At 36.9% G+C, this 288,358-nt stretch overlaps 1 protein-coding gene across 2 annotated transcripts; it reads right to left on the minus strand.

Annotated features, from left to right (window-relative positions):
• Positions 1 to 6,507: 6,507 nt before the first annotated feature.
• Mmp2 (Matrix metalloproteinase 2) lies at positions 6,508 to 205,955 on the minus strand. Of its 2 annotated transcripts, none has more exons than XM_067772834.1 (6): positions 205,856 to 205,955; positions 60,426 to 60,566; positions 46,341 to 46,483; positions 7,670 to 8,214; positions 7,463 to 7,604; positions 6,508 to 7,401 (listed from the first exon to the last, which is right to left on the minus strand). In XM_067772834.1, exons 2-6 carry the CDS (start codon positions 60,548 to 60,550, stop codon positions 6,833 to 6,835), a joined length of 1,524 nt encoding a protein of 507 aa, XP_067628935.1. In that variant the 5' UTR covers positions 60,551 to 60,566; positions 205,856 to 205,955; the 3' UTR covers positions 6,508 to 6,832. The 2 variants fall into 2 exon arrangements, with proteins under 2 accessions (XP_067628935.1, XP_067628934.1); XM_067772833.1 differs by lacking the exon at positions 205,856 to 205,955 and adding an exon at positions 174,740 to 174,819.
• Between the last annotated feature and the right edge of the window lie 82,403 nt (positions 205,956 to 288,358).

The following is a 288,358-nucleotide window of genomic DNA, read 5'->3' on the forward strand; positions in this document are numbered from 1 at the left end:
TGATTTAAATGAAATTTATTTAGTGTCCATTCTCATTGAATGAAAAGAATCACTGTTAAAACACCGCCAATATTAAGGCTATTTACTTATACTTACGGCAACTATAAATAAAAATTTACTGTCTTTTATTCCTCTTTAATCTACATTATTAAGTGGTTATTCAAAAATATTTTTTTTATTATATTCTTTATTATCGAAATAAGAATTTTATTTAAATAATTACATAAAGGCTATAAGAATATAAAAATATACTATTACAATTAAAAACTTAATTTGTGTGAACTTACTTTAAATTTTCGCATGGTTAATACAATAAAGTGTGCAAAAAATTGCTGACAATGAATGACCTAACTAGGATAATATCACATTTTCCATGTATATATCAGAAAACTCAATTAAGAAATGTGTTGAAGACCTACCTATAAAAGTGGGTATGTATAAATGTAGCATGTGCGTGTAATTGTTTGTATATATGGATTTGTTAAGGCAGTTTTGGAGATTTGAATAAAAAAAAATAAAAAGTTTATGTTCCAAAATGGTTCGGAACACAATTCGTGCCTTTAATTTGTTAGGAATACAAAATTAGAAACTCTTCTCATACTTAAATGAAATCATAAATGTATGATAGAAAGAAGCATACCCTTATCAAGTTCTAGGATTCCCCAGTTGTGAAGTGCAGATAACATCTAACACACATTTAAGGGGCACCCTACTGGATATATATATATATGTAAAAAGATATGTTTGATAAATGAAATGCATTACATTTATGATTTCATTTATCAAACATATCTTTTTACATATATATATATATATATATATATATATCCAATAGGGTGCCCCTTAAATGTGTGTTAGATGTTATCTGCACTTCACAACTGGGGAATCCTAGAACTTGATAAGGGTATGCTTCTTTCTATCATATAAGTATCAAATAATTTAAATAATTTTTTGAAAAGTTCGTTCCATAAGAACACCCTCATGCTTACATTATGTATCATAGAAAAAAATAATAATAAATGCACAGCTTTTCAGTGACAATTCTCATAAAATTTTTTCTCGAATAACCTAAATTTGAATAACCTATGGAAGTTTCCACCAAATCAGACCCCCTTAAGCTAATAAACAAATTCAATTTTGAACTTTTCAAAAACCATTAGTTGCGTGCACGAAAGATTACTCAATTATAATTAAAAAAAATTGTTGCATTTAGATATTATGACGAAGAGGTAAGCGCAGCTCAAAGTTGGTAACGAGATAATTTAAAAAATCTTTGAAATGGTAATCGTAGTTGCAAAGGTTTTTTTACAAAGTTGCCCTTGTTTTACAAATATCAAATTAATCTCCGATGAAATTCTGTAACAAATTTCATGACCTTTGGAAGTACGTACGGCTCACAGTGAGTGTTAAAACTTTGGAAGGAGGGGTGTCGCGTTCTTAAGTGATCACACAAATTTTGGTATTTTTATATTAAGAAACTACACCTTTTTCAATTTCAGTTCAGAACGTTGCAATTGAAGTTGGGAAAGTTACAATTGTAGTTAAAAATTTTTAATTTAAGTTCTGAACTTCAAGAAAATTATAATTAATGTTCAACTGCAAATTCTTAACTTCAATTGCGATTTTCTGAATTTCAATTGTAATTTTCTGAACTTCAATTGAAAATTCTAAACTTCTATTGTAACTTTCTGATCTTTAATTGCAACTTTCTTAGCTAAAGCTGTAAGAGGTATAGAACCAAGTACAAACATGATTTCAACTCCAAAAATTACAAAGTATTTATGATTACAAACATGTTTTATATATTTAGTATATATGTAGTACGTGTGCATATATGTACATATGTATGTATGCACATGAGCTTAGCTAACATAATTAATTGAATATATACTAATAGTAATTGATTATTTTTTTTTTTTTTTAATTGATTATTTTTGTTTTCATATATTTCTAGTATGATGGTAAAAAAATGTGACTTAATTAATCGTTTTTGTTTTTTGATATAATTTTTTTATAAATATTTTTATATAGATGTTTATATATGTATGTACATTTTTATGTTTAAGAAAGTGGGTAATTCCATTGTCAGTTGTCGATTGCCATATTAACTCACTGACAATTTCATGCTAATATTTTAATTAAAAAAAAAGTATTTTATTTGTTTGAAAAATTCCCATGCATCAGAATCCGATTAGCAGATGTGTACGCTTTTGTTGAAACACCTTAGTATCAATAAGTGGTAGCCAAAATTTCAAATATATCATAGGATACCTATTTTGCTCCTGAGATTGAAATAGGGTAAATTGGTTTGACTTCCGAACCCCTATTAAGGAATTAATAGCGACTCTGCGAGAGTACATCTAGAAGCGTCCGAAAGCTTTAAAAATTTCCGACATTTCGCGTTTCTCGAAGGCATCGGGGCATGACTTTAGCTTGAAAGCAATTCCTCAATGGGTTTTATGTTAACATACAATAACCCACGGATGCACCTTAACGTTAAGCTATTCGTTTATCAAAAAATTTCCACCGTTTCCGTTGAAACACTTCGAAATATTATCGATAAAGAAATTATCAAGATAAATTGTATCTCGTTTTTAACCGAAATCAAACGTTAACAAAACGTGATACTTTATGTTTGAATTGTGCTGGCAAAGCTATAGCCATGGTGAAGCCGTAAGATGGTAACAGCTTGGCTAATGCTTTCACCTTTAATGACTCCGCCATCAATCAGCTTTGCCAGCATAGTTTGAAATTTATAATCAACATAAACGATTTGATGTCGTTTTGATATGGCAGAAAACGAAACAAAATCATTTCGTTAACTTGACGTTCTTAACGTTAATAAACGAAACGAAAGGACTTTGTTTCGTTTATTAACGTTAATTATCGTAACGAAATGATATCGGTTCGTTGGTTAAGCATGCCTGCAATAACCTTCAACTTGGACGTCTTGAAACCTCTAATCATCAACCGGCAGGCCAATGTTAGATTCGTCGCCCCATCCTTAAAAAAAAAAACTAAATACTTGTCGCAATTTACGGGACTTTCATGTTTTATGCCGACTCCGAACGGCATACGGAAGGCTTGTAGAGCATGGTCTTCGTTTGCCGAGGGAGGACTTTACTTTTAAATTGTCTACCTAGCAAATATTACAATCTTATAAATTCATTAAAGAAGTTACAGGAGAAGCAGAAAAAATATAAGTCGGACTCTTAAACAGATTGAGAGTACTTTGTATATAAAATAGACTCGCTTCAGTTTCGTCCTGAGCACGTTAGAAAGAAAGGGAAATTGATTCTAGTGGTAAACCCAAAAAAAGTATCCTTTAAAAACTCCATACAGGAATTCAAAACCGGATCGCCCCATATTTCTAAAGGAATAAAATATCTAAAATTCGGACACTTCTACGTATCTAAGTTGTCTTCCCCATTATTTAGTACGCCGCCGACTGCATGATAGTTTCTTAAGTAAATAGCTAGCCTTTCTGGTTTCTTCACCTCGCGCAGCCTGATACTATCACCGACCAAATCCACGCCCTCTCTGTTTACGACGTGAAAGGAAGAGGTGACGCACGTCGACTGTCAGTCACCCAAAGATCTTAGCGGCGTAGTTCACCTTTAAGACACATGCCTCCGAAATTGTATCCATAGTACAAAGTCGCATCAAAATCCTCAAGTCGCTTGCCGGCAGCAGTTGGCCGCCCGCTCATGTGCTTCGCGTCACCAATCTGGTCGCCTGGTCTAAAAAACACACACTGGAAAAGGCTACATATATATTTCACCCATTTACTGTGAAGGAAATTTCCTTGCCGAAATACCATCATTTTGTTTTTGATAGTGAAAATCTGGGTACAAACTTCAAAAATCCCCAAATACGGCAAAAACTTTGATGTTGAACCACCTTCTTTTTTATACCATGGTTTTTTAGTAAAAAATTACAACCTCATAATGACACTCGAGAAGACGGTATTCTTTCTTATACCAAAATTTAAGAACTGAATGTCGAACAAAGTTTCTATCAGCATCAATTAGGTATGTGTGATTCCGATCCAAACCGGGTTAGTTGAGTCCGGTTCAAACTGGTCGTGGTTCTGATTTACAAATCATGACTTATGAATTACGAATTTTGCTTCCCAAATTGTGTTCGGTGAGCGACTGCCAGCACGAATTTTCCAGCATAAAAATTAGAGAAAAAAGATCTTTATTCTCTCTTTTTTTTATTAAACCACTCATTAAATGGCAATTGTAATATTTCAATTTAAAAAAACTCCAGCTTAAGTTGACTAGAGTTTAACCCTGCCACTTCAGCCGCTTGCTTAAGCTGAGATGCGCAGCAAAATATGATGCTATCAAACAAAGTGGCAATGTTAAACTCTAGTTAACTTTAACTGGAGTTTAAACTCGCACTCAAAAACCCAGCCATATAATATATGAACTGTCTGGAATGACAAAATTACGCGCACACGTTGCTTATTATATATTAAAGTTCAGTAAAAATTGGTACAAGTTTGTTCAAACTTTTTGCTGGCCGACTACAGCTATGGCTTTGCAAAATTTTAGTTTTAAGGAAATCATTCACATTTACAATCATATGCTTTCCTGCTTCCCACATCGTGTTAGGAGACATTTTATCAGCACGAATTTGCACTTGGGACAAGTTTGTATGTAAATACTTTCTGCTCACCGATCAGACCGCCTGAAGTTTTACTTTACTCTTCTTCAAAAATTTGGGAAGGTCAAATGTAATTTTGTTAATGGTACATTTTTGGTTAGAAATAAACGAATCGTCCGAATAAGCCACTGCCGTTTCAAGAAAGAAACACCCCACGAAAATGTTTAGAAGACATTTTATGCACACCACGCCCAAAAAAAAAAAAAAAAACCCCGACGACTACCTCATAGAAAACATCGAGCAAATGGCTACGAGTAGCAGACTGACGTCTCTTGTTTTAATTTATCCTCTTTCGTTGAGTGAACACCTGTGATAATCACATGATGTTCTATCAGTTAAAATGCGTTCACTTGCAAAGTCTGAAAGTACTCACAGCAAAAACTAATGTAAAATACTTCTACTTTACACGCAGGAAAAGTTGAAACCTGCCTATTTTTGTATGTCAGGTGGCGCTAGTGTGACGCAATGTGCGTTCTGCCTACTCATCTTTCTACGCACGATGCTGCATCACAAATCTTATGTGTGGGGTTATAACACAGCTAATTTAGAGTACATATTTTATCTACAGTTCCTCAAAACTTCTTATTTTTCAAATGAGGCAAGGTGTGACCTTTATTGCTTGTTTTTCAAATAAAATATTTTTTAGTATTGGCAATATCAACAAACGCAATATATTAGTTGCTGGCAGTTTGCGAAAGCGTTGATTTTCTTATTTCCGACTGTTTTCCAAGCCTTTTTCCACTTTCCCAAAAGACAAAGTATTCAGTTGGGCTCAGTCGCACGAAAAAGTTGTAGGGTATATTGAACTGCAGCCAGATGTTATCGAAGCTTTAGAGGTGATAAAAACGTGGAAAGAGAGTGAGACTTCACAAAAGGTTTCGCAACTTTTATCATCAATTTTCACTACGTTATTGAAAATCTCGTGTCATATAATGAAATTAATTAATTCCATTGTTGTGCCTTTTGAGTCGAGAATTGCAGTTGAAAAATAAAGACTTGGTAGAAGCTACAAAATTGGCAATTTGTGCTTTGAACGGATTAAGGAAAAAGGGCAAAAACTTTGACTTCTGGTTTCATTATCTCAAATCGTTGACTTGTGGTTTATTTTTGAGAGGTTGCTGAAACGCGTTCTAAGTACGACATGGAAATCAAAATGTTGCGTTTATACAATCGTCAAAACAACTGCTCCAATTGGACGTAAAGGATTTGAGGAAACACATGTTTGTGCCATTTCTCGACTCTTACATTTGCCACCTTCAAATTCGCTTCGAAAAGTACAATCAATTTTCCAAAGCTTTGGCCAGTTATTTCTCAGCAAGAATTCGATGAAGGGAAATGCACCGAACTTTGAAACATTTATGAAGAATACTGGATTGGTCCGAAAGTGATTTTGTCTCTGAAGTAAAAAATAAAAAATAATATCTCCAAAACCATGCAATTTTCGCTTTTTTCAGTTATTAAATGTGAATGCAATATCCCAACTTTTTTAATTCTCGAATTGAATTGTACTTGTTTAGTTCCAAAGATACATAAATGCGTATGGAAAAATAACTGTGTCAAATATGACTTTTTTGATTACGAAGTGGGGGAGCATTTTCGTACTACACATGTATCCATATGACAAACCCAAATTTGGTTTCAAATAAAGATGATACCGGTCTTCCTGGAAATTAGTGCACAGAACTGGGTTTCAATTTGTAAAAAGGGATGTCTATACTTGCAGTTGTAAAAACAAAAGTCTGATGGAGGTGGCTTGGTTTCGAACCGATGTACCACGGATTCTAGTAATCTGCTCTGCCTAGTGAAAGAAAACTCAAGAACGGAAACTATCAGCCCTATTGGCATGGAGAAACTACAATTCGTAAGGGTTTGAGTATTAAAATGATTACAGCAATCGGTTTTATAAATGTGATTCGTCGATTATTTTCGTCACTAGCATTAATAAAGGGTAAACCCTTAAGAACTATGAATAATTATACATATCTAGTATCGCTACGTTTGTTTTGTACATGAAACTCTATGAGTTTACTTTACTAAGTGAGTATGTATTAATTCTAAAAATGTAATCTAAATCGTATGTAATACATTAGGCATTATGTGAAAGCATTTTAATTCGTAAATTCTAATTGTAAAACAACGATATAGATCTGAGTCATACATATTACATTAATCGTACTAGGCCTTGCCACCAACAACACATTGTTAATAACAATATTAACCGAATGTAAGACCCCCGTTCAGTATAACACCAAATTCCGTTAGTACCGCTTGCTAAATCAGAATTCATTGTGTCATTTCGTTCAGAAATTAATGGTGCTGTCCATGTTTGCTCCTCATCGACTTCATTGACCCGGCGCTGACAATTCATCCATTTACGTGCACTAAGTTTTGGCCGGGAATGCGCAACCTCCATTAGGTCATCGTTGAACTCCCAGTATCCGTAACCCTTAAAGAAGTATGTTTTACGATTGCTGTACTGGAATGCAGCATCTATGTGGTAGCCTACACCACGCCAAATAGACATATCACGTGGGTAGTCTAACTCCACACGCCCGGTGTCGTCGTCTAAACGCCAATATAACGTACCACTTGTGAGATAAGTTCGGTTGTTGTGACCCCAAACAAAGGCGGCATCAATATGAGTCAATGATGATGGTAGGCCTAAAGATGTGAGTGGTTGTGGATAGCCACGAACTAACGTAACTGAATCAAACATGTAGTAATAGCGTCCTAAGAGAATCGTGCATTAATCTATGGTACCTTTAATCTGTAAGCAATCTCGAAACCTTACCTATAAAGAAAACTATTTTACGATCATGATTCTCATAGACAGCGTCAATTTTTGTATAATTTTCGGGCAGTTGTGTCCATAAGCGACGTGTTTCGGTTGGGTAACCTTGGTAAAGACCGCGATCGCCAATTCGCCAAAGAAACTATGGGACAAAGCAGATATTTGGTCAAAGTGTTATACATAAATTTGATTTATTTTTGAACTTACTTGACCACGGAAAATGAATGTTTCGCGTCGTATAATTGATATGGCATCATAACTTGTTTGGCAGGTATCTGGCTTTAACTTCTTGGGCTTAGTTGGTTGACGTCGTTGTGACCAATTCTTTGTTGGACGTGGAGGTGAATCGGTGCGTGGTCTGTATGTGGTGGTAGATGTGGTTGGACTGGTGGTCGGATGGTCACGATTGCGATGGTGTGGATTATAGGGATATTGGCGACGAGGCGCATAAGGATCGTTTGATGGGTATTGAGGCTGTTGCGGATATTGAGGATAATAAATAAGAGGTCGTCGTGTTGTGCTTGTTGTTGTAGTCGTAGTAGTTTTTGGACGTGGCTGGGGCTTGAATGGACCCCATGTTTTTTCTTTAGCGCCATATAATTGCTGAATTGCATTTCGATCGTCATCAGGCAGATTAATATCGACATCGCTGTCGTGATACCACGGATACATTATTGCATTTTTGTCAGAAGAATGTCCAAGTCCCAGAGAATGTCCAAATTCGTGCACTGCGACGCCAAGAAAATTTGTTGCTAAAAAGTACAGAAGATCAAGACTTCAATGTTAGAATATTTTATAGCACGATTAGATATAGAATACAAAGGAAGATGTGACATCACATTCAGGAGATGAAAGAGAGTTTTTCTATTATTCTATATAAAAATGATCACTTCAGATGTGAATGATCAGTAATAATATAGGTCCAAAAACCGTAGCAAATATGTGATTAAAAAAAATGAGTGAGGTTTTTACTTTGAGTAGGTAAGTTAACATCTTTTCTTCATGAAATCATACTTAATAAAACTACCTATCCCACTTTTGTTTAACTTTTACATATCGAAGTTCTCTTCCATATTAGAAGAAGTTGTAATTGTTTCCTACGCCAATGTCTGCACGATAATGGCAACACGTACCGGCCTTTCCACTATGCTATGCTACAAAACTAACAACTATCTCACCAGTCTTTTCCGGTTTTTGCCTCGCGTAACTTGGTACTATCACGTGGATGTGGAAAATGGCGGCAATATTTGAGATCTGCGTCGATGGCATTTAGCTAACGACTGTCCGGCACCCAAAAGTTTTCTTTCTCTAAATGTAAGCGGTGCTAAGCATGTTTTCGAAATTTATATATCGACTTTTTTTAATGAGCGTGGTCACCAAACGGATTTTGTTGATTTTCATCAAATGTATATTTAATATCAAGTTGTTGGATTGTCCTTTAAATCGCAAACAGCAGCAACAACGATGGCGGCAACAGCTGCCCCTATGGATATGGTCAACCGAAAAAAGAGGATGGCAATCGCGCCGATTATTGAAACGGATGCTACATTTATTTTGGAGGTTTTGGTTAGCTAATCCGTTTCGAATTGCGACTGTGACGTGTTCGGTCATACATTGCATGGCTGAGGCGGAAGCACATGCCCATATGTAAATATGTATGCGTGCGGCTAGACACGCCTGCAAGCTGTTCTAACGCGCATTTATCAAGTAAATTAACCAATTTCGCAAATTAATTACATTAGTGACAGCATACAGGGCGTAATGCGGTTTGAAGACCGCTGCGGGTTTCCAGGCGTTGTTGTTATATTTACAGTGCTTGAGTTATCATTCATGTAATGATGTTGGCTCTAGTTGACTGCAACATCTGTTCACAGTGCAAATAGGAAGCTAATACATAAATAAGCATTGTGAATGATAACTAAGTGTGATATCTTCTGCATAGACGTCAAAATTCCAAAGTGATTGGATCACCTGATTTGTAATTGACTATCGCTGTCTCATTCTCTATCTCTTTCTGTCACCCACTGAAGATAGGCGCCGCCATATTGAACACCCTGTCAAAACGCTAAAAAGTAGCCATATTGAACATCCTGTCAGGCATTTGACAGATAAGATATCACACTTAGTCATCATTCACAATGTAAATAGGTACACACTTATTCAAACCAGAGGTCAGTTGCAGTAGAAACAAACTGCATTTACCTACATACATGTGGATTGGATGTGCTTTGTTAGATAGGCTGTAGGCAGGAGTACTTTTTGAATGCGGTGTCTCTCCGCTGGCAGCACCACAACACACTGGTCGACATGCAATTTGTTTACAGATAATTACCCCGCTGTCTGCAAATTTGGTACTAAACTAAAAATGTGACAATGTATAAACCTTGCTGCAAGAAAATAACCTTCCATGTGGTCATTCCAATCGTTCGGACAACAATCGGGCAGTCACCGACTATACCGGATTCATATCCTAAGCGGAACTCACAAAGAAAAAAGTACATATATAAAAAGGTTAAGCTGGGAGTCTTTTCGATTTTGCTGAAGTTTTTGGCAACCACACCGGGTGTCAATGGGCATACTTTCTGATGTCTGTTTCCCGAAAGCGGATTTTATATCTCACTAATATTTTCGGCGGTTTGGTGATGAATGAGGACAAAACGAAGTACCTGCTGTCATCGAGCAAAGAGTCACCGCATACGCGCCTTGGCAACCACGCTACTGTTGGCAGCCATAATTTCGAAATAGTAAAAGACTTCGTTTATTTGGGAACCAGCATCAACACTAGTAACAACATCAGCACTGAAATCCAGCGAAGAATCAATCTTGCCAATAAATGCTACTTTGGACTAGTTGAAGCGGCTTTGGGAGTGTTCGAGAGAAAAGTTCTTCGAAAGATGTATGGACCTGTACGCGTTGGAGATGGCGAGTACCGAAGAAGATTTAATGATGAGCTGTACGAGCTATACGCAGACATCAACATAGTCCAGCAAATTAAAACGCAGCGGCTGCGCTGGCTAGGCCATGTTATGCGAATGAGAGATGATGCTCCGGCCAAGAAAGTGTTTCTATCGGAACACGCCTATGGTAGCAGAGGTAGAGGGCGGCCCCCACTCCGTTGGAAGGACCAGGTGGAAAACGATTTAAACTCCCTTGGTGCGACCAATTGGCGCCGGTTGGCGGAGCGAAGGAGCGACTGGCGCGCCTTGTTGGACGGCCATAACCGTTTAGATGGTTAAGCGCCAATTAAGTAAGTAATATTTACGGCGCCAATGGCAATTGTGGACAAAGTAATACTCGGTTGAGTTTGTAGACTGACATAATTTTCGGTGTATTGATTATTGTGTTCATGACTGACAGGATTTTGATGACAGGTTTTTCGATATAACAGGGTGTTCGATATAGCGGCTCTTCCAGCCGACTGCCTTCAACGAGTGATAGAATGAGACACAGTAACTTTTAAAAAACTGTTGAGCAAAACTGAGGGAAAAAAGAGTATTTAATCATAAAACTATATAAAAAAAATGATTTTAATGAAACTGCATAACGGGGCAGTATTAACATATGTAAATACAATTATTCAATATGCTTAACATGAGTACCTAATGGATCTAATTGTATGATAAATGGTCAACTATCGGCTCCATCTTGCCAATCTCAACACTTCTAATCCATTGGTGCCAAATTAGCTTGTAATCGGGCGTTGGTATTATATGGATTCTACCTAAGCTTCCACCATTTTAAGGATTATGGCATCCGTTTGCAAGGCAGCTCCACCTTGAATTCCTTACTATTCTATTCCAAGAATATATATTCCGATGTTACTTAATTCTTTTATGTTGTATATTTGATTGTAACACGCATATTTCTTATTTATCTTATTTTTTCAGATGGTGAATCCAACTGCTTTCGAACATGTAAATAACATATTGCGCATATTAGCCGTTCTACCAGTTTCGACAGCAAAACCAGGACGCACATTTCCCTCCCTCAAAAAGTTAAAATCATACTTGCGGAGTACAATCAGTCAAGAACGTTTGAATGCACTCGCTTCATTGAATATCCATATTGGTATACCAATTTCTGTAAATGAAGTACTAGAAGAGTATTTCAAAAAACCTTGGCGATTGTTGGGAAATAGTTATGGGAATAGTTTCTTAATGCCGTATGTGTTTAAAGCTTGAATATGCAGCCATTTTACTGACCGATTTTGGCTACGACCAAATTTTCCTGACGTAAAAAAGGTACGAAAAATACCTTACATCTACACCATCTTCTTCAATTTTGTAATTATCTTAAGATGCCCATTTTACAAGCTCGAGCAAAAATCCGCCATTGCATGATATAATACCACAATTTTAAGACAAGTATTAGGGGATGTGAACAACCCGTTCGGAGCACGAGGAATATAATAATAAACAAAGCATGCTTCACAATTAAGGGGCTGCGATCCAACCTTGCCAACACATCATGATTGAAATGTCCATTCGCTGTGAATAACTACTTCGACGTCATCTATAAAAGATACATCTATATATTAATACGCTAACAAAATTTCCATACAATCAATTGACATGCTGTTTCGCATACTAGCATACGTAAAATCATATAAAAGTTATATCAATCGATTCGTATTGATCAGCCGCAGTGCATAGGCCTATTTTTGTTAACAAATATTACTCTATTTGTTTATAATTAATAGAAAAAGTTTTTTGTAAATTCGAACAATTCATACAAATATCCTAAGTCATTTTCGTGCACAAGCGCGCCATCTTTGGGAGCAATTATCTAAGTGTTCTAATGCGAATTTCAAAGACCTAAACCTTTATGCACAAGCGCGCCGTCTTTGGGAACAATTATCTAAGATTTCTAATGTGAATTTCAAATTCTATGTATACTCGCTAAATTCGATAGCACAAATGTTTCACCTACATACAAATATGGTTCCCCATTGTTGCCGCTTACCTGTAATAGTCTCTACCAAAATCCTAAAAAATTGTTCCAAAATAATTTGTAGCGTACCAAAAAATCTTAAATAGAATTAATTTTTGTGGCAAATTTCACTTAAACGTGAATACATAAGTCTTTATTTAACAGATTCTTTGTTTTTTATTTTAGTTGTTTTCAAAAAAACATGAAATCACAAATAATGAGTTAACTTTTGTTGAAACTAACTAATTTATTTATAACAATTAATGGCAAATTTGCCCTCCTCTTAATCCTCATTTTAGATAAAGTACGTCTTATACTGAACAAAAAAAAAAAGTTACAAAAATATAATATTACATTTTTTATATTGCCTTTTATGCTAATTACGAAACAAAAAAACGTCTCAAAAATGTTTTTGATTTTAGGTCAAAACGGCAACCGGCATCAAAGCGGCCGTCTTGCATAGTCAGTATATTACCCACTATATTTATTATTAGGCGAACTTTGTTGGATTATATATCCATTAATCGGATGCTTAGATCCCATAACCCTAATTTTTTTATGTCGCTTAAAGTTATGAAATCAATTTTATTTTAGTAAATATGTTTGCGTGAATAACTTAAATTTTTTGTTTGTTTTTCTTTCTTTATAATTTATTCTGCTTTGTTATATCTTAGTATTGTATTGTTCACAGACGATATTTTATGGTAGATATGGTCATACATATTCATGAAACGAAGTGTTTACAAATTTAATACAAATTAATTACGTACATAGATCTCAATGGGAATCCCAACATTAAATATCCGAACATTAGAATCTTCATATTTCCAGAATGATCACATTAAACTCCGGAAAAAGTCTAAGTGCACTTATTGCGTTTTTATATGGAACTGTTTGTTCACTTCACTTAATTTTTTCGCAATTTAAGAACTTTATTTTTTTCTTTAATTAAACAGTTTTTAGTAAACTCTGCTTTCTTTCTCATTACATAATTTTTTATAAATTTATATAAAAAATTTTTCGAGCTCTAGGCCATGTATATGTAAATTAAAACACCAAAATGCTTGTTTTACATATAAATTTTATATTTATCAAATTTATTTTTATCAAATTTATTTTGATCGATATTTCGATTTCAAATTGAAATCATCTTCAGGAACTCTTGAATAAATAAATAAAAAATAAAATACGAGCAGATGCCTCAACAGTTAATGCAGATAACAGTTGATAATTTTAATGTAATATTGGGTTTGTACTCACTCTTCTTTTTGAAATGTTTGAAATTGCGTTAGGCTATGCTGGCCGATGACATCTGATCTAGAGTAAATGTCATCAGTACCTGTGATTAATGAAAACTAGTATCGCATGTGGTCGAAATTCGACCAACTTGTATTTTTTTCATCTCAGTCTATGCATCAAGTGTTGGAAATATAGCAAACTGGTCTAACTTACTTAAATTTTTCTTTAAAATTTTGAATTTGATCTAAGACGTTGTACTTTTTGATTATATTTTCTTAAATTTTCTACAAATTTTTCTAATGAAATTATAACGTTTTGGTATGGAGACCCTTATACAAAAATATAAAAATTATGTAAACTCAAATGAAATTGACATAGAATTATTGTGAAATTACTTGAAATTGAATTGATAAATAGGGGTTTCCACACCACCCGGAAGGTCGCCGTTGGGGCGACACCGAAGTTAGTTTTGGGTGCTCGGTTCCCCAGTAGGCCTATATCACCCATATACTTATATCGCCCATTTACTTCATAGTGTCATAATTCAAAAAACACGAACTTTTAGTTAAAAACTAAGAAATGTGCTAAAGGAATTTAGCCTATTTCACGTCACCTGCCAGGTATGCAATTGGCGCGTTTACCGAGTTTAATTGTATAAATACATATGTAATATGTAAGTTTGACACAAAACGAAAATTTCGAGTAGAATAGAGGATACCTTCATAAAAAATAAAATAAAAAAATAAAAAAATTATGTAATGAGAAAGAAGGCAGAGTTTACTAAAAAAAATTCTAATGAAAGAAAAACATAAAGTACTTAAAGTGCGAAAAAATTAAGTGAAGTGAACAAACAGTTCCATATAAAAACGCAATAAGTGCACTTAGACTTTTTGGGTTTTAATGTTGTCATTGTGGCAATATGAAGATTGTAATGTTCGGATATTTAATGTTGGGATTCCCATTGAGATCTATGTACGTAATTAATTTGTATTAAATTTGTAAACACTCTATTTCATGAATATATATGACCATATCTACCATAAAATATCGTCTGTGAACGATATAATACTAAGATATAACAAAGCAGAATAAATTAGAAAGAAAAGAAGAACAAATAAAAACATTGAATTTATTCACGCAAACATATTTACTTAAATGAAATTAATTTCATAACTTAAAGCGACATAAACAAATTAGGGTTATGGGATCTAAGCATCCGATTAATGGATATATAATCCAACAAAGTTAGCCTAATAATAAATATAGTGGGTAATATACTGACTATGCAATACGGCAGCCATGATGCCGGTTGCCGTTTTCACCTAAAACCAAGGGACGTTTTTTTTTCGTTTAATATACAACGTGAAATTTTCCGATTCAGTCAAGTTGCATTTAAATAATAATAAACTAACTTGAAATAAAAGAATATATAATAAAATAAAATAAGAAATAAAATAAATTAGCATAAAAGACGATATAAAAAATTTGTATGCTATATTTTTGTATGCTTTTTTTGTTAAGTATAATACGTACTTTATCTAAAATGAGGATTAAACCTGCAAATGCAAAAACATTCTCGGGCAAATTTGCCATTAATTTTTATAAATAAATTAAGTTAGTTTCAACAAAAGTTAACTCATTATTTGTGAATTCATATTTTTTTGAAAACAACTAAAATAAAAAACAAAGAATATGTTAAATAAAGACTTATGTATTTACGTTTAAGTGAAATTTGCCACAAAAAATGGGCTGGTCAAAAATTAATTCTATTTAAGATTTTTTGGTACGCTACAAATTATTTTGGAACAATTTTTTAGGATTTTGGTAGAGACTATTATAGGTAAGCGGCAACAATGGGGAACCATGTTGTAATCTTTCACCGTGTAGCGCGTACGCTTATGTAGGTTTGTGTCTTAGAGCACTTACATAATTGGTCCACAGATGGCGCGCTTTTTTGCAAGAAAGTAAATATCGATATTTGGAGAGATTGTTGGATTTACAAAAAACTTTTTCTATTAATTATAAACAAATAAAGTAATATTTGTTAACAATAATAGGCCTATGCACTGCGGCTGATCCATACGAATCGATTCATATAACTTTTATATGATTTTACGTATGCTAACTATGCGAAACCGACCGTCAATTGATTGTATGGAAATTTTGTTATCGGATTAATATATAGATTAAGACGTTAAAATATTTATTTCACAATAATGTTCAATTTTAACTATTCAAAAGCTCACAAAATATTTCTAAATTAAAAGTACTATTAAAATTCAAAGATAAAGTGTTTTGTAAGCCTTTCTAAAAATGATTTATATGCCATTAGCAAGCACTTCGTACTGCCGCCGAGGAAAAAATTGGTTACTGGCGGCCACGGAAAAACAATCGGTACGATGACGAATGCCGCGTTGCAACCGAAAGATAAGATGCTGCGTACAGGGCTACGTTAAAAACGAGCGCAACAAGAGGAGTGTGTGAACGCTACCGCGAGTTAAAAAGGGAAGCGAGGAAAAAAGCAGAGGCAGAAAGGCGTGAGTGCGAGGAGCTTGAGCTGCTAGCTACCAGGAATAACGCACGAAAATTTTACCAAAAAATTCGGCGACAGGCGGAAGGTTTTAAGACCGGGGCAAACTCCTATAAGAACGAAAACGGCGACTTCGTAACTGATGTCCAGAGAGTACTTAGATTATGGAGGGGACACTTCTCTGCTCTCCTAAATGGAGACAACGATTTACCGCACAGAAATGATGAACACTATCCCGCAATCGATGATGATGGAATAAATGTCCCCCCACCTGATTATGACGAAGTCAGAATAGCAATAACATTGAAAAACAACAAGGCCGCGGGCGCTGATGGATTGCCTGCGGAGCTATTCAAATACGGCGGCGAGGAGTTGGTAAGGCGCATGCATCAGCTTCTTCGCAAAATATGGGCGGACGAGTGCATGCCCGACGATTAGAAACTCAGTGTTCTTTGCCTAGTCCACAAGAAAGTGGATACTGTAAACTGCATCAAATATCGCAAAATCAGCCTTCTTAATATCGCATATAAAGTCCTGCCAAGTGTATTGTGCGAAAGATTCAAGCCCACCGTGAATCAACTGATTGGACCTCTTCAGTGCGGCTTCAGACCTGGTAAATTTACCTTCGACCAGATTTTCACAATGCACCAAAACTTGCAGAAAACCCGCGAAAAAAGAATCGACACACATCACCTTTTCGTCGATTTTAAAGCCGCCTTCGACAGCACGAAAAGGAGCTGCCTATATGCAGCTATGTCTGAATTTGATTTCCCCGCAAAACTATACGGCTGTGCAAAAGGACGTTGAGCAACACCATCAGCTCAGTCAGAATTGGGAAGGACCCCTCCGAGCCGTTCGAAACTAAGCGAGGTTTCAGACAGGGTGACCCCTATCGTCCGATTTCTTTAATTTGATGCTAGAGAATATTGTACTAGCTGCAGAGCTTAACCGCTCTGCAATGATATTCTATAAAAGCGTGCAATTACTGGCGTATGCTGATGAAATTGCTACCATCGGCCTAAATACCCGCGCTGTTAGTTCTGATTACTCCAAACTGGAAAAATAAGCGGTAAAGATGGGTTTGATGGTGAACGAGGACAAAACGAAGTACCTGCTTTGGCAGCCACGCTACTGTTGGCAGCCATAATTTCGAAATAGTAAAATACCTCATTTATTTGGGAACGAGCATCAACACTAGTAACAACATCAGCTCTGAAATCCAGCGAAGAATCACTCTTGCCAATAAAATCTTACTTTGGACTAGGTAGGCAAATGAAAAGTAAAGTCCTCTCTCGGCAAATGAAAATAATACTCTACAAGTCACTTATCGTACCCTTCCTGCTATATGGTGCAGAAGCATGTACAATGACAACAGCTGATGAAGTGGCTCTGGGAGTGTTCGAGAGGAAAGTTCTTCGAAAGATTTATGGACCTCTACTCGTTGGCGATGGCGAGTACCGAAGAAGATTTAACGATGAGCTGTACGAGCTATACGCAGACATCAACATAGTCCAGCGAATTAAAACGCAGCGGCTGCGCTGGATAGGCCATGTTATGCGAATGAAAGATGACGCTCCGGCCAAGAAAGTGTTTCTATCGGAACCCGCCTATGGAAGCAGAGGTGGAGGGCGGCTTCCACTCCGTTGGAAGGACCAGGTGGAAAACGATTTAAACTCCCTTGGTGTGACCAATTGGCGCCGGTTTGTAGAGAGAAGGAGCGACTGGCGCGCCTTGTTGGACGGCCATAGACGTTTAAACGGTTAAGCGCCAATTAAGTAAGTCAGAAAGATTTGAAAAGGAAGAACGACAAAAAGACTATGCAATATATATGGCTGTGTTTTAAAAAGAAAACTTTACTAAGATATGTCAAAATAAAAAAGTATGCATTTTTTAAAACTGAGATATGCTATGTGACCTTGTTTCAAAAAATGGTTTATATCCTCAGCGATTATCTAACATACCCAATATTTACATATGTAAATGCTACCGAGGTTTGTAGGAAAAACGACAAAAAAAAAATTATAAACCTGCTATTGTGTTGTTTATTTTGGATAAAAGATCAAAAGTAACTCACGGAGTCCAAACTGCTTCAAAGTCGGACTTAAACTCGGGAGGTTACAGCTGTTTGAAAATTATAATATTTACATATTGTAATACTACCGCGGTGAAGGTTAAAATGTAATATTCTTATAACATGCCAATGTCTATGCTTAAGAATGAGTATAAATACAGGGTGCCACAATAACAGAGTACTTAAAAATGGATCGTAAAAGTTAAAATGTCTTTGAAAAATTCGAACAACAAATATTTTATTAATAACTGGAGAAATATGATTGAAAGTTATCAATAGTTACACTTGAGAAAAATATGAAACAACCAATGATTTTTTGAAAAGGGGCGTGCCTAGTATGAAAAGTTTTATCTTAGATAACGATTTTAGAAAAATGCTTAAACGAAAATTATGTATATCATTATAAATTACTACACTAAATAACTGTGTTATTTTCAATACAAACTTAACTTTCATTTATTTAATTTTTCAATTAAGTAACAAAATTTGTTTTTACTTTTGTGGTAAAAAGTCACCGTTCGTCACTTGAAAATATATCTAACAACGAAACCATTTCTGGGCATCTGTAAGATGTTTTGTGATTTTACATATGTATCTCATGTACGATATGAATGGAACTGATTCTTTCTTGGCATTGTGTTGCAATAACGACTCGCACGATATTGTATTTTTATACTCAGTTGAGCAGAGCTCCGTCCGTCCGTCTGCCCGTTAACACGATAACTTGAGTAAATTTTGAGGTATCTTGATGAAATTTGGTATGTAGATTCCTGGGCACTCATCTCAGATCGCTATTTAAAATGAACGATATCGGACTATAACCACGCCCACTTTTTCGATATCGAAAATTTCGAAAAACCGAAAAAATGCGATAATTCATTGCCAAAGGCGATTTAAGCGATGAAACTTGGTAGATGGGTTGACGTTATCCCGCAGAATAGAAAATTAGTAAGATTTTGGACAATGGGCGTGGCACCGCCCACTTTTACAAGAAGGTAATTTAAAAGTTTTGCAAGCTGTAATTTGGCAGTCGTTGAAGATATCATGATGAAATTTGGCAAGAACGTTACTACTATTACTATATATGTGCTAAATAAAAATTAGCAAAATTGGATGAAGAACACGCCCACTTTTTAAAAAAAAAATTTTTTAAATTCAAATTTTAACAAAAAATTTAATATCTTTACTGTATATAAGTGAATTAAGTCAAAATTCAACTCCAGTAATGATATGATACAACAAATACAAAAATAAAAGAAAATTTCAAAATGGGCGTGGCTCCGCCCATTTTCATTTAGTTTGTCTAGAATACTTTTAATGCCATAAGTCGAACAAAAATTTACCAATCCTTCTCAAATTTGGTAGGGGCATAGATTCTATGACAGTCCACCGTCTGTCCTTCCGCTCGGCCGTTAACACAATAACTTGAGCAAAAACCGATATATCTTTACTAAACTTAGCCCACGTGCTTATCTGAACTCACTTTATCTTGGTATAAAAAATGGCCGAAATACGACAATAACCACGCCCACTTTATCGATATCGAAAATTACGAAAAATGAAAAAAATGCCATAATTCTATACCAAATACGAAAAAAGGGATGAAACATGGTAACTGGATTGGTTTATTGACGCAAAATATAACTTTGGAAAAACTTTGTAAAATGGGTGTGAAACCTACCATATTAAGTAGAAGAAAATGAAAAAGTTCTACAAGGCGAAATCAACAGCCCTTGGAATCTTGGCAGGAATACTGTGAGTGGTATTGCATATATAAATAAATTAGCAGTACCCGACAGATGATTTTCTGGATCACCTGGTCCACATTTTGGTCGATATCACGAGAACGCCTTCACATATACATCTAAGGGCCACTCGCTTTTAAAACCCTCATTAATACCTTTAATTTGATACCCATATCGTACAAACACATTCTAGAGTCACCCCTGGCCCACCTTAATGACGATATCTCGAAAAGGCGTCCACCGGACGGACCTAATGCCCACTCCCTCTTAAAATGCTCAGTAACACCTTTCGTTTGATACCCATATCGTACAAACATTCTAGAGTCACCCTTGGTCCACCTTTATGGCGATATCTCGAAAAGGCGTCCACCTATAGAACTAAGGATTACTCCCTTTTAAAATACTCATTACCAACTTTCATTTTATACCTATATCATACAAACACATTCTAGAGTCACCCCTGGCCCACCCTAATGGCGACATTTCGAAAAGGCGTCCACCAATAGACCTAATGCCCACTCCCTCTTAAAATGCTCAGTAACACTTTTCGTTTGATACCCATATCGTACAAACATTCTAGAGTCAACCCTGGCCCACTCTAATGGCGATATCTCGAAAAGGCGTCCACCTATAGTCCTAATGCCCACTCCCTCTTAAAATGCTCAGTAACACCTTTCGTTTGATACCCATATCGTACAAACACATTCTAGAGACACCCCTGGTCCGCCTTTATGGCGATATCTCGAAACGGCGTCCACCTATGGAACTAAGGATCACTCCTTTTCAAAATACTCATTAACAGCTTTCATATTCTAGAGTCACCCCTGGTCCACCTTTATGGCGATTTCTCGAAAAGGCGTTCACCTATAGAACTAAAGCCCATTCCCTTTTAAAATACTCATTACCACCTTTCATTTGATACCCATATGTACAAAAACATTCTAGAGTCACCCTTGGTCCACCTTAATGGCGATATCTCGAAAAGGCGTCTACCGATAGACCTAAGGCCCACTCTCTCTTAAAATGCTCAGTAACACCTTTCATTTGATACCCATATCGTACAAACAAATTCTAGAGTCAGCCCTGGTCCACCTTTATGGCGATATCCCTAAATGGCGTCCATCCATAGAACTATGGCCTACTCTCTCTTAAAATACTCTTTAATACCTTCCATTTGATACAAATGTCATACAACCACATTACAGGGTTACCCTAGGTTCATTTTCCTACATGGTGATTTTCCTTAATTTGTCTCCATAGCTCTCAACTGAGTATGTAATGTTCGGTTACACCAGAACTTAGCCTTCCTTACTTGTTTGCGATAAAATTATACTCAGAAAAAAATACTTACCTAAAATGAGGAAAATAAACAAAATTTTTTTCAAATTGAGGAGAGTTTAAGAATTTTTCTTTTTGGAGATATATATACATATATAACTTGTCATTAATTTGAAAAAAAGTTTTCCTCATGTTTTTTCAACCAAGAATACTTTATTGAATATTTCTCACAACATTTTCATATTCAAGTTAACCCAGTGAATAAGAGTACCGACTGTAAAGTTGCGGATCTCGACTAGAAATTCAAGGCGGTGATATATACACAATTAAATTTTTATACTCAGCTGAGCAGAGCTCACAGAGTATATTAATTTTGTTTGCATAACGGTTCCCCGTAGCGGCATAAACTAATCGAGATAGATATAGACTTCTATATATCAAATTGATCTGGGCGAAAAAAGAAATTCATTCAGCCATGTCCGTCCGTCCGTCTGTCCGTGAACACGATAACTTGAGTAAATTTTGAGGTATGTAGGTTCCTGGGCACTCATCTCAGATCGCCATTTAAAATAAATGAAATCGGACTATAACCACGCCCACTTTTTTATATCGAAAATTTCAAAAAACCGAAAAAGTGTGATAATTCATTACCAAAGACGGATTAAGCGATGAAACTTGGAAGGTGACTTTATGGCGCAGAATAGAAAATTAGTAAAATTTTGGACAATGGGCGTGGCACCGCCCACTTTTAAAAGAAGGTAATTTAAAAGTTTTGCAAGCTGTAATTTGGCAGTCGTTGAAGATATCATGATGAAATTTGGTCGGCACGTTACTGCTATTACTATATTTATTTATTTATTTATTTATTTATTTATCTCGTTTTAATCTAGAAAATGTGAACATTTTCATTCAGATTACAAGAAAAAAATAGACACACAGTTATTTAATCATAAAAACTAAAAGTTACCTAAAAGTTTACGTACATAAGTCATTTAATATCGATTTAAACATATGTTTTGTGGAGGAAAAGTCCAGACCCACAGGATTTGATAGCATATTAAACTCTTTTAAAGCTCTTGAAATTGGAGCATTAGACGCGTAATTTGTTCTAACCGTGTCCAGCCAGAAAGTATCGTGATTGCGTAGACTCCTCTGTGGGATGTTGAAACAAATTCTGGCCAGCAGAAATGGGCAGTCAATCGCTCCACTTATCAAGTCAAAAACAAAGGTGAGAGACAGAATAGAACGTCTGCTGTTTAACGATTTTAGGCTTATGAGCAAACAGCGACTACTGTAAGAAGGAATCGGGTCGTTGAAATGCAACGACCGTAGGGCAAAGCGAACAAAAACTTTTTGCACACGTTCAAGCCTGGTAATGTGACAATTATAGAATGGCCTCCAGATAAAGACGGCGTATTCTAATTTAGACCGCACAAGAGAGGTGTATAGCAATTTTAATGTGTAAGGATCGGTAAAATCAGAGCTAAATCGTTTGATGAAGGCAAGTGTTGAATATGCCTTCGCTATTATGTAATTCAAATGTGTTTGAAACAGAAATTTACAATCGAATACAACACCAAGATCAGTAATTTCACTTAAAGTGGATAATCGAAGACCATCGATTTTATACCATGTGGGTAACGGACAGCGAGACTTTGAGTAGCAAACATGTGAGCACTTTTTTATATTAAGATTCAACTTATTACGTTTACACCAGTCGGCAACATTGTCTATATCAGATTGTAGCCTTACCATGTCTTCATTGCTCGTAATTGTCGAAAAAACCTTAAGATCATCAGCGTACAAAAGAAAATTTGCGTAATTGAAACAGCTGGTTATATCATTGATGAAAATTACGAAGAGAAGCGGGCCCAGTATGCTACCCTGTGGAACCCCAGAAGTCGCAATGAAAGGATCAGATGATGCCCCATCAACCGTAACCACACATTTACGAGAGGAGAGATAGGATTCAAGCCATTTTAAAAGAGTGGAATGAAACCCTAGAGCTGTCAGTTTCAATAATAAAATTGTGTGGTTCACCTTGTCAAAAGCTTTTGAAAAGTCAGTGTAAACTGAATCAACTTGAAGGCGATTTTAAAACGCAGAAATGCAGTATTCCGAAAATACGGCGAGGTTTGAGACTGTTGAGCGACCTTTAACAAAACCGTGTTGTTGAGCGGAGATCAAGTGATTTACCGTAAAATAAATTTTATTTTTAACTATAGCCTCAAACAGTTTTGAGACTGAGGATATCTTTGAAATTGGCCGATAATTCGCAATATTGTTCTTATTACCACTTTTAAACACTGGAGTGATAGAACTGACTTTCCACGCATCAATAAACACTCCTCGTTCAAGTGATTTATTGAACAGAACTAACAATGGGGAAGCAAGGGCAGAACATTTTTTTAATAGGTATGAAGACAACCCATCCACATCGGTTTTAGTAGAAATCTTCAGTTGTCGGATTCCTTCTTCTATATCAGCGAGCGTTAGGGTTAGCGATCCAAAATTTATTGGGGAATTTATGTTCGTGTAACACACCTGATCAAAATCAGTGCCAGCTTCAAAGTTTGACTTGAAGAAATCAGCAAAGAGATTAACAGCTTCAATAGTGGAGTGCGCTTTGGTCTCATTGAGATAGACAACAGAAGGTATACTTGAACACGATTTTCTGGAATTGACATATCTCCAAAATGATTTCGAGTTTTGCTTTATATCCGATTCGAACTTACGAGTATAATTACGCTTCAAGTCCCTGTTCATGGATTTAAATTTACTTGAATAAAACAGAAATTTGTCTTTATATATAACAGATTTGGACAATTTAAACTTCTTGAAATATTTGTTTCTTAAATTCTTAACTTTTAACAATCGTTTTGTATACCAAGGTATTTTATATCTGGGTTTCTTAGGGATTGGGATATGCTTAACGCAGATCTCACCTAACTTATATTTAAAGATTTCAAAGCAGTTGGCAACATCAACGTTGGAAAATATTGAATTCCAATCAATGGCATCAACTGCAAGGTTAACCATATCGGCATCCATTCGACTGAAGCAGAAATTAGTAACTTGTTCATCATAATGAACCGAATTAAACTCATAGAATTCGACCTTTAAAACGAATGGTATATGATGAATACCAGGAGTAGATAAAGGATCAAGGCATTCAAATAAAGAAAAATGTACATTATCGTTGACAAAAATTAAGTCTAAAATGCGAGAAAGCCGATTTTGAAAACCATTTATCTGAGAAAGGCCGCAACTGGATAAGTTATCAACTAAGTAGGATTCAGATATACTATTTACGTTATTTGCATATAGCTCATTACTATCATCAATATAAGACCAAACAATATTTCCCAAATTGAAGTCACCCATGACACAGATACTATCATTATTATGACTAGATGCTACTGCTAAAATATTGTCCACATGTGCTCGGTATAGCATATCGTTGCTTGTCGGAGGTATATAAGAAGCGCAGATTAAAATGTTTGAAACGCCTTTTACTGCCACGCAGAGCTGATCCAATAATGTATCATCATTCTTTAATGTCACGAGTGACGAGCGAAATTTCCGATTAACTGCTATAAGAACACCTCCGCCTCTACTGAGACCAGTTTTAATATAATCACGGTCCTTTCGAAACACATTGTATAAATTCGAATCGAAATATTCATTATCAAAGAAACTCTCGTTTAGCCACGTCTCAACGAGAACAAAAATATCATAGTCCAGGTGCGAGCTCAAGGCATAAAGCAGCTTAGATTTGGTTCTCAACCCAGAAACATTTTGATAATATATTTTTATTTTTTTGGCAGGATTGTTATTAACGGAACTGGTTATCGTTGTTGTGTTGATACACCTTCTTGGTGAAAAAAACGAAACGGACGAATTTTCACAAATTCAGGCCATATAGCTGGATTAAGCACCTTATCAAATGAACATTCCGAAACACCCAACTTGAAATTGACTTTGGTTAAGCTATCTATGGGAATGTCTTTCTTTACCAATGTATGACATATCAATAAATTGGGTTCAATTTTAGCATGACTTGAAACATACGATAATATATCAGATTCCTTAATAGTAGGCGAAAATGACGAAATATGCAGAAACTTGAAAACTGGAACTACTTTTAACTCGCTGGTATTACAATTACCAATAACAATGGGCTTACTTAATTTCCTTCGAGTACTTTTTGCTTGAATTTCCCGCTGGGTTACTTGGCGCACTGTGGATGCTGGTACATTTACCGAAGCAACAGCAGATTTAGCAACAGATGCAAATGTAGGCGTAGCAGAGGCTTGCGACGCAGCATGAGGTGTCACTGCTAGCTTACGCTTAACATTTTTAGTGCCTGCAGCATTACGCACCTTAGATTGGGACGTTGACGTCATTTCACTATCATTAGGTACATCATTGACAGAAGGGGAAGGCAAAATAGTAACGTCATCATTTGTGCTCATTTGAGGTTCTGACTCATTTGCAATTATGTTTTCCTTTATTTTTGAATTTATTGGCTTTACACTCTCAGCATTCGCAGCAATAATTTCAGCGGTTGTAGGCTGCTTTGGTAGGTTAATAGCTAATTTAGCAACAATGCTACTAAGATTTTTAAGCTCAATAGTTAGTGTTGAGAGAGCGGAATCTTTAGCATCAACCTGAGAGCGCAAAGAGCGAACTTCGGCAATAAGATCATCAGATTTCAGCAGTAGATTTTTGTTGTCTTCGTGCAATGTATTGACACGTAACAGAATGTGTTCATTCTCTTGCCTTACTTTACTAAGCTCATTAGCAAGAAAAGCAATTTGATGCTTCGGATTATGCACATCTTCACTGACATCAGATATATTATTTGTTTTAAGCGGCAGAGTTGACAGGGGCTGCGAACGTATAGATGAGCGCCTCTCAGCTGAGCAGGCTTTGCAGAAGAAAGGCTTTCCTGAAGTGAGCAGAAAATCCAAGTCACTCTGAAGCAAACCTACACATTCAAGGTGAAAAAACTCTTTACATCCATTGCACTGCACTTTTGGATTCTCACGATTCACTTTTTGACCGCAGTTGCACGGCATATTAAGTATTATCACTCTCTGATTTATGTTTGTGTTAATGTATGTTTGTTGTGCAGAAATTATGATTTGATTGGTATCATTTAATTTATCCAACCTTCACTCTAATAGTATTGCACTTTGTCTTTTTTTATTATTTCTTAAATTTTACCCAAGAGAAAATACGAAAAAAAAAAGACTAGAGTCATTTTTATTTTATTTTTAAACTCACAAAGTGTACAAAACACAGAGCGATTAGTAAAACACGTCCGAACAAGATGAGCAATACGCATTATAATGTGTGCTAAATAAAAATTAGCGAAATCGGATGACGAACACGCCCACTTTCAAAAAAATATTTTTTTTAAGTCAAATTTTAACAAAAAATTTAATATCTTTACAGTATATAAGTAAATTATTTCAACATTCGACTCCAGTAATGATATGGTCAAACAAAATACAAAGATAAAAGAAAATTTCAAAATGGGCGTGGCTTCGCCCTTTTTCATTTAATTTGTCTAGGATACTTTTAATGCCATAAGTCGAACAAAAATTTACCAATACTTGTGAAATTTGGTAGGCACATAGATTCTATGACCATAACTGTTTTCTGTGAAAATGGGCGAAATCGGTTGAAGCCACGCCCATTTTTTATACACAGTCGACGGTCTGTCCTTCCGCTCAGCCGTTAACACGATAACTTGAGCAAAAATCGATATATCTTTACTAAACTCAGTTCACGTAATTAGCTGAACTAGCTTTATCTTAGTACTAAACATGGAGGAAATCCGACTATGACCACGCCTACTTTTTCGATATCGAAAATTTCGAAAAATGAAAAAATGCCATAATTCTATACCAAATACGAAAATGGGTGTGACACCTACCATATTAACTAGAAGAAAATGAAAAAGTTCTGCAGGGCGAACTCAAAAGTCCTTGGAATCATGGCAGGAATACTGTTCGTGGTATTACATATATAAATGAATAAGCGGTACCCGATAGATGAAGTTCTGGGTCACCCTGGTCCACATTTTAGTCGATATCTCGAAAACGCTTGATACCCATATCATAAAAACACATTATACAGTGGACCAGAGGTTACGTCGTTATCGTTATGACGATATCTGGAAAAGGCGTTCACCTATATAACTAAGGCTCACTCCCTTTTAAAATACTATTTAATACCTTTCATTTGATACACATGTCATACAAACACATTCCAGGGTTACCCTAGTTTCATTTTCCTACATGGTGATTTTCCCTTATTTGACAAAGATGAAGGAAAATTGTTCCAAAAAACGAGACTCTTGGTCTACAATTTCGGACTCTTATCGGACTCATAATTAAGAGCGTTTCGAAGATATTTCAGGGGTGATTTAAAAAAAAAAAAATGATAAAGAAATGCGTTCAAATTTAACCAAATTTTCATATTTAAAAAAATATTCAAATGAAACGAATTGATATCTGAAGAAAGGTAGCAAAGGCAAGTTGCTCCACTTTGTATGTATCCATGAAAAATACAATTTTGTCTCCAAAGCTCTCAGCTGAGTATGTAATGTTCGGTTACACCCGAACTTAGCCTTCCTTACTTGTTAAAATTTTTGTATACAGTCTTCTCAATTTTCAGAAGATTATTCCTATAACAAACTAGGAAAACTGCTTGTCTAGATTAAGGAAGCGTTTCTATGGCGCAAAACCAATCCCATTTTATCTTAGTTTTCAAGTAATTTTAGGATTTTTTTTTTGAGAATAGCCAGATTTTATGGTTAATTATAAGCCTTGAAGTTGAATGGCTGACTGCTTATTATTTTCTTTGTTTTTTAATGTAAAGTAAGCAATGTTTTTTTTTTAAGCCTTCATCTTTTTGTTTCATATTTCACTCAAAAATTCTGTCATAATAGCTTATACTTAGCCTTATATACTCGACTTATGGAAACTAATTTCAGGTATATTACGCGTTTTTACGTAAACAAATTTCTTGGACTTAATTTTTTTAGTTTATTAGTAAAAATAAAGGTGAGTTCCGGTTAATAGGGTCTCGAAAGTCGTCTAATGTTTTAGAGAATTTCATCCAGCTCGATTGCTGCGCAGTGCGCACCATACTGCAAACGCTTGTAGTTCTCTATTAACAAAATTTTCCGATTTTGAACTATAGCAGAGTCATATTCCAAAAAATATTATTAACCAAGTAGACAACTCATTCATTATTCATGTTGTAGTAAAATTGTTTGACATGAAAAGCTCTTAGTGAAAACTCATCTGCCTTGCAGATACCGTTCGGAGTCGGCATAAAGCAAGTAGGTCCCTTCCCGCCAATTTGTAGAAAAAATTACAGGAGAACGACGCAAATTGGAAAAGAAGCTCGGCCTAAAATCTCTTCGGAGGTTATCGCGCTTTACATTTATTTTTTTTATTTAGTAAAATTGTACATATATCTGAATCTATAACCAATCGCTTATTAAGATAAAATATGTGCTTATATATTCTGCAGCTTACAGTTTCTCGAAATTGTTCGAGAAAAAAATTCCCGCGAGTATCGGATTCTCGCGAAGTTCTCTCGAGCTTCACGGCATTCAATTTAATCGGTGAATAGGCTGTATTATATAGAGCTTACGATATTTTATAGAGCATAAGCTAGAATTTCCACGAACCACCACTTCGAGAAGCTTGCGAGGTTTACGAGTATCTCGATATTCGAGAATCTCGTGAGAAGCCGAGTTCTCGAGTGTCTGTTATCTACTACAAACGTGTATATAAAAGGAAAGTTGTGAGTCGTTTGATTCTTACTTTTTTCCTTCAAAACCCATACAAAAATGCATAAATGCAATACATAAAAATATACATCAAGTTACATGCTGTCCCCCGATCGAAATACCCGCAACCAGATCGACCACGTTGTGATAGAATTTTTGAAAATGGAAAGATAGATGTCGAAAGACTGCAAATCGTTTCGCAATTGGACACATGTTCGGAGAGCAAAAGTCTAAAGCGCTTTGTACCACCGCCAAGAAAAAAATTGGTTACCGGCTATCACGGAAAAATAATGTTACGATGAAGAACACTGCATTGCGACCGAAAGAAAATACCCTGCCTACAGGGCTACGTTAAAAGTGAACAGCGAACGCAAGGGAAGGAAAGGCTTGAGCTTCAAGCCACCAGGCATAATGCCTAATGCATAATTTTACCAAAAGAACTCGGCGACACAGGATGGTTTTAAGCCTGGGCAAAATTCTGCAAAAACGAAAAGGCAACCTTGTACCCAATGTTCAGGGAGTACTTAAATTATGCGACTAAGCTGGCTAGGCCATGTTATGTAAATGAAAGTGGATGCTACGTCTAAGAAAGTATTCTAATCCTAACCCGGGTATGAAATCAAAGGAAGACGGCCACCCCAATCCGCTTGAGGGACCAGGAGTAAAATTATTTAAACTCCCTTGGTGTTACCAATTGACACCAGTTAATACAGAACAAGCGATTTGAGCTCCTCGTTGGACTGCCACAACCCTTTAAACGGTTAAGCGGCAGTTAAATAAGTTATTATTTTAATTAATTTATTTTCGATTATTGCACTTGATCACTAATGGAATCCAGATCTTCGAGCTTGATATTTTTTAAGCAGGTAGCAGTAGTTAGTTAATATAATATATAATTCTGTTAAATTATAAATTTTGAAAATCAAGTGAAACATTTGGTAATTGCGGGAAAACTAAAGGGCACAGACGCAGAATCCAAGGATTGACATCAACAGCACGATCGCAAATGCGTCCGCAAAAAAATCTTTTATTTAGCTAAAAGTATTAAAATTTGGCAACTTTGTTGGACTAAATGAATTCCCGCTTTAGGTTCACCCAGCGGTAAGGGCTTAGAAGCACCACTTTATACTGCTATTGAATTTTCCGGATGATGCTGTCGCGTTAAGTTGAGCTGCAATGCGCCGAAATAAGAATGGTGCGTTGCATTGTGCTACATTTGATATTTTATTAATGCCAATAAAATCGTCATCACCAACGCCAACATGCCGCAAGCTCCACATTTTATTAGTTTTGGCATGGTTACGGACAGGCAGTGGCTGCTAGATGTTGCCTCAAAATGCGTGTTGCAGCTAAATTACTCCTATCTGGCGTCGAAAAGATATATATGTTAAGCTCACCAAAATGAATGGCGGAATGCGAAACTATGACGACGAGACATGGCACAGTGATTTGAGTTGTCTGAAGTACTAAAAAACTCATTTAAAGAAGAGAATGCGGATTCATTTTATTCCAATATGAACACAGAATACCACATTACGTTTAACTTAGGTTTGTTTGCCCTTTTACATTTTTTCTAACTCTTATTAAGGTACAATCTTGAATGGTTGAATATTTTTTAAGAAAAATAAAAACAAAACAAGGAAAAAATTATATTTTCAGAAAAAAGAAATTAAGTGTGCAGGTTATTATTATTATTTTTCCATTTTTTCGCATTTGCACTAATTGTTTGAAAGTTAGAAGCGCTGTTTTTCTCACGTACAGTAATCATTCTGTGAGCTTACACGATTTTAAAATTACTCTGATTTGGGGCATTTCCGAACCGTTAGCCGAATTCATCCACCAATCAGCAATTGAAATTTAAAAAATTGTGTGGCCAAATTAAAAAAAAAAATATTCGTATTAAGTTCCCATCGACCTTATTGGGACATAAGATATTTTCCTACATCACATATGTACATAGGTATAACAAATCACCATAAACTTTTCATATCGAGCGTGTACTTGTATATATATAGACTTTCTTATATCAAAAATTAATTAAAAATTATCAAAATGGGTCTACGACCACGCCCACTCAAAAGAAAATCGAATGCCAAATAACAATTCTACTCTTTTGTGGTATACAAATAAATTATACTGACATTTCAACCCAATAGTGATATGGTTTGACAAAGTGCGAAATTTAACAACTAAGGATCGCTAAGTTCATACTCAGTTCATACTAAGTACATACTCAGCTGAGAGCTATGGGGACAAAATAAGGGAATAATCGCCATGTAGGAAAATTAACCTAGGGTAACCCTGGAATGCGTTTGTATGACATGGGTATCAAATGGAAGGTATTAAAGAGTATTTTAGAAGGGAGTGGGCCATAGTTCTTTTCGAGATATCGCCATAAAGGTGGACCAGGGGTGACTCTAGAATGTGTTTGTACGATATGGGTATCAAATGAAAGGTGTTAATTTTTTTTTAAAACGGCGTGGGCTTAGTTCTATAGGTGGACGCCTTTTCGAGATATCGCCATAAAGGTGGATCAGGGGTGACCCTCGAATTTGTTTGTACCATATGGGTATCAAATGAAAAGTGTTAATGAGTATTTTAAAAGGAAAGCCTTAGTTCTATAGGTGGACGCCTTTTCGAGATATCACGATAAAGGTGGACCAGGGGTGACTCTAGAGTTTGTTTGTACGATATTGGTATGAAATGAATGGTGTTAATGAGTATTTCAAAAGGGAGTGGGCCTTAGTTCTATATGTGGACGCCTTTTCCAGATATCGACATAAAGGTGGACCAGGGGCGACTCTAGAATGTGTTTGTACGATATGGGTATCAAATGAAAGGTGCTAATGAGTATTTTAAAAGGGAGTGGGCCTTAGTTTTATAGGTGGATGCCATTTCGAGATATCGCCATAAAGGTGGGCCAGGGATGATTCTAGAATGTGCTTGTACGATGTGGGTATCAAATGAAAGGCGTTAATGAGTATTTTAAAAGGAAGTGGGCTTTAGTTCTATAGGTGGACGCATTTTCAAGATAACGCCATAAAGGTGGACCAGGGCTGACTCTATAATGTGTTTGTATGATATGGGTATCAAATTAAAGACACTAATTAGGGTTTCAAAAGGGAGTGGCCCTTAGTTGTATATGTGAAGGCGTTTTCGAAATATCGACCAAAATGTGGACCAGGGTGACCCAGAACATCATCTGTCGGGTACCGCTAATTTATTTATATATGTAATACCACTAACAGTATTCCTGCAAAGATTCCAAGGGCTTTTAATTTCGCCCTGCAGAACTTTTTCATTTTCTTCTACTTAATATGGTAGGTGTCACACCCATTTTACAAAGTTTTTTATAAAGTTATATTTTGCGACAATAAACCAATCAAATTACTATGTTTCATCCCTTTTTTCTTATTTGGTATAGAATTACGGAGGAGCCACGCCTATTTTGAAATTTTCTTTTATTTTTGTATTTTGTTTCACCATATCATTACTGGAGTTGAATGTTGACATAATTTACTTATATACAGTAAAGATATTCAATTTTTTTTTAAATTTGACTTAAAAAAAAATTTTTTTTTTTAAAAGTGGGCGTGTTCTTCATCCGAATTTGCTGCTTTTTATTTAGCACATATATAGTAATAGTAGTAACGTTCCTGTCAAATTTCATCATGATATCTTCAACGACTGCCAAATTACAAATTGCAAAACTTTTAAATTACCTTCTTTTAAAAGTGGGCGGTGCCACGCCCATTGTCCAAAATTTTACTAATTTTCTATTCTGTGTCATAAGGTCAACTACCCTACCAAGTTTCATCGCTTTATCCGTCTTTGGCAATATTTTAAATAGCGATCTGAGATGAGTTCCCAGGAATCTACATACCAAATTTCATCAAGATACCTCAAAATGTACTCAAGTTATCGTGTTAACGGACAGACGGACGGACATGGCTCAATCAAATTTTTTTTCGATACTGATGATTTTGATATATGGAAGTCTATATCTATCTCGATTCCTTTATACCTGTAGAACCAACCGTTATCCAATCAAAGTTGATATACTCTGTGAGCTCTGCCCAACTGAGTATAAAAATACATGGAAATGGGCGTGGATCCCCCTTTTAAGGTAATGTTTATAAAATACCATAAAAGCCATAAGAATTGAAAATGATCTTGCTCGGCTCCTTTTAATTAGGCTTTTCACAAAACTTCTAATATCCAAGTCAAACGAAGAGCGCCTAAATTCGACGAGATTTGTAAGGAACATTGTCTACTGGACAGTTACTGCTTTTCGCGACATTCTCTTTAAATATATTCTTAATATATATATATATATAAGAACACACGCTTGGTATATATAAGAGAGTGTAATAGTGTTCGGTTTCAACCGAACCTAAACTTCCTCACTTGTTAATTATATTCTCTATTTAATAGAAATTACTTACTCCGAACTCGAACAAAGAAATCCGACGAATTTCATCAAAACCTTGATAAAAATATGGTTATCTATAATTTCTCCGCTTCTGAAGCACTGTGAGTTGCAAAGCTAGCATTCTTGATGACATTGCGCATTTAAGGCGGTGCATGTTTTCAACGGAAATGGCGGTTGGTTTCATTACAACTCACGATGACATTGTATTCAGCTCATAAGTACTTTATGACCGAAAAAGGAAAACAAATAAAAAGAAAGCAAACAAATGGCAAAAAAAAAGCACGACAATAGACTCCGATGACGCCATGTTAAATATCGTTAACTTTGAGCCAGCGTAGGTGACTTCGGTCAGAATAAAATATTAACTTCTGTTAAGCTGTGAGCAAAATAAGTAGTGATAAAATGGATGCTAGATTGTGAGAGTATCAGTACTTAATAAAAGATCATTTATCCAGCGGCACTTTTATTTCCATTGTGCGGGTAATTGTGTGACTTAAAGAGCCAATTCAAGAATTTTTACAAGAAATTCTATTTGGTTGATATATCAAGAGGAAATAAGCATTATTATGCCAAACACGATTACATTTAGATAGCGGTGGTGTTAAATGTATAAAAACTCATGATCGCTGACGTAAAAAATTGCATTTTGAAACTTAGCATGGCAAACACACACCCTTAAGCTCCCATTACTGATACTCAGCATAGACTTGACTTGACTTGGCGTAAACTTGGCAACTTAGCCACGATTATACTCCACTTGGCGCATACAACCTGGCATCATAATCAGCGTTGAAATTTATTTTTAAATAAATGTCAATTTGTATGACCAAATGTCAAAATGAAATGGAAACAAACAAATGGCATCTCAAAATGTAAACGTCACTTAGAACTTACATAGAAAATCAAAATTCAACAGACTTCTAAGTCAAGTTAAGTTTTGAGTAATCAGTAACATGCAATGTTAATTTAACAGAACTGTAAGTGACAGTTCGCAAGCCAAGTCAAGTCTATGCTAAGTATCAGTAATGGAGCCTTTAAGGTCGAGCCACAATCAACTTTTTCATATAGATACGTTCGACGCAATCTTATGCACACCAGAAAAAGTTCCACAATGACGTATTACGTTGCGTTTGTAAATATAAAGGAACTTCAGACTTGGCAATTAAAGTTTATTTCGCCTTACCCATTCACATACAAAATTTCACAAACTGTTATAAACTGGAAAAAAACTTACATATTTTGTATCGATTCATTTGTTAAATTGCAGTTTTTAACTGTGAAAAATGTTAGAAAAGTACCAACGAGTTGAACAAATAATTTCACTTGCAAAATGTGAAAGCACTCTTAGCCAAAGCAAATTTTGAATTCTTCTCCTTATGCTTTGCTGCAGCAAAAGATGAAAGTTGGCTACTTTTTCTCTATAAAAATACATGAAATCTACTCACAATACATGCGATTGCGCTAAACGCATTTATATCAAAAACCGCTTATGTGACGGGGCTTTTAGTAGAAGAAGGGGTCAAGGGTCGATGTTCCCTTTTCGCGTAAATCATCTCAATAGGAATAATAGGGCCAGTTTTATACCCACACTAAATATTTGTTCATACATCTCTGAAACCGACATCATGGCATCGAAAAATTCCTAACTTTTACCAAAAGACGCGTTTTGACCTCCATTTTTAAAATCCGAAAGAGAAAATTTAAGATGTTATTTCTGTCAAAAGATATAGGCAACTAATCGTAATGCAGAAAGGACCCACCCAGGGTTATTTTTATAATTGGTGGCCGAACTATAGATCGGACCTTCGTTTTTGGACACTCTTGGGATCATTTTCGGGTTTTTGTAAATATCTTTGGACGTAAATACAATTTTTAATTTCCGCTTTCGGATTATAGAAACGGAGGTCAAAATGCGTCTTTTAATACCCCCTTTCATAATTTTTGATAAAAATTTGGTGGTGCACCGTGATTTAAACGTGGGCAAAAAAAATTTAAGTTACTCATATTCCCATGCAGTGTGTATTTCCTTAAAAGCTATGTAAACGTTGGCCGATTTCATTGAAATTTTTTATTTACCTTTTTTTTACATAGGAAGTGGGACGCACAAAATTTCATTGACATAAGACTGTTGCTTCTATGTTATATGCAAACAGGTAAAATCTATCCAAAATTTATTTCGCCGTTTCTGGAGACAATTTTAAAAACTGCTTTAAACATAAATTCTGTGTAATATCAATTTTATAGCATTGTAAATGAAATAAAAAAGCAGCTTACCAAAAATTGAAGGAGAACATCGGCCTTTATCTCCTCGGAGGTATACAGCGATAAAATATTATTTTTATTATTATACAAACTCTTCTCTAAATTTTGAAGATTCACTATCACATTCAAATATGCAGTAAATTTGTGTTATGACGTTTACAGAAGCTAAAAGACTAAAACTTAAAAACGGGGATAAAAACGCCCGATCGGAGCATAAATTCTATATATTTTGACGTGGGATAGGTCGTTTTTGGACTGGCAGCTGAAATACGGTGATATTTTATGCATGTATGACATTAAACTCGTTCTAAATTACTATACAAATTTAAAATTTTCAGCTTTTAGGTTTTTTTGTTTTGCTGACTATATGTCGCCTTTTTGTGAGTAGCGCTCGGCGCAAGAATTGAATGATGTTTTAGTTCAATTGAGTTTTTCGCGGTGCCGACGCTATTATCTTATATGTATGTACATTAGGATGGTCATTATCAATCAAGTAAATGACTGTTTCCAGTCTCACCGTATCGAACACTGGGATATGGTTAAGGGTTGGCGCATGGCGGTTAAAGTTTAGATTTTACTATATTAAGTTTTCATGCGGTAATCTGAACTTGGGCCCCATACGACGCCCCTAATAGGTAATGCAATATAAAAATGTGCAGATAGGCATACGTGTACACTTAAATCAACTTTGCTTTACACACTTCTCCAACAATTTTCCACTAAATTCGAATTCATTAAAAATTATACCAAGCGCTGAGGCTAAGAAGATTAAGGAAAATAAACCCGTAATGGCGTTTCTCATTAGTTGGTATTTAAACAACAACACCACTTCGTACCAAATAAAACAAAAGAAACCATAGCAGTACATTTAAGAAGCAACAACAATAACGGTGTGAGTAAATATAACATGTAAAAATAGAAGTCAATTGAAGCCAAAGTAAAAAATAAAACTAAACTTGATAGCAACTGGATAAGCAGAACACTCATGATATGGACTAAGCCAAGAGAACTGATTACTATGAGTCATTCAGGGTGCGAGTGATATATGATATTTCGTTAGCCGAAACCGATGCGGACTTAAGTAAAAAAGGGGAGAAGCCATTGAAGTCTTAAAATTGCTATGCTAAGGTATCTCCACGATTGATTCCAAAATAGGACGCACTACTGAAAATGGCGAAGAATTTAATATGTACTTTGTATACATACATCACGAATTCAAATTGGCAAACGGCTGCCAATTTTTCTTAATTGACACCTAACCAGAATTTGGTTGGTTCCAGCAGAGAGAATGGTCTCTTAACTTCGCAATAACTTTGCTTAACTGTTTACTTTAAAACTCCATACGCAGCAAGACTGGTTAATATTGTTTGCCGAAACATGATTTAACTCAATATAAATGAGGATTTTTTTCGGAATGGGCAAATACTGGAATTCATGGGGTTGACAAGCGCAATACAAAGCTTCCGCAACCCAATTATCAACCTCACCTACGCGAGGGGAATCATGTTACAAATATAATGCATCATGCAGATATTTAGCAGGCGAGGCTCTGGCAACCCCAAGTTCCTCATGGAACTAGGTAGTACCTTAATGGTGCTTTGTTACCGGAACGTACAGGATCTATATCCGGCAAAGGACCATCAACATCGATAACATTCCCCAAAACCTTCGGGAAGTGTCTATGTCGTTAATACAACAACACAACAACTGCTTTTGCAATGCCGGCAGCATTTCACTTTTGATGTTTGATACAGATGATAGCTTTGTTGATGATGTACTAAGATTTTCGAAATAATGCATAATTATGATTCTAAGTTATACAACGCCCACAAATACATATATCGTTAGCTTAATTCAAAAAGGGCCTAATAAGTTTTTTACAGTTTTCATTATGATTTATTAAAGTGCATCCTCAATAAAAATTTGACTAATCCCGGGTTTGCCATACTAGAACTCGAAAAGTCTGGGATCGAAAAAGGTCAGAAAATTTGGCAATTCTAATACGTACATACCTAAGAATGTATGTATTTACACTTAAGTGAATGCACGTGTTTGGATAAGCAGTCATTACTCATTTTCGTTAACTTAGCAACAATTTCTACTTTGTTTAAAAAGGGGGTTTACATATGTATTTAACAAATCAGTGTTGACGTCGATAGACTCGGTCTATTTTACATTGATTCAACTCATACATATGTATGCACACAAGTTGATTTCGTTCACACAGCAAACCGATTGTCACCTACCACAACGGCAGAGTAAAGCTGGAGACATTGGTGCTTTATCGGTAACCTTATAACAGCTGATTCGACCAATCTTATGAGAATCAATGCAATCGATTATTGGTACCGCTAAGGTCGTAACCGTATCGTAGCCAACCAATTGGGTTTTGGTTTACCGTCGTAACGATAAACAGCTGATTACGTTAGGGATACGGATACAGCGATACGACATACGGCACCAATGACTCCGGCTTAACTTGTATCATTTGTATTGATTTTAAGTATAATGTATTGTACCAGATTTGTAATAAATCATTTTCAAACTTTTCAAATACGTACGTACATACATATGTGGGATTGGGAGTGAGCGAGTCGAATAATGAATGAATGATTGAATGACTCAGAAATATGAAAGCTGAAATGAAAAAAAAAAAAATCACAGACACAAAATCGATGGTGTATCAGGACAGGAACAAAACCAACAAATTTTTTTAGTTTAGTATTTTTGTGTCTGGTCGAATGGATCTTCACTACGTGGCGATATATGCACATAAACATGAGCGGATACAGAGAGACATTTGGGAGGGGGTGCGGCGCCTATAAGTAGTCCACACAATTAGGATTAAAAACATAGAATTAGGTAAATGGTGTATAAAGGAATAGCAACAAAGGGGCAATACTTAGAGACCAATTGCAAAACGACCAGCAGCATTCATTTGGCTGAGTGGATAAAGGCATCTGCCTTAACACTAGTATGAAGTATGAATGTTGGAGATTTCGTGTTCAAGACACAGCTCCCGTGAAGCTAGTTGATGAAGAAATTCAGAAAAACATGTGGGATCTTTTGTTTGTAGCACCCATTACCCATCGTAGGAGGGCGGGTTTAAATTCCACTCCCGGCAGAAAAGGCTTTAAAGAGATTTACAAGTGTCAACCAATCTGGTATCCCTGAACATTTGAACCATCACTGACCGAACAAAGACGAGAGAAGAAGAAGTTAGTTAGTTGAAGTTACTCGTGAACGCTCGACGCGTGTGCGTCTCGTATCCTTTTTAAATAATTGAAATTAATCAAATATATATATTAAACTCTGTAAATCCTGACAAAATGAATTACTAAAGTAATAATTGAAATACCAAACAACTAGTGTTGTGACAATTTTCAGAAGTGAGCTGAATTCGCGCACTACAAAAGTTAAATACACGCTCGAATGTAATATAAAATTAAGCACCATTCGTTCGTGCTTGCGCGCTTCGTTAAAAAGCCAGGAGAAATTGTGAAATTCTTAAACATGCATACGAACGTGATTTTTCATGCGTTGTGTCGATCGGTAGGGTTGATAAAATAAATCATGATGCCGAAATTCAGTGATTTAAAAGTTGAGCAATTACGTCGAAAATTGCGAGACATCGGTTTATTCACCACTGGTAATAAATCGCAACTCGTGGAAAGACTATGCGAACATTTCAGTGAGGAACGTTTCACAAGTGCTTTAAATGATAGTGCAAACGTAAGCAAAAATAGTCAGGAAGTCGAATCTTCCTTCGTACATACATAGCATGAAGACAGGCCACTGAGTAGCTCATCGCCAGTTACAATGACGGTGCCTGCATCTTAATATTCATGCGTCGAAACTACGCCAAATAGTGCAGCGATAATGGCACCGTTGCAAAACGAAACACGATTTGCGTGTAGAAGTACAGAAGAAAACGTTTTTCTACCGACGTTTTATGGTAGCACGCCTATGTACTCCTCGTCTTTTCTGCCCAACGTACAAGGGCAATCGAATATGCTAATTCCATCGACCGACGTATATGGTCAACGTTTATATGGAAATTCGAATGCATATATTGTACCAACAACGTCATACGGAGTTCATACATATACAACTCCATACAACACATTTTCTCTGCCAAACGTTCAAGAGCAGCAGAAAATTCATGATTCAACGGCTAGCGCAAGTGGCAGCAGACACGTTCATTGGGGTGCGCAAACGATAACGCCGCAGCCAATATTCTCTGCCGCAAACGCAGTCAACGCTAACCTACCGCGCAGTGATACAATGCTAACCAACATGAACGCGCAACAACATGTTGAAATACCAACGAGATGGTCAAACGAAATTTCAATCGGTAACGGACAAAATTTTTGTTGTAGAAATGAAGCGACAAATTCATATCCAATACAGCAAACGAGTGTGAACAGTAACGAAATAAGAATAAGTGCAATGCCAACGAGACAAGAACAAATAACGTCGCAAGAATTTGCAAATGTAAACAAAGAATATAATAGAAAGATAATTTGAGTTTTTGGTGACGTTCGTGATATAATTGCAATTCTACCGTCGTACGATCCGTGTAAAAAGATAATAAATTCAGAACAATTTATAAATCGTGTTAACCAACTGCGTAGTGTTTATTGTTGGGAAGATAAAATTCTATTGTATGCAATACAAACGAAACTAGAAGGTGTTGCAAAAATGTGGATAGATGCCAGTGCGGAAATCTTTACAGATTGGCAACATTTTGTGTACGAATTTCTAAACGAATTTTCATGTTCTTTGAATGCTGCGGACATTCATATGGAACTTATGAGCATGAAAAGAAATAATAGTGAAAGTGTAGAAGCATTTTACTATCGTGTATTGGCGACTGGTCGCCGAGGTAAAGTTGACGATGCGTCAATAATAAAATACATAATTAATGGTATAAACGAAAACGGTTTAAAGCAGTGTGTATCTGTGCATAATTATCAAACATGTAGTGAATTGCTACGACCGATTGTGAATTATTGTAAGCACAATAATTTGAAAAGCACGAATTTTGCAAATGCAAAACAAAACGAAGAGCCGACAAATGCAAATACGAAAATAGAGAATCAGAGAAAAACAACGATATGCTATAATGTAATAAGGCTGGAAATTTGTCGCGAAACTGTCCTGAGCCACAAAAACGCGAACGATGTTCAAAGTGTTCGAAAGTGGGGCACTCCACAAACAATTGCAAAGTAAAAACGCCGAAAGATAATTGTAACACCGTGAATGAAATCAAAAGTGATTTTATAATTAAAAATATTGAAATAAACGGTGTAAAGACAAATGCTTTTATAGATACGGGTAGCAGTAGGACGTTAACAAGAAAATCACTCGCGCATAAAATCGTAAAAATCGGTGAATGTTGTGTTACATTAAAAGGTTTCGGTGGAGCATCATATAAATGTACGTCCAAACTGAATGTAATGCTTAATATAGACGGAAACGCGTCCGAGACGGAAATGCTAATCGTAGATGATGAAATTATTGATTATCCAGTGCTAATCGGTATTAACGTAATATATGACGCTAACAAACAATTCGTATTCAAAGGAAAAGAAATGTGGGTAGTCGAAAAACCAAATAACAAAATTCTAAGCATGACAGATGGTGAATTCGGTGAATTAAATGAGATGTTACGAAAACATGATCGATGTTTCTCTGCTGAATCGAGTTCAGTGGGTAAAACGAGTATAGTTAAAATGAATATTTCATTGTTGTCTGATACGCCAATTAATATGAAACCATATGGACTGCCATTCGCGCATCGCCCTATCGTAAAAGAGATTATCGAAAACCTGTTGAAAAGTGAAATAATCCGACCATCAAATTCTCCGTACGCATCGCCTATTGTGCTCGTGGAAAAGAAAAACAAAGAGTTCCGAATGTGCGTGGACTACCGACAACTAAATAAAATTACCGAAAAACAACCATATCCAATGCCAATAATTGATGAACTTTTCGCGATGTTATCTGGGAATCAGTTTTTCACGACATTAGACTTTAAAATGGGTTATCACCAAATCGAGGTGAATGAAAATTCGAAAAAGCTAACCGCGATTGTGACGACGGAAGGTCATTACGAATATAACCGGATGCCATTTGGTCTCGTTAATGCTCCGGCAGTTTTTCAAGAAGCTATGAATAAATTAATCGAACAGTGTAAATCGAAAAATATAATTGCTTATTTGGGCAAATGTGGTTTTTTAAAAGACGAGATCGAGTTTCTCGGACATAAAAATTCACGCAACCAGGTGATCGGAAAATACAAGCAATAAAGAACTTTAAAATACCTAATACGCAAACGGAAGTTCGCCGCTTCCTCGGGTTAACCGGATTTTTTAGAAAATTCGTCGAAAATTATTCATTAATCTCGCGCCCGTTAACAAGACTAATAACGAAAGCATGTGCTGAAAAATTTGAATGGGGCGAAGCTCAACAAAACGCGTTCTCCACGTTAATTAATAAATTATGTAGTACACCATTGTTAGCTCTATACGATTTCAATGAGCAAGATCAGGTGCATACCGACGCAAGCAGTATAGGAATCGCAGCAGTACTATTGCAATCGAAACGCGATCACGACGGTTGGTAAGCTGTAATGTATTTTAGCCGCCACTGCACACCGGCTGAATCGACCTATCATAGTTACGAGCTTGAGGTATTGGCTGTTGTAGAAGCATTGCAACGCTTTCGCATTTATCTACTGGGTAAGTCATTTAAAATATTTACTGACTGTTCTGCTATTTCGAGCCTGAAAGCTAAAACGCCACCAATACCACGTATTTCAAGATGGTTAGTCCGTTTGATGGAGTATGACTACGAGATCATACGTCGACCAGGTAGTCGAATGACTCACGTCGACGCAATGAGCCGTGCTCCTATCCCGGCTGACAAAATACAACGGGTTGACGTAGTTGACGACGATTGGTTGTTGACAATGCAACTAATAGATCCATACATACGAGAAATAATTTCAGTTCTAAGGGACGAAACTGTGTCCACCCAAGCGAAACAATTCCGAAAAGAATACTCTTTTGAACGAAACAGATTATATCGACGAGTAGATAACAAGCTACTTTATGTGGTACCAAAAGCTGTACGTTGGCGTATATCTCGATACTGCCATGATGACTTTGGACACTTTGGTGTTGATAAAACGATTCAACGCATTCTCAAACATTTCTGGTTTCCCAAAATGCGAAAATACGTCAAAGATTATGTAGCATCGTGTACAGAATGCTGTTATAACAAAACGAAAGGAGGAAAACCCGAAGATGTGTTATACTCCGAACCAACCGAACCTATACCATTTAGACTCTTACATATCGACCACTTGGTGCCGTTTGTTAGGAGTAAGCGCGGAAATATGTACGTCCTTGCAATAAGTGATGCATTTACCAAATATATCGTCGTCAAACCGGTCCGTAGTACAAAAACGTTACCGGTCATTCAAGCCTTAAATGAGATTTCGAGTTATTTTGGTCTCCCTGCTCGAATAGTAACGGATCGTGGTACTGCGTTCACATCCAAACAGTTTGTAAAATATTGCAACGAAAACAACGTAATACACATAAAAACTGCAGTACGAACTCCACGCGCTAACGGTCAAGTGGAGCGTGCAAATCAGGTTATATTAAATTACCTTCGTTCAACGTCTTCGAATCCGAAAGAATGGGACGACCAATTGCGCAATCTACAATGGTCAATCAACTCGCAACAAAATTCGACAACTGGGTATTCTCCCCACGAACTAATATTCGATTTCAAACTAAACGACATAATTCATAATAAACTCTTGGCTGCAGTAATCGACGATGATAATAAAGAAACGGCATTAGAAAAACGGGACAATGCTATGTCCTCAATCAATACTCAGCGACAAAAATGGAAGGAGCGCTTCGATAATAAGCACAAAACGCCCTCCATCTACAACGTTAACGAGATGGTGGTGATACACAACGAACCATCTGCTACAGGGGAGTCACGTAAACTCGAACCCAAATTCCGTGGTCCCTATGTAACAGCGAAAGTTCTTGGGAAGGATCGATACCTTCTTACCGACATCGATGGTATCCAACAAAGCCAAAAGAAGTTTACATCAGTCTATATCGCCGACAAAATTAAGCCTTGGTGTTCAATGCCACCTGAACTCGATGGCTTCAGCGATGATAATTTATCTGATAGCGACGAGAATTTATATGATAACGAACATGATCAATCTACAGACATCGGGGGCGATGTCATTATCAGAAAGGGCCGGGCTGTCAACCAATCTGGTAACCCTGAACATTTGAACCATCACTGACCGAATAAAGACGAGAGAAAAGAAGTTAGTTAGTTGAAGTTACTCGTGAGCGCTCGACGCGTGTGCGTCTCGTATCCTTTTTAAATAATTGAAATTAATCAAATATATATATTAAACTTTGTAAATCCTGACAAAATGAATTATTAAAGTAATAATTGAAATACCAAACAGCTAGTGTTGTGACACAAGGTATACTCGAAACAGCTGTCGACTTGTCCTTCCTGATGTCACGTTGTTTAAATTTTTCCCAAATTATCAAGTAAAACATTTCATGTTTTCATTTTCACAGCAGCTGATTACGAAAGGAATTAGAAAAACATTAAAACGTACATAAATATAATTATTTTCCCCCATAACTTTGGTAGAAAAAATATTTTTTTAACTGCCGACGCCATCACGAGTTACAAAGAAAAGTTAAACTCGCTCAACAAAAGCAAAAGTGCTATAACATCGAAAAAAAAAATCGAATTTCGAAAAATTTGATACACTTCAAAAAATTTCAACCCCATACCAATTTTTTTCCCAAGATTATACTAAATTTTAAATTCTTTTTTGGAACGTTAAGGTGTGTGCCCTCCCCACTTTCCCGTGGATCCTCCAATGTACATAAATAATGCGAGTCTATGTAATAGGTATGATTTTCAGATAGTGATTCAAGTATATACATACATAGTAACTCTCTATACATACTTGTAGTAACGTATGTACATATGTAAATTTTAGTGTTGCAAAAAAATAATTGGTAGCCAAAATTTTCAATATATATTCAGATTTCGTTTATTTAGGGGTAAAGGACGCCTGGCCTCAGATGAGCTCATAAAAGTCGAATCTACAGCTCGACACTGGCTTTTGAGAGAACTTTTCGACAACTTTTCGGCATACAAATAAATATGTGGGGTATTCAACGGTAACAATATTGGAGTAGTTAACTTCTTATGGGTCCTGGGGTATGGTGGTGGCAGCGCGCTAGCCTATCACACCGAAGGTCCTGGGTTCAACTCTCTTCTACTTTATCTTCCATTTTTCTTCCTTATTCTTGTCAAACGCTTATTCCATTTATTTCGTTCTAACTTCCACTCCCAATTACACTCCCACTCCAAATCCAACTCCCACAATCACTCTCACTCTTACTCCCATTCCCATTCTCACTCACACTTCCAGTCCCGCCCTACTTCCACTCCTCTACTTCTCCCACTTCAACTTTCTTATACATATATGGAATCAATATACAAAATACGAAAGTTGACGCAAATCAATATATGAAGTACACATACTAAAATGTGAAAAGTTTGAGCCAAACAGACTTAGATTTCTGACAAGATTAAATTTATATTGTCTGAGAGCGTGAACCAAAACTCAAATCCCCATGAATATACATAAACAATTTCATCAAAATCGGTCCAGTCGTCTAGGAACTCAGTGACGTACACACGTACCCAGTACGCCAAGCGGGGACAGTGGCGGCTTGTACTCAAAACTACTAATTTTTAAAATATCACAATCGGTAAAACCGTCTTTGAGTTTTAACCAGACTAACACACAGTAATTCATTTATATATGTATATATGGGGTAAACCACTTTACTATTTATAAAAAGAGCGCGAGGTATTCAAGTGGTCATCTAGTGATCCAAATAAAACGCATTTTCTCACCAGTATGAACTGTGGCTAGTATGAAAACTTGCCTTTTGCTATATTGGATATTTATCCATGCAAATGAGGGAAAAATAGCAGCAAAAATCATAAGCTAATCGTGATAGCATATAAAGAAAATTTGGTAAAAACATACAAAGAGGAGGAGAATGAAATACGGGTCCACCAATCCTCGCTTCTGATGCCAATTCATCACTAAAGTACGATCGAGTATTACTCGGAATCACGCCTGTCCCGACAACAACTCTCAAGACCTAACACATTGCGCTTCAATAACTAACCTACGCTATGGTGCTAGGAATCCGTCCTTTCTAACAACATTAATTTGAATGCAACTAAAGAGTATGCATGTTTAATAAACGTTCATGAATATAACATAATGTGTATCTTTAAATATAATTGTAGACTTACATACATATATAGCCTGTAGATAAAAAAAAAACTTTTAATTAATAACCATATTTTTTTTAAATAAACTACTGAGGACTTCATGACCAATGCCATGCTCTTATGAACTTGCCTAGTTATATTTTGTAAAATATTCTCTATGTTATAACTCCCTCCAAACACATATATAAATACTTACTGTCTCCTCGTTCCCCGCTATTGAACTGCCACTTTTCATCTGCATCAAAATGCGCATCACCGCCGCGCCCCTCACCCGGGTAAAAACCATGGGCAAGAACCATACCAGGTCCATCGAACTTATAGCCATCACCATGATCTCCCCTATAAAAAATTATTTAAAAAAGTCTATAGTAAGTATTAATTATGTAAGAGTAAATATATATGTACGTAAAATTAAAAAGCTATATTAGCTTATTATATATTTGCTTACTGAATCAAAATAATCCTATTTAGATAACAATTGATGAAATACATACATATTAGGCCCTTATTGAGATTCGCATGCTTGACAGACATGTCAAATATACATGTACATAAAAAAAGAAGTAAGGAGAGGACTGCCATCTGCTATGCCGAAGGCTTCATACCTTTCATGAATGGGGCTGAACAATAATCTTTCGCATTCGTAATTTCCAAGTAATCGGCTGTATTAGATGAGTATAATGTAGAGAACAGATGTACCAAAGCGAACATACATATATCAAATAAAAACCAGATCGGTATTCCTCAAACTAAGTATGACGTTTCTTGATCTCTGTATGAGATACCTAAAACCATGAATCTCTTATGTGAACAATAGGTTGCATGGGATATTCGGCCGACCTATACGATTCTTTCATACACCTATATAACCATTTACGTAAACATTTGGTGAAGCGTATAGCTAGTTAATTGGGTCAGAGATTAAAAGCTTATTTTCTGTACAATCGGTTGTATGGAATATATACTATATATTCAACAGATCTCTGCGATTTTTTCAGACAACAATATAGTGAAAAATCTGATAAATTGAGTAAGATATAACAAAGAAAAAAAACTCTTTTTGATATATGTATGCTTTGATGGTCCGATCCGGCCGGTTCCGACAAATGTCCAATCGGACATTAAAATATACCCTCTCTCCAAATTTCATCAAGATATTTCAAAAAAAAAGGGGCTAATTTGCGTTCAAACAGACAGACGGACATAGTTAAATCAACTCATATCGTTATTCTGGTCAATTCGGTATACTTATTGGTGGGTTTATCTTTTTATACCCAGTTGAGCAGAGCTCACAGAGTATATTAACTTTGATTGGATAACGGTTGGTTGTACAGGTATAAAGGAATCGAGATAGATATAGACTTCCATATATCAAAATCATCAGTATCGAAAAAAAATTTGATTAAGCCATGTCCGTCCGTCCGTCTGTCCGTTAACACGATAACTTGAGTAAATTTTGAGATATCTTGACGAAATTTGGTATGTAGGTTCCTGAGCGCTCATCTCAGATCGCTATTTAAAATGAACGATATCGGACTATAATCACGCCCACTTTTTCGATATCGAAAATTTCGAAAAATCGAAAAATTGCGATAATTCATTACCAAAGAGGGATAAAGCGATGAAACTTGGTAGGTGGGTCCAGCTTATGACGCGGAATAGAAAATAACTAAAATTTTGGACAATGGGCATGGAACCGGCCACTTTTAAAAGAAGGTAATTTAGAAGTTTTGCAAGCTGTAATTTGGCAGTCGTTGAAGATATCGTAATGAAATTTGGCAGGAACGTTTTACTATATGTACGCTTAATAAAAACTAGCAAAATCGGAGAAGGACCACGCCCAATTTAAAAAATTGTTTTTTTTTTAACTCAAATTTTAAAAGAAAAGTTAATATCTTTACAGTATATAAGTAAATTATGGCAACGTTCAACTCCAGTAATGCTATGGTGCAACAAAATACAAAAATAAAAGAAAATTTCAAAATGGTATAAAAAATGACCGAAATCTGACTATGACCACGCCCACTTTTTCGATATCGAACGATAAATGAAAAAAGTGCCATAATTCTATACCAAATACGAAAAAAGGGTTGAAACATGGTAATTGGATTGGTTTATTGACGCAAAATATAACTTTAGAAAAAAACTTTGTAAAATAGGTGTGACACCTACCATATTAAGTAGAAGAAAATGAAAAAGTTCTACAGGACGAAATCAAAAGCCCTTGGAATCATGTCCGGATTACTGTTCCTGGTATTACATATATAAATAAATTAGCGGTACCCGACAGATGATGTTCTGGGTCACCCTAGTCCACATTTTGGTCGATATCTCGAAACCGCCTTCACATATACAACTACCACCACTCCCTTTTAAAATTCTTATTAATACATTTAATTTGACACCCATATTGTACAAACACATTATAGAGTCACCCCTGGTCCACCTTTATGGCGATATATCGAAAAGGCTTCCACCTATAGAACTAAGGCCCACTCCCTTTTAAAATACTCATTATCACCTTTCGTTTGATACCCATAATGTACAAACGCATTCTAGAGTCAACCCTGGTCCACCTTTATAACGATATCCCGAAAAGGCGTCCACCTATAGAATTAAGGCCCACTCCCTTTTAAAATACTCGTTAACACCTTTCATTTGATACCCATATCGTAAAAAAATTCTAAAGTCACCCCTGGTCCACCTTTATGGCGATATTTCGAAAAGGCGTCCACCTATAGAACTAAGGCCCACTCCATTTGAAAATACTCATTATCACCTTTCGTTTGATACCCATATCGTACAAACAAATTCTAGAGTCACCCCGGGTCTACCTTTATGGCAACACCTCGAAAAGGCGTCAACCAATAGAACTAAGGCTCAGTCCCTTTTAAAACACTCATTAACACCTTTCGTTTGATACCCTTATTGTACAAACGCATTCTAGAGTCACCCCTGGTCCACCTTTATAACGATATCCCGAAAAGGCGTCCACCTATAGAACTATGGCCCTTTCCCTCTTAAAATACTCTTTAATACCTGCCATTTGATACGCTTGTCATACAAACACATTCCAGGGTTACCCTAGGTTCATTTTCCTACATGGTGATTTTCCCTTATTTTGTCTCCATAGCTCTCAACTGAGTATGTAATGTTCGGTTACACCCGAACTTAGCCTTCCTTACTTGTTTATACTCAGTTGAGCAGAGCTCACAGAGTATATTAAGTTTGATTGGATAACGGTTGGTTGTACATATATAAAGGAATCGAGATAGATATAGACTTCCATATATCAAAATAATCAGGATCGAAAAAAAATTTGATTGAGCCATGTCCGTCCGTCCGCCCGTTAACACGATAACTTGAGTAAATTTTGAGATATCTTGATGAAATTTGGTACGTGGGTTCCTGAGCACTCATCTCAGATCGCTATTTAAAATGAACGATATCGGACTATAACCACGCCCACTTTTTCGATATCGAAAATTTCGAAAAACCGAAAAAGTGAGATAATTCATTACAAAAGACAGATAAAGCGACGAAACTTGGTAGATGAGTTGAACTTGTGACGCAGAATAGAAAATTAGTAAAATTTTGGACAATGGGCGTGGCACCGCCCACTTTTAAAAGAAGGTAATTTAAAATTTTTGCAAACTGTAATTTGGCAGTCGTTGAAGATATCATGATGAAATTTGGCAGGAACGTTACTCCTATTACTATATGTACGCTTAATAAAAACTAGCAAAATCGGAGAAGGACCACGCCCACTTAAAAAAAAATTTTTTTAAAGTAAAATTTTAACAAAAAATTTAATATCTTTACAGTATATAAGTAAATTATGTCAACATTCAACTCCAGTAATGATATGGTGCAACAAAATACAAAAATAAAAGAAAATTTCAAAATAGGCGTGGCTCCGCCCTTTTTCATTTAATTTGTCTAGGATACTTTTAACGCCATAAGTCGAACAAAAATTAACCAATCCTTTTGAAATTTGGCAGGGGCATAGATTTTATGGCGTTAACTGTTTTCTGTGCAAATGGGCGAAATCGGTTGATGCCACGCCCATTTTTTATACACAGTCGTCCGTCTGCCCTTCCGCATGGCCGGTAACACGATAACTTAAGCAAAAATCGACATGTCTTTAATGAACTTAGTTCACGTGCTTACTTGAACTCACTTTATCTTGGTATGAAAAATGAACGAAATCCGACTATGACCACGCCCACTTTTTCGATATCGAAAATTACGAAAAATGAAAAAAATGCCATAATTTTATACCAAATACGAAAAAAGGGATGAAACATGGTAAGGTAATTGGATTGTTTTATTGACGCGAAATATAACTTTAGAAAAGTAGAAGGAAATGAAAAAGTTCTGCAGGGCGAAATAAAAAACCCTTAAAATCTTGGCAGGTATTACATATATAAATAAATTAGCGGTATCCAACAGATGATGTTCTGGGTCACCCTGGTCCACATTTTGGTCGATATCTGGAAAACGCCTTCACATATACAACTAAAACCACTCCCTTTTAAAACTCTCACTAAAACATTTAATTTGATACCCATATCGTACAAACAAATTCTAGAGTCACCCCTGGTCCACCTTTATGGCGATATTTCGAAACGCCGTCCACCTATAGAACTAAGGCCCACTCCTTTTTAAAATATTCATTAACACCTTTCGTTTGATGCCCATATTGTACAAACAAATTCTAGGGTTACCCCTGGTCCACCTTTATGGCGATATCTCGAAACGGCGTCCACCTATGGAACTAAAGATTACTCCCTTTTAAAATACTCATTAATACCTTTCTTTTGATATCCATATTGTACAAACAAATTCTAGGGTCACCCCTGGTCCACCTTTATGGCGATATCTCGAAACGGCGTCCACCTATGGAACTAAGGATTACTCCCTTTTAAAATACTCATTAAAACCTTTCATTTGATACCCATATCGTACAAACGCATTCTAGAGTCACCCCTGGTCCACCTTTATGGCGATATTTCGAAACGGCATCCACCTATAGAACTAAGGCCCACTCCCTTTTAAAATACTCATTAACACCATTCGTTTGATGCCCATATTGTACAAACATATTCTAGGGTCTCCCCTGGTCCACCTTTGTGGCGATATCTCGAAACGGCGTCCACCTATGGAACTAAGGACTACTCCCTTTTAAAATACTCATTAATACCTTTCATTTGATACCCATATCGTACAAACGCATTCTAGAGTCACCCCTGGTCCACCTTTATGGCGATATCTCGAAAAGGCGACCGCCTATACAACAACCACCACTCCCTTTTAAAACCCCCATTAATACTTTTAATTTGATACCCATATCGTACAAACACATTCTAGAGTCACCCCTGGTCCACCTTTATGGCGATATTTCGAAACGGCATCCACCTATAGAACTAAGGCCCACTCCCTTTTAAAATACTCATTAACACCATTCGTTTGATGCCCATATTGTACAAACATATTCTAGGGTCTCCCCTGGTCCACCTTTGTGGCGATATCTCGAAACGGCGTCCACCTATGGAACTAAGGACTACTCCCTTTTAAAATACTCATTAATACCTTTCTTTTGATATCCATATTGTAAAAACAAATTCTAGGGTCACCCCTGGTCCACCTTTATGGCGATTTTTCGAAACGCCGTCCACCTATAGAACTAAGGCCCACTCCCTTTTAAAATACTCATTAAGACCATTCGTTTGATGCCCATATTGTACAAACAAATTCTAGGGTCACCCCTGGTCCACCTTTATGGCGATATCTCGAAACGGCGTCCACCTATGGAACTAAGGATTACTCCCTTCTAAAATACTCATTAATACCTTTCTTTTGATATCCATATTGTACAAACATATTCTAGGGTCACCCCTGGTCCACCTTTATGGCGATATCTCGAAACGGCGTCCACCTATGGAACTAAGGATTACTCGCTTTTAAAATACTCATTAAAACCTTTCATTTGATACCCATATCGTACAAACGCATTCTAGAGTCACCCCTGGTCCACCTTTATGGCGATATCTCGAAAAGGCGACCACCTATACAACAACCACCACTTGCTTTTAAAACCCCCATTAATACTTTTAATTTGATACCCATATCGTACAAACACATTCTAGAGTCACCCCTGGTCCAGCTTTATGGCAATATTTCGAAACGGCATCCACCTATAGAACTAAGGCCCACTCCCTTTTAAAATACTCATAAACACCATTCGTTTGATGCCCATATTGTACAAACAAATTCTAGGGTCACCCCTGGTCCACCTTTATGGCGATATCTCGAAAAGGCGACCACCTATACAACAACCACCACTCCCTTTTAAAACCCCCATTAATACTTTTAATTTGATTCCCATATCGTACAAACACATTCTAGAGTCACCCCTGGTCCACCTTTATGGCGATATTTCGAAACGGCATCCACATATAGAACTAAGGCCCACTCCCTTTTAAAATACTCATTAACACCATTCGTTTGATGCCCATATTGTACAAACAAATTCTAGGGTCACCCCTGGTCCACCTTCATGGCGATATCTCGAAAAGGCGTCCACCTATAGAACTTAGGCCCACTCCCTCATAAAAACTCTTTGACGCCTTTCATTTGATGCACATTCCAGGGTTTCCCTCGGTTCATTTTCCTACATGGTAGTTTTCCCTTATGTTGTCACGATAGCTCTCAACTGAGTATGTAATGTTCGGTTACACCCGAACTTAACCTTCCTTACTTGTTTCTTTAAAGTCTTACAATTTTGAGATTGTCGGTGACAAATTAAATATATGTACGTACATACCATTTAATTTTTATGAAAGGTATGATTAAAACAAATTTACTGACTACTTTTTTCGTTCGTTTTGTTTATTGGAATCATCACAGCGATAAATCAAAATTGTAGTAACATCGTCAAACCAAAAAGTATTTAAATGAAATAATATTGTCGATAAAGGCCTATTCAAAAATCTGGGTAACTTATTTTTACAGCTGCTGTAGTTCTTGCTAATTCCATTACAGGTCTTTAGCAGCTGTCGTGATTATTAAAAGTCAATCAAGCAAACATTTTAATTTTTTAACCGAAATGGCCACAGGGCGTATGAGTGGTATTTATTTCGTTTCTTTGTGTGTAGAAGTCCACGAAAGTGGGGAAAGCTTCTGACCGCCATTCACCTGGGAATGGCCAGAGCGATTCTTTTGCATGCGGTTCCAGCAGCTCACTACTGCCGGTCGCTTGCGGCCAAGTTTCCTCTGGCTAAACATCCGTTTAGCGGTGAGCTAATGTGAGAAGGCGACAACCTGGCTAGGCCACCCTGACATAATCGGTTTAAGGGCTAGCCGGGGGAGATCTCATCGGCAGCGTCTGTACACCTGTAGGTGCGGCTGCAAGCGCGCGTCTCTCTTGGAGCAAGAGGCTCGCTATATAAACCCGCTGAGCGGGTTGTGCGCTGGGCTTGGGACCCGCCACGTTAAACCATACTCCAATGAAAGATAACAACAAGCATCGGATAAATACACTCCCTACTGATGACGACCATGGCAAACGTTTGAAGGACAATGAATTGAGGGCATGCACCTGGAACGTCCGCTCCCTGAATGGGATTGGTGCAGATGCCCGGCTGGTTGATGTCCTCGTCAAAGCAAAATTTGACATCACCGCCATCCAAGAAATGCGTTGGACGAAGCAAGGAAGAAAGAAGATCAAAAATTGTGACATCTATTGGAGTGGCCATACGAATAAGCGCAGTTTCGGCGTCGGATTCGTGGTGGGAGAGAGACTTTGTGCTGGCGTTCACGTCTGTGGGCGAGCGTCTCGCCGCTATCCGAATAAAACCAAAATTTTTTAATATATCATTCATCTGCGCCCATTCGCCGACAGAGGAGAAAGACGATGAGGTGAAGGACACTTTTTATGAACAATTATAACGCACATACGAGCGCTGATCCCGTCATGATATAAAAGTCGTGCTTGCCGAATTTAACGCCAGAGTGGGCAAAGAAGGTGTTTTTGGCCCTACAGTCGGAAAGTTCAGCCTACACAATGAAACTTCTCCTAACGGACTGAGGCTGATTGACTTTGTCGGTGCTCGAAACATGGTCATATCCAGCACGAAGTTCATGCATAAAAAGATACATCAAGCTACATGGCTGTCTCCTGGTCGAAATACTCGCAATCAGATCGACCACGTTGTGATAGACGGGCGGCATGCCTCCAGTGTTTTACATGTGCGCACGATCCGAGGACCTAACATCGACTTGGACCATTATCTCGTTACAGCCAAAATACGCACCCGCCTCAACGCGGCTAAAACCAAGGAACAAAAAACACAAAGAAAGCTAGACGTCGAAGGAATACAGGAGCAGTGGGAGCATATCTCCAAGGCACTTCGTACTGCCGCCGAGGAAAAAATTGGTTACCGGCGGCCACGAAAAAACAACTGGTATCATGAAGAATGCCGCGTTGCAACCAAAAGAAAAGACGCTGCCTACAGGGCTACGTTAAAAGCGAGCGCGACAAGAGGAGGCTATCGTGAGTTGAAAAGGGAAGCGATACGCCTTTACAGGAAGAAAAAAGCAGAAGCAGAAAGGCGTTAGTGCGAGGAGCTTGAGCTGCTACCCACCAGGAATAACGCCCGAAAAGTTTACCAAAAAATACGGCGACAGACGGAAGGTGTTAAGACCGGGGCAAACTCCTGTAGGAACGAAAACGGCGACCTTGTAACTGATGTCCAGAGAGTGCTTAGATTATGGAAGGAATACTTCTCTGCTCTTTAAAAATGGAGGCAGCAATTCACCGCACAGAGATGAAGAACCCGATCTCACAATCGATGATGATGGAATATATGTCCCCCCACCCGATTATGACGAAGTTAGAATACCAATAACCAGATTTAAAAACAACAAGGCCGTGGGCGCTGATGGATTGCCTGCGGAGCTATTCAAGTACGGCGGCGAGGAGTTGGTAAGGTGCATGCAGCAGCTTCTTAGCAAAATATGGGCTCAGTCCACAAGAAGGGGGATACTGCAAAATGCACCAACTATCGTGGAATCTGCCTTCTTAATATCGCATATAAGGTCCTTTCAAGTGTATTATGCGAAAGATTGAAGCCCACCGTGAACCGGCTGATTGGACCTTATCAGTGCGGCTTCAGACCTGGTAAATCTACCATCGACCAGATTTTCACAATGCGCCAAATCTTGAAAACCGTGAAAGAACCCATGAAAAGAGAATCGACACACATCACCTCTTCGTCGACTTTAAAGCCACCTTCGACAGCACTAAAAGGAGCTGCCTATATGCCGCTATGTCTGAATTTGGTTTCCCAGCAAAACTTATACGGCTGTGCAAATTGACGTTGAGCAACACCACCAGCTCAGTCAGAATTGGGAAGGACCTCTCCGAGCCGTTTGAAACTAAACGAGGGTTGACAGGGTGACCCCCTATCATGCGATTTCTTTAATTTGATGCTGGAGAAAATTATACTAGCTGCAGAACTTAACCGCACTGGAACAATATGCTATAAAAGCATATCATCGGCCTAAACACCCGCGCTGTTAGTTCTGCTTACTCCAAACTGGAAAAAGAAGCGGTAAAGATGGGTTTGATGGTGAATGAGGACAAAACGAAGTACCTGCTGTCATCGAGCAAAGAGTCAGCGCATACGCGCCTTGGCAACCATGCTACTGTTGGCAGCCATAATTTCGAAATAGTAAAAGACTTCGTTTCTTTGGGAACCAACATCAACACTAGCAACAACATCAGCACTGAAATCCAGTGAAGAATCAATCTTGCCAATAAATGCTACATTGGACTAGGTAGGCAATTGCAAAGTAAAGTCCTCTCTCGGCGAACGAAAATCATACTCTACAAGTCACTTATCGTACCCGTCCTGCTATAGGGGGCAGAAGCATGGACCATGACAACAACAGATGAAGCGGCTTTGGGAGTGTTCGAGAGAAAAGTTCTTCGAAAGATTTATGGACCTCTACGCGTTGGCGATGGCGAGTACCGAAGAAGATTTAGTGATGAGCTGTACGAGCCATACGCAGACATCAACATAGTCCAGCGAATTAAAACGCATCGGCTGCGCTGGATAGGCCATGTTGTGCGAATGAAAGATGATGATCCGGCCAAGAAAGTGTTTATATCGGAACCCACCTATGGAAGCAGAGGTAGAGGGCGCCCCCGACTCCGTTGGAAGGACCAGGTGGAAAACGATTTAAACTCCCTTGGTGTGACCAACTGGCGCCGGTTGGCGGAGCGAAGGTGCGACTGGCGCGCCTTGTTGGACGGCCATAACCGTTTAGACGGTTAAGCGTCAATTAAGTAAGTAAGTAATTTGAACATATACACATACACATATACATAGTATTGTAACGAATTTACTGCAATTCCTCTTATTTGCAAACTTCTGTTTACGTTCGTATCGCTAAACTGTTGGACAAATAACTCTAATATTCAATAATGCAAAATGGCCTTTATTAAAGTACTTCACAATACACTGATACTTCACAACCAATAGCTTGCTTAAATCAAACTGATTGTCGTACATCTACTGTTGCTGCCTTTTATACTGTCTGGTTTCCTCGTTGCATACTTCTAGGCTTTTCCATTCTAGAATTTACTAGTTAGTTATCAGCTATACAATTACCAGCTATACCTACGCTTATAGCTTCTCATATGCGCGTGTATACGTGAGTAATACTTGCACAAATTATTGCCTTCTTTTGTGAGCGTCTCAGATAAGATATATGCATGTGTTTGTGCGCCTCTTCTCCGCTGCTCGTATGGACATATGGGTAGACATAATGATTGATTTAATGATGTGCATACAATTCAATGCTTAGCATCGGCTTAGAGATGATAGTATCCCTTTTTTTTTTTTTTTTTTTTTTTTTTTTTTTTTTTTTTTTTTTTTTTTGCGGGGAGGCTGAAAAATGCCTAATGCACCATAATTGCTGCCGTCGCAGCAACCGTGTGTCCGTAGACTAAAAAACAGACTAAAAAACAGCCCCGTTCTGGAACCGTCGCCCACCCCGGCACCACTTTCGCATTACTTCAGGGTGGCGTTCCATATTTCTCATTTTTTAAGAGCCTACTGTTGTCCCTGCGTCCAGGTTCCCGCTATTTGCTCTGAGTGTCCATTTAATCACCACTGCTTCGCATGCGCATTTCTCTGCGCTCCCTCTCAACATCCATCAGGCGTGTCATTACTATAAATGCTAAATGATAGTATCCCTTAGTGTTGCTAATATTCGTCACAGTATGTATTTACAGACGCACAGTGGCACCTCTGCCGTTAAAGCATGGCAAAAATCAAAAAAATCATGAAAGCGTTCGCTAAATCTAATACATGTTCATTTCACAGAAAATTATAGTTTACCAGGTAGAGCCGCTCAAAGTTGACGAATTTTCAACATTGGGAAAAATTTGAAAATTTTCTTCTTTTTCGTTGTATTTAAAATGGTTTTGTGAGTAAATAAGGCGGCCGGTTGTCGTTTTCTTGTATAGCAATTAAAGATAATTTAATTTAGGATTGAAACAAAAAAAACTGTTTTTTTTTGTTAAAAGTTGGAGGATATACCTGTTTTTCGAAATGCCTATTTTTAGGCCGTTTTTAAAACTTTGATGGAAAAAAAAAGTTAAAATATGTGCTCCGTTAACTTAACAGTAGGTATTTGTGAAATATTCAGTTATCTAAATTCATAAAGTCTACCTGTGTCCAGCTGCAACTTCACTTTTTAGATCAAATAAAGTTGAACAACCTTGGGCATAAATACGCCCCTGAGCAGGTATATATAATTCAGTACGGCCGTAAGGTCGTTTTTGTTGTTGGAACTTGTTAACAACATACATTTTTTTAGTTACGAATTGTATACCTGAAATTCGTTTCAATAATTTGAGTAGGTATATAAAGCTATCCATCATACAATGCACATTATCATTCGTCTTTTGGAGATTAAGGAACTAACTATTCTGTTTATTTAAATTAAGTGAATAGTATTTTTAAATATAGTTCACAGTTTAATATTTAGTCAGATACACTCGAAGCCAATTCTAATATGTATCTAGAAATCTCGAAACTATTTGCGGTGTTTAAATCTACAAAGTCAAGACGGGACTTCGTTGAGGCTATTATGAGAGAATTAGCGAGTAAAACAAGCACTAAAGAAAAGGAAGGCCCGCAAGAAAAAATTGGTTTACAATACATTATGATAGAAAGAAAATGGAAGGACGTCTATCGTAACAATTCAAATTTTCTAAGTAAGCATGAAAAGTGGCTAGCTGACAAAACTTTTCCCGACGAAGAAACGCCTAGCACGTCAACCAATCCAACTAGAGGGAGACCAATAAAACCCATAGAAGAGTGTTCTAACTACACAAAGAAAAGGAAGCTGTCTGATACCACAAAAGCTATGGCCACGACTCCTCTTTCAGAAGCACTGGCTATTAAATATAAAAAAGACGAAGAAAACGTGAAGTCTCATAAAACAGAAGCAGTTGCGGTAGCAAGTCCAGTGCGACTGATGAGGATCAAAAACAGCATTCCGACACCACCAAATGCGCTATCTAGGAAATACACTCCCGAAGAAGTTTTGGCGCTGTTTATAGATATCGGTTTAACGAAGAAAAAATAGATTATATTGCGTAAGTCATTATTGCAACGTAGTGCCGATATTTTACCTGGATACAAAAATATTACTCAAGCCAAGAAAGAAGCAGTTCCTCTAAGTCCCAAAATAAGCGAAGTATCAGCTGAAATTGAGCTACAAAACGTCGATACGACACCTTCAAAGTTTTACTGAAGAAAAGGTGAAATCACTGCCAAAGGAGCTAGCATTGATAACTAAATGGGGCTGTGATGGATCATCAGGACAAAGCGCATATAAACTAAGAATAAATGTAGACGATGAAACAATTACAGATAGTAATATATTTATGGCTTCTATTGTTCCATTACGACTGAAAGATTAAGCTTCAGAATATTGGAAAAATCCACGTCCGTCATCAACTATATTGTGCCGCCCGATATTATTTAAATACGGGAAGGAATCTTCGGAACTCATAAAAACTACAGTGAGTGATATAAAAAATCGACTTTTAAAATCTTTATGATTCAATAACTGACGAACTAAATTATGAGTATGGAATATCCCCTTTGCATGCTAGGATAAAATTTATGGAATTTGTTTTGAAGCTGGCTTATACACTACCACAACAAGGAGAAAATTTCGACGAAAATACAACATGTAAGGAGAAACAAAACAGGAGAAAAAAAATAATTCAGGATTAATTCTATAAAGACTGCTCGCATAACAGGAGTTGATAGAGATATTGTGAAAAGATTGGGAGTAATTTTAAATATTTGAAACTGCCATGAACCAGTTAATGGACCCAAATTTGGAGAATATGCATCTAAAACTACAGAGTTGCTGCATCAAAAGTATCCTGAGAAGAAACTTACACCAAAGGTATATAAAATTTTAGCACATGGAAAAGATTTAATAGAGTATCAGTGCTTACCATTAGGAGAAAATGTCTGAAGAAGCTCAAATGATCTCTAATCTAAGAACAAGGACTACAAAAGATATAGATGTATGAACACCTGCAAAGTATCACGAGTTAGACAAAACGAAGACCTTTTCAACATGTTATCTATCTCTTCTGATCCAGTCATATCATCTATGAGGTATGTAAGAACACAAAAAGATCTTACAGATGCGTATAGCTCAGAAATGGTTGTTTATTAGATATATGTTCCAGTGACGATGACTGTGTTAAGATAAAATAAGTTTATCGCTTCTTATCACAACAATGAAAAAGAGATTTACTAATCAATTTTGTTACTTTATTGAAAAATAAGATATCTATGTACAAGTTAATTTTTTATTTCAAATAAAAGAATTAATTAATTTAGTAATTTATAAATATATACTTTTCGTTATTGCATTTCTCTAAAGTTTATCAAATTTATTTTAAAGCTTAAGCATTTCGCATACATACATATGTTTCTGAAGATAATTTCAGACTGAAATCGAAATATCGACGAAGTAAAACTAAAATACAACTTTAAATATTGTGTTTTGTTTAACTAAGGCCTATCAGCTCAAAAATTTTATTTTTTATTCCAATTATAAATATCTGTATTATGTTTATAAAAATTGGAACAAACCATCTAAACCCTCCTTAAATTTTGTAAATACTATGAATAAATTTACAGACGATTAAATCCGATAAAAAATAAGATTTTCTTACCTAGCGAATAGAACTTGAATATCGGCTTGATCGCTCAAAATTTCTCGAAAAGTTAATTTAGAGCTTCTTGCCCATACATTAAGTGCTTCGGTAAGAAGTCTGCGTACTTGTGGGGCATCCTCCATTGTCCAGTTCACCAAACTGCAAATAAAAAGAAATAAATGAAAATTATCTAAATATTAAACTATGCAAGTAAGTAAGGATGTATATCTTTGTATCTTAGGAGGTCCACAGCAAAACGGAACTTAGAATTTTTCGAAAATTCGAATCGACGATTTAAGAAATGCAATCAATCTCTCATTAAGTTGGTTTGAAACCAAGAAATTATGGTAACCACCAGACCACTAATCCTGCGAATATAGTACGTACATACATATATAACTATTGCACTAATTTTATTTTTTCCATTTGTAAGAAGTTTGGCATCCATTTTTAACAAGGTTCTAATTATTTTAAATTAATATGCCTCATTAACTTTTTACGGAAATGTATGGCTTTGGTGCGATTAGTTTGGAAATGTTTCGGTTTGTTGCGAGTCTTTATACAAATAAAAAAAAAAAAATAAAAATAAAAAATTGTTGCAAAAATTATATCGTAGCCAGATTAACGACGTTGGTGGTCAGGTGATTACTTCTTTCCTAAAAAATTTCAATAAAAGTTAACAAGTGAAGAGAATCTACATATTTAATTTTGTAAATTTTTTCAAATTTGTAGATGTTGTATTTTTTATTGTAAAATTTCATGTTGTGTTAATTTTTATTTTCTCATAAAAACTTATGGTGCAGCCAATATTGAACCGATTATTGCTGTTTGTCTGAAATGGAATATGATATGAGTATAAATGAATTAATATAAGCTGCTTTTTTTGAAAGCTAGTGGTAATAAAACGATTGGTAAATTATCGAATTGCATAGAAAACAACAACACAAAGTAAGCTAGTTGAGTTGGCTAAATGGTTTGAGATGAAATCGCTTAAGCAATAGCCGACCAAAAAAGATATCTATTGTGAACGAGAAAATGAAATGAACATTCCAATAAGCAGATAAGCGAAAATAAGAAAATAACAAGGTGCCAGCACGGTGACGTACATAAAAACAAACACATCCATTCCATGTATTTTGTTTTTTAATTCTCTGGTATAGTCCAAAAATTTCGAAGCAGCTTAAACAAGTACCAAAGTTCCGCCATGACTAAACTAATTAGCTAGTGGAAGATATTTTTCAAGCTCCCTTGCAAAAAAACACCATAGTTATTAAGTATGAATGATCACCTGATTCCAAATATCCGTTCAATTTTTTCTTTTTTTTATAGCGAAATAAGCAGTTTCATACCGATTTCACACAGAAGCATGAAATCAAGAAGATTTTTAATGAAATAATTCATACATATTTGTTTTTCACATACAGCCATTTGCTTAATTAAGGACCATCATCTGCCGTCAGCCCTAAAATAATATTTTGGTTTTTATAAAAAATCGTTGGGATGGAAAAGAGCTCTTGACTTTGTATAAAATAAAAATTTCTAAGCGTGGTCGCCACTCGGAATACACTCCGAGTGTATTTCTGACATAAAAATCGCATATGCTTGCAAATGCCGTTCGGCGTCAGAATAAAACACATAGGCCCCCACAGATCTGTAGGAACAATTAATAAGTAGCACAACAGAAACTAGAGGAAAATCTGAGCCTAAATATCTTTGGAGGTAAGGCGCGAATAACCTCCGAAGAGATTTAATTTATTTTTATTTTGTATGGGATATTGAGTTCATAAGAGTTTTTGTGAGTAGCACTTGACTTATGACATCATTAACTCTTTATGTGAAATTGTATAAGTTTTTATATTATAGGGAATCAGAACGACTGCTGATGTTTATTGCGGGAAAGGTAAGCAGAGGGAGCTCGGACGATTCAAAATGATGTTGTTTTGATGGGCTTTATTCAGACTTTGCGAGAAATAGAGGTAAAGTCATTCATTTATGACAGAGAAAACACGTAAATATGTTGCACTAAGTCAATTTACCACCAATTTATTGGCTTTATATGCTACAACTTTTTCCTGAAATTTTACTGAATATGCGTAGTTAAATATACTAATTTATCATTGTTATAAAGAAAAAAAGAATTGGCACCATATTATCCCAAATCTTGAGTATGAGAATGTAAATCAGAGTTTATCAACCAAAAGATTTGAATTTTCCAAACAAGTATTCTTGGCCTGCCTATGGAAGTAGAGGGTGGCCCCTCACTCCACTGGAAGGAGCAAGTTGGAAAACTATTTAAATACCCTTTGTATTACCAACTGGAACCAGTAAGTACAACAAAGAAGTGAGTGAAGCGCCATTGTTCGACGGCCATAACCGTTTTAACGGTTGAGCGCCAATTAAGTAGGTAAGTAGCTTATTCGTTGTCATTTTAAAGATTATGTAGCTATATACATACTTCTAAGTTCCGAGAGTTAATTTCTTTATAATTTGTAAATTCCCATATGTAATTATTACATTTATTTAGTTTGCTTACGACTTAATCTAATGGTGATCTGTAAGATGTTGAAAAATGCGGAAAGTTCCCAAACTGAGTATCGTATACATATGTCTTTATATTTATAGCTAGTACATATACATTGATACACTGACATGCATATATACATAAATATCTGTATGTATGTACATATGTATAGCATGTAATTCAGGCGCGCCGTGAATGTAAATATAAATAGTAAAGATGGGACATATACGAATCGAAAGTTGAAAAATATAAAAATTTGCTTTTTTTGCAAGCGAGCTTAAAAAAAACGCTACCACTGGCTAAACCGTCCGCGGGCGTTATTTCCTTTTTTCGACAGGCGTTTTCTCCCTTTTGAAAATTAAAAAATTCCTGAAAAATAATTAAATTTATTAAAAAATAGCGCCGAAGGCGAAAATTTTCTGTAATATTTTGTGAAATAAGTACAGGAGTTTAAGGAAAAAGTCCTTTTTCATTCGGTAGAACTATTAAGAACAATACCTAAATTTAAACAAATTAAAATAGTGGTTATTTTATTTTCTCGACTGGCGTTATGTCGTTTTTGAAAATTAAAAAAATCTGCAAAATAACTAAATTTATTAAAAAAAGCGCTGCAGGCAAAAATTTTGTAGAAAAAACCCGCGATTTTTGATTCCAAATTTTAATTTTTTTGTGAATTTGACGAATGCATGGAGTTTAATCAAAAAGGGTTAAAAAGTGATGTTACTACCATAGTAACTTTAACCACAAGTTACTTATAAAATATTTATAACAATTGAACTGAATAATAATTAAATTCAGAGATCAAACCTCTTTGAATAAAATGAAATGGTCCCTTAATATATAGCCAACCCTTCCATTTTACTTTCATTTGTTTTTTATTTTATTTTAAATTTATTTGTTTGATATTGTTTTATTTAATTCAATTACAAATTTTTTAAATTTATTTTATTTGGTTTTATTCTACTTTTGTTAAATTTTAATATTTTTAAACGGTTTTATTTAGCTTGTCTCTGTGTAGCGAACAGAATTTTGTAATTGAAATTTAAGTAACTTCCCGATAAGCTACAAGCTTGAAACTTAGAATATAGTTCAGAACCCGATGACAATGCAATAATAAGAAAAAAAACTCCGATAGGTGGCGCATGGATATAAGTATTTCAAAAAATCGTTTTGCGGTTCGATTCGGCTCATATTTGGCACACATAATACATACATGAATAGAAAGCGGCCTATGAAAAAAGTCGCCACTAGGTGGCGCAAGGATCGAGATATTAAAAAAAATCTTATTTGTAGTGCATATTTGGAACAAATATTCATACAGTCCTGTAGAATTGACATCAAAATCGAAAAGAAGGCAATTGGGAAAAACTTTACAACAACTAAGGCATAACATAGCTGAATGCGTTTATAATCATTTCAACTATCGTAGGAGTGCGGGTTCGACTCCCACTCCCGGGAGAAAAGGTTTTGAAGAGATTTACAAGGTATAATCGAAACAGCTGTCGCCTTGTCCGTCCTGATGTCTCGTTGTTTAAATTTTTTCCAAATTATTAAATAAATTATAAAACCGTTTAGATTAAACATTTTTTTTAAACTATTTTATTTTTTTGTATTATTGTAATTTATTTCTTGTTTCCATTTTATTCCAATGTGAGCATGGAAATGTTAATAGTAAGTTATAAATGGTAATAGGGAAATAGGCGTTATTTCCCCGGACGTTATTGCACTGCACCGTATAGACTTCCATATATCAAAATTGTTAGGGTGAACTTATTAACTCATTTAGCCATGTCCGTTCGTTTGTCAGTCTGTGAATTGTATAACTTGAAAACAAATATCCCGTCGCTATTTAAAATAAGCGAAATCGGAAGACAACATCGCCCACTTTTTATGTATGTACATAAAATTATGGGATGCTCAAAAACGTGACCTACGTCAGATACAAAACCTAAATTTCATGTGTGGTTTCAAATAGAGACCTATAATTTAAATGTTTGAAAATCTGTAAAAAGGGGTGCACCACCGCCCACTTCTGACACAATTTTTCAAATGTAATGGGGCATAAGCCAATCACGGTTTATGTTTTCATCACAAAATTCAGCAAACTGATTGTCCTTGTCATAAGAAATGACTTCTGAAAAATATCAACGGTTTTTAAAGGGATCGCAGGCGAATATAACATCTTTGCAAAAAAAAACTTTATATATACCAGCAGACCCCATAACATCTCTTTTTTCCGCCAGGGTGGGGCTGAACAAAAACGAAATGCCACCTAAAATAGGCACGTGCTGGATCGTTTCATAGAAACGCAAAATATTTAGTGAGATGACTATTTGTCATGTAAACTATGTACTAACTTATGTTAAAACCAATCGCACAAATTAACAGAAATTGACTGCAGTGGCTCAGCATAGATACATATGTAGGTATATATGAACGTAGGTATGTGTGAATGTGAGTAGCAACTCATGTGTTGTTTCAGTTGTTTTCCGTAATTTTTGACGCCTCTTGTTAATGTTCAAAATAGTCGTTTGTTTCTTTCTATTTGTATAAAGTGCATAAATAAATGTAAGTACTACTAGCATGTAAACCTACTCATATATGTATATCGATGAACATATGTATGTTTGTGTAGGCACATTAGAGTGTTTTGGAGCTAATAACAAAGGTTTTATTTCATTATAAAGGAATCCACATGAAATGTGAAAACATGAAATTATGCACTCGAATATTTTGTATTTCCGAACTGTTGCAGTTCTCTAGAAAACTGTTCTGCTTTATGAGTGGAGTGGAATCGAATTCTGTATGTGAAAAAGTTTTCATAGTTTTATTTTTGACTTATTGTAAAAAACGTAAAACGCACAAAATTACCAAAATGGTAAAGGAGTTAGACATATTTTTGTTTACTCGAAACTTTCATAATAAATTTGTTTAGAACATTTGAAAATGGAAGGAGAAAAAAAACGGAATTACTAGGAAGAGTGCCAAAAAAGTGCAATCGGCCGATGCCATCACGAATTATGAAGAAAATTTTACCTTGCTCAGTAGTTAAAACCAAAAGAGCTATAACTCCGAAACAGCATCCACACACTATTTTTCTTTATTCATTTATGGAAACCAAAAAATGTAAAAACAAAAAAAATAATAATCCAGCAATGACAAATTCTGATACACTTCAGAAAATTTAACCCATATATTTGTAAGTTACCCTGCAATGCTAGTTTCGCTACAGCAGGAAATAAATGAGTAAAACACTTTGTTCATCGATGACAGTGTGACACATTTTGGAAGTTATACATCTTATATTTCTGTACTAAATTTTTTTCTGCTGCATACAGCAATGCTTTGGCTTGTGACTTTGCTTAATACTAAAGTGAGGGCTAAAACAAGTAAGGCATGGGCTGTCTTCGGTGTGTTGAAGACCTGATGAAACCCTTTCATGAATGGAGCTGAACAATACTCTGAAGAAATTTCATAAACTCGTACTCTCTAAATAATCGGCTTTATAGAATATTTGTATGTATATTCTACAGAGAACAGATGAAAGCGATATTTTCGTTCAAAAAATATAAACAACTAGCGGGACCCCGATGTGTTTCGCTACACCAATAGAAATATTGGAAAAAGAATAAAATATCATAGAATTTGTTTAATATTTATTTCAATTCTTAATCCAAAACATTTGGATACACTACATTTTTCCTCTTTCCATCTGGGATATGAATAAACAAACAATTTGGAATGCCTACTCTGGAACAGGCAACGTATAGCTGTCCGTGCAAAAAGCGCGGTTCCTGCAAATTCAATCCGCATACTCGAAGCGTTTGTCCTTGCGCCTTGTTGACTGACATAGCAAATGACAGGCGCACTGGAAATTGCAAACGCTTGAATTCAAATGGCATGTCTGTTGGTATCAGTGGGATTCGTGGTATAAGCAGAATTTCGCCTTTCGCCTTTCAGTATTGTTGCTTCAATTAAATTTGTCATCAACTTTTTACATTCAGTCTTGTTCCATTACACAATTTTGGTGAATTCAAATTCCGTAATAAAATAAGTGATGAGCCGACCTTCAAATTTAAACAATGCGGTGGCATACCAGACGGTTCCAATGAATTCAAAAATTCAACTGGATAATTCACTGCGTCATTTTGAAGTCATTGCGCTATGCACTGACTTGTATATTGTCACCACACCTGGCAATTTTTTCAGAATGTGATGATTGATTTCATTGACATGTATATTTTTTGGTTCCAGTATTGCGCATTCTCTCAACCAATCGTGATTCATGTAATTTTGAACAATATTTGGAAACACTCGTTCAATTAATTCTTCTTTTGATTGGAAAATAGTACAAAAATTGTTTGATGGAATTTTGCCATTACCGATCTCTAACAATTGCTTCGAGAACTGCTCTGCATTCTGTGATCATTGTGCAACTGAACACGCATGTTTATGTGTAATGTTAATTTTTTCACGTATCGCCACAAAAGGGAAGAATTCAAACATGCATTGATCTCATATGCCGGTGGAATAACGGGCAATGTTTGTCGAAAGTTTCCTGACAATATAATTAAAGCACCACCAAAAAGCCTTCGGTTTCCACGTAAATCTTGCATCGGTCGATTTAATGCTTCCAATGATTTTTTGTTTGCCATTGAACACTCATCCCATAGAAAGACCGCTGCTGTTGCAAAACTTTTGCCATCGCTGAATTTTTGGATATGTTACAGGTTGGAGTTTCAACCACCTGTATATTCAATGGCAATTTTAAAGCTGAATGAGCTGTTCGTCCTCCATCCAATAAAGTTGCAACAATTCCAGAAGAAGCGAGTGGCCAAAGCAATTTTCTGTTGCGATCGAATAGTTGCTAAAATCAATGAAATCACATAGGTTTTTTGGTGCCGCCAGGTGCATTCAAAAAATATAATCCACCAGTGTTATCACAAACAGCTTGCATGATTTTGTCATATATGTATATCCTTTTGTTGATTTTTCAATTTGGTGATGTTGGATTGAACAAATGTACGTAAATCGTCACAATCGAATTGTTGTTCACGCTGCAACTCTCGATCAAATAAATCCTGCATTGGACGATTTGATGAAATCAAAGCTAACTGCCCAATGGCAATCGCAAGACACATATCTTCAATTATTATTAAAGCTTCATTGTACAATTCCAATGTAAACAGCAAATCAGGATCCATTGCTCTACGACGCATCCGAATTAAAATATCTTAAGTCATGCAATCTTTATATTTATTCCACAATTCAATTGGATTCGATGGCATGCATGTTAATATTATAATCAAAAATAGCATTCGTATTTGCTGTAGATGAGATGAAATCGATGCATCATGAAGTGTTGCGTTCCAATGAGGGTCATCTTCTAACAAATGCAAGAGCTGACATGCTTGGCGATATGCCTGACAAAAATGACAGTGAACTGTTCTTAAATCCTGAAATGATTTTGGTCCTCGAACGTTTACCAACAACATTCGCAAATACAAACATTCAGCATAGTTGCGATGTACCGTATACATCCTGCCCAAGGCATCTGTTAGGAAAATACCTGGATGACCATCAAATAGTGTTCCTAGTTTACGCCCCTGAAGTGTTTTCAATGATGCATTCCAGGTGTAATATTGCGGTATATCAACATATATCAAATTCCTGGCAAATGTGTCGATTTCACACAATTGAAAAAAAGCAGATAAAGTAGTTGCTGATGGTTGTACTGCTCTCTGCTGTACATTCTCAGTAGTGAAATAAACTCGTTGATCATTTTCCAGATGAAATGCCAAATGGAAAACAACAGGATGTCATTCGTGCAAAGGAAACGAAAAGATACGCCAAACTGCGTCATTACCGCTTATGTATCGCCCCATTTTATATTGACTGATTTCATCATTTCTATTTTCACCATCTACTCTAAAAACAACCATATCACTTCCTTTATTCACATATTTACAAATGTATTTGATAGATTTAACTGAGTTACAGTACTCAACATTTATGTGAGCCTGAAAAACTTTTGACAGTATCGGTGAATATGGCACGACCCAACGATTGTCAACTTCGATGTATTGATCGCGCTTCTTATTATCGCCGTTTTATCATTATTTTATTATTATTATTTTCAAATGATCGACGTCGATACAATGGATATCCGTCATTGTCTGTTATGGTATCGGAAATTAATGCTCTTGGATACAGCTTTGAATATTTCCCATCGATCATGCATGGTGAATTCATATTTTTTTCTCCGCATGGACCGTGAATCATGTTTTTTGTTACCACTTCAAATAATTCTGGATCGATGGCTTGATCTGGTATTTCGGCTGATATGATGCTATCAATCTCGTCCGGTGTTATTTTACGTACCAGCCATATCAATATGTGTGCGTGTGGCAAACCTCTTTTTTGTCATTCAATCTAGTACATCCAACATTGTACCTTTCCAAAAACGCTTAATTTCACAATTAAATCCATCAGTGCCTTCAATTTTTCCTGGAATACACATGTTGTAACATCGTGTCGATCTGTTGGTGACTGACCGTCGAACAAATTATTTTTTATATCGTTCCACATCGGATTACACGTAAAAGTGATGAAACGATCTGGTCGTAAGTATTTTCGAACATATGACATATCAGCTTGTGCATATTCGTGCATGTGGCGTGGACTACCAATATAAGAAGCTGGTAATATCGTCAGACGTCCGATATCATTCACATTTGCATCATTCGCTATTGCATTTTGCAAATGTGTGTACTCTTCAGATCGCAATTTGACTTGATTGAATCGGATGAAATTGCGACGTTCAGTTTAAATTTTTGCATACATGTCTACAATGTATTGATGAAAAAGTTTACCATATCTCAGAATGTAATTTTGCTCTTGTGCGCGAATCATCAATTGATAAGAATAATAATTCATCGCACTAACTTTCTTTTGAACATATCGACCTAAAAAAAATATCTTCATTCGATTTTAAATTTTAGATTTTATTTAATATCTGATTAATATAATTAGTATATCATTTACTGGTTCTTGAATCTATCATTAGTATATTAATGTGATAACCATCATCACCTTTCCAATGTAGAATTGGATATTGTAATGCGTCGTAACTGCGATGAAGCTCCGGAACACCCTGTAATTGTTCATTTCTACGATGAAGTACAATATCGCGGGATTGAAACTGACCGCCAACAATTACCATTGCCACTTCATCAAATGTCGGTACATTAAATCTTCTGGCATGCTCTCCAAAAGGCGTTTTATCCGCTCTAATTTTGATTTTGTGATTATGAGATGGCATACGATCGAGAGCGGTTTCGAACAATTTCACCAATTCATTGTTTTGATGAAAAAATCTGTGGAGATCGAAAATAATCGCTCGTCCTGTATGCGAGCCAAATGTGCAACGTTCATCCAACGATTTTCATCTCCGATAAAACATATTTGCAAAAGTTGATGGTTAGCGTCAGAAAATGGTAACAGTGCACCCGCTCGATGATAAATCTGACCTTGAGTCTGTTTGATGTTGGATCAGAACCCTTAAAAACATTGTAGAAACTGTTACTTAGATCTACAGAATAATTAGATATTCCACATGAAGTAATCACCTTAAATGTCGGCATAAAATTGTCTCTTATAATTTTTGTAGCACCAAAAGAAGTCATTTGAAATGATGAATTGTATTCTTGTATATGATTAATAAAATGCTTCGACATTGGTGATCCTCAAAAAATCAATGAGTGCAATGGATCAGGTGGAGTTTCAAATGCCGGCAATTTCACTTTGTCATTAGCACAACACATGCCAGCCGTTTCACCCAGAAACTTAGCTGCTTCACAATGTGGATATATCGCACTCATTAATCCAATATATCAATGCATACTGTAATCAATTTGTGGATCGTAATTAAAAGCAGCACGTTACATATTTTCTAGAACACGACGTCGTATTTGTCTTGGTCGTGCTGGATTTCTTTGCCGCTGTGGTTCTGCAGATCTATTTTGTGCACATCGTTCACGTCGTATTTCATTTTGTTGTGACAGGTCATCAGTACTTTGCGTTCTTCTTTGAAGTAACAATCTGTTAGCACTACGCGTACGTTCACCGATATTTTGACGTCTGGCTCGAGGCATTTTCTACAAGAGAAAGGAAAAAAATTCACTAAAACTCCATGTTCAACGCAAGAAATTTAATTTAAGAAAAGCACATGTGCAAACAAAAAATGCGCAGTCGAAATACACCCACACGTATATGTCCAAAAGGCAAAAAATTTGATGAAAAACACAATAAAACACGTGCGCACGATTAGATAGAGTTGAAATCACTAAATGTATTCTGTAAAATAAACGAAGAAAGAACATTTGAAAAAATAAATTTGAAGAGAAAAACATGATACATCATTGCCACAATTTTCTACTATGTTTTTGTTCAACGATACGACATACTTACAGAAGGAATTCCCAATGTATTATAAATATTGATATGAATTCAATTGAAAATGAAGAAACACTCAATTATGAATCGAAAACAACATAAATATTGGACACACGTGTTGATTCTTGACCTAATGTCAATATACACCGAAAGTACGATGTGACAGATATGTAGTGTGTGGTGTATCTTTTTCCATTGTATCTGAAAAATCCCTATTGCCAAAATGGCAGCCATGTTCATTGTTCATACCCTTGTCTAAGAAAACTCGATCAGATGCAGATTAATCAGTACAAAACATTATAAATACATTTCTTCATTACTTTTTTTTAGAGTAAAAAATTTAGTACGTGTGTAGGAACAACAATTTTCGGGACGCTGGTGAATATGTTCGTTGAACTCGAGGGATCCATGAGTTAGGTTACCCAATAGTTGTAGCGATATTGATTCGAAAACAGGTGAGCGAATGTTTCAAATGTTGACTTGATCCGAACAACTCAAAATTTCCAAATTTTAGTTTTTTGCAAGAAAACAATGTACAGTGGTCATCTCTACCCAATGTAAAAATCGTTCAGTGGTTTGTCTAGTCTTTCGTTAAAAAAAACCGTTATGACTCTCTCTTTGTTTTCAGAATGACTTCTTTAGACTCAACTAAAGAGTTACATTTTTAGTTGTCTCCAAGTGTTTGAACAAATTGGTTCGTTAGTGTATCACATAAAGTGTAATATTTTTCATGGTGCCTATTTAAAACATATAAAGGTTTGTTTAAGTTACGTTTTATTTCAGTTTATCACTCTTTAGTTTCATTAGATAAGTTTATTCTACTGTGTTATAACGTATTGTTACCACTATGTATATAAATAAATTTCAGGAAAAGAGTAATAACTCAAAAGTTTGTTATTTTCGTGCAACTACTAAACAAATACAAATGAAACAACGGTTATATTATTTTTAATGATATTTTCTTGCAATTACATTTTTTTCCTTGTAATATATTATTAATATTTACGGAAACAGTTTTTCGTCTCTACTGAAAATGTTCAAATTTTGAGTTGTTACACTTTAACGCGACAAGTGCGATATGTTACCGATCTTGATGATCTTTTAAGACATTTTTGTATGCCATATGCCTAAGTATCAGGTGATATTTGAAGCTTTCAGGTGTTAAAATGAGACAGAAATGACGAACAATCGTTTATATATCTTACATCGACTGCTGAGTGGAATATCACCCTATCGCGGCTGCAGTCTCGAAAACGCCCTATATCAGAATTCGGTATGTTGTTGTTGTTGTAGCAATGCTCGCCCCACCTAATAGCCGCGACCGATCACAAATTGTCATCAATATCCTCTAACGGGAGTCCAAGGAAACTTGCCGTTTCAACAGGGGTGGACCATAAGGAAAGGGGTGTTAGAGGCGTTGGTTCCACATTACAATTGAAGAGATGGTTGGTGTCATGTGAGGACACATTGCAAGCAGGGCATACATTTTGTATGTCGGGGTTGATTCTGGATAGGTAAGAGTTTAACCTGTTACAGTATCCAGAACGAAGTTGAGCAAGAGTGACACGCGTTTCCCTAGGGAGTATGCGTTCCTCTGCCGCAAGTTTTGGATAATTTTCGTTAAGTACTGGATTCACCGGGCAATTCCCGGCATAAAGGTCCGACGCCTGTTTATGGAGTTCACCAAGGACCTGCTTGTGTTTTTTCACTTCATACGGCTGGGTTCTCAGGTGCCGTATTTCCTCAAAATGCTTACGGAGATGACTCCTTAAGCCCCTAGGCGGTGCTGGTTCATCAATCAGATGTCTGTTGGGATGCCCAGGTTTCTGGGTATTCAACAGGAACTGTTTGGTCAGCATCTCATTTCTCTCCCTGATGGGGAGTATTCTCGCCTCATTATGCAGATGGTGTTCTGGGGACATAAGAAGACAGCCCGTGGCGATTCTGAGAGAAGTATTTTGGCAGGCCTGTAGTTTCTTCCAGTGGGTGATTTTTAGGCTTGGCGACCATATGGGTGACGCGTAGCACGTAATCGGCTGGCTAATTGCTTTGTATGTAGTCATGAGCGTTTCTTTATCTTTTCCCCAAGTACTGCCAGCGAGGGATTTGAGGATTTTGTTACGGCTCTGAATTCTCGGAACAATTGCGGCTGCGTGCTCACCAAAATGTAGATCCTGATCAAACGTCACACCCAAGATTTTGGGGTGTCGGACAGTCGGTAGCGTAGTGCCATCGACGTGGATGTTCCAAATGGTCGACATTTGGCGCGTTCATGTTGTAAATAAGGTCGCGGAAGATTCAGTCGGTGATAATGCCACGTTTCGCGAGGCGAAAAAACTGCAGAGATCAGGGAGGTAGCCGTTTATTTTATTGCATAGCGCATCGATCTTTGGGCCTGGGCCTGTGGCCATTATTGTGCAGTCATCGGCGTAGGAAACGATTGTGACTCCTTCCGGTGGTGAAGGTAGCTCAGATATGTAGAAATTAAACAAAAGTGGGGATAGGACACCACCCTGTGGCACCCCCTGTTTAATTCTCCTTGGTTTTGATGTTTCATTTCTAAATTGCACCGATGCCTGCCGACCACCCAGATAATTTGCGGTCAACCTTTTAAGACATGGGGGAAGGGTAGACCCTTCCAGGTCCTGCAGTAACGAGCCATGGTTGACCGTATCAAAAGCTTTTGATAGGTCTAGCGCTACGAGTACTGTTCTATGGTGGGGGTATTGATTTAAACCGCAATTTATCTGGGTGCTAATGGCATTTAGCGCGGTGGTAGTGCTATGGAGTTTTCTGAAGCCTTGCTGATGAGGGGCTAGCTGCAAATTTGCTTGGAAATAAGGGAGCAAAATGTCTTCAAGCGTCTTTGCCACTGGCGATAGGAGAGATATCGGACGATACGACTCACCTATGTTAGCTGGTTTCCCAGGCTTTAGTAGTGAGACCACCTTGGTCATTTTCCATTTCTCAGGTATGACAAAGGTGGAAAGAGACAGATTGAAGACATGCGCTAAATATTTGAACTCCTCTTTCCCTAGGTTTTTAAGCATCGGCATGGCTATGCCGTCTGGGCACACTGCTTTGGATGGTTTAGCACGACCAATGCCGTCCTCAACCTCTTTAGCGGCGATGGTGATTGGTGACGCGCTGAATTTGTGTTTATGTGCGCGTCTATTGGCTCTCCGTCTATCTTTGTCGACCGTAGGATGCATTATATATTGTCGGCAGAAAGCGCTCGCGCATTTTTTCGCGTCCTACAGCACTTTGTCGCCAAAGGCGATGGAAACTTTGTCTTTGTGCTTAGTCGGATTCGATAGGGACTTTACGGTGGACCAAAGTTTACCCACACCGGTAGAGAGGTTACAACCTCTTAGGTGCTCCTCCCATTTCGCCCGCTTGTGTTCATCTACAAGCAATCTGATGCGTTGGTTTATATCCCTTATTTGGGGGTCGCCTCGGTCAAGCTGTCTTATAAGGTCACGTTCTCTCGCTAAGTTTGCGGCCTCCGCCGGGAAGTGGGGCCGGATTTCGGGAATTCTCCCGGCGGGAATGAAATGTGCCGAGGCGGATTTAATGACCTTACGGAAGGCACGCTCCCCTTGGCGGGCATCAGTCGGGATAGGGAGGGCAGCTAGGCGGCTGTTTGTAAAGGATTTATATTCTTCCCACTTTCCTTTTTTGAAGTTTATGAGTGACGATGAAGTCGGCGTTACGCTCAAGCGAAATAAGTATGGGCAGGTGGTTGGATGCCAATGTTACCATCGGCTGCCAGTTGACGCAGTTTACGAGTTCTCCGCTCACGATTGAGATATCTGGCGAGCTGTGACAGCTTCCTACCATACGTGTGGGGGCGTCTCCGTTTATTGTGCCGAACTCGTTTCTTCTATTTGATCCGCCAACATCTCACCCCTACTGTCCGCCCGCAAGTTTGAATGCCATAGATCATGATGGGCATTGAAATCGCCTAAGATAATGCGATTGTTGCCAGTGAGTAAGGCCCTGATATTAGGGTGGTATCCACTGGGGCAACAGGTGGCAGGAGGGATGTAGATGTTGACGATTTCTAGGTTTGCATCGCCTGACCGGACAGATAGGCCTTGACGTTCTAAGACATTGTCCCTGCAGTCGATGCCAGGATCAAATATACAATATTGCACAAAGTGGTGTATGATAAACGCGAGACCGCCTCCATTTCGGCTCTCGCGGTCTTTCCTGTGGACGTTATACCCAGAATAGGTCTGCAATGCAGATCTTGCTGTGAGTTTAGTCTCTTGAATCGCAGCAATGCGGATTTTGTGCCGCTTCATGAAATCGACTATCTCCGTAATCTTCCCAGTTAGTCCATTACAGTTTAACTGCAGAATTCTGAAGTGCATAAGGGGAGACGTCGCCAATCTGGGGGTAAGTGACGGGTGACTACGCCTGGGTTGGGGAAGGCCAGGACGCAATTGCTGTTGTGGTCCTAGGACTTGGCGTCCTCGGGCAAGCATTGGGGTACCCGGATGATTTGGGTTTGCGACCTGGCAACATGGCGCGATGAAACCCGTCGGGGGGTTGCCGTCGCGGAGACCAGAACATCTAGGGAAGTGGCACCACCCAAGGCAGGAGCTGCATTGGGCGGATGTCGCAAACATATATATTCTGTGCTGGCAAACGGTGTAAACGGAGGTAGGGACTAAGAGTCTGTTTCCCTGACCTACACGATTGCTGCCGGAAAAGAGGGGGGGGGGGGAAGACGGGGGCAGGGGCTGTTGCTCAGCATTACTTCCGACTCTACTACGAAGATTGTAGTTATGAGTGGTAGCAGCTGTTTGAGTTGTTGGCGCCGTGGGGCGCGAACAGCAGCGGGTACTTGTTGTGGCTTGATGAGCAGCGGGGCTGTTGGAAGGTAGTGGGGGGGGGGGGCGCTTAGACGTAGACTACGGGACGCCCTTGGGCGTGAACAGCAAGGAGCCACAAAAGATTTATAAAAGTTACGTGGACGTCGGGTTTTGGAATCAAGCCCAGAACAACCTGTCCGATGCAACCATCCCTTGCACGAGACACACTGAACAGAGTATGACCGTCCTAAAAAGATTATTTTCCGGCAGATGCAGCAAAACCATTTCTCAGGACCGGGATCAGGAGACGGACCCGGATTGGATTCGATGCCTTCCCGGAGTAAGAGAATATGGAGCAGTCCTGCTGCAAGGAGCTGCTGGGAGGATGACAATTTGTGGGAGGGACGAAACAAATTAGATGTGGTCACTCTGAAATGACAGTCCTTGATCGGGAAAAATCTCGAGTCGCTCCGGTACATAGAACCGACTGCCTTGGGAAGCGAGGTATCATATCTTATTCCGTTATTTATAACTAGTCACACGTAACTTTTTTTATCTCCACTTTTATGTTTCTTTCAATATACAGAAAGTGAACGTGGGATCATTATATTTTAACCATTTCATATAACGAAGTGATTTGGAAACCACGAAACACTCGTGCCAAACTTTTTCATATTTGCTTGAATAACCGTGTCTATTGACAAATATTCGTTCATTTACTTTCATCGATGCACTTTTGAATCCTGAGCATTTTGAAATATAGAATTTCTATCTATTTCGACTCTGACGAACAAAGTTAATTTACTCTTTTTGTTATGCACAGCTGAGAATTAAAATTCTCTGCAACTTCCGAGAAAAAGCGTTTCGGATTTATGGGAAGTTTACGTAAAGAATCCACATAATTTTTTCGTATTGAACATTTCTGTCGTAGAAAAATTTATTTTTTGTAAAACTTTTTAATCGGTGAAAAATCTACAAAGTCCGATAGCGACCTAAAAATATTTGCCTTATTTTTATCAGAATAAAAAACTGAGACAGCAAGTACAACTTCAGCTTTGAAGCACGCTTGTTTGTTTTTGTATCCTTTACTGGTTTTTGTTAGCATTTCCATTGCTGTTGTGGGACCGTGTGCAGCCAGCCGTTGAAGGCTTGTTTGCTATTTGTTAATAGTGCCCATTGCTATGCTCATGAGGTGGTGAATTGCTAGTAGAATTGGTTTAATGTACTGCATCCACATTCACATATACATTTTTGCCCCCCAACCGTTGCCTTCAGCAGTTGTCAGTATTGTTTTTATATCTTTTGCTTGTTTTCTTGCAGCAGTTCATTTCATTTCGAACGTGCTCAATTGCAATGCCATTTGTTTGTTTGCTTGCACAATTCACTCATTTATCCCCAAATGTTTGCCTTTCACCTATAACACTTGCCATTTACATATGTACATACTTAGGTACATCTTTGTATAAAAGTTAACAAGCCCTCTTCATCCTGTAAGCAGAGCAGAATGAAAATATTTGTTAGCTCATTACTTGCATGCATGCCGTGAAGGAAAAAGTAAGGAACGTAAACGAATAATGTTACGAGTTGCCCCACAAAAAAAAAAAAAAAGTTCTCTCTCGTGAGCCTTCGAGGCTTAGCGTGGCAACATTAAAACCAGGGTAAACTTGTACAATCCATATCCCTATTAAACAGCAGATCCAACTATGCAATTGATCAATGGTGGCATACCATATTGCCTAAGCCATAACCATACCATAGCCAACCAATGGGTTCTTGGGTTATCGCCATATCCATAACCTATAAATATTTGAGTTGGTGAATTTATTAACTTTTTGGATATTTAATTTTTTGTTTTGACTAAGTGAGTTATTAATTATGCAATGCGTTAGACATTATTTACATTTTCTTCTTTTTTTATGAAAATATCTAATTTTTTTGGTTAAAACACCAATAACCGATGCCAATAGATATGGTTAAGTAAAAATATGGTTATGAAAAAGGCGTATCACTATGGAAATTTTGCCAATGCCTTTAAATCCAGGCGGGTTCTAATTTTCACAACCAAGGTTTTGGGTAAAAGTAATATTTTCTTATTTTCTTTAAATTATTTTACCTACAGAGTGATACAGACAAGATGTGCAGTTATAATCAGAGATGTGCAGCATAGAGTTTAAAAAATATAGAAAATAGTTTTTATGACATAGCACTTAGATCTATAAAAAATATAGTACAACTCATTATACTTTTAAAGTTTTTCTGGTAGTCAGAGCAAAAAACCGGCTGCAATGGAACTATATGCTAAGAGAGACCGATTATTAGACCGATAAAATATAACTGCAACTTAGAAAACTCCTATGAAGGTAATTTAAAATTTGGTGTGTATAATTGAAATGAAAATAATGTTACTGCAGTACTAAAGAGTTGCCTATTTTTCCGGATTTTTTTCAATATAGTTATTACGGTTCCAACTCTGCTAATAAACATTAACATTAAATACAAAGGTGAAACATATTACACTCCATTTGAGTTTTCGTGTTGAAAATTATGTGTTTTTTAAACTTGTTAACTCATACTTACAGGCGTACTTATTTTGTTGTTTTTGTAGCGATAAGGACATCCCTCGAAGGCAAGTGTTATCGATGCTGTTGATGAACGATTTAGTATAACCACATGAAACCTTCTAGGCCAGACCATGAGGAACTTGAGGTCACTAGAGCCCCGGCTGTCAAAGAAACAGTACTTGGCACGGGTAGGTGTGTGACAATTGGGTTGGAGGAGCTATAAATTGCGCTGGCAACCCATTGAAAGGGTTGCGCAACACAACCCTTCAATGAATTTGGTATCTTAGTCGTCTCTTGCGACATAAATACTTGCCGCGTTGGGGTACAGACGTACATGCCTACGATATACACAATCGTACTATTTTTATGGCACACACACCCATCTAAATTTAGCACATTATTTCACTATGATATCAGAAACTAGTTTAAAGTACATCAATGAATGATAACACCTCAGATAAATATTTATGAAACATTCATTATCTCTCAACTCGTTTCCCATAAATGTCCCCGAACTACAGCTGATTACTCACTCTTGATTCGTTACCAGGAAACCTGAACTGCATGACAATGAATCATTTGCGTACCAGTGTGACAATTCTGCAAATTGCAAAATAATAATTCACTTGAAATGAGTCAATGTTTAGCGATGCAATAAGCTTGCAACATTTTGTAGTTGCTGAGTGCAGCAACGGGTCGCCATAGTAAAAGTAGTAGAATATTCAAATGTTATGTGGAAATGCGCTTGGCATTGTGATTTTCACTAAACCTCTTTAGCTCTGAGCATCTCTCCCTTTTCGCAACGTCCATTTCGCAGCTTTACTATAAGTCCATAATAACTTCTTGGGTTGTTTTTATCCCCAATGTGAACGTACGCATGAGTATTAACAACTTTGATTGAATAACGGTTGCACGTAATGATATAAAGGAATTGAGATAGATATCGACATCCTTATGTAAAAACTAACAGCATAGTAAACGGTTTTGGCTGAGCCATGTCCGTCCCATAGCTTGAGTACAAATCGATTGAACGTTGTATTTGTTATTATATATTTGCTTAGTAAAAATTAACAAAATCGGACTGCGACCACGCCTAATTGAAACAAAATTTTATTCAAAGTCGAATGGCCACAAAAAAGGCAACATATTTACAGTATATTATAAAATTATTCTGATATTTTACCTCAGTAGTGATATGGTGTAGTAAAGTCCGACAGCTAAACATTTTTTTAAAATTGGCGTGGCCTTGACTCTTTGCTAAGTAAGCATTGATGCCATAAATCGAACAAAAATCTAACCATCTTAACGAAAATTTGGTATACAGATTACATCTATGAGAAACCCTTGGTTTGTATGGGCAAAATTGGTAAGAAGCCGAGTTGTAATATATCTGTTTTCCGTCCGTCCATTTCCACGACAACTGGAGCAAAAATTGAGAAGTCTTCACCAAATTTTGTACATGGAAACCACATAATAGCCACGCCTCAGTTTTCGACATCGAAAAATTCGAAAAATGGAAAAGAATGGCCCGTGCTGAGCATTATTTTAGCTACAGAATAGGATACGTTGGCTATAGATATTCTCATGCCATGGGCTAGGCGGTCCTTTCGTAAATGCTGACCCTATCCCCTCTGTTATTTACGCGAGCCGGAATCCCAGACCGATAAGTAGCTATACTGTAAATTCTTGGCTGTTGATATTATTATTAGTATTGTATTGTATATAACTAGAGGCAGGCCTGACGAGAGGGGAGGGGGAATGGGGGGGATTCCCCCCGGGCCTGGAGTTCCTCAGGGGGCCCGCGATTTAGAGGTACGAAGGCATTTTTTAATTCAGGAGAGTCTTTAGTTGTTTCATGTGCAAATATATGTTTACATGAATCCGAAATCGTAAAGTTTTCGTAGTGACACTGATGAAGGTTCATCTTCAAAAAGTCTACCAACAATACCACCAACTCTGTATCAAAGTCCAGATTATTTAAACGATTTCGATATCGGTACCGTGAATAATGAGTTTTTGCGATCTGAAGAGGTCAACGAAATAATTCGTCGAGGTCATCAAAAGTGTCCTGTTATTTTTCCACGTGATTATCATGACGAGGCATTTCCTACCTCGTTGTTAAATAGAATTTAGCCAAATGGAGAGAAAGCGGAGCGTGACTGGTTAGTGTGGAGTGTCAGTAGCAATGCTTTTTATTGCCTACCATGTCGTCTGTTAAGCACCAATACTTTAAGTCGACCTAAAATTTGTTGTTGCGGATATTCGAAATTCCAGGTTTGGAAGAAGCTATACAATAAACCATCACACGAAAATACTCAAGATCACATTAAATGTTATATTCAATGGCGATCTTTACAAAATCTAATTCAAAAGGAGGCTACAATTGATACACTTATCAATGAACAGCTAATCACTGAAACTCAAAAGTGGAAAGAAAGTTTATATATAATTTTGGACACTATTTTATTTTTGGGTGAAAGAGGCCTAGCCTTCAAAGGCGAAAGTATATATCTTGGTGAACGAAACAATGGACATTTTTGGGCATCTAAGATCTCATAAGCAATTATGATCTGATATTCAGAGATCATTTTGAGAAAGTTAGGATTTCAAAACAGCAGCACAAATGTTTACAAGTTCATTATCTTTTCCCAGATATTCAGAACGATTTTATAGAAATTTGTGCAAAGCACGTGAGGGAAACTATTAGATCAAGGCAAGAAAGCCAAGTATTTTGCTTTTATCGTTGATGCTATGCCTGATGCTAATCACGTTGACTACGTTCGTGTTGCGCTAACTCCATTTCAATTCGAAAGCAACAAAAATTTTGGCTTTCGTGAATTGTAACCAAAAAACTGGTCAGAAAATCGCTGATCTAATTTGCCATACTCTAGGTACACATGTAATCCAATTAAAAGATTGTCGTGCGCAAGGGTACGATAACGGCGCCAATATGAAAGGAGCTTACAAAGGAGCACTACGTCACATTCTCGACAAAAACTCGAATGCTGATTACTCGCCTTGTGCAATCCACAGTCTCAATTTATGTGGTGTTTATGCTGCACAATGTTGTTCGGCTGCAATTACTTTCTTCGGAGTTGTACAAAAATGTTTTACTATTTTCAGCCGTAGTCCACAACGGTGGGACATCCTCAAAAAAAATGTACCGAGCTCTCTTCATAGTCTTTCAGACAAAAGCCAAATTTGACTGCGCAAGCATACGGAGATGTTACCAGCATTCTCAAGTACATCAACAAGTTCGAATGTATCTTGCTGTCCTCAATTTGGTTCAAAATACCGACTACCATTAATGAAAGAAACGTCGTCCTCCAAGCTAGAGACGCCACCACAGATGTTGAGTTCCGACATCTAGATGCCTTATAAGCTGATTTGAAGTTGATCAGGAAAAAATTTTAAACGAATGCAAAACAGTTGCTATTCAATTGAACATCTCGCCAAAGTTTCCGGACATACGAAAGAGAAAACCCAAAAGACGTTCTGAGGATAATTTAAATGAGATGATTACGGATGATTCAGAGTCTGATTTTGAAAACAATACATTCCTGGTGATCGTTGATTCGGTACCAAATTTTTATCAAAAAATATTCAAATATCATACCCCCAGATGATTGAAAACGTTCAAATTTAAAAGTATTTTTTATTCCAAAATCAGTGCATCGTTTTCTATCTCTAGATAAACGCGTCGTGAGAAAAGTGTACCTCAAATGTGGTTATTGATGAATAATCATTTCTGATTCATATTTTTAAACACTTTTTATTCTTTTTTTCATCATATTTGATATTTTTGGAAGATTGTGCCTTACTTGTTGTGGAATAACATTTGATTATTTTTCACAATCATTTTTTGATCATATTTAAGAACATTTTTCAATCATATTAAATTATGGTTTGGAATCATTTGTGAATACGATTATGATTAATTTTTCCATCATATTTAATATATAATTAAATACTATATAATAATCATATCCGAAAGTTCGAAGGTGAGCTATTTGAACCGCAGGTAATTGGCAATAATTAACTTGACCGATGTTCACACACGACTACAACATTCAACATCATCTATGATCATCATCATAAATAATGGTAACGTGATGTTTTTGACAATCGTAACTCATAGGGGATGTTGAAGCCGGGTCCAGGCATATCGAGCTTAACTTACCAGCGTTTCAAACACCACAAAACTTCCGTACACCGCTTCCATACAGTATGCTTTTTCTGGGAAGACGCATCTGGAGAACTGCTAGGGGACATCTTAGGTTAGGAACAGCATTTACATTTCTTTAAGTCTTGAATATGTTTTTTTTTGTTTTTTGAATTTTATGATTGAAAAAATGTGAGCATATAAAGAAAAATCAGATTTTCAATGAAAAGTTTAGGTTCAACAAGTAAAACATTCATTATTTAGTCAACAAAGGTAGTCTGAAAAGATTAAGAAAGTTGATTGAAAAATAATTTTAAATTTTGGATCACCGAATTAAATTTGTTTACCATTTAATTCAAAAGTTATTCCAAAATATGATTGAAAAATTGTTTTCAGCTATTGATCATCAAAAGTAACCTAATTTTATTATCCTCCTTGTTCATTTTTATAAAATCATAAAATCTAATTATCAAAGTTATTCAAAAAGTGATCAGAAAATGATTTTCAGTTTTTTATCATTAAAGGTAATTTATTATTTGTTTTGTCCAATTGTATAAAAAATCAGTATTTAGTTGCAAGGAGTAATCAACTTGTATTGATATGTAGTGAAATTCAAAATTTAATCACTTTAATGCTGAGTGGGTAATCACTGGCATTACTGAACGATTTGCCGCTATAAGAAATTTGAGCGAGACGTTTTCCTTTTTGTGGCAATTTGAAGACATAGACGAAACTACCGTTCGGGCGAGCACAGCAAAATTTGTCGAAAAAACAAGTCGGACATTTCTCAAAGCTTAAAATGCGAAATAATTCACTTGAAACACATTTACGAAGCAAATTTTGATGAAGGTCTGTCACCATTGGAATTGCTATGTTCAAAATCTGTATACAATTTTTCCCAACATTTGTGTTGCTCTACGTATCTTTTGCACTATACCTGTCACTGTAGCTATTGCAGAACGTTCCTTCAGCGTCCTTTCAAGAATCAAAAACTTTAATAGATCGTCTTCATCTAAAGGGAGAGTTTTAGGACTTGCCACGCTTTGTGTTGAATCCGTTTTGGCAACACAGTTAAATTTTGATATTATTATAAAAAATTTTGCAGCGAATAAAGTAAGAAAAGCCATTCTTTGATATCCGAACCTCCTATATTGCATAATTAAAATTTATAATCATCATTAAATTTATTAGAAATGTAATACATTTTTTTTAAATAACTAGAAAAGATTATTTGAAACAATATGTGGCTGTTAAAAGAGAATTTTATTTCTACGTTACAATAAAATAGTATAAATAATAAATATTCTGTGCTAATTTTATTTTCAGCTCATAGTCCAAAAATCATTTAGTCGATGTGGCAAAAATGTTTTTTGATGTAGTCCATCAATAACGATTCATGAATGAGACGTCATTAATTCAAATTAATCATATGTATTAATGGATTTTTTATAGGGGCCCCGTAAATTGTTTAGTCCCGGGCCCGGATTTTCTCTCTACGGCCCTGACTAGAGGATAGGTATGCTATTTAATATTCTCACTTTTTCATTTATATCTTAAATACGAAACATCTGATCTTCAAGAAACCACGTATTATTTATATAGACTTAACTGTTCGTTTGTTATTTTAAAGTGCCTTTTATTTTTGAGTTAACTGATATTATCAGACTGAAAAATTAAAGTAAGAATTTATCAATTAGTATTGTCCATTTTTTTAAAAAGTCAGAAAAATTAAAAGGATGCATGATTATTCATGTGAAGTTCATGGGGACAATTGCCGAATGACTTTTTGATTCAAGAAAAAAATAAAAAAAATTAAGAATACCGGTGGACAAGTATTTGAATTCCATCTTTAAGTTATTGGTATTGATATAAATACCCCTCTTTGGATACCTTATTCCATCACTTTCCATGGTAATAGTAAACTAACCCGTTACGGTGCAAACACCCAAAGCTATTTGAAAATGTCCAAAAATTTGTTTGCCGTTGTTGTCAACAATGAGCAATGTCATATAAACAAGCAAGCAAGAAGTTTCATAACAATTCAGTCAGTGGATATCATAAACAGTGAAGCAGGTGGCTGATCCGCTGTTACTACAGGACCAGTGTTACCAGAATTTTTTCAGAAAAAAGGCTAGATGGACAAAAAAAAAAACAAGCTAAAAATTTTTCATAGAAAACATATTAAATAATTTACAGATGCCATCTATCTCTTCTACTGTTACTACTACAGCGTATCTGTGAAGTTGAATACAGAATCTCGCAAAACAACCAAACCAAAACTGTTCTAAGTAGGTTTCAAATAGTTCTAGAGTTCGTGAAAAGAAGAAAAAAGGTCTGGAATTTTAAGCACAATATTTACATTTTTCTAAAAGTCGAAAATTTAAAAAAACCACTTGAAAGTTAAAATAAAGGTGTTCTGATCAATTATTCTGGAATTTCTGAAAAGGACAAAAAAGGTCTGCAAAATTACGCCAAATTATCACATTATTTCAAAAGTCGGAAAAATTATAAAAAAAAACCAGATAAATGTTTCTGAAATCAAAAATTTAAATTTTGCTTGGAATCAGTTTTGAAGCAGATAAAACCGGCTATAGAATAGAATGGCAAACGCACGGAACTAAATCACTATTAAGTTGATGTTGCTATAACAAAGTTACTATTCCTCATTTTCTGCCTACCATAGCGCTAGCATTATCTGTTATTAAGCATCTAAAAGTTGTAACATCCAGCTCGAATTTATTCAATGTTTTAATCTGCATCAAATATGTTCATCTATATTTACTTAAATTTTGACAAAACGCTAAAAAGAGCTAACAAATTTCTGAAAAAAGCTGAAAGAAGGCTGAAACTAAATCGTAATTTTCAAGCTAAACGGAGAATAAAAAAGCTAAATCTAGCTTTAAAAAAGCAATGGCAACACTGTACAGGACTGTTTGAAATGGAGAACAGTTACATTATATTTTAGTGAAATAATGTGAGACTTTTAGGTTAGCGAAAACAACAGAAAATTACAAAGTTATAGGTACATAGACATGGCACTGTATAGAGTATTCAGAGAACATGTTTTGACTTTGGTAGATTAAATAAATAAAAAAAATAAATGTAAGGCGCGATAACCTCCGAAGAGATTTTAGGCCGAGCTTCTCTTCCAATTTGCGTCGTGCTCCTGTTTAATTTTTCCTACAAATTGGCTGGACGGGACCTACTTGTTTTATGACGACTCTGAACGGCATCTGCGAGGCAGATGAGTTTTCACTGAGAGCTTTTCATGGCAGAAATACACTTGGAGCGCTTGCCAAACACTGCCGAGGGGCGACCCCGCTTAGAAAAGTTTTCTTCTAATTGAAAAACCGTATTTCTAAAATTTTGATGTTGCTTTGCCCGGGCTTTGAACCCAGGGCATTCGGTGTGGTAGGCGGAGCACACCATGGTGGCCGCCATGTGGTAGATTACGCAGTTTTAATATTAGTAATGCCACGTTTGGAACTTCTTATACTGAGTTAGTATATTGAAGTTAAGAGCATAAAACGAACGCTTTAAGAAGCTTCTTTAGATTGTTTTTACTTTGAAATCCCTAAATTCAAAATAAACTACTTCAGAAAATAAGTATGTACGTTTTGTAAGATTGCGGGTTCGAATCGAGTACTTTTTGGTTTACTTTAGGCAGTTACATATTCGTGAAAGTCTATTGAATTTTAAAAACTCACTATTCCAAAGCTTTATAAATCTGTCAAAATGAAGTCTGATTAGAAATTCTTAATTATCGACTTTATAAATGGAAGAAGCTTCTCGTACTTAGAAACCAATTCATGTGAAGGTGTAAGTTTTTTTTAGGTAGTTTAAACCACTTAAAAATGGTATCGAGTTGTTCTTAACTAACACTTCGGAGCGAAACAACGTCCTCAGTCCAAACTCATTTAAAATGTAAGACTTAATACAGGGTCTGCTCGAGTTCCCAGCTATAGGTAGCGAGATAAATTGAACATTTACTATTCATCTACACTAGCAATGTTAAACAATTACCACGCTGTTAGCTAATTATTTCCGGTTGGCATTTCATTTTCACATTTGCCACCTTTGACGTTTTTTCCCATCGTTTCGGTCACAAATTAGCAGTGTTCCCATGGGGTGTTCAACGTTTTATTTTAGCTCTCGCTTGTATTACAAATGTAGTCACACTTTCTCTGTAATAGCTTCATTTTGTTTGCTGCTGGAATTTAATTTTGAATCGTCCAAGATCCCTAGCTATCTGAGCTGAGGCACGTATTTGACGCCAACATCAACAGTGTAACTGCTAGTGATTCTCACCCACAATTGCCGGCTTCCATTTGGCAGCTGTTTAAAGCACTTTCCTTTTCCAAACTGTTGCTGAAGAGCCAGCATTTCATTTTAGTGTGTGGGTGTCGCTCGGGAAGGTTTTATGTCAGGACTGTTTATGTAAACATTTATGTGTGCAAAGAATGTGAGATATTATGAACCTGTTTGTTCGTCTGTAAACGACAATATTGCTTACATAATGACACTGTTGGCTGTAATCACAACTTGACCTCTACTTACGGACGGCTCAGATCCAACTTTTATAGGTGTGAGATCTTGTAGGTTACGCTATCTTCAACTCAATACACAAACTATTAAGGTGCCTGGCGAGCTCGGGTTCCGCTTAGCTTAATAATAAGCTAATATAAAATAGATAGGTACATTTTTATTTAAAACAAGTAAGGAAGGCTAAGATCGGGTGTAACCGAACATTACATACTCAGCTGAGAGCTTTGGAGACAAAATAAGGAAAAATCACCATTTAGCAAAATAAACCTAGGGTAACCCTGGAATTTGTTTGTAAGACATGTGTATCAAATGAAAGGTGTTAATGATTATTAAAACGTAGTGGGCCTTTTCGAGATATCGCAATAAGGGTGGACCAGGGGTGACTGTAGAATATGTTTGTACGATATGGGTATCAAATTAAAAGTATTAATGAGGGTTTTAAAAGGGAGTAGCCCTTAGTTGAATATGTGAAGGCGTTTTTCAGATATCGAACAAAATGTGGACCAGGGTGACCCAGAACATCTTCTGTCGGGTACCGCTAACTTATTTATATATGTCATACCAGGAATAGTATTCCTGCCAAGTTTCCAAGGGCTTTTCATTTCGCCCTGCAGAACTTTTTCATTTTCTTCTACTTAATATGGTAGGTGTCACACCTATTTTACAAAGTTTTTTCTAAACTTATATTTTGCGTCAATAAACCAATCCAATTACCATGTTTCATCCCTTTTTTCATATGTGGTATAGAATTATGGCATTTTTTTCATTTTTCGTAATTTTCGATATCGGAAAAGTGGGCGTGGTCATAGTCGGATTTCGGTCATATTTTATACCAAGATAAAGTGACTTCAGATAAGTACGTGAACTAAGTTTAGTTAAGATATATCGTTTTTGCGCAAGTTATCGTGTTAACGGCCGAGCGGAAGGACAGGCGGTCGACTGTGTATAAAAACTGGGCGTGGCTTCAACCGATTTCGCCCATTTTCACAGAAGACAGTTATCGTCATAGAATCTATGTCCCTACCAAATTTCACAAGGTTTGTTCGACTTATGGCATTAAAAGTATTCTAGACGAATTAAATGAAAAAGGGCGGAGTTACGCACATTTTGAAATTTTCTTTTATCTTTATATTTTGCTGCACCATATCATTACTGGAGTCGAATGTTGACATAATTTACTTTTATACTGTAAAGATATTAAATTTTTTGTTAAAATTGTCGTTAAAATTTGACTTGAAAAAAATTTTTTTTTTTTAAAGTGGCCGTGTTTGTCATCCGATTTCGCTATTTAGCACACATACAATAATGGGAGTAAAGTGCCTACCAAATTTCATCATGATATCTTCAACGACTGCCAAATTACAGCTTGCAAAACTTTTAAATTTCCTTCTTTTAAAAGTGGGCGGTGCCACACCAATTGTCCAAAATTTTTCTAATGTTCTATTTTGCGTTATAGGGTCAACGCACCTACCAAGTTTCATCGCTTTATCCGTCTTTGGTAATGAATTATCGCACTTTTTCGGTTTTTCGAAATTTTCGATATCGAAAAAGTGGGCGTGGTTGTAGTCCGATTTCGTTCATTTTAAATAGCGATCTGAGATGAGCGCCCAGGAACCTACATACTAAATTTCCTCAAGATACCTCAAAATTTACTCGTGTTTACAGACGGACGGGCAGACGGATGGACGAACGGACGGACATGGCTAAATGAATTTCTTTTTTCACCCAGATCATTTTGATATATAGAAGTCTATATCTATCTCGATTAGTTTATGCCGTTACGGACTACCGTTATGCGAACAAAGTTAATATACTCTGTGAGCTCTGCTCAGATGAGTATAAAAAAAAGGTGAAATGTGTAACTATCATGTCAAAATTGAAGAAATTCTTACTAATTACTAGGGCAACCTAAAATATGCAAAAAACTATTGATTTTAGGTGCTTATAAAATGCCTTTAAAATCTGAATATTTGCTTAAAGATGTGCATTTAAGATCTTTATACGCCGTAAATATGCTTTTATGGCGCCAAATGTTACTACGGTTGGTTTCCTCATCAATAACGTGAAATATTCTGCAGGAAGCATTTACGCGTCGCGAGTCCCTAATTTCAATGGTTTGCACTGGACGGCCCCAGATCTGTGCAGTAATGAATATACTTGGTAATGAAAGATGGTCAATTACAAGTGTTTGGTAATTAAAATATTTAATTATCACGTACTATTACATTTTACTGGTGCTTGGTAATAAATTCATTTTTTAACAAATTTTTGATGAATTATTTATTTATTTATTTATTTGAATTAGTCTACGAACATGAAAAACATTCTTACAGACTATGAGTAAATAAAATTTAGCAAATTAATAGATTATATTAAATTTAAAGTATAAAGAAAATATGATTTCGAGACCGAAAAATCAATATCGATATAATTAGAGATTATATTGAATTCATTAACAGCCCTTGACAAAGGGGCGTTCCGAAGATAGTTTGTCTTAAAGTTTTCGCAATAAAAAATATTTGAAAATCGCAGTGTCCTTTGCGGGGCATTAAGATAAATGCGCTCCAGAAGGTAAGTACATTCAACAGTTCCTTGTATAATGCCAAAAACAAAAGTTAACGAGATGACAGACCTTCTTTTTTCTAAAGATTTAAGATTTATTAACAAAGATCGAGACCTGTAGGAGGGAACTGGTTCCGTGAAGCGAAGGCAAAGCAAAGCGTATTTAAGAAACACTTTTTGAACACGTTCTATCCTGTCTATTCTAAATTGATGAAATGGACGCCATATAAAGGCTGCATACTCCAGATGGGGACGTACAAAAGTGGTGTAAAGCAACTTTAATGTATACGGATTGGAGGAATCAGAACTATTTCTTCTAAGAAAACCTAGTATAGCATATGACTTCGATACTATAAAATCAATGTGGCTGTTGAAAGAGAGCTTCACATCAAAAATAACACCAAGATCCTTTATTTCACTGGATATCTGCAGAGTATGAGCTGAAATACTGTAAGATGATGCTAAAAGATTATTAGATTTTGAAAAAGAAACATGAAAACATTTGCTGATATTAAGCGAAAGGTGCGACTTCAGGCACCACAAGTATAAATTATTAAGGTCTAATTGAATTTTAGCCACGTCAGTTAGATTGGTAACTCTCGAAAATATCTTCAAGTCATCGGCATATAGCAAAAAGTAACTGAACTTAAAGTATGAGGAAATGTTATTTATAAGCAACACAAAGAGCAATGGACCAAGAATGCTACCCTGTGGGACACCCGATGTCGCAACATACGAATAAGAGGAGGCATTATCAACCACAACCACGGTTGGTCTATGACGTAAATACGACTTAAGCCAATTCAAAAATCTAGAATGAAAGCCAAGACACTCAAGCTTCGCAATCAGGATCCTATGAGACACTTTGTCAAAGGCTTTCGAAAAATCCGTGTAGACACAGTCTACCTGACATCTGATAGAAAAAGCCGATAGACAATACTCACTAAACACTGCCACATTTGAAACAGCAGCGCGCCCCGGAATAAAACCATGCTGGTTTGGAACAATTAAGCTTTTGACTGAAAAATACATTTTGTGCTTAATAATACATTCAAGTAGTTTTGAAACAGTAGATAGTTTGAAAATTGGTCTATAATTACTTACATTGGTTTTGCTACCACTTTTAAAAACCGGGGTTGTGGATGCCAATTTCCAAGCATCTATAAAGACACCCGCGGATAGCGATCTGTTAAAGATAGTTAGTAAAGGGAATATCAAAGCTGGACAATTCCTTAATAACACTGCAGATATTCCATCTACGTCAGTACGTGAGAAAGGCTTCAATTTCAAAATACCATTAGCAACATCTTCATATGTGAGAAGAAGCGACCCAAAACCTGACGATAAATTTTCATCAGAAGAAAAATTGAGATCAAGATCTGCCTCAGAACAATTATTATCAAAATTAGACTTGAAGAAGTCGGCAAACAAATTTGCCACATCTACAGGAGTATGAGCTGATTTGTCATTAAGAAACACGGTTGATGGTTATGAAGAGCAGGACTTTTTCGACTTCAAAAAGTTCCAAAAGGTATTGGGATTTGAGTTGATGCTATGTTCGATATTAAGAATATAATTTATATGCAAAAACTTATCCAGACAGTTAAACTCTTTCAGAAAACGCTTATAGGTATTATAATGGCATTGGCTATTAGTTGCCTTATACTTCTTGTAAAATTTATTGCGAAGATTTTTTAACTTCTTCAAACGGTAGTTATACCAAGGTAACTTATATGGTTTGCCTTTTATTACAGGAATATTGGTAGAACAAATGGCTAAACAAATTTATTTGAATTTGTGAAAACTGGCAGAAACATCTAAGCCATCCAAAGAGTCACCACAAATAATATTTAGATGATCAAAATCACAACGAGCATAATTAAAAGCGATTTCCTTTTCCGGAGAAATCTGTGCAAAGTGATAAAACTTAATTTTCAGAACCAGAGCAACATGATGCAACCCTGTTACCGATATTGGATCAAGACACTCAGATAGATCATGATGCAAACCATCATCAACAAAATTTAACTCTAAAATTCTATCGAGCTTGTTAACATAATTGTTAATTTGACATAAATTTAAGCTAAGTAGATTATCAATAACATAAGTCTCATGAAAAGAAGATAGATTATTAGGAACAAGACCATTACATGACTAGCTGTTTGACCAGCTAACGCAACCGAGATTAAAATCACAAAAACGCAAATCTGGTTCTCACCCAGTCTATTGTGTACAAACGTTATAATGTTATCAGCATGCGCGATATAGAGGCTGTCAGCACTATTCGGTGGAATATACGAAGCGGATATATACAGCGAACTGGAAAAAGAAGATCCACCAATGCATATACAAAGCTGATCAAGTAGTGGGTCAACATTATCCAAATTGATTAAAGACGAACAGTATTTTCGTTGGACTGCAATGAGGACACCACCACCCCTCGACCGACCAGTTCTGCCAGCGTCCCTGTCTTTACGAAATACGGCAAAAAGCTTGTTATCAAAAAATTCCGCATCAAAAAAGTCGGCAGTGAGCCACGTTTCCACAATCACGAAAACGTTATATTCCATTTGCGAGCTAAGCGACAAGACAACGTCAGACTTTGTTCTAAGTCCGGAAGTATTTTGAAAGTATATGCTGAGACTGTTATTAGCGATCGTATTGGAATCACCAATTGCATTAATAATGTTATTTGTTTGTTTTATTCCGCTTGCGAAGAAATCGAAAGGGGCGAATATTTACACCAGCTGGCCATAGATCAGCTGGGAGTAGCTTAGAAAAGAGTGCGGCAGAAATTCCAAGTTTGAAGCTCACCCTATTAACGGGCTCGACTGGCGTATTATTTTTTATTAAATTATTACACACGAGATCGAACTTACTTACCTACACCCGCATATTTTACGACGTAGGCTATAATATTATCTGCGGTGACTGATGGTTGGAAAGAAGAAAGGCGAACCCATCGCATACGGGGGCGCAACCACAAGTTCTAGGTTAGAATTACAGCCAACAACGTTTAACTCATTCTGAGGTATCTGCGGGTGTGCATGCTCCACAGTGCGAGGTGACGTAGCAGCGGAATGAGTTTTCAAAGCATCCGAATGTAATTGCGCACATGGAGGGGCAGCGACGTTGGCAGTGATATTAGTGATATGACTTTGCATTTTATTAGTGGCCGATGGCAAAACTGAAGAAGCAGTATCAAAGAATGAGCGACACTAGCAGGTTGCATATGCTTATTACCACCATTCGTATTAGTTAAATTTTCATTGGCAGCATCAACAGCATACACATCAAGAACGGTAGGCAGCGGAGAATCTTTCGCGTTGCTCACTGAGAGACTAGTCGAACTCTCTTTTGCTTTAGAACGGGTTAATCTGGTGTTTTTCTTGTTTTTGTTTTTATTCGCATTATTATTAATATTATTGTCATTTTCTAGTATTGAATTTAAGAATTCATTTAAATTGTCCAGGCTGGTTAATAATTCACTTATTTTTTCTTTATTTAGTGAAAAACGAAAGCACTGAGCAGCACACTTAGAACAAAAAGACATAATAAGCAAATATGTAAAAAAACTTAGATAAACAAAGACTGAAAGATAGAACGATTAAAAAACACGTCCGTTCACAGCAAACGTTGGTTATTTACTTAATTATATAATATACTTAATTATATAAAATACCTTCAATTATTTGCGAATATCTAATAAACTAAAAGAAACAGAGGGGGTAACAGAGTTCTGATGATTTTGAGAGGCAGAAATCAGAAAATAATACATCCGTTAAAACCAAAAAAAAAATTAGCTTGCTTAGCTTAGTTTTCAAAGCAGCATACTTTATTTTTTTTCTTAGTTTGAAAATAAACTTTTTTAATGAATTAAAAACCAATTTATTTTTCGCTTTACAGATACACATGAAGTATTATAACTGAACGTCCTGAATGCTCGGACATGTATTCTTTACAATCCAAGAGGTCACATAGAAATTTTATAAAAGCTCTCCCCAAGCTGCATTATCGAAGAACGTCAAACCAAACTTCTATTGCTAAAATGCAACTTCACTTGGATGAAAGAGACGTTAAAAATGTGTTTCACAATATTTGTGCAACTCTTGGTCTTTTAAGAGGTGATGACCGCGAATTTCACGCTTTTTCGTAGTGATCATCGAATTGTCGCTTAATATTATCTTTCCTAGGAATGTGCCTATTCTAAGTTTTAAGAAAATAAATTTCACGAAACCACTAAATTTGGCAACCTTACGATTATCCCGACGCGACCTATCGCGGTGTCTGGAGGCTCTGAATACAATTTCTATTACAGAAATGCAACCCAATGTGAAAGAAAGAGCTTTGGGACAAACTTTTTCACATTTTTCATAGGGTCTCTTGGCTTCCAAAGGGGTGCTGGTCGCGAATGTCCCGCTACTTAGCAGTCTGACCATGAAATTCTTTGTTTCTGTTGTATTTCCTTCGTCTGTGCAAATGTTCAGCCTTTTTTGAAACAGTTTTATTTTGCTCTAATTCTACACACACACCAAATGTCTGGGTTCCGACCGAGATCCCTTTTTATGTTCTTTTTTTGAAGCCGGGATTTATGTGAATACAAACCTTAAACTCTTGAAGCTCTTAAGACAATTATTCGACAGAGATAATAGGGGTGATAGAATCACTATAAAACGGGTCATCGACTCTGCCTTTTGTTGGTTTTATGGAAGCCGCACCATTAGAAATATAAAAACAAAAACCATTGGTTGAGTTCCGTATATGACAGTATGGCAAAGAGGCTAAAAGCATACTTTGGCTTCAGATTGAATATAAATAATTTTCGTACACTTTCAAACTTTGTCAGTTTCTCTTAGAAAAACATAATAAGAATATTCAATTATTATAAGACGGCGTCAAGCTCATAAATTCTTAAATAATAAGTATAAATTGAATACAGCATTAAGCAAACAAAAATACCAATTTTTATTTTGGAAAAATATGGTTATGAATAAGTAATAATTGCAAAATATGCAGAAATATGGATTTATGGCAAAAAAAGCGAAAAAGTGGAGCTCAAACTCAATACTAAATATATGCTGTTACATACTTTGTGTTGCCCTGCTCATTACAATGAAATTTTTCTCAATTTAAATAAAATTTTTTTGGGAAATATATTCGTCATTTAAGGCAAGTGTTTTTAATGTAAATGTAATAAATAGTTTCATAACAGTAAAAACCTTAAATCATCTAACATCTCAAGTCCATATCATAGCATTATATTTAAGGAAAAAGTAGCATTTGCATTATTCCATTTCCTTTTTGAAGGGTTCGTGGGCTCAGCTTTTGAAAATGGTTTTTGAAAAACTCTTACATTCAAGAAAATATTAATGATTTGTAATTTGTCATTGGTATCCCAAATTTGAGGCTGAGCATAGCAATTGTTGGCTCGACTGGTGTACATTTATAGATTTGATAGAATAGCGAGAATATAGTTGAGGTCATGACGAAGGTTTATGTTAAGTGCATAGTGTTTTGATTCATAAGAACTGTTTGCAGAGTCTTTAGTTTCGGCCTAAGACAATGACGTGACTTTGAGCTGCGGACTTGAGTTAATAAAGGGTTAATGCATTTTTTTATAGCTTATGAGGCACTGGCGGATCCAGAGAGATATTTTGGGTGGGAAACTGCACGAAAAAAAATCTGATTTCTTCGGCAGCCTCTATCTACTTGATCCGTAGTAGCATTTATCGATTTTTTTTCGATATCCGATTTGGGTCAACCGAAAAAGAAATGCTTGCCCATTTATCACCTTCCGACACCTACACCCATAGACTTATAGCGGTCTGCACTGGTCACTGGGCTTTAAGCACGCATGCGGAAAAGATGGGTATTCCGCACAATGACCACTGCAGAAGTTGTAAGGACGTAGATGAAAAAGAGACTGCCGAACATTTTCTGTGTAAATGCCCGGCTCTGGCTAGAACCCGTTTAAGATCATTCGGGAGCCCTTTTTTGGAACATCTAGGAAAAAAAAAAAAATAGGGATGGGAAACATCCTTGATTTTATAAACAACTCAGGCTGGTTGTAAAACATATCCATGTAGGACTCAGAAGGTTCAGACGAGTTTTGTGGCATACAATCGGCTTTTCATTAGCTACTTGGGCGACCATGGTCGCAGCCATTAACCTACCTACCTACCTATTACCTTCCGTCAGCCTATCCGTCCAAGGAGTCATCCTACCATGTTTTTTGCTATGAATTTCATTCAAAGGAATGTTTGTGATGAACTCTTGATTAAAATGGACATAAAAGGTATATTCGGGCACATTAAAGTTAAGGGATATTTCCTTATTTACGAAGCTACAAAGCTAAACCTTTATAGGAATAACTTTGTAAAGATGATTTAAATTTAATTATTTGAAGAAAAGGGGGGTGTCAACGTGCTCTTCGATCGCTCGTATCTATAAACAATTCATTGCATCGACCTCGAAGACACTGAAGATATAGTGATCAAATTCGGCATCCATCTTTCCTTTTCAAAGAAGAACGACCCTATATAAAATAATTTCGGCTGATTACCACGCCCACTTTTGGGGGAAGTTCTCCCATAGTAAATTTATTGATATTATTTTGCATTTGCTTATTTTTGCTTTGAAATTTTCATTTATAGTTCACACTTACTTACTTACTTAATTGGCGCTTAACCGTCTAAACGGTTATGGCCGTCCAACAAGGCGCGCCAGTCGCTCCTTCGCTCCGCCAACCGGCGCCATTTGGTCACACCAAGGGAGTTTAAATCGTTTTCCACCTGGTCCTTCCAACGGAGTGGGGACCGCCCTCTACCTCTGCTTCCATAGGCGGGTTCCGATAGAAACACTTTCTTGGCCGGAGCATCATCTTTCATTCGCATAACATGGCCTAGCCAGCGCAGCCGCTGCGTTTTAATTCGCTGGACTATGATGATGTCTGCGTATAGCTCGTACAGCTCATCATTAAATCTTCTTCGGTACTCGCCATCGCCAACGCGTAGAGGTCCATAAATCTTTCGAAGAACTTTTCTCTCGAACACTCCCAAAGCCGCTTCATCTGCTGTTGTCATGGTCCATGCTTCTGCCCCATATAGCAGGACGGGTACGATAAGTGACTTGTAGAGTATGATTTTCGTTCGCCGAGAGAGGACTTTACTTTTCAATTGCCTACCTAGTCCAAAGTAGCATTTATAGTTCACACACTTTGTCATAAAAATATAATTCAGCCAAGTACAACTTTCATAGTAAATTTACACAGATTATTTCGAAATACATCGGTGTTAACACAAAACAAATAAATAAAAAGTTTGACATCGCGGGTTCGAAACGAGCTCAATGCCTAACAATAATTATTTTATTTAATAATTTGGGAAAATTTTAAACAACGTGACATCAGGACGGACTGATCAGGACGGACTGATGTCACGTTGTTTAAATTTTTTCCCAAATTATTAAATAAATTATAAAAAATTAAAAAAATGCTTCAAATAAATGTTTTCATACATTTAAAAAAGCAATACAGGCAATCCCCGATTAAATCATACAATAATTATTTTATCTTATTATTGTCATGATACATTTTTTCTTAAATGAAAAAATTGTTTGAATTAGAATGGAAGAAAGAAAAAATTTAGACAACTGCCAAAGCTCGGTTTACAGATCCATTTCGGGAACTGCTAAATTCCTTCATCGGCAACGTTTAGGCCATTCAGTTGTCACAGCGATTGTTTATTTATGATTTATTAAAATATAAAAGCATTGCCAATGATCAAAATTTCTAAAATAGAGATGCAAAGATATCTGCTTCCGCGGCTTTTATCCCATTGAGTATGATATGAGACTGGACATAATTTCGTCACTCAGTTATTAGAACATATCATAATATCTCAAACAACGAAATTTTGCATACATAAGAATAGAATAAAACATGCGATATAAACACTGCATAATAATAACTGAGTGGGCTACGAAAAAAGTATAAAATTAATGTTGTAAAGTTTTGAAATTCGTAACGTTCCTTTGAAATTTTTTATTAATGTATTGAACTTAAGAATATGTTATTATTTGATTTGGCAGTTGGCTCAAATCGCCGTTCATAAAAAAGATTTCTCTCAGTTGAATGACACAAATACGTTTGCAACGTATCAATTAAAGTTGTGTTCGTTGAAAGCGCCCATGTTACTCATACGCACCGGCCCATGTTGAAAAGTACATGTGAACTTCACAAATAGGGCCCGTAATACGTTTTACATTTCGGTTATGGATATTAAGAGAAGCTTTGAGTATTGCGACGCTCTTGTGCCATCGTATATCTCAAATAATTCTTGATTTTTCTCTAGGTTGAAAACTAACGTTCTGGAATTGGTGAAGTAACTGGCAATACTGTCAAGACCCGCAATAACGTATTTACATTTTTGAACGCGTTCAAATTTATTAGCTGAAAAAACGAAAATTACAGGCTCCTAGAGATTTTGATTTTAAGATCGAAAATTTATTACCTCCACATTTTTACTTCAGAGACGAAATCACTTCCGGAACAACACAGTAGTTCTTCATAAAAGTTGTATGCATTTCCCTTCATCGAATTCTTCTTGAGAAATAACTGGGCAAAGCTTCAGAAAATTGGTTTGTGCTTATTCGAAGCGACTTTGAAGTTAAAATGTGACTCTATAGAAATCATCAACTTCTTGAGGTCCAATATTGGAGCAGTTTTTTTGACGATTGCATAAACGCGGCGTTTTGACTTCAATGCCGCTCTTGGAACTTGGATTACGTTTCATTAACCTTCTCAAAGATAAAATAAAGACACGAGTCAGCGTTTTGCTGCTTTTCGTTTAATTCATTTAAAGTATAATCTGTTAATTTCGAAACTTCTCCCAGGTCTTGATTTTTGAACTGCAATTCTCGTTGCCAACATGCACATATTTTATTTGAAAAAAAAAAAAAAAAACTAGTAAAAAGGCCACTCCTGGCGTTATATAAAAAATCTGAAATGTTGAAAAAAATGCAAACAGCCAATGGATAAAACGTCTCTTCTTTCAATTCAAAACTTTTACTCCGTTACGACATCTTATTGTATAGCATTACGAAATCAATAAATCACTCGCGATTATACAGTGATATAGGTAAGTGTGCTTTTATAGGTATGTACTATTTGGTGTGCGAGTGCGTGCTTTAAATTAAAAAGGTAAACAGCAAAAGATTTCTGTCATTCACATATGGTTAATTATACATGTTATACGAATGATTATTATTTTATTTTGAAGTTGACTGGCGGATTCTGTTGTAAATTGTGTTACCAATTTGTTAAGTCACTTGTGAAAGGGAACCCTTTTCAATAGTTACATATATTTATACATTGAACATAGAAAGTGAAGCGCCCCAAGTGCACTCAGCTGAAATAATTTTGTTGCGATAACAAATTTAAAAAGTTAGCAACACCAATCCACTTGAAGTGAAAAGGTAGCAACGGGACCGACTTTAGATGTGTTTATATTATTTATGTAATTTCCATTTTGATATAATCAGGAAAGAAATTCCTAAGTGCACAACTGAAATCACTACACAATTCAGTTTAGATATCACTGTTCTTGATTTCAAGAACTTACCCATGTCAAAACCCATTTAAGATTTTTTAAGCTTATTTGTGTCGATATAACAAATTGAAAATCCAGCAGGGAATACAAATTCAAATACTTCAACGATAGCAGAAATATTTGGGACACTCGATGAATCTTGGGTATGTGAGCTGTATAAGTGCTAAAATGAGCTTATTGCTTTAAGATATTAAAAAGTTATGCATGCGTAACAGTATTTAAGTGAAAGATATGAAAAGTCAGCAAGATTTTAATGGGCTACTAAAAATGGGAGCAATCGAGTGTGTATCTTTGACATAGCTAGATTAATGTTTAGGACAGACTGCTGCCTATATTTACTTAAAACGAAATCGTCAAATAATTTTGCAAAGATTTTTTAACTTAGGATCTAATTCTAAATCTAAGGTAGCCTGTTTAAATTTCCATGCGGACATTGGTTATTACTTTTTAATGCCAATATGTTTTAGATGTATCACTCCTCAATGTGCCAAGGTAGAAGGATTTAAAATTAGTGTCAGATTAAGAAAAAAAATTGCAACAAAAATTGGTATAGAAAAAACGAAAATGCAATGCATATTTAATAGCTTGAAACATTCAGATAGTTCATTTATGGAAATAGACTAAGCCTGGAATATGTAAATTTCGCGTAGTTTAAGGAAAAGGGAGTAAAATTTCATGTATCAACAATGCTTTACATAATCACTGCCTCAACTTCTTTTTTATTTAGGATATGAGAAAATTAATATTTGTAAACTGAATTTCATACGTGTCCCGTACAAACATAAATGTCCAGAACAAAGAATTTAATTTATAAACTGCAATTTTATTCAAATAAACTTATTTTACAAAACCTTATTACAAATAGTACTACCAAATGTAGTTTTTGACTTCATATAACATTTGCTTCGATAAAACTTCACCTGACTCACTGTAACCATAAATATGACTTTTTGCTGTCCCATACATCTTTGGTGTTTTCACACACATTTACAAATATTTCAACAGCACACAATATTAATGCACTCAGTAATTTATTTAAAGAAGTTATGGTTTGTCTCTAGTTAAAGTCGAAAACTGAAATAATGTGTACAATTTATCCCGTACAAACCGTTGAATGCTCCTAAAGCCGGAGTCATTGGTGCCGTATGTCGTATCGCTGTATCCGTATCCCTAACGTAATCAGCTGTTTATCGTTACGACGGTAAATCAAAACCCAATTGGTTGGCTACGATACGGTTACGACCTTAGCGGCACCAATAATCGATTGCATTGATTCTCATAAGGTTGGTCGAATCAGCTGTTATAAGGTTACCGATACGGTTACCGATAAAGCACCAATGTCTCCAGCTTAACAAAGATTATATCCAAAATTTTATTCTCAACGTATCTAATAATTAGCGACCGGCGCAAAACACTATAGCTAAGCGATTCTCGTGCTCTTATATCTTGTTATACTCAGTTGAGCAGAGCTCACAGAGTATATTAAGTTTGATTGGATAACGGTTGGTTGTACATATATAAAGGAATCGAGATAGATATAGACTTCCATATATCAAAATAATCAGGATCGAAAAAAAATTTGATTGAGCCATGTCCGTCCGTCCGTCCGTCCGTCCGTCCGTCCGTCCGTCCGTCCGTTAACACGATAACTTGAGTAAATTTTGAGGTATCTTGATGAAATTTGGTATGTAGGTTCCTGAGCACTCATCTCAGATCGCTATTTAAAATGAACGATATCGGACTATAACCACGCCCACTTTTTCGATATCGAAAATTTCGAAAAACCGAAAAAGTGCGATAACTCATTACAAAAGACAGATAAAGCGACGAAACTTGGTAGATGTGTTGAACTTATGACGCAGAATAGAAAATTAGTAAGATTTTGGACAATGGGCGTGGCACCGCCCACTTTTACAAGAAGGTAATTTAAAAGTTTTGCAAGCTGTAATTTGGCAGTCGTTGAAGATATCATGATGAAATTTAGCAGGAACGTTACTACTATTACTCTATATGTGCTAAATAAAAATTAGCAAAATTGGATGAAGAACACGCCCACTTTTTAAAAAAAAAATTTTTTAAATTCAAATTTTAACAAAAAATTTAATATCTTTACTGTATATAAGTAAATTAAGTCAAAATTCAACTCCAGTAATGATATGATGCAACAAAATACAAAAATAAAAGAAAATTTCAAAATGGGCGTGGCTCCGCCCATTTTCATTTAGTTTGTCTAGAATACTTTTATTGCCATAAGTCGAACAAAAATTTACCAATCTTTCTCAAATTTGGTAGGAGCATAGATTCTATGACGGTAACTGTTCTCTGTGAAAATGGGCGAAATCGGTGGAAGCCACGCCCAGTTTTTATACACAGTCCACCGTCTGTCCTTCCGCTCGGCCATTAACACAATAACTTGAGCAAAATCCGATATATCTTTACTAAACTTAGCCCACGTACTTACCTGAGCTCAGTTTTTCTTGGTATAAAAAATGGGCGAAATCTGACCATAACCACGCCCACTTTATCGATATCGAAAATTACGAAAAATGAAAAAAATGCCATAATTCTATACCAAACACGAAAAAAGGGATGAAACATGGTAACTGGATTGGTTTATTGACGCAAAATATAACTTTGGAAAAACCTTTGTAAAATGGGTGTGACACCTACCATATTAAGTAGAAGAAAATGAAAAAGTTCTACAAGGCGAAATCAACAGCCCTTGGAATCTTGGCAGGAATACTGTTAGTGGTATTGCATATATAAATAAATTAGCAGTACCCGACAGATGATTTTCTGGATCACCTGGTCCACATTTTGGTCGATATCGCGAGAACGCCTTCACATATACATCTAAGGGCCACTCGCTTTTAAAACCCTCATTAATACCTTTAATTTGATATCCATATCGTACAAAAACATACCAGAGTCACCCCTGTCCCACCCTAATGGCGATATCTCGAAAGGGCGTCCACCTATAGACCTAATGCCCCCTCCCTCTTAAAATGCTCAGTAACACCTTTCGTTTGATACCCATATCGTACAAACATTCTAGAGTCACCCCTGGCCCACCCTAATGGCGATATCTCGAAAAGGCGTCCACCTATAGACCTAGTGTCCACTCCCTCTTAAAATGCTCAGTAACACCTTTCGTTTGATACCCATATCGTACAAACATTCTAGAGTCACCCCTGGCCCCCCTCACTAGGGTAGGCACCTTGTCGTTGGTGTGAGGGCTTAGCCGAACTCCATAGCGCCCGACTATGAGGCGGAGCTGTTTAGGACTGACATCTACGCCGTTTCGCCTCATAGGAGGGCGGCGGGATGTCGGTGACCAAGAACTGCCAACCCCCTAATCCAGGGTGTTATGCGGACCGTGCCTATTGGACGATTTGCAGCCAGGGGATAAATTCGGCTGTATTCGAACGGAGCCTTCCCGACACCGGGCCATCTCGGGAAGTATTTATGGCCTTACCGCAGTAAGGGGCGCTGCTGTGGCGGACGGTTCTTTCCCCGTATATAATACTGGACCGCTGAGCCCGCCTTGTCGGGCAGGTGGTCGTACGACCAAGATGAACAACTCATTACCTGAATGTAATAAGGAGGATGTAAAGAGGAGGACTGAGTCGCAATCCAAGGACGACAAATACGAATTAAGCGATGCGTCGGACTCGGGGAGCGAGAGTAGTGCTGATTCAATGAACTCCGTGTTGGAGAAGCACACAAATGAAAACGGAGTAGAAGAGTGGAGAAGGGTACGGAGCAGAGGAAGTAAAAGAGCTCTCTCGCAGTACCGTGCAGCACTAAGAATTGTACAACGCTTGGGAGCAGTGGTCGACCCAACAGAAGTGGAGATCGAGCGCTTGGAATGGGCCCATGAAGCGGTAGAAGTAGGTCGAAGGCAGTTCAAAAGGTTTGCTGCGAGAAACCCTCGGTTCTGCAACCGGTACGAGGAGGAAGAAGCGTCGAATGGCAGAATGAAGAGGCAACGTTCGGCAGAAGGCGACAAGCCTGCTTTCAAGAGGCAGAAAGGACCCAGTCCTAGAGCCGCGAGGCAGGGCAGTCGCATAGACAAGACAAGTAGGCCCAAAGCTGTAAGACAGATGGGTTCCAATAGCGAGGTAGCAACTACCTCGAAAGCTGCCAGTCAGAGGGAAGTTCCAACTACGGAAGTAGGAGATAAGCCAAAGGGAGATAACGCTAAGACTCCGGCTTTCTCGGAGGCGCTAAAGGGAGTTAACGCGAAGACTCCGGTGTTCTCGGAGGTTCTAAAGGGAGATAACACTAAGACTCCTGCTTTTCCCGAGAAGATGAGTGATGTGGCAAAGCAGTCACTGACTGTGGCGCTGGTTGATCGTAGCAGTCCGTTCGGACAAATGACTACTGAAAGGTGGAGATCTGTGGAAAGGGAGCTTATTAGCTTAATGCTTAAGATGATGCGGGAACAACCAAGTAAGCCCCTTCCAACCTTTGATTCGGGGGGATGGTATAATGGTGTGAAGATGATAGCGTGCGACAACATCGCGAGCTTGCGGTGGCTGGAGGAAGTCGTTCCAAACCTCCAAAGGCAAGGCACGAACGCGCGGTTTGAGGTGGTGGATAAAGCGCAAATCCCCACGGTACCAAAAGTTAAGGTATGGATACCATGCGTGATGAAGTCGGAGGATACACTGCGACTTCTGCAGAATCAGAATCCGAACATACCGACACAGGATTGGAAGGTACTTACTGTATCTCGGCCTACCGAGGATGGTCAGTTCTACATCTTCCAAATAAACAAGCAGGCGGAGGATATTTTGTACACGCAGCTTGGCAAAATGTCCTTTGGCACTGGCAAAATTTACATGCGACTCAGGAAAAGAAGTCCCGAGGATAAAAATCCTAACACGCTGGAAGTGGGCGAAGTCGAAAAGGACCTCAGAAGCCTAAGGGAAAAAAGACAGGTGGAGGTCCCCGACGTCACCACGAACATGCTAGAAGAGGACCAACCGCTAAATGGTGCTGTGACTCGCACAGAGGAACACACGGCACAACATTCACGAGGGGCTGAAGGGGGCCTCGAATACTCTAAACTAAAAGGGCAAGAGGAGGACGACGACGTCAAGACGAAGGTGCTGGAGGGGGACAAACAGCCCAATGGTGCTGCGAGTCCTACAGATAAACCTCCAACACAGTAAAGTGACGTCGAGCGAACTCCTCCTAACCCTTGAGGAGGGTTCGTTTGACGTGGCGCTGATCCAGGAGCCGTGGCTCTCATCGGGAGGAAAGGTTTCTGGACTTAGCGCGCGCGGGTTTGGCGTTTACTACGCACAAACGGAAGGACGGGTGCGAGCTGTAGTAATGGTAAGGAAACAGCTGCATTCATATATGCTGCCTAATTACACCACCGAGGATCTCGTAGCGGTGGCCGTTGAGCAAAAGAATAAGCAGGCATTTATCCTGGCGTCCTGCTACATGGCCCATGCTGCGGAGGTTCCACCGATGGAGTGCAAAAGGCTAGTACAGGAGGAAGGGCGCAAAGGGTGGTTGGTCATAGGCGCAGATGCAAATGCGCACCACAATGCGTGGGGAGGAGCAGATACGAACGAGAGAGGCGAATCTCTATTTTGTTACATCCTGCAAACCAATTTGCAGATAGCCAACAGGGGAAATGTTCCTACATACATTGGTCCAACATCCAGCAATGTTCTGGATATTACATTGAGCTCCGAGCGTGATATATCAAGGTATGATTGGATGGTTCTCGATAGACCATCCTTCTCCGACCATGCGTATATAAGCTTCAGCATCCCACTAAAGAGGGTAGAGAAGGGAGGAACCTTTAGAAACCCTAGGGCAACGAATTGGACTAAATTCCAGAAACATGTAGAAACGAAACTGGGACAACCCAAAGAGGTTGCTAATGTAGAGGAACTGGAGGAGTCGAATGAATTCCTAACAAGGACGCTTATGACTGCGTATAACAAAGCTTGCCCTCTAAGAAGATTCAGAGGAAAAGCAAAGCCGCCATGGTGGAGCAATGAGCTGAGTCTTCTAAGAAGACAGGTAAAAGAAATGTTTAAACTCGCAAAGACCGCGGAAAGCGAAGCGTGTCGGGACGAGTACAGGGATCTACTGAGGATCTACAAGCGTGAAATTACCAGGGCGAAGAGAAACTCATGGAAAAGTTTCTGTACGGACATAGAGTGCTCCAGTGAAACAGCACGGTTGAAAAAAGTCCCAGCAAAGGGAAACATAGTCCAGGGACTAATAAAGAAAGAGAACGGGGAATGGTCACGTGATAGTGAGGAATCCCTTGAGGTGCTTCTCGATACACATTTCCCATCGGGAGACGGTTTAGAAGAACCAGCAGACATCACTCACACTTCGATCACGGAGCTAGTGGTGCCGGGCTTGGTGACCGATACCAAGATCGAGTGGGCAGTGAAGACGTTTTCTAAGTTTAAATCGCCGGGCCCAGATGGTATATTCCCGGCCATGCTACAATTCTCAAGCAGGGCGGTCGTGGAATGGCTTAAAATAATATTCGATGGGTGCATAAGACTGAATCATGTTCCGCACTCTTGGAGAACTGCTCGTGTAGCTTTTCTACCAAAGGCGGGGAAGATCGGTCACGTGTATCCCAAAGACTATAGACCCATTAGCTTAACATCATTTCTGCTCAAAACCTTTGAGAGGCTGATAGATGTGTACATAAAGTCCAACGTGGATGGAAAGCTGCTCTCCACAACACAGCATGCGTACACCAAAGGCAAGTCGGTAGACACCGCATTGCATAGGGTGGTAATAAGCATAGAGAAATCCCTGGAATATAAGGAGTATGCTCTAGGAGTATTCTTGGACATTGCCGGGGCTTTCAATAATGTTGCAAAATGGGCGATTATGGATGGTCTTAATTACATTAAAGTACATCCTGCCTTAATCAGATGGATCGGCTGCATGTTAAATTGCAGAAAGATTACATCACAATGGGGATTGTACGAGGCCACGAAATCAGTGGACAGGGGCACGCCGCAGGGAGGGGTGCTATCACCTCTGCTGTGGACACTGGTCATCAACCAACTGCTCAGGCAATTCGATGAGGGACCCGTAAAACTTACGGCTTACGCAGATGACGTTGCAATTGTCATAAGTGGAAAATGCCTTCCAACGATTAGTTCTTTGATGGATCGGGCGCTTCGGGATATTCATACCTGGGCATCTAATGTCGGGCTGAAAGTCAATGCGGAGAAGACGGATATGGTCTTGTTTACAAAGAGGTACAAGGTCCCAAATTGGACCAGGCCTAAGTTAGGAGCGGTGACCTTACAGGAGAAACCTTGCACAAAATATCTAGGAATCATCCTAGACAGTAAGCTGTCATGGAAGCTCAACGTGGAGGAGAGGGTCAAGAAGGCCTCAACGGCACTCTATGCATGTAAAAGAATGCTGGGGTGTACGTGGGGCCTATCGCCCTCTCTTTCTCATTGGGTTTTTACAGCGATTGTAAGCCCTATTCTATACTATGGAGTTCTTGTTTGGTGGAAAGCCACACAAAAAACAACATACCTCAAAAAATTAGAGGGGGTATGCAGACTATCGATGCTTTGCATTACGGGAGCCCTGAAAACAACCCCGACGGCTGCACTGTATGCCATTCTGCACATTCCACCTGTAGACCTGGTAGCAAAGAACAAAGCATTAACGACCGCAACCAGGCTCGGTGCTTCGGGGCAGCTTGAGCGCCGACCATATGGCCATAGTAGTATAGCGTCCTCAGTCACAAGACGAACAGACTACATGATTCCCTACCTGCACTTTGAGGGAGATCTTAAGGCCACAATAGAGGTGGACGGTTGGCGCAAGGGTGCGCAAATGGCGGACGAGGCGATACATGTGTACACCGATGGTTCCAAAATAGTGGAAGGAGTAGGGTCTGCGGTATACTGCGCTGATCCGGAATTAAGCAGATCCTACAGGCTGCCGGATTACTGTAGCGTTTTCCAAGCGGAAATATTAGCCGTAACCAAAGCAGTAGAAACCCTGGAAGAGAATAGCTTAAGCTGCAACCGTGTTAACTTTTATATTAACAGTCAAGCAGCAATTAAGGCAATAATCTCGCATAGCACAGCATCTAAATGCGTGTTAGAGTGTAAGCAGTCTCTGGAGAGAATCGGGACAGGGAGAAGCATACATCTATATTGGGTCCCAGGGCATATGGGAATAGATGGGAATGAAAAAGCGGACGAATTAGCTAAAAAGGGCGCATCCCTTGAAGCTTGCTCCGTAGACGTCCCAATTAGATTGGGCGAGATTAAGCGAAGGCGAGAGGTGCACATGATCGACCAAGCAGAAAAGGCGTGGGTTCAAGCGCGGGGCTGTAAAGTGTCGAAGATTATGTGTAGGTCTTACAACCTTAGACTAACACAGTTGCTTCTATCATTAAAAAGAGAGGACTGTAGACTCATGACGGGTATTCTGACTGGACACTGCCTTCTGGCGTCACATGCCTTTAAATTAGGCTTGGTCAGTGATAGCAGGTGTAGGAAGTGCGGGTTGGAGGAGGAAACGATCGAGCACGTTCTGTGCTCGTGCCCTGCACTTGCCAGGCTAAGACTCCAGCTATTAGGAGTGATACAGCTGTCAGATCTAGAAGCAGCAAGTGGCTTAAGTCCTAGGAAGCTTCTAGTATTTGCCAAGAGGACGGAGTTATTTTATAACATAGGTCCTGGTTTTTGATAGGGTTTTTCAGTTTGGTCGTTAAAACAAACTTCTGGTAACACTACGGACTCAATCAGTCTATGTGAGGTCCTCATGGACCGGCCAGTTCAACCTACCTACCTACCCCTGGCCCACCCTAATGGCGATATCTCGAAAAGGCGTCCACCTATAGACCTAATGCCCACTCCCTCTTAAAATGCTCAGTAACAGCTTTCGTTTGATACCCATATCGTACAAACATTCTAGAGTCACACCTGGCCCACCCTAATGGCGATATTTCGAAAAGGCGTCCACCTATAGAACTAAGGATTACTCCCTTTTAAAATACTCATTACCACCTTTCATTTGATACCCATATCGTACAAACACATTCTCGAGTCACCCTGGCCCACCCTAATGGCGATATCTCGAAAAGGCGTCCACCTATAGACCTAATGTCCACTCCCTCTTAAAATGCTCAGTAACACCTTTCGTTTGATACCCATATCGTACAAACATTCTAGAGTCACCCCTGGCCCACCCTAATGGCGATATCTCGAAAAGGCGTCCACCTATAGACCTAATGTCCACTCCCTCTTAAAATGCTCAGTAACACCTTTCGTTTGATACCCATATCGTACAAACATTCTAGAGTCACCCCTGTCCCACCCTAATGGCGATATCTCGAAAAGGCGTCCACCTATAGACCTAATGCCCACTCCCTCTTAAAATGCTCAGTAACACCTTTCGTTTGATACCCATATCGTACAAACATTCTAGGGTCACACCTGGCCCACCCTAATGGCGATATCTCGAAAAGGCGTCCACCTATAGAACTAAGGATTACTCCCTTTTAAAATACTCATTACCACCTTTCATTTGGTACCCATATCGTACAAACACATTCTAGAGCACCCTGGCCCACCCTAATGGCGATATCTCGAAAAGGCGTCCACCTATAGACCTAATGCCCACTCCCTCTTAAAATGCTCAGTAACACCTTTCGTTTGATACCCATACCGTACAAACATTCTAGAGTCACCCTTGGTCCAGCTTTATGGCGATATCTCGAAAAGGCGTCCACCTATAGAACTAAGGATTACTCTCTTTTAAAATACTCATTACCACCTTTCATTTGATACCCATATCGTACAAACACATTCTAGAGTCACCCTGGCCCACCCTAATGGCGATATCTCGAAAAGGCGTCCACCTATAGACCTAATGCCCACTCCCTCTTAAAATGCTCAGTAACACCTTTCGTTTGATACCCATATCGTACAAACATTCTAGAGTCACCCTTGGTCCACCTTTATGGCGATATCTCGAAAAGGCGTCCACCTATAGAACTAAGGATTACTCCCTTTTAAAATACTCCTTACCACCTTTCATTTGATACCCATATCGTACAAACACATTCTAGAGTCACCCCTGGCCCACCCTAATGGCGATATCTCGAAAAGGCGTCCACCTATAGACCTAATGCCCACTCCCTCTTAAAATGCTCAGTAACACCTTTCGTTTGATACCCATATCGTACAAACATTCTAGAGTCACCCCTGGCCCACCCTAATGGCGATATCTCGAAAGTGCGTCCACCTATAGACCTAATGCCCACTCCCTCTTAAAATGCTCAGTAACACCTTTCGTTTGATGCACATATCGTACAGACACCCCTGGTCCATCTTTATGGCGATATCTCGAAACGGCGTCCACCTATGGAACTAAGGATCACTCCTTTTCAAAATACTCATTAACAGCTTTCATTTGATACCCATATCGTACAAACACATTATAGAATCACCCCTGGTCCACCTTAATGGGGACATCTCGAAAAGGCGTCCACCGATAGACCTAAGGCCCACTCCCTCTTAAAATGCTCAGTAACACCTTTCATTTGATACCCATATCGTACAAACAAATTCTAGAGTCAGCCCTGGTCTACCTTTATGGCGATATCCCTAAATGGCGTTCATCCATAGAACTATGGCCTACTCTCTCTTAAAATACTCTTTAATACCTTTCATTTGATACACATGTTATACAACCACATTCCAGGGTTACCCCAGATTGATTTTCCTTATTTTGTCTCCATAGCTCTCAACTGAGTATGTTATGTTCGGTTACACCCGAACTTAGCCTTCCTTACTTGTTTTCTTCGTCATTTTCCACTGTTAATAAGAAGTTGTTATTTGAAAATAACAACAGTTATTTCTAAATGCGAAAGCGTTACGTGGAAACGTGAATAGTCAATTGTAAACGAAAGAGCATCAACTGAATATGCTAAACCGTCATACGAAATTTATTTACGGAGATTGAAACATTCACTTAACTGATGCGATATCAGTCTTTGGAGTGGTGTCGATCAACTGGCAGAAGGGTTCGTTAAGAATGATTACATGCACGGTTTGTGTAAACTCAGTTTTTCAAGGTTAAACACCTTAGCTTGGATATAACGCTCCCTACCGTACGCAAATCGAGATAGAGGTGGTGCACCGAGGACCGTGCTCTCCAGTGTATGTGAAGAACACATTACAATCCCGCAAACTGACGGGTGGAATGTTGTGCAGCAACGTCTTTTTTATAGAGAAAAAATTGCGGATGAAGAGAAGCGAACAGCGACTTGAGGATGTTTGAATTTTATAATGACGCTTTGCATTTTAATTGACACTTAAGTACCACTTACTTTTCTCATTGATGCACCCGTATTTTATTTTGATGCTTTAGCATTTACAATTGGCTCTTCTCATATCCATTGGACACTCATCCATTCTAAGTTGACTTTTCTCAATTACAGCTCACTACTCTGAATTACAATTTACACTTTCGAATTTTCATGTGATGCTTTCTCATTGTATGTATATATTTTCAAGATAATGTGAATTGAGATATGTGAACTACAACTGTTCGGATTAGATCAATAAATTATTCCGAATTTCTAACTCCTTGACCATATGTACTATAACCTTCCCGAAGTTTTATGATTGCAGTTATATTTTTCCAATGAAAAATATGGCCCACGACTAATGCCAATATCCCTTCAACAAAACAAGCAAACGGCTGAATACCCTTTGAGTTGTTCAATCCGAAGGTGAAGAGTAGGTAAAAAGTATTCATCAGCAGGCATCCAATTTTGAACCTGAGTGAGCCCAATCCTTGAGGAATGCGGCTCTGAAAACCACCACAGCTACTGCGGGGTTAGCCTGTTTAATATTCCATATGTGAAAGATGGTATCTAGTATATAGTGCGAGATACTGAAGCAAAGATGCAATAAATTACCGATTTTTTCAAAATAGCTAAAGTCCTGGTAAATCTGCTAACGACTAGATTTCCACTTTTGGAAGAAGACCCCTGATTGGAAAATTAGCACTGATTACCTCTTTGTCGACTTGAAAGCAGCTTTTGATAGTGCGAAACAGATCTGCCTGTATGATGATATACCAGATTTTAAGTTCCTACACTGAAAGAAATGGTGCTAGTAAAATCAACAAATCGGTTCTGTTGTTCCTGACTTAACGGAGATTCGGTGAAATTGATAGACCGAGTTCTTTGTCAAGCGAACAAATTAGTTTAGTCATTTCAACAGAAGAGAAATTGTCGCTCTTAAGTTAACGAAATTCTGTAAAATTTACAGATCTCTAATCAATCTAACTGATTTTTTTGTTAACACAACTGATCTCCTGGTCAATTCAACAGCGATCAACATTCAATACATGAGCAAATTTCAAAGAGAATTTTACGCTCACTGCGCTCTCTACTGTGTACTTATGTATGCTATGTATATTTGTATGCACATATTTACGTATGTATATGGCGGCCGCCGTGGTGTGATGGTAGCGTGCTCCGCCTACCACACCGAAGACCCTGGGTTCACACCCCGGGCAAAGCAACATAAAAATTTTAGAAATACGGCTTTTAAATTAGAAGAACATTTTCCTAAGCGGGGTAGACCCTAGGTACTGTTCGGCAAGCACTCCGAGTGTATTTCTGCCATGAAAAGATCTCAGTGAAAACTCATCTGCCTTGCAAATTCCGCAACTAGGTACTTTCGTACAAAGCAGTCGCAACCACTTTTTTTGTTCATTTGACTACTAAAACGGTCAATTACGTATCAACGATTTGTGCGCAGTTGATTCCACATCTTTTTGCGATGGAAACAAATTTACAGAAATTTCGGTTGAATTGACCTGTATTTCGGTTGATTTTACCAGTCTTTTTCTTTCTGTAGCTAAGACGGCTCTACCAAATGACGTTTAGAAACACCATTAGCTATTTCTGGATTTGGAACAACGTCGGACTTAAGAAAAAGCGATTCACATTCATGCGATTCATTTAAGCTAATGCCGAAGCAGATTCTTCTAGCAGAAGGTCTATAACACGAAACTATAATCTATTACAAAAGCGTAACTTTGCTGGCGAAGGCTGATGCGTACAAAGATTGCATTGAGCTTCTGCGGAAATATACCGACCGCATTAGTTTGTATATTTTAAAATCATCCATACATTTAACGGTTGTACATTTTGGAGAGTGCTGCCAGTATAATACTGATGTAAATGCTTTGGCTGCTGGGGCAGTTTCGCTATTGATACCGTCGTATTTCATGCAATATTCATTTAGATTCAGCAATATTACATCTTCTTAAAATTGTTGAATTCCATATAATTGAAAAAAAAGCGTTATTATATGTTTTACCGAGTGCTAGAGCGTTGTGCTTACAAGACAGGCGAGAAGCGTTCGCATCCTGCTTCGGCCCATTAACATGTTTCAGAATTAGTTTTTACAAATGTACTTCTTACCAATTTTTCGAATACGAATTCAATATTGGATTAACATCAGGACATTAATAGCATGCCAATATTTATTGATGGGGCAGGATCATAAATTTTTATTTAATGTAGGGTTCATAACTGTGGCTGATACCGACATAGATTTCCCTCAGTGTAATGAATCTCTAAATTTTCCTGCATTTTCCCAATTTAAATTTGTAATCTGCACGTTTTCGTTGATCTGCGCTTCAATTACATGCAAGAGCACTTTGTTCTAGGGAAATTGTGTGCATGAGCGATTTGTACAACCGCCCGACTTCCAACCTCCAACCCTTCACCCTCAACCTGAAAATGTTGCAATTCTTACCACTCATCTTCATCATTTTGATGTTGTGCAAATCTTATTTCAATGCAAAAGTTTTTCAATTCTCTCTGAATGCTACTCGATACATAATCACCAACACTTTTACGAGTTTTTTTATTATTCCGTTTTTCTGTCAATGCCATTTTCTCATCCCCATTTGCTCTCGAAGAATCTGAGAATGCATTGAACAGGCATGGCCATTGTAAATTTTACCAAGTAGCGCAACTAACAGCTGATCGGTGAAATTCGCACATTCACACGCACAGTTCTCGACTCAATTTCAAAAAAAAAACTTTAGATTATTTAGCTTAAATTTTAAAGTGAGATAAACCTTACCAATTGATGTATAAATAGAATATATAGGGCGTATTTGTTGTTATTAAAAGAAGCTTTTTATTTATATTAAAGTTTTTAACATTTTCTTTTCAACTTTAATTTAACAATTTCATGCGTTTTTAAAGCATTTTCGTGTATTGAAATACAACCATGTGCATATACGTTTTGACATTACATTTCATACACGTTCGTATTTGCCAATCTCATTGTATCTAAATTCGTAAACAATGACTGCAATTATTCGGTGCGATTCTCGAAAAATTTTATTATTTTTGTGAAATTTTATACTTAATCTGTGGTATTGTGGCGGTCAAAAAGGTTTTATGCAACAATATTTTGCCTCACAACGCGACAATGTATTTTATAATGTCGAAGTACTTATATGTATATGTTTTGATGTGGAAGCTTGCATTTGAGAACACGGTTGCCACTTATTCCATTTGGAACAAAAATGGTCCCTTCCAACCCCATATGGTACGCTGGTCCCTTTTTCTAAATTTTGGTTTTTTCGGCACAGTTTTGGGACGCTTATTTCTTTTTCACTTAAACTGAAACAAAAATTCAAAATACTGCTAATAAAATTTTCCGCAAATCTATTATCCACATATAATTTTCAGTTTACTGCAATGGAATTCTTACCACGAAAATTGCTCTATCTATAAAATGTAGCAGAACAATGACATTTCACCCGGTAGATAATTTAGGCAAGGCATTAAAAAGGGAAGTGGTGAATGTTCGGGCAAACACATTGTCATTAATTTTTGAAGAAACAACGGACTTATCAGAAAAAAGACTTGTTTTAGTGGATGTATATTTCGATCGGTTTTCAATTATTACACAGTTGAAACTTTTAAGACACTTGATTTTTAGTCTGAGATCCAACTCACACTTACTGAATCTAGGCTCTGGTATGAAGTTTAAACTGTTAGAGAAAAAGTAAACATCTATAAAAATAGCATTAACAACACTGCTTAGTCTTATTTACGATTTACTGAGTTTGCCACAAAGCAAATTTTTTAACCGTTCTTTAATAAAACCTAACTGCGCTATGGACTTTATTCCATTGCAATCAAGCAAAACTAGGTTCACAACGTTTGGTTGGTGAAAGGTGCACTTTCTTTTTGTTTGTGCAGTTTGAATTAAAACAAGTTTCTACTTTATTAAAATTGTATATATTAAACCACTGAAACATCCCAATTGTTTTTATACGAATAAAAAACCTAAAATTTGGTCCTCTTTTTTGAGATCTGGTCTTTTTTTCGATGCATTTTGGGCCTAATTAGCAACCGTGTTTGAGAACGCATGTGACAAGGTTGCATTTTTCAGAACTAATTTTCTTTTTAAATAATGAAATAGTAGTATGGAAGCGACAGCCATAGTAGTAGACATTTATGTGATATTAGCAAAGTTTAAAAAACAGAGCATTTTTTCTTTGAAAATAATCTAATGGAAGATGCACACGAGGCGTATCTTCATAGACGCGTATTAGGTACAGCATAAGAAATCTTGAGGCGTAGAAAATCGTAGCTGCATTCCATATTGTAACGAACTTTTATTTGCAAATCCTCTTATTTGCCCTTTTGCTAGGATCGTATCGCTAAACTGTTGAATAAATAACTCCAATATTGAATAACGGAAAAATGGCCTTTATTAAAATACTTCACAATAACACTCAAACTGTGCAACGAATAGCTTAATAACCAAACTCATATCTTAAAGGAAACTGACTTTCAAAATAATAGTGCTATTGCTCGCTAGATATCGTCTTACTCGTAACTGCTTGACAATTCAAATCAAACTGAATTACTTCTTACTCGCATGCATCGCTTTTATAGTTTACGCTGCATACTTCTAGGCTCTTCGATTTCCAAAAGTTACTAGTTGTTTCGGCTACAAAATCGCCAGCCACAACTACGTGCACAAATTATTGCTCTCTCTTGTGACAACTCAGATAAGGTATATGCATGTGTTTGTAGTTTACAGTCTCCCGCACACACATAAGCGTATAAGTAAATTCATCGGTGTGTGACATCTCATCTCTCGCTGCCTTGTATGTAAATGTTGCTCGTCGGAATGTGTACATATGTGTAGACGCAATTATTGATTCGTTTATGTAGATACATAATGATTGAATTATTGATGTGCATTCACGTCACTGCTTAGATCGGCTTAGAGCTGGCAGCACTCCTTAGTTTTGCTAATATTCGTAACACTGCCCTCCACCTAAGTCTGATCGTCCCGATCAGACAAATCTCTCGATCTAAACGCTGCTAATCTCTCCAAATGAACCACTTTCATTTTGGTTCGTGGTTTGGTAGTGGTTTGTATGCGGTACACTACATCGTTGATCCGTTTTACAACTTTGTATGGGCCTTCCCAGTTACACTGCAATTTCGGGGACAAACCTTTTTTTCGTTGTGGGTTGTATAGCAGCACCAAATCTCCTTCCTGAAACCCTTCCGAATTAATTGCTTTATCATACCTCGCTTTCATCTTGTCACTCATAGTCTTTGCTCGTTACCTTACCAGATCGTGTATCTCTCTCAGCTCTTCTTCTAAGACATCAGTGGATTTCTTGACATTCCTCTCCGTATCGGCATCTATCCCATACTTCAAATCAGCTGGCAGTCGAAGGTCATTGCCAAAAATTACCTTTGCGGGAGTTTGGCCCGTTGTGTCATGTACTGCCGATCGGTAGGCCATCAAGAATAATGATATGTGTGTATCCCAGTCCTTATGGTACTTGTCGACTACTTTCCTTAAATGCTCCTATAATGTTCTATTGAAACGTTCCACCATACCATCGGACTGAGGATGCAATGCAGTTGTCCGTGTTTTTCGAATGCCCAACTTCTTGCACAGTTCTTGGAACACAGCTGATTCAAAATTCCTGCCTTGGTCAGAATGTAACTCCATTGGTACACCATACCTTGCAACCCATTCGTTTTTAACCACTTCTGCTACTGTTTCTGCTTCTTGGTTTGGGATTGGGTATACCTCTGGCCATTTACTGAAATAATCCATAACCACCAGTACGTATTTGTTTCCGCGGTTGCTAGTAGGAAATGGACCTGCGACATCCATGGCGATCCTTTCAAATGGTGCACCTGAAATATACTGCTTCATCTGGCCACGACTTCGGGTTTTGGGCCCTTTCGCTCTGTTGCATACCTCGCAATTGGCAATCCACTCGGTGACCGACTGACGGCAACCAACCCAATATAATCTCTGCTTAATTTTCTCGAGTGTCTTCGTGATTCCAAGATGGCCTCCACTTGGACCATTGTGCAACTCGCTGAGCACGTCAGGAATCCTCTTTCTGGGAACAACTATAAGTTTCTTCTTGCACTGACCATCCTCACTCTCCCATACTCTATGCAAGCAACCGGATATCAATTCCAAACTGTTCCACTGTGCCCAATATGACTTCGCAATGGGACTCTCTGCTGACATATCCTCTCTGCTTGGTCTTTCGTTTCGTTCGAGCCCTTGCATAACATGTGACAGATCTGTATCTTCTAGCTGACACTTTCTTAGGTGTTCCTTGTCCCATTCATCCGTACACGTTATAGTCATTAGCCGGACATCTATAATGTCTTCTTTAGCCTCGGCCTTTGAACAGTGCTTGCATTCCAAACCACATGGCCTTCGTGACATTGCATCGGCATTTCCATGGGTACTACCTTTTCGATGCTCAATGGAAAAGTCATAGCTTTGAAGTCGCTCGATCCACCGTGCCAATTGTCCTTCCGGATTACGGAACTGCAGAAGCCATTTCAATGCTGCGTGATCTGTCCTGACATGGAATCGCTGGCCGTAGAGGTATTTGTGAAAATGTTTAATGCACTCTACCAATGCCAACAGCTCTCTCCGCGTAACACAGTAGTTCCTCTCTGGTTTTCCAATCGAACGGCTGTAATATGCAACTACCTTCTCCTGTCCATCGACCAGTTGTGATAAAACGCCTCCTATAGCATATCCACTTGCATCTGTATCTAGAATAAATGTTGCTCCTGGAATCGGATATGCTAACATTGGGGCAGTGCACAAACGCTCCTTCAATGTTTGGAAAGCCACTTCTTGCTCCTTCTTCCATTCAAAAGCTTTGTTTTTTCTTGTAAGCTCATGGAGGCTATGGGCTACGCTGGAAAAATTTGGTACAAATCGGCGGTAATATGTGCACAGCCCAAGAAAACTTCTCAATTCATGTAGATTCTGTGGTCTTGGCCAATCCTGTACAGCCTCTATTTTTTCGTTCGCAGTGCAGATGCCCTCTGTCGTTACCTTGTGACCCAAATAATTGACTTCCTTTTTAAACAGCGCACACTTTTTGGGACTTAACTTCAGACCAGCGCCAGCTATTCTCTGGAAAACTTCCTCCAAGTTCTTAAGATGTTCATCAAAGTTCTTGCCCAATACGATGATGTCGTCCAGGTACACCAAGCATGTTTTCCAATGTAGTCCTTTCAGTACCTGGTCCATGAGTCTCTCAAAAGTAGCTGGTGCATTACAAAGTCCAAAAGGCATCACTGTAAATTGCCAAAGACCATCACCGACACTGAAGGCTGTTTTCTCTTTATCTTCCTCCTTCACCTCCACTTGCCAGTAGCCGCTTTTCAAGTCCAGCGTGGAAAACCATTTCGTACCAGATAGCGAGTCCAGAGTGTCGTCAATTCTTGGCAATGGGTAGCTATCCTTTTTCGTTACGTCATTCAACTTCCGGTAGTCCACGCAAAACCTCATTTTTCCATCCTTCTTTTTTACAAGTACTACCGGTGAGCTCCATGGACTAGCTGATGGTTCGATGACGCCGCTGTCGTTCATTTCTTGAATGATTTGACTCACAACTTCCCGCTTCGCCAGTGGAACACTACGTGGAGCTTGACGGATCGGTCTCGCATCTCCAGTGTCAATTTGATGTTTCACAACGTTGGTGCGGCCTGGTTTAGAATGATCCTGGTCAAATATGTTCGCGTACTTTAGGAGCAGTTGTTTTGCCTTACTCTGATATGCTTCCTCTAGTCCCTGCATCCATGCCGTGATGTCATTTGAAAGATCAGTATTACTAGCTGAAACGTGTTCCTGGAGCTGTTCACAGTTAATAACCACTTCAGCCTCTTGGCATCTTCCCAAAATAGCTCCTTTAGTCAGTTTGAGTGGTGACTTGAACTCATTGAGTACTCTTACCGGAATACGTCCATCTTGTTTTGTCATAGCCAGGGTTTTTCCTACAAGTATGTTTAGTGCTGATTTGTTTGCTGCTTCGACAACCCACAATTTGTTTGTCCCACAATCTCCATCAACCTTTGCCCAGATGACTGCTTCGGATTTTGGTGGTATTTGCTGACTCTCTTCCACCAGCACTCGTTTACTGCTGTAGCCTCTCTCGTAGCCGAAATTAAGTGGTACATCCATGTTTTTATATCGCATCGTCTTGCTTTGCATGTCGATCTTGATGCCCTGGTCGATTAAGAAGTCCACTCCAATTATGATTTCATCAACAATTTCTGCCACTATAAAATTGTGTACTACCATGACGTTCCCAATTGCGACTTCACATTCTACTTCTCCAATTACCTGGGTGTCCTCTCCCGTGGCTGTACGTAATCTTGCTCCAAGCAATGGTCTTATCTTTTTGTTGACTAAATCCGCTCGAATGATGGAATGAGATGCACCCGTATCTACAGTCAATAACCGTTCCTTTCCGTCCACATGTCCTCCAACAGTAAGGTTGCTCGATCTTCTTCCAATCTGCGAGATAGAGATTATGGGGCATTCAATTGCGGGAACCAGCTGTCGCCCCTTGCGGCTGACTCGATTTAGTTTAACGATTGAGTGGTCTTGGATATTTGCTCATCACCTTCTGCTCTGCGTTTACGACCACCCACATTGTTGGAGCTATTGGGACCGCTGCTGCAATGTCGTGCAATATGACCTGGGTTGCCGCACTTGAAACATTTAATAACTCCGGCATTTTTCTGTTGTGATCCCTTCAGTGCTTCCAAAATAGTGTCTACCCAATCTGGTCTTTCCACTTCTACACGATGAGCTTTGTATGCTGGTTTACTCAATAGTGAGGCCGTTTCCTGAGTCAATGCATGTGATACCGTTTCAGAAAATGTCAGCTTTGGGTTTGCGTATGTAGCTCGCTTCGTTTCCACGTCCCGTATGCCATTTATGAAACTCTGGATTTTTACCCTTTCAGTGTATTCCACGGGTGCGTCCGCATTTGCAAGATGAGCCAATCTTTCAATATCTGAAGCAAACTCCTGCAATGTTTCATTTGCTTTTTGGTAGCGGTTTTGCAACTCAATTTGGAATATCTGTTTCCTATGCTCGCTTCCATAACGTCGTTCTACAGCAGCCATCAATGCTTCATAATTGTTCCGCTCTCCTTCGGGAATCGTCTGTAGAATTTCCGCTGCTGGCCCCTTCAATGCCACGAATAGTGCAGCAACTTTATCTTCCGCATTCCAGTTGTTCACTGCTGCGGTCTTCTCAAACTGTAGCTTAAAGACCTGGAAAGGAACAGAACCGTCAAAGGATGGTGTTTTTACCTTTGTATTGCTTGCTGAAACAGCTGGGCGGTTTAATTGCAACTCTTGTATACGACCTCTCAAAGCATCCACCTCGGCTTCGCTTTTTTCCTCAAACTGCGTTATTTTCTCGTCCATACGTGCTTCGAGTTTTGATGATATACGCGCCTCTTGTGCTTCGAGTTGTACTGTTATGCGTGCCTCTTGTGCTTTCAGTTGTGTCTCCATTTTTGATGTAATCTGTGTCGACATTTCTGCCATACGCGTTTCTTGTGCTTCAATCTTCGATGTAATCTGTGTCGACATTTCTGACATACGCGTTTCTTGTGCTTCAATCTTCGATGTAATCTGTGTCGACATTTCTGACATACGCGTTTCTTGTGCTTCAATCTTGGATGTTATGCGTGTCTCCTGCGATTCTAGTTGTGATGCCATATGTGTCTGCTGTTCTGCCAGTTGAGATGACACTGTCGATGTTTGAGCAGATATTGCAGCTAAAATCATGTTCAAGTCTGTACTGGTAACCGTCTGCGATGTTTCGTTCTTCTCTTCAATTTTTGTTGTCTCCTCGCCATCAAGATGAAAGACATGCTCTTCCACATCAATTCCTTCTGCTTCCATTGCTTCTCGTAGCCGTGCCTGAAGTTCGAGTTTAACGCCGCTTGTATTCAATCCACGGCTCTCCAACTCCTTCTTCAGTTGCGGGATCTTCAATTCACTTAACTTTGCCATGTCCTTGTTGTCCTCTAGAATTTATTCAACAATTCCTCTTCTGACACCAATTGTAACGAACTTTTATTTGCAAATCCTCTTATTTGCCCTTTTGCTAGGATCGTATCGCTAAACTGTTGAATAAATAACTCCAATATTGAATAACGGAAAAATGGCCTTTATTAAAATACTTCACAATAACACTCAAACTGTGCAACGAATAGCTTAATAACCAAACTCATATCTTAAAGGAAACTGACTTTCAAAATAATAGTGATATTGCTCGCTAGATATCGTCTTACTCGTAACTGCTTGACAATTCAAATCAAACTGAATTACTTCTTACTCGCCTGCATCGCTTTTATAGTTTACGCTGCATACTTCTAGGCTCTTCGATTTCCAGAAGTTACTAGTTGTTTCGGCTACAAAATCGCCAGCCACAACTACGTGCACAAATTATTGCTCTCTCTTGTGACAACTCAGATAAGGTATATGCATGTGTTTGTAGTTTACAGTCTCCCGCACACACATAAGCGTATAAGTAAATTCATCGGTGTGTGACATCTCATCTCTCGCTGCCTTGTATGTAAATGTTGCTCGTCGGAATGTGTACATATGTGTAGACGCAATTATTGATTCGTTTATGTAGATACATAATGATTGAATTATTGATGTGCATTCACGTCACTGCTTAGATCGGCTTAGAGCTGGCAGCACTCCTTAGTTTTGCTAATATTCGTAACAATATTTTGTACACGTCTACGAAGCTATGTCTCGTGTGTATCTTGCCTAAGTTTAGCTTTTTACGAGATCCAACGTTTTTAATTAATAATGATATATAACACGTGAAGCAACTAAGCTTAAGGTGACTTTTGAGTCGTTTTGACACTTGCGTTGCGTCTACATCTGACTTTGAACACACGCGCGTTGATTGCTTCAATCTGTAAGCAACCCACCGCCAACGTCAAAGCAAAACACAAATAATTAAGAACTTAGGGTTCTTCTTGAAGTTTCCTGAATTTCAAGAAAAATATAAGAATTTCTATCGCCGTTCAACTAAATAAAAAACATAATTTTGTATTCATGTCGATTTCGTGATCGATCAGGAGAGACGGTGGAACATATCCCTCTGGAACGCGACGCAATCTGATGAGGGCACAATAGATCAACGGTCGCAGTGCAATCTACAATAAATTTTCTATATATCTTCATGTTATAAAAATAGTTGTATTTCCTTTTTCCTCATGTGAGAGGGGAACTTTTAACGTCCGTTATTTTAAAGTAACCCTTATTTGACGAATCACTGAACGATTTCTTTCAAATATAGTGTTTGTTAGCGTTCACCGAAGATGGTGAAAACGGCCCCTGGAATTTTTATCTTATATAGCCAAAGAAAGTTATGCAGAAGCAAAATTTAGTCAGCACAAAAAGGTTAGAGAAAATTTAAAATATAATGCATATGTATAAAATGCAAGCAATTTAGGAAATCATTTTTATTATATAAAATTAGTTTGACATATCAGATTTGTCAATATTATTTTAGTCCTGCTACTTTTAACACATTTATAATATTTAAGAAGAACATTTAAGAAGTAAGAAACATGATTAATGCTTACATTAATACGTCTTTCATTTATTTTCATTGAGGCATAAGTTCGTAAAAATAAAAAGCACGTTTTTATAAAGTGCATGTGAAGCTCGCTATATAAAATGAGTAATAGAAGGAACATTGGTTTATATATTCCATTTTTAAAATGAAAATCTCCTCCTAAAAAAGTAATAGAATGAATGGTAGTTTGTATATTATATTTTTAAAATGAAAATCTCCTGCTAAAAATGGAGCAAAGCCTAACTACATTTTTTCATTTTCGTACTTAACTACACTCCCTTTTGTGATTCAGGATTTCGGCATATTTTGAAAAAACTCCGAAAATCAATTCCTTCATTATATGACATTCCTAGTCCACTGCCTTCCACTCTATTCGCAACATAAGCTCTATTTAAGCTGCCAAACTATATAGTAAACAATGGGCATGGCATCACGGCTTTGTAACTTCTATACAAACAAAAAGTGAGCAATACCAACAAAAATCTGATGAGTATCAATGGCAGTGAGATGAAGCGTAAAAACAAAAGCAACAGCGTCACCATGAAATAGCAAGTAAGAAGGTTTAAATTCGGTTGTAACCGAATATTATATACTCCGCTGGGAAATTAAATCGCATTATTTATTTAGTTTTAAATATATTGTTTTCCCAATTTTACTGAGACACAGCGAGTCATAAAAACAGGCGTTAATTCATCGCTTAGTCAAAAAAGGGGCAGAGCCACGCCCATTTAAAATTTTACGTTGGAAGTAATTGGAAGCATTGCCATACAACTTTTTTTAAATATTTATTATCAGAGACGGAAAATAACGGTTATTTTTTTGTTTCATATGTATGAAAAGGTTACAAGAAAACCACCTTATTAACATTAGGGTAATTGTAACCATTATCGTCATAAAATTTTTTTTGGTTGCAAATAACGATTATAGCAGACAAAATGGGTGTTTAATAACCATTACATATATGTAATAACCAAACATGTTTGTTTTGGTAAAGGAACCAAAATCGAATATTGTTGTTTTTATTTTTGGGTTATTAGTAACAAAACAACGTAAGACAAAATCTGTTTCTTATGGAAAATTGTAAAAGATGTCAGAGTACCAGAAACGTTGGAGGGTTGTAAAATATATGAAAAAAAAAATTGCCTCTCGTCCAGCATAGGTTATAGCGAGAATGGTGTCATCAGCCTAAATGTTTTTGGCTTGTACTTACAATTTCAAGACGTCATAACACCTTATATGTGAAGATTACGAAGCGGTTTTGCAAACAGATATTTTCTACATTAACAGAGTTCTTCCGAGCTCGTTGGACCCATAATGTGTCCTTATAGTTTTTTACTCGTTTCCCGCAGCGGGTGTATCTTCTATGGTCGGGGTTAAAGTGCGTGCACACTATGCGGCGCGACAAATAAAATTAGTTTGACCAACTCTACAGATGAGCATATAAATAAAACATAGCCAAGCTTGAACAAGAAAGAATAAGAAAAGCACAAAATCAAACTAAGAAATCGTGAAAAATCCACTCTAATGCACTTAACTGCTGTAAGCAAAGCTCAGCCAAAAATTAGAAAGAAAATCAGGACACACCATAAAGTTAAAAAAAATGGAAAAACATGCAGAACAAAAGGAAGGCAAGCAAAACGCCTACGATGCAATTGTTCGCGCATTGTAAAACTTTTTATGGCATCATATTGTACATTCATATTGGTTCAACATTAAAATGTAAGTTCAGTTTAAAGTTTCTGTTCTTTAGTCATTTGCCTTGTAGATGCTCTTTATGCTTTGGCTTAAATCCGCTGCGGGCACCACATTTCACCTTTTAATCTCTTACCAGCTTTTTTCTACACCAACACATACATTTCCCATCCTTAGAGTTTCTCAAACTAGTTGTGACTGAACTCACAACTACATAGAAGGAATTCAAAAAGCAACTAGTCTGAAGTTTGTTTTTATATTGAGAACTAGGATTTTGGGAAATTTTCTACTTATATACGTTCACTAATGATAAGAAGAGGCACGCTTTCCAAGACAGCCGGTTCTATGTATCGAAGCGACTCGGGATTTTCCCCGATCAAGTGCTGTCCTTTCAGCGTAACCCTATACAATTTGTTGCGTCCCTCCCACAAATTGTCATCCTCCCAGCAGACCCTTGCTGCGGGAAGGTATGGAACCCAATCCGGCACCTGTACCTGATCCTGGTCCAGAGAAATGGTTTTGCTGCATTTGCCGGAAAAGAATCATCTTAGGACGGTCACATTCTTGTCAGTGTATCACATGTAAGGGATGGTTACACGGAAATTTAGAAATCATTAACATTTACATTACTCCTGTCAACTGTTGCACCAGTGGCTACAGTCCTAATATCAGCGCACTACTCACATAGTCTTAGGCGATTTCAATGACCACCACGCGCTGTGGTATTCCAACCTAAAGGCGGATAGCAGGGGCAAGATGTTGGCGGACCAAATAGAAGAAACGACGGTCTGCATGATAAATGGAGACGCCCCAATCGTATGGTAGGAAGCTGTCCCAGTTCGCCAGATATATCAATCGTGAGCGAAGGACTCGTAAACTGCGTTGCCAGTTGACGTTGGTAACATTAGCATCCGACCACCTACCCATACTCCTTTCGCTCGAGCGAACTGTCGACTTCATCACTACTGAAAAACGCACTTTAATGAATTTCAAAAAAGGAAAGTGTGAAGATTACAAAATGTATACTGACAATCGTTTTTCTGCCCTCCCTATCCCGACTGATGCCCGTCAAGGGAGCGTGCTTTCCGGAAGTTCATCGAATCCGCTTCAGCTCGTTTTATTCCCGTCGGAAGAATCCCGCAAATCCTGCCAAATTTTTCAGAGGAGGCCGCAACTCTAGCGACAGAACGTGACCTTATAATACAGCACGACCCCGGCGCCCCCAAATAAGGTATATAAACCCAACGCATCAGATTGTCAGTGGAAGAACACAAGCCGGCGTTATGCGAGGAGCACATTAGGAATTGAACCTCACTGCCGTGAAGTCCCTATAGAACCCGACTAAGCACGATAACAAAATTTTCATCGCCTTTGGCGATAAAGATCTGTCGGATGCGAAAAAATGCGCGAGCGCTTTTTGCCGACAATATGTAATGCATTCTATGGTTGACAAAGCCAGACGACGGCCAAAAGACGCGCACTTAAGCATAAAAACTGCGCCAAAGAGGTTGAAGATGCCATGGTTTATGCTAAGCCATCTAAAGCAGTAGGTCCAGACGGCATAGCTATGCCGATGTTTATACAACTAGGCAAAGAGGGATTTAATTATCTAGCGCATACCCTCAAACTGTCCCTGTCCACCTTCGTTATCCCGAAAAATGGTCAGGGTGGTTCTGCTATTAGAGCCTGGGAAACCAGCTAACATAGGAGATTCCTAACGTCCAATATCTCTCCTATAGCCAGTAGCCAAGGCACTTGAAGCCATTATGCTTCCCTATTTAATTTGCGTCTTGCCAATCATCAGCATGGCTTTCGAAAACTACATATCACTACCACCGCACTAAACGCAAATAAATTGCGGATTCAATCAAAAACCCCACCATAGGACAGTACTCGTTGCACTAGACCTAACAAAAGCTTTTGATACGGTTAGCCACGGCACGTTACTACAAAACTTGGAAGGGTCCTCCCTTCCTTCAAGTATCAAAAGGTTGACCGCAAATTACCTCTCTGGCCGGCGAGCGTCGGTGCCATTCAGGAACATGACATCTAAACCCAGAAGAAATAAACAAGGGGTACCACAGGGTGGTGCCCTATCCCCGTTTTTGTTTAACTTGTACATATCATACCTTCACCATTAGAAGGAGCCCATACATCGATGAGCTTTTTAATAAAATAAATAGCTATCTCCCTGATCTCTCGCCTCAGCACTTGGCGTAAAGACAAAGAAACGCACATTACTACTTAGAAAGCAATTGGCCGGCCGATTGCATGCTACGCGTCCCCGATATGGCCGCCAAGCCTACAGGCTATTCACAGGAAGAACATACAGGCCTGCCAAAATACTGCCCTCAGAACCGCTACGAGCTGTTTTCTTATATCCCCAAAACACCATCTACACAGTGAGGCGAGAGTACTAAATGCGGAACAAACAGTTTCTTTCGAATACCCAGAAACTTGTGCATAAGAACAAACATCTGAATAATAGTTCATCGCAGAATTAAAAACTCTCCCAGGAAATTAAAAAGTCAAATCCGCCAGCGTTATGAGCAAATACGGCAAATGAGAACTCAACCGTTTGCAGAAGAAAACAAGTAAGGAAGGCTAAGTTCGGGTGTAACCGAACATTACATACTCAGCTGAGACCTTTGGAGACAATATAAGGGAAAATCACCATTTAGCAAAATGAACCCTGGAATGTGTTTGTATGAAATGTGTATCAAATGAAAGGTGTTAATGATTATTTAAAACGTAGTGGGCCTTAGTTCTATAGGTGGAAGCCTTTTCGAGATATCGCAATAAGGGTGGATCAGGGGTGAGTCTAGAATGTGTTTGTACGATATGGGTATCAAAATAAAAGTATAAATGAGGGTTTTAAAAGTGAGTAGCCCTTAGTTGTATATGTGATGGCATTTTCGAGATATCGCCCAAAATATGGACCAGGGTGACCCAGAACATCTTCTGTCGGGTACCGCTAATTTATTTATATTGTTATACCACGAACAGTATTCCTGCCAAGATTCCAAGGGCTTTTGATTTCGCCCTGCAGAACTTTTTCATTTTATTCTACTTAATATGGTAGGTGTCACACCCATTTTACAAAGTTTTTGCTAAATTTATATTTTGCGTTAATAAACCAATCCAATTACCATGTTTCATCTCTTTTTTCATATTTGGTATAGAATTATGGCATTTTTTCATTTTCGTAATTTTCGATATCGAAAAAGTGGACGTGGTCATAGTCGGATTACGGCCATTTCTTATACCAATACAAAGTGGGTTCAGATATGTACGTGAACTAAGTTTAGTTAAGATATATCGTTTTTTGTGCAAGTTATCGTGTTAACGGCCGGGCGGAAGGACAGACGGTCGACTGTGTATAAAAACTGTGCGTGGCTTCAACCGATTTCGCCCATTTTCACAGAAAACAGTTATCGTCATAGAATCTATATCCCTACCAAATTTCATAAATTTTTGTTCGACTTATGGCATTAAAAGTATTCTAGACGAATTAAATGAAAAAGGGCGGAGTTACGCCCATTTTGAAATTTTCTTTTATCTTTGTATTTTGTTGCACCATATCATTACTGGAGTCGAATGTGACATAATTTACATTTATAATGTAAAGGTATTAAATTTTTTGTTAAAATTTGACTTAAAAAATTTTTTTATTTAAATTGGGCATGTCCTTCATCCGATTTCGCTAATTTTTAGTGAGCACATATATAGTAATAGTAGTAACGTGCCTACCAAATTTCATCATGATATCTTCAACGACTGCCAAATTACAGTGGGCGGTGCCACGCCCATTGTCCAAAATTTTTCTAATTTTCTATGTTGCGTCATAAGGTCAACGCACCTACCAAGTTTCATCGCTTTATCCGTCTTTGGTAATGAATTATCGCACTTTTTCGGTTTATAGAAATTTTCGATATCGATAAAGTGGGCGTGGTTGTAGTCCGATTTCGTTCATTTTAAATAGCGATCTGAGATGAGCGCCCAGGAACCTACGTACCAAATTTCATCAAGACACCTCAAAATTTACTCAAGTTATCGTGTTTACAGACGGACGGACGCGTATGGCTAAATGAATTTCTTTCTTCACCCAGATCATTTTAATATATAGAAGTCTATATCTATCTCGATTAGTTTATGCCGTTACGGATTACCGTTATGCGGATAAAGTTAATATACTCTGTGAGCTCTGCTCAGCTGAGTATAAAAAAGGTCCTCAGTGATATCCACAAAAAGACGTCGGAACTTTATGGCAGGAATTGCTCGGCAAACCCCGTTCTTGGATATAAATACCCTGAACTCGCAGTAGAGGAAAGCAATATACCGAGGGGACGCTCATCACTGTAGCTCAACTTCGATCTGGGTATTGTGACAGGTTAAACTCTTACCTGCCTATCATAAACCCTGGCATACATAATGTATGCCCTGCTTGCAACGTGTCCACACATGAAACTAACCATCTTTGCAATTACAATGTGGAACCTATACCTAATTGGGGCGAATCACTGCTGCAACAACAACAAAAGCTATTCCAAAGGCAGGATAGTTCTATTCACAAATATAAGCAGAGCAAGAGTATTGAATATTTACTCCGACATTGAAGATACTTAACATACTTACTTAATAGGCGCTCAGACGATGAGACAGTTTTAACCGCTCAACAGTAACTTCCTCGTTGGGCTAACTGGTTCCAATTGGTGACACCCAGGGAATTTAAATAGTTTTCCACCTGGTCCTTCTAGTGGAGTGGTGTCGCGCTCTTCCTCTACTTCCGTATATGAGGTCCGATCAGAATACATTCTATGCTGTCTCCGTAAAGCTCGTTCAGCTCATTATTTAGCCCTCTTTAGCACTTGCCATCGCCGACGCATTGAGGAACATCTTTCGAAGAACATTTGAATAATTTTTCTTTCGAACACTCCCAGAGCCACCTCATCAGATATTGTCAGTGTTCATGCTTTTGTACCATATATCAGAACGGGTACGATAACTGAATTGTAGAGCACGATTTTCGCTTGCGAGAGAGGACTTTACATTTTAAGTGCCTGCTTGGTTCAAGGCAACATTTATTGACCAAAATGATTCTTCAATGGAAGACTTAAATACAAATCTGGGGGTTTTAACGGGTTAATACGACTCTTCACGGGACATTTTTTTTATACTCAGCTGAGCATAGCTCACAGAGTATATTAATTTTATTCGCATAACGGTACCCCGTAACGGTATAAAATAATAGAGATAGATATAGACTTCTATATATCAAACTGATCTGAGCGAAAAAAGAAATTCATTTAGTCATGTACGCCCGTCCGTCTGTCCGTAAACACCATAACTTGAGTAAATTTCGAGGTATCTTAATGAAATTTGATATGTAAGTTCCTGGGCACCCATCTCAGATCGCTATTTAAAATGAACAATATCGGACTATAACCACGCCCACTTTTTCGATACTGAAAACTTCGAAAAACCGAAAAAGTGCGATATATCATTACCAAAGACGGATAAAGCGATGAAACTTTGTAGGTGAGTTGAACTGATGGCGATGAATACAAAACTCGTAAAATTTTGGACAATGGGCGTGGCACCGCCGACTTTTAAAAGAAGGTAGTTTAAAAGTTTTGCAAGCTGTAATTTGACAGCCGTTGAAGATATCATGATGAAATTTGGCAGGAACGTTACTCCTATTACTATATGTATGTATTCTAAATAAAAATTACCAAAATCGGATGACGAACACGCCCACTTGAAAAAAATAATTTTAAAGTCAAATTTTAACAAGCAATTTAATATCTTTACTGTATATAAGTAAACTATGTCAAATTCAACTCCAGTAATGATAGGTGCAACAAAATACAAAAATAAGAGAAATTTTCAAAATGGGCGTGGCTCCGCCCTTTTTAATTTAATTTGTCTAGAATACTTTTAATGCCATAAGTCGAACAAAAATTTACCAATCATTGTGAAATTTGGTAAGGGCATAGCCTCTATGACGATAGCTGTTTTCTGTGAAAATGGGCGAAATCGGTTGAAGCCACGCCCAATTTTTATACACAGTCGACCGTCTGTCCTTCCGCTCGGCCGTTAACACGATAACTTGAGCAAAAATCGACATATCTTTATTAAACTTAGTTCACGTACTTATCTGAACTCATTTTATCTTGGTATTAAAAAAAGCTGAAATCCGACTATGACCACGCCCACTTTTTCGATATCGAAAATTACGAAAAATAAAAAAAATGGCATAATTCTATACCAAATACGAAAAAAGGTATGAAACATGCTAATTGGATTGGTTTATTGACGCAAAATATAACTTTAGAAAAAACTTTGTAAAATGGGTGGACACCTACCATATTAAGTTGAAGAAAATGAAAAAGTTCTGCAGGGCGTAATCGAAAGCCCTTGGAATCTTGACAGGAATACTGCTGGTTGTATTACATATATAAATAAATTAGCGGTTCCCGACGATGATGTTCTCCTGGTCCACATTTTGGGCGATATCTCGTAAACGCCTTCACATATACAACTAAGGCCCACTCCCTTTTAAAGTACTCATTAACACCTTTCATTTGATTCCCTTATCGTACAAACACATTCTAGAGTCACCCCTGGTCCACGTATATGGCGATATATCGAAAAGGCGTCCATCTATAGAACCAAGGCCAACTCCCTTTTAAAGTACTCATTAATGCCTTCCATTTGATACCCATGTGATAAAAACACATTCCAGGGTTATCCTAGGTTCATTTTCCTACATCGTGATTTTCCCTTATTTTGTCTCCAAAGCCCTCAGCTGAGTATGTAATGTTCGGGTACACCCGAACTTAGCCTTCCTTACTTGTTATTTTTATGTTTAGAAATAAAGTAGTAGGGGACTTTTCTAGTATTTATTAAAAGTGTAACCGTAACCGATTTTTGGCTAAGTTGACTGGATTGGTAGTTACTCAAAGTTAAAGTCCAACCTCAAATTGTGTGTGATGGCTCGCACATTTTCTTGATCTTTCACACAAATTGACGTCCTAGTTCATGATTTATTTCAAAAAGCCCTATCTGAGACATCGGAGTGCTCTATCTAAAAATTGTTTCCATAAAACAGTTACCTAATATCAAAATATATTGAATTTTTGCTCGTATAGGGCGTTTCTGAACAAATTCTGAGTTGATGTTCCACTCAGCACTCAAAATAGGCTAGTCGAAAGGTAGGATTATTTTGCGTTGACATGCAAAAATTTAGTTTAGTTAAGACCTCCGAAAAGTCTTGGTAAGGAAAGTTTAAGTAACGGTTTACATGGTCGTACAAATACTTTTTGGAAAGTTATGCAAAAAACCTATAGCTATATATTTACCTTTAACATTAGAATAAAAAATTTTAATTTTAAGGGATATCTTTTTGTATGCCCTGAAAAATATTTTTACTAAACCAAAGGAAAAAAAAACAATTATTTCGCTCACCCTAGTATACATAGGTTTATGTATGTATATAGAACACAACTGCAAATAGCAGAAACTGGCATTTTTTTCCGTTAAACCGCAAGGAACAAAACATTTCTCGCATATTAAAATGAAGGAAGACGGAGCGATATCGCAAAAAAAGGAAAAACAGACTAAAATTTTTCTGCAATTTTAATCAGAAAATGTGTATTTGTTCAAGATTCGCACATCGCTCAATCCTTAGGTGCATTTCAAAAGAGTTTTCCGTCTCATCGCAGTCACTTCCACAGTTCCCTCTAAAGTCTAAAGTTGTAGCATGTAAAAATTTGTTATTTGTAATCCAACATTACAATAGCGACATATGTAAATAATGTGTGGAACATATTTTGCTACATTTACCGTTGATCGCGCTATACCATTTGTATCTTTTTTGCATACATTTACTGGCTTAAGCTGTTAAGCCTCTTGTTTGGGAGCTTAACAACAAATAGATCTATGCACTCGAAAGTCACTTGATTCGCTTTTTAAGTAAAGGAATGTCTACGAATTGGTTAGGGGCGTTCATACGTTGGTGCATTTGTGTATGTAAAGTACTGCCACAGAAAAAACTTAATGCGGCATGCCTTCATCCATGCAAAAAATTTAAGTTTTGACTTCGAATTATCAAATCAAATGTATGCTAGTGTTCACAAGAAAGATTTAATCAATCGAAAGCAAATTTGGTTAGCGAATTTTTTTAATCCGCTGTTACATCCAAACCTTGTGGGCATGCATTTCACATGGGGTGGGTTAGTATAACAGAACATTGGAATTTATTCGATTATGTACAAAGTTCATGATTTTGCCCTTAAGTTCATAACTGTTTGGCTGAATGAATATGTAAGGATGGCTAAGTTCAGGTGTAACCGAACATCAACTCAGCGTGAGTTTCAATTGTACAGCTCATTTCAGATAAATTACTTTTCTTATCCTAATGGGCATGTTTTAAACACAAATATTCCCAAAAAAGTAAGGGAGTCTAAGTTTGGGTGTAACCAAAGTTGGATTTACGCCGCGGTTTATTTTACATATTTATTTAAACATCTGCATTTTAAGGAAACATACCTAAAACTCACACCTCATAACCGATACACATGTTAGCCTTATAACTAGAGAATCGTCTAGATCAAATTTCAACATTCTGGGTGTATTATTTACTAAATAATCAGATTTTTTTGTGTTCTCTTAAATTATATATCAGGCCCAAGAAACCCATTGTTACGGTCTGATGTTATGGTCTACGGTTACGGTCCACTTGGGAGCGTTTTCGTGCGAACACACCTAGTGACTGGGGATGGGGCGAAAGTTGCGATACAAAAGTATCGAGAAACAAGAAAGGCAAGATCTGCGATCACTAGCAGGAAGATAACCACGTTTTGCCGGCCGAGAAAGGAGAAGAACAAAAAGGAAATTAAAACGAGAAGAGAAAATTTGTTTCGCCGAGATTATAACTGAGCGGCCATTTTGAGCAAAAAAGGGAAGAAAGGAAGAAAAAAAAGGAAAGGAATTAAGAGGACGGCACGCGTGGTCAAAAGGCGGGCTCTTTTTCGATTCGGCTGCCGTAGGAGTTGGATGTCGCAGTGAAAGGTAAAAAAAGGTGATTGTGAACAAAGTGAAAGTGGTGTGGGAAAAAAAAGGAAGAAGAAGTCCATGGTTAATGCGCTGTGGCTGCTATTTGGTAAAAAGTACATTGATACGTCACCCAGGTGTACTTATGATATGTAACCACAGTCCAAAAAGTGATAATTCGAAAAAAAAAAAAAATTTGATTGAATAATTGCTGGGCAAAACGAAACTGCCAGGGCTGATGGGGCAGTGTTAGATCTGTACGTATAAGATCTCGATACCGATTTTGTACCACAGACTTGTGTGGGATTTGGTGCATCCCCACCAATAGATATCTGATGTTCGTCACGGAAACGTTGCACTTCTTCGGCTGAAAGATTTGCAACAATTGGGTGTTCTTGGAAAAAAAAAATTTTCTCTCAACAGGCTCAACAGTTGAAAAATCAACAGAGTTAAGCGTTATATCTTGCGTGCCACCATTACGAGGAGCACCGCCACCATACCCGCCTGCATTTCCACCGCTGTAGCTATTGCCACCTCCACCATAGCTATCTCCACCTCCATAGCCACCACAACCGCAATCCCATCGGCAGCGCCAACCAAGCGCGTAACATCCACCAGGCCGCTTCATATAGGCCCACCGACCTAAGTCCGGCATAACAAACGCCGACCACAACAACCGCAATCCCATCGGCAGCGCCAACCAAGCGCGTAACATCCACCAGGCCGCTTCATATAGGCCCACCGACCTAAGACCGGCATAAAAAGCGCCGGCCACCACAACCGCAATCCCATCGGCAGCGCCAACCAAGCGCGTAACATCCACCAGCCCGCTTCATATAGGCCCACCGACCTAAGCGCGGCATAACAAGCGCCGGCCACCACAACCGCAATCCCATCGGCAGCGCCAACCAAGCGCGTAACATCCACCAGGCCGCTTCATATAGGCCCACCGACCTAAGCCCGGCATAACAAACGCCGGCCACCACAACCGCAATCCCATCGGCAGCGCCAACCAGGCGCACAATAACCACCAGACTTACCACTTTCATCACTAGTAACAACAACCAGCAGGGCCGCCGTATATAGGCCTGCTGCAACCACCCAGCTGTGACAACTTACCGGCAATGAATAGTACCAATTTACCAGCAACAAGCGGTGAGTTCCTTCCGTATTCGGAAACCAAATTTTTTGTATACCTTTAAACTTAATCTTTAAATTTATGAAATAACGCACTTAAATATACACTTACAATTGTGCATATACATGAGTTGTAAAGGGTGCTTTAAGTCTAATCAGTTTAGGTTAGATTCGTGAAATAATACACTTTAAATATATGCTTAAAAATATGTATATACATAAGCTGTAAATAGGGCCTTTAAATTTAATTAATTTATGTTAGATTCATGAAATGTGAAACAATCTAATTTAAAAGACGCTTAAAAATATGCATATACCTGAGTGGTAAAAAAAGGGGGGGGGGGGGATTACTTAATATCTATATTAGAGTTGGGTCGTTTCATTCTGAACTTGTTCAATTGTCCGGATTTCTCAACTGAACAAGTAGGCTAGATCTTCGATCGCGATTCTAATTGTTCGTTCGGTTCATTTGTTCCCTTTAGCTCGTTTTATCTTAGGTTATCCTTTCTCCCTTCTCGTTCGCGAGCATTGTTAATTCCTATATGCCTACGCAGAAATTCTGGGCACGAATGTCGGTGAGGCCACTTGCACCAAATATGCGGGGTATTCCTTGTGGGTGGCATTGCTGCAGCAGTGTATGTATGTACTAGTAATGGAAAACCTCTTTTGTAAGAAAACTAATAAGGTTTCTTAAATTCAGGAGGATCTTATTTACAATTCACATCTATACTCTTTAAATTTCCTGGATCTTCCGAAATTCGTAACTTTCTTTTGAAGTTAATTAAACCCATATGCATATACTAACATAGTTACTCATAACCCATTTAAACATATATACGCAAAGCCTTGCAGCATACCCACCCGCATCTATACTGGGTGGGGTTTTTTTTTTTGCAATCGAATCTCTGAACGAAAAAACACAACTCTAATCCATATGAATGCAAATTGCAATCTTTTTTTTTCAGGCCTGAAATGTATTTTTTTTTATGCTATGCACATATATTACGCCTAGGTCGTATTCGTTCGAATATAATTGGATTGTAAGGAAGAACACTTTTGAAGGGTGTGAAATAGTGCCGCTGACGGCCAATAAGCGTTGAACCTTTTACGCTAGGTTCATGATTATCGAGCGCTAATATGTACGGCATACCAAATTTGTAAATTTCGAATTACACTGCACCACGAATTTCAACTTTTTCTCTTTACCAGAAACGCCGTTATGAAATTCGTATATAAAATCACCCCCTGATTACGAAAATTGAGATCGTTTTTGATTCTATAGTACCGTTTTTGAGATATTTGCAATTTACCGTTATTCGAAAAAACCAAAAAGATGGCTCCCTTTAATTACGTATATCTCACGAACGGGTTAAGCAATTGCAAAAGAGTTTACAGAATCGGAAATACGATAAAATTTTCTATAAATGCATCGTACATTGTTTTGTGCTCAACCAGATAGTTTTCGAGATATTAGCTTATCATTTCAGATTTTTGTTTTTTTTATGAAAAAATATGAAAAAATTTACTTTTTGCGAGGGCAGCATTCCAAAACCACAACCTTTTTTCCAGATGTTTTTTCTTTACGAAAAGCTCTGTTTAATTGGAAAAAAGATTAGCTATCACTGAAGAAAATCGATGCGAAACTACGTAAGGTATAAGCGATCAAATAAAAATACCCAGGTTGCGAAACTTCCATGTATGTATACATACATTTATTAAAGATATAAAGTGCAAATGGGATATTATCCGGATAAATGAATAACACCATAACAATGATAATACTTTTTCAAATCAAATAGTACTTTTAATACTCGAATTGTTTTATAGTAGGTAGAGTGGTTGCATCGAAAGGAAGAGTGGTTGGGTTCGAAACCTGCTGTAGGCATGTAGTTATAAACATATATTTCCGTCCCTTATGGGTAAGTATGCATGTAGATTTTCAAAATTATTAGACGCAGAAAATTTTTAAAGCCTACATCTAAAGCAGGTAGTATTTTCTTTTCCCGGCTTCGTATAAAAAGGAACCTTTCTGTCTAGGTAAGATTTAATTTTTTCAATTTTATTCTTGTTCTGAGTATAAATATGAGTTAATGCGCCTTGAAACTTCATAACATCTGCAAGGCTCGCCGGAGATAGTTCAGTTCATAAGTCAAGTTTCAAAACCGTAATTTATTAAAAAAAATAAAATGAGTAAAAGGACGCGAGAATTTGAGTGTAATAACGATCCAGATATGTTCAGTTTCATGGCTGGCCAATATACTATCATAAGGTGACGACGAGTGTTCTCAGATCATATCAAAACTTTATACTCCAAGTATTTTGGCATTGAGCCTAAAAATGCTGAAAAACCATGGACACCGAAAACTTTGTGTACATCGTGTCGAGTAGAATTGATTCAGTCGGAATCAGGACAACAAATAAAATTTGATACACCAATGATATGGAGAGAAACTACGTGCCATTCAATAGAGTGTCATATTTGTCAAACAAAAGAACTTGCCGTTGGAAGATCAAGAAGAGTAACCTATGCCAGCGTAGCTACAGTGACATTACCAGTACTACATTCAACGGCAGTTGCGGATCCAATTCCATTGTCAACAGTAATATCTGAGTGTGGGGAATCAAATTGTACTGAATTTCGCATGGGAAACGAGAGAAACGTTCTGTCACAAGCACAACTTAATGATTGGATAAGAGATTTGGAAATATCCAAGGAAAAGGCCGAGATCCACACTTCTCGTATGCAACAATTTAAATTTGTGTCATCCGATGTTAAGGCGATATATCGTGAAACTCGTCACGAACCATTTTCCAAGCACTGCTGCTTCCTCTGCAAGTGGGATAGCCGAGCTCGTAAGGACCACTTCGTCAGAAAGGATTGCCAGAAAGAGTCGAGTTTACCGTTGATGTGGATAACATCAAATACACCCCTCTTGTCAAGAAAGAGAAAATCATACTTCTACCCTTACACATCAAGTTCGGTCTCATTAAAAACTTTGTTAAGGCTTTGGACAAAGAAGGCGAAGCATTCGACTATTTGAAAACAATTTTTCCAGATATTTATCAAGCCAAGATAAAGGAAGGTATTTTTGTTGGACCACAAATAAAAAAGTTGATCAACAATAATCAATTCAAAGGACTACTCTCATCAGTTGAGGCAGCAGCGTGGGAATTCTCTGAAAAGGTCGTTGCTTCTTTTCTCGGTAGCCACAAAAGCCCTAACTACGAGCAGATAGTGAACGAATTAGTCAATAATTATGCGAAAATGCGTAAATATTAAAGGCTTATTAAAATTGATTTCCCAAAATTCTATAACTTATTTACCTAACTAATATTTTCTTTCCAGGCGTAAATATGTCTCTAAAAATTCACTTTCTGCACTCACATTTGAGTTTTTTCCGGAAAATCTTGGCGACGAAAGTGACGAACATGGCGAAAGGTTTCATCAGCAAATGAAATTAATTGAGAATCGATATCAGGGATTCTGGGACGTCGCAATGATGGGTGATTACTGCTGGTTTCTCATAAGAGAGACCGATCCTAAACTGAATAAGCGTCAAAGTAGAACACATAATTATTTCGACTACATAGTAAAATCAAATTAAGATAAAGATTGTTAGACTATAGTATAAACATAAATAAATTAAAAAAAAGTTAAAATTATGGGTAATTTCATTCATAAATTGAACTTTTAACTAAATAGAAACAGAACATAGCTAGATATTTCACTCTTCTTTATACCATACATACGTTTTGAGGTATACGTTGAAATTGCGCAGCCTGGGTATTTTTATTTGATTGCTTATAACTTACGTAGTTTTGCATCGATTTTCTTCGATGATATCTTATCTTTTTTCCAATTAAACAGAGCTTTACGCAAAGAAAAAAACGTCTGGAAAAAAAGTTGTGGTTTTGGAATGCTGCCCTCGCAAAAAGTAATATTTTTCATATTTTTCCATAAAAAAAAAACAAAAATCTGAAATGATAAGCTAATATCTCGAAAACTATCTGGTTGAGTAAAAAACAATGTATGATGCATTTATAGAAAATTTTATCGTATTTCCGATTCTGTAAACTTTTTTTAAATTGCTTCACTCGTTCGTGAGATATACGTAATTAAATGGAGCCATCTTTTTGGTTTTTTCGAATAACGGTAAATTGCAAAATTCTCAAAAACGGTACCATAGAATCAAAAATGAACTCGATTTTCGAAATCAGGGGGTGGTTTTACATACGAATTTCGTAACGGCGTCTCTGGTAAATTTTGGCCGTCGACCAGTGTTATTAAATTTAAAATGAATAACAATTAAATATTTGATATCACATGCGTAGGTATGAAAAATGCATTAACTATAGGTGCTTAATTAGCTTTAGTGACGGGACGTGCAAATTGGTATATTGCATAACCCTAATTGAAATGTAAAACGGAATATATTATTTAGACGGGTCCGGACAATTTCCATTTGCCCGTATTGAAAATAAGTACATGCATATGCACATAGATATATCTTAGTTGTTTTTTTAAATGAATTATAAATAAAATTGTAAATAGAATGGGAATGCTGGCGTCCACATTTATTTAGAAGGCACTAGGTAGAGTTTACAGGTAAGGGGCCACCAAAATTTGGGTGCGTCGGTGGCCATGTTTTTTGAGGGTGGGACATAGCACCGGGCGTCGCAACACCACCCGCGGTGCCCCCTATATATATTCGGCCCTCTTTGTTTATTTTCCTTTTTGTTTTATTTTAATTTTCAGCGTTTTTTATTGATTTTCAGCGTTGGTAACCGGCCATGTCCGGTTCGGTAATTTTTTTTTGCGTCAATCTTTTTTTATACTCAGTTGAGCAGAGCTCACAGAGTATATTAACTTTGATTGGATAACGGTTGGTTGTACAGGTATAAAGGAATCGAGATAGATATAGACTTCCATATATCAAAATCATCAGTATCGAAAAAAAATTCGATTGAGCCATGTCCGTCCGTCCGTCTGTCCGTTAACACGATAACTTGAGTAAGTTTTGAGGTATCTTGATGAAATTTGGTACGTTGGTTCCTGGGCACTCATCTCAGATCGCTTTTTAAAATGAACGATATCGGACAATAACCACGCCCACTTTTTCGATATCGGAAATTTCGAAAAATCGAAAAAGTGCGATAATTCATTACCAAATACGGATTAAGCGGTGAAACTCGGTAGGTGAGTTGAACTTATGACGAAGAATAGAAAACTAGTAAAATTTTGGACAATGGGCGTGGCACCGCCCACTTTTAAAAGAAGGTAATTTAGAAGTTTTGCAAGCTGTAATTTGGAATTCGTTGAAGATATCATGATGAAATTCGGCAGGAACGTTACTCTTATTACTATATGTCTGCTTAATAAAACTTAGCAAAATCGGAGAACGAACACGCCCACTTTAAAAAAAAATTTTTTTTTAAATCAAATTTTAAAAGAAAAGTTAATATCTTTATAGTATATAAGTAAATTATGTCAACATTCAACTCCAGTAATGATATGGTGCAACAAAATACAAAAATAAGAGAAAATTTCAAAATGGGCGTGGCTCCGCCCTTTTTCATTTAATTTGTCTAGGATACTTTTAATGCTATAAGTTGAACAAAAATTTACCAATCCTTGTGAAATTTGGTGGAGGCTTAGAGCCTAGGACGATAACTGTTTTCTGTGAAAAAGGGCGAAATCGGTTGAAGCCACGCCCAGTTTTTATACACAGTCGACCGTCTGTCCTTCCGCTCTGCCGTTAACACGATAACTTGAGCAAAAATCGATATGTCTTTACTAAACTCAGTTCACGTACTTATCTGAACTCACTTTGTGTTGGTGTAAAAAATGGCCGAAATCCGACTATGACCACGCTCACTTTTTGGATGTCGAAAATTACGAAAAATGAAAAAAAAGGCATAATTATATGCCAAATACGAAAAAAGAGACGAAACATGGTAATTGTATTGGTCTAGTGACGCAAAATATAACTTTAGAAAAAAACTTGGTAAAATGGGTGTGACACCTACCATATTAAGTAGAAGAAAATGAAAAAGTTTTGCAGGGCGAAATAAAAAGCCCTTGGAATCTTGGTAGGAATACTGTTCGTGGTATTACATATATAAATAAATTAGCGGTACCCGACAGATGATGTTCTGGATCACCCTGGTCCACATTTTGGTCGATATCTCGAAAACGCCTTCACATATACAACTAAGGGCGACTCCCTTTTAAAACCCTCATTAATACCTTTAATTTGATACCCATATCGTACAAACACATTCTAGAGGCACCCCTGGTCCACCTTTATGGCGATATCTCGAAAAGGCGCCCACCTATAGAACTAAGGCCCTCACCCTTTTAAAATACTCAATAACACCTTTCATTTGATACCCATATCGTACAAACAAATTCTAGAGTCACCCCTGGTCCACCTTTATGGCGATATCTCGAAAAGACGTCCACCTATAGAACTAAGGCCCACGCCCTTTTAAAATACTCATTAAAACCTTTCATTTGATACCCATATTGTACAAACGCATTCTAGAGTCACCCCTGGTCCACGTTTATGGCGATATCCCGAAAAGGCGTCCACCCATAGAACTAAGGCCTACTCCCTTTTAAAACACTTATTAACACCTTTCGTTTGATACCCATATTGTACAAACAAATTCTAGAGTCAACCCTGGTCCACCTTTATGGCGATATCCCGAAAAGGCGTCCACCCATAGAACTAAGGCCTACTCCCTTTTAAAACACTTATTAACACCTTTCGTTTGATACCCATATTGTACAAACAAATTCTAGAGTCACCCCTGGTCCACCTTTATGGCGATATCTCGAAAAGGCGTCCACCTATAGAACTAAGGCCCACGCCCTTTTAAAATACTCATTAACACCTTTCTTTTGATACCCATATAGTACAAACAAATTCTAGAGTCACCCCTGGTCCACCTTTATGGCAATATCTCGAAAAGGCGTCAACCTATAGAACTAAGGCCCACGCCCTTTTAAAATACTCATTAACACCTTTCATTTGATACTCATATCGTACAAACAAATTCTAGAGTCACCCCTGGTCCACCTTTATGGCGATATCTCGAAAAGGCGTCCACCTATAGAACTAAGGCCCAATCCCTTTTAAAATACTCATTAACACCTTTCATTTGATACCCATATCGTACAAAGAAATTCTAGAGTCAGGCCTGGTCCACCTTTACGGCGATATCCCTAAATGGCGTCCATCTATAGAACTATGGCCCACTTCCTCTTAAAATACTCTTTAATACCTTCCATTTGATACACATGTCATACAAACACATTCCAGGGTTACCCTAGGTTCTTTTTACAACATGGTGATTTTCCCTTACTTTGTCTCCACAGCTCTCAACTGAGTATTTAATGTTCGGTTACACCCGAACTTAGCCTTCCTTACTTGTTTGAATTTGAATTTAAATTTTTTGAATGTTAACGGTCTGTCCGTGACATCCGGTTCGGCCGGATGTTGTTTTATTTTGAATTGATAAGCGTTTTGAGTCGGTCTCTGCGCTTCTGTCGGTTTTTTTGAATCTGACAGCTGAGTTTTTTTTAAGGCATGATATGACTTTTTTTGATTATGACGCAGGAACAGTAAGGTTGGCAAGGACCCGCCCCAGCCGACAATGACTAGCCACTATGCACCACCACATCATGCCGACCGCCTTCCTTACTGCTTCCACCGTAAATGCGAATCCATAACACCATATACCAAATTACAATAGGGGGACTCATGAAAGCATAAAAACTTATAAGGTGTAAAATTATATCCATTTACACACGCTGTTATATGAACGCACCTAGTAATACTCTTGATAAACTTGATTGTTTATCAGATGTATTATTGCCAAACAAAAATTTTTAAATTGTTATACAAATTAAAAAATGCCAAGATTAAGTGAAAAATCAAAACTAAAACGTCTTTACTAAGATATTCTTGTAAATGACTTGCTAATGTTGGAGATTTCTGATGAAAATGCGTGCAAGGTTGCATTCCTTTGAGTTTACCGCGTTTACACAATGAAATGTGCGCGTAAATTTATACAAATTGCGTAAATGATTTTTCATATAAAATTTGACAGTTCGTTTACCCACTAGATAAATTTATACGTTTACACACTTTATAAGGCATTTATACGGTTACATGAGTCCCCCTAATAAGTTATCTCAATATTTACTCAACTTATCGTGATCACAGAAAGACGGTCGGACATGGCAAAATAAACTCCTTATTTCATTCTAAGCATTTTGTATAGAAGTCTATATTTATCTCGATTCGTTTATGCCGTTACGATCAACTGTTATATTACCAAATTATTAATTCCAGTGAGTGTTGGATAAACTGGATGGCAACTTCAGTCTACTTTCTCAGCAGGGTTGTATGAGCGCAAGCCACAGTTCTGGTAAGGTGACAAAAGTCACTTAGGAACAAGAATATCACGTTCTATTTAAAAATATATGACTCTCTTACACAATATCCTTGGTTTCTTTGCAAACAACAACAGATCATGTTTAAACGAAAGTTATATTGGTTTACTTCCAAACTCGTTTAAATGAGCGCTTCGACTAATAACAGTTACTGTTAAGAGCTAATGAGGTCCACATCACAGCTGCAAGTTGGGAATCTTGTAAGCACTTTTTTCGGGAAACATAAGTTTGAATATAGTTTATAAATGAAATGAAAGATCGGTTATAAACGTAACTGTAAAGCTGCGATAAAGGGAAAATGGGCTGTAAAAACGGGACTTATCGATTTTTCCCCATTCAAACAGGGTCTTATTATTTATTTTTTAAGAACTGTCAGAGAACCATTTCGGGATTATTTTAGGTAACATTTCTGGACAACTCATTTATCACTTTGGAACTATTTCCGAAATTATTTCGAGACTGTTTCGGGACCTGTTTGGAAGAATTTAAAGAACGACACGGGATTACTTAAGGTAGCATTTTGCGACAAGCTCTGCATATCGAGCCTACTGTGAATCCATTTTAGGAATCCTAAAGGACCACTCAGGTAACATTTCTAGACAACTTTCTTATCACTTTGGAACTATTCCCGAAATTATTTCGAGACTTTTTGGGACCTGTTTGGAACAATTTAGCATTTCGCGACAAATTCTGCATACGTCGAGACTAATTGGAATTCATTTTAAGAATCTTACAGGACCACTCAGGCAATATTTCTAGGGAGTGCTTATAATCCTGCCTGTTTAACGCATTGACGCAAATTGGTTTTTTAATGTTATTCTAATTCTTTTATTGAATTTAATACTTAAAACTAACAATTGGAAATGAAAGGCTGATACTTCACAGAGCAAATATGATGATGTAAAAGATAACTAATTCCACAATGGAAAGAAAATTTAATTGAATGAAACTTGATTAGTTAAGTTGAAGAAGATAATTCGGGATTTAATCCGTCTTGCGACCGCGCAAGGGCTAGATGATATTCGAGAACCAATCTCACGCGAGTATGGTGGTGACCGCGCAAGGGTTAGATTGAGTTAGGGGATTACCGCAACGCAAGTGCTACCTCTGATGATTGATATTTACTGATATAACTTACGGTTGTGGGTGAATACTTCCTTTTCTTCTCCCTGGAGTTGGCGTAGGTGATGCTGTTCGTACTCGCTCCGTAATTAATGATCCGAGGAAGATTTAATATTGGTTGATGATATCTGCTTAGCGCTCCACGTAAACAAAGAGCGAGTTAACGCATTACACTTGTATTTATAGCATAGATTAGTGATGGAAAGCAATTCCAACACTGTTGACTGGAAGCACTGGATGTCAACTCCAGTCTACTCTACCACCAGGGTTGTATGAACGCAAGTCATAACTAGTGAAGTGAACGCAAGTCACTTGGAGAAGTGATGGCAATGGATTAGGTGACAACATTTCAATTAAGGACAGGAATATCATTTGCTATTTAAGTGAGCACAACTCACTTAAACACTGCCAATGCGGCGATGAACACCGAGAAGCTCGTAATGTGTGAGAAACCGGTACTATTCGAACAAATTCGGGAAATCGTAAGTTCTAAATTTAATGCATTTGGTTTGTAAACGGCTAGAATTTGTGTTTTTAATTTACGATTGAATTATTGTATGCAAAAAGGACTTCAAGAACTTAGAAATATAGTGAGAAAGATTACAATGTTAAGAGTTAATTAATAGAGCCCAGGTAGGGTCAAAGAAAAGCGTAACGGTCCCGACATTATGAAATTCATACATTTTGTGGATCTCATTTCCATATCATATACTGTATTTTCACACTAAACTCACTAAAACTATCTAACCATATCTAAATTTGGAACTAATACAGCAGTCAAAGGAAAAGCACTTCTTAACCCTTTCTGATTTGTTAGCATTGTAAAAGGTTACGGTCACGGCATGATAAGTTTTTTTAGTGTATATTGAGCGACATCTACAACCACACATTTTCGTGTGGTATCCACATTGAAGTAAAATATTTTATGATCATCCAGTTTTAAACGTCGGTCAATATTTCGCAGCGAGGGCTAAAATAGAAAAATGATTTGTTCCTCTAACATCAGTGGACTTGGTATAGTTGAATCTGTCGAATTTATCGCTTTAATAAAAAATTTATATTTAAGTACAGTGCATTCAGTCTCAAAAAAAATGTGCCAAATGTTACGCCACCACATTTATATAAAGTTGTACCTAAATAAATTTAAATTTAAAAGTTAGTTGACACTTGTACATATATTTAAATTCGCGAAAATTTCAATAATCATGTTATTAAACTTTTTTTTCCTTTCGACACCATTTCTTTTAAAGTTTAAATATTTACTGCGCGCCGTACATTCTTCAAAAGATCTTGAGATTTAAAATTCATTGCAGTTAATTTGATGTTTGTTAAAGAAGGGCAACTGCATAAAAAGTGTTTGCAACAAGATTACGATTTTGAATATTTTTCAAATGATCTTGTTATCTACTCTGAGCTGAGCTTGCGTCTTCGTCGCAATTTCTAAATGCAAAAAAATTGTTAAGTTATGATGGAGCAGCTTTACTTTAATGCATTTAAACGTTTTTTTGGATAGTGCAAGTGGAGTTTGTTTATTAGCTCAGAGGTGCCTGGTTTGGTGGAAATGCCGAAATGTTAATCTTTCCAGAATATCTTAATTAACACCGTAACACCAAACATTCAGTTCGTAGTATCAACATTTCTCAATCAAACAACTGCACGAGCAAGTGTACTTTAAACATTTTAAGACCGGTTCTCTCGAAAACAGCTTTGAGTGACCTTTCAAGCCACAGATGTACAGTTATTATTACAGCATACACTACAGCATATATATTGGATTTAAGACCATAAATGAGGAGCGATCCTGAAACGCCAACTCGATGCGATTTCAATTTGTTTTTTAAATAAATTAATTTGTCTCATTGATTTTAAAGTAAGTTTATGTAAACACGTCAAACAAAGTAACTATCTACTATGTATGTACATATATACACTTGACAACATTGAGAGAGAGGACATATTTGCCAAAATCACATAAATTTATTTCCTCCTGTAAACTATTCAGATCACTTAAAAGCTACTCACACAAAAGCACTCAAACTTTTCATTTCTGTCAAACCTTGTCGATTGCAAAGTAAAATTTTTAAACTTTATATTACTTTTAATAACTTTGTGTCTGTCGCCATAAGTTTTTCCTTCCTACATTGGTCTAATACTTACACGTTCATATTTATCTTTACCATACTTTTTATACTTCCCTATAATTTTATGTATTTAACCTTTTGATGGCCACATACTTACACGTACATATATGTATGCATTCATAGGTGCGATACATATTGAGAATGTATGTTTATGGGACACATTCTTCAACAGCTGGATGACACTTCACACTTGGTTCCGTTCTTGACATTTAACCGAAAACTTTTATTGGTGTATGTGGTGCATCGGCAATGCAACAACAGCATCAACATCAAATTATACAACAATATGAAACTTTGAAGTTAACTTTGATGTTGACTGTATTGTCGAAGTCTCTTCAAACTAACCTTTATAATTTCAATTCGTCGCCACCGTTGTCGTTAATGCACCACTTGAGTACCTGTGCACTCACTACATATCATGAGCTCAAAATATTGTTTAAAATTAATGTAGCCGTAGTTTTTTCTTGCTTACTGAAGGGCAACAGAATGTAAGTGAGAGCACGCGGTACCACTGGGTCCCAAACCAACACTTGACACCATCATCAGTTTGTGCGTCGATACTATGTATGAATGTGACGCCAGTCAGTTGATAAAAAGTTGCAAAAATAGGAGGTGTGATTCGCATAAATTTACAACGTGCACGCATGCCATGTGAGATGAAACAATCTGGGAGAAAATTTAACTGCTTGGTAACCTCTTCTATAATCAATAGCAAACCTTCAATAGATAAAGTGTTTTTTTTTTGCCTGCACAGGTCTGTATTCGCTACAATGCAAATTGTGCACAAAAAAAGCATTACAATGTGACAGAAGGGAATATAAGCGTGTTAATAACATAGCGCATGAAAAAAATGAATATGTTTAAAGATACGTGAGTTTTGTCTGCATTCAATGTGAAATTAAATATAATAATTAGATAATTAGTAATTTGACTGTTGTGACATACCTCACACATATTTCAACCAGACCCTGTTAGTAAATGTAAATACCTCATACGAGTTGTTTATTATATTTGGAACATAAATGGCAGCCCTACCAGGTGATGACTACCGTTACATTGTGGACTGTCCCTATGCATTATAAATTTAATCTTGCCAAAAATGGAATAAGGGGTGGATAAGAATAAGGAAAACAAAGAAAGATGCAGTAGACAAGAATGGGATAGAGAATGAAAATGGGAAGAGAGGCTCATATTTTAAATGCAGGCGAACCAATTTTCGGTATAAAGAATAAATTCTGCCGGGTATGCTAGTATAGAATTAAATCTAGATTTGGCTGCTGTCAAGTATTCATGAGTCTTTCAGATTTACTAGAAATATTTGCCGACCAATGCAAAAGACAATTGCTGTACCTAATTTCAGTCACAATAAAGATACAGAAACACTTTTTTATGCTACTTAACCGCAGATCAACCTTTTTACCCATAAAACTATTAAAGGGCATCTTAGGATGATATTTACAGTTATAATTTATTCATATTTACTTACTTATTTCATACGTAGGAGTGTGGTTTGTAAATGTTGTCCTTTAATTAACCACCCCAGATTAATCTCAATGGTCTAGTATTGGCTCCCCTATTACTTTGATGTGGTTTATTTATCTGAAGAAATTCTATTACTTGTGCTTGTATGTTTTTGGTTTCTTGTTGTAACGTATTTTTTTTTTCACATGCATACATACATACATATGTATATATTTATGCTTAAAATAATAACACAAAAGTTCTGGTAAATATAACTCCAAGTATTGTTTATTTTTGTGTAGGTCACGTGAAAATATTTGGCTTGTATGATTTACTTATAATTATATTTTTAGCATACAAATAAATTTGTTGGACAAGAATGCAAGCCAAGGCTCAGAAAACTTTACAGATTCTTTTTTTAAATCATGAAACAAGTGTGTGGGTCTCTGTTCCCTTGCAACCGAACTTTGAAAGTTTCTATACTCATTTGTGAACTAAAAGGCTTCGAAATTATATTTATACTAGCAGACCCGACAGACGTTGGTCTGCCCTAAATTTGGTCTATCTGCATACATTTTAATAAGCTTTTTCCGTCTTTGGCAAACAATCAAAGCGGAATATTGCGGCTATGAAAAGCTTTCAGTAAGCCTTGCGGCTGCCGTCCGGAGTCGGGATGAAACATATAGGTCCCATCCCACCCGTTTGTACGGAAAGATAAAAAAATGGAGCGAGATGAAAATTGCAAAAAGCACGGCTTAAATGTCCTCGGAGATAAATCGGACCATGTAATTTTTTTCTTTGAAACGTTTAAAAATAAATAAATAAATTGTTTGACAATAAATGAGCACATCTGAGACCTGGTCCACATTAGGAGGCCTTTTAAATTCCCTAAACATTTTGAAACACACAATTTCAAATTCGACTATCCATAAAACATTCTCAGATCACTCATAATTTAAAAAGCCGATATGAGTCCGAAATATGTGAAAAAAATGAGCCTCAGATATACGATCTTATAAGAGTCTTTTATGACCGAATTGTCATGAAAAATTAAGCCATTTGCTAGGAATGTGTAATTAACAAAGCAACTTTGAAAAAATATTCATATTTATGGAAAATTTTTCATTTTAATACAAATTTGATTTCATACATATTTATGTATGTACAACACATGTTTGAACTTTTCCTGCTTGTTGCACATTGATATGAACTTAATTTATTTTTTCTTGCTGACCGTCTCCATTCATTGGATGCTAGAAGTGTAAGTACTGAAGACATTTTCTGATGGATTATCGAAGTCTTATTTTCTCCTCGGTATGCCGCTCATATTGATACTGCCCCTTTTATTTCCAGGGATTACAGCCAAGTTATCTGCTTAAATATGCTTCCCTATTTCAGTATACCTTAATATCCCTATCCAAATGTCAGAAGTCTCATAACTGGCTCCGAAAAAGTTCAAAACGGAGTTCGTTCGGAGTCCAATTTGTGCAGAAAGTGAGCTGTTTGAGACGCCAATATGTGTCATATATGAGCCATATGCAGAATCGTTTCGAAATACTATAAAATGAAGTGAATAGCATTCAGAGCGGACTGCTTAACGAGCTTAAAGAGCATAAGCGCTCCAGATTTATACTCTTTTTTGATTCCTTTATGACTCCTAATTTTAACATTTATTTCCTCTGGTTTTTATTTTTAAACTCGGAAGATTACATGCCATCCTATTTATTGAATTGCTTTAGCGTTTCTGTACAGAAATTAAGTAAAAGTTCGAATATGTATGTATATGCATACATAATGTAATGGAAAATATACATACATTTTCGTGCAGAAGAACTCATTGATATTAATGTCACAATTACCTTCCTGTAAAGCAACCTCAACGCTCAAACGAATAAGAGTAACTTTGAAAGAATGATTTGGGTGAGATATCAAAAGCTTTAGGTTGTGTAGCTCAACAGTAAATAGCCCATACAATGAAACATACAAAACCTCATTTATTATGACCACCGAATGTGTACCGCAAACATTATTAAGCAAACTCCCATTGGGACTGTCTCATGGGTCATGTGGGCTTGAAACATAGAAAAATATCAAATCTCGATTTGGTTCTGTCATTTATTTCTTTATTTTCCATTTCAGTATACATACATATTACGAGTACATATTTTCTTTTTATCATTTCACTAAAAATCAACAAACGACGACGTAAGCAATGTTAACAAAACAGAACACCGACATACATACGTTTTACATAACTTTTGCGTCTACTTTTCTATTTAGCCTACAATTATTGTTGTATTTATTCATCATCAAGATGGTCAATTCCGGCAGCATCTTTCCTGGCATGCTATTGATATCATCATTGCCATCAACGCGTATATAAAACGAGTGATGAGCCTAGTGAACATAATCTGAAAACAACTTACTTACTTACTTAATTAGCGCTTAACCGTTTAAACGGATATGGTCGTCCAACAAGGCGCACCAGTCGCTTCTTCGCTCTGCCAACTGGCGTTCATTGGTCACACAAAGGGAGTTTTAATCGTTTTCCACCTGGTCCTTCCAGCGGAGTATTGGTCGCCCTATTCCTTTGGTTCCATAGGCGGGTTCCGATAAAAATACTTTCTTAGCCGGAGCGTCATCTTTCATTCGCATAACATGACTAAGCCAACATAGTCACTGCGTTTTAATTCGCTGGACTATGTGGATGTCTGCGTAGAGCTCGGACATCGCAAGCGTGTAGAGGTCCGTTAATCTTTCGAAGAACTTTTCTCTCGAACACACCAAGAGCCGCTTTATTGATATTGTCACTGTCCATGCTTCTGCACCATATAGCAGAACGGCTACGATAAGTGACTTGTGGAGCATGATTTTCGTTTGCCGAGAGAGGACTTTACTTTTCAATTTCCTACCAAGTCTAAATAAGCATTTATTGGCAAGGTTGATTCTTCGCTGGGTTTCAGAGCTGATGTGTTGTTAGTGTTAATGCTGGTTCCCAAATAAACGACATCTTTTAATTGTTCGAAATTATGGAAGCCAACAACAGCGTGGTTGCCAAGGCGCATATGCGCTGGATCTTTTCTCGATGACAGAAGGTACTTCGTTTTGTCCTCACTCACCATACCCACAACCACCACTCAAATTTGTTGTAATTATTTGCAGGAATCTCAAGGTAGGACATTTTTTGTGTTATCTGAAATCTAAATCGTTACGCTACAACTTTTAAAACTCAATTTGAGTGCTTGAGTATTTCGGTATCTTGTCAATTTTATTCTAAAATCGGCTCATACGTAAATCTTGTTCACTTGCACACATGGAGGGCTCTAAGCATCCATCAACAAGTACAACCTTATTTCATAAGACCAAAATACTCATGTCTTGAGATTTTAATTCTATAAGGAATATAAGTTGTACGGCTCATGCCTTATAATACACCACATTTTTTTTTACTTATGTCACCAGGCATACATATGGAATTATTATAAGAGATTAAGAAGAATATAACAACCTTACATTGAAACTTATGGAACAACTGGATTAAAGGTTTAGTAAGCCATTATAATAAGACACGTTTCGGTGCTTTTAAGGCATATTATAAGGCCTATAACTCACACTAAATCAGCTTTACAAAAGGCATTATAATATGCTAATCCACAGAGTATAATTACCCAACTAGAAGACTTATGGGCTAGGTAAAATAAGGAATCAATAGTATACAACGTTTGAAGCTAATTATAAGGCTTATTACACTCATAAAACCAGGTGTACATAAGAACTTATCATAAGACCCACTTGGCTTTAGATTCCATTATTCATTTAAGTATAGATTACCAATTATCTTGGAAAACTTTTTTCAGTGCTCGCGCAAATTATGGGACAAGTAACATTTAAGACACTTTATGAAAGTTTTTCTAAACGGGGTTACCCCTCGCCAGTTATTCAGCCCATACCAGATAACGTTCTGAGTCGGTCCTGGAAAAGCGTGGAAAAAATAAAAAGAAATACACCAAAAATTGGATAAAAGGCTATTATAATTTAAAATGAGAAAAAAACTTAAATTGGGATTCCTTTAAATATTAATTGTGATGAAATATGCATAAGCATCCCAAAAATTCGTCCTGTGAATAGCCGATGTTTCCTTGAAAACATTATAAAAATGTATCGACCACAGTTGGGTATTTTATCATGTGCCTCTTTTAAGTTTGGGCAATAATTTGCATCTCCTCCTCAACTACAGAGAACTTGTAAGACATAAAAACAAGACAAGATAAGACATTACCTTGCTGAAAAATATTGTAACGAATGTTAGCAGCACTGAGCGATGCTATCGTCTCTAAGCCGATGCTAAGCAGTGACGTGAATGCACATCAATAATTCAATAATTATGTATCTACATAAACGAAACAATAACTGCGTCTACATATATGTACCATGTACGTATACGAGCAGCGGAGAGTCAATGCACAAACACATGCATATATCTCAGATACTCCTATAAGTATGCAATGAGAAAAACTATAAAACTGTGCAATTGTAGTTACAGCTGAGAAGTTTGAGAACTGCTGGACTAGTAGATTCTGGAAGCGCCTAGAAGATGCGGATGTTGAAATCAAAGAGTATAAAAGGCAACAAGTGTGGAGGCGCTGGAATTCAGTTTGATTTGAGATTTCGATTAAGACGCTATCTAGCGAGCAAGAGCAGTGTTATTTTGAATAGTAGAGTTTCATTTGAGCTATCAATCAGTTTGGTTATTAAGCAAGCTATTCGTTGCACAGTTTGAGTGTTATTGTGAAGTACTTTAATAAAGGCCATTTTGCATTATTACAAATTGGAGTTATTTATTCAACAGTTTAGTGATTCGAACTTAGCAGAGGATTGCAAATAAGAGGATTTGCAAGTAAAGTCGTTACAATATAAAAAAGCAAAATGTTAGAATTTCACAATTAATTAAATATACAAGTTGCAATATATTTAGCTGAACTGTGACTCAAATTAAAAAAAAAAATTACTCCGTGTGGAGTTAGTTACCTTTTCGCGAATGTAATGTTCTACTGTGTCCCATAATTCTCTATGTCTTATAAATTTTATGGTTCCGTATTTCTGATAAAAAGGTGAATTTTCATACGGGCGGTGTGAATATGAACGTCAGAGCTTATGATACATGCTTTATGTATAGAGTTTATTTGTAGCATAAACAAGCCTCATTATGAGGCGTATGATCTAAAATATTTGATTATTATAAGGTTTATCTAGTTATCAGAATTTAAAGCAGCGCTGTATTCATACTCCTTATTGCTTACAGCTGCTTTTGCTGGTTTTTTGCTAGGTATGTACACAATGAAGAAACTTTCATATATGTAAATATGCATATTAATATGTATGTTACCCTAGGCCTTGCACTACAGGTTAAAGACTACCCAAAAATGATGCTTATCGGAGGCAGAGCGGGACAGTTGGTAGCCACACTTGTATTAACAGCTCTGAATGCTGTGCTATATGTATTTAAGTGAATTAATTAAAGTATGCGACTATGGCAGGACCACTCACATCTGAACCAGCTAAGAATGCGTTCTGCGCTAGGTCGGATCTAGTGCGATTCCCTTCCGAGTATATTTATACGAAAGTAATTTTCGACCCCTTTTGGATTTGCGTTTTACTCTGAAGTTAGAGACAAAAACACAAGCGCGCGGAGCCGAGTTTGTACTAAATAAATTCCGCCCTAAAAACCTTAACACATCTTTAGGCGAGAAAGCTTATCACCAACTTAGAATACAAATTTTGTTGCTACGTAGAGTAGTCTTAGAGGACAGTTTGTTGTTATTTATGCCTTAAGGTTTCTTATTTGAAGCCATCTCGCAGGCAATATTCATTTCCGCGTTTGTTGTTTGCGGGTTTTGTTTTTACACATACATATTAAGTATGTGTATGTTGGTATGTTTAACTCGTTTGCACTTGAACTCCCACATATTGAATAGATTTTCACATCTAATCTTTTATTAAATTAGAATTAGGTTGTTCCATTAAGTTTATCATCAACCGCAGGAAATCGAGACATTAGCACGTCATCATATAATATAGGAAAAACACCGACATTTATACACACACTTGAGACGAGTACTCATGGTTGTAAACCGGGTTAGGAGAAAGCCCGTTTTGCTTCTCAAGACTCCTTTGACCCAGCGGTTAAAAATGTATCCGAAACTATATGTTTGACCCTGGTAAGCACAGCCGTGGAAGTTCCACTGATTTACTGATTTCTATATAGTAATTTCGGAGTGATGCATGCGTGAACATACAGACAGACCGTTACCGTACGTTGTTCGTTTTTTTCTTTTTTTCAAATTATCAAAGTGTGATATAATATTATGAGTTTTTTTTTTTTTAATTTGGTACAAAATATATTGTTTTGACACAATGTCGACTTTTCCTAATATGAATGAAAATTTTGTCGGTTCTCGTACAAGCCGTTCTGTCTATCTATCATATCTTAGGAAGCCGGTTAAAAATGTTATTACCACAAATATAAAATGTTTGCCCAGAGCTGATATGAAACAGTGAAACCTCTCTTGGGATGACCCTCACCGTAAGCCAATTTTTTCCGACCAAGAGGGGAGTGGGAGGCTATTGAAATTGTTTTAGATTATTTAAATGATTCTTTACTCAGAAAATGCTCAACTAATGGAACCGGGATGGCCTATGGTTTACTATGCGGATCCGATAATAATCTGGCAGATCACTAAAGTACCTTTCTCGCAGAAGTGAAACCCATAAATAAAGCAGCCGAGATTCTGCACAAACTGGAGTCTCGTAAAATTTTGTATTGACAACCAGGCGGACATTGAGGCTATAATCTCATATAACACAACAACTAGAAGAGTGTTATAGTGCAAAAAAACGCTTGAAAAACTTAGACCAGGGACAAGCTTACAATCGTTATAGGGCCCCGATCATAAGGGAATAGATGTTGACGAACCGTGGACGAACTGGGAAAGGAGATAATAGCGTCACATGACTCAGCAAATATGTATGTGAAACTAACAAAAATTATGTGAAATCAAATTCCATTTCTGGTAACGCTATGAACACATTCAGTTAATGCGGCCTCATGGCCCGGCTGGTACAAAATAACCTGTTTGCAGGCAATCCGAACCCCTTACCTAGTAGTGAGCTTTATAAACGTCTAAATTTACGAGAAGTTCATGTCCGTTCAACAGAGGATTTTGATTGATTTGTTATGAAAACAGATATTAAGTTCCGCTGGTAAGAGTTTCGTGCCATTTCATTAGATATTTTTCGTCTCATAGTAAACTACTATCCGCGTCCGGCCAAGAAAGTGTCCCCCTAACGGAGGATAATTCGTTCTGAAAGCTGTTCCTAAAACTTGCAGCACGAAAAACCGTCCGCACAACGGAGGTGTCCGTTAGAAGAGGTTTCCCTGTAGCTCTATATTTATTTAATTGTTGAAAAATAAAATGTATTAACTGAATGCAGGCGTTCGCTGTTAGGTTTTGGTGTACAATATCATAATTTGAATAAAATCTTTTGTGTGACATATCTAAGTATGGAAAATACAATGATGGTAACAAAGTGTCGACCCCTTTTTTGCCAATTTATAAATACCTAATCAAACCATGACAACATTAACAGTGGCTTGCTGCCTCGCTTTAAACATCTTCGGTTTGCGAGAGTGAAGTTAATTTTAAAGCCTCTTATAAGATATTCGCGTATTAAATTTTTCATTTAATTCCATCACTTTCCCACAGATAAATATGTAAATAAATATCTAAAGTACAAGGAACTGCGTGACACACAGGTATACATATAATTTTGTATAGCTTATCTCAGGGAGTAATTTAACAACACGCTAAACTTTTTCGACACTTCACACTCGATCGAAATTTGCAAAGTTTTGTTGTTGTTCTGTTTTAAACAGAATCAATTTTCAAAGCTTCACATGCATGTGTGTACGAATGTTTTAGTTATTTGCTCATTTCGTTATGCTTACATAATATGTATGCGTGTATATGTATAAGTGTGTGTGAGTATATGTTACCATTAGGGTGGCCGTTCGTTGTATGAAAAAAAGGTAAAAGTCTAGTTGAGGGGTCGACTGCTAATATGCTACCAAAAATATCGAGAGAGGTGTCAACAGACGCGTATTGACTTCGAAAACAATAATCCGAAGGCGGAAAAGAATGATTTTATCTCTGTCCGGAGATATTTGCAGTTGAAGTTGGAGATTTTCATGTGTTGTTGTAATGTTGTTGTACCCACAAAAAAAATTGTGAACATAAGTGTTTTGCGCGGATATAGTTTTGGTCTCCGAACCGGTGTTGGACCCACCCAGGGTAATTTGTTATTAGCGCGGCCGAAGGCCGCCAATGCAGAAAAGTGTTCTGCGCAAAAATACTATGGATTCCACCCCTCGTTTCAGAGGGACCCGCGGGTAATTTTTCGGGTTTTCGTTAACATGTTTTGAACGAGTTAAAATTTTTATTTTCCGTCTTCCGATTATTAATACTGATGTCAAGACGCGTCGTTTGACACCTCTCCCGGTAATTTTGGTAGCGTATTAGCAGTCGACCCCTCAACTAGACTTTTACCGAAAAAATGAGTGGATTTTCGATCTCACTACCTAGAAAAATACGAATAATGCAAAAACGAATATATACAAAGTCCAATGCCAAACTATACTGATTTAGAGGTTGCGCAAGAAATTTGAAGTCCTGAAAGAGAACGACTTTTAAACATTTCAAGTGTTTATATTCCTCTGTCCTAGAAACGATTACTCCTTGTCAAAACAATTTTTAAGTCTTTGATTCCTTCCTTTTTTAAAATGACTACAATATTAGAAATCGGTCCAGTAATAACAGAGCTACAGACTTAAGTATAATATAAATGAAACTGGTTCTCAAAATTAAGCAGAAGTCTATAATGTTTGCACGTCGTTGAAGTCAAATTGAATGAGCGACAAACCTGCGTACTCGAAAAATTTCTTAAAATTAACAAGTAAGGAAGGCTAAGTTCGGATGTAACTGAACATTGCATACTCAGCTGAGAGCTTTGGAGACAAAATAAGGGAAAATGACCATATAGCAAAATGAACCTAGGTTAACCCTGGAATGTGTTTTTATGACATGGGTATCAAACGAAAGGTGTTAATGAGTATTTTAAAAGGGGTGGGCCTGAGTTCTATAGGTGGACGCCTTTTCGAGATATCGCCATAAAGGTGGACCAGGGGTGACTCTAGAATGTGTTTGCGCGAAATGGGTAGCAAATGAAAGGCGTTAATGAGTATCTTAAAAGGGAGTAGCCGTCAGTTGTATATGTGAAGGCGTTTTCGAGATATCGACCAAAATGTGGACCAGGGTGACCCAGAACATCATCTGTCGGGTACCGCTAATTTATTTCTATATGTAATACCGCGAACAGTGTCCTTGCCGTGATTCCAATGGCTTTTGATTTAGCCATGCCGAACTTTTCCATTTTCTTCTACTTAATATGGTAGGTGTCACACCCATTTTATAAAGTTTTTTCCAAAGTTATATTTTAGCGTCAAAAACCAATCCAATCCCATGTTTCATCCCTTTTTTCGTATTTGGTATAGAACTATGGCATTTTCTTCATTTTTTGAAATTTTCAATATCGAAGAAGTGGGCGTGGTCAAAGTCGGATTTCGCACATTTTTAATACCAAAATAAAGCTAGTTCAGATAAGTACGTGAACTAAGTTTAGTAAAGATATATCGATTTTTGATCAAGTTATCGGGTTAATGGCCAAGAGGAAGGGCAGACGGTCGACTGTGTATAAAAATTGGGCGTGGCTTCAATCGATTTCGCCCATTTTCACGGAAAACAGTTATCGTCATAGACTCTATGCCCCTACCAAATATCACAGGGATTGGTAAATTTTTGTTCGACTTATAGCATTAAAAGTATTCTAGACGAATTAAATGAAAAAGGGCGGAGCCACGCCCATTTTAAATTTTCTTTTATTTTTGAATTTTGTTGCACCATATCATTACTGGAGTTGAATGTTGACATAATTTACTTATATACTCTAAAGATATTAAATTTTTTGTTGTTTTTTAAATTTTTTTTTTTTAAGTGGGCGTGTTCGTCATCCGATTTTGCTAATTTTTATTTAGCACATATACAGTAATAGGAGTAACGTGCCTGCCAAATTTCATTTTGATATCTTCAACGACTACCAAATTACAGCTTGCAAAACTTTTAAATTACCTTCTTTTAAAAGTGGGCGGTGCCCTCGCCCATTTTACTTATTTTTTATTTTGCATCATAAGGGAAACGCTCTTTCCAAGTTTCATCGCTTTAGCCGTCTTGATAATGAATTATCGCACTTTTCCGGTTTTCCGAAATTTTCGATATCGAAAAAGTGGGCGTGGTTGTAGTCCGATTTCGTTCATTTTAAATAGCGATCTGAGATGAGCGTCCAGGAATCTACGTACCAAATTTCATCAACATACCTCAAAATTTACTCAAGTTATCGTGTTTACGGCGTTTCGCGGCCACCGTGGTGTGATGGTAGCGTGCTCCGCCTACCACACCGGATGCCCTGGGTTTATACCCCGGGCAAAGCAACATCAAACATTTTAGAAATAAGGTTTTTCAATTAGAAGAAAATTTTTCTAAGCGGGGTCGCCCCTCGGCAGTGTTTGGCAAGCGTTCCGGGTGTATTTCTACCATGAATAGCTCTCAGTGAAAACTCATCTGCTTTGCAGATACCGTTCGGAGTCGACATAAAATCATGTAGGTCCCGTCCGGCCAATTTGTAGGGAAAATCAAGAGGAGCACGACGCAAATTGGAAGAGAAGCTCGGCCTTAGATCTCTTCGGAGGTGATCGCGCCTTACATTTATTTATTTATATCGTGTTTACGGACGGACGGACATGGCTAAATGAGTTTCTTTTTTCGTCCAGATCATTTTGATATATATAAGTCTATATCTATCTCGATTAGTTTATGCCGTTACGGATTACCGTTATGCGAACAAAGTTAATATACTCTGTGAGCTCTGCTCAGCTGAGTATAAAAAGTTTGTAATTTTGGGCGCAAATGAAATCTTGGCACCTCTTCTATTTGATAAGTTGTTTACTATTTGACCAATTTTTTTAATTTCGAATGCGTTTTAATGCAAAATCTGTAGAGTTTATTGATGACAAATGAGAGACCATTCCGCCTACAATAAATAAGTTAAGGTGGACCAAAGAAATACAAATTTTAAGGCTATTTCAATGTTTCCTTGGGGTGTAACCGATAAGCGGAACATTTTGGAAAACATGGGCCACCCTAGTGTACATATTAACTATTAAATTCTCTTGAAAACTTTAGTGCTAATGTTTTCACTCAACTTTGGTTATAATTAAATATGGAATTCGTGTGAGCAAATTACCGTGATTCCATTGCGTAATGGGTACTACAGCGCATTCCTGTGTTGTCGTAACTTAAGGTGATGGCTTATGTACATACGTACACTGTCAGTGACGTTACATCCGTATAATTTTGTACATTTGTGTCATAAGTACATCCTATACCCTGGTAGTTTTTGTTGTGAGCGAAATTTAAGGAAATCGTGCGGCAATCAGACATACAGCCTTGATGGAAGGCAACGTAAATAAAGTTATTAAATTAGGAATTCTTAATTTGATGTTAAATATAATATATGTAGCATTCAGAGTCGTCATGGAATTCAATTGCTATCAGATCTCGATAGTGAATTTAAAAACAAAATTTGCTTTGATAACTGAATCAGATTTATTGTTGGCTTATAAGTTGTGGCGGCCACCGTGGTGTGATGGTAGCGTGCTCCGCCTATCACACCGTATTCCCTGGGTTCAACTCCCGGGCAAAGCAACATCAAAATTTTAGAAATAAGATTTTTCAATTAGAAGAAAATTTTTCTAAGCGGGGTCGCCCCTCGGCAGTGTCTGGCAAGCGCTCCGATTGTATTTCTGCCATGAAAAGCTCTCAGTGAAAACTCATCTGCCTTGCAGATGCCGTTCGGAGTCGGCATAAAACATGTAGGTCCCGTCCGGCCAATTTGTAGGGAAAAATCAAGAGGAGCACGACGCAAATTGGAAGAGAAGCTCAGCCTTAGATCTCTTCGGAGGTTATCGCGCCTTACATTTTTATAAGTCTAGGGTGAATATCAAGCAATCGTTCAACCACCAATGACAGATAAGTGTTTGGTTTCAATTTTAATTCAGGCAGCCATTGGATTCCATAAGACCTCTGATTTACAGCTCGTTGATATTTGCTAGTTAACGTTAATAGGGAGAGACTCATTTCTATGCCCTTAATGAAGAATGCGTAAGGTGACAGCGGAATATTTCTTCAGCTCTCTTTCTTTTTCTACAAATTGCAACAAAAAAAAAAAAAAAAAAAATAAGCTGTTCGTGGTAGCTATTTCTAGGGCTTCTTCGACAGACTCAAAACCTCTTTCGGTGAAGAGATAAGCAAGTTGCATTGGACATAAGGTTTAAGGGGTAAAAAAATCGTTCCCGCACATTGGGCTTACTCGTTAAGGTGGTGGTAACGGGACATATCGGATTATTTTGTTTTAAAAATGATTTACCAGATATAGGAATATATTACGCAAATTATCTTATAGGTACGAGTGGTTGTATGAAAGCTAAATTATTAGTTGAAGACAACACAGTATTTATGTATCATGTGCCGCTAATTTTATGAAACATGTTTCGAATCAGATTGATTATGCTAAAACAAGCCTCTATCTTAAAAGGTATAAAAGTTAAATTTTATAATAATCTGGTTTTTTAAGTTTCATGTTTCTATGCACCAAATGGCAGATGGGTACAAAACTACGCCAATTGTTAGGGCTAAATCAAAATAAATAGTAAAGACAGTCATGGTCAGGCAAACACATACTAAGACAGAATATATTACGCTTTGATTTGAAACACTACTACCGTTGTTTACTTCTGCCATCAACGGTCTTTGCTTTTTAATATTGCAGAAAAAGAGGCAATGGAGTTTTGAGACGAAAGTGACGCATTAAAAAGATTTCGGTAGACATGAATATATTTATTCATATTATATACACTTCACACAATAATAAAGCTTCTCAGATTTGGAAGCTTGCCTTTTACGGAACTCTAAAAAATGAAATATAATTCGCACGAAAAATACTACTAGGAAAAAAAAAAAATACAACTAAAGCTGCAATCAACATAAAAAAGTTTGCAAGAATAAATTTAATATGAATTCTCGGAATAATGCGACCACCGTTTGAAGTTTATGCGTGGGACGAATAGTCAACAACGATATTACAACGGTAAGAACATAAGAAAAATAAGATGATTTTGTTTCCTGCCATATTTATGACCACTAATATCATTTATAATATATTCCATAAAAACTTCTACTGCTGCATTTTATACAAAAAAAAAAAAAAAAATGTAAGGCGCGATAACCTCCGAAGAGATCTAAGGCCGAGCTTCTCTTCCAATTTGCGTCGTGCTCCTCTTGATTTTTCCCTACAAATTGGCCGGACGGGACCTACATGTTTTATGCCGACTCCGAACGGCATCTGCAAGGCAGATGAGTTTTCACTGAGAGCTTTTCATGGCAGAAATACAATCGGAGCGCTTGCCAGACACTGCCGAGGAGCGACCCCGCTTAGAAAAATATTCTTCTAATTGAAAAATCTTATTTCTAAAATTTTGATGTTGCTTTGCCCGGGAGTTGAACCCAGGACATACGGTGTGATAGGCGGAGCACGCTACCATCACACCACGGTGGCCGCCACATTGGCCGCTGCATTTTATACTTAAACAAATAATGCCTGCTATAAAGATGTAGCTCCATATGAATATATACATAAGGGTGTTCTTTTTTTTCAATATAAACTTTCGTCCCGATTGGGGGCATTGCACAGAGGTTCAAATTCAGAATACGATACGAAATAAGTGAACACGACGAAAATATATATTAAATAAGGTAAAATGGTATGTGATATTTCGCCCTAGAAATATTTCGTTAAATTTGGGCAAGTAACTTTTCTAAAAATTAAAAAATTGTTTCCCCTGATTATAGTAAAATGTAGAAATTTTGTTAAAAACAATTAAATATTGTAACTGCCACGGCAATGGATTTCTCTTCGGGGTTCTCTTATTCACTGAGCAAACTCGTGCAAGTAAATATTTGTGAGAAATATTCAATAAATTATACTTGATTGAAAAAATTGAAGAAAAGTTTTACGTCAAATAAATGAAAACTGGTATATAAAAATAGAAAATTATTACTCATTAAATATAGAAATTTGTTTCAATTTTGATGAAATATTTTTCGGATATATTTTCCTCATATTAGGAATATGGTTTGGTCATACATGTAGTACAAAAAAGTTCAAAATCCAAGCTCAAACACTTAACCGTGCAGTATTTACCTTGCAGCGAATCGCACTTAGGTTATTCTTTTAAGACACTAATATTTTTGAGGCTAAACTCAAAATTAAAATATCCTGCTTACCTACTTGGTATTTAAAAAAGAAGAGCTAAGCTCTGCCCGATTTTATTACGATTCGTTAATTTTTCTTCGAGTTATGGCTCCCGGAACATAGAAAATTGCTTAGTCATAAAAGGGGCGGTGCCACGCCCATTTTTTAAAATATGAAGTTTTTCCTATTTATTGTTATAAATCCACTTGTGAAATGAAATACCATTGACATAAAGCTCTTTTTTGCGAAGGTATAGCTTATTTTATTCCTCCACGACCCTTTTAAAAATCTTTTAAATAAAATTGGGCGTGGTCTTTAACCGATTTCGTTAATTTTTCTTCAAAGAATTCCTTATAGTAAAGGCATCCTCTCTGCCGAATTTTGTTACGATAGGTTTAACGATTTTTGATTTATGATTAATAATATTTGTAACATTGATTTTATCACAAGTGGGCGGTGCCACGCCCATTTAAATTTTTTTTTAAATTTAATCAAGAGTCTCAATGTCAGTCCACAAGTCAAATTTCAACATTCTAGGTGTATTATTTTTTTGGGGTTTAGGTTTTTTGTGTTTTCCAAATTGTACATATATAAAGAGTGGGTGTGGTTATCATCCGATTTTGCTCATTTTCAATGCCAATCTATTCTGTAAGCTCGTGTACCAAATTTGGTGAAGATATCTCAATATTTACTCAAGTTATCGTGTTAACGGACGGACGGGCGGACATGGCTCAATCGAATTTTTTTTCGATACTGATGATTGTCATATATGGAAGTCTATATCTATCTCCATTCCTTTATACCTGTACAATCAACCGTTATCCAATCAAAGTTAATATACTCTGTGTGCAAAGCACGCTGAGTATAAAAAATTTGATTTACGAGCCTACTCTGTATTGTTGACGCAATGATGGAAAACAGGTCGTATACGCAACTTTATTACAACCTTTGACTTCATTAAACATTGGGACAAGAATTATTTCACAAATACAAAGTAAGTACGGCCAACTTTACGAATAAGAAATTACCAACTTTTATTTAATAAAAGTATCACTTTGCTGTTGTTTGGAACACGTTTATATTGTTGGCACAGAATACTAGACACAGTTAAGCTCGTCACATAAAACAGCCACGTACAGGAACGTTTTATATGTGTATATTCTGGTGTGTATTTATGTATATAATATATATATATATATATACTTATTTGATCTAAGAGGAAATTCTACCCTGCTATCGCTCACTCAAGGAGGTTGTGATGGATACCAGATCAAAAACATCACACCCAGGTTGAGTGAGTCAAAGCAAGACAAAATATTTGTATATGTTATATCGGTGCGCGCTTAAAATATCAATGTGTTAGTGTGAATTAATATGAGATATACAACGGTGGCACATGTTAAACGACACTTTCACCATAACATTGATTTTTTACTTAGTCATATTACATCACTGGCCTTATGTAACTCTCGATGCTCTCACTCACTGTCGTTTATTAAAGTTTGATTATACTTTTTTCACTTGTCTTCACACACATTTCCAACTGCTGAGCCTTTGCCTTTGGTGAATTTGCTATCTATTTTGCCACGATTCTAAAGTTTGAAGGTTTTTTTTACTTCCTTTGTGGTATATCTGTTTATAACATATCTCAATATTTACTCAAGTTATCGTGGTTATAGACAGACGAACGGAAATCGCTAAATCAATTCCTTTTTTCATCCTGATCATTTTGATATATGGAAGTCTATATTAATCTCGATTCGTTTGTGCCATTATGATCAACCGTTATGTTGCCAAAGTTAATATACTCTATATGCAAAGCACGCTGAGTATAAAAATTTTATATAAAAGCGATGTCCTTATATAAAGAGTCAAGTTTCAAATAATTAAATATCTTTCCAACATTTTAATGTTCAATGAGTTTAAATTCTAAGTTAATCATTAGCAACATGTTAAATTAACAAATTGGAAGTTAGTGGTACCTTAAGAAAAAATTTGAAATAAGGGAATAAAAAAACATTTTTGCTCACTTTTGCCACACTTATATTTGTAATAATAGAAATGCAAAATTTTATTTTATTCTGGTTTTTTTAGTAGATATTTATATTTGATTGGTAACTAAAAGATTCTTAAAAAATTTGTTTTTAACTCTTTTTTTCCCATTTTTGTATTTGATCTTATATCGAAATTTTTTTTATATGACTTTTTTAAAATATCGATATCTCCGCCACCTACCGAAAACTTTCGACATTAAATATCTTTCTTTCCTATAGGAACCACAGCCCTGCAGGAAAATAAGATAATGTTTATTTTCTTTTAAAAAATTAACTACTTTTGCTTAGCAATAACCGGCAAAAAGTCAGAAGTGTTTATTTTTATACTGCGTGTCAACTAACTAGTAATTAACTTAAGTCGAAATATGAGTTGGTCTGCAATGCATTCAAAACCTACTAAAAGCCAACAACAGATGATGTTTATTCTGGAGGCATAAAATATATATCAATGTGTTTTTTTTTGCAGTTTTTAAAACAACTTTTAAGTCGAAAAAATAAAATGTTGTGTGGCATGAAAAGATAACAGTTTTCATGCATTTACAATTTTTTTTTTCACAAATAATAATAATTTTCTGATTTAGAAATATTTCGATTTGATTTTTTAATTTCTCAGTTACGCGGAACCAGCATGGCAGCATGGTGACATATAATATAAATATAAATGTACTTTGTTTTTGTAAATCGATGGACTAATGTCAAAATCGTACTGCGCCGGAAGTTTATGTATCAAATCCAATTAAAAAAGTACAACCTAGCTGTTACCGTGCTGCCACCTTGTATAGCTCGGCCATTCTCAGCCAGTTAGAGTTGTTGCTATTGCAAAACTGCATGACTGACAATCAGTTGATAGCTGACATTTTTCAGTAAACTCAAAAGTTACCTGCCGAAATCTCGTAAAATATTAAATTATTAAGTAGCTTTGTTTTTTTTTTTACAAGTGATGCTTGTTTCTGCGGGGATCTACTGAATATGAATGAAATGGGTTCGTAAATACAAATTTTCCAAATATATCGACGCCAGCCACACCAAGCGGAGATTTTATCTTACTTACCGGACATACGCATCCTGAATATCAAACAAATGAATCATTAAACACAAATTTTCCAATCTTAACACGTGCACCATCTAGTGGAAGTTTTTACATTTAGGATTGTATTGTCACGGGATTCCTAATCATGTTATACGTTTCAAGTTTCTAGCTCATCGGGAAACAGCTTAAATGTTAACAATGAAATTCCCGAACCGGACATACATCAATAACAAGTTAAAAAAAAACTAAAAATAGTTATAGCTAGTAAGGAAGGCTAAGTTCGGGTGTAACCGAACATTACATACTCAGTTGAGAGCTATGGAGACAAAATAAGGAAAATCACCATGTAGGAAAATGAACCTAGGGTAACCCTGGAATGTGGTTGTATGACATGTGTATCAAATGGAAGGTATTAAAGAGTATTTTAAGAGAGAGTAGGCTATAGTTCTATGGATGGACGCCATTTAGGGATATCGCCATAAAGGTGGACCAGGGCTGACTCTAGAATTTGTTTGTACGATATGGGTATCAAATGAAAGGTGGTACTGAGCATTTTAAGAGGGAGCGGGCCTTAGGTTTATCGGTGGACGCCTTTTCGAGATATCGCCATTAAGGTGGGCCAGGGGTGACTCTAGAATGTGTTTGTACGATATGGGTATCAAATGAAAGGTGGTAATGAGTATTTTAAAAGGGAACGGGCTTTAGTTCTATAGGTGAACGCCTTTTCGAGAAATCGCCATAAAGGTGGACCAGGTGTGACTCTAGAATATGTTTGTACGATATGGGTATCAAATGAAAGGTGTTAATGAGTATTTGCAAAGGGAGTGATCCTTAGTTCCATAGGTGGACGCCGTTTCGAGATATCGCCATAACGGTGGACCAGGGGTGACTCTAGAATATTTGTACGATATGGGTATCAAACGAAAGGTGTTACTGAGCATTTTAAGAGGGAGTAGGCATTAGGTCTATAGGTGGACGCCTTTTCGAGATATCGCCATTAGGGTGGACCAGGGGTGACTCTAGAATGTTTGTACGATATGGGTATCAAACGAAAGGTGTTACTGAGCATTTTAAGAGGGAGTAGGCATTAGGTCTATAGGTGGACACCTTTTCGAGATATCGCCATTAGGGTGGGCCAGGGGTGACTCTAGAATGTTTGTACGATATGGGTATCAAACGAAAGGTGTTACTGAGCATTTTAGGAGGGAGTGGGCATTAGTCTATAGGTGGACGCCTTTTCGAGATATCGCCATTAGGGTGGCCCAGGGGTGACTCTAGAATGTTTGTACGATATGGGTGTCAAACGAAAGGTGTTACTGAGCATTTTAAGAGGGAGTGGGCATTAGGTCTGTAGGTGGACGCCTTTTTGAGATATCGCCATTAAGGTGGGCCAGGGGTGACTCTAGAATGTGTTTGTACGATATGGATATCAAATTAAAGGTATTAATGAGGGTTTTAAAAGCGAGTGGCCCTTAGATGTATATGTGAAGACGTTTTCGCGATATCGACCAAAATGTGGACCAGGTGATCCAGAAAATCATCTGTCGGGTACTGCTAATTAATTTATATATGCAATACCACTAACAGTATTCCTGCCAAGATTCCAAACGCTGTTGATTTCGCCTTGTAGAACTTTTTCATTTTCTTCTACTTAATATGGTAGGAGTCACACCCATTTTACAAAGTTTTTTCCAAAGTTATATTTTGCGTCAATAAACCAATCCAATTGCCATGTTTCATCCCTTTTTTCGTATTTGGTATAGAATTATGGCATTTTCTATATCGAAAAAGTGGGCGTGGTTATGGTCGGATTTCGGCCATTTTTTATAACAAGATAAAGTGAGTTCAGATAAGTACGTGGACTAAGTTTAGTAAAGATATATCGGTTTTTGCTCAAGTTATTGTGTTAACGGCCGAGAGGAAGGCCAGACGGTGGACTGTGTATAAAAACTGGGCGTGGCTTCCACCGATTTCGCCCATTTTCACAGAAAACAGTTACCGTCATAGAATCTATGCCCCTACCAAATTTAAGAAGGATTGGTAAATTTTTGTTCGACTTATGGTATTAAAAGTATTCTAGACAAACTAAATGAAAATGGGCGAAGCCACGCCCATTTTGAAATTTTCTTTTATTTTTATATTTTGTTGCATCATATCATTACTGGAGTTGAATTTTGACTTAATTTACTTATATACAGTAAAGATATTAAATTTTTTGTTAAAATTTGAATTAAAAAAAATTTTTTTTTAAAAAGTGGGCGTGTTCTTCATCCAATTTTGCTAATTTTTATTTGGCACATATATAGTAATAGTAGTAACGTTCCTGCCAAATTTCATCATAATATCTTCAACGACTGCCAAATTACAGCTTGCAAAACTTTTAAATTACCTTCTTGTAAAAGTGGGCGGTGCCACGCCCGTTATTCAAAATCTTACTAATTTTCTATTCTGCGTCATAACGCAAACCATCTACCAAGTTTTATCGCTTTATCCGCCTTTGGCAATGAATTATCGCATTTTTTCTGTTTTTCAAAATTTTCGATATCGAAAAAATGGGCGTGGTTATAGTCCGATATCGTTCATTTTAAATAGCGATCTGAGATGAGTGCCCGGGAATCTACATACCAAATTTCATCAAGATACCTCAAAATTTACTCAAGTTATCGTGTTAACGGACAGACGGACGGACGGACGGACGGATATGGCTCAATCAAATTTTTTTTCGATACTGATGATTTTGATATATGGAAGTCTATATCTATCTCGATTCCTTTATACCTGTACAACCAACCGTTATCCAATCAAAGTTAATATACTCTGTGAGCTCTGCTCAACTGAGTATAAAAATGGTTTAAGAAGGAAGGGTCGTTTTTCAAAATGTTAGTATGGAATGTGCACCCCTACCTTATTGGGCACCAAAGCTGAAACTCTTAAAATTTGTATGCGATTGATGTAAATGCCGATTCTGGCCCGCAAATTATCATGCGCTAATAACAAAGAAATTAAAAGTATTGGCCTTAAAGTTTCTTCGGCAAAAACACCTGGTTTCTGTTAAAAATTTGTGTTGTCTCTATGAAATACTTTCCTTGAAAATTCAAATACTTATTTAAATAATTTTTGACAAAAAATTCTCAAAAACTTCTTGCATAATTCAACTTGAGTATTCTTTTTCTACGTCTCGAATTCATTAGTAGCTTTGTGTGATGATGTTAAAAGAGCCAATTGGAATGCTATTCTACAAATCAAACGAACATTTCACAGCCAGTTACTAATTTACTTACATAAATTTTTAATATAAATTTATACTGCTTTAGTGTTCAGTTAAATTGCAATGAAAATGTATAAATCCCAGTTAAGCGTTTAATTCAACGCGCGCACACATGCAAATATCAGGAAGTTGCATAAAAGTGCAAAAAGCACAACAAAAATATATTTTAAATCCACAAATATACATACATAAATTGCCAATCTGCACGCCATCAACACATGTGGAGATTCCATTACACACATATACATACACACAACACAATGAAATAGCCAAACAAAAAATAATTTTATTGAAAGCAAAATTTATTCAATTCGGCATTCACCGGTATTTATGCGGTTATGCTGTGGTACCGAAAGATGCTGAGAATGTGCGGAAATTTACGAAAATATGATATCTATTAGGCATGAGGATATGCGGGATTTTATAGTCACTCATATTTACTTCAAACTTGAGGTAGAACGGGTACGAATATCCCCATATATTTCGTAGGGACAGTAATAGCTAAGGAACCATATAAATATGGAATTTTTTTTAGCCAGTGATCACTTTGAACTTTTTTATTTTGTGTTATTATTTTTTTATAAAAATATGAGAGATTTCCCGTTGGCATGAGTTCTAAAATTTTTTGCAATTCCTTCACTGGTTTTTTCAGAGGGCTCTCTAAATCTTTTGATAATAGTTTGTCAACGTTGGCACGACTTTTTTTGCCTAGAGGTAGAGTGGTATTTTACCAATGATCAATAAGTCTCTAAGGGATGTAAGGCAGTATGGTTGATTCCATCATTTCGGTAAACGTTGACCGTATTGATCGCGGGTTCGAATCGAGCTCAAGGCCTAACAATAATTTTTGTATCATTATTATTGCTACGATGAACTTTTTCTTAAATTAAAAGTTTTTTAATTATAATAGAGGTACAAAAAATTTTAGACAACTGCCAAAGTTCGTTGTATGGATCCATTTCGGGAACTGCTAAATTCCTTCATCGGCAAGAATTAGGCGCCGCTGCTATAAACATTCAGCTATCACAGTGATTGTTTATTTGTCTTCATTATTTCTACTCTATTCTGTTTCTTGCCAGCTGATTTTCACAGCGAATCCTTTTATTCGCAATTTTCAGTTGTAAAATGTAAAAGTTATAAATAAAATAAATGTAAGGCGCGATAACCTCCGAAGAGATCTAAGGCCGAGCTTCTCTTCCAATTTGCGTCATGCTCCTCTTGATTTTCACTACAATTGTTTTATGCCGACTCCGAACGGCATCTGCAAGGCAAAGGTTTTCACTGAGAGCTTTTCATGGCAGAAATACACCCGGAGCGCTAGCCAAACATTGCCGAGGGGCGACTCAGCTTAGACAAATTTTCTTCTAATTGAAAAATCTTATTTCTAAAATTTTGATGTTGCTAAAAGTTACTGACCAGAAAAACCCAGAAACTGTGCTTCAAAAATATTAGAAGGAGCTTTTGTGAGCAGTGGGAATAAAATTGGTCCATTTTTCCACTTTCCAATTTGCAAATATCCGATTTAGTCTATTTTGTAGGTTTAAGTATTTTTGTATAAAAACATCCCTAGAAATTTTGTCGAGATGTGTTAATTAGTACGAATTATAGTGAAAAAGTGAGCTTATATAACGGCTGTGAAACGCCCAATTTTCAACTTTCATATAAGTTGGGAGGTTAAATCCAATCGGATTGAACTGCTAAGCATTAAGCCAGCTGGTTTATCTAAATACTCCCAGCAGCAAAAGAAGCTACTTACAAGCTAACTACAAGTTGGCTTTCAATAAAGCAATGTACACTATTCTATCGTCGTTCAAATTTTAGTTCTTTAAACATCCTCATGGACCGACCAGTTGATTCTACTTAAGGCATGCGCGGTTCCAGGGGGTGGGGGGGGGGACTTTATTTTGTATTGACTGTAATGAAATATATAATACTAATCTACATAGTAGTTTCTTATCACAAAACGGATTTTTACTCATTTTTAATTTTTCTTGCTTTTTACGTTATTATTATATATATTTAAAAAAAAAATTCCCCCCAATCAACCACAGTTGATTTTTGTTCGAGGTCCGTGGAATCCGATGCTTTTTGCGCAATTTAAAAAAAAAAACTCTTAAGTCCCACAAATTACATGCAGACCAAAAATGTTTAAATATTACAAATTTTTTGACTTGGAATTATTTTGGATTGAATTCCTTTATTTCTTATTTATAGTGGTTGCCAATGGTTATTAAAATGTTATCTTGCGAAAAAAAAATTAAAATAAACTGTAGGTCTTCGGGATTAAAAAACATTGGGATGCTGTAACCCGGGCCCCTTATCTCTAATATGAATACTTCCATATTTAAATTTCGTTTTAGCAAAAATACGAAAAAACTTGCAGCGATTTCGTTTTTTATAGCGACATAGATTTTATTCCATCGTTATTTGGAGCGTATATAAAGTGTTGGTCAGTTAAAATATTCAGAGTAGAAAAAAAAACGGCCAACTGAGGAGGTGGCTGCCAAACTGATGCTGCTCGGTGAGAGGGGCATAATAGTAGCATCACAGGGAAATACGACAAAAGCGGCATTTTGTGGTTCACAATTCAATGATATTATATGCGGCAAATGGATCGCTTTTTTTTTTATTTGCATATATGAAATACCGTGCATACCCAGCAAAAAAGTATGAAAGCCATCATAAGGAATAGCGATTCCATCTGATTCCTTCGACGAGTGATAAAACATTATAATAAATCAACTATAATTACTGGTCTCAAATGTAATACCTATGTAGCATTAGCAAAAATATAATAAAGCACCCTATGTGGTTGGGGCTTTAGTTGTACTTGGCAGGCGCACGCAGTGGCAACACGCATGGCAAGTGCAACTGCAGCCAACGTCCACAAAGAAAAGAAAAAGAGAAATAAAAAAAGACGAGCAGCCATTACATTTTGGACCAAACATCGTGGAGAGTTGAATTTAGTGAATAAATTAAAAACTGCTAAAATAAACACTTAAGTTCTTTCGTTTTTTATTGAAAATAATAAATAAGTCTGATATTCTGGCGGAGAAGGCCCCCTCGAACAATATAATGATTAAAAAATAAAAAAAATGTAAGGCGCGATAACCTCCGAAGAGATCTAAGGCCGAGCTTCTCTTCCAATTTGCGTCGTGCTCCTCTTGATTTTTCCCTACAAATTGGCCGGTCGGGACCTACATGTTTTATGCCGACTCCGAACGGCATCTGCAAGGCAGATGAGTTTTCACTGAGAGCTTTTCATGGCAGAAATACAATCGGAGCGCTTGCCAGACACTGCCGAGGGGCGACCCCGCTTAGAAAAATTTTCTTCTAATTGAAAAATCTTATTTCTAAAATTTTGATGTTGCTTTGCCCGGGAGTTGAACCCAGGGCATACGGTGTGATAGGCGGAGCACGCTACCATCACACCACGGTGGCCGCCAATGATTGGCACCCTGAAAGCGGCAACAATTTGGAGGCGGCGCCCTCCAAAAACAAGCAGCATTTAAGAAGGTAACGCCGCATGGCGGCACACGAAGAAGGCTTCCATTTTTGGAACGCCACACCTATTTGACACAAAAGGTTAATGGAATAACAATTTTTTTTTTAATTAAAAAGTTCATGTGCCAACAAAAATTATTAAATAGGTAAAATTGAAAGCAGATGGTTCCTCTGTAGCTCTGAAGATGAACAAAGTAAATATTTATTGGAGTTGCACCACGCCTAATATGTTTTTATTTTTTAAAAAGCGATATTATTTTTGTCTGCAAGTGCTGCAGAAATAAAATTTTGCATTATTTAGTGCCTTTCTGTTCTTCATAAATTATTGAAAGTAATTTATTTTTGATTGTAAATTGCTACATTGACGCCCCAATGAAGCCAAGTAATGAAATATTTAAAGATTTGTTAAGTAAATGCTTTGATGTAGAAAATTGGACTTATTATTTCATTAACTATCTGTGTGAAATTTGTATAAGATTGCAATATAAAAATATTTTTTAAGTTTATAAGGCCATCAATATAAATACATATTTTTTATTTACATTGATATATATATATATTTATTCTGTACGTTTGTTTGTGAGTGAACTTCTTCTATTCGACTGAACCGATTTTAATGAGATTTTGTGTGTGTGTTCAAGGGGAAGTGACAATGCTTCAGATTCTGGGAACCAGGAACCGACGTACTCCCAAAAATCTAATTTATGGTGCGAATCGTTTGAAATTTGGTACAGAGGTACCTCTTTGACAAAAATAATATTTGAGAATCTTTTCACTCCAGGATGTGGCTAGAAATTTGGCATAGGAGTACTTACGTGACTAGGTCATAATTTAGGAATCTTTTATTTTCGGGAAGTGGACCAGGGACCGACCTTTTCTAATCTGAAAATTCGATTGTACTAAATTGTTTTTATGAGGCGAGTTCCTTGAGATTTATTAAAGGGTGTACCTCCTTGCCTAGGAGGGAAACGTTTCTTTCCGGAAAGCGGACCAGTTGCAGGCGTATTCGAAAAAATTCTATTTATAGTGCGGTTTTCTTGTTATTTAGTGGAGGGGTTCCTCTTGGACAAGCTCAATATTTTGGACTTTTGAAAAGTGAACCATGGGCCAACTTATTATAGAAAAACGTATTTATGGTGCGATTTGCATGATGTTTCGTACAGGCATACATTCTTAACTAACTTATTATTTGAGAAACGTGAGAAACATCTGAGAGGAACCTAGAGAAGGAAAGGAGATGAAGAAAAATAGGGGGAGGTTGAGGGAGAGGAATTAAAAGCGAGTCAAAGAAACAAAAGTCGAAAAAATGTATAGGAGGAGGATACGGTAGAGAGACAGGAATAAACCATGGAGCTAGGGGAGCCAGGTTAGATTAGTTTGAACTGGCCGGTCAATAAAGATCTCACATAGACTGAATGTGTACATAATGTTACCAGAATATGTGCTTCCCACGGATACAGTAATAAGAAAAGGTAGTTAGAAGCACTCCCTCCTATACGAAGCAGCTGGGCGACAGTCAAACGGCGGTTTAGACCATTGTTACAACATGAAAAAATTAAAGAAAAAAAAACTTTTTTAAAAATAAGCTTTTATTATTGGTTAATAAAATTAAATAAAAAGTAAACAATAAATTGACTCTAAAGAAATATAACACTTTATAAGTTCATTGTAAGCTTTAACGATAATTAGGCTTTTTCGTCTGCGACAAAAGAATTCTATATTGTACATAATTATATATTTTTAACATTAAAACTTTACGCCTAAATTATTAAACCGTACAGTTTATATCACAGTTCTAATTGTTCTAATAAAAAACGTGTTGAAATTTGATGGTATAATTAAGAACATTTAGGATCTCCTTTTCTTGCTATCGCAATGTAACACGCTTTTATTAGAACAATTAGGACTGTGATATTAACTGTAAGGTTTAATAATTTAGGTGTAAAGTTTTAATGTTAAAAATATATAATTATGTACAATATAGAATTCTTTTGTCGCAGACGACAAAGCCTAATTATCGTTAAAGCTTACAATGAACTTATAAAGTGTTATATTTCTTTAGAGTCAATTTATTGTTTACTTTTTAGTTAATTTTATTAACCAATAATAAAAGCTTATTTTTAAAAAAAGTTTTTTTTTCTTTAATTTTATTTTTTACTTTTTAGTTCGCTTTATTAACAAGTAATAGAAGCTTGTTCTTAGAAAAGCCTTTTTCTTAAATTTAATTTAAATATGCATTTTTTTTAATTTTTAATAGGGTAAAATTTTGTTTAAATTAGTTATGTAACCTTTACTTAGTTATTTGTAACGTTTCTCATCCTATCCATTTGTTTTAATGCATCAACATACTTTTTAGTTAATTTTATTAACCAATAATAAAAGCTTATTTTTAAAAAAGTTTTTTTTTCTTTAATTTTATCTCTTTCTTTAATTTTATTATATCATAATCCGAATATATTGGGGCATATTCATAATCGAAATAAAATGTGACTAAGTTAGTTGAAGCATTTTTGACAGTGTTAAATAACTTAACTTTGCCTATGCCGCGTTCTGTTTACAACTCCTTATTGCAGATCTCTCATCTGTGGGTTAAATCTGTTTTAAAATAAAATTCCTACTTTCGCTTAGCTAAAATTCCATCGCCAAAAATCTGTAAAACAAAATCAAGTGCGCAGAAAAGTATGTAACACTTACCGATAACAGCCTAACGGCGTTAGCGTTCGTTGTATCACAGAATTTTTACACTTTGAAAATGACGGCTGTTGTTTGCAAGGTTGCATTCCTTTGAGTCTTCGTTTTCACCATCTGGATTAACAAAGTCATGAGCCTGGACATTCGTGGAATTTTAGTGATGTAAATTGCATGGCGCCAGCGCCAATGCGGTGCCAGCTCAATGGTAGCTCATTGACGAAATGACTCCAATCGAATTTTTGACGCTACTTAGTAGTGAGTGCGTAGTACATTTCACTTGCACTATTGAGTGAAACGAATTTTGTTTGTCAGGCACGAGTTTGGTGTTATTGGCGCTACTGACAATGATGACACTGAGCTGATGGCGGTAGCGCTGGTAGTTCAGCTTTTGAATCAGAGAAAGAATTGATGACCCGTGCAAATTATTATGGCTTTGGCCGTGTAAATTATTATGTTGCATTTGCACCAAATAAATGCTGCGGATATAACAACCGGAGTCATTTTTGAGTTGTATATTTTAAATTTAATGCAAATTAATATGGGTGTGTTTGAGCGGCCAAATAATCACAGTAGTATTGCTAAAGTGCTGCTAAGTTGATGGAATGTCGCTAATTTCCTAGCGATGATCAATAGATTTTCAATATTTTGTTCAACGGACACGCGAAATTGCCACATCTGCTCAAATTTTCCAAGTTTTTCCATTCTTGATTTAACTTAAGCTGTTATGCCAATATTTTTCAGCCAGCTTTTTTCAAATAGGTAATTTTTCCAAAAACAAAATAAATTACAGAAAAGATTACAGAGTTAAACAGCCTTAAAATTTCAGCTATGTTGGTTATACACAGAAATACAACAGAGGGTTGTGTCTCCGCTTTTCACAAGCGTTGAGATTCACCACGCGTGATTCACCACGTCCAAATATCACAATCCACGGATAGGTACCGGCGGGTTTGTATGGGACTTAGGCTGTTATGCCAAAGTAAATACAAATCTTTACCGATAACTGTGTTATCGATTAATTTATCGAATTCTAACAAAGTAATATTGCATTGTCATCAGAGTTATACATGTGTGCAAAATTTCAGCTCAATCGGACACCGGGAAGTGTATCAAATTTAACTTGCAAGATTCGATTACAGACAACAAAAGTGAAACTAAATAAAAGCTTATAAAAAAGGAAAGAAAATGCGAAACAAGCACGTACCATCACCTGCATGCTCACATACATCACCACAACCAACGTAAGCACCAGAGGAGAGTGGAACACTACGCTACTACTACTAAATATTATAATATTATAACGTAAATTCTAATACCGCCTTTTTAATTTATTTATTTATCTCGTCGGACGAGCCCAAGGTCTCCTGTCCCTAGAATAGTATGCAAGTTTCTATTCTTTAATTTTTTTAAACTTTTTGGCTTTGTTTTAAAATCCACAAGTTTTTTTTTTTGGAGATTCCATTTTTTTTTATTTGAAAACAAAAAACAACAAAATTTAGTGGCAAATCAAGAAATTTACAACTTATTACGAAAAATTTAAAAAAATTGCTTAAACGGATGAATGGTTTAAAATATTGGCTCAAGTTTGGACCCTCTTATATGTATGTAAGTGTACTGCAAAGCTTTGAAATCTTACCTTTGCAGACTAAACCCCGCCATACTGAGTGAACGACTTACGTGTAAACTGCAACCTTGTGCCAAAAACCATATTTTCACCTGTACTTTGTAACCAACTCTTCCGGGTCTAAATATTTTATAAACTGTTTCCTTCGACATGAAGGAATCAGACGACAATCCCTGAGAAAATTTTGGAGACAATTATTTGAACAGGAGGAGGTACTGCTACAAAATCAGCAACAGGAATATTATTTGATTACCTTGAACAGGACGATAGCACTACACCTCACAGGAAAAACATCTTGCTATATTGGACACAGAATGAGAGGAGCTAGTTGAGGATATTTAAACAGTTATTTTGGTAGGTGTAAGGCGCAATATCTTTATATATGTTTAAATCTTACTTTTACGGATTCGATTTTCATTTTCTTACTGTTTTTGTTAATGTCGTGTTTCTTATTGTAATCATTTTTTTGCTTTTATTAGGTATGTTTATTATAAAATGAAATGCCTTAGAATCTGTGAAACTAACAAGCGCTTGTATTTTTAACTGCAGTGGTTGGACTACCGACTAATTAATACAAGAAATATATTGTGGATTTACAGCCCTCGGCCGAGGCTTTAAAATAAATAAAATATCGAATTTTCAAATTTTAAATCATTTGCACTCGATTTGTGTTCAACGTATATCAACCCCTGGCAAATAACAGGTTTTGAATTAGATGAAGAATTTTTCCAACAAAAGATTTCCATTATACATCTCTTCGGCCTCTTTTCAAAAAGCATTAAGCGGATATCGCTCAATACAACAAAGAGTAACAATAGCAAACGCCAACGGTGTAATAAATCATAAATGACACAAATCGTTCGTTCTACTCAGACGAAAATCTGTCAATCCTTTTCATTCACAATGTAATGCAAGTTGGTAAATATACATGATATACTCGTATATACTTACATTTATTTTGGTAATGTGTACACAACCGAGTAATGTATGGTGAGCAAATATGTATTTATGTATGCAAATAGCTTGCGCCAAAAAAGTGTTTGTAAACAAGATTGATTAAACGAAGAATGTGCACTTTTCCGGCTGCTTCCCTGTTTCATGACGGTGGTTGATTCATTGTGAAGTGACATCATTGATGATTACATGAAGCTTTTACTGATATAAATTTTATAGTAAATGAAGTAAAGAGTCCTCCTTTGCACTTTACAATAACAATTTGAATTCGTCACGGTAACTCACAGTCATTTAATCGGTGTACGGGTAACACTTTGGCTCATCCTGAAAGTGAAAACTATTGATTGGAACTCAAGCTATGCTCTGCTGAAACTACCTCAATAGCATGAATATTTTTTGGGAATCCTTTGACTGAGACTTTCAATTAATATTTTCCAATAGCGGCCACTAAATTACCATATAACGATAATATGTATTATGCTGAGATTTTTTGCGAGCTTTTACAATTATGTTTTAAATAGATAATAAATTTCTTCAAAAATGTGTTGTAGTGACACTAAGAGCGATTAGAGATTGGCCTTAGCTGGCTAGCGGGCTTAGAACGTACCTGTGGATTCAAGGGGTTATGTAGCGCAACCCTTTTAAGGGGATGCCTATGCAATTTATAGCTTCTCCAATCCAGTTGTCAACCACACCTACCCGTGGCGAATCTTGTTTCTTAAGCAGCCGAGGCTTTGGTGACCTCAAATTCCTTATGGCACAGCGGGGGAGGGGGATGACCTAGAAGCTTCAATGTGGTAGTTGCTCGAGCTTATACCTTAATCGTACGTTGCAACGTACCGGGGCTATATTGGGCAATGGACCATCAACATCGATAACAATCACCAAAACCTTCGGGTGTGTACATAAATCACCTACCCAGATTGCGCATTCACGAGTTCAAAATTGCTTCGTTCTGCGCATCTACGTCACAGTTGACCCTTGACCGAATGAAAAAAAGAGCGAGAAAAAAAGAGTTAAAGGAAAAGGGTTAATTCATACGCCATAAAAAACAGCTGATCTTATGTTTACATGCGCATTGCGCAATCTTCTTGTGTGATTTCTGGGTGTGTATTTATTCCTACAACACCAATACAATTAAATAGTAAAATAGCAATTTTTAAATTATTGCAAATATACTGATGATTCGGAAATTTGATGCGTTCAAATAATAAACAAATGAGCGCAGATTATGCATTCCGGTATTGTTGTATTTGTAATCGAATTTGAAACACACTTTTGAAATTTTTCGACTTATTACATTTTTCTCATATTTCGCTAGTGTTCGGAGTATTTAAAACTGTTACCTGAGTAAACGATTACGCCGGAGCTAGAGTTAAATTTTCGGAGTATATTTTTTCTTAGTAGGAGGAAAGAGCGGAGCAAAATACTCCCATGGAAATAAAGTCTGTACACTGCGTCAGCAACGAAACATGTTGTCAAAAGCGTGACGTCACGCCGAGAAAATTTATTTCACAGCTAACTCTGATTTATATGTTCTCTCATTTTTTTTGCGTAATCTGTTTATTGGTGCATGCATTCAAATATTAAATAACAATTACCTTTAAATTTTCTTAAATGATTGCCAGGGAATTCATTAGGTCTAACAAGTATAAATCTGTCTTGTGCTTTTGTACTTGTTAGTTTTCGGGATGATGGGATAGCTGTTCCAGGTTACTAGAAATATATTTACTTCTTTTTATGACCTTATAGTTGAAGATGCGCTGTATCTGTATCAAATCAATAGTGCATATTTCTAATATGTAGAATGCCAGGAGGGGCTGTGCTTTTTAAAGGCTATGTATTTATATCGCATTGAAAATATAGGCATTGATTTTGAAACTTGATCCCAATTAGTTTAACGTTTTTTACAGGCTCTTGTTTTTGAGATAAAGAAATTTGGAAATATGGAGAGATTTTGCCATTTTATTAAAAACGTTTAAGCCTATTAATTTTTCTCGGTTAAGTTTTGCAAATAGCATTATATTATAACTAAAAAACCCGCCAGACGTTGAATTGTCCTAACTTTGGTTAATCAATCCACTCTGCTATCTCATCTCTCTTTTAGCTTATACCTTTTTCTTTCTATCTCTATGCATATCTCTCTCCATATCTATCTTTTCTTATCCCTTTTTTCTTTCGTCTTTTTTCGTCTATCCCTCTCAAAAATTCCCTCTCATTGTAGCTCCCCTGATCCCTTTCCTTGTCCCTCTATTTATTCTTCCCTCCTTTTTCCTTCCTCTCGTATCTAATAACCAAATTTTTAGCAATCCTTCATTCCTATCTAAAAGCTATAAATGGACGCAATCGCATCTTACTCATTCTTACTAAAACCTTGAAAACAACCCCGACGGCTGCACTGTATGCCATTCTGCACATCCCACCTGTAGACCTGGTAGCAAAGAACAAAGCGTTAACGACCGCAACCAGGCTCGGTGCTTCGGGGCAGCTTGAGCGCCGACCATATGGCCATAGTAATATAGCGTCATCAATCACAAGACGAACAGACTACATGATTCCCTATCTGCGCTTCGAGGGAGATCTTAAGGCCACAATATAGGTGGACGGTTGGCGCAAGGGTGCGCAAATGGCGGACGAGGCGATACATGTGTACACCGATGGTTCCAAAGTAGTGGAAGGAGTAGGGTCTGCGGTATACTGCGCTGATCCGGAAATAAGCAGATCCTACAGGCTGCCGGATTACTGTAGCGTTTTCCAAGCGGAAATATTAGCCGTAACCAAAGCAGTAGAAACCCTGGAAGAGAATAGCTTAAGCTGCAACCGTGTTAACTTTTATATTGACAGTCAAGCAGCAATGAAGGCAATAATCTCGCATAGCACAGTATATTAATGCGTGTTAGAGTGTAAACAGTCTCTGGAGAGAATCGGGACAGGGAGAAGCATGCATCTATATTGGGTCCCAGGGCATATGGGAATAGATGGGAATGAAAAAGCGGACGAACTAGCTAAAAAGGGCGCATCCCTTGAAGCTTGCTCCGTATATGTCCCAATTAGATTAGGCGAGATTAAGCGAATGCGAGAGGTGCACATGATCGACCAAGCGGGAAAGGCGTGGGTTCAAGCGCGGGTCTGTAAAGTGTCGAAGATTATGTGTAGGTCTTACAACCTTAGACTAACACAGTTGCTTCTATCATTAAAAAGAGAGGACTGTAGACTCATGACGGGTATTCTGACTGGACACTGCCTTCTGGCGTCACATGCCTCTAAATTAGGCTTGGTCAGTGATAGCAGATGTAGGAAGTGCGGGTTGGAGGAGGAAACGATCGAGCACGTTCTGTGCTCGTGCCCTGCACTTGCCAGGCTAAGACTCCAGCTATTAGGAGTGATACAGCTGTCACATTTAGAAGCAGCAAGTGACTTAAGTCCTAGGAAGCTTCTAGTATTTGCCAAGAGGACGGAGTTATTTTATAACATAGGTCCTGCTTTTTGATAGGGTTTTCAGTTTGGTCGTTAAAACAAACTTCTGGTAACACTACGGACTCAATCAGTCTATGTGAGGCCTCATGGACTGGCCAGTTCAACCTACCTACCTACTAAAACCTAAAAAAGTTAGCTCAGAAGGTAAAACGGTATTAAATTTATAAAGCGAAAGAATGTAATGTCCAATATACAAACATATCATTGAAGCATTTAAGAAATACATTTACCAACGGTTTTTTACATTCCAAATGATTCGCCTTAATTTTCATAATATCTAACACGCTAATAAAGTTGCAAACCAATATCGAGGCCACGCACAAAAAGGGGCAAATAACCTTAAACTACACTTTTTAAACAGACATGATGTAAATCTAATTTCACCTTCTCCTATTAGAAAAATGTCAAATAGTAAGCTATCCCAGCACTGTAGTCGTCTTTCCTTGCACACAAATTTAAAATACATTCTTTAACTACAAAACAATAAAAATCCACCTTGGAAGCAATTTGAAATTTAATTAGCCTTTATGGCTAATGTTATATTCATACCGCCCTTTACTCGCTAACAGCACTAATTTAAAAGGATCGAAATCGATACCAAATAGGAAATTTCCATTTGACCTTATGGCCATATCGGAAAAAATGCCATAACCATATAGAGAAAGTTAAGTTAAAAAGCAAAAACTTCTGCATGATTGGTTAGACCTTTGGTTGAATATGTTCTTCGTATTTTAAAGGAGTCCTCTCCAGCCAGCTTTTAAACCACTGTGGCACTTAAACGAAACTGGAACCGAAAATTTAGAATTAAGAATCGCGCGATTTCTCTTTATTCGACGGGACATGTTTATAAAGTGAAACAATAAAACGTTACTGTAATTCAACAGTTCCTAACATTTTAATACGTGGAGATGCGAAACCAAATAATTGACAGTATGACTACTTGGGGGAAAAAAGTTTACCTTACGAACATTTCGAAAAGCAAGATGGCCATAATATCAATATCGTTGACATTGTGACCCTTTAAAATTTGCCGTTGTGACCATTTCGTATGTCATAGCTTCAATTGACTTTGTGGTCATTTGAAGTGCTCATAAAGTTAATTGACGTTACGGCCGTTGACCTTATGTCACCCCTCTAAATACTTATAGTTATTCGTATCGAACAAAACTTTCTAGAGGTATATTCAGCAGCATACTCTCATGTTTTCGGCAGCTATTGTTTCAGTACGATTTCGTAAAATTGTGAGGAAATTGGTATATCTTAATTTTTATGATGTGAAATCACGGTCCAGTGCGAATATAAGACATTCAATGAACTAATACTAATATTGATTTTATATTACTTTTATTTGATGTCCAAGGCATAAGTTCAGAATGTGTAGAAAATAAGCAGTGGGTCAATTGCTTGATGTGGCAGCACTTTAACTTAAGAAAAAAAATGCACCAATGCATTGATACACCGAAGCTAATGTAATAAGAATATTGCATTGCACTTAGTTTAAAACTTCAAGAACGTATTACATTATATTAAAAGGGCCAAGCAAAGCTCGGTAACCCGTACTTTATAATAATAATAACTTACCGCGATATACCCTCGATGTTATTCAGACCGATCTCTTCTCATCCAATTTGTGGTGTCCTGCTTTTATAATTTTTCCTACAAATTTAGGGTAGAAAGATTTGCCGAGAGGATATACACTCGAAGAACTTCCTAAATTACTGCCGAGGGGCGACCACGTATACAACAATTTTCTAAACATTTTTTATGTAAGTTCCCGTAATTTTATTCGGAGACTATTGGTTTGTTAGTCCAGCACAGTGCCATTACGTCACGTTAGTATTTAATTTATATGTAGAACGATATGGTAATGAAACCGCCAAAAAAGTTCCGAAATTCTTTATTTAATAACTGATTTGGTTTTAATATTTGTAATCATCATACTAAAAGGATCAAATATTTACAACTTTGAGTGCGTATGAAAATGAATGCGTTTTACAATGTTTATATTTTCATTATCACCTTCTCATTTGGTTTCATATAAGTGCATTATTCGTTGTTGTTGTTAGGAAAAATAAGTGCTTTTATCTAAGCTGTTGCTATTATTGTTGTTGTGAGTAGCAGTTGCCACTTCATAGGGGCCCTTGGCGGTTATTATTCCGCTAACGCTAGTTTAGAAACAGGTTAGATCCCTGTAGGAACAGTTAAGTAGGCCATATAAGTGAGTTGGATTACGATCAAATATATTTTCTACTTCAAAAATAAATTTTTACAGACTCGTACTTAATAAATACAAATTTATAAGATCGGTCTTTAGGCTTAAAAATAATGCTAAATATATATTTATATGCGTACGTTTTACAGAACCAAAAAAAATTTGTCCGAGAAAATAGGAATTCAATTTGTTTGACTGACGGTTTTCAAGGTGAAGGTAATCAATCAGTAGGGCTAGTGTACCGGGCAAATAACCCGCAGCAGCTTCCGAAGTTTCGGGGATTGATGATAAAAAAAAAGAAATTCCCAGAATAATTCTATGTTTGTAAACAATATTTTTCACACGGCGCTTTTGTAGATTTGCATGTTGATTACGCTTGTTTCGCTTTTATATATCACCTATGTTATAAGAATACATATATCACTTCCATGTGTGCAGTTAGGACTATTTATTTTAAGACCCGGATCTGCTGGATTTGGCAAGCATATCCGGGTTCGGATTCGAGAGATATCTCAACTTTCACTCATTTAATTTTCTAAAGTCCTTAGATATATTGCACTCAAAACCAATCACAACTCAAAAGAGTTTTACATTGATATTGTTGAAGCATAAATCGAATCAGGAAATAAATGTCAAGCGGGCTTCCCATGCTATTGGTGGAGAATCTGGTAAACCATAGAAAAGGTCTATTCACATCTTCTATTACATCTCATACAAATCACTTAATTTGGACACGGTTCTCCAATTTTGGGTCTTCAGTTAATCACTACTGTGCTGTACATATTTAAGCCTTGTTACTTTGCTTTCACTATTGTTGCTCCAACATAATGTTGAAGTTATCTAAATGCATTGCTTTACTTCCATCAAGGCGGGGAATAAAGCATTTTGGCTACAAGTGTGCGAATCTAGATTTTCAAGCGTGTAACTGTTTACGTTACTCAACCCACAATGCCTTCGACACCACTTTGCCACTACTATTTTTCTCTCTAATTTGAATTCGCATTGAATTCTCCTTTATCACAACAACGTTTTGCAGAATTGTATGCATATACTTATGGCGATTTGTGGCACATCCAAGGCTCGTTGGTTTCACAGTGGTTGCATGCAAGAACTTACGATTCATGAAAATACCTGTCACTAAAGCGCTGGAGTTCTGCCCAGTTATATGATGCTGAGCTAGTTGAGGATTGGATGTTAGTATGTATGATTATGTATGTGGCGTTGTATACAGTAACCCGTAAACAAATTTGTTTTGTATCCCGTTACTTGCGTATTGCTTTCCCTATTTAGGTATTTATTCATTATTTGCATGTGCTGACACGCGTTTATGTTTACCCTGCAAAAAGGCGATTAATCCGAGGTGCGTCCAGGATAAATCGGAGGATTTTCAGAGTATCACATTGTCCACAACAAAGGAATATGGGAACTTACTGCTGACGTAAATGAGATAATTGACGACCTGGAATAATATCATGAAGTAGCTGATGAATATCTAGGAGGCTTGTAATACGAAAACTCGGGAATGGCGGTATACGTTCCCAGTTCCCAACACGGTGGCTGATGTAAAACTATATAGCGGCACAGGTTTAATATCGACGATGCTTCAACAAATGAGAGCTAATAGATTTGCCTGATAACAAAAAAAAAAAAAAAAAAAAAATTTGGTTTATCAGAACTTTATTTTAAACAGCTCTGGCTAGCCCTGGAAACGTTTAGACAAACATAATATACTCCCAGCCGTATGATGAAACCCTAAAGACATTGTTATGACTTTCTCTACCTATCCACCTGCCTATTCTCTGTTTAACTCTCTTCTCATCTTATTTCCTCTCCCTTCTGCATTTTCTAGTTTACCATAATCACTTCAATCGATTCCTTTATCCCTTTCATTCTTCCGTAAGACTGTACGCTTTTCCTCTTACTATTCCCGCTCTTACCCTTAACCAAGTCTAACTCTCACTATTACTCTTAACCTTATCCTTATTCTATTATTACTACTTTGTCATAGATCATTACCCTTATTCTTACTTTAACTCTCAGTCTCAATCTTCCTCTTGTTCTGTTTACTTTTCCGACTTCCATCCAACTTCTCTACTTTATCTTCTCATTTCCTGTTTTCTCTTCTCTTTCATGTTCCTGTTTCAATTTGAAGATATATCCAATATGGCTTTTTTCGCACATTACATTATAGAGGTAAAAAAAGGAGGAAAACAGTATCAAAAACTTTCCCATACTTTGTTTTTGGTTTCGGGTTTACAGTCCAATAAATCAGAAGCGTAGAAGCTAAAAACATCAGCGACATCTACGCGTGTATTTTCTAACCATGTCAACTATCATCAGCTGCTCTACATAGTCCATCAAGCACGACCCGGCTGACAAAATATCAACAAACGTCAAATACGTATATAGTTCGTGTTTGAATTTACATTATGTTCATTTTATTACTTATTTCTTTTACGAAGTCTTATTCACGTTCTTATTCAGCTTCAATATGTATGCTATTAACGTTTATCCTACCCTTGATTGCAAATAAAACATTAATTAGGAAAACATTACTTTTTTGTGTTTGTATTTAGCATTTTGGTTCCGAAGCATACCCTGCCACCCAAAACTGCGTAAAAAACTGGATAATGCACGAGTAAAAAAGTGGTTAAAAAAGTGGATAATTTTGTATAGGCAGTGAGCGGATTTTATCCATGGTGAAATGGGATATTTCGTGTACGTGTGAGCTGTTAGTCGGAAACGACTGCATACTTTTAGGTTTCAATGACAGCTTTGAATGTCAATGTGTAGTGTTGCCAGACCGTCCTTTAAAATATCCAAATCCGTTTTCCTAATACCCAAAAATTCCACATGCCGAATAAAAATGCTCAAAATTTTTTATGTACAAAAAATTCCCAACAAATATTCCATACATTTTATTAATTCTTTTTTAATTTACAAATTTCATATAAATTTTATATAATTTACATTTTTAATAAAAAATTTTAATTAAAGTAAAATGAAACAAAACAAAATAAAATTAAAAAATAAAAGAAAAATTCATTAAAGTGAATAAATAAAAATAAAATAAAATGAAATAAAGTAAAAAAAAAATAAGTTGGGATGAAACTAAAGAAAATGGAATAAAATTAAATAAAGTGAATTGGCATACCAAAATTAGAGTGGATTGAACTAAAGGAAAATAAATTCAATGAAATAAAATGGAATGAAGTGAGATGAAACAAAATAAAATGAAACGGAAAGAAATAAAATGAAACAGAAAAAATGAACTGAAACCAAAAAATATGAAACTATATGAAATTAGACGGAATGAAAATTTAAGTGATGTGGAAAAGAAACAAAAATTAAACTATATGAAATGAGACGGAATGATATAAAATGAAACGAAAAACATATATATCATATGGAAATTAAAATAAATAAAACGAAATGATACGAAACTATATGAAATGAAAGAAATTAATTGAAATTAAATAAGATAAAATGAAATGACATGGAATTAAGTAAAATAAAACGAAATGAAATGCAATGAAATGAAATACAACAAAATGAACAAAAAATGTTACGAAATGAGATGCAACAAAATTAAATTAAATGAAGTAATATAAGTGGTAAAAGTAAACGAAACAAGATTCAATGCAGCTAAAAGTATAGAAATTAAATGAAATGAAATGGAATAAAATGAGATGAAATAGAATAAAGAAAATAAAATAATACAAAATAAAATAAAATAAAATAAAACAAAATAAAATAAAGTAAAATAAAATAAAACAAAACAAGATAAATTAAAATAAAATAAAATAAAAATAGATTAAAATAAAATAAAAATAGAGTAAAATCAAATAAAATTGTACACAATAAAACAAAAAAAAAATACTATTGGACATTTTATTTAAAGAGACCTTGAGCCAGCAGAATCGCCAAATATTTTCAAAAAAAAAAATATTATAAAATAAAATGAAATGGAATGAAATGAAATATGAAACGATATGAAATACAATGAAATGAAAAAAAAAAAATAAATAAAATGAAGTGAATGAATGGAATGAATGAAATAATATAAAACCAAACGAAATCAAGTGGAATGAAATTAAATGAAATGGGTATGAAGTAAAACGAAACAAAATGAAATAAAATAAAATAAATTAGAATAAAATAAAATCAAATGAAATAAAATTAAAAAAATAAATAAAATAAAATATAATTTAAATTAAACGTGATTAAATAAAATTGAATGAAACAAAATGAAATTGAGTGAAAAGAATTGAAATTGAGTGAAACGAAATGAAATCAAACGAAATTTATTGAAACGAATTTAAATAAAACGAAATAATATGAAACTAAGTAGGGCGAAATGAAAAGAAATTGAGTGAAATGAAATAGAATAAAATGAAATGATATGGGAAAGAAACACAAACAACTAAAAAATATGAAATGAAACGGAATGATATAAAATGAAATTAAAACCATATATCATATGGGAATGAAAAGAAATAAAACGAAATGATATGAAATTATATGAAATGAAATTAACAAAAAAATTAAATGATATGGAAATGAAAATAAAAGGAACTAAATCAAGTAAAATGAAATGAAGTGAAAAAAACTAAAATTAAATGCAAAGAAATGAAACGGAACAAATTTAAGTTAAATTAAAGAAATGAAATTAATTTAAGTGAAATGGAATGAAATGAAATTAAATTAAATTAAATGAAAGGAAATGGAATGAAATGAGCTGAAACGAAATAAAAACAAGTAAGGAAGGCTAAGTTCGGGTGTAACCGAACATTACATACTCAGCTGAGAGCTATGGAGACAAAATAAGGGAGAATCACCATGTAAGAAAATGAACCTAGGGTAAACCTGGAATGTGTTTGTGTGACATGGGTATCGAATGGAAGGTATTAAAGAGAATTTTAAAAGGGAGTGGGCCATAGTTCTATAGGTGGACGCCTTTTCTAGATATCGCCATAAAGGTGGACCAGGGGCGACTCTAGAATTCGTTTGTAAGATATCGGTATCAAATGAAAGGTGTTAATGAGTATTTTAAAAGGGCGTGGGCCTCAGTTCTATAGGTGGACGCCTTTTCGAAATATCGCCATAAAAGTGGACCAGGGGTGACTCTGGAATTTGTTTGTACGATATGGGTATCAAATGAAAGGTGTTAATGAGTATTTTAAAAGGGAGTGGTGGTAGTTGTATATGGGAAGGAGTTTTCGAGATATTGTCCAAAATGTGGACCAGGGTGACCCAGAATATCATCTGTTCGGTATCGCTAATTTATTTATATATGTAATACCACGAACAGTATTCCTGCCAAGATTCCAAGGGCTTTTGATTTCGCCCTGCAGAACTTTTTAATTTTCTTCTACTTAATATGGTAGGTGTCACACCCATTTTGCAAAGTTTTTTTCTAAAGATCTATGTTGCGTCATAAACTAATCCAATTACCATGTTTCATCCCTTTTTTCGTATTTGGTATAGAATTATGGCATTTTTTTCATTTTTCGTAATTTTCGATATCGAAAAAGTGGACGTGGTCATAGTCGGATTTCGGCCATTTTTTATACCAATACAAAGTGGGTTCAGATAATTACGTGAACTGAGTTTAGTAAAGATATATCTATTTGTGTTCAAGTTATCGTGTTAACGGCCGAGCGGAAGGACAGACGGTCGACTGTGTATAAAAACGGGGCGTGGCTTCAACCGTTTTCGCCCTTTTTCACAGAAAACTGTTATCGTCCTAGAATCTAAGCCCCTAACAAATTTCACAAGAATTTGTATATTTTTGTTCGACTTGTGGCATTAAAAGTATCCTAGACAAATTAAATGAAAAAGGGCGTAGCCCATTTTGAAATTTTCTTTTATTTTTGTATTTTGTTGCACCATATCATTACTGGAGATGAATGTTGACATAATTAGTTATATACTGTAAAGATATTAAATTTTTTGTTAAAATTTGACTTAAAATATTTTTTTTTTAAAGTGGGCGTGCGTGTTCGTTCTCCGATTAAGCAAATTTTTATTAAGCATACATATAATAATAGCAGTAACGTTCCTGCCAAATTTCATCATGATATCTTCAACGACTGCCAAATTACAGTTTGCAAAACTTCTAAATTACTTTCTTTTAAAAGTGGGCGGTGCCACGCCCATTGTCCAAAATTTTACAAATTTTCTATTCTGCGTCATAAGTTCAATTCACCTACCTAGTTTCGTCGCTTTATCCGTCTTTGGTAATGAATTATCGCACTTTTTCGGTTTTTCGAAATTTTCCATATCGAAACAGTGGGCGTGGTTATAGTCCAATATCGTTCCTTTTAAATAGCGATCTGAGATGAGTGCCCAGGAACATACATACCAAATTTCATCAAGATACCTCAAAATTTACTCAAGTTATTGTGTTAATGGACAGACGGACGGACGGACATGGCTCAATCAATTTTTTTTCGATACTGATGATTTTGATATATGAAAATCTATTTCTATATCGATTCCTTTATACCTGTACAACCAACCGTTATCCAATCAAAGTTAATATACTCTGTGAGGTCTGCTCAACTGAGTATAAAAAAAGCGGAATAAAATGAAAAAAAAAAAAAAAAATAGAATTCAATTAAACTACATATGTATGTATATGGAAATGAAGCAAAATTACATAAATTAAATGATGTTAATGTGAGACCTGTATTCTGAAACATCGCCGGGTCCACATTTTCGTTGCCGGAATCTTTCGAGGATGACGAAGGTGGACAGGAACAAGTTGAAGACATGCGCTAGATTATTAAATCCCTCTTTGCTTGGGTTTTTAAGCATCGGCATGACAATGCCGCCTGGGCCTACTGCTTTAAATGGTTTAGCATGAACGATGGCATCTTCAACCTCTTTGGCGGTGATGGTAACTGGGGCGCGCTGTATTTATGCTTGTGTGCGCATCTGTTGGCCCGCCGTCTGACTTTGTCAACCTTAACACGTATTTTAACTCGAGACAGGGGAAAAGACGTTCTACCTGGCAGTTTGCTTGTTTCGCCAAATGGCGCTCCTACATCAGCGACCCAAGATTCAATATACAACCAAACTTTTGCATTCTTTGACCGCTTTACAAGGTAACGGCCCTCAAACATCAGTGACCAGAAGCAATGTTACCAAGCTGTGTTCTTTCCACTTTTAAAGATTCTCGCCAATTTGTTTCTTTCTCTGCGGTTGCTGTACAAAGTTACTATGTAAATAACACGGCCAGGATGAATCAAAAGCACCCAGCTCATTCCGCTGATACCCCGTTTTTATGCAACCATGCTGAAGCGCATGTGTTTGACGCAACTTTCAGAGTCCCATCTAGCCATTCTCTAGAAAAACAAATTGTTGTTTTATCTAAAAACCAATAAATAAGTGTTGCAAATGTACTTACCAATATTTGCAGTCAAAAGGTGCCACTTTTTTAAAGAAAATGCAGAAATATTTCCATTTCTGCGAAATTGCGTAAATATCAATTTTTTGATGACAGCTGTCTATTTATTTTAGGATTTTTTTTATAATTATAATCCACATACTTTTAGGCGCGTAGGAATTTTGGAAAATCCACAAAAGTGTGGTGGGGTTGGTATTTTTCAGAAAAATATGAGATGGTATTGAAATTCGAGTTGAAAATGGCAAAAACTGGGTAGCGTTGGTTGGCAGGGTATGACAAGAAATTTAACAATACCATTAATACATTTAAATTAAATTTTGACCTTTGTGGCAAGCTTATACAAAATTAAAACATTTCATATTAAACACCGAAAACATAATTATGTATTATAGAGTTATTTAACATTAATACGTATAAATATACATACATCAGACGCCTTCACTATCGGAATGGCTTGAGATTCAAAAATTATCACACACATATTATGGCGAAAAGTTTTACTCATCTGAGTCGTCTGGTAAAATATATTCTTGAATATCTGGTGTTATAGCTTGTTTTTTGCAGATTACTTCCTGGTACTTAGATTAACTGGATCAGACGCAATCCTCAAATAAATCAAAAAATCAATGCCTGCCGAGAGATTTTTCGAGTATTGTTTAAGCGAACCCGTTTCAGTTCTTTATGAGTAGCCTAAATGGATGTATTCCTCTTCGTTTATCAAATTTTTATAAAAATATCTATCTTCGCAACAGTGTGCGAACCCGCTAATAAATCTTTTTTCGAATTGAAAATTTTGTTCCTAAATTTTTTATATTGCTTGGCCCTGGGTGTGAACGCAGGATATTCGGTGTGTTGTAGAGGGATCTAAGCTCAGGTTACCCTATGGAGGCTGAATATATTAAAATCTTAACTTTAGCCACTGTGCGACACCACTTAACCATTTTCTTATCAGAGCCAAAATTTATAAGAAGGTGACATCGCCAACTATAGTATTGATGATTTTGGGCATTAGGAATCTAAAAATTTAATTTAAACGTTTATTTGCTTTATAAGGACCACCCTAGTGCAAATATTATACTGCTAGTTCAAGTATATCATTTGGAGAAGAACATCAGGTAGCTAAAGACCAAATACTCACATTTCGCCCATCCAACAACAACATTTCGCACACATAACAACAACAAAAAGCACCTACACTGTAGTAAAATGCAATTTGGCGGAAACGAAGCAGAAGAATGTTGCATTTAATATACACGTATTTATATGCATTTTGTTGCTAATTTGTTGCCGACATTCACTGTTATTGCTCTCCATGTGCAATCGACGACATCTAAGAGACATACGTATAATTTTCAAAAGAAACACCAAACAGTTCATTGCCTTTTTCCCAGAAAATTTTTAAATTTTCATTTATTCGTTTGTGACACTGGTGTAAACGCAATGACTCCCATTGGATAAATGCGGTTATGTGGAATTCTATCAAAAAAAAAAAAACATAATAATAATATATCCGAGTTGGGAAATACAGAAGTGCATTCATTTGTATAAATATGCTTTGTGTGTGTATATATGGGGTATTCCATCCCACTTCGACCAATTTTGAACCCGACCCTTTAGAATTGGCTGAAAGTGTTTCTTCTTTTTCTAGCTTACGAAAGACGTTTTTCAGAATTTTTTAAAATTTTTTCATCCAACTCAAAAAAAGTTATGAATTTTTAAAAAAACACCGTTTTAGTTTTCAAAATGCTATAACTTTTTCAAAAATTGTCCGTTTGGGATCTTTTTTTTTTTAAATTTGTTTTTAAATGTGCTTTTCGGAAAAAATTCAAAAAAATTTTTAAAGTTTTTTTTTCTGATTTTTCAGTTTTTCGAGATTTTTCGAATTATGCCATTTTTTTTCTCATAAAAAACTTCAATCAATTCTGCAATCATCCCCACTAATCCCGGAGTGGGCCGATTATTTTTTTTTTGTTATTTAATTGAAAAAAAAACTTTAAAATTTTTTTTGTTATTTAATTGAAAAAAAAACTTTAAAATTTTTTTTGTATTCCGAAAAGTACATTCAAAAAAAAAAAAGATCCCAAACGGTAAATTTTTGAAAAAATTATAGCATTTTGAAAACAAAAACGGTGTCCAACTCAAAATAAGTTATGAATTTAAAAAAAAAACGGTGTTTTTATCAAAATGCTATAACTTTTTCAAAAATTGATCATTTGGGATCTTTTTTTTTTAAATTTGTTTTTAAATGTACCTACTTTTCGGAAAAAATACAAAAAAATGTTTAAAGTTTTTTTTTTTTTGTAATTTTTCAGTTTTTCGAGATTTTTCGAATTTCGCCATTTTTTTTTTCTCATAAAAAACTTCAATCAATTCTGCAATCATCCCCACTAATCCCGAAGTGAGCCGATTATTTTTTTTTTGTTATTTAAGTGAAAAAAAAACTAAACATTTTTTTACATTTTTTCCGAAAAGTACATTTAAAAACAAATTAAAAAAAAGATCCCAAACGGTAAATTTTTGAAAAAGCTATAGCGTTTTGAAAACAAAAACGGTGTTTTTTTTAAATTCATACATTTTTTTGAGTTGGATGAAAAATTTTGAAACAATTCTGAAAAACGTCTTTCGTAAGCTAGAAAAAGAAGAAAAACTTTCAGCCAATTCTAAAGGGGTCGGGTTCAAAATTGGTCGAAATGGGATGGAATACCCCATATATATCTGTTTATTTCCTTCTATACTCCACAGGACGAAAATTATTTTCTAACCGTCGCACAGTGACGCCTTTTGAGTTTTTTCTTTGCAAAAATCATAACTTTTGAACCAATGAAGATATTTTAAAAATTTAAAATGCAGATGAAAGCTAATTATTTGTAGTTTTATTATGTGAAAGCTCACATATACAGGGTGCTTCAAAAAATTCGTCAAAGTCGAACATTTTTAGAAAAATGCAAAAACAAAATGTTTTTAGTAAAAAATAAAAAAAAATAAAATGAGATTTGTCTTATAATGACGTATTTAAGCATTAAATAAGATAAACTAATGATTTTGATAAGATAGCGTGGCGCTGCCCACTTATGATAAAAAGTTGTATCTAAGTAGTCACGTAATCAATAACTACCAAAATCGATAGACGTATTGTTTCTTTTAAATGGCAATAATCTTATAAAACTCAAATGTCCGTTTTTGGTGCCACAAAAACAAGGCGCTTCAAAATTTATCGTAAAATTTTACATGTTTTTTTTTTTTTAATTTACAAGCCAAATATGTATTTTATTAATAACTAAAAGTTATTGAAAGTGGTTCAATGAAATTTTATTTGAGATAAAGATTAAACAGCCAACGAATTTTGGAAAAGGGGAGTGGCACTGCCCATTTATGCTAAAAAGTTTGAGCTTAGTAACCGCTTTAACAATTTGTACCAAACTCGATAGACGTATTGATTTCTATAAAAATTTAATACTCGTTTGAAGGCGAAATGACTAAGCTTTAAAATAAATTTGATAAACTTTAGAGAAATGCAATAACGAAAAGTATATATTTATAAATTACTAAATAAATTCTTTTTTTTGAAATAAATAGATATCTTATTTTTCAGTAAAGTAACAAAATTGATTAGTAAATCTCTTTTTCATTGTTGTGATAAGAAGTGAGAAACTTATTTTATCTTAACATAGTCATCGTCACTGGAACCATTTCTGAGCTATACGCATCTGTAAGATCTTTTTGTGTTCTTACATACATCATAGATGATATGAATGGATCAGAAGAGATAGCTAACATGTTAAAAAGTCTTCGTTTTGTCTAACTCGTGATACTTTGCAGGTGTTCATACATCTATATCTTTTGTAGTCCTTGTTCTTAGATTCTTGAGCTTCTTCAGACAATTCTCCTAATGGTAAGCACTGGTACTCTATTAAATCTTTTCCATGCGCTAAAATTTTATGTACCGTTGGTGTAAGTTTCTTTTCAGGTTACTTTTGATGCAGCAAATCTGTAGTTTTAGATGCATATTCTCCAAATTTGGGTCCATTAACTGGTTCATGGCAGTTTAAAATATTTAAAATTACTCCCAATCTTTTCACAATATCTCTATCAACTCCTGTTATGCGAGCAGTCACTTCATCGTTTTCAAAAAATCTTCTTGAGGAGTTACCATCATTTGTATTTCCGTATCCATTCTTTGGACAGTCAACTCTAAGGCCAATCTCTTTATAGAATGCATCCTGAATTATTTTTTTTCTTCTGTTTTGTTTCTCCTTACATGTTGTATTGTCGTCGAAAACTTCTCCCTGTTGTGGTAGTGTATAAGCCAGCTTCAAAACAAATTCCAAACATCTTATCCTAGCATGCAAGGGAGATATTCCATTCTCATAATTTAGTTCGTCAGTTATTGAATCATCAAGATTTTCAAGACTCCTTCTCGTATTTAAATAATATCGGGCGGCACAATATAGTTGATGACAGACGTGGATTTTTCCAATATTCTGAAGCTTCATCTTTTAGTCGTAATGGAAAAATAGAAGCCGTAAACATATTACTATCTATAATTGTTTTATCGTCTACATTTATTCTTTGTTTATATGCGCTTTGTCCTGATATCCATCACAGCCCCACTTAGTTATCAATGCTAGCTCCTTTGGTAGTGATTTCAACTTTTCTTCAGTAAAACTTTGAAGAAGTCGTGTAGACGTATGATCCATTAGGTTTTGTAGCTCAATTTCAGCTAATAATTCGGTTATTTTGGGACTTAGAGGAACTGCTTCTTTCTTGGCTTGAGTAATTTTTTTGTATCCAGGTAAAATATTGGCATTACGTTGCAATAATGACTTACGCAATATAATATATTTTTTCTTCGTTAAACCGTTATCTACAAACAGCGCCAAAGCTTCTTCGGGAGTGTATTTCCTAGGTAGCGCCTTTGGTGGTGTGGGAAAGCTGTTTTTGATCCTCGTCAGTCGCACTTGACTCGCTACCGCAACTGCTTCTGTTATATGAGACTTCACGTTTTCTTCGTCTTTTATATATTTAATAGCCAGTGCTTCTGAAAGAGGAGTCGTGGCCATAGCTTTTGTGGTATCAGACAGCTACCTTTTCCTTGTGTAGGTAGAACACTCTTCTATGGGTTTTGTTGGTCTCCCTCTAGTTGGATTGGTTGACGTACTAGGCCTTTCTTCGTCCAAAAAAGTTTTGTCAACTAGCCACTTTTCATGCTTACTTAGAAATTTTGAATTGTTACGATAGACGTCCTTCTATTTTATTTCTATCATAATGTATTGTAAACCAATTTTTTCTTCCAGGCCTTCCTTTTCTTTAATGCTTGTTTCACTCGCTAACTCTCTCATAATAGCCTCAGCGAAGTCCCGTCTTGACTTTGTAGATTTAAACACCGCAAATAGTTTCGAGTTTTCTAGATACATATTAGAATTGGCTTCGAGTGTATCTGACTAAATATTAATCTGTGAACTATATTTAAAAATACTATTCACTTTATTTAAGTAAACAGAATGGTTAGTTCCTTAATCTCCAAAAGACGAATGATAATGTGCATTGTATGATGGATAGCTTTATATATCTACTCAAATTATTAAAATGAATTTCAGGTATACAATTCGTAACTAAAAAAATGTATGTTGTTAACAAGTTCCAATAACAAAAACGACCTTACGGCCATACTGAATTATATATACCTGCTCAGGCGCGTATTTATGCCCAAGGTTGTTGAACTAGGCGAAAGTATTTCGACCGCGACTCACTTGGATCTCCCGAGGATTTATCCAAAGTTGAGATCGCTATCAATCGGAGTTTTATCGTTGTTACCCAATGATTCTATAAAAGATCTAAGTCACCGTTATTTTTGGTGTATGTGGTATCACAACGGACCTTCGTGTTTTCCAAGTGAGCTGTCCTTATCAGGGCAGCTACCACCTAACATAACCTAATTATCTAAACTAAATTTGGAATAGATGATTAGAAGCAAGATTAAGCGAATTACAAAGGCTTCTAAAGAAATTAATGAACACTGTTTTTGCACTTCCACGTACAAATAACGAATCCAATCCATATGTCAACATGCTTGATATACGCAAATATTCAGCTCTTCAAACTATTCAGCCCCCAAATTCCAAACTTCGCTAACGCTAAAACATTATCGCCAAAAATACCTGAAACATTATCAAGTGCGCAACGTTTAGTACCATATATTCTTAAAGAATAATAGCCTATGTACAGTACACAAATTAGATTGTTATTCCGTGTGACCCCAAGGTATTAATGGTTGCATATTTTCCCGAGCACTTGATACTGTTTTAGGCATATTTGGCAATGGAGTTTTAGCGTTATCGAAGGTTGGAATATGGGGGCTGGTCCCATATAATGTTAAAATCAACTTAATAAAACACAATATAGATTTAAAAGCGGCAGAGAGCACATGAGCCAGCCATTCCAATCTTCGCCATGGCTAAAACGCCATTGCCAAAAATAGTTAAAATAGTATTAAGTGCACGAAAAAGTATGCAACATTTAATACCATATAATCACAAGGAATAACAGCCGAACTCTTGTAGTTTTACATAGGACTTATGGGGTTATTCCTTATGTCTACATGGTACTAAATATTATAAACTTTTCTGCACACTGTAAACTGTTTTAGATATTTTTGGAAATAGAGTTTTAGCCTTAGCGTATGTAGGGATAAGAATTTTACATATTAAATATAAGAAACATAAATAACATGATACCATTTAAAAGATTTGTAACAAATCTACTATTGTCTTGGTTTTAGACTATAAACCAGTCCCCACATTCAAACCTTTTCTAACATTACTCCATCGCCAAAAATATATAAAATAGTATAAATTGGCCACTAGGAATGACAGCCTAGCTCCCATACTTTTATATAAGACTAAGGCGGTTATTTCTTACGAACACATGGTAATAAATGTTGCATACTTTTCTGCGCACTTAATACTGTTTAAGATATTTTTGGCGATGGAGTAATGTTAGCAAAGGTTGGAATTTGAGGGCAGGCATAAGTAAGAAATAATGTTATTATCTCCACAATTATTAACCACATACTTAAAATATCTATTAAAAATCCAAATTATTTTTTCAAATTATTAGGAATATTTCCCCTTGACACATAACTGATTGATGCAATTTAAGAAAAATTTATTCGCTATATTTTCTCCTAAAATTTTATAGTGTTCATACATATATGGGCACACCAACAGAATTGCATATGATGTAACCAAAATCTAAATTATTGCCGAGTGATTGTTGATGCAATCATACCATTTCATTCCGTCCCTAAATTTATTGAGATCAGATTGACTGCAAACGGAGTGCTTATAATGAAGTCTATTGCAATTCCGACATTACTTAATGTGCAATTTCTTTTTAATGAAAGTTATACTAATTCTGAAACTTTTCCATGAGGTAAAGCGGGTGCGAACCCGAATCATTTGTCAGTTCTCTACCACTTGGCTATGACACACAATTAAATTTTTGAGAAATTTTCAATAATATGAAACTTCAAAAACTTCTTAAAGATATAATGTTATTATCACAGCCATGACAAAAAAAAAAAAGAAACAGGTGAAGTACAACGATAAAAATTTGACAGCCCTCATAATCCGGTCATGCATTTTAAAGTAGTAAGTAGGTAAATTCTCGCAAGAAAGCCAAACTTGATATATCTCTACATTGAAAACGAGGACACGAAAGAAAAAAGAAGTGAAAACAGAGAAAATTGGAAAAAGTAGAGGTAAGTGATGGGAAGTCGGAAGAGTAACGAGAACAAAAGAAAGATGAATCCGATTAAGGTTAACTAGAAAATGCAGAGGGAAGAGGAAATAAAAGAGGAAGAAGGTTTGACAGAGGAGAAGCAGGTGGATAAATAGAGAAAGTCAGAACAATGTCTTTCGTGTTGATCATACTTAGCTAAACGTTTCCAGGGTTAGATAGACTGTTTAAAATAAAGTTCTGATAAGCCAAAATGTTTTTTTTACAATCAGGTAAATCCATAAACTCTATATTTGTTGAAGCATCGTTGCTGTAAATCCTCTGCCGAAATATATTTTTACACCAGCCACCTCTTTCTGCTCAATGAGCCTACCGCTTAGTTTACATAGATAAATGTTAGGTCTTGGGACCTATATCGTCAATTCCAAGTTTTCGTATTACAAGCTTCCCAGATACTCAACCGCTAATTCATGACTTTGCCCCAGCTCGCCAATCATCTCGTTGACGTCAGCAGTATGTTTCCATATTCATCAGTTGTGGACAATGTGATACTCTGAAGATCCAGCCATTCAGTTCCATTGACTAAAACTTTTCCCTTTCCTCTCCCACAAAAGGGAAAAAGGAGCGCGGGCGTAACTTTCCTGCATGTTACTTCACATTTCAGCAAGGCAATAATAATTTTGTATGGTACTGAAAAAATTAATGCTGCAGACAAGTCAAGAAGCAACACTTTAATTTATGAGGGCGACTATTGTCAAATGCGACTCCATTTGGTAATATTAACTTCACCTGTCTGGTTTATTGCATCATGATCATGTCCATATCTTTGTTTCATATATAAATAAACTGCAATCTAACTATGTCCTATAAATAATTTATGATGTGCGAACTGACTGACCTCTCTCCTTTTCCCACTTCCTCTTTCTCTACCTTTCCTTAAGTTTGTCTTCGTACTTCTCTTTATTCCTCTTCCTTCCTACCTCCTGCAAGGAGGGGTTCGCCGCTTGCAAGACTCAAAATTTAGTTCGAATTTCCCAAGTACCTCCTTCCTTAATGTAGCGAATGTTTTTTACCTCGTTGAGATCGGAGATGGGAAGAGAAGAAAAAGAAGAGGATGAAAATTGAACTAAAAAAGAGGCGGGAACGATAATGAGAAGGGAAGAGAGAGGAAGATCTGGTCAATAGTAGATTTACCAGTTCTGATGTCGCAAGGTATAGCTTCTTCTCGGCAATTCGTTGATCACGCTCTAGTTAGTAGATCAGCAACCGCAGTATGTCCCTTCAAGATTTGCATCGAGGACACAAATCAAAATAAGTACATAAATATTTTTGTAATATAGAGCAACCTGTGGACTTGACAATTTGCTTTCATAGTGCTAGCCTGATAGCGTAGCACGGCATTCACACCCGGGTGCAATCTTCCGAAACACCCACTCATCGTATAACGTGTCAAATGTATGAATGGCATGCAAAAAAAATATATAAGTCCTGGAATTTGCCATAAGTAAGGCTTAAGTCGTGTCTTAGTTGTTTTGCTTCGGCATATTGCCCTTCGTTATGTAGATATGTGTAACCATCACCTCCCTATAATCTGACGCAGCTTTAGATTAAACTAAAATACCGAATTACTTACCTTCTGGGAGAAATTAGCTTATATACTTTCGATATTCTTATAAAATGCATGCATAATGTCTAGTGAGTTTTGCCAACTTCATACACAAAGTGGAAATCATCCAGCAATGCCATGTGGTATTCATTTCAATTTGCATAAATCGTTAATGATGTGATATGGTGACAATGGCTGTGGCACCGATTGACAAGAGCAGGTCCTCACCAGTGACAACACACACTTACAGTTATACTAGATATGCAACAACACTTCATACTAGAGTTTTAGAAAACACAGCTGCAACACCAGCAAATTGGACATATCATAGCACACAATCAAGCTCAAATGGTACTATATGAACCTTTAGAATATATTGGCACCTGCATCACACAGGTAGCCACATTATAATCCTACTGTGCTACACATATGTATATTTATGTTACTAATTTTACATACATACATACATACGATACGCATTATAGTAATGGCTCAAACATAGTTTATTCTCTCATGCAAGAATAATTGAACGAAGCAACAACTAACAGAAATTCCAGTCGCGGGAGCAAAAACTCAATTGGATATGGCAAAAATTGCAAATTGACAGGAGTGAAGATAAATCTGTCATGGGTATGTAAATAAATGTTTATGTATGCAGGCATATTTGCATAGTTTCTTAGTAAACATATGTATATACATACGTCTGTGATGCACTTTTACTGGTATAGAATAGGTAAAACGAGAGCCAAAAGTGGGGTGTTGAATGTTTTTACAAAATATGTTCGTGTATGCATCATTATTTGAAATTTGAATTTCATTGTCATTTGTAACGGTCACTTGTTTGTCCTCAACGCCACCAGCAGCAGTAACATCACAATTACTGTGCAATCTTTATCCTTATCGGCATGTGCAATCCTGACTGACGTCCATTAAATCGAGTTCGGTGTTAACTCGAGCTCAACTCCATATACATACATAGATATCAAATTCTATCACAATCATACCTAACCAAATAAACATGCTCATGGTTATGGTTGGAAGACACTTGTGATTGGTTAGCACCACTGACCGGTAGTTTGCCCTTCAGAAGGACATCAATATTGCATAGCTAAGGGCATCATATACATATATGTGATATCCTGTGCCATTCTTCAACATTTGTCTGTCATTGCTTATGAACAAAATACATGAATACTTTTTCTTTTCTATGTATGTACATAAATGCCTGTACACATACTAGCAAGCCCTATGAATGTCCATAGAAATTTATCGATATTATTTTCCTTCTCCGGTATATTTAGTGCTATTTGCACAATTTTCTTTGTCTTATCAATTATCGAGGAAATGTCTTAAATGTTAAAGAACTACTGAAAGACAAGAAAACGGACAGTAGCCGTAAGAAATTTTTGTTGGCAAAAAGCGCAAATGAACCGTTGCACATGGACCAAGAACCTACTGTGACCGCCAAATATGCACAATGGATCTACACAAAGGTCGCAGTGCTTATAGGCCTAATAATAATAAACAATTGTTCAAAGAGATTGTGGAAACGAGGCAATTCAAAATCTTTGAAAAAGAAATCGAAACAAAACTAGCAAGGCTGGGTGAGTTCTGGTAGGATAGAACATTATTGGCAACGGGGTATTTTTTAAAAAAATTTTATTTTTATACCTTTCATGAAATAAGTATAACGATATGTTCCGGATGCCGATCTGAGTCTATTTAGCCATGTCCGTCTGTCTGTTTCAACGCAAATTAGTTCCTCAAGTTTTGAGATATCTTTTGAAATTAGGTGAGCGGATATATTTGGGTGTCCGTTTGTCAGATCCGACCGGACCTACCCACTATAGCTATTACCCCCATACAACTGATTTTTTCAGAAAAGAGGGTTTTTTGTAATATTTTCCTTAATTTAACAGATAGAGGCTTGAATTTGAAAATTTGAAAAATTCATGGTACTCAAATTTATATAAAGCATATTCCTCCTGAAGGCTTAATGGATTGGATTTTATAAAAAAATTAAAAATTACAAAAATAAGGGATGCTAATTACCCCTCAATTCCTCAAAAGTTCGGTATAAAGCTTCCAGGGACTGTTTATGAGCCATGGTGCACTCATCTCACACGATAAGCTTATATGTTTTTAGAACCTCACTTTGGCATGAGTTTGTGCTTGTATGCATATCGGTGAATCAGATAGTAATTTAATTGGATTAATTTTATTTTACAAATGTAGTGGGCTTTTAATCATCCATCTAATTTGGGTATAAAAATTGTTTAACCAAAAGTTTTGCTGATGGAGAATTGTGTTAGGAGAAGAGAGAGAGCTTTAAGCTAAGAAAACGCCAATTGCAAAAGTGTAATGGCATGCACTGAAAGTTGCCAATAAAATGGTTAAGACGGCGGACAACCCAAATGGCTTCAATGGCACTTTGAACCTTCAAATTTGAGATATACCCAGCAAAAATTATGTAGGCAGTCGAATTAAACCGCAGCGGCTGCGCTGGCTAGGCCATGTTATGCGAATGACAGACGATGCTCCGGCCAAGAAAGTGTTTCTATCGGAACCCGCCTATGGAAGCAGAGGTAGAGGGCGGCCCCCACTTCGTTGGAAGGACCAAGTGGAAAACTTAACTTAAACTCCCTTGTTGTGACCAATTGGCGGCGGTTGGCGGAGCGAAGGAGCGACTGGCGCGCCTTGTTGGACGGCCATAACCCTTTAGACGGTTAAGCGCCAATTAAGTAAGTAAGTAAGTCATATTAACAACGAACATATGCACCATGTATTATCTATTATAGCAATAGGGATTACTGAGTGGCAGCCAATAGAGCCGAAGGTGCGGTGGTGAATTGTTCTTGCCTACAGCATGCTAGCATCGAAGCGTGCCGTATAAATATTCACAAAAGAACTGCCAGTATCCGTTACACAATTGTAAACTTTCGGAGAGTGTTCTTAAATTAACAACAACAGGTATCCTGTTATGTAATAGCTTCTTAACAAGTTCATTAGTTTAAAATAAATATCCTTAAATATGACCTTAAAAATAATAAATACTTGGCGCGACTTACCTTCGAAGAGATTTAGGCCGAGTTTCTCTTAGGACCGCCTCTTTTATGACTAAGCAATTTTCTGGTTCGGGAGCCATAACTCGAAGAAGAATTACCAAATCATAGTAAGTATTGTAAGAGATTTTTTTTTTAAATGGGCGGTGCCACGTGTTATGCAGAAAAGTAATTTATGTGAAATGAACTGTGCAATTGAAGCTTATGCTGAGTATATAATGTTCGGCTACACCCGAACTTAGGCACCCTTACTTGTTTTATATTACTTTTTACCGAGATGAATCTAGCACTAATTTGAAAGCTCTGACAAATTTGATAAAATACATTCTTTTGCAAATTAATGTCAGAAAATTCCATTATATGTGAATTGATGTATGCCCTTGATTTAATGTACATTTCGATGCAATGATCTTAAAGGTGTCTTGGATGTATTTTTTCACCGATATCCTCAATCAGGAACAAAAAAGCAAGGTATTTTACTCAAATTTAAACTTCCGAAAAATTTTAGGTCCAAAATTCTAAGCATTTTGATTGAACTTAATAAGCCTTACACTATAAGGTGCCCTATACTTGGGGACTATTTTTGTGTCGATTATAGTTATGTTTGCCTAGTTGAGCATGTGGGATAAAATGATTGTAAGCGAAAATTACGACTGTAACGACATACATACGATATTGAATTTTAGCGTCTTTTTAGTATCAGAAAGCGGGAGCAGCAGGAAATGAAAAGAAAGCATACCAGTGTTTTAGAGTTTTGCGATCCCGGGAAATTTGATATTTCATTATGAAATCCTGAAATTTGGGTGTATTTTCTTTGGCAAGCTCAGCGGCTATACAATTGAAAACATTTGAAATATATGTAAATGGAGTTCAAAATTGACTCTTTTATTCAATTTAACATTTCTTTCTTTTGTGGTAAGGCCGGAAAGTGTAAAATTTTAGGAGGTAATGGAAAGAACATATCTGTAGTAACGTGTTATAACTAAGTAATGGGCTAAGCAGATACAATAAGTCACGTACATGACGGATAAGGGGGAATATGACAACAGTGCTTGTTTTAATGATAAAGCGCCAGATATCCAATCTTTCATATTTATATCGAGTTAATTACTGGTACTACTCTTATAATAAATTGGAATTCTAATATAGTTATTAGTGTTAACGTGATATAATCTATAATATTATGGCCATATTAAAGTGTATATATAGGCTGTTATTTGACTCTTTTTTAGGAGTAGTGTCAGTCCAAAAAGACACACGCCCTGAGGGAGGCGAATTACATCTACTGACCTTCGCAGGTAATGTGCAAATTGTAAGTTCTACATGCGACTCTTTAGACGAATATCTTAATTCATTATAAAATTTTTTGTATATCCTATTAAATAATTTTGTTTGGCGCACTATCTCATGTGGTTATGTTACAAAATCGGCAGCCATATGCATTATTCTTCAGATTGCTATGTAAAGTTATCACTTTATTTTCGATAAAGACGCTAGTTTGTTTTATATAAGTACAGCTGTACATATATATGTGTGCTACGCTGCAGTCAAAAGCCAAACTACTCAGCTAACATTCTAATTGATTTACTAAAATTTCGTGGGCTCAGGCGCGGATCTATTACCTATGCATTCCGACAGCGTCTTTACTAAACAAAGTTGAGGGGTGATTGGGTACACGTTATTTTCAATTTCCAACGACCAAAGACATGTTTAGCTGTGTTGATCGGAGACAAATACAAATATAATTGAAAAATATAAGTTCCAAATTTTGTTGCCTTAAGCTGGGAGCACTGGAGGTTTGGAAACGCGTCCTTTCCAACCTTCCTTAAATGACTGGCTCCCAGACTCGTCCGTTTGTCACGCCAGTAAATATGCTGATCGGAATCACATGGCATTCCAACAGCATACTCAATAGAAATAAGTGATATAATAATGAATTATAGATACTTAGTAGTTTAAGTTTTAGGCCTAAACAGCCGTAATAATAAATAAATTAAATTAAATTAAATATGTAGAGATGAAACATTTGAGCGTCGCGACAATTGAGCATTTGGAGCTATGTACTCAGGGGGGTTTGTGAACATAATGCGTCCTACAGATGGCAATTTCGACAGTTGCACAGATTTTCGAATTTACAAAAAACTTTTTCTATTAATTATAAACAAATAGAGTAATATTTGTTAACAAAAATATGCCTATGCACTGCAGCTGATCAATACGAATCGATTCACATAACTTTTATATGATTTTACGTATGCTAAGTATGCGAAACGGCCTGTCAATTGATTGTACGGAAATTTTGTTAGCGTATTAATATATAGATTTCAGCATTTTTTTTTATTACGAAAACTAGGGAAGATGGCGGCAAATAACTTTTTAAACACCATTGAAAAGTTAAGAGGAAGGGACAACTACGCAACATAGAAATTTCTTGTGCGTGCATATCTGGAATCTGAACAACTTTGGGGTTATGTTACGGGTGAATATGAAAGCTGAAACGAAAAGACGTGTTTTATTATTTCCAAACTTCAAACCTCGTTTTTCTACAATGTCAATTGCTTTTGCTAATATTAAAGCTGAAATTTGGGGGCTGGTATAAATTTGGCACAGAGGCTGACTATTGTGTTAATTGGCATGACCCTGATGCATATACTGACTTGTGTGGCATCTGCTACTATTTAGGTGTATATAATGAATAGTTCCTAAACAGGTATGATGCTGATGCAGAGACTGGCAATTGTTATTTCCAATACCAAGGTTGGATGAATGAGGACTTATCAATTGATTACGACGACGATGACGAAGGCTAAAAACTGCAAAGTAGGTAACTAAAAGTAAAAGTTTTTTATACATTTGTCATAGAAAAAATTCGAATATGGATTTTCCTCCGAAATTGACTTTGAAGCGTCTGGCCGATATAACCGCCCACGGAAAGTGTCTGGCAATACTAGTTTTCAATTTCTGATGATATTATTTGCTATATAAACAAAAATAAGCACTGATACTATAAGTAAAGTTAGCGATATTTCTACGCACCTTAAGCGGCCTGTACCGGGAAATTAGTCCAGGGTCCAAAGTAGCGGGTGTGCATGCGTTCATAGTACAAGCCAACAGTAAGTTTTCCGACACATTTTGTTTGTTAGATAGTAAGTAACGTCTGACGGCTCTGAGGTCTTGGACTATAAAGTTTTAAAGGTGTTTGTTTTTGAAAAAGCTTAATATGATTGGAGCAAAATTGGCCTTCGTGATTTTTAAAAGCTCGCTTTATCGGGTATGAAATCTCTAAAGAGAAGTGTGTGATTATAATGTCCTGCTGTCCCCTGCAATATGCCTAGTCTGCCGCAATGAAACAAAATACTGCATAATTGCTTGGTTTATAGTGTGAAAGAAAAGGTTTCACAAACATATTTCCTGCCTACGGATATGTTAAAGGACAGAATTCGATGCTTTAGCTTATTATACATACATATATACTTAGGTTGGCAATTTTATCATCTACGTGTGTTGAGTTTATGTGTTAATGGCTGTGTTGTGTTTTACATCTATAGACGTTTACGCTTAAAGTTTATATGGAATGCTAAGCGTCAAACTTTAAATACACCTCTGAAATTGCTGCGCATAAAATTTGTCCTACTAAATTTCAATACGCATTATACTCAGATGTTACTGAAATATGTGTCTATGTTTCACCTCAACACTAATTCTATGTTTCACCTCTAAAAATGGTGTGATTCCAGTATTCATCGCAACCGATTGAGCTATATGTTAAACAGAGGTTTGTGACTCCGATTTTAGGTACTCCCTGTTCTGTAGCTAGTTATTTAACCACTGCCACACGTCATAGCTTTTGCAACTGTTTTTCGATAGCGATGTGAATTTATTCAATTGGAAACCCGATATTTGCCCAGAAACATGAAGTGATAACATCCAACAAATTGAATGGATGAGCAAAGAAATATGCCATGGCAAACAGCAAATGGATTTGCAAACAATGGAAATATAAAAAAGTGTAAAAGGGCAATATCGGAAAATGGCAGATAAATGTGCATGTAAAAAGAAAAATACTAAGCGAGTGACATTATGGATAAACTCACATTATGGTGCAGCTTTATTGATGTGGAACGAATAAACTCCCACGAACGAAAGTCCTTTCAACACCCAAACATGAATGCTCACATATATATGTACATAAGGAGGCTATAAGAAATACTGATTTCACCCCTGACAGATAAACCTCAAAATAAGGTAAAAAGAGTTTATTATACGCCTTATTTTAGGCTTCTTCACTCTACAAATAAGCTTTATCCCTTAGGTAAACCTAACAAGTAAGGACCAGACTGTCTTCGGCTGTGCCGAAGACTTCATACCTTTCATGAATGGGGATGACCAATAATCTTATCCCGTTCGTAATCTCCGAATAATCGGATGTATAAGATAAGAAATATATAGTGAACAGATCTACATACCTAAACGACTTTTAAGATAAATATAAAATAAAAAATAGGTAGGTACTTTGTGTGAGGATGCAAAGTTTCAGGTTTTTTGTGGTCTGCGTGTAAAAACTACGACTACGAATCACGTATTTCAAAAATTTTTGACGTAAACGTAACTATTTGATGAAATTTGATGAATTTTGAAGCTTCTATCCGTAAAAAAGCGGCAAAAATGACAGTTTATATGAATTATAAAATACCAGAAGACCCGGCAGACGTTGTCCTGCCCTAAATTTGGCCAATCTGCATTTATTATAATAAAGTTTTTCAGTCTGACCACATTTTGGCCTATATCCCGAGACCATAGTCACCCAGGGGTATGAAAATTACCCTCTAATAAAGCACTCATCAACAGCTTACATTTGATATCCACATTTTATAAACACATTTTAGGGGTACCCGGGTCCTCGTTTTCGCCTATATTTCGAGACCCTAGTCACCCAGGGGTATGAAAATTACCCACTACTAAAGCTCTCATCAACAGCTTTCATTCGATATCAATATTCTATAAACACATTCTAGGTGTACCCGGGTCCACTTTTTGGCATATAGCTCGAGACCCTAGTCACCCAAGGGTATGAAAATTACCCTCTACTAAAGCACTCATCAACAGCTTTAATCTGATATCAATATTCTATAAACAGATTCTAGGGGTACCCGGGTCCACTTTTTGGCCTCTATCTCGAGACCCTAGTCACCCAGGGATATGAAAATTACCCTCTAATGAAGCACTCATCAACAGCTTTCATTTGATACCCATATTCTATAAACACATTCTAGGGGTACCGGGGTCCACGTTTTGGCCTATATCTCGAGACCCTAGTTACCCAGGGGTATGAGAATTACCCTCTACTAAAGCACTCATCAACAGCTTTAATCTGATATCAATATTCTATAAACAGATTCTAGGGGTACCCGGGTCCACTTTTTGGCCTATAGCTCGAGACCCTAGTCACCCAGGGGTATGAAAATTACCCCCTACTAAAGAACTCGTCAACAGCTTTCATCTGATAGCCATATTCTATACACACATTCTAGGGGTACCCAGGTCCACGTTTTGGCCTATATCTCGAGACCCGAGTCACCCAGGGGTATGAAAATTACCCTCTACTAAAGCACTCATCAAGAGCTTTCATTTGATATGCATATTCTAGGGGTACCCGGGTCCACGTTTTGGCCTATATCTCGGGACCCTAGTCACCCAGGGGTATGAAAATTACCCTCTACTAAAGCACTCACCAACAGCTTTTATTTGATATCCATATTCTATAAACACACCCTATTGGTACCCGGGTTCACGCTTTGGCCTATATATCGAGACCCTAGTCACCCAGGGGTATGAAAATTACCCTCTACTAAAGCACTCATCAACAGCTTTTATTTGATATCCATATTCTATAAACACACCCTAGGGGTACCCGGGTCCATTTTTTGGCCTATATCTCGAGACCCTAGTCACCCAGGGGTATGAAAATTACCCTCTACTAAAGCACTCGTCAACAGCTTTCATATGATATCCATATTCTATAAACACACTCTAGGGGTACCCGGGTCCACGTTTTGGCCTATATCTCGAGGAAATATGCTGTTTTGAGTATTTTCCCGGCAAGTGTTCGAATTTTTCTCACCTTTTAAACCTTCCCTAGACCTCCACGAATAATTCAAGACCAAGATAAGATAAATCCGTTCAGCCGTTCTCGAGTTTTAGCGAGACTAACGAACAGCAATTCATTTTTATATATATAGAAGATATATACCACCGATCTCTATGATTTTTTCAGACAACAATATATGCTATATACGTAAGCATTTGGTGAAATTTGAAGCTTCTAGCTGTTAAAACGGGGCAGAGATTGCGCACAGTTTCATATCTGAACAATCGGTTGTATGAGATATATACTATGTATACCACCGATCTCAATGATTTTTTCAGACAACAATATATGCTATATATGTAAGCATTCGTTGAAATTTGAAGCCTCTTGCTCTTAAAATAAGACAGTAATTACGAAAAGTTTCTTATCTGAACAATCGGTTGTGGTATGTGCGATATACGAAAGTATATGGTGAAGTTTGAAGCTTCAATCTGTTAAATTGAGTAAGATATTACAAAAATCCTCTTTTTCTGAAAAATCGGTTGTATGGAGGATATATGCTATAGTGGTCCGATCCGGCCGGTTCCGACAAATGTCTAATCGGACACCCAAATACACCCGATCAATAAATTTTATCAAGATATCTCAAAAATTGAGGGACTAGTTTGCATACAAACAGACAGACGGACATGGCTAAATCAACTCAGCTCTTCAACCTGATTTTTTTCGGTATACTTAATGGTGGGTCTATCTATTTTCCTTTAAGGACTTACAATTTTGGGTTTCGTGATGAAATTAATATACCATTTCATTTTCATGAAAGGTATAAAAATAATAACCAATGCTTCCTAAACTTAAACAATACATGATAAATAGACTCCAGCTCTGTTCGATAAATTTTCGAAATATTTTAATGGAAACTGGATCTTCTTTTTATTATATTATGCTACCTGTTTCATAAACCCTATAATCTAGTTATTTTATTCGATGTATTATTTTATTAAAAAGCCCTATGTAAGACTAATTTTAAGTGGGTTAGGAGCCGTATATAAAAGGACCCAATAGCAATTAGTACCTTATAATTAAACATTATGCAAGTCTTATCTGAGTGGGTCCAAAGCTTTGTAATAAGATTATTATATTCTTACTAGTGGCTCATAATAACTCCTTATGAAAGCCTTATTTTCTATAGGCTACAAGCCGTATGCATAACATAATCTTTCTAAAAATCGTAATGCCTAATGGCATAAGTACAGGAAAAAGGGGTATTATAAGGAATACGCCATACAAATAGTATGCCTATGAAATAAGCCTTATATACGGTTAAAATTTTTTTGCTGGATATGCAAGAATGGGTGTTAGAATATACGGTATATGCGCCATATACCTCAGTATAATCTTGTGAACTTTAGCATGTGTATGTGTGTATAATCGTTTGGAGACAACGACAACTTGCTATGTTTGCGGGGGAAAACAATTGTGACAGCTGAGTACACAATTAAACACAACTGCTGCTATTTATATAAGAGGAGAGCCAATTGATTTGTTAGAAAGAAATATGTATGTAAAAATAAAAAATAAAAAAACAATACGTAAAGTTCTGCAGCTTTGGTGTCATTGTACATTAAATGTTTTCGAGATATGTTCATATACATGCCCTCGTTTAAATAGCAATTCATGTCCGTGACATTCATATATTTACGCAATGCGATTGATTTTCCAATGCTTACCTGGAAGAAAACAAGAACAGAAAAAGGTTTTTTAGTTAATGCACACTAGAGTCATTTAAACGACGATAAAAAGATGGTACCTATACATTGGAAAGTTCTGCGGCAAAATCTATTTATGCTCTTAATATAAGAACAAAACATTTTTTCGGAAGATATCGAGTCATAACTATCATTGCCGTTTTGATGAAATTCTATAAATTTGAAACACTTTTTTTAAAAATTCGTTTTGATACATTTTCCTGATTTCTGAGAGATAATTTGCATACTGAAAAATGAAGTTATAAAATTTTTTCTTTTATTATTGAAATTTGCAATAAAAATGTATAAAAAAAGTCTGAATATATAAACTTGTACCAATAACACTGGACCACGAATTTCAACTTTTTCTCTTTACCAGAAACGCCGTTATGAAATTCGTATGTAAAACTACCCCCTGATTTCGAAAATCGAGTTCATTTTTGATTCTATGGCACAGTTTTTGAGATATTTGCAATTTACTGTTATTCGAAAAAACCAAAAAGATGGCTCCATTTAGTTACGTATATCTCACGAACGGGTCAAGCAATTGCAAATAAGTTTACCGAATCGGAAAGACGATAAAATTTGCTATAAATGCATCATACATTGTTTTTTGCTCAACCAGACAGTTTTCGAGATATTAGCTTATCATTTCATATCTTTGTTTTTTTTTATGAAAAAATATGAAAAAAATTACTTTTTACGAGGGCAGCATTCCAAAACCACAACTTTTTTTCCAAATATTTTTTATTTACGTAAAGCTCTGTTTAATCAGAAAAAAGATAAGCTATCATCAAAGAAAATCGATGCAAAACGCGTAAGTTATAAGCGATCAAATAAAAATACCCAGGTTGCGCAATTTCAACGTATACCACAAAACGTATGTATGGTATAAAGAAGAGTGAAATATCTAGCTATGCTCTGTTTCTATTTAGTTAAAAGTTCAATTTATGAATGAAATTACCCATATTTTTAACTTTTTTTTTTTTAATTTATTTATGTTTGTACTATATTCTAACAATCTTTATCTTAATTTTATTTTACTATGTAGTCGAAATAATTATGTGTTCGACTTTGACGCTTATTATACTCAGTTGAGCAGAGCTCACAGAGTATATTAACTTTGATTGTATAACGGTTGGTTGTACAGGTATAAAGGAATCGAGATAGATATAGACTTCCATATATCAAAATCATCAGTATCGAAAAACAATTTGATTGAGCCATGTCCGTCCGTCCGTCTGTAGATGGGTTGACGTTATCCCGCAGAATAGAAAATTAGTAAGATTTTGGACAATGGGCGTGGCACCGCCCACTTTTACAAGAAGGTAATTTAAAAGTTTTGCAAGCTGTAATTTGGCAGTCGTTGAAGATATCATAATAAAATTTGCCAGGAACGTTACTACTATTACTATATATGTGCTAAATAAAAATTAGCAAAAATGGTTGAAGAACACGCCCACTTTTTAAAAAAAAATTTTTTAAAATTCAAATTTTAACAAAAAATTTAATATCTTTACTGTATATAAGTTAATTAAGTCAAAATTCAACTCCAGTAATGAATTGATACAACAAAATACAAAATAAAAGAAAATTTCAAAATGGGCGTGGCTCCGCCCATTTTCATTTAGTTTGTCTAGAATACTTTTAATGCCATAAGTCGAACAAAAATTTACCAATCCTTCTCAAATTTGGTAGGGGCATAGATTCTATGTCGTTAACTGTTCTCTGTGAAAATGGGCGAAATCGGTGGAAGCCACGCCCAGTTTTTATACACAGTCCACCGTCTGTCCTTCCGCTCGGCCGTTAACACAATAACTTGAGCAAAAACCGATATATCTTTGCTAAACTTAGCCCACGTACTTATCTGAACTCACTTTATCTTGGTATAAAAAATGGCCGAAATCCGATAATAACCACGCCCACTTTATCGATATCGAAAATTACGAAAAATGAAAAAAATGCCATAATTCTATACCAAATACGAAAAAGGGATGAAACATGGTAACTGGATTGGTTTATTGACGCAAAATATAACTTTGGAAAAAACTTTGTAAAATGGGTGTGAAACCTACCATATTAAGTAGAAGAAAATGAAAAAGTTCTACAAGGCGAAATCAACAGCCCTTGGAATCTTGGCAGGAATACTGTTAGTGGTATTGCATATATAAATAAATTAGCAGTACCCGACAGATGATTTTCTGGATCACCTGGTCCACATTTTGGTCGATATCACGAGAACGCCTTCACATATACATATAAGGGCCACTCGCTTTTAAAACCCTCATTAATACCTTTAATTTGATATCCATATCGTACAAACACATTCTAGAGTCACCCCTGGCCCACCCTAATGGCGATATCTCGAAAAGGCGTTCACCTATAGACCTAATGCCCACTCCCTCTTAAAATGCTTAGTAACACCTTTCGTTTGATACCCATATCGTACAAACATTCTAGAGTCACCCCTGGCCCACCCTAATGGCGATATCTCGAAAAGGCGTCCACCTAATGTCCACTCCCTCTTAAAATGCCCAGTAACACTTTTCGTTTGATTCCCATATCGTACAAACACATTCTAGAGACACCCCTGGTCCACCTTTATGGCGATATCTCGAAACGGCGTCCACCTATGGAACTAAGGATCACTCCTTTTCAAAATACTCATTAGCAGCTTTCATTTGATACCCATATCGTGCAAACAAATTCTAGAGTCAGCCCTGGTCCACCTTTATGGCGATATCCCTAAATGGCGTCCATCCATAGAACTATGGCCTACTCTCTCTTAAAATACTCTTTAATACCTTCCATTTGATACACATGTCATACAACCACATTCCAGGGTTACCCTAGGTTCATTTTCCTACATGGTGATTTTCCTTATTTTGTCTCCATAGCTCTCAACTGAGTATGTAATGTTCGGTTACACCCGAACTTAGCCTTCCTTACTTGTTCAGTTTAGGATCGGTTTCTCTTATGAGAAACCAGCAGTAATCACCCATCATTGCGACGTCCCAGAATCCTTGATATCGATTTTCAATTAATTTCATTTACTGATGAAACCTTTCGCCATGTTCGCCACTTTCTTCGCCAAGATTTGCCGGAAAAAGCTCAAATGTGAGTGCAGAAAGTGAATTTTTAACGACATATTTACGCCTGGAAAGAAAATATTAGTTAGGTAAACAAGTTATAGAATTTTGGGAAATTAATTTTAATAGGCCTTTAATATTTACCCATTTTCGCATAATTATTGATTAAGTTATTCACTATCTGCTCGTAGTTAGGGCTTTTGTGTATACCGAGAAAAGAAGCAACGACCTTTTCAAAGGATTCCCACGCTGCTGCCTCAACTGATGAGAGTAGTCCTTTGAATTGATTATTGTTGATCAACTTTTTTATTTGTGGTCCGACAAAAATACCTTCCTTTATCTTGGCTTGAGAAATATCTGGAAAAATTGTTTTCAAATAGTCGAATGCTTCGCCTTCTTTGTCCAAAGCCTTAATAAAGTTTTTAATGAGACCGAGCTTGATGTGTAAGGGTGGAAGTATGATTTTCTCTTTATTGACAAGAGGGGTGTATTTGATGTTATCCACACCAACGGCAAACTCGACGACTCTCTTCGGCCAATCCTTTCTGACGTAGTGGTCTTTACGAGCTCGGCTATCCCACTTGTAGAGCAAGCAGCAGTGCTTGGTGTAGCCACTTTGTAGACCGCATAGCATTGCAACGACTTTGAGATCAGAACATATTTTCCAATCATGCTCTTCATATTTGATAAATTTGAGTAGTTTTTGCATTTCCTCGTAGGTTTCCTTTGTATTTACTGCATGTGCGAGCGGGATAGAAGGCTTTTTGTTACCAATATGCAATAATACAGCCTTTAAACTCAGTTTATTGCTGTCTATGAACAATCGCCACTCTTTTGAATCATATGTTTGACCAAACTCTTTGAATAAACCAGGAATGTCGTTGCAGTAGCATATACTGTCTTTCTTGGTATAGTGTTTGGAAAATGGTTCGTGACGAGTTCTACAATATATCACTTTAACATCGGATGATACAAATTTAAATTGTTGCATACGAGAAGTGTGGATCTCGGCCTTTTCCTTGGATAGTTCCAAATCTCTTATCCAATCATTAAGTTGTGCTTGTGACAGAACGTTTCTCTCGTTTCCCATGCGAAATTCAGTACAACTTGATTCCCCGCAATCAGATATTACTGTTGACAAAGGAACTGGATCCGCAACTGCCGTTGAATGTAGTACTGGTAATGTCACTGTAGGTACGCTGGCATAGGTTACTCTTCTTGATCTTCCAACGCCAAGTACTTTTGTTTGACAAATATAACACTCTATTGAATGGCAAGTAGGTTCTCTCCATATCATTGGTGTATCAAATTTTATTTGTTGTCCTGATTCCGACTGAATCAATTCTACTCGACACGATGTACACAAAGTGTTCGGTGTCCATGGTATTTCAGCATTTTTAGGCTCAACGCCAAAATATTTGGAGTATAAAGTTTTGATATGATCTGAGAACACTCGTCGTCGCCTTAAGATAGTATATTGGCCAGCCATGAAACAGAACATATCTGGATCGTTATTACACTCAAATTCTCGCGTCCTTTTACTCATTTTATTTTTTTTTTTAATAAATCACGGTTTTGTAATTTGACTTATGAACTGAACTATCTCCGGCGAGCCTTGCAGATGTTATGAAGTTTAAAGGCGCATTAACTCATATTTATACTCAGAACAAGAATAAAATTGAAAAAATTAAATCTTACCTAGACAGAAAGGTTCCTTTTTATACGAAGTCGGGAAAAGAAAATACTACCTGCTTTAGATGTAGGCTTTAAAAATTTTCTGCGTCTAATAATTTTGAAAATCTACCTGCATACTTACCCATAAGTGACGGAAATATATGTTTATAACTACATGCCTACAGCAGGTTTCGAACCCAACCACTCTTCCTTTCGATGCAACCACTCTACCTACTATAAAACAATTCGAGTATTAAAAGTACTATTTGATTTATTTAAAGAAAAAGTATTATCATTGCTATGGTGTTATTCGTTTATCCGGATAATATCCCATTTGCACTTTATACCTTTTATATATGTATGTATACATACATTGAAGTTGCGCAACCTGGGTATTTTTATTTGATCACTTATAACTTCTAATTAAACGGAGCTTTATGTAAAGAAAAAATATCTGAAAAAAAGTTGTGGTTTTGGAATGCTGCCCTCGCAGAGAGTAATTGTTTTCATATTTTTTCATAAAAAAAAACAAAAATCTGAATCTAATATCTCGAAAACTATATGGTTGAGCAAAAAACAATGTATGATGCATTTATAGACAATTTTATCGTCTTTCCGATTCTGTAAACCTGTTTGCAATTGCTTAAACCGTTCCTGAGATATACGTAATTAAATGGAGCCATCTTTTTGGTCAACGGTCAATTGCAAATATCTCAAAAACGGTACCATATAATCAAAAATGAACTTGATTTTCGAAATCAGGGGGTGGTTTTACATACGAATTTCATAGCGGCGTCTCTGGTAAATTTTGGCCGTCGACCAATGTAATCAGTCGTTTGTTATTTAAATTTATGGTCGCGCTGTTCTCAGAAATGAATGTAAAAAATTCAAAAATTATTTTTGAAAAATCAACACATTTTTCCACGCTCCCGGTATAAAAAAAATAAATGTTTGGCGCGATAATCTCCGAAGAGATTTAAGGCCGAGCTTCTCTTCCAGTTTGCGTCGTGCTCCTTTAAACTTCTCTTACAAATGGAGGAACGAGACCTACTTTCTTTATGCCGACTCCGAACGGCATCTGCAAAGCAGATGAGTTTTCACCGCGGCCTTTCAGCTCAATAAATCTAATAAATTGCAACATTTAAGGCTAATAAATTTTACCAAAATAAATAGAATATATTTAAATGTGATTTTTTTTCAACGTATTAATTATTTCACTAGTGGCGAGGTCAGGGCCGTTATTGTGTTATACGATCAGTGATCGGAAGCAAACCCCTCTTATATGGTGAATCAAATTGTTGACCAATTGAATTAATTCCAATTGCAATAATAACTGTTTGACAATTTTAAAGATGAGTAGAAGCCATCATAATTTAAAGCAGTGTTCACAGAATTGAAAACGTGACTCCCTTGATAAGAGTTATAGCACATCCCCATTTAGAGCTTTATTCGAGATTTAGGCATTTGATAGGATTTAACGTTAAATCTTGCAAGTTTTATAATACAAAATTAAATCCCGAAAGGAAGAAGATTTAAATTAAATCTTCATTTGTTAAGTCATCACAATATTTTTCGTATGGCGACCTAAAATTCATATGTAATGTAATTTTTTGATAGGAAAATAATTTGAGGTAGGAGCAGTTTTTAAATTTATGTACCTAAGACAAGTTTTTTTTTTGAAGATTTTCAAGTTTAGATTTTTATTGCAAAACGTACGTAAAATAAAAAAATTTATCAAAATTGAATATTCAGATATGTTTTGCTATATAGAACATGAAAATTATGTGTTTCATTTGAAAATTTATATTTTTTGTTGCTCAAAAGCTTCACAAAAGTTTAAACTGTGCATGTGGCCCTACTTCTTCGTTTTTCAATACGAAAAAACTAAACGTCAAATAAAACTACAGTGGATGTCTCCAGGTGCAGGTTAAAACATGAGAGGTGGCGATATGCAATTAATGGCTTTTAATGCGCGAAATGAATTCATGAATTAGGCTAAGTTTATGATCGTGCGTAATCGCATCGCGCGATGCGACGAGAAACGCTCCATCGCTTGTTACATTTTCGCTAGCGTTATCGCTGGCGATTGAGTGTTTATAGTAGAGCGAAATCGCAAGCGATGGAATGCTCAATAATATAACTCAACATGTTTTTATTCACGTTGTGGCAGTGTAGAGAAAGCAAGATGCGTACATTAACTCGTAAAATTTTATTATTAGAAAATAGCTATTTGTTACGAAAAAAATTTTTAAAAAGTATACATAAGAAAAAAAAAAAAAAATCAAGTGCATCGAATCGCCAAGGAAAGAAAATATTGTAGTGAATTCCATAATTTACATTCAAATCCTTTAAGACCGCATTCTTTTTCTACATCCTCCCAAGCTTTTTAATTATATTGCGATTGTGGTAACACTGCTTGTCACGTACCAGGGGGGATGAGCGTTATCAAAAAATTTAAATAACGATTGGCGAAAAAATAAAAAATAAATTTTTATTCATTATTCAAGAAAAATTGAGTGATGAATAACAAGGCATTTTTTATTCGAGCATTTTGGAATAATGAATAACATTTTATCGTTATTCAAAATATCCTGAGTCAATTCAAAATATCCTGAGTAATCGGTCATTCTTATTTTTGTAAATTTTGAGTAAGGAGTTGAGTTATTATTCCTTATTTAAAAAATATGGAATAACAATAAAATTTAAATTTTTATTCAGTTATTCAAAAATAAAAAAAATAAACCCTCGAGATGCCCTGAAAATATACCCATATGAGTAACCAGTGCGCGTGTAGTTCTGAAGTGTAATATTGAGATGATTTTGGGGAGTATTCGGGGAAACCCTCTGGATCCTCCCGGGGTTTTTGGGGATCATTCCGGGATGTTTTTGGGCACTCCCACGGGGTCATTTGGGGGTCATTCCGGGATGGTTTTGGGGACTCCCTCGGAGTCATTGGGGGTCTCTACGGGATCTTTTTGGGGACTTATTTAAGTTTGAGGATTGCGCAAAATGGGCAGCTAACTTTTTCTGTATTTCGGTTGAGAGGGAACCTATCAACTGAGTTTTGAATTGCGGATGGATAACAGCTGCAATAGCTGCCCATTTTCCGCAATCCTCAACTTTAAATATGTCCCCAAAAAAATCCCGGAGTGAACCCCAAATGACCCCGAGGGAGTCCCCAAAACCATCCCGGAATGACCCCCAAATGACTACGAGGGAGTAACCAAAAGAATTCCGGAATGACCCCCTAATGACCACGAGGGAGTCCGCAAAACCATCCCTGTCACTTCCCCTTTCAATAAAAACATCCATATTGTTTCGCTAGTTTCGCTCAACTGAATCAAAATATTTTGGTTGCAAATTTTTGTCGCTTTTGTCGCTTGTAATCGCTCAATTCGCTTTACGCTAAATCGCTTTTTCATAAACATCTCCATATGAATTAATATAATTTATCGCTAACAGCGATTCTCTTCGCATCGCGAGATGCGATCACGCTCGATCATAAACGTAGCCTTAAGCTGTATTTACTATTTTCAGTATCAAACTGAAAACTATGTGCTATGGTGAGTGTGGAAATATTTTGAAAACAATAATGAAATAAAAAAAAAATCACTTTTAAAAAATGTTGCAATCGGCTTTTTTTCTGTTTCAATGTTATTACTTTTGTGCATTGAGATCTCATACAAGTGGGGAGAGTTTGAGCAAAAACAACAACAGTAAACAGCTTCGATTACCTGTTCAATCGCTGACCGATTACTTAAATCATTTGCTCAGTATTTTTTATACTCAGCTGAGCAGAGCTCACAGAGTACATTAACTTTGTTCGCATAACGGTCTTTATTAGCCATGTCCGTCCGTCCGTAAACACGATAACTTGAGTAAATTTTGAGGTATCTTGGTGAAATTCGGTATTTAAGTTCCTGGGCACAGATCTCAGATCGCTATTTAAAATGAACGAAATCGGACTATAACCACGCCCACTTTTTCGATATCGAAAATTTCGAAAAATCCAAAAAGTGGGATAATTCATTATCAAAGATGGATAAAGCGATAAAACTTGGTAGGTGAGTTGAACTTATGACGCAGAATAGAAAATTAGTAAAGTTTTAGACAATGGGCGTGGCACCGCCCACCTTTTGAAAGAAGGTAATTTGAAAGTTTTGCAAGCCGTAATTTGACAGTCGTTGAAGGCAACATGATGAAATTTGGCAGGAACGTTACTACTATTACTATATATGTGCTAAATACAAATTAGCTAAATCGGCTAAAGAACTTACAAAAAAAAAAAAAAAATGAAAGTCAAATTTTAACAAAAAATTGATTATCTTTACAGTATATAAGTAAATTATGTCAACATTCAACTACAGTAATTATATAGTGCAACAAAATACAAAAATAAAAGAATATTTCAAAATAGGCGTGGCTTCGCCCTTTTTCATTTAATTTGTCTAGAATATGTTTAATGTCATAAGTCGAACAAAAATTAACCAATCCTTGAGAAATTTGGTAGGAACATAGATTCTATGCCGATAGTTGTTTGCTGTAAAAATGGGCGAAATCGGTTGAAGCCACGCCCAGTTTTTATGCACAGTCGGCCGTCTGTCCTTCCGCTCGGCCCTTAACACCATAAAATAATCGATATATCTTTACTAAACTTAGTTCACGTATTATCTGAACTCACTTTATCCTGGCACAAAAAATGGCCGAAATCCGACTATGATCACGCCCACTTTTTCGATATCGAAGATTACGAAAAATTAAAAAAATTCCATAATTCTATACCACTGTAATTCGATTGGTTTATTGACGCAAAATATAACTTTAGAAAAAACTTTGTAAAATGCGTGTGACAGCTCCCATATTAATTAGAATAAAATGAAAAAGTTCTGCAAGGCGAAATCAAAAGTCCTTGGAATCTTGGCAGGAATACTGTTCGTAGTATTACATTTGTATATAAATAAATTAGCGCTACCAGACAGATGTTTTTCTGGGTCACCCTGGTCCACATTTTGGTCGATATCTCGAAAACGCCTTCACATGTACAACTAAGCATCACTCCCTTTTAAAACCCTCATTAATACCTTTAATTTGATACCCATATCGTACAAACACATTTTAGAGTCACCCGTGGTCCACCTTTATGGCGATATCTCGAAAAGGCGTCCACATATAGAACTAAGGCCCACTCCCTTTAAAAATACTCATTAACACATTTCATTTGATACCCATATCGTACAAACAAATTCTAGAGTCACTCCTGGTCCACCTTTATGGCGATATCTCGAAAAGGCGTCCACATATAGAATTAAGGCCCACTCCCTTTAAAAAGACTCATTAACACATTTCATTTGAGACCCATATCGTAAAAGCACATTCTAGAGTCACCCCTGTTCCACCTTTATGGCGATATCCCGAAATGGCGTCCACCTATAGAACTATGACCCACTCCCTTTTAAAACACTATTTAATACCTTTCATTTGATTCCAATGTCATACAAACACATTCCAGGGTTACCTTAGGTTCATTTTCCTGCATGGTGATTTTCCCTTATTTTGTCGCCAAAGCTCTCAGCTGAGTACGTAATGTTAGGTTACTCCCGAACTTAGCCTTCCTTACTTGTTTTCGAACATTTTTGTAAACGACTGGTATATTACGTTATTAACAGATTTTAAAATGTTTGCTTAACTGGCTGCTCATATTTTTTCTATCCACTAGATTTTAGAAATGATTATTAATATGTAGTCCGATTTTCTGTAAAGGCCTGTAAAAGAAAAGCTGATTTGATGCACAAATGGGCAATTCAGGGCACTTCAATTTAATAACCGCGAGCAAAAAGCGAACCTTTCTTCCACTCTCTGGCCCTTCGCTACAGCCATTCTCCCTGTCAGCTATTGTTTGACAGGTATTTATGACAATGGAAGAATAAAAAGATTCTTCACTTGTAAAAATTCACAATGGTTTTTTATGGTGATACAAATTTACGACCTCTGCGTACTTAGGACCGCAAAGAAGATACTTTCTAGGATAACATAAATGCTACTGTTCACATAAACGCCTCTAGATCATGTAAATTTTGTGTCAGCTATTCCTGATTGAAAAAAAGAAAAATTTAGAAAAACTTTCCCTCCACTTAATGAATAGTTTTATACAAAAATAAGAAATTCTTACGTATTACATCGAACTTTTCCTCAATTAAAAAAAAAATTGGTAGCAACTATTTTTACTTATTTTCTGAATATACTAAAGATAAACCGAATCTCCTCTCAGATATTTATGCTTTTGTATTATTTTAAGACTCTACAATTATGAGCATCTTTTTCAAATCTTGCTTCAGTATGCTATGGCATAAATATAACAACACCCAAAGCCTTTTTAAACTTTTCGGTGCAGTTTGAAAAATATATGAGTTTATGCCTATAGGCAAAATTAGACACACTGTATTCATATAAACATAAAAGCGGTGGAAATTTATTAGAATCCCCTAAAGTTCTCATATAAAAATTTTTAACTTTATTTCACAAAGTTGGCTTTCGCATGTTCAGAAATACAATTTTCATTGTTTGGCATGTCTATGGCCGATAATAGATGTCAGACTTCAGCCGAGAGGAAACAACTAAGTAGTATAATTAATTTGAACAAATGCCAAAAAGGGCTTAATTTGCGAATATTCAAACAGTTACAAACATTTGTATACACACATGGGACATTCCAGAAGAAAGTGAAAAAATATATTTCGTTTATATTATAGCTATATCTGGGGTACTCATAGTTCCTTTTAATATTAAAAATGTTGAAATTTACTACATTACCAAATCTCAACGGTGAGCAACAATTCATATGTGTATGTTTTAAAATTGACAATTTGAAGTTATTTACAAATTTTCCAGGGCCCGTATGGCGTTATACGATCAAAGATCGAAATCAATTTTTTTAATCGCAAAAGCACTGATATGTTTTGTCGGATTAGGGAATTATGTGAAATCGCGGCTGTCAGAACTCATTAGCTCCATAACTTATTATCATTTTGACGAATCTTTCAACAGTTTCATATTTATCGGTTGAGTGAAATTGCTTTTCGATGCGTCACCGTATAATACGATATTTGTTTGAAGAACGTCTTTTATAGTGTCATAGATACACTTTGAAATATATGTTGTAATGTTATAATTGCTACCTTGGAATGAGCCAGGTAAAATAACTCCAAATTACCAAATAACTTTTTGTTGGCATATTCCACAACTCATCAGCAAAAATTGCTGTTATTTATTAATATATTTATTGTATGCTTTCTTAGTTGAAGGCATCTTAAATTGTCTGCGCATCTAAATTACTTTTAATATATGACTTTATACATTAGGCATGTACAAATCATATATGTATAAACGTGTTATATAAGTTCAGAGGTCGTGGGTGTTAAGTGTGCAAATATGTAAATAATAAGTCCTGTAGGAATTTTTTTGTTATCACAAATTTTACACTTTTAAAAGCTTGCCCTAGCTGTGCTATTTGCTCTAAAAATTAATTGATGTTTTATTTCAAGCTAATTCTTTTTAAAGTAATATTAAATTTAAATTAAATCGAATTTGTGACTCGTGTCTACTCTTTGCACTTATCGCACCACATGCTATACATATGTATATATGGATATGTCATATTGAAGTGTGTGGTGGCAATGCAATACTCTACCAAATGTCATCAGCCATACATACTTATATATGTACATATGTATATACAAATGCAAATGCAACGGAATAGCAGTTTCAGCAACTGAGAGTGCATAATTTGAATGGGCACTTGAGCTATCAATTGCAAAACAGACATAAATATGTTCTGAAACACACACACACATAAAAACTCCATCACCAACATGATAGGTGTTTGAGTAGGCAACCACTTGTGAAGTTGAGGGTGTATGCAGGCAACATGCTATAATATTTTATGATTCTGCCATCATGGTGTGACCTGGCGGAGTAATAAAAACTGACATGAGCACATGTTACTTATACGTCGCGTACCACCATTAAACGGCACCTGAATGTGTACACCCTGACATTCACCCATTCGCGAGATGAGTGTTTTATGTGTGTTTGCCCAATGCAATTTATCTTCAAATACAGTGGCAGCTAATGCGTCTACAACTACAATTGTAACAAAAACAACTACATCAACATCAAATGCATCTCATGAAGCACAACAATCAAAACATAAAAAATGCAATGATCGAAAAAAAGGCTCTATGGCATTGAAATATTCGACTGGGTAGCGTGTTTAGTTTGGTCGACAATGTTGGGTGTTATTGTCACTGGCACCTGCAATTTACCACTCAAGTGTCATCATCGTGATGATACAAATAACAGTTGCAAAAAGAAAATAAAAAATTAAAAATAATTGTATAGCAAAACGTCGCAAAAAATTTTCAATTATGTATTTTCAATGTAAACATAAAGTAAATTAATAAAATAAAATAGAATGAACATGAAAAAATTAATTGGTGTTTGTGCAAATGCTTGCAAATTTCCTTTTCCATTTGTATGGATTATTTGATATTTAGTTGTTTAAGTAAGTTTAATTGAATTAAAATAGTTTATACTTTTACGAGTTAATATATTACATGTTTCGAAAGCATACCAGTTTACAACAAGAATATTTTGAATGACATGAAAGTAAGTAAGACTTTAAAGTTTTGCAGGAAAATCATGAATCCGAAATAAGAAGAAATTTATTGGAACTGTTCCTTTAAATTTTCAGGTTTCCACCACAAAAGAAATTTCCTTTTTGACTAAATCTTCAAAATTGTCAATAAATCAAAACTCGCTCAGAGAGAAGGTATAGTGCCTGATTAATATTTAGTAAAATAAGTAAGGAAGGCTAAGTTCGGGTGTAACCGAACATTACATACTCAGCTGCCAAATTACAGCTTGCAAAACTTTTTACTTACCTTCTTTTAAAAGTGGGCGGTGCCACGCCCATTGCCCAAAATTTTACTAATTTTTTATTCTGCGTCATAAGGTTAATCCACCTACCAGGTTTCATCGCTTTATCCGTCTTTGGTAATGAATTATCGCGCTTTTTCATTTTTTCGCTTTCGTTTATTTTAAATAGCGATCTGAGATGAGTGCCGAGGAACTTACATACCAAATTTCATTAAGATACCTCAAAATTTACTCAAGTTATCGTGTTTACGGACAGACGGACTGATGGACGGACATGGGTAAATGAATTTCTATTTTCGTCCAGATTATTTTGATATATAAAAGTCTATATCTATCTCGATTAGTTTATGCCTTTACAGAGTACCGCTATGCGAACATAAAAAAAAATATACTCTGTGAGCTCTGCTAAGCTGAGTATAAAAAACGTTCTCAATTAAAAGGCAGTTTTTCTAAGATTGATTCAGATTGGACATAAAAATTTACGGAAATATAAAAAGGAGCAAGACGCAAATTTGAAGAAAAGCTTCGACTAGATCTTCTCGGATATAAAGTTTTTATTTTGTTAGTTTATGCCATTACAAGCTACCGGTATGTCAAAAAAGTTATTTACTCTGTAAGCTTTGCACAGCTGAGTATACAAATTAAAGTTATTATTTTTATATTTTTGAAGACTGTCTGCATAGCTCCCCAGTGGGGAATTTCATTAATACTTTTATAAGTTTGTGCGTGTTGGCAATGAATCTAAATCAATTTATATAATTGAATTGAAGACACGTTACGATGTACATATGGACATAAATTTCGTGAATTCAAAATTGGAGATTTTTGAGCATGCACATGAATTGGGTTAAAGGTTATTATAATTTGGATTTTATTATAACATACTGGCAACTGCTTGCAAGTGAATGGGTAGCCAGCTGGAATCATCACAAACAGTGACTATCATTTCATTTCATGCCTTAATAAACAATACTTTATTATTAATGTGATTTAGGTAGATTTATGAATAAATAAGCAAGTCCATGGTAAACGGTGAGCAATGATAAGTATGTATTTATGTATGTTCATCTGAACGTATGAAGAAGAACGATTTCTAGATATCCAATAAATATGTCATTTATTAATAGTATTTATGCTCCGCTTTTGATGGCATTTTTGAAAGATACTTTAAATTTGGCAACAAAGGTCCAATGCAATGTGACGTAAATAATTTAATGCTTAATCGAAGTTATTGAGGAAGGATATTCAAACTAAATATTTAAAAATACATATTTTACAAATAAACATGGAGGTTGTCTGATAATTTCTGTCTTGAATACTTCAAGAGAAGAAGGCAGTCCTACACTCGGAGAGGCATGCTGCTACGGGGTGTTGCATCAAGTAACAAAAAAAAAAAAAACAATATTAGTAACAATTTCTATTACAGCTAAAGATGTTGGTTCGTATCATCTGGAATCCTTACAGAATGTGTATGTGGTCAAAGCACAGGCTTATTTATGTTTCTTCGCACCTGCTGTAGGAGAAGGGTCACTAGACTGGGTAGTAGGTATATCATAAGTACATACCCTGAGCCCCTGCCTATTCGTGCCGTCCTTATGCTTATGTTCTTATCTTGGTAATATTTGCAAATGCACAAAATTTCCGAAAATTTTTTAGATTCATAACTACAAGTAAGTTTTTAAAGAAATTCTTGCAACCACACGTAAGTATTTGTCCCTGTTATACTTCTACCAATAGCAGATACGGATGCGGGTCCGCTCATATTTCCCAAACCTACAAATCAAGTACATTGTACATTCTATTATTCAAAAGGCCACTGTTTTGTTTGATATTTACGGCTCTATGCTGCGTGTAAACGGTAAAATTGTTATCGGCAAACAAAATTACCAAAAGTCGCAACCCCCAAATGTAACCGCGATTCTGAGCAGATGGTAACGCTGTCATGACGAAGAAACTCACCAGTGTATATGGTGGAATTGAAAAATATATGTTTTTGCAATAAAAAGAAGAAAAAAGGAAAATGGAAATCAGCAAGTAAGTAAATTTTGGTAAATATTTTGTTAAATTCATTATTAATTGTTTATTTTAATTATACCCCGTACCACCCCGTCCCAGTTGCGACTATATGTGGCGTATTGTAGGGATCATCCCGAGCTCCTCCAGGGTAAAAACTGCCCCACATCGTCAAGTCATATTCAAAGGATGTGGGAGGAGCTCACATCTAAATTGAATGCGATGGTGGACCCATCAAGAAAAGGCGATACCTGGCGAGAGGTAAGCAAAATGATTTTTATATAATTAAGGGTCTTGTGTTGTTTTGTGTGCCAAAAATTTACTCCGGCTACAGCGTGATTGTGCGTTCAAACACGTAGCCGGAGTAATGCAATCTGCAGGATTTCTGTGTCAAGTACACATTTTAATGTCCAATAACATAGAACAGCGCACCTGTGTAATTAAATACTAAAATTCTTATTTATATATAAGTTATTAGTTGTTGAAATTTGTACTTGGCATAAAAAAGCATGTATGAACGCCACAAACACCAGAATAATACCATACATAACTACATACTACTAAATTATTATTAGAAAAAGGGTAAGAACTGATTGTTTGTCTTTATTTATAATTTCAGAGTTTGCGAAACTGGCGAAAACAGTTGCGTTCCCGGGCCCGAAAATTTTCTGCCGAGAGGAGAAAGACAGGTGGTGGACAAAATTCTGTGGCAGAGCTCACTGACTTCGAGCAGGAAGCGTTAGAGGTATTTGGGATTGCTGCTGTGGAGGGCCACTCAACCTCAAGGCTCAGCTTCCAGGTAAATATATTTGTAATAAACTTGTGTAATACAATAGTAACCGCTGGTAGTGTACGTGTGTAATTATTATGCCCATTTACATATATGCATTTCTTGCATGTTTATCTAAGAATTGAAATATGTTTTAATATACTTAAAATATACTGCGGATATTATAGTATTACATTTTTATATTGTAAAAAAAATTTTGACGATAATACTTTTTTTTTATTAATAGAACGCCAAAAATGCCGAAAATGTTCCTCCAACGCCGGAGGAATTACCACTAAAAATTCCACCACCTGCTTTTGCGGAAGATCCGAACGAGTTTGCCTCGTTTTGCTTAGTGGTAAGTGAATCGCTCAGTCGAACTTCCTCACGTCCTGTTACTCCCAATCCCGTGCCACGTGCATCTGCTGCGAGAAATTCTGCGGCGCCGAATGCTGATACGCCCAGACAATTTTTGTTGCCAACGTCACGCAACAGAAGAAGGGGCGCTAGGGATGAAATTTTGGAATTGGTGCAACAGGACATGAGGAACAGACGTCATGAACAGTCAAGACTGGCTGAGTCCCTAGACAATTTGGGAAATGGGTTGATGTCGTTGGCTGCGGCAATTCAGGAGATGGTGGCATTGCAAAAACAACGCCGGGACTAAGCTCGTATGATGTCAGCCAGTATGCTTTAATTTTTATTTCATTTAAAACGAATTTCTTTTAATTTCAAATGTATCAATATAGTGCAGTAATTTTTGCTTTTTAAATAACCAATATGAAATGTTATAAAATTATTGAGAAACTTAAAAACAAACTATTCTTTACTTTTTGTTGTTTTATTTACTTTATAAACAAATTTATATTAGTTTTTAAGTAAGCAATATGGAATGTGATAAAACTCATTACTATGAAACAAAATTATCAAAGAAGATACTCAGTACTATTTTTTTGTTATTGACTTATTTAGAAATATAAACCCACAAATAAGAAACCTGCAAGTCAGTGTATATGGTTGATTAACTGCTGGCGAATCCTTTCGCCTTGGCGGTGAAGATGGGTATTGGTGGCAATTTCTGGTGCAGTCGTTTCCTCGTCTGGCTCCACTTCTTCAATTTCCACTTCGTCACTCGGAAATTTTTTTCTTACAACATTGTGAAGAATAAAGCTGGCGCTTACAATTATAGTTACTCTTTCGGGACTATAATTTAAAGTGCGATGTTGTGCCAAGCATCGAAAACGTGACTTAACCACCCCAAATCCTCTTTCAATAACATTCCTTGCCTTACAATGTACTTTATTGCATTTTGTTCCCGAGGATTTGCGGGCTGAGCTAAGGGTGCGATAAGCCAAGGCTCTAGGGGGTACCCTAGTAGTAAGCTTCCTCTCTGCCCGCTCTTAAACGCACGCATGTTTGATGTTGTCCATATACCGTCGTGGCATGACCCAGGAAAAGTTGCATCAATTGCCAGAAAATTTAAGTTGTCGTCGCAAACAGCTTCAACATTGACGCTGTAGTATCCCTTGCGATTCATGTAGAGGCTACACGGTCTGGCCGGAAAAGTTCTTGGGGGACAAATGAGCGCCACATGTGTGCAATCGATTGCACCGATAACACCCTTCAAACCACACTTTGCGTAGAACCTAAACAAGTAGAAACAAAAAACATTATCCCATGTACTATCTGTAAGTTTCCACGTTCAACGTTACCTCGCTTTTATAGCCAACTGCTCCTCGTTAATGGTATGAAAACTTACTTCATATGCTTTTTCTTTCAAAATTAAATTTTTAATGTATTTGATAGCTCGTGATGCAGAAGATTGGCTGAGCGCAGCATATATATTAGCAACACACTTTTGATACGATCCATATGCTAAAAATGTGAGAAAAAATCGTACTCCAAAGGGCAGAGAAGTAGGTTGGTCATCCTTTGGCCACAACTCTTCTATAAGTATTTTACAGGCTTCTTTCGGTAGACGAAAATGCTCTTTGAAGGTACTACAAGGAAGGTTCAAAGGATCACTATTGTCCCGAAGACTCTTTAAGTTATGTCTCCGTTCCAAAATTTCATCATATTCTTCATCTTCAGCAAGCAGCAATAATAGTAAATTGGACGTTTTTATTATATTAAACTGATTATTGGCGTTTGAAACGTTTTGGCTAATTTTTACTTTTCCTTGTATTTGTTTATTTGTTTTTAAAATGCTCGATTTAATTTTCACTTTCGCTTTATTTATTTTTCAGAGTAAACATCAGCTGTTTTATGTGGTTACGTCGATGTTACCACCTATTTTAGTGGTTACGTTGTTATCCGGCAACTTTTGCCTTCAGAATGCCAAAAAGGTGTAAAAGTTGCCAGAAGGTTTCGTAACCGGTAAAAAATTAAGATGTTACCACTGTAGAATAGGGCCGTTAAGCATACTTTGTGGGGTAAAGAATATACTTCATATAACAAGTAGTTTCTTGCAATAAGTATTCAACATAATTAAGCTTTGTGTTACGCTAAAGAGCTATTATCCAATATTTATTACATAATTTTAATGATTTGTTATTCAATCTGGGCTTCATTCGCCAACATGTCATTCAAGCAACTGCTTACTGCCTACGTGCGCTTAGAAGAAAATATCAAGACACGAACTTATGTACATATGTATATACATATGTAGCAGAAGGTTCTAATGTAAAATTTTGGCCGCTATTCAATCTGGCATACCACAAAAGAGTATTCTACAAAGATATAGAAGAAACTAGCATTTTCTCTTAAATTCAGTGTGATTACTTGTGTGTGTTGACTTCGTTGACAATTCAATTGCCAAGCTACTAGCGCATCAGAAAATGGCTTTTACACTTATGAATGGAAGTGTGCATATGTATAGACAAGAAGTGCTTTAAATACAAATATCTAATATTATTATCCACCTCGTAGTAAAACGATGAGTGGGCGGAGCAGTAGACTGGTAAATTACAACATAAATTGACCGATATTAAGAGTGTATAAAGGCAATTTACCCAAACAGTTGTATCAAATAGCAAAATTGCTTAAGTGATTTGTTATTAGTTGGAGTGTTGTGCCAAATTCGAGATCAATATACAAACCCCGTAGGAATTTAGCAATCAACTAAACACATTTAATTATATAAATCAATTGGTATATGGGCCTTGCATGCTAGCATATATGTACATATATTACAGCACTCAATCCGGACAATCACTCAATCTCTCCAGAGGATGATTTGTGTACTTGTAATAAGATATATCCTGACTTAACTCTGCTCAATGCTTCTTATTTACGCACACTAATAAAAACTAAACGGTTTGGCATAATTAAGCGGAGTTTGCGATTAAATTTATTACAAACTCTAAAATTACGTGTTTTGTTTTTTTAGTTTTCCTCCTCAACTCTCATATTTATTTTGTTTATGGTATTTTGATAGACAGTAACAATAGTGTTGGAAATTTAATGAAAATTATAAGATAGTTGAAAATAAGAGACTTGGGCGTTCTTTTCTAAGTTGCTTGCAAAGAGTTATAACTTTCGTTGAATTAAATTACACTCCTTGCGGAAGTGGCTAGTGCCAAAAGAGTTATGAAGCACATTTCGTTCCTCGGTGGAAACCCTTCTCCTAGTAGGGGTAGTCTTCTAGTATCTTGAAACCCTGACATGGTGGGATAATTCTGAGCTTTTATTTGGATTTTACGCAGAAAACTGGGCCGCAAATACTCGCCAGCTACCCAACAACAAAACCTTGCAGATCATCGTAATCACAATTCAACTCTTACATCTCGTTGGGTGACACAAGTATGTTAGGTGGTTGGGTTCAAATAAAATCACGGTTAAATAAAATCACTCGAATGATAATTTTTTTTATAGATACACTCTATTGCTTGGAACTGCGACCATTCCGAGAGCATCCATGAGATGTGGCATATATAAGAACTTTTACTAAACACGAAAGTACGATGAAAAGGAGGTGAAATTATGCTGTCATTTAATAACCCGGGTATAATTTAAGCGCGTCTATTCCAAGAACGTACTAAGCAAGTTCGAACTTCAACTATTACATACTTAATAACAAGGAATAAAGAATAAATTATAAAAAATTTAGCGCAAAAGTTGTCGTCTTTATGATGTATCGTCAAACGCTTATGGACACAATAAGTTGTCGAAGCTCATATTGCAACGCATCACTCTTTAACTCAGTGCACCGTCCCGCTTTAATGCGTAGACGGCTTATATCCCGTAGCCAGCTGGCACAGTCAGTGAATTGTTATGATATAGATTATAGAAGATTGCTCTACTGCCAAGCACTGAAAATTGGCTGCCCACCTAGTTGCTAACACGGGTTAAAAAGATCTGAATTTCTTACTTATAAAGGCTTTAAGACATTTTAAATACATTTGTTACATTATGTTACAGGCTTAAGGTAAAGCCAGGGTTCAAACCCCTGTTTTTGTTTTAGTCGAAAGTTAAGATTTTTTTTACTCCAATTCTTGTTCTATTCGACGCAGCTGGCACAATCAATTAAAGGTGTCTAAGTTAGAGTGCAACTACAAATTAAATACTCAGCTGGCAGCTTCTATCCTATAGTTCAATTAGCTTTAGTTTTTTGAAACAAACTATGTATTGCCATTTTTATTAGAAATATGCGCCTTTATAACAGAAATAGGTGTACCGAGTTTTTCACAATAGATAAATTCCAGTTGTCGCTGTTGAAAATTAGAGAAATTACAGCTCAATAAAGAGGCGTTACCACGCTAATTTGTTAATTTTTAAAAATTCATTTTCTTGATATAAATACAATTCAAAGTAATATAGTAAACAATTTTTGTTGTTGATTGCTGTGATAGCTGAATGGTTATAGCAGCGGCGCCTAAATGTTGCCGATGAAGGAATTTAGCATTTCCCGAAATGGATCTATACAACGAGCTTTGGCAAATTAAATTCTCGAGCGTACCGCCGACTTCATCGTCACTGAAAAACGCACTTTCATAAACTTCAAAAAAGGAAAGTGGGAAGAATATAAATCTTTTACAGACAACCGCTTTGCTGTCCTCCCTATCCCGACTGATGCCCGCCAAGGGAGGCGTGCCTTCCGTAAGGTCATTGAATCCGCCTCGGCACGTTTCATTCCCGCCGGGAGAATTCCCGAAATCCGGCCCACTTCCCGGCGGAGGCCGCAAACTTAGCGAGAGAACGTGACCTTATAAGACAGCTTGATCCAGGCGACCCCCAAATAAGGGATATAAACCAACGCATCAGATTGCTTGTGGATGAACACAAGCGGGCGAAATGGGAGGAGCACCTAAGAGGTTGTAACCTCTCTACCGGTGTGGGTAAACTTTGGTCCACCGTAAAGTCCCTATCGAATCCGACTAAGCACAAAGACAAACTTTCCATCGCCTTTGGCGACAAAGTGCTGTCGGATGCGAAAAAAATGCGCGAGCGCTTTCTGCCGACAATATACAATGCATCCTACGGTCGACAAAGATAGACGGATAGCCAATAGACACGCACATAAAGACAAATTCAGCGCGTCACCAATCACCATCACCGCTAAAGATGTTGAGGACGCCATTGGTCGTGCTAAACCATCCAAAGTAGTGGACCCAGACGGCATAGCCATGCCGATGCTAAAAAGCCTAGGGAAAGAGGGTTTCAAATATTTAGCGCATGTCTTCAACCTGTCTCTTTCCACCTTTGTCATACCCGAGAAAAAGAAAATGGCCAAGGTGGTCCCGCTACTAAAGCCTGGGAAACGAGCTAACATAGGTGAGTCATATCGTCCGATATCTCTCCTATCGCCAGTGGCAAAGACGCTTGAAGCCATTTTGCTCCGTTATTTCCAAACAAATTTGCAGCTAGCCCCTCATCAGCATGGCTTCAGAAAACTCCATAGCACTACCACCGCGCTAAATGCCATTAGCACCCAGATAAATTACGGTTTAAATCAATACCCCCACCATAGAACAGTACTCGTAGCGCTAGACCTATCAAAAGCTTTTGATACGGTCAACCATGGCTCGTTACTGCAAGACCTGGAAGGGTCTACCCTTCCCCCATGTCTTAAAAGGTGGACCGCAAATTATCTGGGTGGTCGGCAGGCATCGGCGAAATTTAGAAACGAAACATCAAAACCAAGGAGAATTAAACAAGGGGTGCCACAGGGTGGTGTCCTATCCCCACTTTTGTTTAATTTCTACATATCTAAGCTACCTTCACCACCGGAAGGAGTCACAATCGTTTCCTACGCCGATGACTGCACAATAATGGCCACAGGCCCAGGCCCAAAGATCGATGCGCTATGCAATAAAATAAGCGGCTACCTCCCTTATCTCTCCAGTTTTTTCGTCTCGCGAAACCTGGCATTATCACCGACTAAATCTTCCGCGACCTTATTACAACAAGGACGTCCCAAATGTCGACCATTTTGAACATCCACGTCGATGGCACTACGCTACCGACTGTCCTACACCCCAAAATCTTGGGTGTGACGTTTGATCAGGATCTACATTTTGGTGAGCACGCAGCCGCAATTGTTCCGAGAATTCAGAGCCGTAACAAAATCCTCAAATCCCTCACTGGCAGTACCTGGGGAAAAGATAAAGAAACGCTCATGACTACATACAAAGCAATTAGCCAGCCGATTACGTGCTACGCGTCACCCATATGGTGGCCAAGCCTAAAAATTACCCACTGGAAGAAACTACAGGCCTGCCAAAATACTGCTCTCAGAATCGCCACGGGCTGTCTTCTTATGCCCCCAGAACACCATCTGCATAATGAGGCGAGAATACTCCCCATCAGGGAGAGAAATGAGATGCTGACCAAACAGTTCCTGTTGAATACCCAGAAACCTGGGCATCCCAACAGACATCTGATTGATGAACCAGCACCGCCTAGGGGCTTAAGGAGTCCTATCCGTAAGCATTTTGAGGAAATACGGCACCTGAGAACCCAGCCGTATGAAGTGAAAAAACACAAGCAGGTCCTTGTTGAACTCCGTAAACAGGCGTCGGACCTTTATGCCGGGAATTGCCCGGTGAATCCAGTACTTAAAGAAAAGTATCCAAAACTCGCGGAAGAGGAACGCATACTCCCTAGGGAAACGCGTGTCAGTCTTGCTCAACTTCGTTCTGGATACTGTAACAGGTTAAACTCTTACCTATCCATAATCAACCCCGACATACAAAATGTATGCCCCGCTTGCAATGTGTCCCCACATGACACCAACCATCTCTTTAATTGTAATGTGGAACCAACGCCTCTAACACCCCTTTCCTTATGGTCCACCCCTGTTGAAACGGCAAGTTTCCTTGGACTCCCGTTAGAGGATATTGATGACAATTTGTGATCGGTCGCGGCTATTAGGTGGGGCGAGCATTGCTACAACAACAACAACAACGAGCTTTGGCAGTTGTCTAAAATTTTTCTTTCTTCTATTCTAATTTAAAATTTTTTCAATTAAGAAAAAATTTATAATAACAATAATAATGATACAGTAATTATTGTTATGCCTTGAGCCGGATTCGAACCCGCGATCGTAATATAGCAAAGATATGTCCTATTACATTCCTCTAAACCTCTTTTACTTATATAAAAAAGGCATGGCCCCTTACCGATTTCGTTCATTTTGTTCAGACTCATTCTTTATGATGAGAGTAATCACTTTGCGAAGCTTTGAATCGCTTCTGATTTATGAACACTAATATTTAATAAATGGATTTCGTCAGAGCTGGGCGTGCCATATCCCCCTTTAAATTAAAAAAATATAAATTATGGGGTATATTTCAACGTACACATGAAATTAGGTTAGCTGCATTATATACTGAATAATCACGTTTTTGGTGTATTGCAAAACTTTAAATATATAGAAGGTGGCAGTGGTTATCCTGGCTAAGTTATTTTATTTGTTCACGCTGATTATTTTGGTATATAGAAGATTATTTATAGCCCGATTGGCTTAGTGACTAATAAACTCTGTGAGCTTTGCTAAGCTGGGTATGAAAATATAATTGCTTAAATTATTAAATTTAATTTTTTAAGCTCAGTGATCCAGATTACAAATTCAAATAAAAAGAAGATAAAATATTTTTAAGTATTTCGTATTTGTATTAGGTACACATTTTTGCCAAACATCTCAACACTGTGACTTCCTATATTTTGTAGCAGCCATTTGGCGCTAGGGTTATGAATAAATAATATTGGGAGATCTGTTACAGATTTCTGTTAAAGGCCAAAATTTAACTGAAATCCTGACTCGAAATATGTTGTTTTGTCAAATTGCCACAGATATCTAGATAAAGATTATATCGAAAGTCTTCACTCACCTTTATCGTTTTGATCCTCATACAATTTTTTACAGTGGTTATGTTAAAATTTGAATATTTAACAAGATTATGTCTTTGTTTAATGAGATATTTTTCGTTTCTTCTGGTCCATTTATATAAAGGAAATACTTAACAATTTTTTATCTTCTTTTCTTTCTAAATGGTTTTTATATCCTCTAAATATCTCGAACCCTGTATATAGAAAACTCTTTTATCCTAAATATTTCAACATAATAGAGTTTAAATCTTCGTTCAAAGTTTCAGGCTCCAGGGTTTTCGGCAGGTTCCTGAAAGCTCCAATGAAATATATCCAAACTCGGACGAATATTTTAAATTTCCACGATCCGTGGACCACCTATCGAAAATTTTTGTTCAAAAATCTAGCTATACGGGAAGTTACTCAAATAGCGATCCCAAGAATTCACATTTTATAAAAGGACTTTCCAAATACCTCGATCCCTGACCCATCTAGAATACTCCTTTAATACTACAACGGTGGCCATCGGCTATTTTCACGATCCCTCATTTTAAATTGTAATCAGACTACGATGTGCGTTCCAAATAAAGATTGCAAGATTCTCCAATTTTGTATGGAAAATGGCGGAAAAACATCAAACGAAACTAATATAAAGGAAGTAAAAACTAGAAAGGATAAAAATATCTGAGTAGTATTTGCAAAGCACAACAGAGAAAGTCACTGAAAGCTTTCGGGATATCGGAACTCGTTACCGCATACAACAAACATATACTAAATGCGGCATATCAACTCACTCTTCTATTGCGTCTGAATATATTAACCTTCTCACTCTCATACGACTATTGTATTGTGCTGTTGATTAGCGCATATAAGAGAAAGTCGACATTTAAAGTGAATGCAGCTTGTTTTCCACTGATACATTTCATACATAAAATATATCCAGTTAAGTGCAATTGTTTGCATGTTATCGGCTTACATAGTAAATCCCTTTTCGAAAGTGTTCATGTGTAGGTATGTGTGCACGTGTAAGAACCGAAACAGGTGTGTAGTTTGATTGCGCCGGAGAGTATTTTATTGCTTTGCTGTCTTGTGGTTATCCGACAATTTTGTTTAGATTGGACGTGAAATTGATTGAAAGCTCTCCAGACACCACAGATGAATGAATGGCCGCGATGGGACTTAATGGGATAAATGTAATTGAATATTGCTTTCAAGTGCAACTGCAAGATATATGCATTACATACTCGAATGCGCCAGATCAGTTTACAATCCTTCAAAGCTAAATATGAACAAACGAATGCAAGTCGGGGAACGGTGGAATGTCATCTTGAATCTACATATACACAAAAAAAATACAAATATATTAGAGTGTCCGTCATTTAAAAAGTTGGCCCTTTTTTACAAGCGGTTTCTTATTTGTTAGTTTAAGACTAAGAATGAATTATCAAACCCAAAAGTTATTCATTTTTTTATAAGCCGTTCGGCAAAGGCGATATATCAAAATAAAAAACATATGGCCCGATATACCTCAGAGGAAATTTAGGCCGATCTTTTCTTCCAGTTGCTGTCGTGCTACTTTTTTTATTTCTCGTAAAAAAAGTTCTTTGAAAATGATATTTTATAAGATGGAGACAAATGTGCTCTTAGAGAAAAATTAACATAGCCTAACGGGTTTTGCAAGCGTTTAAAGAGCTGTATAATAAATGGTACTTGAACTAAAGCGAATAACTTTTGACCGAGTGAATTTATCGAAGAACAATAAAAAGATTATCCCGTAGGGCCATCACTTGACCATATTTACGTCTAATTGTTGTTAATTATCATCTTAAATTTTCGCAATAGGAACATGGATTAAAATATAAAAAAAGGTCGTAAAGCAACTTAGTAAATAACGGACACTCTAATGTATGTTTATTAAAATGTATGACACTCAGGTATATGTTAAAAATTCAAACTGACAAGGATTTGTCAATATTTTAAATGCTTAAATTGCGTTTAATGTGAGCATTGGTAAAATTATCAAATCACATTTGATTAATTCCATAAAAGCCTTATCATTTGGGATCGCTTATTTATGTATGTACATATGTAAGCATATTTCATAGTAGCACACGACAGAGCCTCCCCATAACTTTAAGGTGTTTATTTACACATTCACTGGTATGCAAGTACTTTATGCCGAGGCTGAAGACTCATTATGAATCACTGAGTCCTAAGTTACCATAAGCTCGAAATTTTAAGAAACACGTCGGCCGTAAAAAAAATTTATTTCCAGGTCCGCAGAATAGAAACTCAAGCTTACAGTCCTGCTATTAAGACTTAAGTTAAAGCTTGGGGTTTTTGCTTTAATCTTTGTTCTACTTAAAGCCACTTGTTGCTATTTGTTCAACAGGAATGACTGACAATTGTTTTTATTTTTGATATTAGAGAAAAATTACAACGTTTACAAACGGCGATGGTTACTAGGACATGTTTTTGAATTTCTCTTAATTATCAGCTAGCTTTTCGGAAGCTGAGTATTTAACTCGAAATTTCCAACACTCATACTTTATAGCAGAGCCGGCCACACAAATCCTAAAACAATTGCATAAGTGTGTGTAAAAATTGAGCGACAACTCCCCACAGTGTGCTAAATTAAAATGTGGACTGTGAAGTTTGAAATTAAAAAGGACTTTGGTTACTTGATTTAAATCTAATCCTGACTATATTTACTTATATTCATATAACTAAGAACATGGAGTTCGAGCTAGTTAGATGAAACTTTTATATAAAAGAAGGTATCGTGTTTATTCAATGCAAAATTTACTTAAAAAATTCACTTTTTCATTAAGAAAGAACTATAAAACCAAGTAAATGTGAAGATAGAAATATATATTTTCAAAACATAAAGTTATTCAATAAAAAAAAAATTTATGAAAATTAATAAAACTAAGTAGAGCGTATAAAAATATACTTATATTAAATAATTAATATTTAAATTGTCAATATTAATATGTATGTTCAAAGGAACTTAATAATACTAACTAAAACGTATTAAAAGCCACTTTAACATTGCAGCATATTGTTTTTATTATGTGCCCAAAAAGTAGCATGGACTTTTCCTTTTGCATTCACTTTTGATTTTAGTGAGTGGCAAGCGAAAGCAAACGATCGTGATCACACATCGTTAGTGTCGGTGTGAAAATACGAACTCAAATTGCACAATGTGCAACTTTTGGCCGGCTTTGCTTTATAGTAGTGTAAAGGCAGATAGATGCCTTTATCCACTCAACCATATGAATGCCCCTTGCTTTGCAATTGGTCGCTAAGTATTGCCTTTTTATACTCAGTTGAGCAGAGCTCACAGAGTATATTAACTTTGATTGGATAACGGTTGGTTGTACAGGTATAAAGGAATCGAGATAGATATAGATTTCCATATATCAAAATCATCAGTATCGAAAAAAAATTCGATTGAGCCATGTCCGTCCGTCTGTCCGGTAACACGATAACTTGAGTAAATTTTGAGGTATCTTGATGAAATTTGGTATGTAAGTGAGGCAGCGAACTTATTTGCTGAGTTTTTTAAGTCAAATTTTTCTCAGGATGATAATAATAAAGCGGTTGATTTTTCATTGGATGCCGTTAGTATCCTGAACTTCGGTACGCTTACTCCTGTGAGGATGTTAGTAAGGCTATTATTATACTTAAATCCTCATCCCAAACTGAAGTTGATGGGTTTTCTTTTGTCTTGTTAAAAAACTGTCCAGCCTTGGTCTATCCGTTGACTCTGATTTTCAATAAATCATTATCATCTGGGACGTTCATCGATGATTGGAAGCTCACCTCGATTACGTCCGTTTTCAAATGTGGAAATAAGAACGATGTGCGTAACTATAGACCAATATCCAAGCTGTCCACAATCTCTAAAATTTTTGAGCATGCTTGAATGCCAAGTTGAGTTTTGCTGTTAAATCCCTTATATCACCCCACCAGCACGGGTTTGTTGCTGATAGGTCCACGGTTTCAAATCTTGCTGTTTTTAGTGAATACTGTGTAGATTCTCTCTCTGCTGGACTACAGGTTGATTGCATTTACACTGACTTTTCAAAAGCTTTTGATAGAGTTCCTCACACAGTTCTGATAAAAAAATTAAGTTGCATCGGTTTTCATTCAACGTTTCTTTTGTGGATTCGTTCTTATTTAAGTAATAGACACTGCGTTGTTACCATTGATGGGAAAATGTCTAGTCCGTTCGTAGCGACTTCTGGCGTTCCCCAGGGAAGTATACTAGGCCCACTTTTATTTATATTATTTATTAATGACATCAGCAGTTGTTTTTCGTTTGCAAAGTGTTTACTTTATGCAGATGACTTAAAAATATTCTCAGCTATTAAATCGCAAGAAGATGCCATAAAGCTGCAGGATGATATAAATAAGCTTCACCAATGGTGCCTGAATTCCTGTCTCTCTTTAAATACGCAAAAATGCTTCCAAATTGTTTATTCAAAATCAACTAACAATTTGTCTACAAAATACTGTATATCTAAGTATGAACTTCATTGTGTTGATGAGATTAAAGACCTGGGTGTCGTTTTTGACAAAAGGTTTTCCTTCATTAATCACATTAACTACGTAACATCGAAAGCATATTCTATGCTCGGATTTGTACGGCGCAATGCTTCAAAATTCTCAGACCCCTATACCTTTAAGCTGCTCTACACGTCATACGTTAGATCTCATATTGAATATGCTGTCTTCATTTGGAGACCAAGCAACCAAACGGCCATTTGTAGAATTGAGAGAATTCAAAAAATTTTCCTTAAATATGCCCTTCGCCCGTTAAACTTTTCGGAGCCGATTCTTTCCTACTCTGCACGTCTTTTACTTTTAAGCCTCAAGTCTTTGGAAAATCGTAGATCTATACTGTGCTTGTCATTCATGTATAATGTTATTAATGGCTACATTGATTGCCCTTATTTGCTGGAAAGGATTCGATTTAATGTTCCCCAAAGATCTCTCAGAAATTCCTTTCCATTTTATTACGATTATTTCAGAACGAATTCCGCTGGTAATGCTCCCATTACGCGTGCTATTCGGGAGCTTAACTTAATAAGTAATTCCGCTGCTTTTCTATACAAAGAGCTGAATTTATGAATATTTTGAAGTCTGCTTTCTAAGTAAACCGATTACTTTTAGGCATAAGTATTTTTTAAATTTTCATTGTATCGTAGTCTGTAAGGATTAAAATTTATAGACTTAAACAAATAAATAAATAAATAAATAAATGTAGGTTCCTGGGCACTCATCTCAGATCGCTATTTAAAATGAACGATATCGGACAATAACCACGCCCACTTTTTCGATATCGAAAATTTCGAAAAATCGAAAAAGTGCGATAATTCCCTACCAAATACGGATAAAGCGATGAAACTTGGTAGGTGAGTTTGACTTATGACGCAGAATAGAAAACTAGTAAAATTTTGGACAATGGGCGTGGCACCGCCCACTTTTAAAAGAAGGTAACTTAGAAGTTTTGCAAGCTGTAATTTGGCAGTCGTTGAAGATATCATGATGAAATTTGGCAGGAACGTTACACTTATTACTATATGCCTGCTTAATAAAAATTAGCAAAATCGGGGAACGACCATGCCCACTTTTTAAAAAATTTTTTTTTTAAATTCAAATTTTAAAAGAAAAGTTAATATCTTTACAGTATATAAGTAAATTAAGTCAACATTCAACTCCAGTAATGATATGGTGCAACAAAATACATAAATAAAAGAAAATTGCAAAATGGGCGTGGCTCCGCCCTTTTTCATTTAATTTGTCTAGGATACTTTTAATGCCATAAGTCGAACAAAAATTTACCAATCCTTGTGAAATTTGGTAGAGGCTTAGATTCTAGGACGATAACTGTTTTCTGTGAAAAAGGGCGAAATCGGTTGAAGCCACGCCCAGTTTTTATACACAGTCGACCGTCTGTCCTTCCGCTCGGCCGTTAACACGATAACTTTAGCAAAAATCGATATATATTTACTAAACTCAGTTGACGTACTTATCTGAACTCACTTTGTATTGGTGTAAAAAATGGCCGAAATCCGACTATGACCACGCCCACTTTTTCGATATCGAAAATTACGAAAAATGAAAAAATGCCATAGTTATATACCAAATACGAAAAAAGGGATGAAACATGGTAATTGTATTGGTCTATTGACGCAAAATATAACTTTAGAAAAAACTTGGTAAAATAGGTGTGACACCTAACATATTAAGTAGAAGAAAATGAAAAAGTTTTGCAGGGCGAAATCAAAAGCCCTTGGAATCTAGGAAGGAATACTGTTCGTGGTATTACATATATAAATAAATTAGCGGTACTCGACAGATGATGTTTTGGATCACCCTGGTCCACATTTTGGTCGATATCTCGAAAACGCCTTCACATATACAACTAAGGGCCACTCCCTTTTAAAACCCTCATTAATACCTTTAATTTGATACCCATATCGTACAAACACATTCTAGAGTCACCCCTGGTCCACGTTTATGGCGATATCTCGAAAAGGCATCCACATATAGAACTAAGGCCCACTCCTTTTTAATATACTCATTAACACCTTTCATTTGATACCCATATCGTACAAACAAATTCTAGAGTCGCCCCTGATCCACCTTTAAGGCGACATTTCGAAAAGGCGTCCACCTTAAGAACTAAGGCACACGCCCTTTTAAAATACTCATTAACACCTTTCATTTGATACCCATATCGTGCAAACAAATTCTAGAGTCAGCCCTGGTCCACGTTTATGGCGATATCTCGAAAAGGCATCCACCTATAGAACTAAGGCCCACGCCCTTTTAAAATACTCATTAACACCTTCCATTTGATACCCATATAGTACAAACAAATTCTAGAGTCACCCCTGGTCCACGTTTATGGCGATATCTCGAAAAGGCGTCAACATATAGAACTAAGGCCCACTCCTTTTTAAAATACTCATTAACACCTTTCATTTGATACCCATATCGTACAAACAAATTCTAGAGTCACCCCTGGTCCACCTTTATGGCGATATTTCGAAAAGGCGTCCACCTATAGAACTAAGGCGCACGCCCTTTTAAAATACTCATTAACACCTTTCATTTGATACCCATATTATACAAACGCATTCTAGAGTCACCCCTGGTCCACTTTTATAACGATATTCCGAAAAGGCGTCCAGCTATAGATCTAAGGCCCACTCCCTTTTAAAACACTTATTAACACCTTTCGTTTGATACCCATATTGTACAAACGCATTCTAGAGCCAACCCTGGTCCACTTTTATAACGATATTCCGAAAAGGCGTCCACCTATAGAACTAAGGCCCACTCCGTTTTAAAACACTTACTAACACCTTTCGTTTGATACCCATATTGTACAAACGCATTCTAAAGTCAACCCTGGTCCACTTTTATAACGATATTCCGAAAAGGCGTCCACCTATAGAACTAAGGCCCACTCCCTTTTAAAACACTTATTAACACCTTTCGTTTGATACCCATATTGTACAAACGCATTCTAGAGTCAACCTGGTCCACTTTTATAACGATATTCCGAAAAGGCGTCCACCTATAGAACTAAGGCCCACTCCGTTTTAAAACACTTATTAACACCTTTCGTTTGATACCCATATTGTACAAACGCATTCTAGAGTCAACCTGGTCCAATTTTATAACGATATTCCGAAAAGGCGTCCACCTATAGAACTAAGGCCCACTCCCTTTTAAAACACTTATTAACACCTTTCGTTTGATACCCATATTGTACAAACGCATTCTAGAGTCAACCTGGTCCAATTTTATAACGATATTCCGAAAAGGCGTCCACCTATAGAACTAAGGCCCACTCCGTTTTAAAACACTTACTAACACCTTTCGTTTGATACCCATATTATACAAACGCATTCTAGAGTCAACCTGGTCCACTTTTATAACGATATTCCGAAAAGGCGTCCACCTATAGAACTAAGGCCCACTCCGTTTTAAAACACTTATTAACACCTTTCGTTTGATACCCATATTGTACAAACGCATTCTAAAGTCACGCCTGGTCCACCTTTATGGCGATATCTCGAAAAGGCGTCCACATATAGAACTAAGGCCCACGCCCTCTTAAAATACTCATTAACACCTTTCATTTGATATTCATATCGTGCAAACAAATTCCAGAGTCAGCCCTGATCCATCTTTATGGCGATATCTCTAAACGGCGTCCATCTATAGAACTTAGGCCCACGCCCTTTTAAAATACTCATTAATACCTTTCATTTGATACCCATATCGTACAAAATAAATTCTAGAGTCACCCCTGGTCCACCTTTATGGCGATATATCGAAACGGCGTCCACCTATAGAACTTAGGCCCACTCTCTTTTACAATTATCATTAACACATTTCATTTGATACCCATATCGTACAAACAAATTCTAGAGTCAGGCCTGGTCCACCTTTATGGCGATATCCCTAAATGGCGTCCATCTATAGAACTATGGTCCACTTCCTCTTAAAATACTCTTTAATACCTTCCATTTGATACACATGTCATACAAACACATTCCAGGGTTACCCTAGGTTCTTTTTACAATATGGTGATTTTCCCTTACTTTGTCTCCACAGCTCTCAACTGAGTATGTAATGTTCGGTTACACCCGAACTTAGCCTTCCTTACTTGTTGTGACTGACTTTGATGAATCTTGAGTACTTACAACGACAAACCTAATAAATAATATAAAGCCTTAGCATTGGACTAAAATTCTTTAACAAGACAAACAATAATTTTGTTCCACAAGCTCATTTAGAAAAAAAGGGAAATATCATCAGCACAGAAAGCTTTTCACAACAACAAATGTCGACCTAGATCAGTGGTCGGCAAAAATTAAAATTTAATTTTAAATTTTAGCATGCAGATGGTGCATTTATTAAGAACAGTTATACCAAAAATTTTAGTTTGATTTGGTTTGTCAAAACGGCTGAACACAATATCGCAAAAATAGTGGCGATCACTCGCCATAAAAATCATATTTCTGAAACAAATACATTTGCCGCAACCATGGAAATACAAAACGTTTAAAAAATATGTGGCTGACTTAAAACAAAAACATAAAGATACATTAATGTAATTTTTTTACTATTTCGTTAAGTTACTTTAAACTTTCTATAGGAATTTTTTGCAGTGTAGAAGTTAAATTTTTTGGCTCAGAAAAAAAGGTGTTCAGAATGAAACCTTTCCAGATTTTGTTAAAATATTTTAAAAGAAATCATATTGCACGGGAAAGTAATTAAGTATATCATACCAAAAAAGGTAAAAATCCAAGCCTAAACATGTTTGGAAGTAGAGCTACATATCGTAAAATTTTTCACAGGGAATCTGAACATTTTGCGATAGCCGTTCGCAGTGTTTTTTCGTTGTGTCTCGCTAAAGGGCCTTGTAAAGTTGACATAGTCATAATGCCATAGTTATAACCATATTTTTAAACGGTTTTATTTAGCTTGACTTGACAGGGTGGACGGCCGGAACGAATTTTGTAATTGAAATTTAAGTAATTTCCCGATAAGCTACAAGCTTGAAACTTGGAATATAGTTCAGAACCCGATGGCAATGCAATAGCAAGAAAAAACAAGTAAGGAAGGCTAATTTCGGGTGTAACCGAACATTACATATTCAGCTGAGAGCTTTGGAGACAAAATAAGGGAAAATCACCATTTAGGAAAATGAACATAGGGTAACCCTGGAATGTGTTTGTATGACATGGGTTTCAAATGGAAGGTATTAAAGAGTATTTTAAAAGGAAGTGGGCCATAGTTCTATAGGTGGACGCCATTTCGAGATATCCCCATAAAGGTGGACCAGAGGTGACTCCAGAATATGCTGGTACGATATGGGTGTCAAATGAAAGGCGCTAATGAGTATTTTAAAAGGGAGTGGGCCTTAGTTCTATAGGTGGACACATTTTCGAGATATCGCCATAAAGGTGGACCAAGGGTGACTACAATGCGTTTGTATGATATGGGTATCAAATGAAAGGTGTTAATGATTATTTAAAACGTAGTGGGGCATAGTTCTATAGGTGGACGCCTTTTCGAGATATCGCCGTAAAGGTGGACTAGGGGAGACTCTAGAAGGTGCTTGAACGATATGGGTATCAAATGAAAGGTGTTAATGAGTATTTTAAAAGGGAGTGGGTCTTAGGTTTAAAGGTGGACACCTTTTCCAGATATCGCCATAAAGGTGGACCAGGGGTGACTCTAGAATATGCTGGTACGATATGGATATCAAATGAAAGGTGTTAATGGGTATTTTAAAAGGGAGCGGGCCTTAGTTCTATAGGTGGACGCCTTTTCGAGATATCGCCATAAAGGTGGACCAGAGGTGACCCTAGAATATGTTTGTACGATATGGGTATCAAATGAAAGGTGTTAATGAGTATTTTAAAAAGGAATGGACCTTAGTCTATAGGTGGACGCCTTTTCGAGATATCGCCATAAAGATGGACCAGGGGTGACTCTATAATGTGTTTGTACGACATGGGTATCAAAAGAAAGGTGCTAATGAGTATTTTAAAAGGGAGTGTGCCTTAGTTCTATAGGTGGACGCCTTTTCGAGATATCGCCATAAAGGTGGACCAAGGGTGACTAGAATGCGTTTGTACGATATGGGTATCAAATGAAAGGTGTTAATGATTATATAAACCGAAGTGGGCCATAGTTCTATAGGTGGACGCCTTTTCGAGATATCGCCATATAGGTGGACCAGGGGTGACTCTAGAAGGTGTTTGTACGTTATGGGTATCGAATTAAAGGTATTAATGACGGTTTAAAAAGGGAGTGGCCCTTAATTTTATATATGAGGGTGTTTTCGAGATGTCGACCAAAATGTGTACCAGGGTGACCCAGAACATCATCTGCTGGGTACCGCTAATTTATTTATATATGTAATACCACGAGCAGTATTCCTGCCAAGATTCCAAGGGCTTTTGATTTCGCCCTGTCGAACTTTTTCATTTTCTTCTACTTAATATGGTAGGTGTCACACTCATTTTACAAAGTTTTTTCTAAAGTTATATTTTGCGTCAATAAACCAATCCAGTTACAATATTTTATCCTTTTTTCATATTTGATATAGAATTATGGCATTTTTTTCATTTTTCGTAATTTTCGATATCGAAAAAGTGGGCGTGGTCACAGTCCGATTTCGTCCATTTTTTATACCTAGATAAGGTGAGTTCAGAAAAGTACGTGAACTAAGTTTAGTAAAGATATAATCGATTTTTACTCAAGTTATCGTGTTTACGGCCGAGCGGACGGACGGATTTGGCTAAATGAATTTCTTTTTTCGCCCAGATCATTTTGATATATAGAAGTCTATATTTATCTAGATTAGTTTATGCCCTTACGGATTGCCGTTTTGAGGACAAAGTTAATATACTCTATAGCTGAGTATAAAAACTTCGATATCTGGCCCATGGATCGAAATATTTCAAAAAATCTTATTTGTGGTCCGATTTGGTTCATATTTGGAACACATAGTACATACAAGAATAGAAAGCGACCTATGAAAAAAATCACCGCTATGTGGCGCAAGGATCGATATATTCACAAAAATGTATTTTTGGTCCGATTTGGTCCATATTTGGAACACATAATACATACATGACTAGAAAGCGACCTATGATATCCGATCCGGCTCGTATTTGGAACAAATATTACATACAGTCCGGTAGAAGTGACATCAAAATATTTTGGAGTTCGAGGAGGGACAAGCATACGTGGCGCAGCGTTCGGTAAAGTCTTTGAAAGGATTACGTATTGAGGACTTAGATTGTAACAAATTTTCAGGAAAGAGTCCTTGTAATAATGAGGTACTAAATGCACTAAATAGAATGATTCAAGGTTCGAATCGAGCTCAAGGCCAGAACAATAATTTTTTTCTAATGATAATTATTGTTATTTTTTTTTAATTTTTCTAAATTTGAAAAATTGTATTTTGTTTTTGGAATAGTAAGTAGAAAATTTTTCAGACAACCTGTCATAGCTGCGCAGATAGATCCATTTCGAAGGGTGCTAAGCCTTCATCATCAGTACGCTTTAGGCATGCTGCGCTAACCATTTAGCTATACAGCGGTGGTTTGTTCGACTGGCAAATTTGCTACTTCTAATCTTTTTTACCAACTATATTTATTCAGTGTTGCGCCATCTGGTGCAAATCACTGATAATGCTGGATTTTTGTTTATTGTCAATTACTTTGTTTGACATTCCCAAGTGCTCATGGTTTATTAACAATTGTTTTTGTTTTTACCGGCCTATTGATAAATCATTCAAGGTTCGAATCGAGCTCAAGGCCAGAACAATAATTTTTTTCTAATGATAATTATACCTAAATGGTTAGCGCAGCATGCCTAAAGCGTACTGATGATGAAGGCTTAGCACCCTTCGAAATGGATCTATCTGCGCAGCTATGGTAGGTTGTCTGAAAAGTTTTCTACTTACTATTCCAAAAACAAAATACAATTTTTCAAATTTAGAAAAATTCAAAAATAACAATAATTATCATTAGAAAAAAATTATTGTTCTGGCCTTGAGCTCGATTTGAACCTGATTTATCAATAGGCCGATAAAAACAAAAACAATTCTAAATAGAATGAAAAATAATAGGCAATTAAATAAAAGCGTTGGACGCGTCAAAATTCTATTGATAGTCATATATAAGACCAACTGAACCTTAATACGGTTATGCAACGCCTCAACTTTTTAGAAATTTCACGCCCTCAACGCTTTTATTTAATTGTCTGATCAACGCCCTTAATTGATGAGGAGTGTGACGACTAGTACCTAGGACATACCTAATTATTTTCTAGCTTTTAGTATTATTATTACTTCACGTAAGTATTGTTTTCAATAAAACCGGTTAACTTAAACATATTTCTTTAATTATTTTTACTTATCCATATCAATTGGCATCAGTTATTGGTGCCTTAACCTAAAAATCGTAACATTTTCATAAAAATGAAGAAATAGCCAAAAATTGCAAACACACTCCACAAAAAATAAGTCGCTTGGTCAAAGCGTATCCAAAACAATAAATAAAATATAAAAAAAGTTAATAAATTCACCAACTCAAATATTTTTAGGTTATGGATATGGCGAAAAACCAAAAACCAATTGGTTGTCTATGGCTACGGCGTTACGCAATAGCACCATTGACCAATTACATTGATTTCCATAAGGTTTGTTGAATCCGCTGTTTTATATGGGTATGGATACGTCAAATTTGCCAGGGCTTTAACGACTGACGACGGAGAGCAAGAATATGTTTGATTCAAGGGGTTGTGTTGCGCAACCCTTTCAAGGGGGTGCCAGCGCAATTTATAGCTTCTCCAACCCAATTGTAATCCTCACCTATCCATGGCGAATCCTATTTCATTAACAGCCGAGGCTCTGGCGATCCCGAACTGCTAATGGATCTAGGGGGTGTGAGGGCGGGCTGGCCTAGAAGGTTTCTTCTGGTCATACCAAATTGTTCCCGAAATGGTCGGGTTATTACCTCTATGGGGCTTGTTACCGGAGCGTACCGGATCTGCATCCGGCAAAGGACCATAAACATCTATAACACTTCCAAGGCCTTCGGGGAGTTTCCTTATCGCTACAACAACAACAACAAAAAGTGAGAATATGTGTGAAGCAAATGTGGCTCAATTGAGCTATGGCGCGCCGACCACTGACCTAGATGGAATCGTGAGAAATGGCCAGCTAGCGAAAGTATACCTACCTAAGCATATATGTAAGTGTGTATGCGTTTTATTTCACATAATGTTAAATATTTTGAATGATTAGTAAAGACAATTTTAACATCCCATTTTGTTAAAATTTCCAAGATGGTTGCATACACACTCAGAGAGTACTCTTTTTTCGGGAACTGGCCCAGGGGTCGGTAAATTCTAAAAAGTAATGTTTAGGATGCGTTCTATGTTTCGGGAGCCATTACTCGAAGAAAAATTAACGGATCGTAATAAAATTGGGTTCACAGATTTTCCCTATAGCAGAAAATATTTCTAGTGAAAATGGACGGGATCGGTTAAAGACCACGGCAACTTAGATATAAAACAAATTTAAAAGGTTTAAAAGTGTCTTAGACTAGAATAATAACCTATAACTAAGCAAAAAATTGCTTTGAATCAATGATATTTCACTTATCAAGTTTTATTGTAAAAGGAAATGGGGAGACATTTTTTTTAAACGGGCGGTGCCACGTGTTATGTAGAAGAGTAATTTATCTGAAATGAAATGTACAATTGAAGCTCACGCTGAGTATATAATGTTCGGTTACACCCGAACTTAGACACCTTTAATTGTTTTTATCTCTATTCGATTGTACCCTAACAATAAACAGTAAGGCGAATAACATAAATATACTCTGTGTGTTGTACACACCTAAGTATACAAATTTATTTCATTTGTATGTTCATTAATATGTAAATGCATATGTGAAGTTTAACTCAAAATGACTATTGGCATGCGATTGCTACTTTCCGTTGATAGAGGACATATTGATTCCCATGTTGTATGCAGTTGAGAAGATTTATTGATTGAAGTTGCTATATCAATATGATCAAATAAGTTAATGACGACAAAAGTAAAATGACGAAACTCGAAAGCTGTAAATTAAATTGAATCGAATTTAAAAGATGTTTTCATTTTCTTATTTATTTATTTAGTTTACATATTGAACAATTTGCGTTGAATTTACTGGTATATGGAACATTGTGGACATATTCAGTATAAGCGGGTTTCTTACCAATTCAATCCTACTAGCATAACTAAGAAGAATACTTTGGTAATTATTTATTTACGGATGAAGTTGAATACAAGTATATATATGTATATTATATAGAACAATATATGTATATTTTAACAACACTTTAACTAAGATTCAAAATGCCTGTGCAAGTTTGGAAAAAATGTTAAATCTCGTCATGAAACAGTCGCAGTTTGGCTTTCAATAGTGATTCACAGTTGTGTCCCCATATCTGTTGGTATTTAAAAGGCAGCCGTAGCTATTATAAATGTGCCTTTAAGTATGCAAAGCCAAATTGCTTCATTTTAAAATAACTTGCACACTTAAGTTATTCCGCCCCTCTTAACGTTTCACTGAATTTAATGCATTTCAGCACAGTTACAATCCCATCAGCCTTTTACTATAATCTTGTTAGTTTGTAACGAAAGCGGGTTTTCACCTCTCATAATGTCAGACCCCGCCACTTTGGATGCCATTGCAAGGAAAACAAATGGAAGTGGCGTCAATTACCGAAACATCAACAGCTTTTTTCTGTCTTTATCATTTTACAACCAACAAAATGCAATGCTTGAATACATGCGGAGGGAAGCGAATGATGATAGAATGTCGCCAATGCAAATTATGCTGCTGTTGCTTGCTGTTTGTCACAAACCCCAATAGTGGTATTCTTGTAAAAGCAGTGGTTTGCATTGGTTTCCTGTTGCTAACAAAGCAATTACAACGTGCAACAATTATGGGACGCGAAAGTTGCACAATAACAAAAGCAACAATAATTGTCTCATGCTACGTAAAAAATATGTACATAAGAACGATGAAAACAGTATTAAACGCAGTAGACAGCAATGAAAACTGTAATCAGAACATTATATAAACTATCTGTGGCCTTATTTCATTTTTAAACGGTTCTATTTTGTTTTAATTTAATTTTATACCTGTTGTACTTCGCACGCAAAGTATTATATCTTTGTTCGCATAATAGGTGTACGTAGTCCATATGAACGGATTGAGGAAAAAATGGACTACCATACAACATTTTGTTGGTATCTGTAAAGAAACCGATTGAGCAATAAACGCTCGTCCATGCGCACGATAGGTTAGGTTAGGTTGCAAGGGCTGAGCTGGACACTATGGTAACAGCTCACTACTTAGGCCACCAATGGGCCCATTGTAATACCATATACGGTCTCAAAGAGGACCCCTACCCTGCCTAAGGCGGGTCAAACCACTTAGTGGAAATTTAATATTTTTCTAGAGCCTTTACTTCATAAGTAGCAGCAAGGTCATGTAGAAAAGGTTTACCAAGGATGGCCAACCTACGCCTAATAAGCGCTGGACAATGACAGAGAAGGTGCTGGACACTCTCCTCCTCTTCTGTACATTTGCAGCTGCGACAGTAGTCGAAGGTCATTACCCCCATTCTAGCACCATGCGTGCCTATTAAACAATGCCCTGTTAGAACCCTTATCAGGGACGATAGAACTGGTTAGTTTAAAATCAGAAGCGCTCCTGTGCGCCCCTTGTCATATGAGGGCCAGGTTAGTCTGGATGTCTCGCACGATGATATGGCTGACCATAGTCCATTTGCAATTCTTATAGTGCTTGTGTTCATACGAAGCCTGAAAGTGTCCATGGGTATACCTACCAAATCATTTCCCGGAAGGATATGGTCGGTGGTGCCTCTTCTGGTCAGCTCGTCTGCTCTGCAGTTGCCTTCAATATCCCTGTGCCCAGGTACCCATATAAGGCTGATACTGAAGTGCTGAGTCATCTCGTTAAGAGATCTGCGGCATTCAGTGACCGAATTTGCGTTGTCGACGAATGAGCCCAGGGCCTTTAATGCGGCCTGGCTGTCTGAGAAAATAAACACCTGTTTACCATCCTTAGGCATAGACCCGAGATGGTTCACAGCCCTGTGTATTGCCAGCATTTCCGCTTGGTAAACGCTATAGTGATCTGGTATGCGAAAAGAGACCTCTAGACCCAGATCCGGTGAAAAGAGGCCTGCTACCACCTTCCCATCAAGCTTAGAACCATCCGTGAATATGTTGATGACACCCGGTACCGTATGTTGTATGGTATTCCAGTCTTGTCGCGATGGTATATATATACTATAGTTTTTAACGAAGAAGTTCTTTGGCGTGCAGTGGTCAGTGCGCACCGGTATTGGGACTGGGGCGTTCGTGCCCAGGATTGTTGCGTGTCCACTAGATCCATTTGACCAGCGACCTGTTTTCCTTATGCGTAGACCGGCGATGACCGCTATTTCCTTCGCCACCAGGTCAAAAGGTGGAAGGTATAGCATTGTGTTGAGTGCTTCAGACGGAGTGGAACCGAGAGCCCCGGGATTGCAGAGCTCTGAACTCCATAGCACCTTTTGAAGCATTTTAAGATAGGTAGTTTTAGCTAGTGCAGGCCACCAGACCAAGGCACCATAAAGAAGAATCGGGCGAAGGGGAGAATCCTAAGGAGGTGCCAATTGCCCTCTTGCAGGTGAACAGCGCTGCTGCCTTCTTGGATCGCTCCACTATATGGCCACTCCATAATAGCTTCTTATCCAGAATGACTCCCAAATACTTGACTTGATCGCTAAACGCTAAAAACGTACCCCCAATTCTTGGCGGTGTTAGATTTGGTACTCTGTACCTCCTCGTGAAGAGGACAAGCTCGGTTTTATCCGTGTTAACTTCCAAATCTGTGGTTGTGGCCCAGTGCGAAATTCGGGATAGTACCCCATCCATTAGGTTGCAAAGAGTTTGCGGAAATTTACCCCACATGGTGACGCAGATGTCATCTGCATATGCGATCACTTGGTGACCTTCTGATTTCATGAGGAGTACTAGTTGGTTGACGGTAACCACCCAAAGTGGCGGAGAGAGAACGCCTCCCTGACGAGTGCCTCTGCCGACCGGTCTGCGGATCACGCATCCACCTGTCTCAGTTTTAATCTGCCTACGCGTAAGCAGATTGTATATAAACTCCACCAGGCACGCGTCGACCCCCAGATCGGCCAGCGCCGAAGTGATGGCCTCCGGGAGAACGTTGTTGAAGGCACACGCTATATTTAGAAATGCCACTAATGTGTATTCCTTGAGGTCTAGTGACCTTTCGATAACGGATACCAGTGAGTGCAAGGCCGTGTCAGTTGAATAGTATAGGCAAGTTGAGCTTGCGAAAGAAGCGACGGCTCAATCCTCCTGATGTAGTCCTCTAGGAGTCTTTCGAGTGCTTTAAGCAGAAAAGAAGATTAGCTTGTAGGCCTATAATCATTTGCTTTAGAGTGGGAGGATTTCCCTGCCTTGGGGATAAAGACCACGTTGACTTCCCTCCACGATACTGGTACGTAATTGAGCCTAAGACAACCTATAAACATCCCTTTTATCCAGGCCCTTATAAGTTCGGCAGTATACTGTAGCTGAGCCGGAAAAATTGCATTCGGCCCCGGCGATTTATAGGGCTTGAAGGTATGTAAAGCCCAATCTATCCTTTTATCATCTGTGATTTCGCTTATTAGCTGATCATTAGGTGTCCCTCCGCTGACAATATTTGAAGACACGACCGCGCTTGCTGGGAAGTGTGTATCCATAAGCAAGTTTATGGTTTCAGCGCTAGAGTCCGTCCAGTGCCCATCCGGCTTTTGGACGTAACTTAGCTGAGTTGGAGATTTCGATAGCACCTTCCTTTACTGGGAGGCTGCGGATGTGGATTCAATCCTGCCGCAGAAATCCCTCCAGAAAGATCGCTTCACATTTCGGATTGCTTTTTCATATATATTTATTTTCGTTTTATAAGTAGCCCATGAGGAGTCATGTCCATCATGCTTTGCTTTATTAAAGGCCGCCTTACATGACTTCCTAAGCTTATCAAGATCGGACGACCACCATGGTGGTTTGTGAGTTTCAATAACCTTTTTAGTCGGGCAAGCCTATCTAAAGCATTCCTAAATTTTTGACTGAAATTATTTACAAACATGTTCAGCTCCTCCTCGGTTTCTGGGGCTCGCGCCTCTTCAGATAGCTTTTTACCTATTATCTCCTTATAGTAGCCCCAGTTCGTTCTTCTAATATTTTGTATGTACTTAGAACTTGTGTGCGCCTGTGATATAGAAAAGCTTATATATCTATGGTCAGAAAAGGAGTGCTCCTTTAGAACTCTCCATGAAACGATCAGGTCAATGAAAAAGTCTGTGACCAGGGTTATGTCAAGGACCTCTTCGAGGTTCCTCGTAATGAAAGTGGGGTCATTTCCCCTGTTGAATATACTTAGATTAGTGCCTAAAAATAGTTAAATAAAGACTCACCTCGGTCATTTGTATCATTGCTGTCCCACTGGGCGTGGTGAGCATTGGCATCGCCTCCGAGTAGGATGAAATCATTTCGTGGATGTGCAGCTCTCACGAACTCCCTGAAATTATCCGGTGGTAATGAGCCTTGGTGATCGTGCGCTAGGTAGAAGGAAGCAAGTTTAAAGATCCTCCCTAGTACCTCGACGCTAACCGCTGTCAGATCCCCGTCGCTAAAATTGGGTAGAAAAAAAATATTAAGAGCAGACTTAGCCAATATAAATGTGCGAGACTTACCCTTTTCTTGAGCGCTATAGAGCTTTTAAGCTGGTGTCCGCAGATCATAGATTGCCAGTGATCCACGGCTACTGGACTAGTACGATGTCTACCGCACCTGAAGACAGATGCAGTAGGAGTGCAGCTGATGCTGCTTTGCAGTGATGCAGGTTTATTTGGAGGACCCGAATCACTGTTTGTTTGCGCTCTCCTCCGTGAGCGTCGCGTCCGAATCGCCATCCTCCAGAAGTACAACCCTCTGAGAGCCAAGCTTCCGCTCGAGCCTGACGAAGCGTAGCCACCAGCTTTTTTGCCCTCGTCTACCTCCATCTCGTCTTCACTGGGGGGGGGGGAGTTCAACCACCTCCGTACGAGACTCAAGGTTTACCAAGGCTTCAACGTCAGCCTTATAAACCTTAAGGCTTAAATTCTTGAAGCCATAGTTTACCCTGAAATCTTGCCTTTTCAGCGCTTCGACGGTAGCGCTGTCGAGCAGCAGGACTATCTGCACCGTGGCCCGTTCAGTCTTCTCCACGTTAACCACCTTCCAGTTTTGTGTCGGTAGGCACGGGTTGTACTCCTGGAGCAGCACCCAGATTGGCGTCACTGGAACCCAGGCTCTCGCCCTTGATCGTGAGGGGATATCACGCGCCTCCACTACCTTGAGTCGCGCGCCCGGATACACCTCACCTATCAGTGAGACGGCGGCTTTATAAAGCTTCACCGACCTGGCGTCGTCACAGGAAATTAGTTTAATATTGCCCTGGAACCACCCCGCATCGGTATAAGAGGCGGTGGACCACTTCCACTTCCACTGTTGTTTCGGGATCCTGCCATCTTAGCTGCTCTCGTCTATAACGCCAATGATCCGCCGATCCTTGGTTATTTCGGCGAAAGACCGCGTCCAGCCTCCCTGCGTCTTGGCCCATTTCGGTGCCGTAGGGTTGGATTCATCCATAGACCGCTGGCGCTTCGAGGCTTAATCGCTCTCGACACAGTCCAGCCTGACATTTGCCGGCAACATTTGTCTCGCCCAAACAAGGTCACGCTGCGCCTTCGCCCAGTCCTCCGCAGAAACTTCCCCCTCCCTTATCGGCGGGGAGGCATTCCTGCGCAGTATCCGGGCAGCCCAGCGCTTGTACTGGTGACTGGGCTTTTTTAGTCCCTTGACCCTAGAGCCGGCCACCCATACATCCCTGGATGCCTCAGCAGCCAAACTGCCAGACGCTTGACGCTGAGAGGTAGCCATGCTGGTAGCTACGAGATGGGCGGCAGCCGCCCCAAAGGCCTCCCGGTCGGTGGCCCCTCCCCGAGGGTTACCTGCCTTCGGAATACCCGGGCTGGATTTTGCCTCAGCCCTACCCTGCCAAGATTGGTCCTTGGCCCTATAGCCCACACCCCCATCTCCCTGAGGCCCCCAGCAGTCGACCCACCAGACGCTTGTCGCTGGGTGGTGGGCCTGCTGGTGGGGGCCAAGGGAGGGGCGGTAGTAGCACTGATTGCCTCCCGGTCAGTACCCCCTCCATGAGGGGTACTGGCCCTCGGACTACTCGGACCAGATAATCTCTCGGCCTTTTTCTGTCTGTCTGCTGCTGCAGCAGCGAACCTCTGAGGAGTTCTCTCAGCTAACTTAAGGCCCGGCTGAGCCGTAGCCTTTGCGGAGCAAGCTCCTGTCGACTTTTTACTAGGAGAGCCGCCCTCCTTATTATTATTGAAAATTTTTTCCTCCTTACTAAAAATATCCCACGAGTAGCGGAGAAGGGGAAGGTCAACCCGGACAGAGATCCGCGATTTCCGGGTAAGGCTTAATAGCATCGAAGGTCGCCTGGTATTCGATGCACTCCGTTAGCGACTGGGCTATTTATGGGCCCCCAGACAGGCTGATCCTTGGCACGGGTCGTATAACACCTTGATCAAGCTCATTAAGGAGGAAGGGAGAGAAAAAGGAAGAGAAAAAAGAAAGAAAGATAGGGCTAAGGGGGCTGGGAAGAAAGGTCGCAGCTAGAATTAGCCGCCGAAGCGTTAACAGGTGCCACCACGGGGAGGCTCCGTCCCTACATGAGGGAGGGAGGGTGTAAAAACACCTACGAGTCGACGATTTGGGGTGACGCCGGTGAGTGCAAGGCGTAACAACCCCATGCGCACGATAACTTGAATACAAATTTATAGATCTTAGCGTTATTTGGAACTATACTAAGCCCGCGGTTGCGCCCATTTCTTTCCAAGTTCCACCACAAAAATGCCTATGTTACTTCCAGGAACGCCTAGAATAACTATATAAAATTTCATGGGATTCTATATTGTAGTTCAAAAGTTATAAGTGCCCAAACCAACAGACATTGAATTTTATAGATATAGATAAAGATTTATCGTTGCATATAAAAGTTAGGTGTTGGAAAATTGGATTGAGCCGTCGTCCAAGGTGCAAAATTTACAAACATACTACATACCTATAAGTTTAACTTTCATAAAATTATATACTCTTAACAAAATGCATACAATAACAGAATTTGGTGCTACCAATATCTGCATGGTGCTAAACCTTATTGAGAAACTTTGCGGAGGTGAATAAGAGGTAAACTCACGCCAGCTATCCCTGTTTTGCGATAAATGACGCCAATTGAGGGCACCAATAGAAATCAGGTCTTCCTCCACCTACATCTCCCAAATCAAACGAGGTCTCTTCCTTCCTCTGCCACCAAACTGCGACGTTGACTGAAATAATTTCTTGGCAGAACGTTTTCGTCCGTTCGAATAATATGACCTAGCCTTTGACTTTTTATTCACTCCACTATTGTCATATCTGCGTAAAGCTCACACAGATCATCATAATATCTCCTTCGATACTCTCCATCAGCATCACGGACAGGACTCTTCTTCCAGAGAACTTTTCTGTCTCATATTCCTGACACCGCCGATGAGCGACTTGATTGGGCGTGGATTTTCTCTGTCGAGAGTGAACTTTACTTTCAAAGTGCCTACTCAGTCCAGAGTAGCGCTTGTTGGCAAGAGTTATTCTCCGTTTGATTTCTAAGTTGACATTGTTTTTGTTATTAATCTGTTTCCCAAATAGACTAAATTATATCCGTCAACAGTGACGGGGCGGACAGCAAGTACTTCGTCTTGTTCTGCATATCCCTGTTATTAAATTACCAATTCAACTCCTTGGCGACATCCTACTTAATATCCAACCAATAGTGCATTACTTCGAAATTTTGTTCTCTGATAGACTGTCCTTAGGTAGTTTCGCTTTGGCTAGTTCTCAACCATTTCTGATTCGGACAGCTCTGATTCTCAACTGGCACAGAACGACATACGAAATTTATTGCACAAGAACTGTAATTTTTTGTAATTGGTTCGTAATTGTACTGCAGTAAACTTAGTAATCCAACGAAAAATTACTTTTGTAAACACAAGTCAATTCGGACTGAGAAGGCACGGATTCAAAGTACAGTGCTCATTGTACATTGTTTGTACAACCAACCCATGAGAGTTAGGTACACGACCTTCATCTGAAACTTTTGTTACTACAAATATATTCAACTAAATTTGGTTTAAAATTGGAATACATCGGTTCACGTGAAAACGAGTGCGCCAAGCTTAGTATCAAATTTAAACGAGAGAAGTATACACAAGCAGTTAAAAGAAAAACTGAACAGTAATATTTTGAGTCGACTTTGTCGGAAACAGAATCCTGTACTTTGTTTGTGTTTTGATTTTGTTTTCAAAATATCTTTGGACTTTGGACTTATTAGCCGTGTTTTTTTCACATGTATATACGTCTACGCTGGAGCGTAAAAAACGCTTATCCTCACTTAGATATGGCTTAGGAGACCCATCTAGCGGCAACTAGCTACAGAACATGTTGTACCGAAAAGCGGAGCACAAACCTCTGCTGGCCATAGTGTATAAACTATAGCTGAATCGGTTGTGGTGAATAATGGGCACACACCATTTGTAGAGGTAATACATAGAGATGAAACATAGACACATATTTCAGTTGCATCTCAGTATAATGCGTATTGAAATTTAGGAGTACTAATTTTCTGCACAGCAAGAGTAGATAAACTTTAACGCTCAGCAGTCCATATAAACTTTAAGCGTAAACATATATAGATGTAAAAACGATATTATTCAGTTAGGTTTAAAATCTAAATCGAAGAAAAATTTAAAACAGAGAGAACTATCACTCAATATCGCTGAATGCGTCTTAACATCGGAGTGTTTGAAGGGTTGTTGGTCTTAGGAACAAATAGTATATTGGTGTTTGATACCATTCTAACGTTCTTCCAAAATAATGTGAGTCGCAAAATCAGGCCAAAATACCTCTAAGCCATTGTGTTTTCTAGCCAAAAGACGCATTCTTTTTTCCACACATACTTTTCTTTAAATTTCGCTATTGATAATGCCTTCAGTAACGAAAGATTCCAATTTTCCAATCCAACTTTTTTATATTTTGCCTTTACTTTCCTTTTCCAACCGCTACGTAAATTTTTTACCTGGAAGCTGTTTAAGATACGTTTTGACATCAGTTTAATCGTTTATCAAAACACATTCAAACTTTGGTAGCAGTTCTGTGTATAATTTCTTTGCTCGGGGTTTTTCATTAGTTTGTTGTTTTTCTGTTCGCTTTGGGACTATTGCTGCTACATATGTCTTCAATCCTGCATTATCCTTGTATTTTCTTATTCTTTTCTCGGAAGCTTTAAATCTGCGTGCATAATCCTGAAGCATTTGGATTGTGCTTATGTGCCTTGATGACCACCTTTTTGACTGCTGGGAATTTTTCGCCCAGTGTCCGACCAGAACCGGCTGCTCTCTCCACTTATAAAAGTTATTCAAATCTACTGACAACATCATACACGTCTGATTTAGGCATTTTCAACAACCATTGAGTTTTTCGATAAGTTTTTATTTTGATGTACAAACTAACTTCTCGGATTCTATTTCCTTTTCCCGACATTCAACTATCTAAACATTTTTTGAAATAAAATTAAAATAAAAAAAATTTAAGCACCTCCTTTATATAAATGGACAAAAATCAGCGAAAAATGTCTCCTTATATAAAGACATATTCTTGATAAAGTTTGATTTTTAAATTTGACATAGAAATTGCCAAAATATTTATGAGAAATAAAAATATAAAGGTGGAGCGCATATTACTTGGATTGGAAAGTTCTTAGGAAAGGAAATATTATTAGTCCATCAATTGCGCTCCACCTTTATATTTTTACTTCTCATAAATATTTTGGCAATTTCTATTTCAAAATTTAAAAATCAAAGTTTAGCAAGAATATGTCTTTATATAAGGAGACATTTTTCGCCGATTTTTGTCCATTTATATAATGGAAGTGCTAAATTTTTTTTAATTTTATTTTCTCCTTTTCTTACATTTTCTCGGTGTCTTAATCTATCTGTTATGTTTTACGCTTGCAGCTCAATGAGAACTTACTTAAAAATCAATCCCAAAATTCCCTCCGACCCGTTTGATTTTTCTAAATATCTCAGTCCGTGCGCCCCCTAGCTGGTTTGAAAACAATACGCAAAATTATAGCAAGGTGAAAGAAAAACGCAAAAAGAACGACAAACAAAAGCACTGCCCCCTGCTAAACTCTTCCGGATTTTTCCGCCCGCGGACCTTAGTTACTGAAGGACTGTTGCTTTGATGGCGGTATAGGGGTTATGGTTGTGTGATAGTTATACTTCCGCTGCTTGAAGTCACGACCATTAATGGTTAATTATATATGATTCAGACTTGCTCGGAATTGCGTTAATTCCAACATTATATTGAGTTACAAAACAAGAATAAAATTAAGTTTGTACGCTGTTGTCAGCAGGTTGCCAATTTAAAACTTCGCATAAGGGATGACATATTGGAAATTAACAAACTTATTCTATGGTGCTCGGACCACCGCCAATCCCGACATCATCAACAATGCAAATCTGAGTTTTTATATTCTACGTAATGTGTAAACAGTCGCTGTTATAATTATTGATTGTGTAAATCTTTGGTTTTTTCCAATAAGCCTTTGTATACTGCATATCTTTAATTATAATTACATACATATATGATTAAATAAATCTATAAATGAAGTAAATAGAAGAGAGAAAGTAAACGGTGAGACAAATCGGTTTTGTCCAAAACAATTATTGTATTAATATAAAGAAGGTAAGAATTAAAGATGCACACTTCTGAAGTTGACCCTTGTGGTAGCAATTTTAAGCTTCCTTAAAACAAAAAATTATAAGGTCCTGATGAGGGAAAAGCTCGACTGACAAAAAAATTGCTTGCGTTATCACTTGAAATATATGATGGCGATATGCTGGGGAGGGAATAATGTCTTCCTACCTCATATTTTGTCATTCATTCAATAATAATTAATGAAACTATTATAAAGCGACTCGGAAAAAACCGATTCTTATGTGAAATCTTTTGCAAAGTGAAGAATTATCTGCCGCAGCTCAAAAGACATTGTTTAAAGTAGGGGTCCAAAATCCATAGCACAATTTCGTTCTCATTGCATATGCGCGAGTGCAATCACTCCCATGGCTTAAGGCAAGGCTGCTCAAGGGATTCGACTAAACGAGCCCAACGAAAAAATGCCAATGAAAAGCACAAAGTCTCCCTCCCGGAATGACAACAAATAATTCGAGCGAAATTGGTTTTATACTAAAATAAGAAGCAACAAATCAAAGCCGTAAAATTTAAGCCTACACTGCGAAAGCAAGAACAAAAAGCACCGAAGCGCTTTAAACAGCAGCAAGCGAAGGAATTTTAGTCAATTATCATGCCTTTAGTTTGATTAAGATTGAATTTCATTTGAATTAGTTGCTGTTGGCAGCCAAATTGATGTTTTGGAAGCGATATGGAGCCAAAAGGGCCACTGTGTAGGGACTTTTGGTTTAAGGTGTATAGTACCAATGACCATATTTCTGTAAACTTTGAGAATTTCTTCTCCTTTTATCCCTTTACTTGTTCGTACGAAAAAATGTAAATATTCCGTTTAACTGTTTTAAATGAATGTATTCTCTTATCTGAAGGATACAATAAACAAAGTTGTCCTTGCATGTAATAATAATTTTCTGCATTTAAGCTGATGTTTTAAATTTGTGTACGTATAGGTTTATACACATATAATAATAACTCATCGACATATCAAATTAAGATAATAAAGTTATTACACTTTTCCAGTGTCGACAAATAAGCAAAAGGCAAAACAAATATTACACACATTGATGCCAACTTTTTGTAAACGATAAGCGCTCCAAAGCCAATTGCAACAGTGTCCGTTGTGCACAACAACTATATCCGCCTACATTGACAGCAAATATGGCAATAACAACAGCAACAATAGCAGCTATCAATTTATAAACGTCAGTCAAAGTGCGGGTTTTCCAACGAAAGTAATTAATCGATTTTCCTTCCTAGTCACCAGACCCTATCAGTGAATGATATGCAGTCAGCGTCAACAAAGGCTGTAGAAAACGCGCTAGAGCACAATCCTTTAGAAATTTTACATACTCAGACATTCACATATACGAGTGTCTATAAATGTATTTACATCCGTTGAAAGCGATAGTTGTGCATACCGAGCTCATTTTAGTTTAAGGTGATTGAGTTCCTGACAGAGTATGTGTGTGCAACATTGAAGGCATAACTGTACGACAACTTTGTCTACAAATGGCCGATATATATGAGAAACATTGTATACTTGTACGAACAACATACAAAAAGTGAGCATGCAAAGCGGCTCAAAAAAATGTAACTACATGAAAAAAGCAAACACATTCCTATAGGTACCTTGAGGCATGTCAAGAAGTACTCAAAAGCGTCATATGTTAGTTAATGACGTACTCGCTTTGGCAAAGTCACAACGAACTGCTTAGCTTGCAACATTTTGATAGCCCAATTTTTATTGCAGCTGAAATTTTCAATTTCAGGCCTTTAAAAATCACGAGGCGACAAGGCAATTTCTTTTCGCTGGTGTTAATTTCTTGATACCGTATTTAACCCAGTTTGAAGTCCCAAACTTGCTGTTACGCGAGACCAGTCAAATTTTCGCCTACAAACTATAGGAAACTGGATTGAAGAATATACCGAGATGTCGATTATAAAAAAGCACATAAGAGAGTTTCGGACGTATGCAAATATTGGCATTAATATTCCTTTTTTGGGTATTTCGCAAAAAACCACACACTATTTATATGTGTGTTTATCAGAAGAAAATAAAGAAGAACAGCTGAGGGGGGAAAAATAGTTGTACTCAATCTGTCGGACGAATAGGGAGACATTTTGAGAATAGTTCTAAAATCTATATCCATCACATTTCTCGAGTTGATATTCCATATGGCTTATCGAGTTGAAAATAAAATCCAAAGAGGCACCACCAAGGCCAACTGCTTTTTGGGTATGTGCAGAAAAAATCAATGATTTATTTCATTTTCATAAAAATACTGCTTTACCGGAATCTTAAATTCAAGTCCAATTACAGAATTACACTTGGGTGCAAGTTGTGAACTATATCTTCCTTAACTAGAAAAACATAAATTTAGCGATATTTGTTGAATTTTATAACTGAGCCGCTGTTGAGAAAAAACAATGCCTGTGAGTTGAGAAGTCTGCTAGCTTTAATGAGACTTAAGAGCAATTGTTTATTAGGAAGAAGGCATGTTTACTTTCCGAGTTTCCTAATTTTAAAAAGTGATGAGAAATGGACGCCAGTAACCCTACATAACAAATTTTAACGAGTTAATAGGCGGACGGGCGAACGTGGTTTAATCATGAGCATGATACGTTGAAGTTTATACTTCATTTGTTAATTCTTTTTAACACACTTATATTAGCTTGACTTGTATGTATGTATGATTGTTTGTATCTCTCTAGGCTAGGCGGGCAAAAGAGAGTTACAAATAAATAAATATGTACATATTTAACACATATAGAATTAGTATGTACCAGAGAATAGCGCCGAATGATTCGTATGTGAATCAGATTCCAGTATTCGCTGCCAATGCTACACTCTCAATCGATATGTACTGCATTATTTTTGCACCATACTAACATCGATATACACTTCGAAGGCAGTAGTGCATTTTAAAAAGTGAAAATGAAACATTTTTGGTGTTGCATGATTGTTTTGTAGGGATTTCAACTTTTGAGAGAAATTAGCAGTGCATTATTCTCATTATTATTAAATAAGTAAATTAAAACAAAATAAAATGAAGAGAGCTGAAATTCGTTGTATGCTTAAATAAAACTAATTTCGTTCATATAAACATATATTGAAATGTCCAATATCCCAGGGATAAAAGCACGTTTAATATTAATAATAAAGTTTTTGAATACATACATTTATATAGTTAATGCATGCTTGTGTTGTCAAACTTGAATACGTACAAATGTTCAGTTACATAGTACTACATTTTAGTATGTCATACAGAACGTTTTCTATTAGTTTAAACAATGAAACAGCAAAACCCACATGGCCGCATGAAACCTTCAAGTCCATAACGCCCTCCCACCCCCTGGATCCTTGATGAACTTAGGATGGCTGGAGCCTCGGCTGTTAAAGAAAAGATCCGCCACAGGTAGTTGAGAATGACAATTGGGTTGGAGAAGCTATAAATTGCACTGGCACCCCTTGAAAGGATTTCCCTACACAACCCCTTTAATCAGTTTGGTATTTTAGTCCCCTCTTACGACAGGCATTCCTGCCACGGCTACAATCTAAGCCCCCTAACCCGCTGGGGATTAGTATTATTACAAGCGTGTGCAATGGTCACTTGGGCTGCAATATGTCTTTTGGCGTGTACCTATCCCCTTTTGAAATAAAATGTCTCGCATGCGAGAAATTGACTTAAGAACTTTATTGCCGCTCTAGGGCATTTAATTGATTACCTCTAGTAAAAACGACAAATTGTCACCTATTGGCTGAAACGTGAACAATAATCGCTTGGATTTTCCCAAGGTAAATCTATCCGAAACTTCCAAATGCTGAAATGCGCCAGAGTTAGTTAAATATGTCTCGTAGGCTAGAAAAATTGCAAACAGTAGCAAAATCAAATCATTCACGTCATTCTGTCTTAGTTTTGTTACAATGATTGAAAAGACGCATTTAAGTGACATTAAACATTTGCCCAAACGAAGTTAGGAGAGTGTCAAAAACAGAAGCCAAAAGATAGGAAGTCCGAGGGTATAAAAGAGCCTGAACGGCTACAGTTAGCTCTCCTTCCTGTTTTTCATCGTACCAGACGGACAGCTCCAGTAAAGATATTCAGGCAGTTCCCGTATACCACATGGGTTTTGTTTTCGCTTAATAAGGTAAGACATTTTTAATTAAATCTCCGTAGATAGGAAATTATAGGGCATTTTTCTTCAATAGGCGTGACTACGATATAGGCAGAAATTCCGACCCACACTCATCGCCTCCTGACAAGTTGGAACTCACTTTCCCAGTGCACATAGGTGAGGGTGTGGAAGCTTTCTGGTTACGAACCATTTGTACAAATTGGAGCTGAGGAGCATCCAGAGAAAGCCTCCACTAATTCCAAAGCGACAACCGAAGATTAAGATTCCAGAAGGATCCCGGGGCTTGGTTTTACCACCCCACCTCATTCAAGCACTATCAGGCGCACATGAAATAGGCAGAATTTTCGTCGTTGTTTGCCATCCACCACCCATTTGCAGAACAAATTAGTGCACAGTGTGACAAAAATTAAAATTGTTATAGTGGAAAAAAAAGTCAAAAAAAAAAAAAAATTACAAAAAAAAGAGGGATAAGAATAATGTAATAAGTTTAGCGCAGTGAATTAAATGAAAAAACCTAGAAAAAGTAGTAAAAATTAGTGCTAAACAGAAGATTTTGTAGAAAAAAAAGAGATAAAGTTAGTTTACAAACGCCTAATATAAGGTTAAACATAATTTAAAGTAGTTAAAAGTAACTAAAAGGAACAATAGAAAGAAAGGAAAATTAGAAGAAAAAAAAGAGTAAATGTATTATATTAAAAAAAAAAATTAAATAATAATAATAATAATTAATTGAAAGTTACGTAAAAATGATATGTGCAAATATTTGGGTGCATATGTGTGGTAGGCATACCTAACCCCGTCTTTCCCTACAAAAAAAAAAAAAAAACAAAAAAAAAAAACATGAACTTAGTTAAAAATCAAAAAGAAAATTATAATAATAATTTGATTAACAAAAATATTCAAATTAAATTTTGCGGCTATCGAACGGTTTTATGTGTCACTGTAAGCGAGTGTACTCCCTTACAGTGTAAGTCACATCATAGCCCAAAAACAAAACCAAAGCAAGAAATTTGTCAAACAGATATTCCAACTGCATCAACACCGCTGAAAGGCCTTTCATCGCTGGATTGCATCGCTCACATACATACCTACCACAATAAAACATGTAAGTAATATTGTACCAAATATCTTTGTTGCCTTTATTATTGCTTAAATTTTTGCTTTGATTTGCAACCAAGACAAATCGGCATATTAGTGGGCATAATTACCCACCTACTTTACAAACGTATGTACAAACATCGGTACACCTGTTGTGCGTACTTATGTATGTAAATTCGTAAAAATCGTTTTGCAGCTAAAAAGGGTCTACATAGCTATGTATGTAAAGCCGAGATGGGCACATTAAGTTAAAAAAATGCACGTTCAATCGCTTACATTTTTTTCCGTTAAAATTTAATTATTTTTGGTTGGGTTGCGTTAATACAAACCAAACAAACTACTTTATTATGTAAAATGTATAAAAATTCCTAAAAAAAAAAAAAGAGAGACAATCATGATTATCATGTACAAAAGTACAGTCTATCGTTCTTCCGAACCCACTAAGTTTTGATTGTAGTATTTGTAGTTAAAGTTCGTAAATTTTGCTACCAAACCTAAACAAAAAAAAAAAAAAACAAAAACAGATTTTTTTAATTATGTAAAATCAACCAAGTAATCGTGGCATGCCCCTCTGATGAAAATATACATACATTTCTACATAGCTATGAACCGGCATATAATTTTTTTTGTGCAAGTTTAACAAAATAGGAAAACAAAAACTTCATATAAATACCTAAAGCAAAGAGGGCAACAAAAATTCTTTGTAGAGTGTAGCTTGTTGTTGGCTTATGATGCGCTGGTATGTCCAGTAATTTCAAGCGAGTAAATATATATAATTTTGCCATATGATGATTGATTTGCCTTTTGCTCATATGATCTTCAGTCCGTAAGTTTGTTTTATATTCTTTGTCTTTGCTCAAACCGGGTAAATTTAAATATCCCTCATAACAATAGATAATATTGATAAATTGTTATAGAGTACGTTTTTGTTCAACAATTTTCGATAAGCGTTGAAAGTATAAAAGTTTAACACATTTTTAAAACCCTTTTTTCATGGAACTCCCCCCTTCCTATTAGTTTACCTACCTACATACACACTTATGCACGTAAATATGAATTTATTTCCAAATGTAAGTTAAAGAAAAACAAAAAAAAAACTTTTACCCAAAAATATAAGAAAATAAAGTCAGCGAGTAATTTTTATGACGCCCGGGTATTTTCAGTAAACTACCTATCGTCAATAATGCTTTTACCAATTGATCTGCTGTACTTTAATGATATGAATTTATTTGGATATTAATGTTCTAACGTACATGTTACGTCATTCATTTGGTTAATAGTTTTTGAAAATCATGTTAATTTATTTAAATCAATTTATTATGCTGGAGAATGGAAAGGTTTTCTATTCAATTATGGTCTCGGTCCAAAATTTTTAACCCGCATGGAAGTTATAAGACTTAAGAAAAAAAAAAAATTTAATTTATTTTAATTGTTGAAAATACCATTTTGTTATGGAATGCCCCCAGCTGATCTTAGTCCATGCACATACACATTTATGTACTTACCTATAAACATATCCTAGTTGTAGTTGAAAAAAAAAAGAAGAAGGGAAAAATCGAAAAAAAAAAACAATGTTACCCAAATATGAACCCTACATATAAGTAAAAAAGCGTAAGCTAGTGTTTTTTATGATAGCCTGGTGTGAATAGCCACCTGAAAGAGAGTTAAATTGTAACCAGATTTCTATCTGCCCGTTAGTATAACAAATTTATACATAAGCCGCTAATAAGCGGGTAATATTAGGGTTGTCCTAAAAATTTTGTATATTTTAGTGACGAATATTAAGAACTAAGGTTAATCCTAAATATCTTTCCATTAAGGATTGAATTTTTGATTGTAGTCTAGCAATTAATTATTATGGTTAATAAACGATGAATTGTTATACACTTGAAAATATGAATCTGTAAGTTTTTGTATGTTCCTGGAGGCAAATGTGTTGATGACATAAAAGGTAGTATACGTTTTTTTTCGGGATCTTCGAATTCTATTCGCATCAAAGATCATGGTAGGGCAGGGTAAAGACAGCGAGTGTCGACTATCAGCTTAGACCTCGCCCCAATATTCACGTAAACAGATGTCCGCTTTCACCTCTTTAGCAGTTAAAGTTCGTTGTTTGGTTCTTTTGAGTTGGTTAGTTACCGATCTCGTTTTTTTGTTTCCTTTCGTACATATGTATCTAGTTTTTGAGTGAAGGGAGCGTAGCTCCTGTATTTAGATTCTGGTTTGGAGTCCTAAAATTAAACTTTATGTAATGTCGGTTGAGACATGGCAAAAACCCACCCCATTCCGAAAGATCTACGGTCAAGAGGACTCCCCCGCCGTGACCTCTCAACAGCCTGTGCGGTTACCAGAATTCCACCCAATGGTGACGTGCTTCTTCATATGTGTATGCGTACATGTATGGGGAATCACACACACATACAATCATTATATACCCCTTCTCTACGGGTCAGGTTACACGTGGGCGCTTCGCGTTATATTTTTCGTACATATATCATGGCGGCCACCGTGGTGTGATGGTAGCGTGCTCCGCCTATCACACCGTATGCCCTGGGTTCAACTCCCGGGCAAAGCAACATCAAAATTTTAGAAATAAGGTTTTTCAATTAGAAGAAAATTTTTCTAAGCGGGGTCGCCCCTCGGCAGTGTTTGGCAAGCGCTCCGGGTGTATTTCTGCCATGAAAAGCTCTCAGTGAAAACTCATCTGCCTTGCAGATGCCGTTCGGAGTCGGCATAAAACATGTAGGTCCCCTCCGGCCAATTTGTAGGGAAAATCAAGAGGAGCACGACGCAAATTGGAAGAGAAGCTCGGCCTTAGATCTCTTCGGAGGTTATCGCGCCTTACATTTATTTTTTATTTTATTTTTTATATCAAGCGCCCGACGCTTGTACTACTAGTATTTTTCGTTCAATATTGTTTTAAAATTCTCTTGAAAATTATTTAAAATTTGGGAGGAACGTTACTCCTATTACTGCATGTGTGCTAAATAAAAATTAGAAAAATCAGATGACGAACGCGGCCACTTAAAAAAAAATTTTTTAAGTCAAATTTTAACAAAAAATTGAATATCTTTACAGTATATAAGTAAATTATGTCAACATTCAACTCCAGTAATGATATGGTGGAACAAAATACAAAAATAAAAGAAAATTTCAAAATGGGCAGGGCCGCCCTTTTTCATTTAATTTGTCTAGAATACTTTTAATGGCGGCCACCGTGGTGTGATGGTAGCGTGCTTCGCCTACCACACCGTATGCCCTGGGTTCGCACCCAGGGCAAAGCAACATCAAAATTTTAGAAATAATGTTTTCAATTAGAAGAAAATTTTTCTAAGCGGGGTCGCTCCTCGGCAGTGTTTGGCAAGCGCTCCGGTTGTATTTCTGCCATGAAAAGCTCTCAGTGAAAGCTCATCTGCCTTGCAGATGCCGTTCGGAATCAGCATAAAACATGTAGGTCCCGTCCGGCCAATTTGTAGGGAAAATCAAGAGGAGCACGACGCAAATTGGAAGAGAAGTTCGGCCTTAGATCTCTTCGGAGGTTATCACGCCTTACATTAGTTATTTTTTTATTTTACTTTTAATGCCATAAGTCGAACAAAAATTTACCAATCTTTGTGAAATTTGGAAACGGCATAGCTTCTATGCCGGTAACTGGTTTCTGTGTAAATGGGCGAACTCGGTTGAAGCCACGCCCAGTTTTTATACACAGTCGACCATCTGTCCTTCCTCTTGGCCAATAACACGATAACTTGAGCAAAAATCGATATATCTTTACTAAACTTAGTTCACGTACTTATCTGAACTAGCTTTATCTTGGTGTTAAAAATGTGCGAAATCCGACTTTGACCACGCCCACTTTTTCGATATTGAAAATTTCGAAAAATTAAGAAAATGCCATAGTTCTTCACCAAATACGAAAAAAGGGCTGAAACATGGATTGGATTGGGTTTTGACGCTAAAATATAACTTTGGAAAAAAACTTTGTAAAATGGGTGTGACACCTACCATATTAAGTAGAGGAAAATTAAAAAGTTCGGCATGGCAAGGATACTGTTCGCGGTATTACATATAGAAATAAATAGCGGTACCCGAGAGATGATGTTCTGGCTCACCCTGGTCCACATTTTGGTCGATATCTCGAAAACGCCTTCACATATACAACTAACGGCTACTCCCTTTTAAAATACTCATTAACACCTTTCATTTGCTACCCATATCGTTCAAACACATTCTAGAGTCACCCCTGGTCCACCTCTATGGCGATATCTCGAAAAGGCATCCACCTAGAACTATGGCCCACTCTCTTCTAAAATACTCTTTAATACCTTCAATTTGATACCCATGTCATACAAACACATTCCGGGGTTACCCTAGGTTCATTTTCCTACATGTTGGTTTTCCCTTATTTTGTCTCCAAAGCTCTCAGCTGAGTATGTAATGTTCGGTTACACCCGAATTTAGCCTTCCTTACTTGTTTTAAACTATTTTTATTAACATTTCAATTCGAATGTGAATCGATATGCCCCATGTGCTATGCACAGCTCTGTATAACAAATGAGTGCTACATGACGTATAAGTAACATTTGTGTGTGTGTGTGTCAGCGGATATGAACCAAAAATATTCCCTTCAATGTCGCACATAGGTAGATTTTAGACATTTAAGCGGCCATAATTGAATGTCTGAAAGTTGCCACAATTACAAAAAGAGAACTCCCACAGCTTAAGAATAGACAGGGGAACAATAATTCTACCCCTTCCCATCCATCGTATACCTGGCGTTAGCTGTCAAGTAATCGGAATTTAGCTATTTCTGAAACGCGTGTTATGGTTTTTTTATCCTATGTGAAATCGCATGTTTTAACGTGAATATTTTAAGTTTTAAGTCAATTGAATTGAGAAATTGTGATGGATTCTGATATTTTAGGTAAATACTAACACCACCGTGGTGTGATGGTAACGTGCTCCGCCTACCACACCGAATGCTCTGGGTTCACACCCAGGGCAAAGCAACATCAAAATTTTAGAAATAAGGTTTGTCAATTAGAAGAACATTTTTCTAACCGGGGTCGCCCCTTGGCAGTGTTTGGGAAGCACTTCGAGTGTATTTCTGCCATGAAAAGCTCTCAGTGAAAACTCATCTGCCTCGCAGATGCCGTTCGGAGTCGGCATAAAATAAGTGGGTCCCGTCCGGCCAATTTGTAGGAAAAAGTACAAAGGAGCACGACGCAAATTGGAAGAGAAGCTCGGCCTAAAATTTTTTCGGAGGTTATCGCACCTTACATTTATTTTATTTTTACTAACATTATTAATGGTGTTTGTGATTTTTAAAAGTTATAAATGATAAAAACCCCTATTTTATTTAGAATGTTAAAAAAATTTTTTTTTTGATTTTTGGTGTTCAAAACCAGTTTTGTTACGTCTCCAAGTCCGTCCTAGTGAAAATTAGTTTTGAACAAGGTACCTGGCACAATTAGCTTTCCAACTGCATTAAATTTAGCTGCAGATACTTGCTGATAATGGGGGGGGGGGGGGGGTAGATAGAGGGTTTTATACACGCTTGTTGCTGTACAACATGAAAAATAGTCTCACTGCGCAGGTATTTTTTAGTGTCACACAGTGTAATATCTATTTTTTTAATATAACCGATTAACCCGATTTTATTATTTTTCATTTATTAAACAGTTTTAAGAAGATATAGGCAATAAAATATTTTTGGCCGCCTAAAAATTGAAAATGTAACTATATTGTCGTTTGGCAATGTAATAAAACCATTTGTTTTGTCGATTGGAATTTTGCCATTTCCGATCTCTAACAATTGCTTCGAGAACTGCTCTGCACACTGATCATTATGCAACTGAGCACGCATGTTTATGAGTAATGTTAATTTTTTCACGTATCGCCACAAAAGGGAAGGCTTCAAACATGCATTGATCTCATCTGCCGGTGTTGATCGTGGAATAACGGGCAATGTTTGTCGAAAGTCACCTGACAATATAATTAAAGCACCAACAAAAAGCCTTCGGTTTCCACGTAAATCTTGCATAGTTCGATTTAATGCTTCCAACGATTTTTTGGTTGCCATTGTACGCTCATCCCATAGAATGATCGCTGCTTCTTGCAAAGCTTTTGCTATCGCTGAATTTTTGCATATGTTACAGGTTGGAGTTTCAACCACCTGTATATTCAATGGCAATTTTAAAGCTGAATGAGCTGTTCGTCCTCCATCGAATAAAGTTGGAGCAATTCCAAAAGAAGCGAGTGCCAAAGCAATTATCTGTTGCGATCAAATAGTTGCTAAAATCAGTGAAATCACAAATGTTTTTCCGGTGCCGCAAGGTGCATCCAAAACATGTAATCCACCAGTGTTATCAGAAACATCTTGCAGGATTTTGTCATATATATCCTTTTGTTGATTGTTCAATTTGGTGATGTTGGATATTAGAATCGGAAACAGCATTCGCATTTGCTGTGAATGAGATGAAATCGATGCATCATGAAGTGTTGCGTCCCAATGAGTTTCATCTTTTAACAAATGCAAGAGCTGACCTGCTTCGCGATATGTCTGACAGAAATAACCGTGAACTGTTCTTAAATCCTGAAATGACTTTCGTCCTCGAACGTTTACCAACAACATTCGCAAATAGAAACATTCAGCATTGTTGGGATGTACCGTATACATCCTGCCCAAGGCATCTGTTTAGAAAATACCTGGATGACCATCAACTGGTGTTCCTTGTTTACGCCGTTGAAATTTTTTCGATGATCCATTCCAGGTGTAATATTGCGGTATATCAACATATATTAAATTTCTGGCAAATGTGTTGATTTCACACAATTGAAAAAAAAAAAACAATAACAGTGAAAGTAGTTGCTGGTGGTTGTGCTGCTCTCTGCTGTACATTCTCAGTAGTGAAATAAACTCGTTGACCATTCCCCAGATGAACTGCCAAATGGACAACAACACGATGTCTTTCGTGCGGGGGAAACGAAAAGATACGCAAAACTGCTTCATTACTGCTTATGTATCGCCCCATTTGACACTGAGTGATTTCATCATTTCTATTTTCACCTTCTATTCTAAAAACAGCCATATCACTTCCTTAAAAAAAAGAACTTCCTTTATTCTGCCCTAAATTTAGTCTATCTGCATACATTTCAATAAGCTTTTTCCATCTAACTCTGCCCTCGCCCCTCTACACTTTTTCCTAATCTTTGTGTTCACTCCTCGCTCCGTATTTTTCGCTTCATCGGTCTCCATCTTCGTCTCATTCTACCTCTTTCTCAGTCTCCTTCTCCTTCTCTCTTTTATATTCTCTCAAGTTTTTCTCATTCTCATTCATATCTTATTGACAGTTGCAGAAGGTGGTATGTATTTTGTTCCAGTCCCATTCCAAGCCTCAGTGCCAGTCCCACTCCGAGTCTCAGTCTCAGTCCCAGTCCTAGCCCTAATCCCTGTCCCAGTCCATCTCTGGTCTACTTCCCGGAAAAAGGCATCGTAAATACTAATATAGGCAAATTTGTCGAATAGGACGTATGTAAATAGGTATGTGGGTATTATTAGTTCATGTCTTTATTTCGGCTTCGCATGCATATTTCTCAGTTTTGCCAGGCTGATGCGACTACACCGAATATCCCAATAAAAATTACTTTAAAGCTCTCAGCAACAGCTTTCGTTTGATATCTATAATACACACACATTCTAGGGGTATCTGGGTCCATGTTTTGGCCTATATCTCGAGGCCCTAGTCACTCAGCGGTGTAAAACTTACTCTGTACTAAAGCACACACCAACAGCTTCAATTTGGTATTCATAATGTAAAAACACATCCTAGTGTTACCCTGATCCACGTTTTGGCCTATATCTCGGAACCTAGTCACCCAGGAGTATAAAAATTACCCTCTACTAAAGCAGTCATCAACAGCTTTCATTTGTTATCCATATCCAATAAACACATTCTAGGGGTACCCGGGTCCACGTTTTGGCCTATATCTCGAGACCCTAGTCACCCAGGGGTATGAAAATTAACCTCTACTAAAGCACTCATCAACAGCTTTCTTTTGTTATCCTTATTCTATAAACACATTCTAGGGGTACCCGGGTGGCTCCTTGCTGTTCACGTCCAAGGGCGTCCCATAGTCTACACCTTAGCGCCCCCCCCCCCCCCCCCCCCCCACTACCTTCCAGCAGCCCAGCTGCTCAGCAAGCCACAACTAGTACCCGGTGCTGCTCGCGCCCCGCGGCGCCAACAACTCAAACAGCTGTTACCACTCATAAACTATCTTCGTAGCAGAGTCGGTAGCAATGCTGAGTATCAGCCCCTGCCCCCGTCTTCTCCCCCCTCTTTTCCAGCAGCAATCGTGTAGGTCAGGGAAACAGACTCTTAGTCCCTAACCCCGTTTGCACCGTTTGCCAGCACAGAATATATATGTTTGCGACATCCGCCCAATGCAGCTCCTGCCTTGGGCGGTGCCAATTTCCTAGATGTCCTGGTTTCCGCGACGGAAACCCCCCGACGGTTTTCATTGCGCCATGTTGCCAGGTCGCAAAACCCAATCTAACGGGGTCCCAATGCTTGCCCAAGGACGCCCAGTCCCAGGGCCACAACAGCAGTTGCGTCCTGGCCTTCCTTAACCCAGGCGTAGTCACCCGTCACTTACTCCCAGAGTGGCGACGTCTCCCCCTATGCACTTCAGAATTCTGCAGTTAAACTGTAATGGACTAACTGGGAAGATCACGGAGATAGTCAATTTCATGAAGCGGCACAACATTCGCATTGCTGCGATTCAAGAGACTAAACTCACAGCAAGATCTGCACTGCAAACCTGTTCTGGGTATAATGTCCACAGGAAAGATCGCATGAATGGAAATTGAGGCGGCCTCGCGTTTATCATACACCACTCTGTGCAATATCATATATTTGATCCTGGCATCGACCGTAGGGACAATGTCTTAGAACGTCAAGGCCTATCTGTCCGGTCAGGCGATGCAAACCTAGAAATCATCAACATCTACATCCCTCCTGCCGCCTGTTGCCCCAGTGGAGACCGCCCTAATATTAGCGCCTTACTCACTGGCAACAATCGCATTATCTTAGGCGACTTTAATGCCCATCACGATCTATGGCATTCAAACTTTGGTCCACCGTAAAGTCCCTATCGAATCCGTCTAAGCACAATGACAAAGTTTCCATCGCCTTCGGCGATAAAGTGCTGTCGGATTCGAAAAAATGCGCGAGCGCTTTCTGCCGTCAATATGTAATGCATTCTACGGTCGACAAAGATAGACGGAGAGCCAACAGACACGCACATAAACATAAATTCAGCGCGTCACCAATTTTCATCACCACTAGAGAGGTTGAAGATAAACAACCCAGATAAATTGCGGTTTAAATCAAAACCCCCACCATAGAACAGTACTCGTAGCGCTAGACCTATCAAAATCTTTTGATACGGTAAACCGTGGCACATTACAGTAAGACCTGGAAGGGTCTACCCTTCCCCCATGTCTTAAAAGGTGGACCGCAAATTATGTGGGTGGCCGGCAGGCATCGGTGCAATTCAGAAACGAAATATCAAAGCCAAGAAGAATTAAACAGGGGGTGCCTCAGGATGGTGTCCTATCCCCACTTTTGTTTAATTTCTACATATCTAAGCTACCTTCACCACCAGAAGGAGTCACTATCGTTTCATACGCCGATGACTGCACAATAATGGCCACAGGCCCAGGCCCACAGATCGATGAGCTCTGCGACAGAATAAATGGCTACCTCCCTGATCTCTCCAGTTTTTTCGCCTCTCGAAACCTGGCATTATCATCGACTAAATCTTCCGCGACCTTATTTATAACATGGACGTCCCAAATGTCGACCATTTTGAACATCCACGTCGATGGCACTACGCTACCGACTGTCCTACACCCCAAAATCTTGGGCGTGACGTTTGATCAGGATCTACATTTTGATGAGCACACAGCCCCAATTGTTCCGAAAATCCAGAGCCGTAATAAAATCCTCAAATCCCTTGCTGGCAGTACCTGGGGAAAAGATAAAGAAACGCTCATTACTACATACAAAGCAATTGACCAGCTGTTTACGTGCTACGCGTCACCCATATGGTCGCCAAGCCTAAAAATTACCCACTGGAAGAAGCTACAGACCTGCCAAAATACTGCTCTCAGAATCGCCACGGGCTGTCTTCTTATGCCCCCAGAACACCATCTACATAATGAGGCGAGAATACTCCCCATCAGGGAGAGAAATGAGATGCTAACCAAACAGTTCCTGTTGAATACCCAGAAACCTGGGCATTCAAACAGACATCTGATTGATGAGCCAACACCGCCTAGGGGCTTAAAGAGTCATCTCCGTAAGCATTTTGAGGAAATACGGCACCTGATAACCCAGCCGTATGAAGCAAAAAAACACAAGCAGGCGTCGGACCTTTATGTCGGTTCTTGCGTTCTGGAGTTATAGCGTCAGTAAGAAAACCTGCAAATAAGCACCATCTATTGGTATGAAACGTAGTCGTAGCTTGGTGTGATATATCTCATGAACCGCTCGACCAAATTCAATCAAACTTTACAGAAACCTTCTACGTGATAGCCCAAATGTGCCGTAGGAATCTTGTTCAATTTGGTAGAGCCGGTCTAAAATTATAAAGTAACACCAAAAATGTGCACTTATTTTTATATTTATTATAAACAAGTGAAAGCTCTGCTCAACATAATTAAAAAATAAAGGCAAAATCACTGCTGTAGGGTAACATATTCCCAAGTGAAAAACTTGGAATTATGCCTCTTGGGATAATGTTATTTCACCATTGCTTCTATATTAAAGTAATTGAATAGAACAAATGTGACTTACTAAAACAAAATGCAATAATATTTTGACATCGTCTCACTTTAACAAATTGAATGTTTAAGAACAAACTAAACATTTTAAGTTATTTTCGTTCATGTAATTAAAATGCATATCTGCAGTTTTACAAAAGCTGCTTGCGCCAATTGTATGCAATGATATTCTGTGGTTGCATATTTGCCGCATAGATTGCCACAAATATGTAATTGTGGCCAAAGCAGATGCACTTAGTTCCATAGATGTATGGGTATATGTATACCTGAGCTGATTGTCAGAAGTCGAGCATACTTTTAGGAGGATGAATATTAATAAAAAAGCACACAGATTGTTGCCGCAACTAACCTAACCACTATCCCCATCATGGCCACCACTACTATGTACATATGTCCCCATAGCCCATCTAACAAATGGACAACAACGAGATAGTCACACTACTAACCAACACTAGCTAACAAATATTTTAACTGTAAACAAAGTTTTATATATGTATACATAACACATGCACTCAAACTTATACACAAGAGAAAAATAGATATCACCGATCATAGCTATGGAAGTGCTTACCCTTTGAGTAAACATACATGCGCATATACATATATGTATATGCGCCTGCATATAAATGTTATTGGTCAAATTGCCTAAGTGCAGACTATTTGATATTTGTATTCATATAATATGTATGGTTGTGTGTTCACTACTTATGTATATACGCTGCTATAGCTTTGCATGACTTTGAATACTTCAATAAGTTTAAATCGATTTATTTTACTGACGTTGTTGTGTTATTGCTTTTAATGAACATTTGTTGCCACTTGGCCACCTAAGTAGTTGTTTGCTTGTTCAGTGAATTTGTATGAAGGTACATATGTACATATGCATGTATAAGTAGTTCAGTGGTGAAGTCATATCGCCCCAATAAGTACAGGAAAAATAAAATAAAAGCAATAGTGGCAGCCTGAGCAACATTATGAATGCATGTGTGTGTGAGTGTGTTTGTGGTTTGTAGCAACGGAAGAAATGCCACAAAATGTACCTCCTGTGACTCAACTGAAGGCAATCAAAAGGACATTTAGGCCAATGTTGCACGGACAATTTTGTTGCTTGCCAGTTTGTAACCATATGGCATGTATTGACTAAAAGTATGTTTCCATGTATATATGGATCGTATTTTTTAGATTCAGGTGCACATGGAGACATTATGGTGAAAGCTAAAGAAAGAGACGAAGAAGAGAAAATCAATGTGCTTTTAAGCAATCAATGTTCTTTAATGTCGAAATTTCTTAGTTTTATACATTGATATAAATATTTCTGCATAAGTCTCTTTATGGGTTTGGCTTCTTAAGGAGTAAAAATTTAAACGAGTTGTGTTTAATGTACGTTGCGACAGATCGAAATTGGTATTAGGTGCAAGTAAAGGAATACATATTTTTATGGGGAATATACTTTTTATACTATATCCGCGAATAAAGGGCATAGTCATATTCTTACATTATCCTTAGATTTATACTTATAAAAGCTGAAAGTTTTGAAAGCAATAAAACGGAGAAATTAAAGATGTCCCACTGTTGCACATAGAGCGTTATTATATATCGCCGTATCCTATCTTGACAGCACTTTCTAAAATGACCTTACTACTTACGATCACACATGGAAATTCATTTCCGCTCAAACGATTAATATGAGACTGCTAAAATTTGTATAGATATAATGACACATCATAGATCTACTGAGTACCATGTGTCCCTAGATCACATATACAGTTTACTGTTTCGGAGCTATCTTGTCTGAAACAAGTAAGGAAGGCTAAGTTCGGGTGTAATCGAACATCACATACTCAGCTGAGAGCTTTGGGGACAAAATAAGGGAAAATCACCATTTAGCAAAATGAACCTAGGGTAACCCTGGAATGTGTTTGTATGAAATGGGTTTCAAATGGAAGGTATTAAAGATTATTTTAAAAGGGAGTGGGTCATAGTTCTATAGTTGGACGCCATTTCGGGATATCGCCATAAAGGTGGACCAAGGGTGACTCTAGAATGTGTTTGTACGATATGGGTATCAAACTAAAGGTATTAATGAGGGTTTTAAAAGGGAGTGTCCCTTAGTTGTATATGTGAAGGCGTTTTCGAGATATCGATGAAAATATGGACCAGGGTGACCCAGAACATCATCTGTCGGGTACCGCTAATTTTTTTATATATGTAATACCACGAACAGTATTCCGGCCAAGATTCCAAGGGCTTTTGATTTCGCCCTGCAGAACTTTTTGGTTTTCTTCTACTTAATATGGTAGGTGTCACCCCCATTTTACAAAGTTTTTTCTAAAGTTATATTTTGCCCCAATAAACCAATCCAATTGCCATGTTTCATCTCTTTTTTTATTTGGTATAGAATTATGGAATTTTTTCAGTTTTCGTAATTTTCGATATCGGAAAAGTGGGCGTGGTCATAGTCGGATTTCGGCCATTTTTTACACCAAAACAAAGTGAGTTAAGATAAGTACGTGAACTAAGTTTAGTAAAGATATACCAATTTTTGCTCAAGTTACGTGTTAACGGCCGAGCGGAAGGACAGAAGGTTTTCACAGAAAACAGTTATCGTCATTGAATCTATGCCCCTACCAAATTTCACAGGGATTGGTAAATTTTTGTTCGACTTATGGCATTAAAAGTATTCTAGATAAATTAAATGAGAAAGGGCGGAGCCACGCCCATTTTGAAATTTTCTTTTATTTTTGTATTTTGTTGCACCATATCATTACTGGAGTTGAATGTTGGCATAATTTACTTATATGCTGTAAAGATATTAACTTTTCTTTTAAAACTTGAATTAAAAAAAAATTTTTTTTAAAAAGTGGGCGTGGTCGTTCTCCGATTTTGCTAATTTTTATTAAGCAGACATAAAGTAATAAGAGTAACGTTCCTGCCAAATTTCATCATGATATCTTCAACGACTGCCAAATTACAGCTTGCAAAACTTCTAAATTACATTCTTTTAAAAGTGGGCGGTGCCACGCCCGTTGTCTAAAGCTTTACTAATTTTCTATTTTGCGTCATAAGGTCAACGCAACTACCAAGTTTTATCGCTTTATCCGTCTTTGGTAATGAATTATCGCACTTTTTCGGCTTTTCGAAATTTTCGATATCGAAAAAGTGGGCGTGGTTGTAGTCCGATTTCGTTCATTTTAAACAGCGATCTGGGATGAGCACCCAGGAATCTACTAACCAAATTTCATCAATATACCTCAAAATGTACTCAAGTTATCGTGTTTACGGACGGACGGACGGAAGGACGTACGGACATGGCTAAATGAATTTCTTTTTTCGCCCAGATCATTTTGATATATAGAAGTCTATATCTATCTCTATTAGTTTATGCCTTTACGGATTACCGTTATGCGAACAAAGTTAATATACTCTGTGAGCTCTGCTCAGCTGAGTATAAAGAGGCTGTCTCAGAATCTTTTCAATAAAGTCCTATCTCAGAATTCGGCTAAAGAGCCCTTCATCACCGAATTTTCTCACCAATAATGTGCAGACAAGCGGATTATTAGAATAAACGAAAACGAGGCTGTTATTGTTGTTGTAGCGATAAAGTCACTCCTCGAAAGTTTTGGCGAGTGTTATCGATTTTGATGGTCATTTGTCGGTTACAGATCCGGTAGGTTCCGGTAACAAGCACCATTAAGGTACTAGCCATGTCGGTTGAGAATTCGAAATTATACTATTTCAAATTATGAAGCAAAGAAACGGAGGTTGAAGTTGAGGGTCTGTGCATTTATATATAGCACTAGCTTTACGCGGCGTACGTTGTAACGTCCGAGATCGAATGAATGTTGCGTTATTTTTCTGTTTTTTTTTTTTTGTTGATAATTTAATTTATTGTTCTGTAAATTGAATTAAATTTTGTACCCATATTTGGTGAAATTTTCGTTTAAAACATTTTATTATTGTATCTTATTGAATACATGTGGGTATACAATAGTTTTGATTTATTCGCTCGGTGCAAAGATAAACAAATTTTTTGGTGTTCCAACTCTAGAGCAAGCAACATATAGCTGGCCATGGGAAAAGCACAGACTCTCTAAATTAAATCCTGCAACAGTAAGCGATTGTACTTGTGCTTTGTTGATTGTAATTGCAAAAGTAAGGCGTACAGGAAACTGTAAGCACTTAAAATTGAATGGAAAATCTGTACGAATCATTGGGATTCGTGGTATGAGCACATCTTGACCTTTGCTTTCACCGCTGATGATTGTTGCTTCGACTACATTCGGCATTAATTTCTAAACGCAAAGTCTGGTTCCATTGCACAATTTGGTGGGTTTAAATTCCGAACAAGCATGATTGGAGAGCCAATTTTCAAAGTTGATATATGCGCAGGCATTCCTTTTGGTTCTAAGGAGTTTAGAAATTCATTTGGATAATTCACAATTTTATCTTCATGTGTAACTGTGTCGATCGATTTATATTTGTCACTTCACCAGGAAATTGGTTTTGAATGCGATCATTGATTTTGTTAACATGATCATTTTTGGGAGCTAAGATAATTCGTTCGCATAGCCAAAAAACAAAAACATTTAAATTTAAAATTCTTAATTCTGAAATATGAAAAACTCTTGTCTTGAACGAAGGAACTTACAGCCAACATTTGGTGATGATTGAATTATGGCAAACACGTTTTCATAGGGAACACACACAGAATTTGATTTTTATAGAAGATGTAGACTGACTGAAGCTAAACAATTTTTTTAACGGCGGCAGATTACTAAACGTACAAAAGGCATAACAGCCAAACTCAACAATGCATTCAAACTTTGGGTGTTAAAATAACTTAAGTTTGTACAGCAGCCATAGTTTTTCCCCATTCCATATTTAACTGGAGGTGTTAGGACTTAACGTCACATAGCTACATACCAATTTTCATTATCCTACCATTACGACATCCAGATATATGCAGTATAATATATTCCATTTGTATGGGAGGTGCCACGCCCCCTTTTCCCAAATTCTATATTTTCTTGGTGGTGTTAGGGATTGACCTCATATAATTCTCTACAGAATTTCAATGTTCTGGCATGTATACTAGACCGGGTTGGTTCCCATACAAAAAAAAAAGTTGCTAATGTCCGCCCCTAGGCGGAATTTGAAGATTATGTTGAGAGGGTTTCGGAATTATTTTTTTTTTTTAATTTTTTTGATCCTTCGAAATACAGCCAAAAAGGTTTTTTCGTTGTAACTTGGTTATTTGACGTCCGGTTTTTAAAATTGATATGCCATTATTTTGGCCTTGAGAAGCTTTACATTTCCGTTTAATATCCTTTTAAGCTATAAAGTCGTTTTCACATGATTAGGTCAGCTAACAGAATAGAAAAACGGAGATAGTACTTTGTTTACTTAAGCCTCAATCTCTACGAAAAAGTAGGTTTGCCCAATACCCAAAAAAAAAGTTGATTTTGTCGCATAGTGTTATTATTATAAATACGAAACAACAGGTTAGACTCACTTATTTACTTTGACTTCCCGTACTCATGATATTTGGCATATCTTTATTAACTTTTCAATGCAAACCCTGCAATTTTCCTCCAAAAATATCATGAGTTTCAGGCCTAAGTATAATAAGAAGCAGGTAAAATAACATTTGCAATAAATATTGAAAGTGCTATAACTTCTTTGTTTATTATTTTAGTAATATGGTTTCGAAGCAACATTTTCTTGAATTTTTAAGTACTTTCGTTTGGTAAGGAAAAATACATACATTAGGGGGGGGGGGGGGGGGGGGGTAAATTTTTGTTAGCTGACCTAATCATGTGAAAACGACTTCATAGCTTAAAAGGACATTAAACGGAAATGTGAAGCTTCTCAAGGCCAATTAATTAATTAAGGTGTTAACCCTAAGTGGCAGTAACCTTTAATATATTTTTCTTGAAATACGAAGTCAATTACTTGTCGTCTGCTATCCATTTTGGCATAACTTATTCCATTCGTTTAAAAATTTCAAAACAAAATCACAGTTAAAATTTCTCCGAAAATTTCTGGTTTGACAATCAATATGCCATTGTGGCGAAAGAAGCAGATCTCAAATGTATGTTAAAGAGTGCTTGGAGAAAAGGCCTTTTCTAAGGCAGCATAAGGTTTCAAATCCACCGAACTGCGCAGAACTGAGACCAATCGAAAGATACTGAGTTTTGGTAAAAGGGGAAATCAAGGTGACCAAGAAATTGGTCCAGAACGCTGAAGATTTTAGGGAGAAGTGGCATTCAGCAAATCAAAAAGTAGGAAATAATACAATATAATCGATAATGGAAGAGGTGCCTGAAAAATTATTATTAAATTAAATATTATTTTACAAAATATATACATACATGATAAAAAATGTAATTGAGGAAATATGTAAATATGACATTTATTTTTAAAACCGGACTACTGGTTTAGAAAGTTTTTCGTATTGATGGACAATTGTTTCAAACCCAGTCCTTATTGCACTTTTTATATTTGCCCACGGGGTACCTGAACTATGTTTTAATTCGAAGTCAGAGCACCTCAGATGTTTTTTCGGATTCCTGTTTTGTGAGCTAAAATAAGCCCAGCAGTAAAATCTAATGAAAATTCCCCGAGCGATTTTTTAGAAAACTGCATTTTGGTGCATCATCATGTAACATCAATTGCATTGTTTGACAATATAATCCTAGGGAGATGTACCGCAATTTGTAGGTCTAGTCGGAGACATAGAGCCTACGTACGATTTCATGCAAAGGGTCCACCGTCAATTCTGCTTCTAACAAGCCCCGAGCTTCAAAAAAAAATTAAGTTTTTATTGTTGTAATCTACGATTTCATATGAAGACAAAAAAAAGATGCAACAATTTTACTTTCGTTCGTTACAAAACCAATATTTTTCGCTTAGAAGTCGTCATAGTGGAATTTCTCAGCCGAATTGCATTGTTTGACTACTGTAAAGAGAGAAACATGGGTTCCGTAACAAACGACTTAAAAAGCTAGTAAGATTTAAAAAATGCGGGATACAATTTTATACTGCTTTAATGCAGGCATGCTTAACCAACGAATCGATATCATTTCGTTGATATCGGTTCGTTGGTTAAGCATGCTTGCTTTAATGTATTTTTGAAACTCGTGTCTTGTAAGGTTTCTCTGAAATTTCTACATATAAATTTACAGGTAACACACTGTTAGAAGCGCAAACTTTTTTTTCTGGTGACGTAAAAGTTTTGTTCGTAGCCCAAACATAAATAAAGTTATAAGCCAATTATGAAACAACCTATGAAAGGAGGTGTTTTGGCCCATAACGCCAGAGTTTGAGGGTATATTGGACCTACGTTGTAAGATTGCGGGTTCGAATCGAGCTAAAGGCGTAAAAATAATTATTTTATCATTATTATTATTATGATATATTTTTTGTTAATAGAAAAAATTCAGTAGGCCGATATAACAAAAAAAAAAAATTGTTAATACATCCCAGAGCACGGGGAAAAATGTCAATGAATATAACACTATGGCATCACTACCATGAAACAAGTCCAATTTTCACATCGTTTCTTCAACAGATGTCGCAGCGATGTGTAAATCAACTGGCAAAAAACAGGATTGAAGTAGAAATGATGAAGTCAAACAAAAAACCGCTGTAATAACTGAACGGTTATAGCAGCGGCGCTTTAGGCCGATGAAGAAATTTAGCACTTCCCGAAATGGATCTATTCAACGAGCTTTGGCAGTTGTCTGAATTTGTTCTTTCTTCTATTCTAATTTAAAAAAATTTGTCAATTAAGAAAAAATATATCACAATACAACGATTCGAACCCGCGATATCAAAACTAGTTTCAATAAACAAGTCTTATTTTTATCGTTTCAAAAAATCAATTAATAACGTAAATCCTATGTTTCACGCTGTCTGAGCAGATCTTTTTCCGGCTCTAAACGAGTATACATTTTTTATGACTGCTATGTACTTTCTGGGCTGACTAAACCACTTCCAGGGGTGTCCCCGTTTGAAAGATTTTACAAATTATGTTTTCAAACAAATGATTATAAAGATGAAAATAGAATTTAAAGTCAGAGGCTGTCTTGTAATGAGCTCTGTGCAAGCCTGGTTTGATACGTGCAATAAGATTTATAATTAGGTTAAAATGTGCAATAATATTCCATTTCTACCTGGTTCATAAACCTTTTAGTCAGGCTTTTATTATAATGCCTTATGTAAAAAATATAAATACGAAGTGGGATACACCTCCGAGGAGATTCAGGCCGAGCTTATCTTCCAAATTGTGCCCACTTAGGAAAACTTTTTCTAATTGAAACACCTTTTTTTAATATCTTCGGTGCCGTGGGCGGAGCACGCTACAACCACATCACGCCATCCGCCATATATAAGCCTTATTTTTGTGGGACATAAGCCTCGGTGGCGGCCACCGTAGTGTGATGGTAGCGTGCTCCGCCTATCACACCGTATGCCCTGGGTTCGCGCCCCGGGCAAAGCAACATCAAAATTTTAGAAATAAGGTTTTTCAATTAGAAGAAAAATTTTCTAAGCGGGGTCGCCCCTCGGCAGTGTTTGGCAAGCGCTCCGGGTGTATTTATGCCATGAAAAGCTCTCAGTGAAAACTCATCTGCCTTGCAGATGCCGTTCGGAGTCGGCATAAAACATGTAGGTCCCGTCCGGCCAATTTGTAGGGAAAATCAAGAGGAGCACGACGCAAATTGGAAGAGAAGCTCGGCCTGAGACCTCTTCGGAGGTTATCGCGCCTTACATTTATTTTTTTTTATTTTTAAGCCCCGTATACGATTAAGCAAAATTGAATCAAAGAGAAAACTGTTATTGGTCTTTAAAATTGCTGTTGATTTAGGAAAGGTTCGACATTGTGTGCGGTATAATGCAAATCTACATACCATTAATGGGAGCAGTTGTTTTTGACGTTTGTTTCCAATATGCCAATGTATGTAACACTTCAGAGGGTCATGAGTGGTTTTGCTTACATAAACATATTTAACAATATATATAATAATTAAGGACTGAATTATGATAATGGCATATTTCTTCCTTCACATGCCAATATACATAAATTTGTATGTATAAACATATCCATGTTGATGAGGATAGTTGTATGTTGCAAAATTTTGATGTCAGCCTTAAACGAGTTGAATATGAATAGGGATCGTAATTTCTTTTGAGTATGACTAGGTCAATTTAAAAACGTAATTTGTGTAGTTTTATGTAATAGTAAATATATCCATAAGCACAATATGCAATGTGTAGGTAACATGTGAAAAAAAGATATATCTGCGGAAGTATAAAGAATACTTTATAAACGATGTTGACTAACTTCAAAGGGATCATCAATGAAAATATTTGACGGTAGGAGTGGACTAAGGTCTTCATGAATAATATGGATATATACGAACAGCGCTAATAATGCACCGTTTAAGGTCCAAGCAAAAAAGCTTAAAAAAACCTGCATAAGTTGTCTTTGTATTTGTGAACCATCTTTAAAACCCTTTTTTTAAAGCAAATTACACAAGTTTCGTGAGCTGATAAAGAGGTTTGAAATCACTTAGCTAAAATATTCGATAATCATCCTTTACAGTCTCTACTGCGCATTTTTGATTCTGCACAAAAACTGTAAAAATATATTTTCCATCGCGAAGTGAGTCAGCGAATCAAAAGTTTCGTTTGCGTAAAAAAAGAATTCAAACTTGTATTCGTTCAGCTGGAAAATTGTTTCATTTAACCCGTTATCTTCCACTTTCTGATACGCCAGTCATGCTTAAATTTATTCATACAACCCCCAATTGAAAATTTGTTGAAGAGAGGTATCAAATGGTTTTTGTTGGGCACCTAACCCGTTTGTATGAAATTATTTTTGGTATTAATTTTCGGAACTGCAGGCAGTAATTAACATTATTAATTAAGCCTGGTCTGGCTATCAATTTCTTATTTGTAATTCACGTTCTCATAAAAACATGCTGCATACAGATTTTTGCTAGCATATGCTTACAAAAAAATCGTCTTACTTACTTACTTAATTGGCACTTAACCGTCTAAACGGTTATGGCCCTCCAACAAGGAGCGCCAGTCGCTCCTTCGCTCCGCCAACCGGCGCCGATTGGTCACACCAAGGGAGTTTAAATCGTTTTCCACCTGGTCCTTCCAACGGAGTGGTGGCCGCCCTCTGCCTCTGCTTCCATAGGCGGGTTCCCATAGAAACACTTTCTTGGCCGAAGCATCATCTTTCATTCGCATAACATGGCCTAGCCAGCGCAGCCGCTGCGTTTTAATTCGCTGGACTATGTTGATGTCTGCGTATAGCTCGTTCAGCTCATCATTAAATATTCTTCGGTACTCGCCATCGCCAACGCGTAGAGCTCCATAAATCTTTCGAAGAACTTTTCTCTCGAACACTTCCAAAGCCGCTTCATGTGCTGTTGTCATGATCCATGCTTCTGCCCCATATAGCAGGACGGTTACGATAAGTGACTTGTAGAGTATGATTTTCGTTCCCCGAGAGAGGACTTTACTTTTCAATTGTCTACCTAGTCCAAAGTAGCATTTATTGGCAAGATTGATTCTTCGCTGGATTTCAGTGCTGATGTTGTTGCTGGTGTTGATGCTCGTTCCCAAATAAATGAAGTCTTTTACTATTTCGAAATTATGGCTGCGAACAGTAGCGTGGTTGCCAAGGCGCATATGCGCTGACTCTTTGCTCGATGACAGCAGGTACTTCGTTTTGTCCTCATTCACCAACAAACCCATCTTTACCGCTTCTTTTTCCAGCTTGGAGTAAGCAGAACTAACAGCGCGGGTGTTTAGGCCGATGATATCAATGTCATCAGCATATGCCAGTAATTGCACGCTTTTATAGTATATTGTTCCAGTGCGGTTAAGTTCTGCAGCTAGTATAATTTTCTCCAGCATCAATTAAAGAAATCTCACGATAGGGGGTCACCCTGTCTGAAACCTCGTTTAGTTTCGAACGGCTTGGAGAGGTCCTTCCCAATTCTGACTGAGCTGATGGTGTTGCTCAACGTCATTTTGCACAGCCGTATAAGGTTTGCGGGGAAACCAAATTCAGACATAGCGGCATATAGGCAGCACCTTTTCGTGCTGTCGAAGGCGGCGTTAAAGTCGACGAAGAGGTGATATGTGTCGATTCTTTTTTCAAAAAAATCGTCTGCAAGGGTGAATAATGTCAAATTAGTTTTTAAATTTTTGGTTTAATACTTTCTGTTATAAAAATATGACCAGTGCACAGTTTGATATGAAAAAAAGTCAA

This window comes from Eurosta solidaginis, chromosome 3 (assembly GCF_040869045.1).
Source record: "Eurosta solidaginis isolate ZX-2024a chromosome 3, ASM4086904v1, whole genome shotgun sequence".
In the NCBI taxonomy this organism is placed as follows: domain Eukaryota; kingdom Metazoa; phylum Arthropoda; class Insecta; order Diptera; family Tephritidae; genus Eurosta; species Eurosta solidaginis.

What these genes read in the sequence shown, in the direction of transcription:
- Mmp2 (XM_067772834.1), bottom strand. Translation starts at nt 60,550, where the DNA reads ATGGAGGATGCCCCACAAGTACGCAGACTTCTTACCGAAGCACTTAAT. An exon ending in ATTCAAGTTCTATTCGCTAG is followed by an intron (nt 46,484 to 60,425) that starts GTAAGAAAATCT and finishes AATTTTTTATAG; the next exon opens with GGGAGATCATGGTGATGGCT. An exon ending in TAAAATAGTTTTCTTTATAG is followed by an intron (nt 7,402 to 7,462) that starts GTAAGGTTTCGA and finishes CGATTCTCTTAG; the next exon opens with GACGCTATTACTACATGTTT.